Below are 267,408 nucleotides of genomic sequence, written 5' to 3'. Positions count from 1 at the left end.
TATGTATTTCGTTGATACGTAATTATGCTTTATTTTTTAATACTGTTTTATCATTTATGTTTAGTGTAAAAAAAAGCCTACAAGGCGTTTAAATAAATAAATAAAATAAAAAATACATGGTATTTAGAGAGTTTCCCCTTAAGGTCTCAATCCAGTACTACGTATGTACAATATACACTATTATTTAGACGTAATCAAAATATGTTCGATTCTTTCATCGCTTACCGATTTATTTGAACTGCTACAGTATCGAAATCCAGAAATTCTTTGTTAATTGACTCAAAAGTTGAGCGATAATAGTGACAATATTGTGTTGGAATGTTAATATACTCAAAACTGATTCTTAATGTGTTTATCAATTATTTCACCGAAATTCCGATCCGCGTTGCGTAAACATTGTAACTTGTTTACAAATATTTCAAATCTAATTAGTTACAATTTAGATTACATAATATTTACCTAATTATTTGACTGTGTTGAAACATGATTAAAACTCGGTAAAATTAGGGTGGATTAATATACTAGTAATTCGTATTAAAATTTATTTCAACGGAGAGGGAAAACACTTTTGAGAAGGGAATATGGAAGTCTAGGCATTTACAGGGATATGACTTGTCATTGGCTGGTTTAAGTGGCTACTTTACACACTGTGTAACATTCACCATTCGGCCCATGTTTTTTTAAAAAGTTTATTGCAAAAAAAATAATATACATACTTAATAACAGGAAATCTATATAAAACCAATTATTGTAAAATGAAAACGGAGTGTTCTCTGTTTATGATAGTCTTCATCTAACATGGCACAGCCTGTTCTAAGATTGTGATTTTTTACCTTTAGAGCGTAGGTAGTCCTATACTAATAAAACAATAACAAAAAAAAGAAAAACTAAAACTACTTAATTATAAATGCCTAGCTAATCAAATGTAAGAAATTAAAAATCATTATTATACAAATATAAAGTATATATATGTGCCAAGAAATCATGTTGCTTAAACATAAATAATATAGTATAATATATAATAAAACAAATAATAAAACAAATAGGTTTGAACATCCACTTTCCTCAACTCTTGCATCTGTTGACTTTTGTGAAGTAAAAGAGCTGAAACCTTTATTACGCGGGTGAGATTCATCCGGCTGAACCAAATCACCTACTAGGCAACACCAGAACACAATTTTCCAACTTTTATGCGTCTTCTTTTGCCAGGTAGTTAATTCAACAATGTTTGAGTATTGATTGATTTGGTGTTTATTTTGTAGAACTCCATATTTAAACTATATATGTTTGAGTATGTCCAAATACTTGCAGACTGGCTGGATTTCCTCCCTTGGGAGTTATTCACATTTATATTTATTTTAACAGAGAGAGAAAACATTTTTGATTAGGGAATATATAAGTCTAGGCATTTACAGGGCTTATGACCTGTCATTGGCTGGTTTAAGTGGCCTTGTTAATTGTTGAATTAACTACCTGGTAAAAGAAGAAGTATAAAAATTGGAAAATTGTTTTCAAGCGTTGCCTAGTAGGTAATTTGGTTCAGCCGGATGAATTTCACCCACGTGATAAAAATTTCAGCTCTTTTACTTCACAAAAGTCAACAGATGAAAGAGTTGAGGAAATGTGGATATTCAAACATGGGCAGAATGGTGAATGGTACACCGTGTGTAAAGTGGCCACTTAAACCAGCCAATGACAGGTAATAAGCCCTGTAAATGCCTAGACTTCCATATTCCCTTCTCAAAAATGTTTTCCCTCTCTGTTGAAATAAATTTAAATAATGTAGTTTGTGCTTATATTTCTTATTGAAGTAAAGACTGATAATTATTTTGAAGTGAACTTTATAGTTTGAAAGCCAAGATTAGATTATAATTTAAACTATTGATTTCCAACTCTAGGAATCGAACCGAAAGTAGCGTAAACAACTCCGCGACAAGGCGCCCATGATTAGGAGTTTATATTGTAATAATATGTAGATATCGTAGATAAGTACTCGTGTATGCTTTATGATAAGTGAACAATATCTGATATTGATGCCTAACGATCAGGTTAAAGGTTCGAATTCCAGGTAAGCGAATTAAAACTATTATTTACCCGTGTACACACGGGGAAAAGAATAAGTCAGTAGCTCAATTACAAATAATTATCAACGTGCTAATAAGCGACGTGATAACAATTGTTCACCATAGTTTTTTATCGTATTCGCGATCACAATGGAACATCCGTGAAAACCTAATATTAAATGTCAAAATATTTACGTTTCACGACGTATAATCCTGCTGCGCAATCACATATTTGAATTTCACCGGTGTAAATATGGAAAATATTCCGAAATTATTTTTATTTATTTATTATGCTATTTTTTGCATTTAGCCGGCGGTTGGCAAGCCAAATGTCAAGAAAAGCAGTCGCCTTAGTAATTGTAATTTAATTTGCACTTTTTTGTATTAGATATTCCATACTATTTTGCGAATGCAATATATTGTATTATTTTTTATGGTAAACGGCGATTTTTCGCCAGTGATCTGTATTTATTTACGAGAAAAACAAAAAACAAACTGACACGAGCGTTGACTTAGAGATTACACACGCGTCGACTTATGACCGCGATAACTTAAGCACGTTCATTATTGTTCATTGTGATCGCTCAAATGCTTAGCATGTTTTTAAGCACTTCGATAGTTATTTGAACGTTGTTATGCAGAAAGCAGCCAGTCCACAATTTTGAAAAAAATAGATATTGATGTTGTCGGGTGCAGTAAGGTTAATTCTATGTTCTGTTTAAAACAGCCAGACCGCTTTCATACAAAAAATTGTTTTAATCACCTTCTGAAAATGGTGTCCATTACAAAAACGGTATTTCTCAATTTGCAGAAAACACCCACAGCACTAGAAAAATCTTAACGAATTTTAAAAATCATTAAAACTGGTCAAATACATATTAAAATTCTTGTTTGTAATATTAAAAAAAAACTAATATATTCCATGTTTACCATTTATTAAAGTCAAGAACATTTTAACTGTTGTGTAGATTTGGTTATTAACTCTTTTCACAAAGGTGCTATTATCTCAGTTTCACTTTTCTATGGCTAGCTGCTTTCTGCATAACTACGTTTATTTGTGATTGAGCAACAGAAAGTGTTCATTCGTGTAAAACGAGAACAAAATAAGATGTTAATATCATTAGAACAAGGAATAAGATGTATAGAAAACGAACAAACTTACCAAACGAAGGCATTACATATATGCGATATATGTAAATAACATTTATATTTAAAAAGTTATAAATATTAACTTACGTTGGTCCATATGCGCTCCAAAGGCGGCTTCTGCAAAGTTGGCACTCTTGTCGAAAGGGTTGACCCTTGGCGAGGTGTCAGTGTAGGAGAGCGCGGGGCTCCGGTTAGGCGGGGGCGCCAGCACTGGAATAGCGCCCCCGGCACTGCTGTCAAAGGGGGCATCCCCCTCTCGGGGTCTGAAAAGGTTTGGTAAAGTTAGTAAAATGTAAAACCCATTGGTAAAATAAACTCAATACCCCTTTTTCTTTTTAAAATTTATTTATTGAACTTTTCGTGCATAATTTGTCGTACATTGGCGGGTATATTGCCAAATGACAATTTCTTCCAACCAACCAATACAATACAAGAAATACTAATATTTGTTTATAAATTACTTTACTTCAATGCTATTACTCAATGGGAAAAATATATAAAGAGGAAAGGAGGATAGATTAAGGAAGAGAAAGGAGATGTTTTTTCAGACGTGATTTAAATAAAGATACTGTAGAGACCTCTTTGGTATTGAATGGGAGATGATTCCTCAGTTGAACCGCATGGACACCATATAAGTTAGAGAAGAAAGAGGAAATCTTCTTGCAAGTTTAAAAATAAAATAGTCCCCTTGATTTATTTAATAAATCACAGGTATAAAAAAATTCTTTATGATAATGTTTTTATTTTTTTTCACGATAACACGCAATAATCGTGTATATTACCGGCGACGACATACGGACTAGAAACCATATCTGTAACACAAAAAAGTAACCAGAAACTAAAATGCACCCAACGAACCATAGAAAGATAGATGCTCGTTGTATGTTTATGTCTAAGGCACAATAAGGAAAGAAGAAATAAGCCGATGAAGCGGAGTCATACATATCATGGATCGTGCAACAAAATTAAAATGGCAGAAGGCAGGACACATGGCGAGGCAAAATGATGGCAGGTGGACACCCAGAATAATAAAGTGGAGTATGGTCAAACAAAAGAAGTACTGGAAGGCCACAGAAAAGATGGGTCGATGGCATTGCTTCGATAGCCGGTAAAATATGGACGATGAAAGCGGATGATATGCAGGAATAGAGACGTTTGAAAGAGGCCTTTATTCAGCAGCGGAGATAATGAAGCTGAAGAAGAATAAGAAGAAGATAATAGGAAACAAGTCCCGATTAAAGTGGTAAATTACAGCACAAAACACCCAGACTCGACAAAAATCACTTTTAAATTTTGTCTTCTCACCGGAAATCGAACCAGGAGGCTTCATAGCGTGAGTCAAGCATCTTAGCCACTACACTACGTATGATTATGCGTTAAAATGGCGGCCTCCGTGGTATAGTGATTAAGACGCTTGACTCGCGTATGGAAGGTTCCGGGTTCTATTCCCGGTGAGAACACAAAAATTTTATGTGATTTTCCCCAAACCCGGGGTTCTATCTCTTAATTCACCACTGTAATTGGGCCTCCTGGTCTATTGTAGTGCAAAAAAAAGTATTTTTATTTATTTACAATCAGACCATATACTCGTACATAAAATTAAACATTAATTTAAAGTAGCTTTGACTATCTAACTAGGGTTAATTACCCCGTTTTAAGGCAGTAAAAAAAGCAGTAATCAATACAAAGAAAAAACAAATAAACGTAATGGACATAGTGAAAATATAATGAAAAAAGAATGTAAAAAACATGGTTTAAAATAAAGTAAAACACATATTTAAAACCCCAGTAAAATACGTAGTAAAAAGAAAAAAACCTAACAAAAATATGTTTAAAAAAAATTAAATATATTTAGTAGTAAAAACAGCGTAAAAAGTCACGAGGATCTCCAAAAACTTAATAAAAAAAAAAAGTTAATAAAAGTGTAATATACATATATTACAATCCAAATAAGAATATGTGTATCAACCCTTTAGACTCTCTGTGACCAATTTCACTGAGAAAGGGTACTGAGTATTTCAATACTTCGTTTTTAAATAAATTAAATCTGAATTCCTTAAAATATAAACGTGAATAAAAAGTGCCTCATTTTCAACAACTAAAATAATTCAACAATGTTTTGAATATGTCCGAATGCTTACAGACTGGCTGGATTTCCTCCCTATTTACTCCCTTCTCAAAAACGTTTTCCAACTCTGTTGCAATAAATAAAATTAAAATTATTGCTGCCTGGTTTTGGAGATTTTCTAATGCACAATGAGCTATTTTGTGTTTTTATATCTCCTATATATATCAGTTCATGGTTTACCTCTTCGTTCTTCTTCTCTAAGCACCCCCTTGATTCCCATCCACAATTCCTCCATCCATGCGGCTCGACTGTGGAATCATCTCCCATTCTCTATTAAAAATGTTTCTACAGTAGCTCTGTTAAATTCGTGCGTGAAGAAACATTTCCATTCTATTCCTTTATCTCTCCTCTTTTCCTTTATGTTTATTTTGTATTTACCATTAAAGAATAGTATCAATATTAATTCATTTATGAACACATATTGCCATTTTTATTTTTTTTCTCGCTTAGGTTTTAAAACGGAATTTATATAAATAACACCTTTTATTGCATTGGTTATTTGGAAGAAATGTCCATTTGCCAGCAAAGCCGACAATATGTACAAAAAAATATATTTAAAAAATATAATTATGCCGTGTGTCGTTGCCCTCTTTTCTGACGTTTTGGATCGCATTGTATATGTTTTGTGATCAGAGCTGTAATCCAGAATCCGACGAAACGGATTGATTTGTTTATCAGAATTCAGTGGCCCCGTGGTGTAAAAGATGCTTGCCTCACGCACGGACGGTAGGTTCCGGGTCGATTGCCGATTAAAAAAATTGTCTGATTTTTTCAAGTTAGGGTGTTCTGATTCACCACTGTAATAATTGCGTTTTCTAGTCCGTTAATTACTTAAACATAATACAAATTTAAAAAACAGTTCATTAAAGTATGTCAAATGTTTGTAGACAAAGCTTGATTTTACTCATTGAATTTTATTTTTATTTTCTATTTTAATTTGTTCTCCAATTGTATTTGGTTTATTTAATGTAATTTATTGGTTTTACATCACATGTACCAATGTTAAATGCATTAATAAATTTGTATTACTGTGTCCAATAAAAGGCTGTAAGCCGTGTAAAATAAAAATCAAAATATAGCAATATTAAAGATCATTCAGATAAGGCAACAGGTAAAAAAGTTGAGGAAGTGTAGATGTTCAAACATAGGCAGACTGGTGAATGTTACACACTGTGTAAAGTGGCCACTTACACCAGGGCTTACAGTGGAAAGTTTACATTTATCTTCAATTTTATCTGCAAAGTAAAATTTAAGTTTTCTGTATGAAAAGCAGAATATGGATACATTTTTTTCTTCTTAACATGTTCAATTATAGGTTACAGACGAAGATACTTTAAATGTTCATGCAAATATACTCATTTTTGTACACAAATATCGGTTTTTCTTTATAGACATTCGAAGATAACTCTATTAACTTCCTATTGTAATCGGGGCCGAGGTAATGACAGTTCATAAGCCCTGTAAAATTCCCTTCTCAAAAATGTTTTCCCTCTCTGTTGCAATAACTTCCAATTTCTCTTTACTTTGGCAACGAAGTTAATGTTTCAATGTAAATTCGTACCTACCTCAGATTTTCAGTTAAAAATTACGCAAATATTTAATTATAACAAGCGGCATCAATCAGTTGAATAAATAAAGTTATATTGGTTTTATATTATTTAATATGCGCTTTTTCGAGCGAATTTTATAATTATTATAAAATAAACATGTATTTCTCAGAAAATACGCTTATCTTACGCTTTCAACTAAACAGCTGGTTAAAAAGTAAATAATAGACAGCAGACATCTCAAAAAAGATCAAGATATTATTTTAGCCCGAAATATGACATTAAGTTCAACACTGACAGGATATTCTTTTTAACGTTATTTTTTTATTTTATATTACAATATTTTGTTAATTTTAATAGCGCCATTGTAAAGACACTGTAATTTTTTTGCTTAAACGAACATTTTGACTAACTCTTTTGTGGCTATTTTCACATATCACTATATCACACCAATCTACAAAGACTTGATGTTATGTATGTTTTTTAATAATGAAGTTGTATTTTTTGTAAAAAAAATAAAAAAACAACGATTTAAAAAAATGAATCATTTATAATGAATCATCTTATTGTTACAATATTTGAATTTGTCTAAATGATTGTAGACTTCCATATTCCCTTTTCTAAGGTATTCTCTATCCCTGTTGTAATTTGTTATTTTTATTGTTGTTTATTATATAAGTACCTACGTGTTAACTTGTCATCATAAAACTCTTCAGTTTTTATTTTATAGCTGTCGTGTAAAAACTCTCTGGGCGTATACAGATAATATATAAATATCCATGTTTTATAATATCTGTATTTAAAAATATCTCGTTTTTTGCTTAATAAATAGAGTTTGCCGAAGGATAAATACTAAGCATAGTCTTTAGAGTTAAGCTAACATTACATAATTTATTAAACTATCTGATTTCACTTCTGTTTTAATTGAAATTATAATATATTTTCACATATAATTTTTACTATTACTTAACTTTGAAAAACCTTTTTATTTTCTACTACTACCATCACGCCATTTCCTCGTGGGGTTGGAAGAGAGGATGGACCGCAACACATGTCTATCCTGGCATACATTCTTAGCGTCTTTCTCATTCATACTTGCCTTTTAGTTCTGCCTGCTTTCGACATGACCAGACATAAGATTTTGGTTTATCTGATCATGCCACGTTTTTTAAGTAATTCTCGTCCCACGTTACCATTAATAACTCTCGCCATATAAACCTGTTTTACCGTTCTTATGTCATCCATTCGTTCTTCATGACCAAACCATCTCAGAGACTTTTTCTTAATTTTATCAATTACACTTGACTCTTGCCTGATCTAACAAACATACTTCCCAGGCATACAAATTCCTCTACCTGCTTCAGTATAACTCAACCACATTCACAGTAATTTTACATTTTAGTCATACTTTTATTTTTTTCAAAAACCATCACATTCGATTTATCGACTCATCAGCAAAATGCATCCCTTGCTTACTTTGTAGACTTTTATTACCAAGAATTGCAAGTCATCATTGTTGCTAGCAAGAAGCACGGCATCATCAGCATTTAAAATACCATTGACAGTTAAATCACCCAAAACTGCGGCCATTCTTAAATCTTCCAGTTCTTTGACATCGCGCATCCCTGTTTGACTGGTTTAGAAATGTAAAACCACGATGTGTGTGATTCATTTACCCTTACACATGCTGTGTTGTCCTTATACAGGAAAGCAATAACCCGTGTCAGATCACCGTTCAATCGATACTCTGATAAAACCTTTCATAATTTATCTCTGTCAACTCAATCAAGAAAAGAAGGAAGCATGGTTAAATCTGTTGACAGTGAATAATGCGGTTACTGAATAATAAAATGTATCTGTATAATGAATGTAAAAAAAGAGCGAAACAAGGTGTGTAAACGAAAAAAAATACTATAGGAATAAAAGGAATTAAAATGATCAAGAAATTCAAATAAAATATAAAAATAGACGACTAAATTATACAAAAATAAACTCTGTTACATTTATAAAGTTGGTAATGTATTTTACAACCATCCAAAGTTCTCGTCGTGGTGTTAATGCTTATTCATTTTGTAACAGACAGAATTAAATCATATTTGACCTTCAGTAAAGGTCAAGTAATTTTAATATCATCGCAATGTGACAAATTCCAAGAATTCGTGGTAGCAAATAGTAACAAGCACGTAATAGGGGAAAAAACGTAACGAGGGGTGTTATTTTAAAATGGATTCTTTCTTTAAAATAATGTAAAACCCCGGACGAGAGAGTAAAAACGAATTCACTATAAATAGACAGTCAAAGAGTTAAACGATTACCAAGCAGAAGCCAGACAAAATTTAAATTGATAAATTGAGCTTGGGGGATTTATATACACAAAATACCGTAGGAAGGTTTAAAAATGTATATAAAAACGTCCGCAATAAACAGTTAATGAAACAATTTATGTTTTAACAGATTAAAAAAGAGATGAAGAACAATTTAGAGAAGGTAATATGGATATCTTGGCATTTACAGGGCATACTACCTGTCATTGGCTGGTTAAAGTGACCACTTTACACACTGTAACGTTCATTATTCTGCCCATATTTGAACATCTATATTCCTTCAACTCTCTCACCTGTGAATGTTTGTGAAGTAAAAGAGTTGAAACCTTTATTTATGCGGGTGAGATTCATATAATTGAATTACTTCTCCTACGTACTAGGCAACGCCTGAATTTTAAAAAAATTCTACTTCTTCAAAAATTTGGACAAACTCGTTTCAAAAAAGGTTTCAGATCTTTTACTTCACAAACATCAACAGATGAAAGAATGGAAGGAATGTAGATGTTCAAATATGGGCAGAATGGTGAATGTTTCACATTGTGTAAAGTGTCAACTTAAACCTGCTAATGACAGGTATCCCTGTAGATGCCTAGACTTCTACATTACCTACTCTAAAATGTTCTTCATCTCTTTTGTAATATGTTAATATTAACAGCTCCCCTGGAAGTTGAATCCAGTCCTTGTCTACAAAAATTTGGACATAGCATGTATGTAAGTACCTACCTTGATTTTTTGTTAACATTACATCGTGTTCACTGCATTTTGTGGTTACCTACCGCATTGTATGGGACTCGTTGCACATCATTAATTCAGTGTGTATCAATTTAATTTTCAAATAAAATGCTATTTTTGCCGAATAAATTTACCATACTTTTAAAAAATACAATTACAACATTTCTTGCCTAAAATATTTTCAAAAAGGTTTCGAAAGTAGGTATAATTTTATTTTTTTAAAATCAAACTTCTTAACAAGCTTTTTCCAGTACCTTTTTCAATATAAATACAAGTTTTAAATTATTATTTTTTATACTTACGCACCCACACACGCACCCTCTCCCTCATTCATTCACACACGCCCATACAAACCCTCCCTCATTCATTCGACACATACACATATTCACATACACACCCATGAATACAAACGTCATCGTAAACTCTTTTCTTATATATTATGTATTATGAGATTCACAGTGGATTTTTTTTAGTTGGCTCTCGTATCTTTGTATATTTATATATACAAAGAATTATTTCCTCTGTACGTGTGATGTCACCGAATTCTTTCTAAACGGCTTAACCGATTTACGTGCGGTTTTCAGAGAAATATAGATCTTTGCGCTGTGCGTGTTCGTAGATATTAAAATCTTCAATCTAATATGTAAAAGAGAAGTAAGGAGCCTAAAAATGTTATTTATAGATCTACTAGGGTTGCATTCGAGGAGAATGCATTTACAAAAAAATGGAAAGATGTTGTTATTTTGTCTATAAAAAAGTTTGTTTTGGAATGTTTACAAACAGCATTTGTTTTTTGTGAATCTCAATCAGATTCTATCCTTGAATTTGTTAAAATTTCTACCCATTTATTTATTTTTACTGGATTTTTGGTAACTCTAAAAAAATATTAAATTCAATACATTAAAAAAAATCATATCCCTAGATAAGTACACCCCTGAGAAGGTGAGAAGACCGAAGTTTGACGTTTGCAAAAAGAATGACATATTTGAAAAAATATTTATGTTTTGGAATTTAACCATAAACAAGTACCTTCTTAAATTTAATATTAACCATTTTTAGTTTTGGAATTTAATCACAAACAAGTACCTAGGTACCTACTTATCAAATAATAATATGTTTTCAAGCTTATAGCAGGCAAGCTAACGCGCAACGTTTGGGCAGGACAACGTCTGACGGGTCCGCTAGTTGTTAAAATATTTCTACTTATTTTTTTATATCATCGCTGTAAAAATCCCAAATAAAATAAAATAAATAAACAAAAAGAATAAACATATATATTTCTACTGACTTGATAAAGACATTGAAGTTTCCTTCTTCTGATTCTTGGGAGTCTCCTTTTCCGAAGGGGGCGGGGGTGCCGGTGGGTACAGGAGGGGGTTGACTCAGGGTGAGGAAGGCGTCGAAACTGTCGTCAGCGTCGAATCCGTCCACTGTTGAGGAGAAACCTGCCGCTGAGTTACCCCATGCTATATAAATAAGAATATTATTTAGTTTCTTGTAGTTTCAAAGTGCGTTTTTATTTATTTTTATTTATTCATTAAGTATTATATTATAAAAGACATGAGAAAAAAAAGAGCTTGTAAGAAGGTTAAGGGATGAGGAAATAGAGTGGAGGAGTGGAGGAGAGGGATTTTTATAATATAGTTGACCAATTCAAAATTTTGATATTATAATAAAATAAACATAATTAAAGGAACATAAACTTATTACACACTGCCAAATGTTACATTTGACAGTGTTTCAAAAAGTTTTTTTTTGAAGTCACAAAATTTTGTATTAAAAATATCTAAATGGGGACAAAGTAAATTAAATTTGGAGCAGCTACGAGTTTTGAACATATTTTTTTTGGGTAATGAATTATAAAAAAAATTAACTTGTCGTGTTAACTTTACGGGACAATTGATTGAAATACGCTCTAAGAGATATGGACTATCGATAAAATTGTTTAAAATTTTGAAGAGGAAAGACAGATCAGAAATGCTTCTACGTTTAGTAAGGGAAGTTAAACTATGAAAGGAAGAAGAGTCTTCATACGAGTCAAAATATGTAAGAGATTTACGATCCAGAAGTTTAAGGAATCTATTATGTAGTTTATCTAGTTGTGATATATAAATTGTATATCGAGGATTCTAAACAACAGATGCAAACTCAAGATGGCTGCGAACGTATGCATTATATAAGATTTTGAGGGATGCGGTTGTTTTGAATGGTTAAGTGTTGCGTATAATAAAGCCCAGATTTTTGTAAGCCTTATTTATAGACGCCTGAATGTAGGATGGGTTTAAATTAAATGTAACATTACTTGATGGTTTCAATAATTGCTTTGTTGAGAAGCCCACAAAACAAACGGCGTGGATCCCGAATTAAAAATGGTGTTTCAATAGATCGTCATTATCAATATATTACAACAGGGGTGAAGAACATTTTATAGAAGGTAATGTAATATTTTTCTTTTTTTTTTAAACGGAAGAAGAAAACATTTGCGTTCCTATTATTAACCCAAATATTTATATTTTTGCGGCAATTTCCAACGAGTTATAACTCACTATTAGAAAATGGGAATCAAGTTGGGGTAGAGAAGGGTTCGAACCTCGGATCTCTGATCCGTGAGTCCGCAACACTAGCCACGGGACCACAACCCGATTCTGCTCTAAGTTATAATTTAATCATTGTTGACTGCATGATTCGGTAAATTAAATAATACAAGTCTAGGCATTTACAGGGCTCGTAAACTGTCATTTATTATTTATTTATTTCACACAAAACTTTATTTTTTTCTTTTGTATACGAATAGTTCCCTGTAGATTCACTGTTATTAAATATGTATACTTATTTTATGGAATAAATTTATAAAATAAAATAAATAAATAAGTTACCCACTAAGCCTAAAGTCTTTTCGGTGAGACACAATTTTTAGGACAGAATTATTTTATACACTTTTATATTATATATGTTTACTCTGACCTACCCATCTGAACCATTATTTCAATTGTTAAAAGTTCTTGATTTTCGTCAAATCTATATCAAGAATGTATTGACAGTTTTCTGGTCAGGCGACTACGGAAAGAGGTCCCAACAGAATGCCCGTACGAGGCTTTCGCGTAACCTAAACTACTTAATACCGAGAACGCGTACGATGTTTGCTCGGAGACACTTTTCATATATAGCTCCAAGAGTGTTCAACGTCTTGGATGAACATATTAAGTTCTCCAAAACAACGTCCATATTTAAGATGAAGATCCATAACTGGATTGTATCGAGGGGTAGAGACCACTGTATGAGATTGCTTCGGGAATAAATGCATAACATCGCTGCTGTTTTCATTATTATCCATATACGTATATCGTATATGTGTATGTCATCACTGTCCTACGTATTATTATATAACTTTTGATTCAATTTTCGACATGTATTATAATTTTTTTTTATTTTTATTTTTCTATTATTATTTTGTATATTGTTTTGATTATTTTGCATATTTTTTTGATTACCTGTTTATTGTTTTAATATGTAAATAACTATTTTTGATTTTTGATTTATATATCGAAGAGTCCCGACTTAACACGGAATTTTCTAACAAGTCGGGACATAAAAAAACATATAATTGTGGCTATGTAAAATTGTGTATTTTGTGCATTAAATAAATAAAAAAAATAATAATAAATAAAAAATTTATTATTTTTTAAAACTGACTACAAAGTATAATATATTTCTTCGTTTTTTTTTTATTCATTTGGAGATCTTGCGTGTTATTGATGGTTTGCGGGAGACCATTAAACAACCTTGGAATAATGCAATAAAACGTTCGCTTTCTGAAGTAATTTGTAGTTCGAGGAATGACCAGGGAACCCTTAGTTTTTAATCTAGTAAAATGAGTGTGGGAAACTCTTTTTTTCTATTCCGGATCAACAAAGTAATCTCCTATCAATTTGTAGTCACAAAGTTGTTTTACCGGCAGGACCATAGAGGATTAAAAGTATATATTATGATTTATTATATAAATAAAAGATGAATGTTCAAGAGGAAACGCAGTCGGACTTTCCTCCAATGCATACAAAAGTATTCTCCTATTTTCTCTCTGGATTATTGGACCAGAGCAGTGGTTCTTTTACACACTTACCATTGGCTTGTCCCTATTTAGTTCAGTTTAGTGCCAAAAATCGGCTTTTATTATAGTAAATAATACAATTAGTTCTGTTTGCAAACCAGTGTACAATTATGTCAAATGAATTTATAAGCAAACATGTTAGACACTTTTATTACAGAAATAATAGACGAGTGATACTTTAATCCACAAATTTGGATTATCCAGTGACCGGGTTTATCGCTTTCGGGACATCTTCGAAACTGGTATCTTTATTAAGGAGTTCAATGTATTTATACAAAACAGAGGTAAGGATAGATAATTCAAAATTATATGAAAGTAAATTAAATAAAGTTATTTTTATCCTAAGGATCATTATCATTTTTTTTTTGGGTTATTTAATTATAAATTTGTGGATTAAAGTATCACTCGTCTTTTTTTTATATATATTAAATTACAATGAAAATTCAGTTCTACTGGGAATTTGATACAATTTTTGCGTTCGGTAAAAATTAAAGCATTAAATTGTTCGCCGAAGTTTTTTTGAATATGTATGAAAAAACAATAAAAAATATTTACTAAAAACAAACGACTTTGAACGTCGTCACTAGTTCATATGAATCAACCAATGATAAGAGAGTTGTGAAAGATATCCGGTTTACTTACCAAAATTTTTTTTTTGTTAAGTAAACCGTTAAGTAAAAAATAATTAAACAACATTTTAATATGTAAAAGCACGCTGGGGCGTTTAAAATATGCATGTTTTTAAATATTTATAAATAATTAATTCGGGTATGAAAGGGTTAAAACTTTGTGAATTTCCGGCAACTTATTAAGACGTTGCTTAGTAGACTAGATTGGCTATTGTTTGGAAAAATCTGAGGTAAAACTTATCCGAAGCGACGCTATTTTTAGACAACTATCATTAAGGTAGCAACCGAAAATTCAATCAAAAAATATGTATGATTCCTTTCAAAATTATGCAATGGTCCTTGTAGTTTATGGTTACATAATATAAAATATTAGGTTAACTTTATCTTATAAATATCGTGCCTAAAAAGACATTCCAATGCAGATGGTCAAATTTAGTTGCACAGAAAACAGAAATGGAATGTATTTTAAACAATTCAAATTAATTTCTCACTTACCATCATCAGGAGCTGCTGATCCTCCAAATGCATCGAATCCCGCTTCAGCGTTGGCAGTGGAGTCAAACTTGGCTGAGAATGCGTCAAAAGCATCATCTGGTCCTGACAGAAAGCTGTCTCCCTTCACCACTGGTTCTGATGCGAACGGCGATTCATTTACTTGAGGCTCTCCGCCAAATATTGACGCAAACCCAACATTCTGACTTGATGAAGGTTCAACCCCAAATATATTAGAAGGCTGACTGCCCGATTCGCTAAATGCATCATTAGTGATCCCAGTCTCTTGAACGCTGAAGGGGTTGCATTCTGGTGCGCCGTAATTCATTTGAGTCTCCTGTTCTTCCTGGAATGGCGACTGTGGAATAAATGAAGTTTGTGTCTCTGTGACCATGGGTTCTACACTGAAAGTTGACTGATTACTTGTATCAACTGGTTGGGAATAAAATGATGAATCTATGCTTGTTCGCGTAACTGGAACCGTCTCCGGAATACTTGAATTAAAGTCACTCGGGGGTTGATGCGTTTCTTCGACGGCAATATTTGATACATTTTCTAATTTATCACCAGTAGGATTATCTTCAGAATTCGGTGTTATATCCATTGGCTGTGGTTTATCAAATTCCGTGGTGGGCACTTCAACCGGTGCTTCAGTTTCTAATTTGGTAGAAAGTTGTTCTGATTGAATGGGCATTTCAGGTAAGTCATCTGACAGAAAGTCTATTTGTTTTACAGGCTCCTCCGTCTTTTTTGGAGCATATAGACTCAATATATCTTCTTTTGTGGACTTAGTCGGTGCGGTTGAAACGGGTGGAGCGTCGAAGAAGTTAAATTCATTACTTTGTGAAACTATCGGAGGATTGACAGAACTCACGTTCGAAATCGGAACTATTGGCGGTGGCCTTTGAGGGATTACATTTGGAGGAGGTGGTTTTTGTGGCGGGGGTGGTGGTTGTGGTCGAACTGGCCTGGATGGTGGAGAAGGTCTTACTGGAGGACCAGGTCTTGGCGGTGGAGGTTTACATGGATTATTTAAACTTTGATTTTCATCTTTAGGTGACGTGTCTCGACTGGACATAACCGTACTAACTGGTGATTTATTTACAGATGCCATCATTTCAACTTCAGTTCCTGGACTGCTGTTACGCTGCGGAGTGCAAGAAACTTGAGTTATTACATCATCAATTTCGAAAAGATTCATTTCTTGAGTATGACTCCCTTCGTTTCCTTGTCTGATGTCTTCAGTATCTCCCAGAAAATCTCCAAATCCGTGATCTGGAGTAGGACTTGGAGAATGTAAATCTCTCATAGAAACTGGACTTGGTGTTCTTGTTGGAGGAATTCTGTCTAATAAATGTGAACTGGTGTAATCCATATGACCAGTTACTGATAAGATAAGATCTTTAGTTTCTGGTGCGATGGGTCGAGATGGTGGAGGAGGTCTTTTTGGTTTTGATTCATCATCGCTGGAGTAAACATGAGAGATATCCTCGTTTCCTGCTGTTGTATTTGTTAATGTCAAACCTAAATCAGTTGGTTTCTGTACAGCATTAGGAACAGTTGATGGTATTATAAGTGGTTGTTCTTGTATTGTTGTATCGAAGAAATTTGTAGAAGTGTTGACTGTGGCTGTAGAAAATAATGGTTCCGGACCTGAGTGATCATATGCATCGTGAATTGTTGTTGAAAAAAAATTTGCAGTAGTTGTTGTTACTGGCTCAGATACTCCAAAAAAGTCAACTGCGGTAGTGACAGTAGCATTTACACTAAAATCAGTAGCACCGAAATCAGAGAATGGATTACTAGCACCAAAAGGATTTTCTGTCATGGAGTCTCCACCACCGAAGTCTCCAGTTAAAAATGGATTAAGAGCTTCGCTTTGAGGAGCAGAGCTGAACTCTTCACTCATGGCTAAAAATGGATTGCCTGCCATTTTAAAAGATAAAAATATTTAGATTATGTTAAAATTTAATTAATAAGCTCGGACTCTAAAAGTTTAAGCTCAGTTTTTCCCGGCACAAGGTTTTCTGCAATGGATGTATCAAATGGATCTATATCATCTTCTTCCGTCCCAATAAGAAAACCAGTAACTGGATCTGGTATTTCAGGTGTAAGAGCTTTGACTTGAAAGGCGTCGTCAGATGGAGCTAGCAAGTCGATTTCTTTCTTTTCGCCAGATCGCGGATCAAAATCGGGATCGTTTAAGTGATCTTTAGATAAAAGTTCGCTCTCTAATACTTTTAATTCAGTTTTTCCAGGAAGTAAAATATTACTAACAATCGATGTATCAAATGGATCAGTTTCCAAATCGATACTTTCTCTACTTTCTTGATATGGCGTTAAAACTTTCGTATCAACTGATTCTTCTTCACTTATTGCCAAAAAGTCAGTACCTTTGCCTTGTGTTTTTTTTCCGAGATTAGCAAAATCTAAAGTTTTCGTAAAATTTACTGGGAAATCTGAATGTCGACGTAATTGGGAAAATGATTTATCGTTGTAGTTATCGTCTTCAGAATTTAAATCTTGATCGGAAGTGCTTCGAACAAGTTGATTTGTATCGGATCCTTTTTTTAAAATGGATTGATTTGGCCTTGAAAATAAAGTAGCAGAAGGACCAGAATAGACGTCAAATGTATCCTCTAAAGTGTCGACATCTTCATCTGTTACAGATGCTTCCCTTGCATAGTATGGTGTAACGGGTTTCTTTTTATTTCCTTTGTCTGTGTCTAGTAAATCAGCACCTTCAGCTGGAATTTTAAATAAAACAGTTTTATTAACTAGCAAATTTTCAGGTCTTGATGCTTTTCTCGGGCTATTTTTATACTTTTCTTCAATCTCTTCCGCTCGAGGATCAAAATCTGGATCACTTAACGATCGTTTGATATCAGATTCACCTAAAAGTTCATTTTCAATGAATTTCAATTCAGTTTTACCAGGTGCAGTAATTAAATTAACTATGGATGTGTCGAATGGATCAGAATATTCTAGTACATCCTTCTCTGCTAAAGCTGGTGCTATAGGTGAATCGGCAAGCTGAGAAAGATCGGTGCTACTGCCTCCTAATAAATCACGGTGCACTGGTTTAAGAGTTTCAAATTTTTCTACATCACCATTATCAAAATCTGAAATAGACTCACGAATACCTGTGGGATCGGTGATATGAATATGAACGGAAGACTTCCTTCGGTTATTGATATATGCACGTTCACCTTCTCGGGGATTAAAATCAAAATTGCTGTCACTTTTGGTAAGATCTGTGTTATTATAATTTAATAACTCTTCTTCTAAATTTTTCAATTCAGCTTTTCCGGGTAAAATATTTTCAGCAAATGTTGTATCAAATGGATCCGGGCCATCAAAATCGTCATCTATAGATATTGGACTCACAGGAAAATCAGTATTTGATTTAGATTGAGGCCCAGTTATTGGTCTTGGAGGTGGAGGGCGGGATGGTTTTGACTTTGAATCTTCAAATGCTGCCCAAGAAGTAACTTCACTAAAAGGCTCAGCAGGAATTATTGGAGCTTGAGAAGCTTCAAAAACTGGTTTGCCTAAAGATTCAGATGCTAGTTTTGCAAATTCATCATCCTCATCATCACTTTTTTTAATAGTATCAAACGCATTAAGAATATCTTTATTTTGAGTGTCTGGATTTTTATAATTTTCACTTGTGTTTTTTATAAATTGGGTGTGTAATGAGATACTTAGATCAACCGGAACGTCTTCAAAATTTTCAGAATCATCGTCTAAAAGACTTTTTTCTTTTAGTGGTTCTTCTTCTAGTACTTCAACAACATCGTCATTATTGGCGCTTTCCAAGAGTAAATCTTGTGGTATGCGTCGCTTAGCTTTTTTAACTGCGGCAACAGAAGGGTTTACAGAATCTAAACGACCTGTTAAAACTTCTACAGCTACACCAATATTAACAAGCTTCTTTCCTTTTTTAGAAACTTCCGGTCCTCTTATAATTTTTTCGGCGTACGAAGTATCAAACGGATCAGGTCCTTCGTTCAAATCTTCTTCGGGTGAATCGGGAATATACGCAAGTTTAACTTCACCTTTTTCTACAGCTTCGACGTAAGATGTATCAAAAATATCATCAAACTCGTCTTCTTCGGATTCGCTTTCGGAAACTGGGAACTCTGAAGGAACTGGAGATGATTCAACAGCTTTTGCGGTTTCTGGGTGAGGATGTGCTTGTTCACCGTTCTCGTTGTTCTTGTTTTCTTCGAATCCTATCCACCTTTGGCCGTCTTTTTGTGCATCGCGTTGAAGAGGTAAATCTTTCCCGCACCGATCTACCGATTTAGGTCCAGCAGGAACGCGTTGGAAGAAAGAAGTAGACTTGATTCGATCTAAATCTCCCTGTGTTTTTTTGAGGATTGAATCTACACCAGTCGTGAGGGCATTAAATTTGGACCACTCATCGTTCTCAGATTTAGGTTTTTCCGACTGCTCTTGATCACTATCTTGTTGAACCTCTGATTGTTGTGGGTGTGTTTGATGTTCTTGTTTATATTTTTGAAGTTCTTCTTCAGTAAATAGTTCTTGTTCCCCCTTCTTCTTTGATTTCTTTCCCTTCTTCTTTTTTTTGAGGCCTTTGGGTATCTTGAGCATTATCTAGTCTACAATACATTGAGGCTTCTGGAACAATGAAAGAAAAAAAATGGATGAAAATAAAAACGAAAATCAATGACACATCTTAAAATAACTTCAACGCGTTGCCTCTCAGTAGAAACTGTATCTACTAGAATATAGCAACGTTGGAAAAATATTTTTTTTTAAAACGCTCAAATTAACTGTAGACAGGCACCTGCAAAAATATGTAACACATATACGTGCTATATTTCAAAAGCATGACCATGAAATATATTTCTTTTACCGCGTACTTACTTTCGAAAATATCTTTAATACTGTCATATTTTTTCTCAATCAATACATTTTTCCCAACTCCATTAAAACTGTAAAACTCTTATGATATTATCAATTTCCAATTACAGTTACATAATTTTTGAAAACTCTGTGATTTGTCTATGTAGGTTCAGTTTCTTTATCCGATTCACAGCTGATGACGTCAGGAATTTTCCAGGATGAAAAATCAACGAAATATAACATACCACTGCAACGTTCGTAATCGATCGAAGTTTGGGTTGAGTATTATACATTTGCAGCGAAATAAACACGGATTAATTGTAATGTGAGTGTTTTATAAATAATGGGGGTGAAAGGGCGAAAAATTATTGAAAAATAGTACACTTACTGTCGAGGCCTCATCCTATGTACGATTCTACATCGGGTAGCACAAAATCTCACTAGTTCTCACGAAACTAAACGAAGCGTCTTTATTTTCAACGTAAGTAAAAAGTCTTTTTAATCCCGACTGCGTAAGATTGACGTCGGCTTTGAATCAGTGCGAAATCGCCCAACGATCTCCTCGCCTCGCGAAGGGAAGTTATGGCCGATTAAAAACGTACTGCGCATGAGTCAGGTGATATCGATTCTTCTCTTGGCGCAGGCGCCATTTTGTGTCATGCGCCCTTGTCACCCGACAATTCGAGGGGGGAGATTTAGTCTCCCCGTTCACGTCCGTCGTATCTGGGATGAGTGGGGTGTGTGAGATGGGTCATCTTATTTTCCGACTGTTGCTTGCCAATTCTCACTCCACCATGACGCAACTAAACAGCTTCCAGATGTGACATCACACTCCGGCACCGCCATGTTGTCTCGTGTCTGAGGCACATTGCCTTATATTTTGTTGTTATTCAAATTCAATTCCGATCAGGGTACGAAATGGATTCTCAGGCGATAATATTTGGGCTACTCACAGCCTATCAAAATAAAATGTAACGATTAATGTCTCCCACTTCCCCCTTTGATAAATGCATATTATTAAATTATTTTGTGCATAGGCAGGTTATATTATAAACTCTAGTAAAAATTTAAACTGAACGGAATATCACATATTTTTAATGCATTCTCTTCTTTAAAATAGAAGATTTGCAGGACTGTTTATTTTTAATCGTTGTATTTTTGGAAAGCTTTAAAAAATAAATTTTATAATTCAACTTCACAATTTCACATAGCGAGTGTTTTATATTTTTAGGCTATATTTTAATATGTAATTATTTTTTCAACACCGGAGCAGATTATTCTCCATTAGAAAAATTAATCACTATTTTTTCAATATATAAGAAGTACGATTTGGGCTTGTTCAACGACACAGCTCTCCGCTACAAACGGAAGCTGAATCTCATTGGCATTGGTGATATTTATCCTTTTTTTACTCTCATAACATATACACCACATTCCACACACAACACTCCATATATCACGCACCACACTCCACACTCACAAAACAATAACAACATTAACTCAAATAAAATCATTTGTAGATAAGATGTATTATACCAACATAGAACTTTGAGCAAAACAATAAATATAAATAAACTATATTAGGTACAATTTAAATAGGTACATTTGTAAATCAATTCTTAAATTTACTTGTGAATTTTTGTTTAGCAGTGCTCTCCCGAAAAGAGAAAAAAAGTTGTACTTATGTAAAGAGGAAACAATAAAAACTATTCTAAATTTGACTTCCGAGTTTTTAAAGTTTCAGTTGTTTCTGCATAAAAAACAACCATCTGACAGAAGGTAATTCAGATAAAAAAATGATTTCCTTCCTAATAAAAGCATTGAGACCAATTTCGTTAAATAACGAAACAAGACAGAAAATTTGAAAAAGTTTCTAAAAGATTCTAAATGACCATTGTTGCACCCTGCAAAAGATCGTTTCTGTCGTCCCCAATTCCACGTCAAACTCAAGAATCAGATCCTCTCCATCAAGAGTGTTTTCAGACTCAAATAACTCGCCTATCATAATCGTCCATTTCACTACAGTCAACCACTTTAAAAACAGCTTGGATTGTTCCTCAAAGAAAAGGCAATGAAGTAAAATCTTTGCTAGACATTGGCACACCAGCAATGGCTACCTATAATATAATCATAATATTAATTATTAATTCGAACTATTAAAATAGATAGAAATGTATTTATTTATTTGTCGAATTTAAAGAACAATGTTCAGTCAAGAATTTCCTTGAAATCGATGGTACAGTGCCAAGTTACGTAAATTCTATTGATTTCAGTACGAAATGTAGGTATAATGTTTGGCAGTACGCTGCCTTTGAAATTTTCAGGATATATCACATAATCAAAATGACAAATAAATATTATTCAAATAAATCAGTGTCATCAACCATGACAAATGAATGTTTGTCGTAGGAGGCAAAATTAGCAGTTCACAATGGAGTACTGGTAACCCTTATGTATGGGAGCGAAGGGATTGGAAAATCAAGGATAAAAATACAATTTCTCAGGCGAATGTGTGGAAAACCTATGTACGATAGGTGCACAAATGTTGAGATCCGTACATTATGTTATGCCGAGATATGCGTCATCGACAAAATCAAGAAAGAAGTTCTTCGTTGGTTCGGACACGTAGAGCGAATGGCCAGCGAAAGAACGGCGAAAAGATTTACGATGCGAATGTTGATGGATGAATAAATCGAGGAAGACCGAGTCAAAAGTCGGAATAATCGGCGCGCGTGCATGAGAAGATGTATGAATGTAGAGGAAGCAAGATATGCATGCCAAGACAGAATGATATGGCGGTCTATCCTCTCTGCGTACCTTTGCGGGGGCGTGATGGTTTATTTGTTTTGTAACAGAGTGTGTAAAGGCATCACTTAAACCAAACAATGACATGCGTCCAAATTTTTGTAGACAAGGACTGGATTCAACTCCTAGGGGAGCTGTTAACATTAACATATTACAACAGAGATGAAGATCACTTTAGAGAAGGTAATATAGAAGTCTAGGCATCTACAGGGCTTATGACCTGTCAATGGCTGGTTTCAACATCAACATCAACAGATGAAAGAATTGAAGGAATATAGATGTTCAAATATGAATGTTACACAGTGTGTAAAGTGGCCACATAAACCAGCCACTTTACACAGTGTGTGAAGTGGCCACTTAAACCAGCCATTGACAGGTCATAAGCCCTGTAGATGCCTAGACTTCTGTATTACCTTCTCTTAAATATTCTTCATCTCTGTTGTAATGTGTAAATACATCTATATTATTTATATTACAAAACGCACAATGAAAATAACAAAAACCTAACATAAGACAAACAATGACAGGCGTCCAAATTTTTGTAGACAAGGACTGGATTCAACTCCCAGGGGAGCTGTTAACATTAACATATTACAACAGAGATGAAGAACATTTTAGAGAAGGTAATATAGAAGTCTAGGCATCTACAGGGCTTATGACCTGTCGTTAGCTGGTTTAAGTTGCCACTTTACACACTGTGTAACATTCACCATTCTGCCCATATTTAAACATCTATATTCCTTCAATTCTTTCGTCTGTTGATGTTTGTGAAGTTAAAGAGCTGAAACCTTTATTTATGCGGGTGAGATTCATCTAATTGAATTATTTCAACTACATACTAGGTTTCAGCTCTTTAACTTTACAAACATCAACAGATTAAAGAATTGAAGGAATATAGATGTTTACAAGGGCAGAATGGTGAGTGTTACACAGTGTGTAAAGTGTCCACTTAAACCAGCCAATGACAGGTCCTGTAGATGCCTAGACTTCTATATTATCTTCTCTAAAATGTTCTTTATCTCTGTTGTAATATGTTATATGTAACAGTTCTTCAACGTATGCCATAGGAATTTTAATTTATTAACTATAAAGGAATTACAAAATATAGATATAAAACATCTAAGAACTTCTTACAAATCACAAAATCAACCAGCTTTTTTTTTTTAAGTTTGGCAATGCCAATAATACAGTAATTAATTATTGAATAGACAACAATTCAATATCTTTAATTGTGATAATTTTCCACCCGAGTAAGCCGAACGTAATCCGAAGCACCTCTACCGCAGGTTTAGGCTGAGGCTATTTTTCGTCTGAAACTGAAACCGCGGCCGAAACTCGTTATACTGGCGAAACCGAAACTTCGGTCGGTCACTAATAATTTATAAACTAGACGTCGTGACTGGAATCCAAAGCTTATGAGTCAAAATCTCGATGAGTCACCAAAATGTACTAATTTGGAGTAATACTCCCACGCAAAAATTAGATTTTCTATTTACAACCTCATTGGCCTTTCTTGTGATGGTGTTCTCCCATATAAAGTAAAGGAACTTTGTTACTAATTCAGTAAAAGACAGCGTTTTGCGATCGGAAGAACTGTTTAATTTACGATCATATCAGTTAAAGTTTAGAATAATATTGATTTCAATCCCTAAGTTCAATGAATGTGTGTGTTTACGTTATTAATTATGATATATAATTATGTTTTTATTGATGAAACCAAATACATATTTTTGATTAAATATTTATAATAAAGTTCTCATAAATTATCAATAAAAAAAAATCCTAAAAATAAAAATATACCCTTTTCTCGTGTTTGAAATTAATGTTTACCAACCGACTTGTGTAAAAATATTCAAACTGTTTATTTATTATCAAAGTTAATAAATTGTAATAAAGTATCTGTTTTATAATAAAACATAATATATTGTGATATTATTTTAGGCGAGTTAAAATGTTTCAGAATAATCGGATCCAGATAATGGTTTGTGTGTTTTTTGTAACATTGTGTATTGCATTTTGGAGATTATTTTTTTTATTAATACCATATATTACAACAAAGGTTAAGAAAATTTTATAAACGGGCATTTACAGGGCTTATGATCTGAATGCTGAATGTTACAGTGTGTAAAGTGGCCACTTTTGCCAGCCAATGACAGGTCATACACCCTGTAAATGCCTACACTTCTATATACCTTTCTTTAAAATGTTTTTCATCTCTCTTGTTGTATTTAAATATCAATAACTCCCAAGTTGGTTGAATCCAGTCCAATCCATCATATTTACAAAAATTTGGACAGACCCAAAATTATGTTGATTATTATTTTTGTTTATCCTTTTTTTTTATGTGAAACTTTTTAAGTATTTTTTTCTTCGGAAAAGAAGTATTTACGTTCATGTAATTTATTTATTTATTTATACTTTTACATTGTTTGTTTTCCTTTTTTTATACATAATAATGTTCCCTGGGGTGTCCCGTGCCGAGGGAAACATTTGACAAAATGTGAAACATACCTAAGATTAGCTATTTAACAAAGTCAACAATAATAATAACAATAAAAAAACGTAATTTATCCAATTAACCTAATTATCATTAACATAATAAACAATAAAAAACTAAAATAATCATAAAAAACATAACCAATTTTTATAGACCAATAGAACAAATTTCATAAACAGTACACACATTTATAAATAAAATACCAAATTTACCAAAATATTTCCGTTTTGGGGGTCATTTTCAACGAGGTGTAAATAACTCCCTATTAAAAAATGGCAATCAAGTTGGGGTAGATATAGTGCAGAGTCCGTTTAACCACAAATTTATTACCAAATTATTGATTTAACATTTTCTTTGCATAAACACATCTGTTTACATATTTTTTTACTACTTACCTTTTATTTTTTTATTTATTTATAAATAGTTGATTTACTGATATTTTAAATGTATTTTTTTAATATATATTTTTATAAATAACTGAACTATTTACTTGTATGTATATTTATTCACATATTTTTCTCCTTACATGTAAGGTGGCATTTATTTGAATAAAAAAAAAAATTCAACACTGTCGTTCGGTAAAATAATACCTTCGTACTCAATTTTATTTTTCTACTCAACAGGTAGATTATCCCAGCTTTAATCTTTGCACGGGATCGAATCAGCTAAGGATAAATACACATGGAAAAAGATAACAAGGATATGCCAGGACTTTCAAGAGGAAATGAAATAATTCGAAGGTTTACAGATGCGTCCACAACTCTAAAGTCTATGCTGTTATACAAGGCGTGGGTGCTGTCGAAACTTGTGGAAAATCTACTGGTAAATGTTATTTTTTTATTCAGCTGTGCTTCTGTTTATATAACCGTAACGGGCTTTGAAACTTATTAATAAGTTTATAAAATGTATTTCGGTTACAATTGCTAACCACAAACCGAACGCTATTTTATCTTAATTTGAAGAAAATTTACATAGCCAATGTCAACGTCACTACCTTTTTTATTACGTAAATGGTGGTTTGATTACGTGTGTGATTTTTATCTTAATTGTAAATGTACGAACCGAATTGGCTTACGATACTAGAAACGTTTTCATTCAATATTTTGTTTTATATCCACGTTGAATCGAATTAATCAGATAAGGTGAAGATCAGAAAGCCAGAGTTTTGTAAACACATTTTTTTCAGAGCGTTGAACATGTCGAATTTCGTGCCAAAAAAATAGTATTTGCAAGGAATTTTTTTGCGTTACTTTAAACAAAAAAAAGTCGAAGTTGTATTAGTTAATTGTACGCCAAAATTTACGTTTAAATTAATGAAAAAAAAAACATTTTAATAAAATTAAAATTCGTCACAAGTTTGTCTAAATCAACCAATGAGTGTTGTGATAGATTTCCGGGAAGCCAACCCACCAATAAGGGCGAATTACTGAAGAGAACCAGTGACCTGTCACTGGCTGTTTTTTTACATTAAAAAAAATAATATTTATTGTTTTAATTTTTCGGTTTTTTTCGCAATATACAGAGGTAAAACAGAGTATAAAAAAAATAAAAATAATTACATAACAATGAAATACAAATAAACAGTAAGAATAGTAAACAAAAAATCCCACAAAGGCAAAAGTAAGTTTAAGTGGCCACTTTACACACAATGTAACATTCACCATTCTGCCCATGTTTAAACATCCACATTTCCCCAACTCTTCTATCTGTTGACTTTTGTGAAGTAAAAGAGCTGAAACCTTTATCATGTGGGTGAGATTTATCCAACTAAACCAAATCCGCCTCCAGCCTGTCTGCAAACATTCGGAGATACTCAAAACATAAATAAATAAAAAAACGATTCTAATTGAAAAAGTTCAGTTACATTTGATTGTTTAGTTTTTTTAAAGATTTCTTTAGTTTCTGTTAGATAAGGGAGATCATATACCAACTTATACATATATTATTTTGCTGTCGTTGTAGTCTGTCATTTTGGTTTATTGTTCCCCATAACTACGGGAACAACTGTTGCATATATTATAACATATTTTAGATTTTACACAAGATTTGTGCATCAGATTTTTTCCGTTTTTGGAAAAAAAAATTGATTTTTAAAAAACAACTCGATAATGCTGCTATTTTGCTTATTACATTATTAACATGATTGTCCATGTCAATTGCCTGTTTATTGTTAGTCCTAACTATTACATGTTCGATTTCAATTAGTCGTTCATCGTTTATGTCCGCATCAATTTTATGTCATTTTTTTCTAGATTTAAAATGTATTCTCATAGAATTGAGTATAGTCGAGAAACCGCATACGCACATCAAACAGAAGGCGACTAAACTACTCACAAATGAGGAGGTTTGCGTTTTGACCCATTAGTTTTTTTGTAGACGTCGCTCAGTACGCAACTACTGATTTGAATTCAACTATGGCGTGTTGTGTCCTTTTAAAGTGTAGAAATGCTGCTAGGATCTTATAGAAACAGGATGGTATAACATTTCATGTGTATTTAGCAAACGAATGTTTAAGTAGCAAATGCATTACTTAAAAATTGAATTATTTTTCCATCTGTCAGATTGTCGAAGAAACAAAATGGAAATTTCGTTAGTGTTGCCAGGGTAGTAATTTTTTTTACCCTACTCATCTAATACAAGAAGTAATAAAAATTAGACCTCGGATTTAACAACGCCGTGGGGGACATCTGAACGACATTATCTTTAAAACATCAAATATTATTTGACATGATATAAAAATATCCGTTTTATGTAAAATAAAATTTATTTTGTAGTTTAAGTTCAAAATTCATAAATTCAATTACTCTGATCAAATGACCCTTTACTTATTTTCTCTCTTGTGTCAATCAATGTTTCCGCGTGCACAATAAATTTTTTGAGAAATTAACAGATTACTTTTTTTAAGCTTACATTTTTGTTATGATTATATTTTTTCCCATCAAGCAACATTACGCGGTGACATCACGAATGCACGCGGCGAAAGTAGGCCACAGTGAGGGGATTATTGGACACAGTCCGATGTGTTCAAATATGATTCTACGATCCTTCTGGACTATTCTTAATTCTACTAGATAAGTTACTAGATACCGATTTAATAGTAACTACCAGAAAAGGCATTTACATTCACATAATACAAGGCTAGCACAACGTGAAAGCTTGTCAGTTTCGAGGTTTGTAAACAAGTATGGCCAAAGAACACTTCATTATACAATTACTAATTTTTTTTTAAAGATTCCTAAGATGATTTTAAAAGAAAATGTTGACAAATCTTTTAAGAAAAAAATAATTAAATGGTTTATGTGTAACAAAGCTTTATATTGATTATCATTTAATGTCATCTATTTTAATTTTTATAAATAAATTTTGAGTGAAAATTAGGTATGCTCTTAGTTCTTAATAATGTTTATATTACTTTTTAAATTTATATAATTTCTCTAACGATTCTCTTTGTAAAGGAAAAATAAGAAACCTGCTGACAAGCCGGTTTCGCGGTTTAATTATTTTTCCTTTTATATTTTCTGTTCATGTTTTTACCTTATTTAATAAAAATATATATGTATTTTTTTTTTAATAAACGTGTATTCTATTACATTAATTTTCATTAAGTTTGTATTTGTCCATTTGGTCGGCACAGTTAGGTCGTTGTTTAAGCGGGCTTTTTTCTACTCAGTTTTGTTTTTCATGATTTTTGCCTTTGAGTAGCTATCGAGTTAAAACACTTTTCTACACAGAATATTCTTCGGCTTGCACTGCGATTGATGTACAAGCCTGTACTTGTACATCAATCGCAATGGCCTATCCACTATCCACCATTATATTATATACTATCTACATTTTGATATTAAAGTAGCGTATTTCATAACGGAAACCAAAGCGTTGTATGAATTTTTTTATTGATAGAAAATTCATTCATAAGTAATACTGTTATTACAAATCGGCAAGTCGCTCTTATCGGTTGTTGGTAAATGTTCGCTTTACTGATATAGTGTTATGTTTAGGTACAGATAAATCCAAAATTGCGGTGGGTAGGTACGTGTGTGTATCTGGTTATTTTTATCCGGCATAATTTTATCAAACGAATAATAAAAAACTAAAATAAAATATTACGATTTAATAATCATTCTGCGGACTTAACGAATGCACCAAAAAATAATATCAATATCTAAAGTGCTCCGCAATCGGGCCCACTGCGCACTGGTGTGCCTGAGCCGATACACGTGAGACGCGATCAAATAAGACAATGTATTTTAACTTTTGCAACCAATGTAATAAATGAGAAAGTTTAGTGTTTTTTTAAAATTATTATTAGACTATTAAACTAAGCCATTCTTTCTTTTTTTTATGTCGTGTTATAAGCGCAATGATTTTTTGACGTTTTGTGTTTTTGAAATTAACCCTCGTGTGACGTCTCAAGTTCTCCGGTTCTTCTTAGGTAAGTTCGCCGGTTGGTCCGTTGGTGGTAAAATCACCGGAAATCTTCCACAACTCTCTTATAATTGGTTGGTTCATATGACTAGTGACGTCATTCAAATTAGTTCGTTTTATTAAAATATTTTTTTCGTACATTTTCAAGAAGCTTTGCCGTATAATTTAATGCTCTAATTTATTTAAGCCTGGAAGACACGAGTTTACATTTTGCTAAATCTCCCCCTCCAAGGCCAAATCCGCAAAGTATCGGACTGTTAGGTAGGTTGCAAACTCTTTAACATCTCCAGGTTTAACCAGCGGTCCCCCGAGGAGGAAGCTCCTTTTATGATGTAAAGCATCGCATTCACATAAAATGTGTATAGCTGTTTCCTCATCTGCACTGCAGAACCTACATCTAGAAGTTTCTTACCTTGCTTCTTTCTTAAGTTTAATCTGCAGTGATAATCCTCATTTGATTTCGGCTGAGATTTATTAGATAAAAAGCAAAACTTTGCAAGTACCCTTTTATCAGTTCCATCGCATGGTGCCGACCAGGTACTTTTTGCCAGAGCATTACCTGACCCTCTACCTAAGCGCATTACGAGGAGCACATATAGGCAACCCACCGTAAGGTTCTAGGCCTACTGAGGCTGTCTCAGCTCCCAGCCTTGCCAATTTATCAGCTGCCTCGTTACCGTCCACTGTTACACTCACCGACACAATTAAGCGCCCGTAGGCACTTAAAGGTTAATTTAGAATTGATCTTGACAGAGTCCAGTGCTTTTAGAGCAGCCTGACTGTCCGAGAGAATATAAATTATTTTGTTTTTGTATTGTCTGCGCAATTTTTTATGTGCGCAGGCATAGATGACATGGAGTTCCGTTTGGAAGACAGTGGAATGGAGCCCTAGGCTAGCGGAATACCTTTTCGCGGGTCTAACTCCTTGTATCCCAGCACCTGCTTGTCCATCTTTCTTTGAGCCATCATGTACCACATAATGTCTCCTTCCCTTTAGGGTAGGGGGCAATCCGGCAGCCATTGTTCCTTATCAGGTATAAGCACCATAAAACGCTTTTGGAAGTTGAATTCCATAGTCATTACAACCGATGGCATAGCTAACATCGGATTATCGATTATGTATTGCTGCAAATTCCTCTTAGTTCTAGATTTACAGTTGGCATTGCCCGACTTCATCGCACGTAGCATGGTCATGCTCACCTCCATCTGCACATGAATGTATAGAGGATTTAGGCATAACATCGCTTCCATTGCTGTAGTTGGAGTAGACCTCATTGCTTCAGTGGCAACGCTACAGGCCATTCTTTGTAGGCTGGATGATGCACCGCTAATATCTACCTATACAATAACATTAAATTTATGCCCATAAATATTAAGATACCAACTAAAATGCGGTTAAAAAAAATTGCTTGATTATGTTAATTGTTAAAATAAACGCCACGATTTTTTTTTACATTAAAATTTTATAAATAAGCTATGTTTTTAAAAATATCATGTGTGTTAATTTAAACTGCTTATGCTCAAAAGAAGTATATCAGTTTTCTCAAAAAACCAACTAAAACGCAGAAAACCTTATGAAAAACTGCATTTTAAGCTCTAATAAGCTTTTGCGCTTAAAAATAATGATGTATAAAAATTGAAAAATTGTTTTTGGGCGTTGCATACTAGGTGAATTGGTTTAGCCGGATGAATCTCACCTACATGATAAAGGTTTCAGCTCTTTTAGTTCTCAAAAGTCAAAAGAATATATAAAACATGCTGTACATAATTTTATATAATATTCCCAAGGAGTTTTTATAAAAAACTCATTTAGGGACATGCAGATAACAATATTTATTAACAGACGTGTTTATATTTTAAACTATAACATTATTTACAAAAGCAGAATAAAAATTATGATACACTACAAATTAAAAGGGTATGAAAAAGTTTCAAAAAATTACAAAATAAACATAATACAAGGTATGGAAATGAATTAAAAATAATATATCTATAAAAGAAAAAAGAAAAATATATTAAAAAAATAAAAATTTCATGTGTGTATATGAGAGTGCAAATGTTAAAAAATTACAAGAATGATTATTTTTTTTAAATTAACAAAATAAATGTACCCAATTTAGGTTTAAAAAGTATCAAAAGCTTTACATATACATAATACAAGCTAAAAATTTAAAAAAAGCATAAAAATCATTTCAAAAGTATTAAAAATTACAAATACAAGCAACAACGATAAAAGTTATATGTTCAAGATGCGCATTCTCTGGATCAACTAACATTATTTATTCGAAGTACTTCTGGAAAAAATCATTCTTCAATTCGCGCGTCCTGTTTCTGTATTTTGAAATTGGTGCTTAAAATTTTTGTGGCAATTTATTAAATTCCTTGAAACTTATGTACTGTAAAGATCTAGTACAAAACTTGAGTTGAGGAAACTGGACGTTTAAACATGGGCGGAATGGTAAATGTTACACAGTGTGCAAAGTGGCCATTTAAACCAGTCGATGACAGGTCGTGAGCCCTGTAAATACCTAGACTTTCATATTACCTTCTCAAAAATGTTTCCCTCTCTGTTGCGACAAATTAAGATGTAAATAACTCCCTAGGAAGGAAATCCAGCCTGTCTACAAAAATTTGAACATTCTCAAAACGTTGTTTTTTTTTATTCGGTTGGTTGAATTTCGCGATAAAGGGGGTGACTGATAATTATATTTTCATATCAAATTCGCAGAATTATTTCCCTGTCTAATAAATTAGGGGAAAAAAATCCGGCAGGTGGTCAGACAAAATCATGATCAAAACGTGCATTCATATATTGTAGATAACCAACGTTTGAATTAATTTATGTGTTTGCAGTAAAAGTAACAAGCTGAGTTGATAGATAGTGTGCTGAGTGATAAAATATAGCAATGTCATTAGTATACCCCTTTTCGCATCCAATGTGCATAGGGCATTACACTAGAACACCAAATGTTAAAAAAGGCAATAAATAAATGGGTTGTGGAGATAGGTAGAAGTAAAATGGATTGTGTCATTCGGCCAAACCAATTTTGAAATACCCGCTCCACAAATGTATGGTATACGTTTTAATTTTGTGTACGAATAATCATATGATGCAGAGAGAAAATAAATATATCATATCGCACCTCGGTGCAACAAAGGCACAACAGCTTATTTTTAAATTGTACAGGAGAGGATTTTTAAGTTTTTTTTCGCATTTATTGCCTTATTATTGGATTTCTATTTGCAGTAGGTTTTAAATCTTGAATTAAATAATTGTTTTTTTTCCATAGTTTCACGTTAAAAGCTTATTTTAAATAATTAAAAAAATAATAATAAAAGATGCAACACAAAAAAGGTGTCCTGAATTGTGCCTTTGTTGCACAGAAGTACCTAGAGAGTTTTTTAATTTTGAATATTTATCCGTACATTTTTTTTTTTTAAAGTTCTACTACTACTACTAACATCACCCCATTTTCCCGTAGGGGTAGGCAGATATAATGGACCGCCACACACGTCCATCCTGGCATATATTCCCAGCTTCTTCCACATTCATTCATCTTGTCATACATGCCCTTCGGTTCTGTCTGCTTTTGACATGGTCAGACTTAAGATATTGGTTTATCTGATCATGCCACGTCTTCTTTGGTCGTCCTCGTCTCACGTTACCGTTAATTTTCGCCATATATACTTGTTTTACCATTCTTTCGTCGTCCATTCGTTCTACATGACCTAATCATCTCAGAGCCCCTTTCTAAATCTTATCAGTTATACTTGACTCAGATTTACAAAAAATGATTATTATTTTTATAAATAAAAATATATTGTAAGGTCTAGTCATGTCTCGTCTGGTTAGTGTTGTCAACGTATGCCTTTCCAGGTTGATTTTTTTTTAAACCAGTATAATTTTGCACATAGAAAGGTAATATTTATATATTTTACTTATGGTAAATATTAACATAAGACAGGCGCCGTAGCGCAATTGGTTAAATGGCCAACTGTGAAACTGGCGTCGCGGGTTCGATTTGCAAGTTGCAAGAAAAAAATCTAACAAAGATTTTTTTTCAATTGGTCGGGTGTTGTGGAAATTTATAAGTTCCTTTAATATCCTTTCTTTCCCACCATCTGACAAGCCTCTAGAATAGAGGCTTAGCGGGTTATTCTTTTAAAAATAAAAAATAAATGTTTTCTATTTACCTACAAGATTATATAAAAATTCTGCTCTAAAAGACATTACGTTTTCTTTTACATTACGTATATTATTTTATTTGATAACAATTCTTTAAATGGATAACAGGAAATCAAAATGACATAAACAGACTACAAAGACAGCAAAATAAAATATTAAAGTTAGTATGTGACCTACCCTATCTAACAGCAACTAAAGAACTTTTTGAACAAACTAAACAATTAAATGTAACTGAACTCTTTAAACTAGAATCCTTAAAATTTATTCATAAATTAGACACTGATGTAATTGTAGACGGAGAATTAAAACTTGAAAAAAAACTGTAGTAAACATGAACACAATACGAGAATATCAGAAAAATATCATATACAACCTTCTAAAACGAGAAAAGGACAATCGAGACCAATAAACCATGGACTGAAATTATACAATTAACTACCAGACAAAATTAAACAAAAGACTCAGAAAACCTTTACCAAAGATGTTTAAAATATTATTATCAACAGTAGAATGTGAATTTTAAAAGTAAACATATTTTGTTAAATGTATGTAACCCGTAAGGGTTTATATATTTTATCTTCTATTAAATGTTTAACAAATTTGAATTATCTTTATTAATTTATTATTAATTAAGATACTAGTCTCGAAGATGTCGCGAAAGCGATGAAACCGGTCACTGGATATTCCAAATTTGTGGATTAAGTAGAATACAGTTCTGTGTGTGAAATATGATCAGAACCCTACCCTGTACGAGTGTTTTCGACTCGATGGCTGCTCTCGAGTAAAAATCCTAAATAAGAAATTGGAGTAAAGATCGATCTGCCCCGTTTGAAGTGTTGGCGCGTTCGTCCACCATTTTTGAGGACCTAATTAGATTTCTTGCAGGGTGGATGCAAAACACTGTTTTTAAGGTTGTTTCAACTGTAATATTTCATTATTTCTGAACCCTACGCTTAGGATTGATTACATTATTTTCATGTATCAGAAGTTTAAATTTAAATCGCTGCGTTTGGTTTATAAATTTAGTGCCATATGCACCACTGGGTGCAGAAGGGGGAATGATGATGACTCATAAATTGAAACAAGTTCTAACAGAAAAAACCACCAAAAACCTAATAGTGCCCATCGAATATAAAAATAATATTATTTTATTATGTACGTTCATAGAATTAAGAATAGTCCAGAAGGAGCGTAGAATCATATTTGAATACATCGGACTGTATCCAATAATTCCCCCATCCCGGCTTACTTTCGCCGCGCGTATTGCGTAATGTTGCTTGATGGGAAAAAAATAAATCATAACACAAATGTAAGGTAAAAAAAAGTCGTCTGTTAATTTCACTAAAATTTTATTGTGCACGCGGAAACATTGATTAACACAACAGAGTAGATAAGTAAAGGGTCATTTAATAAGAGTAATTGAATTAATGAACTTTGAACTTAAAATATAAAACAAATTTTATTTGACATAAAACGGATATTTTTATATGACGTTAAATAATATTTGATGTTTTAAAGATAATGTCGTTCAAATGTCCCCCACGGCGTTGTTTAATCCGAGGTCTAATTTTTATTAGTTCTTTTATTAGATGACCAAATTAGGGTAAAAAAAATTCTACCCTGGCAACACTAACGAAATTTCCATTTTGTTTCTTCGACAATCTGACAGATGGAAAAATAATTAAATTTTTAAGTAATGCATTTGTTTTACACATTCATTTGCGAATTAGAGATGAAATGTGATTGCATCCTGTTTCTTTAAGATCCTAGCAGTATTTCTACACTTTAAAAGGACACAACACGGCATAGTTGAATTCAAATCGGAAGTTGCGTACTGAGCGACGTCTACAATGAAACTCATTGGTCAAAACGTAAACCTACTCATTTATGAGTAGTTGAGTCGCCTTCAGTTTGATGTGCGTATGCGGTTTCTGGACTATTCTTAATTCTATGTGTACGTTTAAAATAGCTATTTATAGATACATATTTTATTGATGTAAGTACTTAGGTACTAATATTTGTAATAATTTTCCTGTTAAATTGATGCAGATAAGAAATAACGTATTTTTACAAACCATAATTCCTGGAACAACTAAATGATAAGCCATGAACTATTTGAATAAATTTGCATCGGTTAATAGATCTAAATTGTATTATTATGATAGGTTAATTATAATGTCATATCGGCGTTGAAAGAAAACGGTAACAGCTTACATCATCATCATCATCACCATTTCATTTCCGCTCCATCGTTGAAGCATATTGTGTTCACGAAGAGCCTCGGGGCATCTCGGTCGGCTGCCAGCTCCTGTGCGTCCCGTAGCTTTGGCATAAGCTGCCGACGAACAGTCAGCAACGGTCGTCCGGGATGCGGACGTCGAGAACCAAACGCAAAGAAGGCAAACGCGGTTAAGGCTCTCGGGAGGATCCGCAGTATATGGCCCGGCCAACCGTTTGCATTTCGTCCGTTCTTTTATTACTTAATTCCTACAAAGTCAAACTACCGCGCACCCAAGATTCTTCTGATACATCTATTCTCAAAATTTTGGGCCCTAGTGAGGTGCCACGATTTGTATCCGTAGAGTAGAATAGGTATTATGCAGGCGTTATACTACTATATAAGCGACATTTGGTTTTCATTGAGTAAATATTCGATCTCCAAACAGCCTTCATAGTGTTGAATGTGACGCCTGCTATTCCTAACCGCACTCCTAGTTCTTTCTGAAAGCTGCCGTTTTAACGGATACTGACAGGGCTGGTATTCTAAATAGAATTGCGAGCGAAAAGATCGATCTGTTTGCGTGTATTTAATACGTAAATACGCGTTAAAAGTGCGTTTTCTACGCGCGTTTCTGCGTTCAGAATACCACCCCAGGGTATTTGAAACTCTCGATCCTTCGATGACTTGGTTTGACAGAGTCAAGGAATTTCGGGCATCAAGGCACAAAAGTTTATACAGTACATGGGTTTTGTAATATTGATTTTTATTAAAAAATTCGGTATGCCTATGTGTATTGTTATTTTAATGTATATTTTTGCGTGTTTAGCAACCCAATTAATAATAAATTATCCCGGGCAGAATAAAATAATGTTATACTTGTTTTTGCTACGCAACTGTATCGATGACGATTGAAATTTTCCAGGAAAACATAGCAAAAACAACTATACGGTAACCACATTTTAAAATGCTTTTCTGGAAATTAAAAAAAAACTAATTATAAGAGTAACATGGTTATTCTATTTAAAGAAAACAGTTATGGTTACGGGAGAGCATTCCTCCCATCGACGGGTGATGCAAAACTAATATTAAGAATACTTACAGAATATTGTTTACAATGGGAGGAGTGCTCTCTCGAAACTATAGCTATCTTATTTTAATTAAATAAACGTGCAACACTGATAACAATGGTTATTTAAAAAAAAAATATATGAGTGGATAAAGGTTTTTATGTGTCAAAAACAAAAAGCAGAGATATCTAGAGTTAAAGTTTTGAACACCAGTATCGTTTTTCTCATACCTTTTGATGGTGTAGTTTGCTTTCTGGAAAAGGCTGCACGTAATATACTCATTTATGTAAAAATACACTTTTTTTTTAATTTACGACATAACGCTTTCATCCACTCATGTTTTCAATTCATAGCTAAGTGTTAAGAAGTGAATGCCGATTCAATAAAATAAAAAGTAGAATTCACATTAAGTTTTTTTATATTTGGATATCTCTTTAAAAAAGAAATTAAACATAATGAACAAAAATATTTTTAAACAATCTTAATGATTCATATCAAGACAAAAAAACATTTAAGTTTGTTGCAACAGAGAGGGAAAACATTTTTGAGAAGCGAATATGGAAGTCTAGTAAAATAACAGTAATTACAATTAAAAAAAAATATTTTTTATCACAGCTGTGAACAAAAACAAAGCAAAATAATATCATCATCATCATCGTTGTTTCCCTATTCGCATCCAGTGGTGCATAGGCCACTGCATTCGTACACCAAATGCCGTGTATCTTGATAATTTCATCGGGTTTCTGGCAAAAGTTGATAACGAAAATTTTTCGAAAAATGAGATATTTTTATACATGACATAAATTAATATTAGTTTAAAAAGTAAACAAAAACATTTCATAAATACAAAAATGAATGTTTTATTACACTAGACTAGCAGTTTTATTTAACCAACTTGTTCCAGTAAACTGTAGTTACCAACTTGTTCCAGAAACCCGACAATTTGTTACATAAGTGTAAGGTGATCAGTCTTACACTTCATGCACCAGTCCAGTGAAATATCAATTCGTATTATACTTTTTTTTCAGGCGTGTCTATTTTCTTTTCTAAAATCATTGATGCCATGCTTTGGTCGTTTTCGAAATGAACAATTAAATTAGTTTGTAATTCTGTATTAGTTTGTTGATTGATTATTTCTTCTTAAAATGCATTTAAATGTCTAATATAATATATGCATAAAATAGTTTTTTGTTATGACCTAAAATTAATGTTGTTATTTTTTAAATTGATTGAAATCCAAGTTCGCCGCTGTCCCGATCAATGTTTTACTTATTGTAATCCTATTTTAGCGTAGCGTTCTTATCATAAAGCGCGATAAACATTTTGTACGGCGTTACACTGTCATCATCTTTCATTCATCGGCCAGGTAGCGGCGCCAACGGTAGTAGTAAACTATTATTCTTTATCTTTGACAATGTACGTTGTGCTTGAGTGCTATCTTTAACCTGTTTAAATGTGGTACAAATGTGAAATAAGCAGTTTTATCAGAAACAAAATCACTTCGTTTCTCAGAAATATCAATAAAGTAAATACAAATACAATATTGTCGAAATTTCCCGCTCCCTGTATTAGTTCGTAAATTTACCACTAGCGGCGCGCGTAGCATTGTTTTATTTATCGCGTTGATTTATCGCCTCTAGCGATAGAATCTCGAAGTATTTTGTCAAAATAGGGTGTCTCGAGTCCGGTAGAACCGCTGCGAGATTTTACGAAAATAAAAATAAATGAAAAATTTACGTAGCGAAACGCTGAAACTTGTTCCAAAATGGATTAAACAAGGCGATCGGACAGTTATCCCGAGATTTTAATAATTAACCGTCAAATAATAGCCGTGTAATCGGGTAAGTGAGTACTTACTAAAGGACCATGTGATGTTATTAGCTGTCTAGACAACACATCCATACCTCCGCATGATATTTTGGTATTATCGGGCTTCTCATTCGGGGAATCAGTGTATTTATATAGCGAATATTGGATTATTTCCTCGGCCGGGAGTGATTATATCCGACCGGTAGTGCGTATGGGCGTACTGCGGGCTACATTACCAAAATTCGCATTCACGAAATCCGTGTTGGGTCACGTGACTAGACATGAATTTCGATGTACCGCGAGGTCACTGCAATAAACATCCACTCCCTCGCAATGTTTACATCCGAAAGTGACACGCGGTGAGGAGTCGACGAGAGATATATAAAATAATAGCGGTGGGTGCCTTCGCAGGTCATGGCTGACGCAGTCACCACGGGCGTACCAGCAGTGGGACTCAACGCCGAGATCGTGAAGGAAGGATGGCTGTTCAAGAGAGGAGAGCACATCAAGACGTGGAGGTCGCGTTACTTCATACTCTTCGATAATGGAAACCTGGTGGGATTCAAGAACCAGCCAGAGAAGAACAATTACAATGATCCCCTCAATAACTTCACGGTCAAGGGATGTCAGATCCTGGCTGCTGACAAACCCAGGCCGTATACTTTCACAATTCGAGGGCTACAGTGGACCACTGTTATTGAACGAAGGTTTCACGTAGAGAGTGATGCAGAAAGGTAAACACTAAATTTATATTTCAGTTTTCCTCAATAACATACTTCCAAGAATGATTATACTTGTTGTTAATGTTTTTCTATGGAGGTATTCTGAGAATATAATACGTCTCTTGGTATTGCAACTTCTTTTAACCTGTTCTTCATACAATTTAAGTTCTCAGAAGGTATTTTAATCTCACGTCTTTAATTGAACTATGAAATACTAATATATTTCTTTAATAAATACTTACCCACCTAGAATATCTCGTACATACACATAATTTTCACTAATAAGCTAATCCTGTTTACATTTTTGAGAAAATTCATTACCAATTAATTTCAACCAAATGAAAAAAACTATTTTTATTTTTTTTATAAATAATAATACTTTCGTCAAAACTACCACAGTGGAAATAATCTTATTATATATATATATTATGTCTACAGATTTATATAACACATTCGTGGACACTTTTTTCTCATAGAATCCACTCATATGGAAACTTATAACTTTCTTATTTTTTGGGATATTACACTTCCAATTAAACCGTAGTTTATGGTTTGAAGTATAACTTATTTTACTAATATACTGGGACACTTTTGTTGCTGACTGTTTTTTATAGGGACTTCTTCTTTTTTACTTCAGTTTTGCCACTTAGGTCTTTTGAACTGATGGCTTCAGCCATCATTTCCTAAATGAGAGACACAATTTTGACGGCTTTAGCTGGCATAGCCGCAAACGTGTTAAAAAACACAATTATGATGGCTAAGTTGCTTGCATTACACGCAGGGATTCCGGGTCGGCTTCCTTGTGAATGTATTTTACCGCTATACTAAGGAAGTTCAGTAGTTCTTTTTTTTTTTTTTACTTATTAAAAGACTATCAAACTATGAATTAAAAAAAAAAAAATTGTATAGTATTATTAGCGATTTCATTTTTTTAAGTTTTAATTATAATAATAAAAATACGTATATAGTTTTATTTCACTTTTATTCATACATTTTTACCAGTGACCGGGTTTCGTCGTGACCGACATCGTCAGACTAGTCGGTCACGACGAAACCCGGTCACTGGTAAAAATTTATAAATAAAGCGGAATAAAACTATGTATGTATTTTTATTATTATAATTAAAATGCAGTTCCACCAAGAAATGTCGGTAGAAAAACTCAATATATTTTTAAGTTTTGTAATTACTTCATCCCTGATGTCACAAGTTCTCATCGGTGAGTTCTGCTAATTGGTGACTTGGTTCCCGGAAATCGGAAATCTATCACAATGCTATGATTGATTGATTCGGAAGAACTTGTGACATAGTTCAAAGTATTTCATTTTTATTAAAATCATTTATCTGAATTTTTTCATACATTTTTGAAAAACTCCACTTAACAATTAAATGCTCTAATTTTTACCTCATGTAAGAAAACATTTTTTATATCCAATTTCCCGTAGCACTGAACTTCCTCATTGGTCGTTTCGACCGGTTTTTGTAAAAACATGCAACAAAATACTCGTATTATAATTTTTATTGCATTTAGTGATTTACTTATTTGCAATAATTATCCAATTCATTTGTTATTTAAGTTGACAGAAACAAAATAATTGTTAGGGAATATGTAAGCTTAGGCATTTTAACTTATCCTATCATGTCCAGGTTTATTTATTTATTAATGTATACTGTAAATTAATTATTTTCTCTTTGTAGCAGGCTCTTATACTATAGCCATGATATAATGCCCCTTCCTTTTTAATTTGATTAAATACGTTAAATTAGTTAAAATTTGAATGTGTAAGTACACACCAAATAACATTGACTATTCTGTCAATGTTTGAACCTCCCCATCTCTAATGTTCTATATATATATATATATATATATATATACAGCAAAACCGCTACACACCAATACATTTCTGATCTGTTTATATTTTTGTCAAATGTTATTACAAATTCAACTCTTTTTTGCTTTATTTAAGTAATATTTTTTTTTTTGCACTCTCTTTTTTCCCCTTTTTTTCCATCCCATCTTTTGCCCTTCTTTATCCCCCCTAGTAATATTGTATGTTAATGTTTTATATTTTTTCTATATGAATCCGTAATCGGTCTAGTTTTTAGTTGTTTTTATTTATATACATAAAAATTTCATGTAATATTCCCAAAGAGTTAATGGCAAAAACCTGATTCAGGGACAAGTCATAGTTTGATTGTTAAATATCAATTTACACTTTTACTATTAAAATTAAAATGTACAAAAAAAAACAAGGTAAAATTGATATTTGAACTGAAGAATTTTGAATTTACAGCTAAAAGCATAAAAAATTACAGATTACTCATCTTTTATTAATAAGTCTCCATCAAATTAAACGATGTTTTCTTTACTTCGAGACCTTTTTTTATATTTAGAAATTGGTACTCGTACTAATAAATTGGCAGCTGATTGACTGTCTTGTTAGAATTTACTACCAAACTTTGTTGACTTCAAGTCGTTGTTACTGTTTGTTTCGATAAAAAATGTAAATACACGTATTTAATTTTTAAAAATGTATTATATGTTTTTGATATTCTGTCCAGGGCGGGATGGGTGTCGGCGATCCGCTTTGTAGCCAACAAACTAAAGGAATCAGTTGAGGAGCAAGCTGGCACTAGTGGAGACATAGATATGGGCACCATAGCTGACGATGACATGCTTACCAAGTTGTCGCAGCAGGGAACTTCTGCCGTTAAATCTGGAGGAAAAAAGAAAGTGGTGAGTTGCCGTCAATCTTCAATAAAAAAACTCTTCGTATTGTCTGAACAGGTCATGTAATATCAGAAGCTTTCACTGCACTGACTTCCGTCTTAATTTTTTTTTTTTTTATTAAAATTTTTAGTCATATAGACAATACAATACAATATATAATACAATGCATCCTTAATATTATTTAACATTTATAATGAAATATACACTGGACTGCTTTTTTAAACTTTTACCCGGTGAATGTGATCCATTAATAGAATGTAAAAAAATTAGGAAAATAAAAAATATTGGTTAATTGAACATGTTCGTGGACACTTTTTTCTCATTGAATCCACTCGTGGACATTTTTAACTTCACAACATTCTTGGTTTTTTTTTAGGAATTATTTCATGATTCTATCCTAACCAGGTTTGGGGTGGCTAGTGTCGCGGATGCAAATATTTATTTTTCATTTAAAAATTCAGTTATAATGTCTTACCAAGTTGTGACTTGTCGGTAAACATTTCAAATATGTAATAAATCAATGCATCTGAATGATCTAACTATGTATCATAATTTATATTAAAGAATTCTTTATAAATTTGTTTGCAGACATTTTATTTCTTCACATTGTTACCGTTTTATTTTCAGTTAAATGTTACAGTTGTCTTAATTGATACAGTTTTTATTTTATTGTTGTTCCTTATTAATCCATAGTGAATTTTTTTTTTTATATTAATCATTGTAATTGGCACTTGTGCTTGTACATTTTATTAAATAAATAATTAAAAATAGAATATGTTATAGAAATTCAACTTTTAATTCCAATTACTGAACAAATAAATATGAAGTAAACAATCCTATGAAGATAAAATAAACCAATGGCCTATAGATACAACTTGTTTTGTTGACCTGTGTGATGTTTTTCTTTTTATTGATATTAACAAGAAAGGAGTATTGCGTTGGTTTGGATATGTCGAGCGAATGGACAGCGAAAGAACGGCTAAAAGGATTTACGATGCGAATGTTGGTGGATGAAGAAAACAAAGAAAACCGAAAAAAACATGGCACGGCTTATTCAACAAATACATCAAGAGGACATGTCAAAAGTCCGAATAATTGTTGTGCGTGCATGAGAAGATGTATGAATGTAAACTAAGCGAGGTCCGTATCCAAAGACAGTGGTGTGTTTGTTCTTTCCTCTCTGCCTACCCCCCATGAAAAAATGGTGAGATGGTTTGTTTGTTTTTTATTTTTATACGTTTATATTTATTGATATATGACAGTTTTTTTTTCATTAATGATGAAAGCTGTGTTTGGCGTTTTTATTATTTTTAAAGAAATTTTTTACATGGAATAGGTCCATAGATATGAATATATCGTGTGTGTTTGCTACCTCATTAGGTAAAATAAACTGTCAGAGATAACTAGTGAAATTAATTATGTTATATGACAATGTGAAGAATAACAACATTAAGCTAGAAATAAACAACAATTATCTTTAATACATACAACAATAAATTAGTTAAGGAAAATTAATTTTTGCACAAAAAATATAAACTGTGGATTTAATAATACATTGAACCGGGTTGTTGTCCTGTGGTAGTATTGTGGACGCAAGGATCAAACGTCCCATGTTCAAATCCCACTTTACCGCAAATTGATTCCCATTTTCTCCGCACAAGTTATTTATGACTTCTAGGAAATGGTCTGATAATTTAAATATTTGTGTAAATAATAAGAACCCAAATATTTATTTGTAAAAAAATTACAGTATTTGATGATTTAAAAAAAATACAAATCATGGAAACGGAAAGTACAATATTCTGAATTATAATGTGTATAATCTTTGCCTAATGCAATGCCGAATAAAAAAGAAATATTTGAATGGTAATGGGGAAGTTCAGTGTTTTTTTTAATATTTTTTAATTTATTTAAGACTATCAAACTAAACCAAAATAAAAAATTATCGTATTTTTATCTTAAGTTGTGCAAATTTGAAATTACTCCGCGTGGCGTCACGAGTTGTCCCGACATATTTGACATTCATCAAAGTTGGGTTTTATCTTGTTTTTTTCATTTTGGTAAAACTGCTAAAAATATTTCACTTAAAACTTTTTTAAACCTATTTTTTTGCCTTGCAACTGTCCGGCTATTGCTTATGTTTGAATCTTGAATTATAAATAAAAAAAATGTGTAAATCATTATTAAATCTGGGTTTTTTTTTCAGTTAATTGACATGCTATTGTGAAAATAATTGATAACAACTTTATTTTGTTTCAATGTTTTTTTTTTCAGACGCTAGAGAAATTTGAGTTCGTCAAAGTGCTGGGAAAGGGTACCTTTGGGAAAGTTGTCATGTGCCGTGAAAAAGATTCCGGAAAACTGTATGCCATGAAAATCCTCAAGAAAAATGTTATTATCCAAAAGGATGAAGTAATACACACCATGACTGAAAATAGAGTCCTTAGAACTACGAAACACGCCTTTTTAACAGTAAGTATTTATTTTTTTAACATTTACAGTTTAACTTTAAATTCATCATCATTCCCTTTCCACACCTAAGGATGCATAGGGCACTGCATTGGTACACCAATCGCAGCGTATCTTGATCACTTTTATTACATGAAGGTAAGGTGATCAGTCTTATGCTTCAGGTACCAGTCCAGGGACTATAAAATCTTCTAGTGTAAAAACACCTTTTTAAATAATATTTCATATCAACCATGTCGGGAATCGAACTCGAGACTTGCATGGTAGGCAAATGTGCTGACCATTACACCATGAGGCCGACATAAATAAAATAATGATGATGGACGCTTTAATGTGATCCAAAAGACAGAAAAGAGTGTGAACAACACAATGGACCAAAAAAATTCACTGTGCATCTGAATGACTAAAAATTGAAGAAATTATTTGAATGTTCTCAATAATTAAAGTTATTAATTTTTTAACAAAATATTCTCGGCTAAACAAAGTTGAACTGTAGTTTTGCTTGAAATTTTTCAGCATTCATAGATTTTTGGTGACATATTGTGCAACTTAATTTCTAGACTCTGACTAATAATTAAACTAAACAATCGCAATACCAGTTTTTGAGCTCATTCAAAATATAACAAAGATATTTCTTAAATTTTTATGTTATATAAATACATCTGATATATTCAGAGCAGTGTTGGAAATATCTTAGGGCCATGAACAAAATCCAGTTTGTAGGAATTCATTCACTTGTTATTGTGGAGTTAGAAAATGAATTCAGGAAATGATGTCACCAAAGAATGCTGTTATATGAAATATGAGATTATTTTGAAATAGAACATGACTCTTAAGTATGGGATATTAAAATTAGTATTCATCGTTTTGTCTATTTATGTACACAACTTTTTTTACACATGATTAATTATATTATTTGAGAAAAAATTCGCCGCAGATGTGTCAAAAATGTAAAAAAATTCTAAACATATTTACTCATATTTGTATTTGAGTTGCCCATTTCCAAAATGCAACTTGTCCAGCGTAATTGGAGGGGAGACACATAAATCTTCAATGAAAATTTCTAAAACTATTTTGCAGTCAGTGTGACGGCTGAAAAACTTCATCCAAATTCAAATGTGTCTTGTCCATCTTCCAAATAATATCACAATATAGTTGTATTTTCTCCAACTCTAACTAAAACTGCTTAAAAAAATATTACCGTAATTCATCTTGTCCCTTTAAAACATTTCCAAAGTGTCATAAAACAGTTGCAAACACTAGTTAATAGTCACCTTGTCCATGATATACCTTTAAATAATTTAAAAAGTATTTGTCATATATTTATTTTTTTAAATGTATTTATAATTTTTTCTTTGCACTTTACAATAGGTATACATAAGTTTTAAATTAAAAAAAAAAACTATTATATTAACACAAAAAAAAAACCCACAAAGGCATGGCCTGTGTGCGGGTATACATTTTATTTTTAATTGAAATAAGCTACTGGAAGAATATGATAAATATCACAAAGTCAAAAAATGAGTGCTGATATTACAACATATTTTTTTTGTCACTAAAAATGAGAAAATTATAATAAAAGTATATTCTATTCATTAAAAAAATGAGGTTATTTAAATCTGTTTGTCATTAACGTTATATTTAATTAATTTAGTTTTATTTACAAAATATATATATCGTCAGTCGGCGTGCATTACTGCCAATCTACAATTTTGGCAAAAATTGTATTGTTTATATTTTCTTATTGGATGTCCCTTAATCATGCAATACGCATGGGATCAAAACTGCCCCGCTAAGCCTAAAAGTCGTATCTGGTGAATTACAAATTTTACAGGATATTACTGTTTAATGCCTTGCCGATCTGATTTCTTTTTATATATTTTTTTACAAGAGAATATTTCATATTTGTGAAGCAGAAATAACTTGTTCTCTTAGTAAATATGTGAGACAAAACAATTTTTTCAGTTACGTCTTAATATCCTAGAAAATGACAATTTAGTAGATTCGTGGTAATATTTGCCGACCGACAATATATAATACAGAGGTCCCATACACATTTTTTGTGAATACCTCAAAACAAAGCTAGATGGACAAGATGAGCTTTGGAAATGGGCAACTCATATGTATTCACAGCATGAATGCCTTCTTATAAACCAAAAATATTTACATTAAAACATGTTCTTCTAATTTATAACACGAACTAATTTTTTTTATTTTATAAATTACAAAAACAAAATAGTTACAGATAAACTGTAATTTAAAATGTAAATGATTTATGAGTGAAAATAGCAATGCAACTATTGATGAATGATCCAACTTCAAACAATTCTTCAATTTCATGTTCCAAACTATTCTTAATGGGCGGATGTAAAATACAGTTCTGTGTGTGAAATAAGACCATAAATCCTGATGATTTTAGTCGATGGCTACTCGGAAAAAAATACTGTAAAAGGTAATCGAGTGGAGAAAAGTCCGTCTCGTAGTGCAGTGATACGTGGTTAGCGTACTATGCTTGAAGTGCTGGGTTTGTTCCCTTCCAAAAGGTGGCTTTATATTGTATTATTTCTTTGTTCCTGGACAGGCACCTGAAGCGTAAGACCAGTCACGTTATCGAGACATTTAGTACTTAGATTTTGGCATATGATGAAATATGTTTATTATCTTGTAAAATTTCTGGTCGCAATGTACTTCTTCATTGATGATACAAAACGTGTGTTTGTTTAAATGTGTAAAGTTCAAAATTTGTTTTCCACTACTGAAATTCCTCATTAGTAAGAACAATGCTGAGACATTCATTCTAATTGTTTTTCCTGATTGTAATTTCTTTGTTTCAGTCATTACGCTATTCCTTCGAAACTGCAGACAGAGTTTGTTTCGTGATGGAGTATGTCAATGGCGGAGAACTGTTCTTCCACCTTAAAAAAGAGAGATGCTTTTCAGAGGATAGAACGCGCTTTTATGGAGCTGAAATCATATCTGCTCTTGGATATTTACATTCAGTGGTACGGAATATGTTACATTACGGAGTTATTTTATTAATATTTATATACATATAAGTATTCATCTTTTTTTAGTGATTACGTGAAGGTTGTATTCGTTCTGTCGTTTTGGCTACCGTTGCAGGAGCCATATACTGGGTAAACTATATGGTTATATCGGGTACCTTGAGGATGGCTATGGCTCCTGCAACACCACAATGAATCCAACCTTCACGAGATCGTTCAAAAAAGACTACACATATTTATATAACAGTGACTGAAAATCTAGGCACTCCTTTAATAATATTTATTTATAAATAATAACATTTGTACCTTGAAACTGATAAATAACTAAATTTGTTTCAGGGAATTATATATAGGGATTTAAAATTGGAGAATTTGTTACTGGATAAAGATGGACATATAAAAATAGCTGATTTTGGTTTATGTAAAGAGGAAATCACGTACGGAAGGACAACTAAAACATTCTGCGGGACTCCTGAATACTTGGCGCCTGAGGTAACAAATATCATTTTAGCAACTTTAATTCAAACATGCAAGTCATGAAGAAACGTCAAATCACCGGAAAATTTTATTACAAACCGTCAGCTCACACTATTTAATGTTAGGAGAATTCATGCTACATATATGAAATTATAAAAGTGTGTATAACAGTTTTATAAAACTTTAAAAAAATTCATTCAATTAAATATTGTTACATTTTGTGAGTAAATTTTTATTCATTTTCTTAGAGTAAAAATAGCATTTTTCCGATTTCTAATATCAACTTAACTCTAAATTATATTAAAATATTTCTTATACTTATTAAGAAAATTAATAAATAGTTACCAATTTTGCGGAATTTTTCAATGGTTGATTAGCTATAAGTTCAATTCATCAAAAATTAAACTTTGTATTGAAATGCTTGACTTTAATAATATTTGCCAAACATAGTTGCCGATTTTACCAATTTGAATAATGTATTCAGCTGCTTTCTTAAAGAAAAAATCGCTAGCAAAAATGTGTATGAGATATCACACATAATAAATAATCTTATAAGTTTTCCAATAAATAAAAAAAACATGGTATTATTAATTTATTCAAAATGCATATGTTTTATCTTTGTTTAATTTTGAAATTCTTATTTCGTCATACATAAATATAGTTACTCATTTTGTTTTTTTTTCTGTCTTATGTAAAATTATACCTATAAATAATCTAAGTGTGAACTTTTCCCTGTCTCTGTTATGGACATGTTATATATTGATTTGAATTTTTTTTCTTTCTAAAATATGTGATTTTTAAATAATTAATATTTTATCTATACTATAAATTCTTTTTACTCAATGTGGAATAATGGTGGACGTTTGAGAGATTTTATTTATTATAAGTTTTTTTTAAATATTTATTTGAAGGTCTTGGAAGATAATGACTATGGCAGAGCAGTAGACTGGTGGGGGGTTGGTGTTGTTATGTATGAAATGGTAAGTTCTTTTACGAAATGATTAATATTGTTATTTGAAAATTTAAAGCATTAAAAAAAAAAAATGTGAACAGGAAGATTGCATAAAAGTAATTATTCTAAAATAATAAATTACAATTAATTTAGTTTTTATACTGTAAAAGAGAAAAAAAAATCTTTTCAAAAAGGGTTTGAAATAATATTTTAACTACAGTAAAACCCCCTTTTTACGTTTTTCAAGGGAGCAAGAAAAAAAGTGTAAAACTAAGGAAAACGCTAAAGTGAGGAAATGAAAAATGTATGGAAAAAATGGGAATTACATAATAAAATTGATCTGCTGCACTATAGTGTACATATACTTCCAGAAAAATTGTAAAAACAGTGATAAGTGGAAATCGTCGATATTTTTTTACCTATTTTCAATGATTTCACGTAAAATATTTTAATATTTTTTAAAACAATATTATGTAATCTGTTTTTTTATTTGATTTAAAAACAGCATGTTAAAATTATTTTATTTGTAAATAAAAAAAACCAAAATAGAATTTTGAATTCGCATAAAATAACATACAATAATTTCTCCCCTAAATGTTTGGAAATTTTATTTATTTATTATCACTTTTTTTTTTTTGCCTTAACTTAAAAAACAACTTATATAGATCGGGGTAAAATTGTTTCCTCTTTTATGACAACTTTTTAAATCATTTTTTTATAACTTTAAATATTTCTATTGTTATGTTTTTAACATCGCAATTAAATGATATTAAAACTATGTTGTTTCTAAACGTTTTTGAAAAATGCGTATCATGATTTGTACAAGTCAATATGATGTTTTTGTTCAAATGAAAACTAAGACTAACCCCAAAGGAAGACACTTAAACAAAAGAGTCAATTACACTGCACCTGCTTTGAATTTATGTTAAGACAATAATTTATCTTTTATCATTTGTTTACCTGTTTTTATTCTTCATTCACGTGGCACACGCGGTGGCACGGGGGTCGCGGCATCTTTATTATGACATAATTTTGGCTTTTTGACACATCAAATTAATTCCGAAACTTTTTAAACTCGTAAAACAGGGGTGATGAAAAATGAAAAAAAAGTTAATTAGGGGGAATATTTGTATGAGAATGTATGAAGAAAAATGGGTCCTAAACATTTCGGTGTAAAAAGCGGGAAAATATAACATTGAGGAACGTAAAAATGAGGTTTTACTGTATATATTTTTTTAACGATTATATAAGGAATAATTAATTTAGCTTAGAATTTTTAAAAAAATATCTTAAAATTTGTTCGATTTAAAATGCTTGCATTTCTCTTCAAAAACAAAAATTTTAGTTTTCTCTTTAATAACGATCAATCTTAAAATCATTAGAACAAACATTAATACTTTGTCTTTGTAGCAGCACCAATGTATCTAAGTTAAGTCTGAATTTCAAAAGCCGTAATCTGCCAGTCTAAAAGTAATCATATTTTAGTTGTATAAAACTTTTAAGTAAATTTTTTATTAAAAATACCTTAGAAAATTATTGGTTTTATCTAATGTTTTTTTTATTTTTTAAACAGTGTTTTAATATGGAAAAATCGTATGATTTCCTTACCTTTTATCAGATTACAGCCTTAAGTTTATTTTCCACTACAAAATTTAGTAAATAATGTAAAATATTAGCCTTTTCAGATATTTCATTTTGTAATGGAAATGACAATATGTTGTTATGTAAATTTTTTATAAAAATAAACATTTGCGATGTTATGTTTCTCCAAATATTTCAATTTTCAACTATCATAAATAACTGTTTTAGAAATTGGAAATAGAGTGGGATTCGACCCAAAAAACAATTAAATTAATATTAGTAATTAAAAACCCGCTCTAAATGAAGTTAAAAACAATAGTCAACCATGTCAAGAAAAAACTAATATTTAAAAAAATATATTTTACCAAAAACTGAAAATTAATAGAATTTAAAGTACTCTCCATTGTGGCTAATGTACATACCCAATCTTCTATTTTATTTTTGAAAACATTTTTTGAATTAGTTTTTTGTAATGTTTGACATTCCATAGTAATAGTATAATTATATTACTGTAACGCATTGTTAAATGAATGTTAAAAAATTTTGGATTATGATATTTAAAAACCGTGTAATATGAGGTTTTAGTGTATTGTACCTTGGTGTGAACGCTACTTAAGAATAATATAATTTGCTAGGTATGCGGGCGCCTGCCATTCTACAACCTCGACCACGAAGTGCTGTTCAGCCTCATAGTGACGGCGGAACTCCGCTTCCCCGGGACCCTGTCAGCGCCAGCGCGAAGCGTGCTGGCCGGGCTGCTGCACAAGTCACCGTCGCAGCGCCTCGGCGGAGGCCCCGACGACGTCAAGGAGATAATGCAGCACCACTTCTTCTCCACCATCAACTGGCAGGACCTTGTGCTGAAGAAGGTCTGTCTTGTTTTCCCAACTCTCGGGTCAAAATTAGGGACATCAGCAATAAAATGAAAATCGTAATTTTTAAATTTAAGAGACCGATATGAAATACAGCACTTTCCATCATTCCAACATTACTAGGGATTGAACCGCTCTTTACTGATAGTTAAGTAAATATCTAAGGTATATATAGTGATTGAATTCTCAAATTGAAATTTTAAAATCATATGAGAAATAAATGCAGGAACTAAAGCAAAAACTCACCAAAATGCCTTTTCTGTCATGCTCCGTGCACCTGTTACAGACATTTCATATTAAAAAACCTTTCATAATCCCTGATAATATAAGTTGAAAAATACTCTAAATGCATTAAAACCACTTCAAGAAATTTAATTTTACTGTAAGTTGATCAAACTTTGGAAGTATTTCAAAACGCTAGAGCAGCCTGTCTCCAAACAAATTTAGATTTCAAGTTTCTACTCGCAGCACGCTGTGGAGTTTAAAAATAATTCTGACAATACATTAATTTATTTGTCAGTTAGCTAATAGCTAGTTGGATTATACAATTTTAGAAAAATGTAACGTGGGATGTGGGACTGTAAAAGTACATTTAATACCTAGCGTCGTCTAAATGCTAGTTTGTGTCTTAGGCATCAACAGAATTTAACTTTCAGAAGTTAATACTTAGAATTAACATCAATACGATGTTCTATTTATGTTCGGGGAATCCGTGGGGATCATGCCTCACAGCACTACAGGCTAAATTAAAATTACACCACCACACGTTCTCTAAAGAGCAGAATTTGGAAAGCATAAAAATCCAAATAAATATCACCAATATATCGAATGCATCCTTAATAAAACTCCTGTAAATGAAAATCATCTTTTGCCCGGAAAGCTACCACCAATCCTTAAATCGATAAAAAAGTACAGAAATATCTTTCCCACGCAAGATATGTTAAGCAAATGTGTCATTTTAATTTCAGATTCAACCCCCCTTCAAACCTCAAGTGAGTTCGGAGACGGACACGTGCTACTTCGACTCAGAGTTCACAGGGGAAAGTGTAGAACTTACTCCTCCCGAGGGGGGCGGGGGCCCCCTGGACCACATACAGGAGGAGCCCTACTTCCCGCAGTTCTCCTACCAAGACATCGCCAATACGCTCGGCAACTCCGTACACATCTCCTCCGCATCGTCCCACACAATGCACCAGAACTAACCACCAACGTGTAGGGATGCAACATCGCCTACCAAAACTTCCATACATCGGGACTTAGGTTTTAAAACTTGAGTTCCTAATTGAACAAACAGGATAGATCTATTGCGTTGTTTTCAAGTTATCTCCTATATGGAATGAAAAAATAGATACCTTAGAAAACAAATTGTTCAAATGTTTTTTAACGATGTACCGATGTTTTGAAAACTCCGATGTATCGTATGCATCCCTACCAACAAGACTGTTCGAGTGTAATCCTCTCATTCTCCGGGTTCGTTTAATCAAGTCTGCAGCTAAGCGTTTACGATTAACCCTTCTCGTGAATGTATTTAACGTAAGAATGAAATATTAAATTAGCCGATTAGTTTATACGAATAGTGTTAGTGAAATGACTATGACATTTGTTTCGGCTCGAAGTGTGCCTTACGTATTAGTGCGGTGTTCACAAAACGGCTGCAATCTTGGACATATGTCGTGCACATTAGTCAGTGGACAAACAATGTTTTGGGTTTACCGAGGGTTTCTCTGGACAGCCGTGATCCTGGACATAAGTTGTGCACTTCAGTGGACAAACAGTACATTGGATTACACGAGACGGCTGCAATTCTAAACATGTCGCGCACTACAATCAGCGCATTGGATTACCCAAAGATTACACAAGATGGCCGCGATCCCGGACATATGTTGCTCATTATAGAGGACAGACAGCGCATTGGGTTACCCGAAGGTCACTCAAGACAGCTGCGGTCCCGGACGTTTGGTTACCCAAAGAGTGACAACTTGTGATAATGTGATGTGAACTGGCGAATAAGTAGTTAATCATTGAACACTGTATTGTTAATATTTAATAGTGGAGATGATGTCTTCGTTAACCCAGATAAAATGTTTATGTAAAAAGAGACGTAACACCAAAATATTTTTTAATGTTTCTTTTTTGTTGTAATTAACAATCTGGCCTAATACAATGTGCAGGAAACTAATCCATCGACATAAAACTGTGGCCTACTCGCTGAAGATGTATCTTGCAGATAGCAATAGATGTATATACAGGTCATTTGCCCTCGTAAGTAGGCACAATTAGAAGTCAGGAAGAGGGCTGCGCTTTGTGCAAGATGCGTTAGCTGTCTAAAAAGTCTCCCTATAAATATTATTCAATGATAAGCGCGTTAGTTTGTAAGTGTTTATTTTGTAATTTAATTTCTGCAAATATAGGAGACAAATAATAGTGAACATTTTGTATTTTCGAATGTATTTTTTCACCTTTGCTACAGTGGTATATTTAAAAAATATATATTGTATCTATGAAATAATTCATGTAAATATGTATGCGATATTGAAGACTGGTTGTACATTGCCAGTGTATTTAGACACTCATTTAGTATTGAAGCATCGGTAATAAATTGTCTTAACGAGGAACTTGTTGACATTTGTTGTGTATGGTACTTACTCGCTACCAAGTTCAATGTTTCTTGGAATGCTTCCCCAACAAAAATACAAATATTTTTAAATATCGCTTATTGGGAATACGTAAGACTTGTACATAAAATGTAGTGTATTTTTTAACATTCGGGGTCAATGATTGTAATTTGACTAAAATTATAGTAAATTGTTTTGCTTTGCCACAGCATTCCGACGTTCCTTGGCCGGGTAATCCTCCGAATTGTATTTTCCTTGGGAGTGAGTAAGAACCGCAATACAAACAGTAGTATAACAATTCATAAACTGGGAATAGAACTGTTAATACTAATTCCTTTCGCTTCGTGTGTTTTCTGCTCGCCGAGGGCTCTTTAACGCGCAATAGCTGTTACCATTAAATATTTCATTAAATTACACAATATTCATTGTGTAATATCAAACCAGCTCCTTGATTACTTCCTCCTTGATCCTTACAGTATATTTTTGCCTCGAGTGAGAATAACTAAGTGATGAATCATAAACTCTATAAATCTTGCAATGAAGACCATTTGTCCGCTTTGGATATACATTTACGTGACTAAAGTGTTAACTACCAGCATATACAAGAAATACATTTTCAACAAATACCTAACTTGAAAATGTTGAAATATGTTTTCCTTTATACGACTTAAGTTTGCTCATAGATTAACCTATTGTAGTTATCTTACTTTATTGGATTTTAAGTTTTACATGGTTTTCCAAATCTTTCCTTTGTGTAATTTGTTTTTTCTACATTTGGGTATCTTTTTGCGTGCATCTGGATATCTTTTTGTGTTTTGCATCATTCAATTGCACATTATTTTGACACCATTTCGCAGTGTATTATTATTTAAATAACTCTGATTTAAGGAGCCCATTGACTGTATTTACTTGCATCACAATATTCATAAAATGTAAAATATTTAAGTAAATTTCTTCCTATCGTCAAAACACTCATGAATAGAAACTTTTATTAAATTCCTGCATTTTAGCACATTAGGTCTATATTTATGTATAAAAAGCTAATTTAATCCCATGTAATATTATTTTATATCCAATTATTTGTCGTTACAAATCTTCGACCTGTTATTACTTTGTCTACCTTATAATTTCCTATTTTGTTTTTGAAATGCATGCTTTCTATTTAAGTACACAAATGTTAGATTTAATCTGGCAAATAACTAAACCGATATTTACACAACAGCGATGATTATACATTTTGGAGTTTGGCACTAACTGAACATGACACTATGCCAACAGTGTATTCTTACTGAAATTGAGTCTCGTATCATAATTTGCCAATCTGATTTAGTGTTTTATTTAATCATATCTTCTTTATATTAAATATGTATGTACCTAAAATGATGTAATATTATGTGTTATATGGGGTCTTTTTATAACAGAAAAATCCTAATCTTCATTTATAGATTGTAGTCTTATTTTTCTTAATATCTAAATAAAACCATTCTTCATTATTTTCTTGCTTCTTAAGTTACTTAACCAAACAAAAAAGGTCACAGACTGACTAGAAATAATTTAAATCAACAAAAGAGAAAAAAAAATGTGTTTTCTTCTCTTACCACTATGATTGTACCTTTTTAGACAAACTATATACATAGAATGTAGTCTAATGATGGCACTAAGTGTTATAGAAAAGGCCCCATAATAAATGATTTTCCTGCCCATTTGCAACGACTGTTTTTAAACTATTGTAATATGAAATCAAGCAACAGTAATTTGATTTATTTTATGTATGTATATGTGTAATTTTGGCAGTGGTTAATAATTGCATTTCTTATAATATTCAATAAACTTTTTGTATATTTAGTTGTATAGGAAATTTACTGTGTAATAAAATGGACTATGACAAATACTAATTTACTATTTATTTGCAGTGCATAACTGAATCTTGTCTGTAAAAGAGTTTTTCTGATATAATATTGTAATTTGTAATCCTAATAATGGAGCACCATACATTTGATTGTAAAAAAACTGCAAAAAGAAAGTGACATTCTTAGATTTAGAAAGTTTGATTCATTATTTAAAAATTGTTATTTAACTATTGAGTATTTTCAAAATCACGATTACCGATGCTAATATCAAAATCTTATAATAGTTAAAAGAATATATCATTTGAACCAATAATAGCTTGGTGAAATCGATTTTTGGTTTTTAAAAAAATTAGGTTATTGTGATTTAAAATCCTTCAATTACTGTTTTAAACAATATTTAAAAGACGAATCATATTTTTGTAAATAAATCTAATTGATGTGAAATTTGTATTGTTTAAAAGTCTCCCTACTCCATGTGTAATGATGTTATACTGCTGGGCGTATGCTAATGTTCTGATTTAACCAAATGTTATATTAACCAAATTGCATAATTGGCATATTATTTTTTTATGAACTATGCCTGGCATAAAATAGAATGCAAACTAAGCATTGAGGTTACAGGTTTACACACTTATTTTGGCCTAATGTTTGCTTAACAAAAATGTATATATTTTTTTGTTGGGACAAAATTGTCAAAATACGTAATAGCATTTTGTACTTAAGTAACATTTTGTTTTAAAAATACATGTCGTGTAAATTGTTGAAATAAGTTCGGAAAATGCTTTTTTTATCTCAATAAATTCCACGACTAATTTACACGACCTGAAACCTCATGCAGAGCTTTTGTGAGTTGAATTGAAATCTTTTGACTTTTGAAAACCACGGGCCATTTCCACACAAGTAAGTTAAGTAATGTGGCTATACCTAATGTTATTTATTAAATAAGAAAATATAACACGCGGGGATCTTTTCATGTACTCAATGCAAAGTTTAGTCTAGGTTTAGCGTGCAGATTGTTTGACTGGATTCTACGTTCTTTGAAAGTAGTAAATTGAGGGCATAGTTTTGTAACTTGTCGATAAATCTTTTCATAATTAAAAACCTATTTTTATATTTTTGACAGAATTTTGCCTTGTGTATGTGAAATGGATTGTTCTAAATTAATGTGGATAATGGGGGAGATTGTTAAACTAATTTGTAGGAAATGCAATCAATAAATTTGGCTACCAACTATTTTGTCTTTTTACTCATAGATTTAGTTTTCATTTTAAGATTTTATAATAAAGATACACCATTTAAACTTGGCGAGTGCTAATGTTTTGTAAAAAATGCTAAGGAAAACATCAGTTATCGACCTAAAATAAAGAGCTAGAAATATGATGATGACTTAATTTCAATGTGGAGACCTAAGCTGAGGTTGGAGGACCACGTTAAGATGCAGCACAGCTTCTACAAGTTGCAAATTAGAAGACGACGGCTGAGGACAGGCGGAGTTGGAGGCAAAATATAAATTTGGAGGCTTGATTTGGGCTGTAGCTCCATCGAAGAAAAATATTTCAATTACACTGATATTAATTTTGTAGACAAAATTAAATTTTTTGAATGTTACATGACCTAAAAGAGGTGATTATTAGTTTTTTTTTTTCGCATAAGCGCAAGCGGAATAATCCGCATCCGCTTTCCATTTTTTTTGCACCGTAAGGTTTCAAACTAAAATGAGTTAGAAATTCAAAAATTTTGATTTTTCAAGGAATGTAGGTATTATAAGATAATTTATTTACAAAACATATAATTTTTTTGAATACTACTGTAGTTTTAAAACTAAACTCCGACTATCTGGATTAATGAGTGCCAGATTTTACTATTTTTAAAATAAAACAGCGAATTGGAATAACATTCAAAACTTACTCAAACATGTCCAGCAAAGTTAATTGCATAATTAAATTTAAAACTTTACCTTTCTTTTATTTCCAGAAGATCTGGATATTTGGCGATCCGGAATTCGGATAAACGGAGTTCTACTGTATTTCATTTTACATTAGTCCCAACGTTTTTATTTTCAAGGGCAGTGTGATTCAATATGGCTGATATCTTGGTGAAATCTCTCAACACATGGTAAACAGTAGATATCCACATATGTGGGGCCCAAACCTTGTTCTGATCTCCATCTTTACACCCGAAGTACAGTTCATGATTTTTTGTAAATTGTGGGGTTATATTAATTTTTTAGTCTAGAAAGTCACTTTACCATACACAGCAAAAGTTGTCAGGAGTATTCACACAGTTGCGTGGCATTGTAATGTTAACAATATATTGTACATAGTTTGAGTGGTTCATAAATTTGGTTAGTTTAAGCGTAATGTGGGTAATTATTATTACTCTATTGAGTATAGATATTAACTTTACAAACAGAAAAATTTACATATCGGAACATGATGAGCCTCATCCCCAAGCACGCATCCCCAAAACCTTGGAATTACTCATTGTGGGGAAACCTCAAGTCATCCAAAAATTTATCCAGACTAATTCACTATTGGGCAAATAAAAAAGGCAATATTTGTTAAAGCGACTTTAAAAAATACGAAAATTCTTCAGGCACAATTACATATGAATCGGTAAAAATAGTTCATTGGCATTTTCTTGTATGCAATGGCATACAAGAAAACTTTTAATTTTAGTCATAAATGGTAAACAAGTTGTGGTGTGAGATTCAATCCTCGTATCTCTGGCACGTAAGTCCACTGTCGCAGGCCACGACCCTAAATGAGGAAGTTTAGTGCTACGGGAAATTGGTTTTAGAAATATTTTCTTACAATAAAAATAAAAATCAGAAAATTTGTACAGCAGTTTCTCAAAAATGTATGAAAAAATTAGTAAAAACGAACTATTTTGAACTACATCTAAGTTCTTCCAAATCAACCAATGATAAGAGTGTTTAATAGATTTCCGGTTTCCAGAAATTCAACTCACAAATCGGCTAATTTCAAAATTACTATTTTTTTTTAAATAGCACCGACATGATTTTTTAAAAATAAATTTTGGCTAAATTTGAAGGTCTATTAAAACAAACAAAAAAAAAAGAAACACTGAATTTCCTCATTATGATTTAAACATTTGCACCTTTTAAATTTTGATGTTTTATAAATTTATAATGTACATATTATATTATTGATAAATCAAAATGCTATTAAACTAATCTCATCTAAAAATATAAATAAAAATATGTTTTTATGTAGAAAATGTGTTTTTAATCATTTTTCTCTTTAACATAATAACTTAGATCTTAACTTAAATGATAGATATGAAGCACGTAATCCAGTTGGTGTTGGGAAAAGTTCTATGAGCCGACAATGATGTTGTTGATAGGAATATGGATTAGTTTGACGAAGAAACCAATGAATCCCATGATGCAGAATCCGATAGCAGTAGCGATGGCGATTTTCTGGAATTCTGAAATAGCAAAATAACAAACAATTATCAATTGCAAATATTATTATGTTTAATTCTCTTTGTGTCCAGTGGATGAAGAATATAGTTCTGTGTATATTGGACCGGAATCGTGGATGGGATTTCCAACTCGATGGCTCCTCTCAGATAAAAATCCCGAATAAGTAATAATATATGTCCGCCTCGTGTGGTTGTTGACGCGTTCGTCCGCCATTCAGTCCTGGGTTCAATTCCTAGCAGGCAATATTTATTTCATTGTTCCTGGACTAGCACTCGAGGCGTAAGACTGATCACCTTACCTTAGTATAACAATTGATCGAAATGCATTGTATTTGGTTTACAAATGCAGTGCCATATGCACCACTGGGTGCAGAGTGGGGAATGAAAATGATATTTTGGTAATATCTTTCATATTTTAGTCCTCATTAATATTACATAAAAATGATTAGAGTATTACTTTCGCTCACTAATTTTTAAATACCAATCCAACGCGCTGCCGCAAGGGATTGAACCGTTCTAGCTAAATAAATGTTAAAAATATAATTTCTTACGAGGGAATACCAGGACTCGAACCTTGATCCATAAGCCTCGCACCTCATGTTGCCACCAGCTAACTACAGCACTACGAATTCTCGAATTTCATATTTACCATTATACTGTAAATATAAGCTTTATAATCCTGACATCTTGCCAAATTGCAAGACATAGTAAGACACAATGGGATTGATTTGTTCAAACAAATGTAAAAATAACATATCTACAAAATATTTTTCAATGCAGTTATTCCTAAAATACACATGTACAGTAGAACTCTGTTTACCAGAACTCCAGTCATCTGGATTGCAAAATATCCAGATCGTTGTCAGAAAAAATAAATAATGGAGATGTTAAGGCTGTAGTCTGGTAAAACGCATGCAAAATGAGGAAATCATACGATTTTGCCATTTTCAAACAAATATTTTGTTATCGCGCAATAAAAAAAAAAAATGGTAAACATAAATTTGATAAAAACAATAATTTTTAAAGTATTTCTGTTAAAAATATACTTAAAAGTTTTATGTAACTAAAATATAATTACTTTTAGACCGGCAGATTACGCCATTTCAAATTTAGACTAAACTTAGGTATCTGAGATCTCAATAAAGACTAAGTATTAAACTAAAATTTACTGTAATAATTTGAAGATAATAAATTGAACATGAATGTGGCTGAAGCAAAATTTAATTTTTTTAATTTTGAAAAGAAATACAAGCATTTTAAATCACATACATTTTTGTGACATTTTCCTTTATTTCTATGTAAAATTATCCCTTCGGATACTTAAAAAAATATATACATAATGAAATATTTTAGTTGAAAACTTTTTTATAAAATTGTATCCTCTTTTTTTTAAAAAGAAGATAATTCTGGTTGTGATATTCAATTACGTTTCAGTAACGTTTTTATGACCTTCATACCTGCCCTTATAGGTACCGGTAAAGGCCAAATGCCATTTTATTTTTTGAAAAACTTGTTTTCCTAAACATGTTCAATTACCGGTTACCGACGAAGTTACTGATGAATTTTTATTAAAATATACACAATTTCGGACATAAATATCGATATTGATTTATACCGCCTCAGTATATATCGATGAAGACAGCCGTTTATAATCTCGGCCCTGGACATGTCTAAATAAGTTTTTAATGTGATTCCAATTCGCTGCATTATTTCAAAAGTAATACAAAAAAGTGATCTTAGAGTAAATTTTGCGTTTTCTTTCTTAATGTAATGGTTAATCCAAGTATCCGGATTTCTGCATATCCAGATAACGTCAGGCACTCGTCTAATTTGAGTTTCACTGTATTCGACTAGAATGTGAGGTAGGGTTGAATATGGTCAAATCATTAACATTTTCAATGTCTTAGATCAATTTGGAATAGAATGTCCCATGTATTTTTCACGTAGGATTAAACAGTTTTTTGACCATAATTTTAATCATGTTATTTCACAAAGTAAATTCCGAAACATTTAACAGTATTCATCATCATCATCTTATCTACACTTGGTTTCCTTTACCTGGGAGTAGCCATCGAATCTGTAGGACAGGGATGTTTTATTTACACAGTTTTTGCAATCCAAATTAAGACTTTTACTTTTACAGGTTGGGACACAAATTAAAGGCAATAAAAAGGTAATAAATAATAATAGACAGATATCTCAACAGATAAGGAGAACTTATTCAGGAAGGGAATGTGAAAGTCTAGGCATTTATACCTGTGATTTAAGTTTGTGCAGCTTAAAATGCATCTTGCGCGTTCATTTTTATTTTATAATTTCAATTAAAATATGAATTGTAACATGAAACATGGTTTACAAACAGAAAACACAAAAGTAGGACGCTGTTGAGAATATTGCTAGTCTGTATACTATAAAGATCAGTAATTTAAAGTTACTCGATTAATTGAATTACAGTTAATTACGTTGTATTTTCTAGGACGGAAATATAGTTTTATAAATAGCATATAATAAACTTTTTAATTAAAATGTACCTTTTCTGTCGGGTTTCGTACAGCGCTTGACAAGTCTTATTGAGTTTTTGGCGAATTGACGGCCAGGTTCCAAGAATTTTACGATCTGATCCATTATGAAGTCTATAAAATAGAAAAGTTTTAATTAATAAAACCACAAAACACAATTGGTTTGCTGCCAACAAATTCGACGTATTAACAAAAGCGGAAGAACGCAACGTTTACCTGAGGCACGAACCAAAAATTCACGAATAGGCGAACGAGCTGGCCACGTACAGAATACTCGCTGTCACGTCAAAGATAATGTTGTCACAAGAAATATTTTAAAAAAGGAAAATTGTAGTATCTACTGCAATAACAATTTACGGGGTAGGATGTGACATTTCGGTATTTAAATATGAATTTATAATATTCCTCAATTTTTATGATTAACCAACCGAATAGGAGACATATAAAGAGTGAAAGGACTAAATTAATGAAGTAACCCACCTGAACCAATATTTTTAAAATATATAAATTACCCGAAGCGTAAGTATTTTGAACAATGCGTTTATATATTACAGTATAATTTATTAGTGGGGTAAAATTTTTTTTTTTTATTTAAAATAATACATTTTTTACTGCTCATAATCGGATCATGTTTGTGTTAAGTTTTATATGATACTAATAACCAATTAAAAACTTTGAGTAATTTGATCGTAATAGTAGTAACATATAATATATATTAAATATTAATGCATACATTTTGACACCACGAGACTTCGAAAGAAACGTAAATAGGTTCACGTTTATCTCATTTAAGATTAATAGTTCTAATTAACCCAATGACCGCAATTTCCAATCATTGATTGCTAAAGACAATTATAGCAATTTATAGACGGATGAGAAAATATTGATTTGTCCTTAATGTTTTAAATACAGTAATGTTTTTGAAGTCATTCTTTTTTAATTGATTAATTGAAACTTATACTGTATTTGATAGAATAATTATGTGTTAAGCTAAAGGCTAGACTATTTTTGGGGAGATATTTAGCTTGAATTTTAGGTATTTATTTTGGTGGCAACAAGAAAAACAAGGTTTTTTACTTATGCACACTCGCCTTTTTTTACTACCTACGTATAGGGTACATGCATGTATTAACGATGTTGAAAAAAATAAAGCAGAGAAATGTATGTTCAAACATAGGCAGGTATGACAAAATAAATATTGTATTATGTTAAGCGAAAGACGTACACAGATATTATGTAGAACTATTTGGACGTACAGACAAATATTTTTATCGACATTTTTAGATTAATTTTTTAAATATAATATGTCATTTTTTGTTCTCATGCTGTTGACACTGTTAATATTTTGTATATTTTGTTGTAATTTTTCTAGTTATTAAGTTCTATCTTCCTTCTAATTTTACTGTAGGTTTATCTTTTCTGTTAAATAGGCACTATCAGGTTTTGGTGGGTTTTTCTGTTAGTGCCCATTTCAATTTATGTTGAAATTTTTGTTGGTTTAGATATGTGTTTATTATTACAATTGATATTTTAATGTTATTCTTGTACTTGCATTTTTGTTTTCTATTGTTTGTATATATTTTGTTATTCCTTTCTGTTTATGTTTTTCTTATGTTTATTAATGTAACTTGTTTTTGGCCGATGTTATCAAGTTTTAGTAGAAGGACACGGTAGGTAGGTACCTAAGTTCGTAAATGCATTACTTTCAGACATTTTTAAAAATGCATAGGTACCTGCGTGGAACAAAATGTGAAATTTGCAGTAAAAACAGTTTATTACACGAGTATTGCATATTGCAGAAATGTTAAGACCTTGTTTTTTTATATATTTATTTTAGATTGAATTATTTATTGCAAACATTTTTTATCTCATTGTGATTATTATCTTTACGCGGTATAATATATTATATACCATGTAAAGTAATGACGATTTATAATGTACCTACCTAATTAATATTAATTTGTAAAAACACTTTTTACGTGATAATAATTTATTCAAAGAATATCTTTTTTACACAAAATTTTTACCGACACCTTTTCCTAAATTATAATTTTTAAGTCAAGTCATCCAGAATAATAATAACATGCGAAAATTGTAATTCCTTATGTAATTTCTATAATAATATCATAAATTAGTCTTTGACATTGTCCGAGATCGAACTCGAGATTTCCTATACATATATGAGAACGTGCTTGCTAATACTCCACAAAAGGGGGCAATAAATACAAATTGATTTCACAATACTATAATTGAATCAATAGTTAATATTTGACAGACCAAAATAAACATAGGCTGGATAATGTGGAAAGTCGAACTGAAGAAGAACCAAAGGGTGTATGGAGAAATGGAAACATATTTTGGAGGAGATCAGGGCCCTTAACGAGCCGTAGCGCCACTAATGATAACATACTTGATAACTTCCTTAATGCAATTGTAGTGAACTTAAGAGTCAAATAAAAAACTTCAGCTCTGCGAAAAATTGGAAACAAAAATCTGTACCTCAGAGGCAGACGGATGCAAATTCAAACGTCAAATGTCAAACCAAAGCCTAAAGAATCTACTTTCTCTAAGTAATTTCCGATAATTTAAAGCATTTATTTGTATTTTCAGTATCCTAATACATTGGTTCTTTCATTATAAGACTTACATTTTTTCAAAATCAACTGACATGATCATAATCTGGATTCGAATATCGAAATGTCATTTCATCAAAATCTGGATTTGTATCCGTCTGCCTCTAAGGTACAGAAATTTTTTTTTGGGCGCGGTAAAAATTAGAGCAATCGTACTGCAAAGTTTCTTAAAAATATACAAATAAAAATAATTAAATAATATTTTAATAAAAACGCACTACTTTGATCGACGTCACTGGTTCGTATGAACCAACCAATGATATGAGAGCTGTGAAGAATATCCGATTTGCTTACCGTAAACTAACCAATCGGGAGAACTGACAGAGAAGAACCTCTTACGTCACACGCGGAGTTATTTCAGAAACACAAAACTTTAAAAAATCATAGCGCTGAAAATACGAAAAAAAATATACACAAAAAAATGTACTTTGTCTATTAACAAATATTTAAAATATTAAAAAAACACTGAACATCCTCAAATCCTCATTGTGGAGATCAACTATTATTACCACACTACCGGTTTGGAGATCGATATGAAAATGTGTCATTTATACGAGGATAAGGTGAAAAGTTCTCGGCCTGACAATGAAAGACTGCGATTTTCAGTTGAAAAATGATTTTATTTTTCTACATAATCTCCCTTGACTTCAACACACTTAGTCCAGCGTTTTTCCAACATCAGTATTCCTTCTCGGAAGTGAGAGTCTGGAAGGCTGTGAAAATATTTATCTACGGCCCACTCAACTTCTTCATTGGACAAAAAACTATCGCACACTGATCATGTGAATCTAAACGGCACGGTAAAATTATAGTGTATTGACATTTATTAGAGTCGTTGGTATCTATTTAAATTGGAAAATATTTATATTTATGGTTTTTTTATGAAACTCCACAGTGAATGACTTTAATAAAAATATCAATAAAACGCCTTGCCCATACTGATCATCATGATTTCGTGACAGGATTTAAAGAACCCATGTATATCGAGACTATCATTTAAAAAATATATATATATATATATATATGAATAGTAGGGCCAGCTGTCCAATAACATTTATTCACTTAATTGTAATAAAATAAAGTGATAGTAATAAAGTGTAAATAAAGTGTAATAAAGTGTAAATAAAGTGATACCTTATACACAGTTTTTCATGGCCAGACCGCGAAACTTCAAAGCAACATTCCTCGTGGTAAGATTTTTTTAAAATTCTTTAAAATGTTTCCAGTCATTTAAAAAAAAATAACTATCAATATCTCAAAATGTAGTAAATCATCAATTTCTCGGACAAGCAGTCCCTCCACAAACCCCTACACAGTCGCTTCCCTTGTATCGCTTCGTTGGTCAAATACATACGTTTTTATATCAATTTTTTTGTAGGGGAGGGGCAGGGGCTTACGAAAGGGATGCTAGTCAAAGAAATTAAAGGTTTACTCCATTTTAAGAATGTTTTAAAAATATATATATTTAAAAAAGACTTTTTGGAAAAAAAAATTTAGGATTTTTTTAAAAGCTTACTGTGAGGAATGTTCCTCTGAAGTTTCGCTGTCTGGCCCTGAAAACCCGTGTATAGAGTAATAATTATCTAGAGAAGCCCTCAAGTTCTATTGCATAGAACAAAAGCGTTCCAAATTTTTGGTTTGGTTTTAATTTGATTTTTAGTATAACAACAAACTGGAGAGGACGGTTTCGGTTTGCACTCATAATTCTCAACCCGAGTACCTACGCCCAGTTGTATTGCTGTAATCTGTAGCTAACTTCGTGCTCAATAATTATAGAATTAATTTTCTCCGAATGGGCGACTCAATTAGGGTATTATTCCAAGGTAGAGAAAAATCGGAAAACTTACTAAAAAAACATTCTAAAATAATAAATGGTATATTTATTGTATAACTTTATAATAAATTAACTAGTAGGTAGTCATGTGATTGTTTATGTTTGCATAAAAATGTCTGCCTTAAAACAGGTTGTACCTAGTTAGGCAGACTAGACATAATCCAGAGAAATCTATTACCTAAGTATGAATGCAGTAGATAAATAAATTGTAATTATTGTTAATAAACCATTATTATTATTATTATTATATGCAAAAAACATTATTTAATTATTTATTTGACACTTTATATACATATACAATATGTATACATATAAGGGCGGGCATATTGCCTTAAGGCAATTTTTTCCTACCAACCCAAACCGTTCAGTTGAAAAAATTATAAATACATGGACATATTGAATCTTACAATTTTATACAAAAATCAAAAGCAAAGATTAATAAAAATAAACATATAAAAAAATTAACACTTTCCTATGAAGAGAGGAGAGGGGATGGAAAGGAAAGAAGGATAAAGGAATAATTTAAATATGAACATTGTTATTCGTGTAAATTAAAATAAAAGAAATAGGGACAAAACAAGGAGATAATGTGAAGGAAAATCCTATTAGTCACTTTCAAGAAACGCCTGACGTACCCAAAATCCTGAACTCCTTGAGTTTTTACTGCTTTTTTTTCTCAAATTTATTTTATTTTATCCCTTTTTCTTTTATTGATTCCTCTTTCTCTTTCCTTCCAAACTCATTATCTGATCCCACATTTCCTCATCATTTATTACGTATAACATTATGTACTTTAAAATATATACATATTTATTAATGTCAATATGTGCAAGCCTTATCTCACAATTAAAAAAAACAGCTGTTATTTAAAAAAAATAATTTTCAATATTTTATTTTGACTTGTGTATGTTTCTTTTGATATATAATATTTATGGTTTTTAGTTCGAGATTTTGACCAATCTCTTCTTTTGACTAGTCTGTTGTTTGGTTGGCTGGAAGATATTGCTTTTAGAAATAAGTCCGCCAAAGTACTTATTCTTTGTACTTGAAGTTTTAAATAAATAAAAAGAAGGAAAGTGGGTGTGGTGGAGGATGAATGAAGGAAAGGAGAGGTGTAAATTGCATTTGATTTAATGACGAGAAATACAGAGCAAAAAAATACAAAACGTCTATTATCTGTTATTCTGAATCAAGCGTGTTAGTTCTCTTTTGTAGCTATTATATGGAGGGTTAAATATATCTAGACTATTACAATTCTTCATACAATATAAATATTACGCTGCACATAGACAAGCCTTAGCATCCTCCATTTTAAATAGTTGCGCCTCTTTATTTATGTATATTTACTATTGCCTGGAAGAATGAATAGACAGGTGCCACCGTTATGTAGCAACAATTCACGGACAGTGTATACTTGTAATGCCGTATTAAACAGACTTCATGAACTCGGCAATAGTTATTCTCACGTATCCGATATATTTAGTGTAGGGTTATTGTTCCTATAGAACAAACCTTTTGAACTTTTTCAAAGATGGTGAATGGTAATTATATTTATTTATTCATGCATTTCATAATATACACAGTTTTTTGTTTACTTTGCCCAGCTGTGTTAAGTGCTAACCTTTTGCCTTTTGTTATATTCAAAACTAGCTCAAACCCTTGTTAGATAATTGCCATCTCCCACACCTTAATAACTTATATGGTATCGTAACTGTTTTATTTTTGATCTTTGGCTTGACATTTTATTTTAGCCAAGGGTTATTTATTAGTCGTAGTCTCTACTCATTTGACGATTTATATCTAGAGTCTATACGCGTCTAATAATTTACCTATCTTAATGCTCTCACCTGCAAGGGGCAGATGTCCCAAGGGACAATATTGTCTTTTTAAGGATTGACTATTTAGATGCACCTTGCGATGCTCCAAACTGAACCTTTCATAAATTAACCTATTATAATCCCCTCCATTCACTGAAAATGTACACTTTATAACCCAATACATTGGTTCCAGGAGGACACATTGAAATTAGATTCCTAACTTAGTACGTCGTGACTACGAAAATTTATTATTAAATGTAAACTTGAATATTATTAAATTATAAGTACAGTAAACCCAACGAGTGTAGTTGGACACATCTTGTTCTCTTCAAAAGTGAACTAAATAAAACAATACCATCTTCGAAGCTGCCTTTTATTGACTACTGAAGGGCGATTCAATTACTCATTACAAAGTGCCCCTCAACACCTTACACAGCACATGACAGCTGTATGAAACAGTACTTATGATTTTCTTGTTGTATTACTGTAGAATGTTTAATTATTTGAACTTTCTACTGAATATGCTGTATAATTTTTAGGTTAATTTTATAAATATAAATCTTGGGTATAAAGAAATTTAGGTTTAAAAAAAAAAACTAATATTAAGCCAAATATATAGTATTATAAATGTTTGTTAAAGGCAGATTTACCATTTATGTTATTAAAATAAAATAAAATAACGTACATAATATACTTACGTACAAGTTACCTCGGCCCCATCATTATCATTACCAATACAGACACAATTTAGTCTTGTATTCGCTATCGGCTATCGTATGACTCAGATGATATTATATATCCTGTCCGTATTAATATTAATAAAGAAATAAAGACACGAACAGACGCTGAGTTAAAGTATATCTGTTTATTAGTGGTTTCCGTTCATTAGTTATGAAAATCTGTGGTGCGGTAAGTCCAAGAAATTGAAGTTAGTATTCTCCGAAACAAGTCTGATTGTGATCGTAGTCAGTCGTAATTTGACGTCGTACAGAAGTGGTCGGGTGCTCATTGCTCATACATCTCTAAAGTCCACCTTCTGCCTTCATCATGAACTTCTTCCTTTCGTACGCAGTCCTGGCGCTCTGTGTTTCCTCGACTTTTGCTGATGTTTACACGGATTGCGGTGAGTTTAAAAATAAATCAATTATACTGAATATGTAATGATTATAAGCACATAGGCCGATTTCACACCATTCGTACAAATTCTCGTGACAATGTAAAATTAAGATAGATTGATTTTTATTTTATAATTTTTTAAATATTTAAAGGGAAATCAAGTGGAGATTAGTCGGCCTCGTGGTGTACCGGTTAGTGCGTTTGCCTGCCATTGGCGACATATAAATAATAGAAACGGGATTACAATACAATAAAAAATACAACCCAGCCTATGTAATTGTATCGTTCCGTCTGAAATTTTTGCGCTGGATTTTTGATTATACGCGCATGCGCAAAGCTAACTATTTTTTTTAATCTTACTGGATTCGTATCAAATTCCCACTAAAATTGCAACAATCACTAATTTAACAAATGACATTCAACATGGACACATTTTATTTTACTTACTTTCTGGTCATTACGGATATTATTATTTTTTCTTCATAAAAAATATGATGATTATGATAATAAAAATACATATTTAGTTTTATTCCACTTTTATTTATAATTTTCACCAGTGACCGGTTTTCGTCGTGACTCTGTATTTACTATACCTATACATTCAAACAATAATTTAAACTTGTTTATTCCTATAATTTCTTTAAATAATTATTAACAATTTTATATACAAAGTAAACTTCAGTTTTCTGTATGAAAAATAGAATGTGTTTACAATTATTTTTTTAAACATGTTCAATTACCGGTTACCGACGAAGATACTTTAAATTTTCATACAAATATGCACTCTTTCGTACATAAATAACTACTGTAACTACTGTAGTAGCATTTTATTTTTATCAAACAAAGAAAACATAGATAAACTAACTGTATTACAAAATAAAGCCTTTATAATCATTTTGAAAAAAACAGATATACGAGGGTAAAGTCGATGGTAAATGAAATGAAATTATTAACATATAAACAAAGAATATTTTACAATACAATGATATTTGTTCATAAAATTATAAACTGTAATAAAAAAACAGAATTTTGGAAAAAAATTGATCGGAACCAGCATGAACACGGTCACAATACTAGAGAAAAGAACAAAATTAGACTTCCATTTAGGAAAAAGGCGAAGTCACAAAATTCAATTTTATTTAAAGCAATTAAAAAGTATTACGAAATGGAAAAAAATATTTATGAAGAAAAAAACATATCAAAATTTAAAATAATGGTCAAGACATATGTGATAAACAATTTATAAATTAAATATATTTGCAATGTTATTATTAGAACACACATAACAATATGTATGATATGTGTGCCCTACTTTAAGATTTAAATAAATAATATTTAAATATCTATATAAGTTTATACCGATGATTACTGATGTTTCTACCGTGAGCGATCTGGGTGTTTTGTTCGATTCAAAATTGTTATTTAAAGAGCACATTATTAAAATATCTAACAAAGCTGTAAAATTATTAGGATTTGTGCTTAAAACCGGAAAAGGTTTTAATAATATAAACACATTAAAATATCTTTACACATCTCTAGTTAGAAGCCAACTAGATTATAATTCTCCAATATGGTCACCTTATCAAATCACTTTCTCAGATTCTATTGAGAGAATTCAGAATAAATTTCTTAGATATATCAATTTTAAGATGGGTTTTTCTACTAATCAATTAAATTATAACAAAATTTTAGACTCTCTTAAATTAACTAAATTGCAAGAACGAAGAACATCGACCGATCTTACGACTTTATATAAAATAATAAAACCAATGTTTGATACCCCTGATCTACTGAAATTGATTTCATTCTATGTACCACCTAGATTAAGCAGAATGTTTACAATATTTTATTGTCAAAATTCTCGAACGGTAGCTCAATATAACTCACCTATTGTTAGATTACAGAATACCGGGAATGAATATGCATCACATTTTGATATATTTAGTTTATCTCTGCCTAACTTAAAAAATAAAGTGACCAACATATTTTTATCAAAAAGAGCAAATCATCTTCAGAAGATTGGGTTGGAATAGTTATAATTTGATTGATTAATGTATTTTGTTATTGTATAATTTCTTTAAAATATATATATATATATATGTATTTTAAGTAATTAATAATGTGTACAGTACGAGTATATTAATATTTCATACTCGATTTATTTAAAAAAATTATATTTTTAAGCACTCTTTATACCACATATATGTAAATGGCAGAAATGCCGTATTTAAATAAATAAATAAATACCGTCTCAGTATATACCGATGAAGATAGTCGTTCATAATCGCGGCCCAGCTTTCACTTTTATACAATATAATATTTTTTTAGTCTCCCACTAGTCTGACGATCTCGGTCATGACGAAACCCGGTCACTGGTTAAAATTATAAATAAAAGAAGAATAAAACTAATTTCGTGTTTTTATTATTGTAATTAAAATAAAGTTACATCAATAAATATTTTTTAAAAACTCAATATATCAATATGATGGTTAACAGCGATTTAACGGGAGATGAAATCTAATAAACATTATTAATTCATAGTATTTTTGTCTGTGTCCAGTCAATGTCTGTAGCTCAATCACAAATAACTATCGACGTGCTTAAAAACATGCTAAGCATTTGAGCGATCACAATAAACAATAATGAACATGCTTAAGTTATCGCAGTCGTCAACACGTGTGTAATCTCTAAGTCAACGCTGTTTCGGTTTGTTTTTTGTTTTCCTCGTAAATAAATAGAGTTCATTGCAAAAAATCGACGTTTATTATAAAAAATAATACAATTTGCCTTTGCAAAAAAGCAAGTAGTATCTAATAAAAAAGTGTAAATTAAATTACAATCACTATGGAGACTGCTTTTCTTGACATTCGGCTTGCCAACCGCCGGCTAAATGCAAAGAATAGCATAATAAATAATAAATAAATAAAAATAGCAGTTTTGGAATATTTTTCATATTTACACCGGTGAAATTCAAATGTGTGAAATATTTGTAAAAGAATTACCGAATGCATAATTTTACGTCACAAAAATAAAGGAAAATGTCACAAAAATGTATGTAATTTAAAATGCTTGTATTTCTTTTAAAAATCAAAGTTTGGCTTCGGCCACTTTCATGTTCAATTTATTATCTTTAAGTTATTCTATCTAAATTTTGTTCAATACTTAGTCTTTATTGAGATCCCAGATACCTAAGTTTAGTCTAAATTTGAAATGGCGTAATCGGCCGGTCTAAAAGTAATTATATTTTAGTTACATAAAACTTTTAAGTATGTTTTTTTAACAGAAATACCTTTAAAAAATATTGTTTTTATCTAATTTAAGTTTTTTTATTTTTTTAATATTGCTTGATTAAAAAAAACATTCGTTTTCAAATAGCAAAATCGTATGATTTCCACATTTTGCGTTCGTTTTACCAGACTACAGCCTTAACTCGTCCGATATAATTCACTATTTATTCGGCATGTAATAAATAACTATCAAACAGCAACCTCGCGTCTTCTGTCAATCTCTAACTGGGGTAGAAGCTCCAAATCCGCAACAACCTAATTCCTATAACACTAGTAATTTGGATGTGTTTTTTAACATTAAAAAAATATATACTGAAACTGCAATGCATTTTAAATTTTTTTTTTATCCATTTTGCTTATGTTTTATCTTTGTAATAAATACTAATTTAAAAAAAATATTTTTACCTAAAAAAAATAATATCTAAACTACCTACCATGAAAAAACATTTAAGTTTGTAAGTGAAAATTCTTGATGGAAGTTCATTGTAATTTATTATATAAATTAAACACGAGTGATACTTTAATCCACAAATTTGGAATATCCAGTGACCGGTTTCATCGCTTTCGCGACATCTTCGAGACTGGTATCTTTATTAAAAAGTTAAATGTATTTATGCAGAACAGAGGTAAGGATACATAATTCAAAGTTAAATGTAAGTAAATTAAATAAAGTTATTTTTATCTTAAGGATCATTATCAACAAATTTTCTATAGGTTAACTAATGAATTGATATAATGCTATTTTAATGAGTTTAAGTGTTTTATTTTATTTTTGGTGTCTCATCCTTCGTGAGTGTGGTTTTGTAAATAATGAAAGTTTTAAATAAGTAAATAATTTTAATAAAGTTTTAAATAAGTAAATAATTTCATTATTCACTTATTTAAAACTGAGGGTTAAAATTGGAGAATGCAGCAGTACTGCTTTAGAAATGAATTTTGGGGTACCACAGGGTAGTACGCTAGGACCTTTGCTGTTTATTATATATATAAACGAATTGTGTAATTTAAATATTAACGCTCGTATAATCACCTTTGCAGACGATACAGTTCTTGTATTTGAAGGTGATAATTGGGAGGAAACACATGTTAAGGCCGAAACAGGAATGAATATTCTTAAAAACTGGCTCAAAGATAATTTGCTGACACTAAACTCAAAGAAAACAAAATACGTAAAATTCAGCCCAAATATAAAAGGCCTACCAAGAATAGAATTAAGGATAAAAATTCATAATACAAATTGTAACACGCTCACCAGCTGTAATTGCTACCATCTGGAATGTGTACAAGACATCAAATATTTAGGAATCTTTATTGACGCACACCTTAACTGGAGAAAACACATTAACTATTTAGTGGGTAGAGTTAGGAAACTAATCTATATCTTTATAACACTGCGTAACATATTGTCCATTGTAGATATTAAAAGTATATACTATGGTTTGTGCAACTCTGTTTTGGCCTACGGATGTATTTGTTGGGGAGGAGCTGCCAAGACTATTCTTGATCCCTTGGTTAAGGTACATAAATCAATATTGAGGATAATATTGCCAAAGACACCAAAAATAAAATAAAATACTTAAACTCATTAAAATAGCATTATATCAATTCATTAGTTAACCTATAGAAAATTTGTTGATAATGATCCTTAAGATAAAAATAACTTTATTTAATTTACTTACATATAACTTTGAATTATGTATCCTTACCTCTGTTCTGCATAAATACATTTAACTTTTTAATAAAGATACCAGTCTCGAAGATGTCGCGAAAGCGATGAAACCGGTCACTGGATATTCCAAATATGTGGATTAAAGTATCACTCGTGTTTTATTTATATAATAAATTACAATGAAAAGGCTAAAATACCTAAACTTCAACAGTCTCGCGGCAAATATTATCGTAAAAATATTTTTTTAAATTTTATTTTTCCCTTAATCTGTAGGCCATTGAACATCTTTTCCGCATGGTGCCGTTTTGAATTTCCGAATAAAAAATCGAACCACCTTAATATATGTACAGTTTACATGAGAATTATTGCCTTAAAGCTATTTCTTCCTACGTATCCCTAACTTACGAGGCCAAGAGCCCTGTGTTCAGTTGGGATACAACATTATAGAAAGTGGAAGCATGTATATTATTTGAATACCAAAAATAAAAATTAATTTATAAATTTTAATAAATATCTGGACAACACGCGTAATACTCGTAGTATATAAATCTATGAAATATCTCGCAGCAGTCTACTGCAATGGTCTCTTCCCTTAGACAAAATCCAAACTTGTACACTTCTCCTGAAAATGGCTTTCGTTGTGGAGACCTTAATGTGCTCATCCTGGACATTGAATACTCTTGGGGCCACAAAAGAAAAATTTATCTGAGCAAAATTCGTTCGTGTTTATGGTATTCAATAATTTTAATTACATAAAAACCTCGTACGAGTATTCTGCTGGGATCAACAATAACAAAGCCAATTAAATAATTCCACATACATATAAAAAATGTTGCGTATACAATTAAAAGATGAATAAGTGAGGTGAAAGTAGGTAATATAATAATTATTATTTAATTTAATTTATTTATTCAGATATTTAGAACATTACAGAAAAAAGACCCAATTCATTCTAAATATAATAATAGATCACAAATTACAGTTGATAGTTATGTTATTAAAATAATATTCACTTAATTGCCATACCTACTAGTTCTTTGCTCAATGTATTATTATTGCGTTTTTTTAAATTATTTTTTATTGTTAACTTTTTAAAATCATTCTTATGTCGTTGAAATTCCATTTGTCGGTGCGTTTTGAAGCTGCAAGACTTTTTGTGGTGTTAGCTATTATATTATTTTTATCATATTATGTAAATGTTGTAAATGCAAAATAATGTCATTTCATAGAACAAAACAACCAATTTCCTTCGAGTACCTATTAGAAAACTCCAAAATTGATGTAGTCAAGTCCATCAGAGATTTAGGAGTTGTTTTGGACTATAAACTGACATACAACGAGCATATAGATAATACAGTAAATAAATCACTGAAATTACTTGGCTTCATTAACAGAATATCCTCTGATTTTACTAATGTCCGTACAATCAAAACTCTTTATTGCTCAACTGTTCGCCCTCTTCTTGAATATGCCTCAGTGGTCTGGTCTCCATTCTATGTCAATCGCATAAATCACATTGAATCAGTCCAACATCGCTTGCTTCGAAAAATAGCGTGGATGCTTGGACTAGAGAGAGATAATTATTCTTATGCTGAAATAGAGTCAATGTTAAATATTTCTAGTCTACAAAAACGTAGAACTAATATTGACTCCATATATATGTTCGGCATACTAAATGGTATAATCGATGTTCCATCATTACTGGGACAAGTAAAATTCAATATTCCGACTTGTAGATTGAGAAACAATGAAGTACTGTTTATCGATCAGCATAGAACAAACTATGGCCTAAATTCTCCAATGACCCGCCTTTGTCGTATTGTTAACTCAAGACAAGATCTGGACTTTTTTGGTTTAAGTTTACAACGATTTAAACGAGCACTAGTCCAGATCTTGTCTCGATGTCCCTTATGTTTGTCAATGCTTCTTTCTTTTATTTAAAAAATGTTTTAAACTATTCTTTTATTGTAATATTTAAACCTTATAAATTGTATACATGGACAATGTCCGTTAATAAATAAATAAATAAATAAATAATATAAATAAATAAATAAATAAATAAATAAATAAATAAATAAATAAATAAATAAATAAATAAATAAATAAATAAATAAATAAATAAATAAATAAATAAATAAATAAATAAATAAATAAATAAATAAATAAATAAATAAATAAATAAATAAATAAATAAATAAATAAATAAATAAATAAATAAATAAATAAATAAATAAATAAATAAATAAATAAATAAATAAATAAATAAATAAATAAATAAATAAATAAATAAATAAATAAATAAATAAATAAATAAATAAATAAATAAATAAATAAATAAATAAATAAATAAATAAATAAATAAATAAATAAATAAATAAATAAATAAATAAATAAATAAATAAATAAATAAATAAATAAATAAATAAATAAATAAATAAATAAATAAATAAATAAATATCAAAATTTAGTAAATGGGGTGGGGTCTAGAATTTCAACCGTCCATGCGCTCAGTAGCTGCAAGACTTGTTGTTATCTAAATTCTAATTTTATAAATTTGCTTTTTATTTCGTTTTTAAAATATCACTTAAACTCTAAACTTCATTGTCAAATAAAAAATTTAAAAATAAAAATGTAAATAGAGGCTAGATTTCTTATTGTCCATGCGCTCTGTGGCTGCAAAACGTTCTGTTATCTAGCTCATATATATCATAATTGTAATATATCATAATTGGAGACGAGGAACTAGAATCCCAACCGTCCATGCGCTCTGTAGCTGCACGACGTGTTGGGATATTTATTTATTTTACAGCGCCCTTGAGGTAATTTTCACAAAAATATTATCCAAACATTATTATAATTATTATTATTATAATATAACAAAATGTAAAAAGAAAAATTAAAAGTTAGAAAGTGCTTTCCTAAGGGAAGGCCCACTGTCGTGAAAAATGTTGACATCCGAGGCGATGCGATTAAGTAGCAAGATTACTCTACCAACCGGCATAACCATTGGCAGGTTGGTTCTGCATCGTGGTACGTAAAACAATCGATGCTGTCTTTGTCGTTCGTTAATTCCTTCGATTCCTTGGGACTGTAAAACAGGGATTACCTTTCCCGATACGTGATCAATGAAAAATGGGGAACGTTTGATTTTGCGATATACGTTATAATAATATATGCAAAGTGCCAATCCAGGGGTGGTATTCTGAACGCAAAATCGCGCGTAGAAAACGCATTTTAAACGCGTATTAAATACACGTAACAGAGCGATCCCTTATATAAAATTAAAGGACAATAACTTAGGGTTTCCTTCCTTTGACACTAGTTTCGGGATAGCTATATGCTTGTGTGGGTGTGTGTGAGTATAAGAATGAAATGGAATATGAAGGGTGGAGAAGGATATTAGAGATATTAATACGAAATAAGTTACTTTTCTGTTTACCAGTTTCGAGACATACGTATCTTCGTCGAGACACCAATTAAACCAACATGCAAAACCCACTATACACCTTCGCCATAGTTGTTGCACAAAAATATAAATCCAGCACGACATGCATTTTAATAGGCAACCCTTACATGCCCCGATTAGGTAATGAAAATATTTTATGTTCTGGGAAAAATAGTTTTAAAAAAGGGAGGGGAGGGAATATGGAAGTCTAGGCATTTACACGGCTTATGACCTGTCGTTTTTTTTTAATTTTTTTTTTTATGTATTTTTCTTTTTTAAATTCTAAACATTTTTTTTAATTCCCGCCAAACTGCAAAAGCAGTTTTTTTGCAGGGATTTCTCTCTTTAAACATTTTTGTAACACAATATAATAATGTTTACATAAAATATTTTTTAAAAAATCTTAAAAATATCAATAAAATAAAAGTTTAAAAAAAAATTAAATACTAGTAAATCAAGTCTTTTTTGATAACGAAATATATAAAAAATAAAAAACAAACACTTTTTTTGACACTGTTTTAAATTGTTTGGTTTCCCCATTTTTTTATATATTTTTTTTTTTACAGACTAAACTTAGAATTTAAGAAAAAGATTTTTAAAACCAATTTTACTTTGTTTTTATTCATATCACTATTCTTTATTTCGTCCGGGAGTCTCTTTACTATGCGAGGGAGTATATACGCCCTGGTCCCCTCTCCATACGCATTTATGGCTCTTATTTCTATGAAATTTCCTCTCGCTTTTTGGCGCGTTTCATGCTTATGTGATATTGGCGTTTTATAGAACGTTAGCTGGTATAATGGCCACTTTACACACCGTGTAACATTAATCATTTGCCTATGTATCCACATTTCCTCAAATCCTCAATCTGTCGATTTTTGTGAAGTAAATGAGATTTCATTTCATTTCATTTCATTTTTTTGCACCACAACAGGCCAGGAGGCCCAATTACAGTGGTGAATTACACTACAGAACAACCAGGCTTGAGAAAAAACACATTTTAATTTTTGTGTTCTCACCGGGAATCGAACCCGGAACCTTCCGTGCGTGAGTCAAGCGTCTTGACCACTACACCACGGAGGCCGCCGAAGATGAAACCTTTATCATGTATTAACTGGTATAAGAAGTATAAAAATTGTAAAATTGTTTTCAGGCGGTAAAACCTGTGTAATGGTTCAGCCGGATGAATCTCACCCACATGATAAAGGTTTCAGCTCATTTGCTTTCAAAAGTCAACAGAATATATATATTTAATATAATCCGCAGACCAGCCTCGGCTTTACGGCAATAACAATACAATTATGTATGCTACTTTATTGTTAAAATAAATTAATATTAAAAAAATAAAATAAAACAGCCAATGACATGTCATAAGCCGTATAAATGCCTAGACTTCTATGTTCCTTACTCAAAAATGTTTTTCCTCTCTGTTGCAACAAATTTAGCTCTAGTAATTATTTATTCATTATATTTTATTATTAAATTCTGATTAAGTACACATTAAATTTGCGTACAATATAATATGTTAAGTCGTGAAAACATACAAAGTTTTTTTACCGTGCCAATGTTTAAGTGGATTGCTGAGTACCTACCTACTGACGTAGATATTTCACAAATAGACATAATACGAAAAAATATCTTCTGAAATAAGCAAGAATATAATATAATTAATTATGCATGAATACAATGTATAAATACAGGGAGCGGCAAAATGATCTGACGGTTTTAACTCTTAAAAGACTGTGGCAAATAATTCCTTTACGCGCGGTGATGTAACATCGTGTTACCACTAGTAAAAGACGGAATATTCTGAAGTTCAAATATTGAAAAATAAAACATGCTGACATTCTGTTAAATAATTCTTTATCCGTAATATATGCAAATAAATATATAATTTAGCCCTGTAATAGCGACATAAATTAAAAATCACAAATACGCCGCTCTTGTACGCATGTGTCCCTAATCACTTTCATCAACCGACTGAATACGTTTTAGACAACACCCGCCGCAGAACAGCGTCTTTATCTTCCTTGTTATCACTTCTATCTTCGTTCTCTCTCTTGTATAAGGTATCTGTATAGATGTGTTGCTGAATTAGCGGACATTCATTCTTCGCGTAGCAAGGATAAATATTTTTTGTATTAACATTTAGAATAGTTATACAAATTTTACTTTCCAAATCGGGTGTGAAAATGTCCATTTAAAGATTACGAAAATACGGATTCATAATTTAAAAAAATAAGAGAGATATATCAAGTCGTGTGTCCTATGTCGACTAGAGTGACATCACAGCCACACAAGAGTTAAAGTTAAAACAACACAAAAACGAAAAGTGATAAAAAATGGTTTATCGTTTATTACAGAAGGGTGTTAATGTAAATAATCTAAAATTAATATCAGAACAACCGAATTCATCCGTTTAAGATCTGTGAATAACGTCCTTTAAATGACGTCCTTCTTTGGCCAAGCATTCTTCCAGTCTTGCTATGAAGCTGTCGAAACATTGCAGAAGACAGGTTAGCGATTTCTTGGCTTATGGCTTTTTTCAGTTCGTCCAGTGTGCGGGGTCTGTTTATGTAAACTCGCTCTAAGGAAACCCCACAAGAAAAAATCACAACTGCTAAGGTCTGGGGAGCGAGCGAGGCCATACAATGTCCCCAAAACGCGAGATTTCTGCCACGAAAGTTGCTTCTCAAAAAGTCCATCACCTGATTGGTGTATGGGCAGTTGCCCCATCCTGGTGGAACAACATCCTCCTGCGCACTAAACGATTTCGACCGTAACGGTTCGTCCACCCTCTTTGTATAATTTATTTTATATATGCATGTATAGGTTATAAATGTATACAAAATAAATAAACAACTATTATACAATAATGGACAAATTGAATCATGATCTAAATAATGTATCTCTATGGCTAAAAACAAATAAATTAAAATTCAATGTAAACAAAACAAAATATATTCATATAGGAAGCAAAATTATCTCACTATTATCTCTCATCAACTTCAGGGTGCCCGGAAGTATGACTAGACAGGTGCCACCGTTTTGTAGCAACAATTCATGGACAGTGTATACTTGTAATGCCGTATTAAATAGACTTCATGAACTCGGCAATAGTAATTCCCACGTATCTGATATATTTAGTGTAGGGTATTGTTCCTGTAGAACAAACCTATTGAACTTTTTCAAAGATGGTGAATGGTAATTATATTTATTTATTCATGCATTTCATAATATATATATACAGTTTTTTGTTCACTTTGCCTAGCTGTGTGAAACAGTACTTATGATTTTCTTGTTGTTTTACTGTAGAGTGTTTTATTATTTAAACTTTCTACTGAATATGCTGTATATTTTTTAGGTTATTTTTTTAAATATAAATCTTGTATAATTTTTGGTTTAATTTTTTTTTTATAAATCTTGGGTATAAAGAAATTCCTGATTCAAACAAAAAATATATTAAGCCAAATATGTTCATATTATAAATGTTTGTAAAAGGCAGATTTGCCGTTTATGTTGATAAAATAAAATAAAATAAAAAATTAAAAGTAACGCCGTCAATTATTGTAGTAGATAATGAAAAATTAAGTTAGTGAAATGAAATGTTTGGGTGGTGGATTCGAAGCTTACATTTTATCAAAATACTAAGATGGTAAAGAAAAAGATTGAAAAAAAAAACAAAATTTTGGGAAGAATTAGTATATTTGTTGATAAGGATTCATGCAAAATTATTTATAACACAATAATTTAACCGCACATTAACTGTAGCAGCATATTTTTTTATCAAACCAAGAAAATTTGAAATTAAAACAAATTAACCATATTTCAAAACAAAGCTTTAGGAATCACTTTGAGAAAAAACCGATACACAAGTGTAAATTTGATGTTAAATGAATTAAAAGTACTAAATATACGTAGAACATAAGCAAATAATATTTTACAATACGATGATGTTTGTGTGCAATATTAATAATTTTTTTTTGAATAACACAGAATTTTGAAAAAAAATTGATCAAAGCCAACATGAACATGATCACAATACCAGAGAAAAGGTAAAAATAAGACTTCCATTAAGAAAAAAGGCGAAGTCACAAAATTCAATTTTATATAAGACATATTCATAAAAACTTATATTCATATAATTGTTATTACCTTAAATGATTTTAATTTAAACTCTTATTTCCATAATTATATAAAATCATGATATACAACCCCTGCTTGCAGTTGTAAATAACAAATTTGTTTAGTCTCCCACCAGTCTGACGATGTCGGTCACTGGTAAAAAATTATAAATAAAAGTGGAATAAAACTAAATACGTTTTTTTATTATTATAATTAAAAATGCAGTTCCACCAAGAAATGTCAGTGGAAAAACTCAATATATTATATAAGACAGTAAAAAATATTTTGAAATGGGAAATAACATTTATGAATAAGAAAAAATATCAATATTTAAACAGAAGGTTAAGAAATGTGTGTTAAACCAACTTATAAATTCCATATATGTGGCCTAATTTAAGATTCAAAATAAAAATAAATAAATTAAAAATCTCTTTCGAGCCTCAAAAAGTGGCTTGGTGTGGTGGGGTTTTTGTTTTTACTATTTTTACGTCTTATTTTCTTATTTCGTACTTAAATATTTCAATAAATATTTTTTTTTAATGCAATAAAGAAGTGAGGTATAATAAAATAAATGATATGCACAATTATAATACCATACATAATTCAAGAGGTCGATAATTTAAATTATTTATTATTAACGATATTATGTGACGAATGAGGAAATTCAGTGTTTTTTTTTTTATATTTGTTAATTACTATTAAAGTCTAAATATTATTTTTAAGTATCGTATTATTACCGCTACGATTATTTTTAATTTTGTCATTTTGAAATTACTCCCAAGTTGTCGCCAAACCCCATGGAGTAAAAATATGTACACTAAACGATAAAAAAAAAACAACCGAAAATCTATCACAAATCACAACACATTACAATGCTGTTATTGATTTGTTGATTCACAAGAACTTGTGACGTAGAAAAAAAATTTCTAATTCATTTTTACTATTTTTTTCATATATTTTCGAGAAACTTTACTATTAAATGCTCTAATTTTCACCGCGTGTAAGAAAACATGTTTATATCCAATTTCACGCAACACTGAACTTCCTCATTGGTTCTTGTAGATAACTGTCATCCACTTCTTTTTTTTCCCGTACAACCCTAAGTCTATTGAAAAGGTCAGTAAAAAAACTTTTCCAAATTTCAAAAGGCAGATTATACTTTTAAAAAATGCTTTTGGTCGGTGCAACATCGTCTGCTCGGAGGATTGGCCTCATTATTCTGGATATGGGAGACCACACATGGGGAGAAATGGAGTGAATGATGAAAATCTCAGGTCTACAAAGGCGTAGATCAGTGGCGGCGTAGCGTGAACACCCTTCAAAATAAAACAACAAATACCTACTAAACATGCTTACGCGACTTTATTTTACTAAAATATTCAATAACATGGTCAAAGTTGAGTTTTCTTTCCCTTTCAATTGACAAAATAGAGTGATTGGATAGTCGCACTTGGCTCATGGTTGATCTTAAATACGATTTAATTAACTTTATTTTTGAAAACGCTTCACAGGTAGCCACCGCAACGCAAATAGTTAGGAAGAATCTGAGACACAGCGCTAGATTCGGAACGGACTCAGAATAGTCCCATTTTATAATAAATCTCAGAACCTGCAGGGTAGTTCACTGGACTGCCACTTGGCAAGAAATGCAGGCGGCTTATGTAAGAGTTTAAGTAGACATTGATATATTTAATGATTTAAAAAACGTAACAAACAAAGAACATATTTACGTTATTAGCTACATTAAGAATTTCCTGCGTGTAAACATACGACAATAACTTACAATCGCGCTTCAAAATATACATATTTGTGTCTTATATAGATAAGTGAATGAAGAATTCACTCGCCCCCCGCGCTCACCCCGCTCCGCTGCTTGTCGCGCGTGCTCGTGGTTGAGCTAGTATTTTTATAATAAATAAATATATTTTTAATATGTCTTATTATATTTGGTTCTTTAAAGCCAATAACATTTACATCGACACGTACAACATTTCAATCACAGTCTAAGAACAAAACTAGAGTTACCCCAGTGGTTTGGAAGAAACATATATAAATAAATATGTATTCAAAATATCTTATTATATTTGCTTATTTAAAGCCAATAACATTTACATCGACACGTACAACATTTCAATCACAGTCTAAGAACAAAACTAGAGTTACCCCAGTAGTTTGGAAGAAACTTATATATATAAATATGTATTCAAAATATCTTATTATATTTGGTTATTTAAAGCCAATAACATTTACATCGACATGTACAACATTTTAATCACAGTCTAAGAACAAAACTTCTTGGAACAAAGGTTTTGTCTTCATGTCCCTTAAAAGAGAAAGTGTCTTAAACTCAGGGAAAAGAAACTGATCTCTTGCATCTCTCTCTAAATCCAGCTGGATTCGTCGCTCTACTATGCCTCTAAACTCAGTTACTGCCCTGTCGAACGCTGTAGGGATTCTACGCCTAATTCTTCTACGGCGTGTAACCCCCACATTCTCTTCCAATGTAAGAACAACGGTTGGAGAAACAGCTGCTGCGGATGATGGCGGTGGTGGTAATGGTGGCGGTGGTGATGGATTTAAAACAGCTGTTGGCATTGAGGTCCAGCTGGTGGATGCCCTTGAAAAATCTGTTGTATTTCTTTCATGTACTTCTTCCAACATTTCCACTACAATTGGATGTTGAAATTGAAAATACATTTTCGAACTGGTTTGTGTAGTATTGCGGATCAGCAGTCCGAGACTTTAACCCTGGACATGAAAGATAGATTTCCATTTTTAATACTAGAGTGTTGTAAGCATTTAACCCGCTGAATATATTAATTTTAAAAGGACGTGTGTACCTGACTATGTCCTAATTCCATTGCATCAGGTTCACCATTCATAGCCAAAGGAGATATCAATGCAATGATACTTTCTTCATTGGAAGTTAACCTCTCCAAGCTCCCTGTTCCGCCGCCTGTCGCTGTGGCTGAACGTCCGATTCGGGCAGCTTTTAATTTAGCCTTTGACTTGGCATCTGCCCAAACCTAGATAATAAGCAAAGGCCAGACATAATAATATGATATATTTGATACCAAAATTAAAAGCTTGGAGCCACTTTTTTCTTCATTTTTAAAAAAACATGACATGTGTCACTCTGAGTTTGAAATAATCAATGAAGAATTATTTATCATAAACAAATAAATTCTAATTTATTAATTTAATTCATTCATCATTTATTAGACGTACCTTCTTCCACTTATCCTGGGTTTTGACAGCTCCCGTTGGATCTTGGTTTAAGAGTTGGGTAATATCCTGCCACTTTCGTGACGCTGTTAGGCGTCCTTGTCAATTATCAAGTTAATGGGAACAGCTAATTTGTTGCTCAGTTTTTACAACTATTATAATATAAACTAACAAAAAAAATCTAATTTTGCCAACAGAACAGTTTGTACTAAACCCAGCCCATTCTTCTTTGAGAATGTTCTCCATCTCTGTCGTTATATATGAATGTCAAAGGGGTTGGAATCCATTCCTTGTCTACAAATATTTTGTTCAAACTACGCCTAGCGGCGCAATTGCGAAGCTCTTCTTAGTTACAGGGCTGCACTGATACTTTTTAAAAATATAATTTTGCATACCCCAAAATTCAGTGAAAAGAAATAAATGGGTAAAAATTATAAGAAATTTAAGGAAATAATCTTACTGGGATCCACGAAAAACGAATGTTGATTGTTAACGTTAAAAAACATTTTTTTTTATACACTGAAAATGAGTATCCTCCAATGTTTGCATGCAGCCCTGGTGTAAATAAACACGCTTAGTAACTATGGGTACGTTTTCGTGTCACTACTTTTATAATGCGCGTCTATGTATTAATATGTCAGTGGCACGTTTACAATACGTTTAGCACTAGTCTTCTTCTTCTTCTTTGTCCATATCCGCATCCTATTCTGAGAATATGGAGTCCATAAATTGTCTCCAAGCTATGCTATCGGATTCCAGCTCCCGTGCGTCTTCCTTAATGATCCGCGTCCCGTATAGGAGTCAGTGTCAGGTCAGGCCAGGCTTGTCAAATGTTGCCTAGTGGTCTCATTTCTCACTATCTAATTCTGCGCGGCCCGCAACCCGCATTGACCGTTGTATCGGCTCTGAACACTACGTATATTTTTCTCTTCAAACAACATTACTATTTTTTTGCGCTAATGTCAAACGATAATGACAGTAAATTATGAACATTTACTGTCAAACAATGAAAGGTTCCATTGTTCAAAATTACGAAGAACAAACACATTATTCACAACAAAGTTGATATGATTTTTAATACGTCGGTGACGATGTTATAATGTATTTCTAACTAGAATTTGTTGTTTTGATGTCACGAGCCACGATTATTGGAATACATTTCGGTAACAATACTAATAACTGTTTTTTTTTCCCTACAAAAACTACTTTTATACATTTTGTTTATTCAACAACCACTAAGTTTGTAAAAAAATAATAAAACGGAATTGAGTTTACTGATAATGGCGTATTATTATGTTGTACTATACATAAATACTTACTACGTCTAGATAAACACATGTAGTGATTGTAAGCATTGAAAATAAAGTAAATAATAGGTTATTGGACGCGGTCGACTAACTTCGACATTCAATAGGTATGCGAAGTACCACATATCTACAATACCTAATTTAATCAAGGCGATGGTAGCAAAGTACAATAAATATATCATAGTAAACAAATAATATATCCACAGCATATCAATTAACGTTTGGAAAATATTAAGCCACAAATTTTGTGTCAATTGGTGACATTGTGACATTGAATGTCAACATTAAGGAAACGTAATTAGCACATTGATTAATAAAACGTTATTATTTTTTTGTAACATTTACATTTCTACGAATAAATAAAATACGAATGAAATGATATATCTGTTTTGTTTTTCACAGTTGCAATGTAATTAAAGCATTTTTTGTCACAAATGACAGCAAATTTCTGCGTAGCATTACGTCTGATCTTGATAAAAGCCCATAAGAGAATAAAGACACGGAAGGAAATTAGCTACGAATTGAATGCCATTTTCATCGCGCTTGTAACGCGCCTATTTATTTTTTTTTTAAACTTTGTTTTTTTTACGTGGACTGCGTTATTTTTTGCCTATTTTTTACCTTGGTGAAATTATACAATATGCTTAACCAGGTGTCATGCATATTGCGTCAAAAAGGCGCAAAAAATAAAAAAAATAAAACAACTTTGTTTTTTTTAACCACTTTTTTTCTTCCTACCGGTTTCAAAGTATACTTAGGTATACATTCAAGGTATACTTAGCTAATGAATTCAATCTTATTTTATTTTATGGATCCGCCGGCGAAATAATTTTTAAGTCCGAGTAAACAAAAAACTTTTTCTTTTTTTTTTATTATTTCATTATTATTGTAATATTTTATTCATTTCTTACGAGTAGAATGATGCGGAGTGGCTCTTTCAATGTATGCTTTTTTCTTATTTTTTTGACCTTGTATTTAGTAATGTATAGAAAACTATAATTGGCCTATCATTTTGGTTTATTTGTAAATATTTTTTTTGTTGTTGTAATGGCTGTTGTTTTCTTTTAATAAATAAACAAAATAAAAATATCTATGTTGTAAATAAAAAACAAGCGGTTAAAAAAAATTTTTTTTACTTATTTTATTACAATGAATAACTACAACGTTACATAGTAGTTCAAATATGGCGGGTTTGATATTCTTGCACAAATTAATATGTAACTGTATAGATATAGATGCCCATGATATCCTTGCTCAGATAAACCTTAATGTACCTCGCCGTAACTTGCGTACCAATCCTGTCTTTACCGTTGGAAATTATAAAACTAACATCGGATTCTTTTCCCCTCTGCCAAGGATCCCCAGGACAGTGAACGAAATCTCATTAAACGGTACTGTCGATATGTTCCTTCAGCCAGAGCAAGCATTCAAGAAGCAAGCGGTGTTGTCACTCCTGACTCGCGATGACACACTAGCCATGTCCGCCTAGATTATGCCATATTTATACCTTTTGTAAATTTAAATAGATTTTAAGACTGCTTAGATTAATTATATACTCATTAATGCCAATCTGTTAGGGCTTACACAAACCTGTTGATTGGCTTTAAAAAAATATATATAAAGTTTATAGCAAAGAAAACTTGACATGTCCATCTTCAAGTATTTGATAGACTTGATCGTGCCATGTCTTTCTCGATCTCCCTCGTTTTCTGCATCCATCAACATTCGCATCGTAGATCCTTTTAGCCGTTCTTTCGCTGTCCATTCACTCTACATACCCAAACCAACGCAGAACCTCTTTCTTGATTCTGTCGATAACGCCTAGTAATTTAAATTTAAATGGTCTCAAATAAAGTTCACAATTTAACCGAATCGTAACGTATTAGGGGCGTGGCCAATGCAATGAACCGTTTTGGCGGAAATTAAAAAATAATAAATTTAGGCTTCGTTGTCGCATATAACGTGTTTTGATAGCTACTTCTTTAGGAAAAGTCGTAAAATTGACTCTTGTAAAACGTTTAGGGAAAAAACATCATTTATAAAAAGAGTATTATCATTTCCCTATCTGTGCCTAGTAGTGCATAGGGCACTGCGTTAGTACTATAAATGCAGCTTATCTGGATCACCGGATGCCCGTCTAGCAACAATGAAATATTGTAGTGTTGGACCATCTTTAAAATCAATATTTCACCAGAGAATTCTGGAACCCCACTACAGATATATAAACACGGTTTTTCCGGGCCAGACCGCGAAACTTCAGGTGAACATTTCTCACGGTAAGCTTAAAAAAATCCTAATTTTTTTTTTCCAAAAAGTCATTAAATTTTTTAATTTTTTTTATAATTTCAAAATGGAGTAATTTTTTTATTTCTTGGACTAGCATCCCTTCCGCAAACCCCTAACCCTCCTCAACAATATTTTTTTTAGATAAAAACGTATTTAATTAGTCGCGTTAGCGAAGCGATACGAAACAGACGCGGACAAGTGAAGCGGCTGGGTAGGAAAGGGGTGGGGGTTTGTGGAGGGACTGCTTGTCCGAGAAATTAAGGGTTTACACCATTTTGAGATCACCATATTATTTTTTTTAAATGACTATTTGGACAAATTTCATTAGGATTTTTTTTAAAGCTTACTATGAGAAATGTTTCTCTGAGGTTTTGCGGTCTGGCTCTGAAAAACCATGTATATAGATAGTCCTCTACTAGAACTCGAACCCGGACCTCGAGTAATAATGACAATAGTATTAATACTATTGTCATCATAAGAAGTAAAACATTATTTATGTTTAAAGCATTAACTTTGAGGTCAAACATTTTAACTAATGTTAGTAAATATTGGTATATTAGTATATAACCGCTTACAGACTTTTTATGTCTATCGGTTTCGAGACGTACCCGTCTCTTCGTCAGGACACTCACTACACCAACGTTCAAATACTAAACTACACTTTCACTTCTACAATCACCGTAGTAATTTATGAAAAAACATCTTAAATAACATGCAAATCTAAAAGGGATGCAAGCACCACCGTGTCCAAACATGCACTAAAAAATTAGGTTAATAATATTTAGCGGTGTGTTGGAGAATGGGTTAGGGTGGAGTGTTGGGAGTTGGGAGGGGTTGAAATTTACAGGATTGTTTAATTTTGAAATTAAAAAGTTGGCTATATTGAAACGATATTTGATTATCTATTTAGGGGAATATTACTTTTTAACGCTTTTTATGATATAAAATTTATGTTTATGTTTTAATTTTAATTTTTGAAATAATACTTATGCTTCCACTTTCCATTATGTTGTATCCCAACTCAATACAGAGCTTTTGGTCTCATGGAGTTTACGATACATTACTATTTTATGAAATAAATAAATAAATCTTGTTTTTATTTTCATTTCAGGCTCAAAGCTTTCTAAAATAGAAAATGTAAAAGTAACAAATTGTGACGGAAATGAAGATAGATGTATTTTGAAAAGAAACACAAATGTCAGCATCACTCTTGACCTCGTTGCAAGTAAGTACTATAAAAAATATTTTTTATAATTCGTTGAAAGAAAATTTAAATCCTGAATTTTTTTTTTTTTTTAATAAAAAGAAATGTTTGCATTCTTATAATTTACCCAAATATTTAATTTTGAGGGCCATTTTCAACGAGTTGTAAATAACTCACTATTAGAAAATGGAATAAAGTTGGGGTAGAGTGGGATTCGAACCACAGACCTTTGGTCCCTGGGTCCGAGACACAAGCCACAGGATCACAACCCGATCGATTGGAATGTCATCGATTTCGGCTTCGGTTTTTTAATATTTTTATTTGAATTCAATTTCGAAAATGCTTTCCAGGACTTTAGTAACATTTAATTCTACGATAAACTCTTCTGTTATTGCACACATTTTAAATGCTTTACCCAATTAGTTGGTCAATCATAAACCCAGTAAATTAATGACTTTCCTCGTACGATACAATCGTTACAAGTTAAAACTGTGACATGATTATTCCCAGTCATGGGTGTGACATCATCATTCTTCGTATCAAACCCCGTGCACATAGAATTATTAATTCTATGCCCGTGCATTAAAAAAAAACATTAATATTTTTTAAAAACAAGAGCGTCTTGCAGCGATTAAACTATAGGTAATTATTGCTAACTTCATTGTTCGCTTTAAACTGTCACTACTATATTACCTAAACATTATTATACATATTATTATATTGACAACATTGACAAGTTCCTTCTAAGATAAAAATAAAGTCAATTGACAATATTTGTGTAAAAAGTTATGATACTTAAGTTTTGTACCGATAAGAGAGATTTGAATAATATTGACACCTGTAAAATCTAGTGTCAAGGCGGAATTGTGTGGAACTAATTATTTTTTATTATATTTTATTATGTACGTATGTACAAAAAAAAAAAAATATATAAAAAGTAATAGTCAGAAAGACGTTTATTTTTTGTCTGTTCCTAGACTTAAACATAAATTTAGATAATAGGAAGGCACAGATATAATATGTATGGTATGATGTATTATACAGATGGTTGAAAAGAAAATGTTTAAGTAAATAAAGACAATTCTTACAGTAAAAAATTCTAAGTGCCCATTTGGTTATTGAATGAAAGAAGAAATGAAGAAAATTGATGAATTTGAAAAAAAAGGATGAAACAAAATTAAAGGGAATTCAAAAAGAAAATAAAAGTATAAATTTAGTTTAAACCAGATTGAACAAAACGCTTCAAATACTTCTGTTGAAATTCAATGGGTCCAACTGAAAAAATATCCCAAAGACTTGATAAAACGATAATTAATAAAACTAGACTGTGGAGACTTGATAAAAAATAATATCATCAACTACTATATCATCCATATAAAAAATATTACCCTGAAATTAAGCTCTCTTAACGCCTCTTTTACACAAAGGAAAAAATTCTTCTATTAAAAAATACGAGGGATATATAACTCCTAAGGACTTGAATACAGTGAATCTAGGGAATAAATTTACATAAATATCAAACTCCTGCAAATAAACAACTGCTATGGCTCACCAAAGATGCAATAGCATATACAGCCTGTGACTGGGAGGGTGGATCATCGGTGGCAGAGCGACAGGAGACCTCAATGCCTATCGATTTAACCCCCATGTATGTTCCGCGATATTCAATTGATTAAAAGTTATTCGGATTTTTAAGAAGTAATAGCCAAAATCCGATTTTAGGCTGGATGTCCCAAGTCTAGCCAAACTATTAAGTCTATGATCGTTTTTTTTTAAGTAGCTCAATAGTAGGTCTTTCATCCTTCTATACAGTTTTGAGTAGTTATTTGATTTAAATCCAAATAAAAAATAATTTTCACAAAAAAATCTGCAAACTTAATTTTTCAACTAATATTTAAGGGCTCTAAAAAAAAATATTTTTTTAAAAATGTTTTTTTATCTATAACCTATTTTAAAACCTACTCTTATTTATGGAGAAGTAACCCTGAAATTTTCATTGGGCTAGTGTTAAGGCATCAATTTAAAAAGTGAACTTGAATTGTTCAAGTGCTAAAATCAATATTCATCTGTGCATCAAAGATGGTACTTAAAAAGTTAGCTAGTTTATTTTGGTTAGACTACGCAACGATACTAAGTCAATAAATAAGTTTGCTTGATAAAAAGACGGGATTGTTTCTAATTAAAAATAAAAAAACATGTTGTTTTATTTTTATTTATTAAGTAAATGCTCAAAATGGGCACCATTATTCGCTTTGCATATACTACACTGTTTAGTATTTTTTTAAACAATGAATCATTTGGAAAAATATTGCGATGAATGTGCCAATAATCCCCAATTATTAAAGGCCAATAACTATCTACTTTAAATAGGTTAATTTTAATAGTAGGGTACTTATTATTATGAGTTGCAGTACAAAAAGTTAAGTAAAAAAAATTTGAAGCTAAATAATTGTTGCATTTCCCTCAAAATTTACAAGACGTGATGCATGAAAAAAGTCATGTAAATCAACTCATTTTGACAAAAACGCAACGTTGATTTAATTTTTATTTTTTTGTCGTGCAACTGGCCCTGATTACTACAAATAAATGTTCATAGTGTATTTTTATTATTACGTTTTATTTATAGATGCAGCCATCAACAAAGTGAATACTGTAGTGCACGGGCAAATGTTTGATGTTCCCGTTCCTTTCCCACTTGCCCAACCTAATGCTTGCATGGGAACAGGTCTAACATGTCCTTTGAAAGAAAATGAAAAATACAGTTACACCGCCATCATGCCCGTCCTTAAGGCGTACCCAAAGGTTCATGTGGATATCAAATGGGAATTACAAAATGAAAACAATGAAGATATTGTCTGTTTACTAATTCCTGCAAAGATACAGTAAAATAATTTGATCGTATACAAACATATAGAAATATTTTGTAAAAAATATATTTCAACAATAAACCACTGCTAGCTCAGATGGTGATTAATATATTGTATAATAATCAGGTATTAGGTACACTAAAGTTTGGGAGCACTTTATAAAACAATCATGTGAAATGAAAAATTTTGTAAATGAATTTAATACATCACTATGTAAAAAATAAAATAATGTTTTATTCCCTGGCCTAGCAATAATCAAAAGAAGAGTTTTGTGTCACACAAAAGGCAATGATATGTAAATGCTGGAACATTTCAATGGCAATTTGCATACATAGTGAGTCTCCAGGGTATACAACGATGAAATAAGCAAGTAGGGTCTTAAAAAAAAGTGTAAAAGAAAATAATGTCCAAACTACGACTGATTTTTATGCTGGCAACTCAAAATAATAATTATAAATTTTAAAAAAAAGAGTACCCTCAATTAATTTCTACTCTTTTTAGACGAACTGTATTAGAAATATTTGTGTTTCATATCAAAAAATGTACACACTTTTTTAAAACCACTGTTCAAAAAATAATGCAAATTTGTTTAAAGATTTTAAAAATAAATATTAATTTTAAATAAACTTTAAAATGCATAATATTTATAGTGACATCACTAATAAATAATTGCAAACATTCAATCTCCAATACTACCAAATTTAATCGGCAAAAATATGGATAGCTAATAAATAATCTCATATTGGCCCTTACCCGTAGTGTAGTGGTTGAGGCCCCATGCAGTTTCTTGATTCTGTTCCGAATGCGTAAATATGTTTTAAAAATATTCCTTTTTTACTATCATATTTATAGCACAAGGTAAATAATAACTGGATTTATCACTAAAAAGTTTTACTATGGTGTTATGCTTCTTTTTAATCAATAAGGTAAACCGAGATACTTTAGATATAGGTGAATAAATTTAATTTCCCTTGTATCCATAAAATGCAGCATAATTTAGAATAACCAAAGCCATTGTCATTGGGTAAAGTATTTCCAATAAGATCTGATAATATATGTGCAGGTAAAAACATTTTTACTATGAAATATTTTCAAACAGATTATTTCAATGAATGCAGTAGTTATATAATTTAGTTAATGGTGATCAGAAACACAGAAACGTGATAAAATGGTGGATTTTACTTGTTCTGCTATTTTGCACATCATTTACAAATGCAAAATATACATTGATTGTGATAGGTTACTTCATCACCATTATAAGATTGGGCTGAAGTTTGCATTAAAAAGTTGCATTTTAATAAAACTTTTATTTTTTTACAATAACAAAGACGCTGTAAATATAATTCGCCCAGTCTGTATAAAATGCCACAGCGTGACTTATTTTGGAATCTTTAAGTTTAGTCATATAACTCCACTACTTTGGGAATTACACTGCCTTAGTTTTCCACATAGGGTGGGATACAAACTGCGCAACTCTGCTCCGGAATATCTAAAAGAACCGTGCATTCCAGACGAACTAGCTGACAGATATGAAGTCATTATACCTGTACACAACCAGCGCACTAATTTCAGTGAACGCGCATTTGAGGTTTCTCAGGTTTTTACATGCTTTGAATACACAATTAGGTATTTTGGTTTCAAATTAAATTTCAAGCTCACGTCAAAACCCGTCTGGCAGTTAAAGAATGACTAAATATAAAGGGTTAACCAGATATTGTCTAAAAAAGTCATTATAACCATCTTGATATAGCTGATACTGGGGTATCTCTTTTCAGGCTGTACTAGGTTTACACAAATCCATTGAACCGAAAGTTAGAAAATGTTAAATGATCACAATTATTTTTCATGTAAACTTGACTCTTGTGATACAGGCTTTCTTCCTACTAAAAGAAACGGGAGAAAAAGGGAAGATAGTAAAAATTTAGATATATAATTTACAATACAATCAAATTAAAATAAATAAATAATAAAACTAAAACCATTTTCAATGTAATTTATTTTCAATCTAAGCTAAATGTCAGAAATGTAATCAATCAAATATACGTATTCCCATTAGGAGACAATTATGGCCATCGGTCATCCGCTCATGCGGCACTGTTTTTATATTGCTGAAAATTAACCATATCGTACATCATCTTTGGTCATTAGAATGAATTTCATAATTTAGATTTTTAGATCATCCAAACAGTTCTGTAGATGTTTTGATGAATGTAATCAGAATCAGAGGTATCTGAAAATTTTCAGCATGAAGTCTGTACTGCGCATGGTCACAATAACCATTACAATAATATTTATTTCAAAAGCTAATATAATTTCAGATTGTGGTATGTACCTAATGTTTGTTTTGTATTTCAAAATAGCACTTTCACATTATTTAGAAAGAACGACACATCTTAGTAAGACATAACATTCTCAAATAAAAACAATGGGCTTACGATTAAATGTACTTAAATTGAGTGGAGATATTACAGAAATTTATTATGCTCAATAGAAAATATTAAATAAAATAAGTTTACTTGTAAGTGTAGTGCATAAAAAATATGGGCGTTTTGACATATTGACTTCGCCAAGGAAGGCTCCAGTAAGTCACATTTGGGTATTTTGTAAGAAATAAATGAAATGTTCGGTTTTTCCAGTACTACAAAACTTTATTTACACCGTTAAATGATTTATTTGTGTTTACAGTTTTACTGATACATCATTTAATGGTGTAAACAAAGATGCTTACTTGTTTTAGGAACACAAATTTCAAAGGTCAATGGTGTTAATGTAACATTCTGTGATGACACAAAAGATGTATGTATTATAAAAAGAGGATCAAATGTTACCATCTGTGTAGAATTCATTCCAAGTAAGTGTTATGTAAGTTTTCAAATTTTATTCAAACACATTTGCCAGCATCGATGATCTACAAAATGTTAAATATTTCTAAATGCCTTGGCATTTATTCCAGATGTAATGATTAAAACAATAGAAGCTAACATCTACGGAATAACAAGTATTGTACAAATTCCCTTTCTTATGCCAAATTCTGATGGTTGCAGTGATGAAAACGGACTTTCCTGTCCATTGAGTGCAAAGCAGAAGTATGTCTTCTTCATGACGGTTCCAATCCTCAAAATGTACCCAAGAATTAATGTCAGAGTTAAGTTAGAATTACAAAATGAAAAAAACGATGTTATCGCTTGCATACTTGTTCGGGTTAAATTAGTGTAAAAAATCAATACTTCATATGGACCATTTTAATTATATTATTAAATTAATCATTGATTCAAAGGTAAAGCTAACAAGTGAAAATTGTAAAAATTATTATTATATTATTAGAAGTACGAATCAGGAAATAATCACTTAGTATTTACATTAGACATTTCTTAAATAATAAAAAAATAAAACTTAGAATGAGGAACTTCAGCCCTACGGGAAATTGGATACAAAAATGTTTTCTCTTGCGGGGTAAAAATTAGAGCATTAAATTGTACGGTAAAGTTTTTTGAAAATAAACAAAAAAAATATATATATTTTATTATAAATTTTTATTATTTTTATTTTTCTATTATTATTTTGTATATTGTTTTGATTATTTTGCATATTTTTTTGATTACCTGTATATTGTTTTAATATGTAAATAACTATTTTTGATTTTTGATTTATATATCGAAGAGTCCCGACTTAACACGGAATTTTCTAACAAGTCGGGACATAAAAAAACATATAATTTTGGCTATGTAAAATTATGTATTTTGTGCATTAAATAAAAAAAAAATTAAAAAAATATAAAAACACACTACTTTGAATGACGTCACTGGTTCATATGAATCAACCTACGATATGAGAGCTATGGAAGATTTCCAGTCTGCTTGCCGTTTCTGGACCAATGGGAAGAACTGAATGAGAATAAGCGAAAATGAACCTCTGACATCACACGCGGAGTTATTTCAGAAATACAAAACTTTAAAAAATCGTAGCGCTGATAATATTTTTTTAAAACACAGTGAAACTCAACTGTCTCAATAGTGTAATTTAGTACTTGACGAGTTTTACCTTTACACCAACTAAATTAAAATGAAATTAAATCAAAAGTGGCTTTATTTGCAGAGCAGGAGAGAATATTTAAAGTTTATGTGATGTTTTTCACCAAACAAATGAAACTTTTTAACAAGACCAAGAATCAAGTTATTGCATTTTTAACCCAATAATATTAATTTTGCAAACTAAAATATATATTTCAATATAATACAAATGGATTTAATAAATGCATTGAAATTAAAAAGATTTTTATTCCGCTTGAAAATGTTTTCATTACACGCATGAATGAACACTGCAGGAGTTTTGTTAAACGGGTAAAATATTTCAATAACAAAAAAATTAGTATTTAATTATAATTGTAATTTTGTTACATTTAAATAATCCTGTTATACATAAGAGTATCAAAATTTAAAAAATATATCACAGAAGAAAGATGGTAGGTCTTAAATAAAAGGCCTTATTTAAGCAGAAATACGTAAAACTTAAGAGTTATTTTAAAAAATGGATGACGCAAAGTACACAAATCAATCAATAAATATAAAATTGTGATGTGTGACATCATTAGAATAAATCATGCATTTTAAATCTAAATATTGTGTTTTTAATCGTCTCTATACAGATCATAATTTTACACGACTTCCTTAACAATAATTTGGTCGACAATAGAGTCATTTAATGTTGGGTTATTAAAATACGCTTGACAAGATTTTAAGTGTCTTTTCAAGTCTGGTAAACGGAAAAATCCCTTGGAACAATACTGACATACAACATGGGGAGTATTGTTACTATGATATTTGAGAATATGGAATTCTAATTTACACTGTTTAGTAAAGACGGAACTACAGTTTTCAAATGAACACGTAAATGTGGCGCTTTCACTCTCGTGCTTAGCCATGTGCGCCGTTAAACCTTTCTGGAGAAAGAATCTCTTACTGCACATGGGACAAGCAAAGGGTTTTTCACCCGAATGTGTGTTCATGTGTTTGGATAAGTTGGAGAATGATTTCTTGCAAATATCACAGCTTCCCGAACGTTCCGAGTGGCGAGCTCTCATATGGGCCTTCAGGTTGTAATTTAGAGAAAAGGCGGCACCACACACAAGGCACACGTTACGCTTCTCCGAGCAATGGGTCACCAATATATGTTTCTTCAGAGAATCGCTGGACTTAACGGCCGTATTGCAAATAGTACACTTAAATTTCCTCTCATCAGAATGTACAGTGAGATGTCTTTTTAAGGGAGTGTGAGATACAAATGTTTTCCCGCAAATATGGCACGAATACGGCCGCTCTCCCGTATGTATCCTCTTATGTTGAATATAATCTATACATCTTCTGAAACTTTTAGGACAATATGAACACTGGTAAGGTTTCTCGAGAGTGTGCACTCTATTATGGATAGTTAAATAGTTTTTCTTTAAAAATTGTTTCCCGCAAGTGTCGCAGATATAACTCTTCTCGTACCCATTCTCGTGTTTCTTCCTTATTCGTTCCGTGATCTCAGCGTCGGGAACGAAATTTTTATCCTTCAAATGGTGTCTTTTGATGTGCTCAGTGAGAGTTCCCATCTGAGTAAATCTTTTCTCGCAGTGCGGACATTTGCAAGGTTTTTCGCCGGTATGTTTCCTATTATGAATGTAGAAAGCGGATTTGCTTTGGACTAACAAACCGCAAGATAAACACTGAACCATGTCCTTTTTCAAACCGTGTTCCCCCGATTTGAGGACCTTGTATTCACAATTCGATTCTGATTTCAGTTTTTTACTAGATTTACGTTTGGTCGAATAAAATATATCCTTCGCCTGATTGTCAGCGTCGGGAACTTCCGGTTTTTCCACTTTAATTGTAGCACTAACAATACTAAGGGGTAAATTTTCTTCATCTTCTTCCTTAATGCAACTTGATAACAGTCTGTAAAACGGTACATTTAAATCTAGCGCGTCTTTTAATTTATCATTTGAAACTCTGTACTTTGATATAAAGTTTACAGATGTTTTCAATTCCGATGAGCATTCTTCACATATACCAGTAGGAAGGTTATCATTTTGAACCACTTCTAGTCCCAAATACTCTTGTATTAAATCACTAAGTCTTTCCGTGTTTTGACCCTCAAAAACTGATAATTTCTTAGTACATTCTACCAAACAAATCCGACATATAAGAATATTTTCATCCATTGTATTCCGCCACATAAATTTTAAATTATTCAACTAATAATACATAACACAACACTGCACAATAACACTAACTGTCAAAACTATGATTATCTATTCGTCTTTTTTGACAGCAACAGAGACCAGAGACTAATATCATAGAAATAACAATGACGACATGGTGATCGTCAACCTTTAAAAAAAGAATTTTGACAAACTTGAATTAACTGGTGTTGAAGGTTTTGACTTTCAACTTTAAAAAAAATAAAATATTATATACCTACCTATTTGCCGAAAGAATTACTTGTTACTCAAATATCTTTTATAAAATAAATCGATAAACTCCTTTACAAAATATTTACTATACTAAAAAAAATGTGTCTATCGCATTCGAGGAGTGTTTACCCATACAACTTAGAACATAATTTTAAAAAATCAATGTTTTGATACAGCTTAATGGAAAACCTTGGTTTTGAACAAGTTTGAGACATCCTTCATATGCAGAATTGGGAATTGAGCACTGCTGTAATGGTTCTCACTTATTCAGAATCCATGTCCGGGACTCTGCCATGTGAGAATGTCAGCTTGAGGTGGAAGATTTAAACCATGCTTTTTTTGGACGCCCTATAAATTATTGTTATCCTGAGTTCCTAACCGACCTTTTCGATATCAGTGTTCCATTCCCTACTCATATTCTAACTCTCCCTCCTCACCTAATAAACATTAAAAAAATTATGTAAATATCTAGTGATAAATGGTACCAATTCGTAAATATGTTATATATCAATATGTATAGTGTATTTAATATTGAATACTAACACACCAACGTGCATATAGTATAGCACATGTGTAAATTTATCAAATCGACACTGGCTAGAACACCCAAGTAAGGAGGTGAAAGAGCCAATTAATAAAGAAGGATATATTTGGTTCTAGACTTACTACAATAGTTATAAATCAAGTCTTACATTCTTTTTTCCTCCCAGTATAATCATGTTTTTTTTTCTAATAGCTTACGTGTGATTAATATTGTTAAATGTTTAAATATAGGCAATTTAATCTAACTTCTAACTCTCCTGTCCCCACCCAATAAACATGTATTCAAAATTTAAGGTAAATATCTAGTTATAAATGATAGCAAGTTATAAATATGTTATATACCGATATGTATAGTGTACTTAATTTCAAATACTAACACACTAACTTGTTTATAGTAAACACTTACTAGATGTCGGTGTTGATAAAGTACTAACACATGTGTAAATTTATAAAAAAACTCGACACTGACTAGAACACCCCAGTAAGGAGGTGAAAGAGACAATAAATAAAGAAGAAGATTGTTGGTGGATAAGATTATAAACGAACAATGTGAAATGGTTTTTTTTAATAATATACAAATTGTTAATTATTTATTGGATTATTTATTATTTAGTATTCAATAAATAAAATTTAATCAATTTCAGAAAATTTCGAGGATACATATAAACATAATTTTTTAAAGCTATGCAATACAGTTTAATAAAATTAACTTTTAGTCAAAGCAGAAGGAACTTTTAAAACTCCAACACTTTGAATGACACAAGGGTATTAGGCAGTCATTATCTATCATTAAAATAATAGAAGAGTAAGGTAGAAATTTTATCACCTACAAAATATTCTCAATCATTGTTTAGTCATGAAGTAACTATGGTCAATGATGTATAATTAAATACAATAGCACGAAAATGGCATTTCAATTTGTGGGTAATTGCCTTTCATGAGTTTACTATTAAACAGACTTTCATCATGATTAGATGTGATGCTAAGCAGAAATATTCCATAGTGAGTGATGAAAAACTGCTCTGATTGCACTGCAACTGTGAAAAACAAAATAGATATTCTTTCATTTGTAAATACAATCCTCTGTTACATTTTTCAAAATTTTGATAACTGCCGGCTAGTGTTGTATCTATGGTAACGAGTAGCACAGAAATAAATATGAACTAAGGAAATATGCATACCTCGTTCTTACATGAATGATTGCATTTGTATCATGATTTTATCTTTTTCTTTCAATTATTGAGGGCAACACAATATTTGCTATATTTTAGATGTAGCTATTATAAGAATGACGTGTCTGTTTATTACATATCAGTGTATACAATTGATTACTTTTCCAAATATAATTAAAAACATAAAATTTTTATTATAATACTAAGTTTTGTTTAAGACTAATGTTCATCCCTGTTCCAACAATTTTTTGTTGAGAACTACAAAACAATTAGTTTTTATCTAAAAATCGTCATGATTTTCATCGCCTTTCATGCATTTTCATTGTCTTTCAATCTAATATCATTACTTTCCTTACATAATTAATTACGTTCCAAGCGTTTTTAATTGCCCTCCACACCTTCATTACTTTCCACCATTTTATTTTGACTGGCTTCAGTGTCTCTCATTACTAACTATACTGACTAAGAATTATAATCTTTCAACGAAATAAGAATGTAGTAAAAATAAAAAAAATCTTTTAAAAATGCAAATGAGAATATCTCTAGTAAATATATATTCGTTTTAATTATTTAAAAAAAAGGATTACTTAAAACATATACATACATAGGTAAATGAGATCAAAATTGCACATACACAATATTTATAGTAAGCATATTGAGATTCATTGCAGTAATCATTGGATCAGTATTTTAAAAAACAAATAAACATTATTTCTTTAAAAAACATAAATAAATGTCAATCTTACATTAATATTGTACGAATACTCTTTTAACATAAAATACAAAATTTATATTAGTTTACGAAATCATTTTTTATTTGACAATATTTCAAAAGTATGAACAACCTAAAAATGTATTTTTTTCTTGAATTTATTTGGAAATTAACTTGAAGACAAATTTTATTGTATCATGGTCACAGTACACAAGTAAAATTTAAGATTAGACAATAACACAAAATGATATACACAGTTTTGTATTCTACAATTAATATTGATTTTAGACAGATATGGGGTATTTCAAATAAAGAGTTTCATTTTAAGTATTTAAATGAGCACTTGATGAATAATACTAAGTTGAGGATCACAAGAAACATCTGTTTTAGATTCATGAGTTGATTTGATATGTTTCCGCAAGTCCGCTAACCGATAAAATCCTTTGGAGCAGAATTGACAAACATGTGGAATATGATTGGAGTGGTATTTTAAAACATGGAAGTCTAACTTGGAGCGTTTGGAAAAGGCAGATTTACAATTTTCATAAGTGCAGGTGAATCGTGCATCTTCAATTTGATGTTTGCTAATATGCGCCGAAAGACTTTTTTGCCTGAAGAATCGTTTACTGCACATGGGACACCCCAAAGGTTTTTCAGCGGAGTGTGTCTTCATATGTTTATATAAATTTGAAAATGTTTTTTTGCACACTTCGCAGGTTCCCGATCGCTCCGAGTGCCGAGCGCGCATGTGAGCTTTGAGATTGTACTTCATGGCAAACGCGGCACCGCAAAGTTCGCAGATGTTGTGTTTTTCCGTCGTGTGAGTGACGAGAATATGCTTTTTCAAAGAGTCACTGGATTTTACGGCCACGTCGCACATCTTGCACTTGTATTTCCTCTCCTCGGAGTGGACGGTGAGATGTCTCCTGAGCGGAGTGTGCGCCACAAAAGACTTACCGCAAATCTTGCAAGAGTAAGGCTTGTGTCCGGTGTGTATTCGGGTGTGTTGCTGGTGTTCCGAATATTGTGCAAATCGTTTTGGGCAGTAAACACACTGGTATGGCTTTTCTCTCGTGTGAACTCGGAGGTGTATCGTCAATGCTCCTTTCTTCCAGAATCGCTTCCCACACGCATCACACGTGAATCTGTACTCTCCAAACTTATCCTTTAAGCGCATCTTTTTAACAGTTTCAGCTAAGGGGCCATTAAGTTCGCAACCTTCTCTCAAATGATGTCTTTTGATATGGTCATTTAGAGAACCCATTTGTGTGAAGCATTTCCCGCACTCTAAACACTTACAAGGTTTCTCACCAGTATGTTTTCTATTGTGAACAATAAAAGCGGATTTGTTTTGGACCAAAAGACCGCAAGTTATACACTGAATCATGTCTTTTTTAAGACCAAACTCGCGAGACTTAGCGACTTTAAACTTTTCAGGTGTATTACTGAGAGGTTTCTTTTCATCTTCACTCTCGTCATTTTGAAAAAATATATCAGATGCATCATCTGCGTCAGAATACGAGGGTTCATCTTTTATGAGAGAACTTACCATACTAAGTGGTATATTATCATCGTCGTCATCTTTTACAAAGATAGATAACAATTTTCGGATTGGAACATTCAAATCTTGAGCCTCTTTAAGTTTTTCACTTGTAGTTCTAAATTTCGATACGAATTTAATAAGGGTCTTGAGTTCAGAGGAGCAAACATCGCATATACTTGTAGGAAGATTTTCGTTTTCAACTAATTCTAGTCCAGTATATTCTTTCATTAAATCACTGTACTTGGTTTCATCTTGACTATCGAACATTGACACCTTTTGATTACCTTCCATTAAACATATTCGGCAGGTGGATCGAATATAGTCTACCATTTTGTATCTTTGTATTCACTTATTTTAAAACCATAATAACAGTTTTCATTTGTAATTACACTGTGTCACTCATTGGGAAGTCACGTCAAGTCAGTAAATAAACACAAAACAAATTCAAAATATAGTGACAATTGACAGACTCAGATCTCAGATCATAGACTAATATAAATAGTTGAATTAAAATTTGACATGTTTGAATCATAAACAATTTAGACAATAGACATAGTTGAAAAAAAGTAACCAAAAAGTTAAAATGTACACCTAACCACAACCCCCTCTACAAGTGTAGAGGTGGTTTTGACCTAACTCGCGACGTGATTTTTAAAACAGCCCCGCGACACTATGCTTGATACGAGCTAAACATACCTGTTTTAAATATTCAGGAATTAAAATCTTTTGTCCCCATAAAATAAGCAGGTATTTTTGTTTTAGATTATAAAATCAACCTTTGTTTGTATTGGGAAAAAACGCGGCGATGTTTCAAAATATTTCAGTACAAATTTAAATATAACTTTCCAATACATTCTATTGTTTTCTCTAATCTGGGGTTTCTGAGCAATAATGCATTTAAATATAGCCCTCTAGTTCATGCTAGCCAATTCTCAAAAGAACCCCATTTTAATTACCGCCTTTACAAATAAATACATTAAAATAAATTCCCATTTACCTGAGCCGTTACTAGGTATCCACAAATATTTCGTCTATTTTTAATGTCAATTACGATTCAATACCTTGGGTTAAATTCGAATGACTGAGCGGCGAATTACCCAGAATTCCAAAACCCTTTCTATTGAAAAAAATAACTTTAACAATAAATATTGACCCATGTTTTCCGCTGGGGAGAAACATAACTTTTTTAATAATAATTCGCAAACCGATGGCCATTAAAATTATATTTGTATTTTAAACACTTATAACAAAATAAAACGCATAATTAATTCCTCAGTAATACATACAAACCTTTCTTCTTCAAATTTCATACATCTTCATTTGTACGCGCGCCGATTATTCTAACTTGCCACATATTAACTTAAATAGAAACTCTAATCAACTTTCGAACCATCATTTTCTAATCCGCGCCCGTGGTACATAAGGCACTGCACCAGTGCGCCAATCGCAACGTATCAGCGATTATTTTTATAATATGTATGAAGATATTTTACATCCACCTTGCCAGGAATCGAACCTAGGACCTCAAGTATGGTAGGTGAACGCGCCAACCACTACACTAGGAGGTGAATCATTTCCAATTTTTTAATTAATGATTCCTTTCTAATATTCATGAATATAAATTAGTTTGATGATTTAATTTTCTATGTTTTTGTATTTTTTAATTAATTAGTTTTAAACGTATTTAATTTTATATACATTCTAATCTAAATTAATTATAATTTAGTTTTATATGTAATAATATGCAGAACATAATATTTTAGTTTTAAATATGGCGAGGTGTTTATGAATAAGTGTGGAAAAGAGACAATGAGTTTTAGGCAATAAGCGAAAGGGAGAAGGAGAGACCTCCTTATTTGGGAGTTATAAAACCACCCCAAACAGTCGGAACAGACGAGTCGGAAAGTAGCCAGGAAGGAGAGTCGACCAAGAGTCGGTCGAGAGTCGGGAGAGTGAGTTGGGTCGACGCGATCGTACCGTCGATCGCGGAGACGATGCAGCGTTGGAGTCGAAGTTAGGGAGTTAAGTGAAGTTAGTGTACGGGTAGCCAGTGCTACGTAGCAACCTCGTGGAATCCGACTACTCCACGAGGGTCATCGGAGGCCACCTTCCAGCCGCGAAGGTCCCTCCGCATCCAGGGCATCCATTGTCCTCCAAAAGGAACGCCAGTTTTCTGCACCGCCAGTGCGTGTGCCCAGCCTACGGCCAGCCAGTCTTCCAGCTGGCTGTCGCCGTCACCATCGCCACGGGACCGAATCCCGAGAGCCGCCCATGGCTCTATCCATGGCAGATCTCCACCCAGAACATCGCCCAGCATGTGTCCGTCCGAACACAGCATCTGGACCACCATCCGTCATCTCTCCACATAAGTGAAACCACCATTGCCCTAGAATTAAGATATTAGTGAAGAGTGACTATTACGAACTGCATTAGAAGGACCTAGATCGGTAAGTATTTTTTTCTCTCATGTTTGTAACTAGTTCTAAGATTATTATCATGTTCTAATTTAATAAACATAGGTACATAAAATATTCAAGCTTTTTAAATTATCTTCCAATTTACTCGTTTTCAGAATAGATTTAAGTTTTCTTTATTTTCTTTTGGGCTTTAAATTCATTTAGTTTTAATAAGGATTATATTATCATGATGGGGAATAAAAATAGGAACACATGGCGAATTAACTTTCTACACCACATATTCGATAAGGCACCAGGAAGACGCGATCTTCCAAATTCCTCTCAAGTTTCCGTTCGGCAGATTTTCCCGCTTTCACTCAGTTGGCGGAGAGACGGACAGCTTCCGTCTATTCATACGTGCGAACGCGGAGCTTGATTTTTTACAGCCTCCTAGATGATGAATCTCATCTTAATTTTTCTCTCATCGCCACTTCCTCAATAACCATAACTCCCCCCAATTAAAAACATTATTCATATTTTTAATATTCTTATTTTACCCCTCCGTGATATGCTCCTTGCGCTTCTCATCGCTATACTCCTCGCGCTGCTGCCCTTTCGCCCGATGTTGCCCTCTCTGTCCACACACTGCTCTACTCGCGCAATTAATCGTGACGCTCCGCACTTGTCATTTGTCTTTGCATACAATGGACGCTGAAACTCTAGCAGCGTGCGCGCTATGCATTTGTAGTATTGCTAATCATATCAATGTCACACAAAGAAATATACATCATTCAAAAATGCCGCATGTGTCTTGTGTGAGCGCTTGATGTGTACTGCGACCGCGCGATCATGTGGCCAGTCACATGCACTCATATTGCTGGTCCTTTGACTCGCGCTCAAAAAACCGATAAAATAGGGAGTGGTGGGCACGACGAGGAGCATGACAAGCGGCATGACGAGTAATGTTGCCACACTATGTGTCTGCCTCTTTTCCTCACTCGTCGAGTTTATGACAGGCCCGTTAATCTTTGTTCATAATCGAATAAAAAAAAAGAATAAATAAATGTTAAGCAATAATTAAATAGTTTCCCATATATCCATCTAATGCCATATCGGTTTTTGAAAAATATCTTTGGTATAAAATATGACAACATATACCATAGATAAAATAGATACAGGAGCCTGACAGTTTGTGAATGTCATTTTTTAATCAAATATTATTAAAGTAATACGTAACTCAAGTTGCTTGTGTTACTGCTTTGTTATAGGAAAATTATTACTTTCAATATATAGTAACAATATAATAGAAAATATTAATTTATTATTGCCCTATAAATAGTAAAATATGTTATTTTACAATTAATAATTGCATTTTGTTCAAAATCGCAATGTCGTTTAGCGATTTAGATATGTCCACAATGTGCCGAGCCTGTATTTGTAAGTGTGTCGATATGTTGCCACTTTTCAACTCTAAAACCAGCCCAGGATACGGATTCATACTGATGAAGTGCGCTAATATTGATGTGGCAGAGAATGATGGTTTGCCAATTTCTATATGCAACTCTTGTATAAAAGAACTTTCACAGGCATATACATTTATTTTAAAATGCAAGGATTCTGATGAGAGACTAAGAAAAGCTACAAGAAAATCTTTAGAGATACAAGAAAAATTTAAAGAGGAAAGTGTAATTAAAACGAACAGTTTAGAATTTAGTATAAAAGAAGAACCATATCCCGAAATATCGCCATCTGACACAGTAGATTTTATACCATTAAATGATTTCAAAGCCGAAAGTGACGATGACTGCCCAGTTTTAAATTATAAACATAAAAAATATAAAGGTCCATCAAGAAAAAAGAAATTTAAGAAAAAGAAAATGAAGAAAACCTTCAACGCCGCCACTCTACCTTTGCAGTGCGCCATTTGTGGGCTTATTGTAAAGTCTAACGCTGCTATGGTCGCTCACACGAGAACTCACACCGGAGAGAGGCCGTTCAAATGCCCCGATTGTGATAAGCGTTTCGGTGACAAGGGAACTATGAAAGGACATTACAAGAGGTTTCACTCTAACGACGGCAGGACCTTTACCTGCGACGCTTGCGGGACGCAATTCTATAGAAAAAAAGACATGGTAGTTCACATGAGGAGGCACACGGGAGAAACGCCCTACAATTGTACATTTTGCTCTAAATCTTTCGCACAGCAATCTACGCTAATACGACACACTCGTACGCACACAGGAGAAAAACCGTTTCCCTGTCAGCTTTGCAATAAGAACTTCGCCGCAAGAACAACGCTAAAAAAGCACATGATGGTTCACTCGGATGAACGGAAATTCTCATGCAGTATCTGCTGTAAAGCTGTTAAGTCTAAAGACGCTTTATTAAAACACGAGTTTCTCCACCAGCATATCAAGCCCCACATATGTGATCAGTGCGCGATGGCGTTCACCACTAAAGGAAATTTAAAACTACACATGGTCAAAGTACATTCAGATAAATCGGGAATATGTTCTATATGCAATAAAGGATTTTCTAATTTGGAGAATCACACGAGGAAACATACAGGAGAAACTCCCTTTCAGTGCCACATATGCAGTCGCTGTTTCGTGCAGCAGGGAAGTCTAAGCATTCATATGACTAAACACGAAAATGCGGAGAGATTTCCTTGTGGAGTTGACAACTGCTCTAAAAAGTTTCCCATGCAAAGCATGTTGGATTTCCATATATTAAAATTTCATAAACACCAAACACCCTACGTCTGCTCCCAGTGTAATAGGGGATTCTTCAGAAGTTGTGATCTATCTAGACATTTAAAAACAAATCATCCAACGAAAAAAGATTTTAAAAGTGAAGATAAAAAAATTATATCGGTCATATTAAATCAATCTGAATAAATTATTTGTATTTTTGTAAAATAGTATTTTATCTTTAAAATCCCAGTAAATACTTTTATTCGCACAGTTTTTATTTTGGAAAATAACAGTTGGGAAACAATAACAAAATGGTTGTAGGTTGAGATATTATTTTATTACTCAAAAAATCATTTTATTCCTTATTTCTTATAAAAATAAATTAATAGTTTTATATATATATATTTTTTGTTATAAAAACGAAATACTGTTAGTAAATTCACACTGTTAGAAAATAACTCTGAGACTCAATACGGCAATTTATGTAGTTTTTTTTTAAATTTATTAATTACGTCAGCGGATGAAGGAAACCTTCACTGAAAAATAAAATATAAAATACATTAGATTACAAGAAAATCAAAATTAACGCAGTAGTTTATGACACTTAAATTCCTTCATCTGCACATAATGAACCATAGGGCACTGCATTGATGATCCAGACTGCGAAACTTCAGAGAAACATTCATCATGGTAAGCTTTAAAAAAAAACCTAATAATTTTTTTTCAAAGTTATTTTTATAAAAAATTTGTAATCTCAAAATGTAGTAAATCCTTAATTTTTCGGACAAGCAGTCTCTCCACAAACCCCTACTTCTCTCCTACCCAGCCGCTTTCCTTGTCCGCATCTGGTGTGTATCGCTTCATTGGTCAAATAGTTTTTATCGTATTTTTTGTCAGGGAGGGGTAGGAGTAGGGGTATGCGGAAGGGATGCTAGTCCAAATAATTAAAGATTTACTCCATTTTGAGATCATATTTTTTTTTAATATATTTAAAAAAAGAAGATTTTTCAGAAAAATTTTATTAGGATTTTTTTTAATGCTTACTATGAGGAATATTCCTCTGAAGTTTCACGGTCTGGCTCCGAAAAACCGCGTATAATGATGTCTTAACTCGACACAAACTAGTCACATGGAGTGGGACTCATGTCCCAAAAAAAATTTAATTAATAAATATAGGTTTTTTTTTTCTTGCACCAAAACAGGTCAGAAGGTGCAATTACAATGGTGAATTATATTAGTAAACACCCAGGCTTGAGCTAACTCACATTTTGTAATTTTTGTGTTCTCACTTGGAATCAAACCCGGAACCTTCTGTGCATGAATCAAATGCCTTAACCACCACAGTAGCCACCAATTTGTACACAAGCACTTACCGATTTTTCTATGTTTTCCGATTTTTCTGTTTTCCGATTTTGAAACCTACCTGTCTCTTCACCAGGACACTTATTTTGCTAACTTAAACCCTACTATACACCTTCACCAGTAAGCAGTTGCACAAAACCAACATGCTGATATGACAAATGCTATTAGAAGTTTAAACTTATGTGCACGAATTTATATGTTGGTGTTTTAGTGTAATTAGTGTTCTGATGAAGAGACAAGTACATCTCGAAACCGGTAGTCATAGAAAGGTCAGTAAGTGGTTACATAAAAATATTTACTAACATTAATAGAAATATTTGACCACAAAGTTAATTCTTTAAATATTAAGAGTAAATGAATAGATTATTTGTTAATTAACATATTACAATAGAGATGAAGAACATTTTAGAGAAGGTAATATAGAAGTCTAGGCATCTACAGGGCTTATGACCTGTCATTGGCTGGTTTAAGTGGCCACTTTACACACGGTGTAACATTCACCATTCTGCCCATATTTGAACATCTACATTCCTTCAATTCTTTCCTCTGTTGATGTTTGTGAAGTTAAAGAGCTGAAACCTTTATTTAAACCGCTCGTACAGAGATCTGGTTCTATTTCAAACACATAACTTTACTGTTATACTGCCTGGATATGGAAATATTTAAGATATAGTGAATATTTGTCAAGAAAACAAGAAACAGAATCTGAGATTTTTTCCCACTTACAAGGTATTAGATTTGTCACCTAATTGACAACATGGTGAGTGGTATCAACTGTGAGTTATATCTGACTACAATCGTTGGTCGGTGTTGCCGATAAAGGTGTACTGGAAACAACTCCAGAAACTCTGTCTTCCAAAAGGGCCCTGTGAGCTTCGTTTATCTGCTGCATTTGTATCTAGAAAAAAATAAATTGTTAATTTTTAAAAACCTATCTGAAGTGTTACAAGTAATAGATTTGTTAAATAACATTGTTAATATTCAAAAAAGGAAAAAATAAATTTAATATTAATCGGTTTGGTCAAGGCTTAGAAATCAAGTACCACTGAAGTACCTAAAATACATCTAGTAAAATGTCTTCAGTGTTTTCAGTGTTTTATTTCCAGACTACAGATTTTCAGAATAGGAATAAGGGGTAGGAATGTGGAACTTCAACCCTATGGGAAATTGGATACAAAAAATGTTATCTTACACGCGGTAAAAATTAGAGAGTTAAATTGTACGGTAAAGTTTCTTGAATATTTTAAAGGTGGTTTTACCAATAGATGATCGGGATATGTTGCATTTAATTAACAATGCAGTGTAATAAACTAACATTCATTCGATAAATTAAAGTTATCTCACTTGTACCATATGGTTTTACATGCTTTAATAACTAATTATGGGATAATGATCATTTTGTGAATATTATTTCGTAAATTGAATCAAAACATATAATTGAGTGAATGATTGAAAAAAGTATAACATTGTCATTTTTGCTTTTAAGGCCACATTAATATTTTTTAAGAATCATGCCGTAAACTGTGTGAATAGGAAATAAATAAGGGAGAATTACTGCAAGCTTAACTCAAAATGTCAGTTTTGAACTTGCGTCATTAACTCTAGAACTTTCGCTCAGGTGCGATATATAGGCCAATAATTACAGATTTCTCCTACTGTTTTCATATGAAAAATGCATATGCATATAAATAAAGTTTAATATATCGGATAATGAAAAGAGCCAATTAAACTATTTTTTTTATTTAAAAAAAAAATATTTATTAATCAGCGCTATTGATTTTTAATTTTTTTAAGTTTTGTGTTTCTGAAATTACTCCACGTAAGACGTCTTAAGTTCTCTTCCGCTTCTTCTCGGTCAGTTCTGCCGATTGGTCCATTGAATTACCGTAAACTGGAAATCTTTCACAACTCCATAGTCAATGGTTGATTTTTATTAAAATATTTTAAATTTATTTTATATTACCTAGATATTTTAAGTACAAAAAATTCTTGAAAGTGGTCATGTGAAAAGTCGGAATAATCGACGTGCATGCATGAGAAGATGTATGAATGTGAAGGAAGCAAAGGAAGTGTGCCAGGACAGAGTGGTGTGGCGTTCTATCCTCTCTGCCTACCCCTCCGGAGAAATGGCGTGATGGTTAGTTAGTTAGTTACCTAGATATTTTTGTTTATTTTCTGTTTTTCTCTTTGTTTTGTATAATTTTCTTTATTTTCTCATGTATATTCGAAATTATATAACTTCAAATTACTAAATAACTATAATAGTGTAAGTCACTCTCCAAGCAGAAGAGCCAGTCTCTTTTTTGGAAAGTTACAGTTATAAGTTTAACTTAATACATATATAAGTAGATAGTGATAGTAATAGAAAAAAAACATGTATCATTTTATGGAGTATTACTTAAAAATTGAAAAAAAATATACAGGCAGAATGGTGAATGTTACACAGTTTATAAGATTACCAATGAGGAGAAAAATAGAATCTCAAAACTCATTGTACAAGGGATTGAAGCTGTACAATGAGTTACCTGAAGAAATAAAGGAGATAGAAAAGATTGAAATATTATTCAAAGTCTATATTAGTTCTTAAGATGTTATGAACTAACTTAATAAAGCATAAATAAATAAAATGTCCCCTTAAACCAGCCAATGACAGGTCAGAAACTTTAAAGATAACTTCTATTTACCTTTCTCTAAAATATTATTTATCTCCGATGTAATACTATAGTTATGCTGTGTAGATACATTTTACTTAAAGATTTATAAAGCTTTATAATACATACTTGCACAGTGTTAGTGACCATTTTATGTTGTTTTCTCATGTGTTTGTTGAGTGATTGTGTGTGCCCATAAGTCTGTCCACACACTTTACATTCATATGGTTTTTCTCCAGTGTGTCGTCTCATATGAATGACCAAAACATTAGTCGCTGCAAATTGCTTCCCTAAAACAAATCCATATTTTTATCCAAATAAGGCAATTTTGTTTTAACAATAAATCCACGTTCTTTCATTTTTTTAATTTTCACAAGCACCTGACATAAGAGCAGATATATGTACATAAATTTTTCAGAAATGCATTTTTTTAGAAAACCAAATTCTTATTTTTTTTACTAAGTATGTCATGTTGTTCATTATTAGAAAACGCATAACAAACTGAGTAATAATGACATGACTTCCACTTCTCTAGATAATTGAAATTAGTTACGCAGAAAGTAACACTCCACAATGAGGAACTTCAGCCCTACGGGAAATTCAATGCAAAAATTATATATATATTTTTTTAAAATTAGACTATAAATTGTACGGCAACGTTTCTAAAAATGTACAAAAAAACAATAAAAACAAACTCCATTGAACGACATCACTATAGTCCTTAAAATATAGCTTGATTAGAATGACATTTGTCTGAAAAAGTGACGACATAACTTTGTAGTGACGTCTAAGGAGTCTATTGACACACAAAAAATCATTCATATCTGGCGTGATAATTTATTTATTAATACAATGCTTGACACATAAATCATCATTAATATATAAAATCAGCTTTAAAACTAAAAAAAAACCCAATTATAACGACGTTCTTACAAGGTTACATCATTTTGCAAAAACGTTAGAGATGGGAAAAATTGATAAATGTAAATTGATCGAATAAAAAAATAATTCATTTGATGTTGTTCATGAAAAAATGATAAATTTCTTATTTTTTGGTGAATAATTGTGTTAAACACACTATAATAGGCTTGTTTTTGCGTTTTTATATCAATTTTCGGAAACAGAGTTTCATAATTGCATGAAAAAACTGATAAAATCGATTTGATCAGTGATCAGTAATTTCCTATCACTAATGAAATTAGTTTGACAGCTGTCATTCTAATCAAGCTATATTTTAAGGACTATAGTTCATATGAATCAACCAATCATAAGAGGTTTGTGGAAGATAGATAGTTTACGGTAATTCATCGGACCAATCAGAAGAACTGACCGAGAAGTGGAAGAGAACTTGAGACGTCACATACCCAGTAATTTCATAAACACAAAACTTTAAAAAATCATAGCGCTGATTATACGGTACATAATATTTTTTTGGTCTAGTTTAATAATCTATTATTAAAAAATAACACTAACTTCCTCATTTTGAAAAAGATATATATATTGGTGTTATCGGGTGCAGTAAGGTCGATTTTGTTTCGCTAAAAACAGCCAGGCCACCTTCATACAAAAAACTGTAATAATCACCTTCTAAAAATAATGTTGGTAGGCCAAAATATTTTTTGAAAGATTTAATGGCGGAGATTAAATGCTCATAAAATGTTAAATATAAGATTGTTCAGTACCACAGAGTGGGCAGACATGGGGCTTTTCTCCTGTATGCGTTCTCATGTGAACGGCTAATTTATTGGCTGTGAACCTCTTCCCGCAGACAGAACAGATGTACGGCTTTTCTCCAGTATGTATACGAGAGTGTATGGAGAGAATGTTCTTTGATGTGAACTGCTTACCGCACACTGTACACACATGAGGCTTTTCACCTAAAATAAGTCAGTTGAAATAATACAAACATTAGCAGATCATGGGAAAAGTGTACTTTGTTAGATATGTTTTCTTTTTCAGAGCTTATAAAATGAAACTTATAATTGATAATACCTTTAGATTCTATTAAAAGTCGGTGTACATTGTGTTCTTTTTCTTAAAAAAGAAAATGTTTGTGTGATTTTCATATAAATATAGGAAGCATTATTTAACCCTCTTTCATAAATTGAATTGTGCCCACGTAGAAGGGCATATACCATACAAACAAAAAAATAGTTTTATTTAAATGTAAAATGGTACAATAGACAATCATTGAATTTCGTGGAATAAGCATTGTTTTATTTTTAAAATAAAACAATAAAATTGAGTTAATAAAGCTTAGCCTAAAAGTTTTTGTTGAATTGGCAACACAGGGCTCTTGGCCTCATAGAGTTAGGGATACGTTATTATTTTTTTGGTAATATTTATCTTTATATTAATAAATAAATCAATTAAATTATATATCCTACGGAGGCATAATTCAATTGAAATTCAATTGTCTTTGAGATTATTTTTCTAAGCAAGTAGTTTCACAAATTAATTCATTAGGTCGCTTTTTTTATGGTAAAATACTTATTTGTTCTTTAATTACAATACCTTTTCAATTTTATCTGCTTGATTAGTATAACTTTAAAAACATAAAAATATTAGCTTTCACCATTTTGGAATTGTCAACAGAAATCTTGCTAAATTTATTTATCATTTTGACTAAGATTTTGTAAAATTATATTTTTAAAGAAGATATTTCTGATACAAATGTGATAACAGAAAAGAAAAAAATCTGTAAGCTTGCTACCAACCTGTATGACTTCTCTGATGAATGTAAAGATTATTTTTTGCTGTGAATCTTTTTCCACACAGAGTACAGACATGAGGTTTCTCTCCGGTATGAACTCGCATGTGCGTCTTGAGTTCGTAACTCGTGTAGTATGAAGAGCCGCACTGTTCACAGCTGTAATTACGCTCCTTAAGATGCCTTTTTCTGTGTATTGCCAAATTATCCTTCTTGCTAAAACTCTTTTCACACAAGTCGCATTTAAATGGCTTCTCACCAGTATGTGTCATGGCATGAACCTAGATTTTAAACACTAATGACTTAAAATTATTTACACTAACATTACATAGGCGGGGAACATCTTTGTGAAACTGTCATGGTACAGATATAAATATAATACTTTGGCATTACTTATTTAAAAGGTAAATTACACACTAGAATATTTCATAGTCTCTAGACTGACACCTGAAACGCAAGTCTGATCATCTTTCCTTCTTGTAACAAAATTGATCAAGATATGCTGCAGTTGGCGTACCAAAGCAGTGTCTTATGCACAATTGGATGCGGAAAAGGAATAATTAATTAAAAGCTAGTGGTATGTAAAGTTAAAATGGTTTATTAAGTATGGTTCTTCTCATGTTAAAAAAATATATAACATATTTATTTATTTTAATAATAAAACAAAAAAAGCACATAAAAGTAAAACATCTTAAATAAACTACTTGCCAAACACTCGAGTATGACTCTTTTTTGGCAAGTTCAACTTGAATTGTTCTTATTTTTTCCTTTATGTATGTTTTGATTTTAAATAAAGGTTTTATTTCAAATTAAAATAAACTGACGACGCTTCCATCAATTGGTGTTTATATGAAATTTTTAATTTACTTAAGTGTGCGATTCAATTTTCAAATTAATAGGAAACAGGAAATAAAACCCATCAGTATATTATATACATAAATAATGTTCATATTTCAGAGATTTAAACTAAACATTTCCAGATTCCTCAAAGATATCAAAGTTATTCTATTTTAAATTTTAAAAATTGATAAGGCATTGCATTTTAGAAAAAGATGGTGGTAACCGACAGATAACTCACAAAAGGGGATAATAAAACAGTTGGTGATATTAGATTGCGATGCGAATACAAAATTTTTGGATAAATTGACAGCACGCCACATACCTTTAGATTATCCTTATATTTAAATTGTTTCCCACACTGGTCACACGTGTGGTCTCGAGATTTCAAATGAATTTTTGAGTGGCTCTTAAAGGCTTTCAGATCTGAGAATATTTTTTTACAAGTTTTGCATTCAAGTTCCTTGTTCAGGACACTCATAATATCCTGATCGTGAGCGTAATCCAAATTAAGTAATAACTTCGGTTTTCGCCCGCGTTTTTTTGGTATAGTAACTTCGTCTTTGTGTATTTCTCTTAGTTCTCGTTTTTTCTTTTTCCTTTTCTTCCTTTTAATTATGAGAGAATCTTCGCAATCGGAAATGTTTTTAAGACCACGAATATCTTCCCCATTGTCAGATTTTTTAAGTGCTTTGGTAGTTGATTTGGTAATTACGTGATGGTTGTCTTCGCTATCGAATTCTATTTTTAATCCGTCTAAAAATTCATTTTTTAATCCCAATGATCCATCAAAAAAATCATAATCATTATCATAATCATTACTTATTTCTTCTTTGATGTTTATCTTGTCTGCAGGTTTTGTTTCATCTGTTTTATCAGAATGGTCATTATCGATAGCTGAATTAGATTTTTCTTGTAATAATTGTTGAAGCATTGACTTAATTATCTTATCGTTAAGTTCACATTTATCTCTAAATTTAAGTGCGTTTGACAAATCCCCTAGGCATATTTGACACATATGAGTTGGACCACCATCATCTTCAGTTATTTGAACTTTTGCACAAAGCATCATTTTTTCATACAATAAAACAGAATCATCACTTTCAAATAATGATACCATATTTTCACTGTCACACAAACAAACCCTACATTTGGATTTTATGTTTATACTCATTTTAATGATGTTATTTTATACTAAATATTTAAACTAAGAGAAATATATAAATGCATAATAAATACTAGTAAAATAAATCAGTCATTTTGTATTAATTTATAACCACAAAATTTGACATTTCATGATCATAGACAATAAATAATAATAACCGTAGAAATCATAGAAAATACCAAACGTTGAAGTCAGAGCTCGGAAACCTTTTTTTATATAAAATGAATTCCTAGTTTTGTGAGCATTTTAAAACCACGTTTTTAGATCAAATATTTGACGTGTCTTTTTTAATTCTTCTCTGAAGAAGCTTTATTTAAATAATTTCTTATTTTTATATCCGGTCGCGTTTGGTTTTTTGGTATTCATCATCATCAGGTCCACGAGCATTTTTGTTTTGGCTATTAGAAATGGCATGAAGAATTTCAAACTTCAATATGGAAGGTCCAGAATTCAATGTGGGAATTCCATTGACATATTAATACACGTAGACATGCCCTGAGCCCTCAAAAATGATGACACTTAACTCATGCCCAAACGCTCAGTCATGCCCAACGCGTATTTAGTCGCTTCAACCGCCAGCCAGGCGTTACGTTAACAATCGAAACTAAAATGCCTGCTTGTGTCATGAAAGCCTGTAAAACTCTTTCAGATAATCATTGTAAAAAAGATTATGCAACTTTTCATTGGTAAATATTTGTTCATGAGTGATTAACAAAGCTTAAAACAATTAAATATTCCAATATAAACATTGCTTTTCGTAAACGTCAAACTACGCCTAGCGGCACAACTGTGAAGCTCTTTTTACACAGGGCGGCACTGATAGGAATACGTTTTTAAAATATAATAAATCTGAGTTAATATTATTTTTGCGTTCCCCAAAATCCCGTGAAAAGAAATAAACGGGTCGAAATTATAAGAAATTTAAGGAAAGAATTTGATTGGGTTCCACCAAAAACGAATGTTGATTTTAAATGTTAAAATATAAACTTCTTTATATACCAAAAATTAGTGTACTCCAATTTTTGGCGGGATGTGCATAATTGTTGAATGCAGCTGTGGTGTAAATAAACAAACTTAGTAACTATGGGTACGTTTTCGTGTACCTACTTTTTAACATATTTAATTCCATAAGGTGCGTCTATGTATTAACACATTTTATGCGGGCATCGCTGCACTATGGTAGATTAAGGTTAATACAGCGGGAAACAATTAAATAATTACTACTTTTATAAAAAAAGCTCTATCTCCTAAAATATGATTTTAATGAAACATTTTTTAATAAATTTTTAAATACACACCACTGCTTATGATAATCTAATAAGAGATAAGAGTAGAAGTCAAATATATTTATTACAGGACAATAAAATATATGGGTATTTGTTTACATTCCCATTCGCAGAATGACAAACAAACAACAAATTATTGTAAAAAATACAATCCGAAAATGTCGCCATTCTGCTAACCAATCTAGATAGTAAAAATGTGGGAAAAGACAAATATTATTTATCAATCTTCGGCACAAGCTCTCACGATTCTCATGAGAGCTGTGCCAAAATATGTGTACTGAAATGAAACAACAGCTTATCTTACTTTTTATATATGTGTGTGTGTAATTTGGAGCATCTTAAAGCATAAACATAAAATACTCAAGACGGAATATAATCGAGTAGATCTAACTTTCCCGCCTTTAAAGTAGGGATGGCGTAGCGGGTATTTCTACCCTTCCCCCCGATAAGCACTAGTCGGGCTTGCGGGTAGAACTACTTTTCCCGCATATAGCGTGTTAATATGTCAATGGGGAATGCTAATATCAGGTCTGTTGTTATTAAAAAGTGCAGTTGTATAATCCTCCCACGTCCTTTAAAATATCTGATCCGTTAAAAATCAATTTACCGAAGACGTCGGACACACAGGGGTCCATTTTTTGTCGAGATCGGATAGTTGTTATACTTTTTATGCAAATTAAAAGCATTGTGCAATTCATTTAGTTTTTCTAGTTCTTCACACTATTGTTTCACCCACTCTTCTTTCGGCCTTCTGATCTTTTGTTTGATTGATCGTTGGAGATTTCTGTATGTACCTGGGTCATTTGCAACATTATACCATACATAATATTTAGATCGTCTTTCCATTCTTTATTTATTAAAATAACATTTATTACACTTTTTAGTATTTATTTGATTAATGTTTTCATTAATGTCATCTTCGCACTGTTATCTAAACTTTTAGTAGTGCATAGGGCACTAAATTAGTAAACCAATTGCAGCATATCTGAATGGTTTATTACTGACACTAGTAAGGAAAATATATCAGCAAAATAAATATGAAATTCCTATGTAGTTTTTCCATTGAAAAATATCAGTTGATACTTTAATACTGATAATAGTGACAAATACTATAAAAAGTTTAATTTAAAATTTATGAGGACAACTATTTCAGTTTTAAGAAAACATATCCGAACATTAAATCTATTTTTTTAATTTAGGTAATAACTCATATTTTCACACGAGTTATGAATTAAAATATGTAACTAGTATACTTCCACTTATGGATCAATGAAAATATTATTAAAATGAATTTTTATTGTCTAATCAAGAATTGATGATAAATAACAAACCAAAAATAATTTTTTGCTTTTATGATAGAACGAGCCTCTAACCGTTTAAATAAATAAAACAAACAAAAATATGAGGTATTCGTTTATTAAATAGAATTATATCACTTTACAATTTATAAATAGATTGATACATGAGAAATCTAATCAAACCACTTTTATAAAAGGCTAAGCCTATTTGTAATACTGTTATAATTTCTAAGCATATTCTGAAAACAGTTTTTTTTAAATTTATGACAGAAAAAGATTCTAGTAGAAATATTTTCATAGACAATTATGACAAATTAAATGCAAAATAATAAATGTAGAACTTTATTTTATCCAGATTCGATAAAATATTAAATAACTTATTTATAAAAATATTGAAAATGACTTTTAGATATGGCCTATTTATAAATAAGTAATATCTAAAGCACATATTTGAAATTAACATAAGTAATCAGTATTACAATAGGGATTTATTGATTAAATACTAATACATATCTAACATCAAGTTATATTTTGGTATAAAATCAATTCTCTTACATACTGTATTTAAAATTGCACTCATTTGGTATTCATTACAAATCAATATGTCACCAACAATAATAACAAGATAAATAAATTATCATAATTTTTCATCATTAAAATAATTTCTGCCATAGCGAGTTTCAGTGATATTTCCTTTCAACATCAGAATAAAAGTATAATTGCTGATATAACAAACAACCGACTAAAAGTGCTTTGAAAAAATTATTTAAAAAAAAAAAATCAGTTTATAAATAAATGTAACAGCAAGGAAAATCAGTCATAATAAATTATCTGACAGATTATTGGACACGTCAAACAAAATAAACAATAAAAAAAATAATTGTTAAATAACCGGTAATTAAAATTAAAAAAAAAAAAATATTGGTTAAATTCTCATTAGCAGAAAAAATCTAAATAACAAACTATTATAGATGTAATAATTTTATAAATCTCTTCAGATTTTCTCAAAACTGCGAATTATTTTTTAGTTATACATTATTAGTGATTAGAATAAAAATTAATTTTTAACATGTAAACTTCAATATTAGAGTGCAAATTAAAAAACCCTATAATTATATTTATACACCGAAAGAATTTAGGCAATAATCACATAAAATCAGACAGCGTCCTAATCTCAAAGCATCAACTTCGATACTAACACGTTTATAACAATAAAACATTAGGAAAATTAAACACACTATGGGTGCGTCAAAAGTATAAAATAAATAAACATTTTTCATGACTGCAATATGGATTGATGTTATCTGCTATTGAAATTCCACCCTGAAATTGAGTTGTCGTTGGTTTCGTGATACTGCAAGATAAAACACTTAAAAATAAAAGTTGTTAAAACTCTACAAAATATAACAGTTACATTACACAAAAACAAAGCCTCTCTAGACATAGATAACTTGCGGCAGCACTAGGAATAAAGACTAGCAGTGGAATTTCAGTGCTTGATAACAACCTTATAAGTCTTTCATTTTACTAAAATACGTTTAATACCCAAACATCACACTTTCACAGGAATTCTTTACGCTATCACCAGGGGTTCATCGTCGGCGAATCCTCGAATCGGAGGGGTTTCATCGTCATCTAAAAATCATAATCATTTTAATAAATCAACAAACTCATTAATTTTATTATTCATTATAATCTAAGTAAAAAAAATAAAGCGGCAAACAATTTGTATTCACAAAATTTTACATTCTAGATTTAATGTCTGCTCACATTATGGTGATGAGCGCATTTAGCTACTAACCATGATGTCGCAAATTTGATTCCCAACAAGATGACAAAATATTTATTTAAAGACGCCTTTTCACTGTATTTTTTTCATAGTCCTAGATACTATCTTGCCTACACCCAGTCCGGTCATGAGTACTATTATACGAGTTCAAAATGAAAACATTTTTCAGATAATGTCCCATTCTTTATGTATTGCTATAATTATTTAGTCATCGAACATTGCAAAGTAAACATGGAGTTGGGTGATAAGAAATTCAATCTGTATTCAAATGGCCATGAAGACCTAAAAATGTAGTGAATTTTAAATCATATGAATTACCCAAGATGTCTGAAGTATTTCCAAGGGTTGCAGCTCCCGAGCGAGAGTCGTATCGTGGGTTGGCAAAGCGGGCGAAGGAGGTAGAAAGTCGGCGGTGCTTGAAGGCAAGAACAGCAAATGCGATGCACGCTCCGATAGCGATAATTCCAAGGGGGATTCCCACCAATAGAGACATGTTCGACTCCTCAGTTTTTATCCACATATCTGTAAATTGTAATGTAATGGAAATAAAAAAATATTATTCAAAATGATCAACGTTTTACGAGTAAATGAAAAGTATAATATCAAGTAATTCCCAAATATTATTTTGAAAAAATTATATAAAACATACGCAATCGGTATAGCACATTTTAAATAATGAAACCGCTGTTTCCAGAATAGTGGTTTGAAGCCTTTGATCTGAACACGGTCGATATGTTACCTTGAGGCACGGCTAGTGTTTTGGCCTCGCTTTGTGGCCCCAAGTAGCCAGAGTTGGTGACCATGCGCACCCTGAGTGTGTAGCAGCCCCCAGGCCTCAGGCCGGGGATGGAGAAGGGTGGGGGCCCAGCTGGGAACACGTGCTCCTCTGATGTGTTGTTGTCTCCTCCAGTCATAGTCACCTGGTAGTGGTACCTGAAAAATCACATTGAAAATGGTAACTGCAGTTATTATTAGCAATATTAGTTAATTCCTTACAAAGTCAAACCACCGCACACCCAAGATGCTTCTGATACATCTATTCTCAAAACTGAGTATTTTGCTGTTTTGGACCCGAGTGAGGTGCCACGATTCGTATCCGTAGAGGAAAATAGATGTTATAAAGGCGGAATTTGGTTTTCATTGAGTAAATATCTAATCTCCAGACAGCCTTCATACTGTTGGATGTGGCGCCTGCTATTCCTAGCCACACTCCCTTTTGAAAGCTGCCATTTTCCCTAACATATACTTCCAGGTATTTGAAACTCTCAACCCTTTCGATGACTTGGTTTGCAGTCAGAGGATTGTGGGCATCAAGGCACGAAGTGTTACACAGTACATGGGTTATTTTTAACAGTAAATGAAATTGCTAAAATCCTAATTACAACCGTTAAAACCATAATTGGAATATATTTTATAGTTTAATTCGGGTTGAAATTCTAGAATTCCTCCTCAAAATTTTGTCTATCTCTTTTGAAATATCTCTATCTATCCTAAGTCATCTATTTCTTGTATATCATCTCCACCAACTATTTTAGTCTAAGAATACTAAGCTTGTACATATTTTTGATTTCTAAAACAGACTTTTTTTAAAAATATTTGTTTTAGAATAAAATTTTTTGGAACTTCAAATTTCTAATTCTTTAATTCATAATAATATCATATGGCGGGGTAATTATTACAACTAGGTAACTTCAAAATCAACATGTGTGAGATGAGATACCCACTAAAAACACCTTATGCTCCATGAATGCTACAAAAAGATAAGTCATGCATTCAAATCATCAAAATATGATTTAAATTAATCACAACTTACCTATTTATTGTAAATGCAGTTAATTGGTAGAATTTCATATTAAAATTTAGTAAGGTATCCAAAATAAAATACTATTATTGGATTAATTTCTACTTTTATTATTAAAGTAAATATTCAAGTAAGTTTGATAATGTCCTAACAAGACAAAACGCGTTACATCTTTGGATATATTAATAATGAAAAAAAGTAGAATTTAATCCAATAATAGTATTTTATTTTGGATACCTCACCAAATTAAAACTTACCTATTTGTAGTATTCATGGAGGAAGATACAAATGTGTGTTTTTATTTATTAATTTACACGCCCTACGGGCTTTTACATATATTATGCTGATTTTCAAGTAACCTAGTTGTAGTAAATACCCCACGATAGGAGGATGGTAGTTATACTTGTCGAAATAATGTTAAGACATGAGAGATGATACTCACTGAGCTCGCTTGTCACCCAGTAGAGTAGAAGGCAGAGTTCGGCTAGTCCAGTCCAAGAGGAAGGAACCGTTAATTTCCTGTCTCCACTGTACTTGTTGGGGAGGTGGGAGGGCAGGTCCGGTAATGACAGAAGATGAAGCAATGGCATCAGGAACATCACGCTGAGGAAAGATAATCGATAGTCAGAAATAACATAGTCTGTGTCTGGCCTGGTAACGGCTGCTAGCCTATAATTGTACAATAATTATGATTAACAATTTGGAACTTTAAAAAAAGGCTGAGATTGAAAGGGATTAATGAGCATTTACGAAAAGAATTGCAAGCATACCAAAACCGTCACATTGTATTTCCCTCCATACTGCATGTTGTTGAAATAGTGAGACATGGATGAATTCTTAGTCGGACTTAGTTTCACAGTTGATGTTTTGTTTAATGTCAAGTCGTTCACAGTAATCTGGAAATAAACATACAACAATCATCACTCATCATCAATCATTTATTTCATTGCCGACCGATTTCGGAGCTACACGTGCATCAGGGTATAATTGAGAAATTAATATAATCCTATTTTATGATTTTAACAGTGTTGAGTCGATTTAACATATGCAGGTAATACATAAAGTCTAATGTGGATTATATTCACATCTCAAATATACCTTAATAATAATAATAATATTTGGCTGATTTATATAGCGCCATTTTTGTAAAAAATCACCTCAAGGGCGCTTTACAATTGTATATCTAAACTTACATTCTAACTAAACTTAAGTGAAACATTATATTTCCAGATTTAAAATTGAGGGTATGATAGTTTAAAGAAGTGGGATTTTAGTTGGGATCTGAACTGACTGGAACTGTCGATGATTCGTAAGTTTGAAGGCAATTGGTTCCAGGCAGAGGGCCGGCGGCGGCAAAAGCACGATCTCCAAATCTAGTGTTTGGGGAGCGCCGGATTTCAACAAGTTTTCCTCTTCCTGAATCAAATGCTGACCTAAGAGTAGATTTTCTTTGACATGTATTTTCCCTAATACAAAGGTCCGATAGGTATTTTGGAGCCATTTCATGAAGGGATTTAAATACTGTCCAGCACAGCTTGTATTTTATTCTCTCTGGGCTTTTTAACCAGTGCAAATCTCGAAGATGTTGTGAGATGTGAGAATATTTTTTTACTCCCGTAATAAGCCTTGCTGCAGCATTGAAAAGGAGTACATGTAGCTCCGAAACCGGTCGGTAATTCAATAAATAATAAGTGCAAAAAACAAAGTGTTATTATTTCTAATTTGATAACTTAAATGATTATGTCAAATAGTAGATATGTATTATATCTATCTAATTTAAAAGAGATGACATTATTACATACAATAAATACAAAGTTTTTAAAAATTTGGTAAGCACTAGACACTAGATTTTTTTATTACTAGTAGCGTTTAATGTTGTTTGAAAGACTTACAATGTATTCACTGACTTCTGATACAGTGTTGCAGTTGGAATCCCAAGTGATGATCATAATATTAGGATCACGGTCATTTCTCGACACTCTCATATTCCTGACAGGAGCTCTGTAACAGTAATTCAATAATGTATGTAGATTGATCAAAGATGTAATCAAATAGTAAATCATTAAACATGAAAACAAACTTTGCACTAGTCTCAGAAATTGATACATTTATTAAATATATAAATGCAACAACAAGATATGAGATTGTGTAAAAAAGACCGGGTATTTAATTACAATGAAACTGGTTTATTGCAATTTTAACATATACCTGTCAGTTGTAATTTCTTTTATATTTGATCTTTAAAACGTTTTAAAAAAGCTTTATATTATTATGTTTGAAAAAAAGAAAATATGTAAAAACTAATCCAAGTATCAAAGGATATACTTTTGTACTTATAGAGTTGCGAATAAAATGTAGAAAAAAAAAATAATCCGCCCTCATGTAAAATTGAAGAAAATCACATGCATGGTTGTTCTAAAATCATGGCGTATTATGTACAAATTTACCATTTATTTAATTTATGTTGGCGTTGTCCCGAGAAATATAAAATTTAGCAACAACTGTATATAATTTAATAACTGACCTAATTACAGGAATGAAACACTTGAGAAAAATTACATTTGAATTGTTGTGACCTCATCAGGAATTGAACCCAGAACCATGTCTGATCACCACAGAGACCGGCGATCATTGTTTCCAGTTCTATTTTCATGTTTAAAAAGGATAGAATGTACATATATAGTTTGAATTAAATTCGAATATTTAATTTCAGAGTAGAAACATCATAGGTATTTCAAACTGAATGTTCACATTTCAAACTGAATACAGCGCTCAGATTTAACAGTATGATAACATTATGCGATAGAAGATTACCTTCTGTTGTATTCGGTGATAATCGTAACTGGATCTTTAGTGAGAGGTCCCAGAGCCGGTTTAACGAGACCAACACTAAACATGTAGGAGTCACACGCCTGAAGGTTCTCAATAAGCATCGACGTGTTGGGTGTTATGAGTGTGGAAACTGCAAAAAAGGACATAACTGAATCAAAATCGAATCTATAAAATTATTTATAATATGTTAATATTTTTGACATTCTGTGCAAACAAATCCCAAGATGTTTAAGCTGGCAACACCTGGCAAAAGGCTCGTTTTGTGATTGGTTATAACAAGGTCACAACCTTTTATTTCTGCACTGATGTTTTTAAAGTGCAAGAAGAAATACAAAATAATACCAGAAATTAAATTTTTAAGATTTTCACGGCTGTTATTGTGCCGTATGTACTCTTTTCCACGTTTCTGGACAGACGGCATAACAACCCAGAAAAACTCATTGTAATACCACTGAAAGCTCTGGATTTACCTGGATTCATTTTAGAGGACTTGTGGACTCTTATCAGATCGGCACATTGAAAACTTTTGAGCTTTAATGAACAGTTAATTACTTTTCTATTATAAAAAAAAACATAATTTGTTTATAAAAAAACAGTGATTTTAAGAATTAACCTTTACTGCTTTCAATGCCCCTATCACCGTCAGTGTACCTCAGTATATATAGACTTCATCTACATTTAATACTTTTAAAAAAAAATGTTCATACATATTATTATAATACATAGGCTTGATTTCGTAGGATAGCCAGTTTGTTTCCAGTGCCGAGGCTTTAGGAGGATGTTCGGTGCCAGACAATTATGACGTTTCTCACCTTTGAACATCTGCTCCATGTTGAGTCCATAGTGTATGGCGTACTGGTAGGAAGGCAGCTTCTCCTGCGGCTGCCTCCAGCTGAGGTGCACCGAGGTGTTGTTGCGCAGAGCCGCAGTCACGCCTTCCACGGTGGGAAGCTGCCGCCCGAGGGTCGTCATGAACACGGTGGAGGGCTTGCCCATAATGTCGTCCTTGTATGCCTGGACCTCGATGGTGTACGTCACACCGGGACTCAGATCTGGCACTGTAAAAAATAATACCAATTATAAAGTTCAGAGGTAATTTTAATTTTATTAAATTTGTTAATAAACTTTACTTTTTAGTATTTAAACCATTTTACTGTGTCCAGGTAGATGAAAAATACAGTTCTATTCACAAATATCGTTATACAGCTTGTATACAATTCTGTATAGTACTGTGTTCGCCTTAACTAAGGTTACATCGTTACCTATAAATTTAAAAATAAGCTGAGATTGGAAGGGTTACCTCTTTCAAATAAATTCCGTGGATAAACATTATTTTGTATTCGAGCTGGATGAGTATTCCGGACTCAGGTAAAAAATTTGAAAATGGAAATTCGAGGAGAGATAAGTCCTCGTTGTGACATCTTCTGGTCAGGTTCAGAGGAGAGATAAGTCCTCGTGACACCTCCTTCTGTTCGGGTTCAATCGAGGGAATAAAGCTTCCAAAGCTGATCGCAATATTTGCGCAGTGTACAGTGAAGATGCTATGAATTATTGACTGATTTGTTGTAAAATAATGAAAAAGAATAATTTTACTTTACTGCTTACAAACTAGTTTACATTATTTCTTATATAAATTATATATATATATTATTTAATACATAATAAATCAATGATGTTCATAAACAAATAAAATGAATGAATTACAAGTGATGTTAACGTCCTTGGTCTTGAAGGCTTCGGGTTCTGGGTATGGCAGGGGAAGTCGGAGCCTCACGAGGTATCCATCAACACCCCTTATCTCGTCCCAACTGAGCTGGACGGAGGTCGGGGATATCCTGGAGGCGTTCAGATGCTGAAGCTCGTCAATGTCACCCATTGCATCAAACATCAAAGTCACAGCCTCCGAATTGGACTGGTAGACAAAATTCTTTGAAACAACCTAAAAACAATAACAATCATAAAAAATAATACAAACTAATATCTCAAAACATACATGTAATTCAAAAAGCGATTTTTTCAAGATACATAAAAAGGTATGTAATTACATAGTATGGTTTTGATTATATAACCATGCGTTGTGTCCCGGTCTCATTTTATTGACATCTAGTGACTTTTATTAATACTTTGCTGCTGGTAAACTACGTGAAAACACAGGACAGGAACACAATGCGTGGTTATTATAATTACGTGTTTACACGGCTCCGGGATACAAAGCACAAAAAAAATAGTGAGACCCTGTATATGTGCAAACATTGCAATGTGGCTCTCCATAAAGACCAATGTTGACAAAACTATCATACAAAAATGATTTATTAAATTGTTTTAAATATGAGAAGAGAAGAATTTATTTAACGCAGTATTTTCATAATTATGACACTTTTAAGAAGCCCTTCAGAAAGCATGAAATTTCACAGAAATGGGCCGGGCACAGGGTAAATTCTATGTGTAATCGGCCGGTGCTCAAAGTGTTAAAAAAATCTATCATAAAATGTGCACATTGGCTGGAAAGAGCGGACGAAAAGGCTAGGAGAACAACTCTCAAATAGACAGTTTCTGATTTTGCTGACTTTCCACTAAGTTTTGCCTAAAGAAAAATAAAAAGAAATAGATTGGAGATAAGTCCACCTCTTAGTGTAGTGGTTGGCGTGTTCACCTCCCATGCTTAAAGTCCTAGGAGGTCGACATGAAATATTGTTTAAGAAGGTAGTTCTACACGGCAATATTTTATGTTCCTGGACTGGCACCTGAAGTTAAAAAATGATCACCTTACCTGCATTTTACCATGCTGATATGCCATATATTTATTTTTGAAAATTATTATTATGTTTCTGTCCCTATATAATATTTGTATTGATACACTCATATGTCTGTGTCAACTAATTATTCGTCCCAACTTAACACAGGACTTTTGGTCCCATGGAGTTGGGACTTATGTCTCAAAAAATGTGTGATTGATGAACTATTTATAACCATAAAATTTCTATTTGAAGCACTAACTTTGTGGTTATTCATTAAAATAAAAAAAATATAACAGATGATCCATATACGCTGCATTTACTGTATGGGGGATGGCAATGATATTATGAGGCATCCCTGAGTCTTTAATCTTTTAACCCAAGAGCTAGCAAACCGAGTGAATAGAACACAACAATATGTATTTACCCAGAAGGTGTAGTTGTTGCCGGGGCGGAAATGCCCTAGCTGCAGCAGGGCTTTGGTCTCCGTGGGCGGCACGGACACCGTGGCGGGGGGCAGGGGGGGCGACACCAGCACCAGGTACTGGCGCACGCGACCGTTGGGCTGTGCGGGAGGATCCCACTCTACCTGCACGCGGCGCCCGGCCAGCTGACGTGCAACTACACGCAGCGCGGGCGAGGGCACTGCACAATACAAAACACTGTTTACCAAACTTTCAAAACTTACCGCTTTTACATTAAGAAGGAACTTTAGAATTAAATAAAACAAAAACAAATATTGAAATGTTTGTAGACAAGATTAGATTTCACTCCCTAGAGAGTAAATATGATTGAAATATAAATAACAGAGAGGGAAAATATTTTTGAGAAGGAAATATGAAAGCATTAATAGGGCTTATGACCTGTAATTGGTCGGTTTGAGTGGCTATGTTACACATTTACCATTGTGGCTATTACAAAAATACACAAACTAACAAATCATTACACCGTTTCACCGTAGGGGTAGGCAGAGAGGATAGAATGCCATATCACTCTGTCTTTGCATACAGACCTCGCTTCTTCTACATTCATACATCTTCTCATGTACGCATGCCGATTTTTCTGACATTTGACGTGTCCATCTTCAAGTATTTGTTGGATTTGGTCCTGCCATATCTTCCTCATTTTTTGCATCCATCACCATTCGAATCGTTAATCCTTTAAGCCATTCTTTCGCTGTCTATTCGCTCTACATGTCAAAACCATCGCAGCACTCCTTTCTTAATCTTGCCGACAATGCTAGTCTAAGCCTTATGTCATAATGCACGGATCTAGACATTTGTGCACCTATCATACATAGCTTTACCACACATTCGCATGAGAGACAGCATTCAGCCTACTTTCATCATTGTTTTCCCAATTCCATACTTCGCTCCCATACATAAGTGATAGCCCTGTAAATGCCTAGACTTCCATATTCCTTTCTCAAAAATATTTTCCCACTGTTTCAGTAAATTTAAATAATTTTTACCCCCTAGGAAGTAAATCCAGCTTCGTCCATAAACATTTGGACATCCTCAAAATATTGCTGAAGATAATTCAAATTACCTCAAAACCCTTTTGCACGAGCCATTTCCATCACACCAATTTTAGAAGACTGTAAAGTATTTACAGCTAAATATATGTATGTCATGTATACAAATCTATGGAAAGTTTATGGAAACAATTTAACAATCAGTACGTCTCTAAAAAGAAGTGTCATATGGCTGTACTTTGAAAAAATTGTATAATAATAATAGTTATTGGTAATAGTGCTCCTTTAAACCAACACCTTGCTAGAATGAAGTAGGTTCGGCAGTGCAGATGAGGAAACACTTATACACATTCTATGTGAATGTGATGTTTTACATCATAAAAGAAGCCTCATCCTCAGGGGACCACTGATTAAACCTGAGCATGTTAAAGAGCTCGTCCCCTACCTAATGGCCCGATACTTTATAGATCTGGGCTTGAAAGGGGAGATTTAGCAAAATGAGAACTCTCGCCGTCCACACAGTAGCCAGGCTCTTTATAGACTTGGGCTTGGAGGGTGAGAACTATTCACGGAGACCCGTCACAATAGGTCTTCGCAGGTCGCAGCGACGTCAGGAGCTTAAAGCATAGCACTGATCCCCACCTCTAAGAATAAGCATAATATTAGTAGTAGTTTACACTTACTTCCTTCTCCAGTCCTGGAGATGAGATAATTATTTGGAGGGTAGCCGTCCTTCTCAGTGCCCTTAGCCATTCTGACAAACACAGTCATGTTGTACTCCGTGTAGGATTTGAGGTTAGTAAACATGTACACCTGTTCTTCTATCCAAGATGACGCATTCCTCCACGTATTGGCCTTGATGCCGGACGTTTCGGCGATGGAAGGAAGATATTGCAGCCTGACTCCGTTAGGGACAGAAACTCTCCAGTATAACGTAATGGCGGAAGCATTGATGGCCGAGTTATCCACGTTCAAAGAATTAACCTGAAATATTGACAGATTGATAAGATGTGCCATTTATTGAATCCAAAAATTTACAATACATTTAGTATATTGTTGCTACCCTTCTAATATTATAAATACATATTTAAAAAAAAAATACAATAATTTTTACTATCACTGAGGCATAATCAAATAGAGATGATGCTTCATAGAACGAAATTATGTTCCGAAAAATGCCGTGCAAAACGCGTAGTACAGTAAAAAAGACAAAATGCCTATGCCAGTTTACTGTGAATTTAAGATGTATGTCACGCTTTTTAACGCTGCTTCACGTTCACTAGAATTTATGACATATTAAAGTAGGTTATTTGCATAAACTTTTTCATATATCTTGGAAAAACTTCACCGTGCAATTAAAGCAATTAGCACTGAACATCCTCATTAAGCCGGGTGGTTTTAGCGGTGCCAAATGGTTAGTTAGTTAATTTAGATAAGTATCATATTAACAAATTGTCTTAACATCTTCAATTCATTATTACTCTTTTTGACAGAGTATACTTGGTGTAAAAAAGATCACTTAACCAAGGCTGTTTTTTGAAAAATTTACTGACACAAAAAATTAGAACTTTTCCTCTTGTATTATGTGAATTGACGTTTCCTTTCCTATATTTATCAACTCGGTGCTGCTAGTATATAATTATTATAATTACCTGGCACGTGTTAGCTTCCGTATCAGATCGGGTACAGTTGACTTCATCGGAGCCGTCGTAACAATCCTGAATCTGGTTGCAACGGAGGTTTATAGGGATACATTTCCCGTTGTCGCAAGCAAACTCATTATTCGCACACTTCCCGTTGAAATTGTTGGCATTTTTCTCAGCCGTCTTGTTTTTCTAGAAAAATAAAATAAAAACATTTTTAAAATTATTAATTGCTTAAAACAATCAGCTGACACTTAAAACAAGAGTTGCGATGCCTTGCTGCAGGATTTTATTTATTTATTTATTAACGGACATTGTCCATTTTGCAAATTATATAAAAATATTTCATGTTCCTGGATTGGCACATGAAGTTTAAGGCTGGTCATCTTACCTTCATGTAATAGATGATTGAACTACACTGCATTTAGTTTACCAATGCAGTGTCCCATGCACCACTGGGTACGGAAAGGAGGATGCATATATTTTTTCACATTATCAAAAATGTTGAAAAAATAAAATGAAAATAAGTGATTATATATTTCATTACCAGAACTTGGCACCCCAGTTCGTCACTGCCATCGGAGCAGTCAATCTTCCCATCACACACAGCCCGGAGGGTGATGCAGGCGCCATCCTGCCTGCAGCGGAACTCCTTACAGTGCCCGGTAGGGCCCCCCTCGCAACTCAACTCGTCCTCTCCTGTCTGGCAGTCCGCAGCCCCATCACACACCCAGGAAGATGGAATACAGTCCCCTAGAATGAAACATGTTATACTATATTATCGAGGAAGAATTGGTTTGAGTTCACTGGAAGAGCGGAGGCAGCATAGTGACTCGATAATAACCGCCATCTCAGAGGCCATTCATTAAAATTAAATACTACCTCCTTCACATCCCACCCCAGGATGAACCGAGGTATGGAGCAATGGAATAGCCTTCCTGGAAAGTGATTGATACACCCTCGGTTAATGAGTTCAACAACCGTCTGGACAAACTCACAAATTTATAATGTTTTCTACTCATATTTTTAATGTTTAAAACACAATGGATTAGATGTATACGCAACAGTTTAATAGCTGTTAGTGTATAAAATGATAATATTAATAATAATCCAATTCTGTGAATGGCGAATATAAACACTATCTTCATTGGTACGTGCTGAGGTATTACAAATCTGGTTCTACTGACATGTCGATACATGTTTTCTGGAAGATATGGCTTTTCATAAAAAAACAGAATGGTAATATTTATTTTTTATAGTGGCTACATTTTGTCATTTGGCGCATGAGCAAATGTCATCTCAACTGTAAAATGATTTGACGCATTCTATGTAACTTTACTATTTTGGATTCCGAAACATTATTGACCATCACATGGTGTTGTCTAACTGTCAAACTTATCTCACAATGTCATATTAAAATTTGGTTATTTCTTTTTCATATTTTGAAAAAGCTTGCGTTAAAAAAAATGGATAATCTAAAAATCATTTTCGTCATTTCCAGTGCGTAGATTAGTATGCCGTGGGGTACAGGAGCCCACGATGGCTATCGATGTATATACTTTCTTCAAAGGTACAGGGTCAATAGAGTATATTTGTAATCGATCGGAAGAATTTATGTATCTTAAATATTTCATAGTAGTTTTACTTTAATATTGAGGCATGAAGCATAAAGGTCATCCAATGTCGAAAACTATAATTTGGAGGAGAGCGAGATGTTTAAAAATCATGCTACAGAGCGTGCACTTCAAGATTTAATGAAAATGTATAATTTTTCATGATTTTCTGACAAAATAAAAAAAAAAACCTTTTTTGATAGTCCAAATCACATTTGCACTCATTTTCAGACACAAAAATGCTCACCGCTACTCAAGAAAACACTTTTTCAATCTGTTTGTATTCAAATGACGGACACCACTATTTTATGTTCTGCTCGCAATTAACACTTTCTAGAAAACTGATATTATCTGGTTTGTACAGACGTTTTAATGATGTCATCCATCGCTACATGACAGCTGCTCTCTCGGAAACAACAGCTTTAGTCAATTACCTCGATAAAGGTTTTGAATTAAACCGTTTTTTGTCTTACCATTAACACACATGTAGTGATTCTTCTTGCAGACAGAAGGTAGATCTATCCCGTTCTCGTTATTATTGGGTTTCTTTTCTTCTGGCGATGTGATGAAGGTCGTGTTTCCGCAGCCGAGCTCGTCCGAGTTGTCTCCGCAGTCGTTGACTCCGTCACACTTCCACCAGTACGGGATGCAGCGGGAGTTGTTGCAGAGATACATCCAGTTGTGGCATTGGTTGGAGGTTGGGAAGTTGAAGGCGGGTTGGGAAATAGGATTGGTGGAGTTTGAACAGTTTTGCTCGTCAGACCTTAGACCATCCTCACAATCATCCTCCCCATCGCATACCTAAAATTTTAACATGTGTTATTTTTTACATTGTCAAATCAAGTCTCGTATTCTAAATGTGCGTGGTTCCAGATTGAAATGCTTACCCAAGAAATGTAGAGACACTTCCCGTTCCCGGGACACTTGAACATCCAATCCAGGCACTGAGAATCCTTGCAGAGAGACTTAAGCTCGTCTGCCGCATCGGGACAGTCGTGCTCTCCGTCACAGGTCCAAGACATGGGAATACACTGTCCATTAGAGGGGCAGCGGAATTCATTACCTTTACAAGTTGGCGGGTGGGATTCCTATAAAACATTAATCTTTAAATACCAAACGTATTGATAGGGAAACTTATCATTATCGTAGCTTATAAGCTATACCCACCGGTTGATACACAGAGCATAGCATTAGTAAACCTTTAGAAAAATCAATCATTGAAATATTCTTGAAAAGCCCTTCAGGTACCCAAGCGTTAAGTTATTTGAAAAATTCAGAGTTTAAGAGGATACGCAGTCTGATTTTTCTTCATGCAGACGTATTCCCGTATTTTCTCCCTGGAGGCACTAGAGCGGTAATATTTTTATATCATAAATATCCACCATTGGCGTGCCCCTATTGTTCTTTTATTTGTTGATAAATCGTCTTTTATAGGAGCAAGGGCCATCCAGAAACCCTTAAAAACCCCTAATTTTATATGCCGTCTTTGGACGTTCTATATACAAATATAAAAACTATTCTTAAAAAAAAAAAAACTGCCAACACAGAAAATTTATTTCCAAAACTCTTTCTGAAAAAAAATTCTAAATCAGCTCAGTTTTTGAAAGCAGGGAAAATGAGAATACGAGATTTTGTTGACTTAAGTTAGGCATAATCAGTATTAGGGGAGGCATCTGCGAGACAGAAAACGAATATTCAAATACCATTTCATCAAACCGCTCCACGCCGCATGTCCTCTTAAGCTATGGCAATTGTACATTCATAGAATAATAATGTATGTAAAGGTAAACTATTCTACTGAATCCCACAAATACCTGGCAATCTTTTTCGTCAGAGCCGTCTCTGCAATCATTGTCACCGTCGCACCTCCATTTGTTAGATATGCACTTGCCATTGTTGCATTTGAACTCTTCAGACGTGCAGTTGGCGTACGTGCAGCCCTTCTCATCACTTCCGTCCACGCAATCTGCGTCATGGTCACACCTATTAATGAAATATTACATTACTATTATCGGATTTTATCAAGCAGATAGATGAAAAATACAGTTCTGTGTGTGTAATAGTTTTACTTTTTATTATTTTGACCAACGAGCACTTTTGCCTAAGTAGGCATTTTCAAGACTGGTGAATTTTTTACAACATTTACAGTTTTTATACTATTCTTAACATATTTTGGAGATAAGATCAAATAAGTATTTTAACAGGGAACAGGGAACAGAAACATAAATATTTACAACTAGTTTGCTAAACAACTCCCAAAAATGAACTGTCTAGCAAACTAGTTGTAAATATTTATGTTTCTGTTCCCTGTTAAAATACTAATTTGATCTTATCTCCAAAATATGTTAAGAATAGAATAAAAACTGTAAATGCTGTAAACAATTCACCAGTCTTGAAGATGCCTACTTAGGCGAAAGCGCTCGTTGGTCAAAATAATAAAAAGTAAAACTAAACCAAGAAGTTTCATTGATAAGTTTATTTATAATTTTATCATAATCATTAATAATATATATTTTTTAATCTCGTGGTCTGTTCTTTGAAAAATTCTACTTTCGATATAAACGCATCAGCATCTTATAATCGAATAAAAATAAAAAATTTCTTAATTACAGAATTCCTTTATTATTAGATAATAAACTAGTGTTTAGAGATACATTGATTTCGAGACAAGGTTGTTTGATTATTGATTTAAAAATTATTATTTGAATAAAATACTACCACTGTTCACCTGTGTAAACCTGCACAGTGTTATTGCAAATGAACAAAAATGTATCCTGTCACTAAAACAGCTATAAACATAACAATAAATTATTTTGTAAAGAATAAAAAATACATATTGACTGATTCATAAATAGAGGAACACGCATTATGTGTGATAGATTTCTACGAAAATGTCATAGTAAATAATTATTGCAGACGGAATAATTTTTTTACTGTAGTCGCATAATTCCAGAAATGAATCATAAATTAAAAACATCGAGAATAGACATAATGCTCTGTCGACCTGACAAAAGCGTTTGATAAGGTATTGCTGAATGATGTCATCAAAATATTAACAGAGTAAGAAATATCGCCAGTAGTCACTAAAACCATCCAAGACAATTGCGCCGCTAAGCCTAGTTTGACGTTAACAAAAAACAATGTAAATATTTGAATATTAATTGTTTTAAGCTTTGTTAATCACTCATGAACAAATATTTACCAATGAAAGTCATACAATCCTTTTCACAATGTTTAACTGAAAGGTTTTTACACGTTTTCATGACACGAGTAGGCATTGTTTAAGAACGACTAAATAAGCGTTTGGGCATGAGTTAAGTGTCGTCATTTTTGAGGGCTCAGGGCATGTCTATGTATTAATATGTCAATGAAGTGATGACAAAGTAAATTGTTTTACTTGAATTATGAATCTTAATGTTAACATATTACAACAGAGATGAAGAACTCTGTAGAGAAGGGAATATAAAAGACTAGGCATCCACAGGGCTTATGACCTGTCATTGGCTGGTTTAAGGGGCCAATTTACACACTGTGTAATATTTACCATTCTGCCTATATTTGAACATCTATATTACTTCGATTCTTCCATCTGTTGACAGTATGTTACAGTGTGGAAAGTGGCCACTTAAACCAGCCAATGACAGGTCATAAGCCTTGTGGATGCCCAGTCTTTTATATTCTCTTCTCTAAAGAGTTTTTCATCTCTGTTGTAATCTGTTAATATTAACAGCTCTCAAGTGGGTTGAATCCAGTCCTTGTCTCCAAAAATTTGAACAAATTTAAAACATTGTATGAATTTTAATGGGTTTAGTTGGGTCTCACCATTCTTCTTTAGGTCCAGGGTCAGTGAAATATTGAGGTGTTGTACATACTATCATTTGAACAAATATTTCACATCGAACCTGGGACATCAAGAATGATGGGCGATGGCGCCAACCATCGCCCACTATGAGGCCAACTTATCCCTGCTCAAATTCTTTTTCCAGGATTTTTACCCAAGAGTAGCCATCGAGCTGAAAACGCTGGTCCAGGATTCTGGCTCGATTTCACATGAATAACATGGTCATAAGAATGAAAATATATTATTGATTTATCATATTATATCCTTTAACTTTATCCTATGTGTTTCGATGTCATTCTTCATAGGCATATTGAGATAACATATTTTTCTATTTCAGTCAACCAGCTCAAAACCGTCAGGATGCTTTTTTGAAGGAAGAAGAACACAGGCAAAAAGCAGTACACGAGATACAGGCCCATCAGCAAAGACTGCGTGCCTATAACGAATAATAACAATAACATTTTACCTGTAGTAATGGGGAATACATTTGTTTGTATCACAAAGAATCATCTGAGGTTGGCAAGTAACCGTGGTGCATCCCGTTTCATCAGAATGGTCTCCACAATCATTGTCTCCATCACACTGCCAGTTACTTGGAATACAGAGGCCATTGCTGCACGAAAATTGATCCTAAAACACAAATAAATTTGATAAATCAAATAAATGGGCCGGATATACAAATGTTCTCAGGAGAGAACACTTTCCATTCCTCGGCATAGCATATAATTTTTCAACTATTCCTTTTCTGTTCAATGACTTTGGAATGAGCTACCTGTTCATATAAACAATGCACCTTCCCTAGCCACCTTTAAGAAACGCCTGAAACATTACAATATATCCTTAGAATCCTGATCTCTCTGTATTTTATTGTTTTTTAAAGTATATATATTTTTATTCACGGTTATTTGTTTTCACGGTCACTGTTATCATATATATATATTTTTATCCCATTTCTTTCCTTGGTTCCTCTTTCTTCTTCCGAACTCATTACCTGATTCCACATTCCTCATCCTTTAATATGTATAACATTATGTATTTTTATTTAAATTAATATGAGCAAGCCTTATCTCCCATTAAAAGAACAGCTGTTATTTTTAATTAATTAGGTTTTCATGTGTCTTTTGGTACATATTTTCGTTTCTTAGTACAAATTTTTGAACAATTCTTCTTTTGACCAGTCTGTTTTTTGGCTGGCTGGAAGATATTGCTTTTAGCAACAAGTCCCCCAAAGAACTTATTCTTTGTACTTAAAGATTTAAATAAAAATATAACTTTTTTTTTTTAAACTCGACCTGAAAGGAAACCTGCTTGCTCAGTGCAAGTGAATAGAATTTAATGATAACATATAAACACGCGAGTGGAGGCCTTCTAAGTCTCCAATAGGTCATCATCACCATACCCCATTCTATATCCAGTGGTGCATAGGGCACTGCATTGATAAACCAAATGCGGCGTATTTCAATCATCTGTTACATGATGGTGAGATGAGCAATCCTACTCTTTATGTGCCAGTGCAAGAAAAATTCAATATCGCAGTTTAAACGACCTTTAAAATCCGTAATTCAAATCTATTCTGCCTGGAATCAAACCCAGGATCTCAGAATGGAAGGCAAATGCGCCAATCACTACACAATAAGGCGGACTTATCTCCATTCGATTTCCTTATTCGGGAGAATATAAATCTCTTACAGGTAGTGGAGAATAAAAATCTACTTACAGCAGGGCAAGAATTGAATTCCTTGGGACATGTCATGTTGCTGAAGGGGCTCATCCCTCCCGGACACAGACATTTCCCATCCTTCATAGTCAGACCATCGGGACACAGGCACGAGAAGTTCCCTCTCGGCATGCCGAGGCACAGGGCTTGGCAGTTGTTATTCTTGGTAGCGCAGGCATTTGTTCCAACTTGCAGGGAGTGAGAGAACACCTTGAGGTCCATCAGGTCAGAGAGATCATCGTGAATCGTGTTGATCAATATTCCGTGGTCTTTATCGGCGGAAAATATCGCCTTGGCTTTCCAATCATCCCAATACATCGTATCTTTAAACACCGCAACAGCGAAAGGATGGGAAACTTTGTCATCGTTAGCTAGTATCGTTTTGAATACTTGTCCATTCAAGTCGGAGCTCGCGATGTAATCGTCCATGGCGTCAACCCAGTAAATACGTTCAGCTATGTGGTCGACTGTTATGCCGTTGGGCCATTCCACTGTTGGTTTAGTGAACAGTCGTTGAACATCGGTACCGTCCAAGTTAGATCTGGATATCGAGGGACTCTTCAATGCCCAGTCAGTCCAGAACAAATAGCCGGCAGTTGGGTGCACGGCGATGCCTCTCGGTTTAGTCAGAACACTGGGTCCCAGAATTGTCCGCCTCATTCTTCCCTCGCTGCTGAGATCTGTCCGTACAGCCTCTATCTTTGCCCGCATACCGTCTACAAAGAACAGCACATTGGAAATCCAATCTAAAGCCATTCCTTCAATACTTGCGATATCCGTTTTTACTATAATATCAGGGTTGTTATTTCCATTTCCTAAGCATTGTCTTCCAATCACATCCGAGACAATATCAGCCCAATATAAGCAGTTGTTTCTTATATCGAACTCGATTGCTATAACATTTTTAAGGCCATTGATAGGGAAAACATCTAATTTATTGTCTCCTAAGTTGATTCGTGCGATTCTTCCTCGCTGAGCGAATATCAAGAATTCTGTTGTTTCATTCATCGGGCAGGGGATCGTATCAGGTAAGTAATTATATCCATCTTCTACAGATGTGTGTTCTAAAGTCCCGTGTAATTATGCAATGGGGTACGGATTACGGATACTTATCAGTGTTTAATCCCCCATGCAAACCCTGTTGACAACGGCGAAAACTACGACCGACCGGTAAAGCAAGAAGTTTGCCAGTGCGATCGACAAGATTTCGAATGCGAAATCTTGTCGATCGCACTGGCAAACTTCTTGCTTTACCGGTCGGTCGTAGTTTTCGCCGTTGTAACAGTTGGCGTGGGGGATTCGTCTTTGATAAGTATCCGTTACACCCAAAATACACGGGACTTTAGAACCCACATCGGTAGAAGATGGAGACCAATACTTATAGTCCTCGATGGTGCAGTTATAGGAAAATGCTTTGAAGAGATCCACTTTGACAATAACCCACTGATGATGTCCCTTGGCGGAGCCGAACATTGTGAATACTGTGGTGTTTTCTCCAGGCTCAGTCATCAAACCGTATACTTTCAGATCATCTTCATGGAAACTAAAAAAAAAAGACAATTTTTTTTTTTTTTTAATGTCTAAGTATTAAGAACAACATGTACATTTTTAAAGTTGTAATTTGATTTGTTTAAGGTATTTCATTTACTAACATGTCGTATTTGCTAAAATGTTGATTTACAAATCATAATTTATTTATCCTTGAATCATATTTTTATTAGTATGGATGAATCATACCTTTTCAATAAAAAAAATATGTAATTGTATTAATTTTGATGTATGCTCACTCAAATGATTGCCATCTTTCTCCTTCATCGGTGGAATACAGTAACTCCCTAGTTTCTCCCCTTGTCTTGAAGTATCTGACAGCCACAAGAGCTCCTCCGTGGTCTCCATAATTGAAGAAGTAATAATCTTTGAGGATCTGCTTCCAAGTTAGTCCAGCGTCTCTACTGATAAACATTCCCGGGTGGCCTTTGAGAGATTTCCCTACAACGCCTGTAGCCATGATGATTCCAGGAGCTGATTTTGAGCTCATAATTGTAGCAGACCTATGATAAATGGATATATCCAGTTAGAAACAATTAAATACGCACATAATCGATTTAAGATTCCGATAGCATTGCCGGAACAAGCATGACCATTTTGCTATAAAAATATACAGGAGAACGCATAAATAAAAAAGTTAAAAGAGTAGATAGAAACATGACAAGGTCGAATGAGTTCGAAACTTAGTCACAGAAGTAATATTGCATGAAATGCGATATTTGAAATGAAACACTGACCTTACAGCATATGAATTTAATTATATAAACCATTTAAAATTATTACAGAAGTGAAATTTACTAACTTATTCTAGAACTTCTTTAACATACAATATAATTTAATCCTAAATGAAAATCTAAACTTATTTATTAGTTTTGTATGTAATAATGTGCCGACACATTGAATCGAAGATTCTTTCCACTATCGACCATTCTATTGGTGGCTTGTCACGAAAGAAGGCTTAGGGAAAACAACATTTGGTGGATGTGTTCGCCATAGACGAAATCAGAAAGATAGGTGGCAACTACTTTAAATGTAACGAGGATCGTTTGTACAGTACACATCTGCATACAATATATTTTGTTATATTATTATGTTTTATATTTTATGCGCCTGAGAAATATTACTAGATGAGAATAAAAAAGTCTATGAATTAAAAGTTTTTGACCTGACTGGTTGTTTTAAGTTGTCGCTTTTGACGAAGGAATACAAACAAAAAAATGGTGGGAATTATGTTAAAAAATAATGGAGGGTCGAAAAGTTTTTTTCAGAATTTAGACATTATTAACACATTGTAGTCGGGCGCTTCGAACAATAGACTCTAGCCTATAGCGGGTGTTTTTCGCGATTAGCGCAAAAATATATCGCTTTCTTAAAATTGACACAATTTCTAAACCAAATAATATTTTCGATCGAAATTTTCAAAGAAATCATATTTGACATTTGATCATCAAAAATAAATAAATTTAGGTAAAAAGTGGTCAATAATTGGTTTTACTTTGCATAATCGGTCGGAACTATCTATGATTTCTTCATTGTTAGAAAAATGCCACGCTTTCCATATCTGCCGAAACCGGTCTCTGGACATCGTTTTAGCAAAATAAGGAGTTTCGGTTGTTGGTTCAGTAGACCAGTACTCGTCCCTTATATCCTTTCGAACTTGTCCCATCAAAATAATCAGCCCCAAAAACTTTTTCATTTCTTTCAAAGTAATATTTTTCCACTTTCCCGATTTTTTATATAATTTGTAATTATGTGAGTTTTGGTGGTAATATCTATTAGATTCGTTTATAAAATATTCAAACACATCATCACTGATAAATAACTCTATCGCATCACTTACAGTTTGAGGACAATGGACATTTGAATTCAAACCGCGGCGGCCTAAAAACGATTCCAGAACTGGAGGATTATCAAACGATGACCACTCGTCCACATCCTCATCTGAGCTTGTCTCCGAATCAGAATCACTTTCAATAGTGCGACGGTGAAACGTTCTAGGTCTTGGTATTTGTTCATCATCACTCGGTTCTTTGTCTGACAACTCTTCAATGTCATCATTCCATGAACAATTAGATAAATTGTCGGCATACACTTCATCGTCACTATCATTGGCTTGTAAAGACATTTTTGTAGGGGTAACGTCCTATACAATGCTAATATATTCAAATAAGAAAATACCAAACAGTAAACAAAACAGTGCGAGCGGTATGAAAAATAGTCCAATACGTGAAATGACTCAAACTAAACTGGAGATTGAGATCGCATAAAACTCTAGATTTCTGGCGACGCCTTTACAAGTGGCACACTAGCCAATCCGGACAAGGCATCTCAAATAACGTCGACAGACTGTCGCCTAGCACCCCAGGTAGCAAATCACCCTTCGAGGCGTTTTATTTCACGCTGATAACAAACCCGTTTAATGCCGTTTCCCGCCAACAACCGACAGTCGACAAAAACGGCATTTGCCGTGTCCCGCGGTTGACCGACAGTCCGCGAAAAACGGCAAATGCCGTGTCCCGACGACAATGTGTTAAAATATTGTTGATTTTACTGTGCATACCTTGTTACGGGATAAAGTTGACTGAACTTCTGGCTAAGATGCAGGCTACAATCATCGAGGAGAACACAGTTTATCGGTTGTCCCTCATCATCGTGAATGGGAGCTTTAATGGGGCCCCACGTGTTGCCGTGGTCAAAGGAAATATAGGACATTAGATGCTCTGGACCGATGTTGACTCCAGAAGGTTTGGTCACCACTTTGGAAGCAATATATATTCCTCGGAGTCCTTCGACTTTGTACAGATCAGCGAATGATTCTTGCGTAACATCGCTGTAAAAATATTAAAGAATTTATCATCATATACAACATACTTCCATTCCTCGTGAAAACTAATAATTATTGATAAAATTTTAAAAACAACAGTCCAAAAGCGGATAATACGTTGTGTACAATTGGCGATTCAATCAGATAAGTGAATTTAAAAAAAAAAAACTATACTGTCATCATCATCATCATTTCATTTCAACACCTAATGGTGCCTAAGGCACTGCATTGGTACACAGGATGATCTCACTCACCAGGAGCCAATACAGAGACTATGAAATGTTCCAGTGTAAAAACACGATGTTTAATAAATATTTCATGTCAACTGTGTCGGGAATCAAACCCTTGCTTGCATGGTAGGCAAACACCCCAACCACTTTACTATGAGGCGGACTATATAAATACGAAAATATTATTAGCGATATTTTTAATATGCTCCTAAAATGCTCTCTCAGTGCCGAGACATATCAGAGGCAGAATATTATAATGTCAGGTTTATGCCAAAGCAAAAATTACATTTTGCGGTTAAAAATCTATTTTAATTTTACATCTTCGTATTTATAATTTTGGTAGTATTAACTCTTTTTATCAGACACATAATAATTCTTAAAACAGATTTTGACAAGGTTTCTTATTTAAATATGTGGCAAAATAAACATTTTTTGTCTCCTTAACATTTAATTTATTCACTAAGAATATTAGTTGATAAATGGGATTATTTTTTCAAAAATAATATTTAAATGAAATTATAAGCTTCTACTGAATGATTTTGAATTGATGTCTGTATGTAATATTTTAATGTTAAAAATAAAATCATTATTGTTGCAACAAAAATCAATGTGAAAAATATATATTCAAAATAATGAGCTAAGTAAAAAAGATTTTGTGCATAAGCAGTGTAGAGAATAAGACAGGCCAAAAAAATATTTTAATATGTTAAAAGAATTTGTTGAAGGAAGAAAGGTGAATGTTAAACATTAGGTATACAATAAGTTAATAAGAAGTAATTTAGAAAAATTCTCAGGTTTTTTATTTGGATTCTGGTAGGTATAATAAATTAACATTCTGCAAAATTGAGGGTTTAAACGGACATTCCATTTTTAAAATTAAGTTGTTGCCTTAGAAGTCTTGATCGGATGCACAACTTGAAATCTTTGTAAGAGTACAATAAAAATATTATGCACAAATGAAAAATACAAAAAATAGATTGCCAACCTACCAACAGAAGTTACAGTCTGTCAAGCGCTGCTTTGAATACTCAGTATAATAAGTTGTGATTTAAAATATGAAATTTAAAAACCGTTGATTGAGAGAATAAATAATTAAACAGGGTGCGGCTTGCTATCTCCCTAGTTTAAATAAGGCTGGTGTGACGCGAGGATTAGTCGTAGAAAAGTGGGGATGGTGTCGATGGGTGAAGGCGGCTGGGAAATTTTCAAGTCAGTACTGCAAAACAGCACGATTTAGTCGTAGAAGCAAACATCAGCCAAAACGGGTCTATAGTGCGGCCTCAGATTCAAAATCCTGCTCGCCAAGCAATCTGGGACCGAAAATTGATCAGGTTGTGGGTGAAAAACTTCAGGGAAACATCTGTTGTAAGAAAAAGTGGTATAAGACCTCAAATGGCCCGAACACCCATTGAGAACATTGACCCAGTCAGGTGTTCAGTTTTGCAGTCGCCTAAACACTCTCCTCGAAAACATTGCTGCCGCCTGTCAACTTTCCAACCACTCTGTAAGGAGAATTCTTCATAAAGACATAGTTCTTTATCCGTATAAGATGGTCATCGCCCAATAATTATTAGAACATTATTAGTATAATCCGCACAGAAACTCACCATATACCTCAAGAAATGGTTCAGAGAGTCAAGAGACTCTTGCAGGAGTGTTTAAAGAATGACGGGCACCACTTGTCTAACGTTCTTTTCAAAACAACATCAGATAAAACTTCTTATATTGCAGTTTTCAGAAGTGAATTATTTTTTTTTTATATAAAATATTTATTGCTTTGAATAATTTTTTATTTATCCACTTTTAAAACTAGGGAGATAGGAATGCCGCACCCTATATTTAACACAATTTCGACAATAAGATAACATGGGAAAAATAAAATAATAAAGAAGATATTATTAAAGAAATAAAAAGACAACCAAACCGAAGAACTGGGAAAATTTAGCACCAGTATAAGTGATAGATTTAGAATTAAAATTATACCGATTGCCGATTAAAAGTAAAATCCCAATGAAAATTTTATTGTTATATACGATGATGTGGTCAGAGACATGTGAAAATTAGTTTCTAATTTCTAAATGCGTGCAAATAACACATGAGTTCTAAGGATCAAATCATTTGCTACGTGTCTCAGCTTACCCTCTCTCCATAACCACGGAGGGCCACACTCCATTATTTCTGATTTAAAACAAACATAGCATTAATTATTTTACTAGTAGTCAATACATATTACATACTATCTACGGGTTGCGATTTTATTTATCTAGATAGTTATAGATAATGGGATCCAAAATGAAAGAGAATGGATTAATTCTAAGATGGTTGAAACAAAATATTTATTGTATCAATATGCGAAAAATGTTTAAGTGTCAACATTGTGGAAAAATACTACTGTTTATTTATCTGCATTTGAAATTCAGAAAGTGGTATTTTTGCGAGCATTTTATTATAATTTTCCTCAACAGTTTTATTTTTAAATTATCTGTATGAATTATACGTACATTTATTTGTTTACTTAGTGACAATATAAACTTCAGCCGTACGAAAAATTTAATCCAAGAAATGTTTTCTTACGCACGGTAAAAATTAGAGCATTAAATTATACAGCAAAGTTTCTTACGAAAAAAATATTAGAAAATATTTTAATAAAAACAAACTACTTTGAACGAAGTCACTAGTTCATATGAATCAACCAATGTTAAGAGAGTTGTGGAAGATTTCCGATTTACTTACTGTAAACGGACCAATCGGCAGAACTAACTGAAAAGAAGCGGAAGAGAACTTGAGATGTCACACGCGGCTTAAAATGAGAAATACAAAACTTAACAGAATCATTGCATTGATAATACGATATATAAAAAAAATTAAAAAGCCACAGAACTTCCTCGTTTGATTTTAAAAAAAGACTTTCTCTGGTATAACGAGAAATGCTTATAATGAGCAAATTCAGTCGGTCCCATCTTCCTCATTCCCAAGTTCGAATGCATTTCAATTTTTGGGACATTTTCAACAAGTTCTAAATAACTCTAAAACATTATAATATAATAACCATTTAAGACCTTGTATGCCATAATCAAGTCTCTCCTCCTTCGTTTTCCAATGCTGTTAAACTCAGTTCATTTAATCTTTCAAAATAAGAAGTGCTTTTTGTGTAGCAAATATTATTTCAACCATTATAGAAATCATTAACTGTGTTTCATTTTGGATGGTATTATCTATCTACAATAAGTATAGAATTTTACTACATACCTAGTAACCACCAACACAATATTTTTATGCTAAAGAACAAGTTAATAGTCAAATTAGATATTTTTAATATAATTTATGAGATAATCTATTTGATAATGAATAGAGTCGTTCTCAACAAGATATTATTTATTTTTTAGATGCAATAATAGCTTTGTTTCAATTTAAAATGTTTGAGATCTTTGCTAGGTTGGGTTGATATACATATTTTAATTGGTTTTGAATTTTATTAAATTGATAAAATATGGACAAAAGCAAAGTATGTACATAAATATAATCACAAGTGAACTCTATAATGAGGAAGTTCAGCTCTACAGGAAATTGTATAGTAAAATTGTATTTTTATGCGCAGTAAAAATTAGAGCATTGAATTGTAGGGTGAAGTTTCTTGAAAATGTATGAAAAACATAATAAAAACAAACTACTTTACATAAATATGTATCTTTTTTAATTATCCCGCGTAAGTTGGATTCGTTCCGACTTTTCGGCTATCATTGCAGGAGCCATCTTCAGGGTAAACTGTGTTTTATAGAAAAAGAAAAAAGTTTTTATGTACTAGTAATTTGTACCATGTCGCAGTTGTCTTCGCAACGAATCCAACTTACACGGGATAACCCAAAAAAGATACATATTGATAACAGTGACCGTGAAAACCTACGCACCTATTTTACTTTGCATGACGTCACTAGTTCTTCCGAATCAACCGATGATAAGAGAGTTGTAATAGATTTCCGGTAAATCAACTGACAATCAGCAGAACTCCTCGTGAAGGGGAAGAGAACTTGAGACGTCACAAGCGAAGTAATTTAAAAAATACAAAACTTTGAAAAATCATAATGGATAATACACAAATGATTTCTTTTTTAATTGGCTTGATTTAATAGTTTATTACCAAACCATTTTTTTTTTAAACCACTAAACTTCCTCATTGATAGAAAATAATCAGATAAATAAATAATTTACTAATATTAAAACTTAAATACAAACCATATTTAAAATACTTCAAATATTTATGAAGTACTCAGATATGTACAAAATGGGATATTAGCAAGCCAACCTTTTATTGTTGGAAAGGGTTCAATTTATTTGCAATTAAGGATTGTATATAAATTACAACAAATTTATTTGATTACACTAATAATTAAATAACAGTACTGAATATCCTGCTGCAATTTTATGTCTTAATTTAGATTATAAGAATACCTTGATGGATATAATACACATTTAGTAGAGTTTACGTGAAAAACATGACTATATATTAAAATACTGTTGGTATTATCATTAAAAACAACTGAAACATGCAAGTTTTGTTGTCATCAGAATATAAATTATATCTAATATGCAAGGATGTAATCCAAGTAAGTCCAATCTGTAATTATGCATTTTGACTATAAATAAAGCCAACATGCTATCCCTATTAAAGTAGGGCCAATTTAATAGGTCACATTTAACATTTGTCGGTTTTAGCTTCATAGTGAGGTGACCTGCTTAAAAACATCGATTAAAGTGAATAAATCGATTCGAACTTCAAACATAATATATGTGAATTGAATTCAGTTACTATGAAAAAGTACTTATAGGTACTGTAATTTTATTTTAAAAATCATAAGTCGAATCTCTGTCCCATTATTATTTTCTATTGTAAATTTAAGGAACAAAATAAGATAAGTACATAATTTAACAAAATTATCAGCATTCGATTTTTCTGGGTAACATCCCTAGTGTTTAAAAAGAAAAAGGATTCAATGATGCAACATTGTAACGACGTTTAGAAGAGAAAAAGTTTATTATGGTTTATTAGTGAAAGTAAATCGTAAAATTACCTTCTTTTGTCATTATTACAATAAATATGTAACCGTAATTGAAAAAAGTTAGGCAATTGTGCAGTTCTAAATTTGCAAAAATAAATGATATTTTATACCCGCCCTTCCAAGGTTATGTTGTATAATTTCAATGAAGTGTCAAATGTGACCTATTAAATTGGCTTGATTTTAATTCAGTTTTATTTTACTAATCGACATAAGCTAAAGACAGCCAACATCACCCAAACTGATAAGAAAATACACCGGAATCTCTTTTTAAACGGTGAATACGTTCCACACGGGTACAAAAGTATTCTAAAAAAAGAACAATGGTAGACGGGTGGATTAAAAAAAAATTGACATAGAGTTTAGCAGAAGTTTTTACGCTACATACAGTTCAAAAAGGGTAAACCTGTGGATAAAATTTGCTACTAAACTTTGACGTCTGAGTTGAGATTACCATTGCTATCCACCAAAAGGACAATTACTGACTTCCCTCTAATAGATTGCCCAAATTTACTGTCCCTGATAAACTTTTGTGTAGCCACAAGGACCACCAGACTCCAACACATGTTCCAGTGTGAGTACAATAGGACAAACTTCACCCACCATTCTCCCCTCCCCTAGTCAGCATCCACAGAACTGCTAATAATTATGCCGAGCTGTTGGACTCGCTCCACACTACTCCTGCTGCAATCAAATCAGCTATCCTATCCATCGAATGGCCATCTCCTCAATTCTCCTCTTTTTAATGTGAATCTCTACTCATCTTTCCAAATTTTCAGAGCCCATCAAACTTTCAAATAGCTCTTCTTCAGATTTTATAAATGTTTTCTCATTTTTCAACAGACGTGACCTTTAGAGTGTGGTATTGTTTATTAAATAAGCAAAGTTACAGTTAGTGCCTACCATTCAATGTTTCGCAATAATCATTATGGCTGATATTATAATGTAACTCTACACATCAGTTTGTTGCCTAAGTATTAGACCGAGGGTTAACAATTTTTCCGGTTTAAGAAATCTTTACACCGCATCCCTCTAATTAACACATACTTGGAAATATGTAAGTGAAATTATTGTAAAAAAGAGACTTTAAATTCAAATCAAAACATGACAACGATGCTAAAGATTACTTATGCTGAAAAACAATGATTATAAGCATGCCATAAGTATTGACAATGCGGATTACACAGCTAAGTATATATTACATGGAAGGGTTACTTACGTTAGCCAGCTCTTGTTCCAAGTGCTGTTAGGAAAATAGCACAATACTGACTCTAAACTCTGCACAAAATTGAACTCTGTGAAGTCTTTGTTGATCTCCGAAACGTACAAATTGGCCAATGTGTCTGTGTGAGAGACAGATATAAATATCCTGTTCCCTGTCACATCAGATATGTGAAACTCTTTGAGATCGAGTTCTGTCTGAAATTCGGCTTTGATAAAGTCTCCGCGTTGATAGGAAACAAATAGATCCAGGTTAGCCTGTAAGAGGAAAGAATATTTTATTAAATAAAATAGTATTCAAGTAAAATATATATGGCCAATCTAGAGGATTAATTAACGGAAGATACGATTCAATAAAAAAATATTTAAAAAATCATTATGAAAAGCCCGAAAAATTTATGTTTTAGCAGCAAGAGTATTTTTTAATGAAATTATGCATTATGTTAAGAATATGTTTAGAATATATTTAACTATATTTATACATTGAACGAAAAATAAAAGATAATTATTAAAAAGAGTTGTTACTCTATCTTAGAACAGACTGAGCCATGTTTGATGCAGATTAACCTAAACAGAGGACAATCCATATTCATGTGAAAATACTCAGTCGTATAAGGAATCTCTGGTAATTTCTGTCTGATACATTTTGAAACATCAATTATATAAACAATACTTTTATTTTATTGATTGGTTGGAAGAAATTGCCACTTGGCAATAAGTCTGCCAATGTGCAACTTTGTATTATGTCTTCTCCCCATGACTGAGGATCGTCACCACCATGTCACACTCTCGAGACTCCACTTGTCTCGGGACCTCGCATTTCTGAGAGCTGCCACAAAGGAAGGGCCAGTTGCAGTTTTTGTCTGGTCCGACCAGCGCATAGGAGACCTCCCTTGTTCTCTTCTTCCCTCTACGCTGCCGACCACAAAAAGCTTCTCCGGGCAATCTTCCTCTCTCTCCTTGCGAGGTGACCAAAATATCAGAGAACTCTTCTGAGGCATATGGTCAGGGTCTGTCCATCAGCTTCAGTTCCTGAAGAATGGCTGTCCGGGGTATTCCTAGCATTCTCCAGCACCTCATCATAAAGGCATCTGTCATGTTGCGTTATTTTACCCTGTATTACACCCTGTGGTATGTTTTGTGAACATGAAGTTAAATAAATGAAATTTAAAAGTACAAAATAAAAAGAAGATACCGTACTAGCCCGAATATAGGGCGGCCACGAATATAGCACGGCCACGAATATAGCGCGGCCACGAATATAGCGCGGCCACGAATATAACGCGGCCTCGAATATAATGTAGTCTCAAATATAAAGTGGTCTATAAATAAACTTAAATTTTAATTTTTAAACAACTTTCATTTATGTTTTTCTTTTTCCTTCTCTTTTTTATACTTTCATAATTAACATTACATATAATTGCTTTTTAATTTGGAAACTTCACTGGTCCATTAAAATTAAGTCTAATTGTGTAAAATATTAAACTTTGTAACTGTACTGTATGTTTCCTGAATAAAAGAAAATAAAATAAAAATAAAATAAATATATTTGGAGCAGGAATGAAAGGAAAAATTCACTAATATTAACACCGAATATAACAAATTTTCTTTTAGAAAAAATATTTTGAGTAAAAACCATCGCATTACATTCAGGCTAATACGGTATATTTTAAAAATGGACACTAACCTGTCCCGATTTCTTGGTAGCAAACATGAAATCTCCTTTGATCTGGAAGTCCTGAACATCATCGATGATCTCCTTTATGGTGTAGTTGTCTGGTCTTGGAGCCATAAGAACTGCGTTAGAGCCGTAAGGCTTGGCCCTCTCTACATAGAACTGCATTGGATTATCAGGTCCCGAGGACCAGAAGAAAGACTTCACATATTCTTCGATCGGTTTGAATGTCAAACCACCGTCTCTGGTCAGGTAAAGCTGAGAAAAATACAAGGAATAAAAGATACATACGAGTTGGACCATAAGACTATTCTAAAGCTCAGACATTAAAAAAAAACATGGAGACAAACAGTTTAATAATTTCTTTTCCATAATTTATAAAAATAAACATACAATTTAGCTCTGTTATGGCAAAAAAAACAACATAAATTCGCCGATCATAATTCACGCGTGCGTCCACCATCACCGTCTACAACCGACTGAATTTGTTTCACACAACACTGGCTACAGAACAGCGTCTCTGTCTTCCTTGTTATGTGTTCTATCTTCGTGCTCTCTCTAATGTAGATGTATTGCTGTATTTCCGGACATCAGTCTTCGGGTAGCAAGGTTAAATATTTTTTGTATTCAAATCCAGCATATTTATCCAAATTTTACTTTCCAAATCCGGTGTGAAAATGTCCATTTGAAGATTATAAAAAATACAATTTCATCATTTAAAAAAATATGAGATATATCAAGTCTTGTATTGTATGTCGACTAGTGTGACATCACGCCAAACAAGAGTTAAAAATCATTTTTTGTGAGGAAGTGGGTACTATTAAATAAGGTACATATTTTATCTACTTCACATTGCATTGCATAAAACCAAGAATAACTAATAGGAAAAGGAAATGCAAACATACCACGATAATGAAGGTGAATAGTAAAGTTAGGTAAAAAAAAAAACCACAAAGATAACACAACTTGGGACATTCATTTAACGAAGACAAAAAATTATCAACACTAAAACACAATGCCAATTCATATTTTAACCAAAAATTTTCACTACACTTTTTACCTTTAGGCCTGAATTAATTCCCGTGGATGTAAAAATATATTTAAATTTATCGCAACAGAGAGGGAAAATATTATTGAGAAGGGAATACGGAAGTCTAGGCATTTACAGGGCTTATGACCTGTCATTGTCAAGTATTAAAAAAAAAAAATGTAAATAGGGGCTAGATTTCTTATTGTCCATGCGCTCTGTAGCTGCAAGACGTTCTGTTATCTAGTTCATATATATCATAATTGTAATATATCATAATTGGAGACGAGGAACTAGAATTCCAACCGTCCATGCGCTCTGTAGCTGCAAGACGTGTTGGGATATTTATTTATTTATTGTACGGCGCCCTTGAGGTGATTTTCACAAAAATGGCGCTATATAAATTATCCAAACATTATTATTATTATTATTGGATGGCTTAAGTGGCCACTTTACACACTGTGTAACATTCACCATTCTGACCGTGAAGTTTGTTTTATTTTATTTTATTTCATTGGAAAGACAGACATTTGGAAATTTATAAGATACAATTGTATTATAAATACATATCATAAAGTCCAATTAGAGGCTTCCACATGATATTGCTATTGTAAATGTTGTCACATAAAAATTATACATAACATAAAAGAACTAATCATCCAAAACTTATAATATTACTAAAAATGTAAATGTAATATATATTAATAAAATTATATCTACTTTTGAATATTGGTCACACAGTTGCACATTATAATATATAATACAACTATAGTTGACCATACAGTGTACATTTATTATATACAGAACTGTACATAGCCTGCATAATACAAGCTGCGGATTCAAGGCGCAACATCATAACTTGAATTATTTTTGGAAATTTCATTTTTAAAGGAAGTTAAAGATTTGTTATTAATATCAATACAATTTAATTTCTGATTACACATATTGCAGGTTCTATTTACAAATGAATTTTGAAAAGATTTAGTGGAACATTTAGAAATATTAAATAAATATTGGTTTCTGGTCTGCGTTACTGGGACTCTAAAATTAATAATGAATCATAATTTGTGAAGTTAAAGGGCTGAAAACTTTATTTATGCGGGTGAGATTCATCTAATAATTCAATCAGATGAATCATTCAATCAGGTGAGATTCATCTGATTGAATTATTAGATGAATCTCATCCGCATAAATAAAGGTTTCAGCCTTTTAATTTCACAAAAATCAACAGATGAAAGAATTGAAGGATTAAAGATGTTAAAATGGTCAGAATAGTGAATGTTACAGTGTGTAAAGTGGCCACCAGCCAATGACAGGTCATCAGTCCTGTGGATGCCTAGACTTCTATATTCCCCTCTGTAAAATATTCTTCATTTCTGTTGTAATATGTTAATAAATTTACCTTTAAATATAACTTCTCTTATATCCTCTCTTCCCCTGAAGTGATTCATCATATAGGAATATCTCTGAGTGAGAGTTGTGTGAACTTTTAGGAGGCTGGCATTCCTACTTAAATCTTTTTGAAATCCCAGTCCACATAAAAGTATTTACATAGATGGCAGAAATCAACCTTCATAGTATGAATTGCAAAAAAAAAGAAAAAAATTCAACTAAGATAGAGAATATTTTTGAGAAGAAAACATGTGAGTCTAGGCATACACAAGGCTTATGACCAATCATCGGCTGGTTTAAGTAGCTATTAATTATGGAATATATTTTTCTTACCTTTCGAATGGGATCAACTTTGTCCAGGATGACGAATGTGTACGGATCTTCTTCATCATAAGAAATATCACTGGGACTAAATGTCAAGTTGGTTCTCTTGATTGCAATTCCATTGTCACTTGTTTGGAAAAGCACCTTATTTTTGACATCCGTGAACACACACTGAAAAAACAAAACAAAATTAATTATTAACGGTTTGAAGAACTTTTCACAAAATAGTATTATAAAAATTATAATCACAGCAGTAGACAAATGATTAATTAATTTAGTTAGTTTAGTAGTATACAAACCAATATTTACACTATCTATATATTATTTATTGATCTTATTATATTTAGATAAAATTATTACAGTTATATAAAATTGATTATATTAAAATTAAATGACTTTGTTTTTTTTTGTATCATTTTATTTTTTATAATTTAATAATTATTTTATGTTTATTGTATAAATATGAATTTATGTTTATTGTTATATTTTTGTTTATATTTATAATTATGTTCGTGTTTATATGGTAGAATTGGCTCTGCACTTTATAGCCATTTTACTGGAATATTTTTTTTTTTTAAATAACTAACTAGTTTCTGCATTTCAAATTCACTCAATGATTCATTGTCTATTAAATATTCCAATGTCAAAATCGAGTTTTCTAATAAAATTAAAAACAATTTCATTAATAATGGTTACAATCCAAATGTTATAGATAATATTTTATTCATTATTATATCATGATTTGTAACACAATGCAAAAGTTTAAATTTATGTGAATAAAAAAAATGTATTGTATTTAAAATATGTTTTGCAAATTCAGAGAAAATATCAAAATCCAAAAAATTCAATTCTGAAAAAACTTTAATTTACAATACTGAATTAAAAAATTTTCACCCCTGCTTTCAATATTTCCAATAAATAGAAAAACCCACCATGCTTTACACTTTTCACCCCACACTGCCCTACCCCCTCCATCCAACCCTATCAGTACCTAATTACTATTCTGTCTTCTGTACTTTGGTTTAGTTAATAGTTACACCCGTTGATGGGTAATCAGAATGCCTGAAAATAGTTGTGATATAATATTAAACTTGTGTGTAGTACATATGTGTGCGTGTTTGTGTGGTTCATTATGTATTTTTGTATTCTTTAATTTAGTACTCAATCTTATTTGGCATATTATTTATTACTCCTATTTCTTACTACAGTGTAGAGTGAGTTTATAGAAACCATATCTCAATTATCATTTCAATTCTCTTTTTATACATACACATTCCTTTCATTTCAATGATACTATTATTTTGTTTTTTTTCAATACTACTATATTTTACTATTATATTATTATTTTGTTGATTTCAATGATACTGTTATTTTGTACGTTGGATTATGTATAAATCTAAATTTGTATAATTTATAGTTTACATTTTAATATTTATGTCTGATTATCTTTTTTAAATTGTGTTCTGTGGAATTTTATTATACATTACTTATCCCTTTTTTTCTGGATTGTTATTATATTGCATCACGTGTCATTATATTTTAATCTAATTAATTTTACGATGTATTTTTTATTGTTAATTATTATGGCTTGAAACGGGCACAGCCTAAAAAGCCTGAATAAGTTCACTTATATTTAAACGAGTGTTTTAGTTTATATATATTGAACCTCAAATTTAACCAGTGGCCACCAGATAATGAGGCTTTTTTGTGCCACTCAATTGGATATTGACCAGAAATTAGTTGGATTCGCAGTGTACTGGTTAGTGCCTTTGCCTACAGTGTCCAGGTCTTAGGTTTGATTCCCAAACAGGTTGGTAAATTGTCCCCTTTATGAGGAGGACATTCAGGAATTTTTTTATATGGCCCGAGCAATATCACTATTGATTTCGTTAGAAGCTTTTCGGCATTGTAATTCTTTTTGTTACATTTTGCAATTGTCCGATTGGTGAAATGACTGAGAGGAAAATTTTGCATAAAACTGCATGCTTAATTTAAATATCTTTAAAAACTCTTCATCTTACTTAATTAAAATTCTAAACTTGTCTGACTAATGAACTGCATGATCGATATTTACAGTTCAAATTCGTTGACTGTCCAAAACATACATGAGTCAACAAGTTTCATAACAAAGTTTGACCAATTAGTCACAGTAATCACTGAATTATAAAATATGCATGTGTTTTTAAATTTTGTGGTTAATGTTTGTGGTTATTGCTCACACAAATTCCTTTTATTTTTAAAATTCACTTACTATGTGACACATCATAAGAATTATTCAAATATATATATCTACACTGTCACACTAAGCACAAAGGTGATTTTTACATTATTTTTATAGTTATGTAATGTCTTTCCTTGTCCAGGAGCATAAAGAATACATTTCGCTGTGTGAAATAGAACTAGAATCCTGGAAGAGTGTTTTTAACTCAATGAGGAAGTTCAGTGTTTAAAAAAAATATTTTTATTGTTAATAGACTAGTAAACTATTATCGGCGATATGATTTTTGAAAGTTTTGTAAATTTGAAATTACTCCGCCTGTAACATCACAAGTTCTAGTCGGTGAGTTCTGATGATTGGTTAGTTGGCTTCCCGGAAACCGGAAATCCATCACAACACTATCATTGGTTGATTTTTAAGAACTTGTGACATGGTTCAGAAGCTCTAATTTTTACCGCGAGTAAGAAAACATTTTTTATGCACAATTAGTGAGTACTCACAATATAAAATTGCTATTAAGAAATGGATAGTGGACGTGGGTTGCATACGGATCGATGAGTGGATCAAGCCAAATAGGTAAAAATTGTTTCCTGATTATGAAATTTTGTCGACAAGTCTTTATGAATTTATTATGTTTTTTATGATTATTTAAGTTTATTTTGCTTATTATGTTTACAATGATAATTAGGTTAATTAGATTAATTACATTTTTATTTTCTTATTATGTTAACTATGTTAAATAACTCATTTAAGGCATGTGAATCACCCCAGTGAGGGAACATTATTCTATGTAAAAAAAAATATACAAAATTGTAAAAGTATAAATATATATATTTTTTAAATGAACTTTCTCATTGTTACTATCGGGTAAAAATCCTGAAAATAGAAATCGGGTGGAGATTAGTCCGCCTCTTAGTGAAGTGGTTAGCGGAGGTCTCGATTTAAAATATTGGTGGTATTGAAATAGATATAGATATATAAAGAAATAATGTTTTTTTTAAAAAAAGGCTTTATGCCTATTAATTACATCTGTACACACTTCTGTTTTAAATTTTGGTATTCCGGTTTTGTATTTATTTTTTATCTTATAATTGCGATATTGTGTCAAATAAATATATATATATATTTATACATATATTTTTTTTCGCTCCTTATAGTTAAGTTAGTAGTAATTATTATTATACAATTATGTAGTATGATCATATGTTTTCATGTAAAGGATTTTCACCGACAAGCCATATAAATTGGCTTGGGGTGAGTCCAGTAATATATATATTTTTTTTAATGTTAAAAAAAAGTAATATTGTATGTAAATAAAACTAAATGGTTTGATAGGTGGATTTACACTGCAGTATTTCATTGTCTCTGGACTGGCACTTGAAGTGTAAAACTGATTATCTTGCCTTCATGTGACATATGACTGAGATATGCTGCTTTGGCTTAATAATGTAATGCTTTATGCACACCAAGTGGGGATAGGAAAATAATGTTGAATTTTGTTTGGTTTGACAAAATATTAACAGCAATTTAAGGCTAAATTAGAATTTTGTTATTTGGGTTTTTTCACAAATCGGAAATAGCTACTACCATCACGCTATTTCCCTGTAGGGACAGACAGAGAGAATGGACCACCACACACGTCTATCCTGGAATACATTTCTTGCTTTTTTCACATTCAGACGTCTTGTCATACATGCCCTTCGGTTCTGCCTGCTTTTGACATGACCAGATTAAAAGTTTTGGTTTTTCTGATCATGTCACATTTTCCTTGGTGGTCCTTGTCCCATGTTACCGTTCGTTCTCGCCATATACACCTGTTTTACCATTTTTTCTACATGATCAAACCATCTCAGAGACCCTTTCGAGAATAATGTCAAAAATGTAATGAGTATTTAGAGTGGATTTTTACGATTCTAATTATATAACTATCAATATATTTAAAATGAGTTTTTATTTATAATTTTCTGGTTTAAAAATGAGCACATACAAAACGTTTCTCAGTTGGCATCTCATCATTTTGACATCACGCGTTACGACCGCCGACTGGGTTTCTAATAAACATTGCGTACAAGTTTGGCGCTAAAATGTCATATGAGCCGTTTTTTTCACGGGGCGCATAACGTCTCGTTATCGGGTAATTCTAAATATGCATATTTCAAACCTTTTTAATTAATCTGACGTCGCACTAAAAAAATATTAATACCTTTACCATTGTAATTATTTGCTTATTTAAAAATCAAAATATTATTGAAACATGAAAATATCCAATTATATACAGCCTTTTCAAAACTTATTTTATTTCTTCAGAAAATATTAGAGTAATAAATTATTCATTTTAATTTACTTTTTGTTTTTACATTGGAGAAAAACCATTGAAATTCTAAAATATTGTTAAAAATGTGTAAAACAAATGTTTATAACACATATATGTCGTAAATTAACCACAATCTGTCAGCAACATATAATATATGTAGATAAAATTTGTTGCAACCCATTTTATTACTTTTCATTTAAAGCGATTTGAAATTTAAAATTTCAATAAATGTTTAGATATTATGTCAAACAAAATACAATATGTATACCAAATGGAAACATAAAGTTGTAAACGTTAACTCGAGTCAGCAAATTATAAGACTTTCAAACGAAAAAGAATAATGAAATTACTGTCAGTTTAAGATCTCTAACAAAATACAAATTTTGGTTACTTCCAGGAGTTACAACCAACTGATTTTCGGACAGAAAAATATTTACATAAAGGTATGGTAATAATATAGTTACAAGTAATAATATGTACATAAAACTGAAATAATATACTAAGTTAAGTATATAATTAGGTGATTTTAATGCTGATGTGTTTGTTTTAAGTGATAATGAAAAAGTATTTTGATATAAAAGGCTTGTTACATAGGAGACATTCATTTCTCTATGTAAATTTAGTGTGGATCAAATCAAATAAAAAAAGCATTAAGTTATCTGATAAAAAAAAAATGTTTGATGTAAAAAATTATCTAATAAGATCTAAACATGCTACATTTTATCATCATTCCATGTCTGCCTCCCACAGATTGTTTTGTGTTTTAGATTTTATTAAGGGTGTTTTTTCATATTTGATTAAATTTACAAAAACATTTTTTTTCCTTCAGTTAAGTAGTGTTTACACGTGGACAATACAATATTGTTCTGTTCCAGGATCCGACCTATTGTTCACATGTAAACAGTAATTTGTAGGACAGGACATTGTTCCGAAACATGTCACAGAAATAGACGGCAGGCAATCTCCGCAGGACAATGATTACCCCCACCACCGCGCTCGGCCACATTGTCTTCATGTAAACCGCTCGACATATGTATGTCGCTCCCGTGGCAGAAAAAATACATTTTTACTGTTTAATTTGTCAAATAAATAAATAATATTTTTCGCAAACTCGCTTGTAACAAACGTCGTTATGTACTCGTTTTCGCAGCGCTGACATGTGAACGTCCCAGCGTCCTGTCAACAAGACAAACTAATATTGTTCTATCTATTGTATTGTCCTCGTGGAAACGGTACTTTCATATGCAACATTTAAATTCTACACTAAACAAGTATTTTAATTGCAATTAATCTTTTGATTGCAATATAGAATAATAATTATTTTATTTGGCAAATGCTTTTGTGAAATTTTACTGATCATCTAAAATTGATTATAAAATTTTTCTTTCTACATTTCTTTCATCATTTGTATTAAAATTAATTCAATTATATAAAATAACAGCTTTCAACTACTTAATTTGTAGATACAAAGTAAAAAAATATTTAACCTCTGATGATGTCGGTTAAAATTAACCACATTCGCTGGTCAAAAATATAGGCTAACTTAAAAACAGTTGTTTTATTTTCATATGTAATTCAAGTTCTAGATTATAGTAGGATGACCTTTTAAATTTATCACTTTGTGAGATAGCAGACAAAAATATAAAGAATAGAGATATTGGGACAAGAGATTAAATTCGCTGATAACCATAGATAATGTAACAATTTTTAAAACTCTTGTATGTGTACCTACATTGTGTTTTTATTTGAAAATTTTAATTTGTAATGTGTCATTTAAAACTATGTTTTTTTTAAATTGTGAAAATACATTTAGATTAAGAATATCCTTGTTTTACATTGCATAATCTTGGTAATCATATTACAATACAACACAAGGATTGGTTATTAAATTCTACGATGTCAACAATATAGTGGTCAGTGGATAAGTGTAATCATCTTTATTGGATGATTACTCGGTTGGGTCACAAGTGTGGCTGAAACACTGTTGAACATGACAAGGACTAAACACTAGAAATAGGATTAGTTTTAATAGGAAAGGGTATGAGTAGAATGCACAGATGCAGAACAACTCTAGATAGATCATATTCTTACAAACTGTGGAACCAATTATACGAGTACAGAAATTACAATGAATTTTACTTAAATTTGTAAAAGGTTTTTTGAACTGAAAATTCATAAACAAAAAAAATTCAAATCTACTATTTTTTTGGATGATTTATGCAGAGCCACTTTCACATTAATTATACTTTTTTATATCACACTAAAATGTTATATTTTAAATAGTAATAAAAATGTAAATGAGGCTATTTGTTTTAAAACACACTTAAATAAAATGTGGAAAAAACAATTATTAAAATATACTAAAATTTGTATTGCGTTTTATGGGTATTTTTTCACTATGTGTTTCAAATGAAATATTCTTAATGCAATGAAATAGTATGTAATTAATGGCCATAATTTCCCTATCCACACCCACTGATGCATAGGGAACTGTTTGAACTAGACTAAAGATTTCAGTCACAACGAAACCCAGTCATTAGTAAAAATTATAAATGATGTGGAAAAATTAAACATGCATGTTATTTTCATTATTATAATCAAAACGCAGTTTAACAAAGAAATGTCAGTAGAGAAACTGAATCTATTAAAACTTTACAGTAATAAAACGCCACTGGCTAATATTTACAATGCGAATGTCGATGAATGCAGAAATAGAGGAAGACCGAGAAAGATATGGCATGACCAAATCCAACAAGGACTTGAAGATGGACATGTTAAAAGTCGGAAAAATATGTGCACGTGCATGAGAAGATGCATGAATGTAGAGGAAGCGAGATCTGCATGCAAATATAGAGTGATGTGGCGTTCAATTCTCTGTTTGTTTGCAAGACGTAAATCAACACAACATAAATATGTGTCCTAAGAAGGTTAAAGCTGCCAGTGTACAAACATGAATATTATTATACACACTGGCAAATACGCCCCGAATCAGCAAGTGTAAGCTAATACTAGAAGAAATCATACAAAAAATAAACCATTTGTGTAAAACAGCAACACCAGATGGACCTACAATTCTCGCATTTTAGAAGAATAATATAAAATATAATTGGAAACTTACGAAAGACGTGATGCGAGGATGATTATAGAACTTATCGAGCTGGGCATAGTCATCGTTGGGTCCATCGCCAAGTTTGAAGCTCTCTGTCTTGTTCTCGAAGGTGTCTCCATAGTTGTAGGAGATGTAGAGTGATGATGGGATGCCAGGCCCCGAACTGGGCTGGTTGGGATCCCGGGCTAGGCAGATGATAACACTGGAGCCCTCCCCAACCCAGTGCACCATGAGCTGCTGGTGGCTGTCATTCAGGTGGTTTATCTGAAAAATAATATTAGTTCTTTTATAATTTTTGTGTTTTTTTCTTATTAAAAATAATGTTCCTTCACTGGGGTATCCCGGGCCAAGGGAAACCTTTAACTTTTTTTTCAAACATGCTCTAAATTACATATTAAATAAAATTATGCTTTTTATACGAGTTACAGAAAAACTATATTCAGATGCATATTCATCAAACCGCTCTGCGGTCGCATATCCTCTTAATATTTGAAACTAAATGTACAAATAAAGATGTCTGCTTGTTACAAAGAAAAAAAGTGGTAATGATTACTTGTTGACACGGGAATTTCTTAGGTTAATTATTCAATGAAAGGTCACAAACTGAACAAAAATATTTACAACACTATCACATCAAACACATAAGTATGTTTTCTTGGATGATCATATCCATTTGAAGCAAACATCAGATAAAATAAGTAAGCCCGAGATAAGGCGAAATTAGCACAAACATGATGCGGAATAATACTATAAATTTCAAAGGGGATTATTATTTTTTATTATTTTATTAATAAATTTTATAAAAGGTACATGTTTTTTTAAAATTCTATACATATCTACTTTTACACATCTAGTAAATGTTATCACTTTAACTCTCCAAAAAAAGAGACTAACTCTTGTGCTTCGAGAGTGACTTACACTGTTGTAGTTATTTATTTATAAGAGTTTCTATAATTTAAAATAAGAGTACATGAGAAGAAAAAAAACCTAGGATATGTAAAGAAAAATCATAAAATAATAATATCATCATACTAATTAAAGTAGTTTTTACACATGTTCAAAAAATTCCTTTAAATTTAATTTAAATTATTATTTTTATTTAAAAAAATTTTTAGTTCATTGAAAAGATTACTATATTTTTTTACACCTTTGACAAAGCTATTTTGACCATGACTTGTGTGGAATTTTAATATTATGTTGGTATCTGAGTGACTTATTCATCTCAAATTCTTTTATTTTTAAAAAATTTATATAATATAATTTTTATGCAATTCAATTTGATATGTTGATGCAGCTAATTATGATCTAGTCCATAAGTTCTCAAATTTATTTCGCCCAACGCCCACTTTGAGAGAATTTTCCCCCTCAATTTTTTTAAACATACCATCTATTGCGCAGCTTAAAAACCACTATTAAAAATATTGTTTTTAAGCATGCCATATCCTATTTCTAAGTTCAAAATTACATTTAAAGGAGACTTTCAACAGATTTGGCCGACAAAAATAAGGTAGGGATAAGAAGTTTTAATCAGCCATCACCCCCATAGACTGCCTCAACGCCCCCCATTTTTTTCTGGGCCTTCTAGCGCCCCTCTGAAGGCCGGCCTTCAGCGCCCACAAGGAGGTCTCTTAATGTAAATCATTAGTCATGATCCGTCTCATAACTTCTTAAATGCAGTGATTAAAGAGAACCGTTTGGTAGTTCTGAGAGTGGATATTATTATAACCGGCACTACACCTGATGAGGTGAGGATCTGTACCCATTAAAATATTGTATTGTATCTTTATGGTCGTAAAAACTATAATACATTTTACAAACCAGAATAAATGAATTACATTAAGCTTATATTTTATCTTTTTTGTTAAAAATAAGCACACTTTTCTAAAAATAAATATTTGCCAATATTGATGAATTAACCGAGAATGAGTAAGGACAATCATTAAACAATTACTTGATCAAATTATGTAAATTACAATGTAATTAGCGGCTATTCGTATGATAACATTTTATGTACGTATGTTTGGATTATTATATCGTTTTGTAAGCTAAACCATTTTATTTACTGACATAACAATATAGATTAATTAACATAGAGACCATTTTTTATTGATTGAAACTAAAGTTGTGTTCAATTAATCTAATATATTTATTAAAATTAGTAAATGATGTATAACATAAAAAGTTTTTGTTAATTGAATCGGCATTAACTTCGTACACTTCATTAAAAATTATTATGAAAATAAAACATTGTTATTAGTGTTACACAATTTTTATTATTTTACAAAAATCTAATAAAAATCTTTATATCACACGTCGATGGGAGGAGTGCTCTCCCGAAACTGTAGTAGTGTTCTTGAAAAAAAAAAGTGTAACACTAATAACAAAGTTTTATTTTCATAATAATTTAACAAAGTTTTTATTTTATAATAATTTAACTTGGACTCTAATCAAATATTTGTAATACAAATTTTCTAAGCTCTAGAATACTCAATTAAATTACAATGATCTTTTGGTTAAGAATTTATCAAAAAGTTGCCTTATTTGAGAAAGACATATAGAAAAATGGATTAAAGGTTTCTGATGCCATAATATGTTCATTGATTCTAAAGTCTTCAACAACCTGCTGCAAAAAACTCTATGCAACAATATTGAATAAACGAAATATAGAAATTGATTGCTAGCCAGCAAGTCCTGTATTAAATACTCACTGATACTGGTTAATAAAAAATTGTGAATCCAGACTTGGGTAAAATTATAAAACCAAATATGTTTTAAAATTATGAGTATTCAATAAAATAACAATTTCAAAAGAAAACAATGTAAAATCAGCTGTATGATTTTTTTTCTTGAGGTGCCTTGTCAGATTCCCCGACGTTGGCGATCACTACAGCGAAAGCATCTCGGTCCTGCGCTACTCCGCAGCCAGGAAAACTGCTTATTGTATGTATTCGCCATAGTTGTATGATATCGCGCGGTAATTATTACAACTAGGTAACTACAAAATCAGGAGATTTGAGTTGACCATTAAAAACACATTTTTGTATCCTCCTTTTGTAAGGTATTTAAACATTTAGATTTGTGTAGTCTTTTATACTAAATGCATTGCGGACACGTAACCGCAACTCCATTCTCAAAACAAGGATGAACGCTGGGCTTCTAGGACATAGTACATATTTAATCTGACTGTACAACCCGTTTTTAGGTAGTCTGTCGCAGCACAGATCAGATAAGTTAAAACCCAACCCTTAAATTGTAAACATGACTACTAACAAGCCGAAATGTTTCAATTTGCAAAAAAGTGGCAATTATTTGTAAAATAGAACGTGGTGCGAAATATGTTGAAGTGTGTAACAAGTTTTCTCTGTCCTTATCACATTGTCAACATTGTAAAAAAATTAGAAAGTTTATTTATCTGAATTTAAAATTTAGAAAGTGGTAGGTTTGTAAGCATTTATTATAATTTTCAATAGTGACAAGATGGAATGGCGATTGGATCTCAAAAATATTTCTCTTGTATAACGAGTAATGCTTATAACGAGCAAATTCAATCGGTCCCGTCTTCCTCCTAACAACCAAGTTTGACTGTGTGTATAGTAAAATTTTATGCTTAATTTACAGAAATAGAGGAAGACCGAGAAAGACATGACATGACATGACCAAATCCAACAAATACTTGAAGATGGACTTGTCAAAAGTCAGAATAATCGGCGCGCCATGCATGAGAAGATGTATGAATGTAGAGGAAGCGAGATCTGTATGCAAAGACAAAATTATTATTCATTTTATGTATTTTTTATTTTATTTTATTTATTTTATTTAATATGGCATTCTATCCTCTCCGCCTACCCTTACAAGAAAACTGCGCGATGGTTTGTTGTTGTTTAAATCCCCCTCACAAAAACTATTCTAATAGCTATCAATATTTATAGAATATCATTAGTAGAAATAATCTGGTCAGCTTGAAATAAAATACCGAGAAAGCGTATCAACAAAGATAAGAAAATTTGCTTAGTTTCTTATACATATAATGTGTCCAGTAAAACAATACAAATCAAAATAAGATTAAGTATTGTACTGTCACATTTTACTTGTGGGAGGTTGCAATAATAATAACAGTTGAAATCTTATTCTACACACAACATACACTATCACATTAGGTCATTCACTTATAACATATTTATGACACAAAAGAAATACAGTTCAATGAAACAATATTTGCTTTCAAGTTATTCTGCATTATCTAATTGATATACTAAGATACTTTCAGTTAGATTTATTAAAGAAATAAATACATATTTCATAATATCAGTCATAGAAAATATATACGTGTATTATGTATCCACGCTACTTAAACATTTAGAAATTGCATTGATGTATTTATCAGCCTCATCTAGAATACGCTTCTCCAATTTGGTCTCCATAGGACTCATATTGACCACATCGAGTCTGTTCAACACCGTTTTCTAAGAAAGGTGGCATGGTTGCTCAGATTGCAAAGGGGTAATTATTAATGTTTTGAAATGGAGCAATCTCTTAACCGGTCTTCATTGGAGAAACGTAGAAATGAGATGGACCTTATATGCATTTTCAAAATACTTAATGCTATAAGTGATGTCCCGTTTCTGTTGCAATCAATTTCTTTTCATGTTCCTAACCAAGTCACCAGAAGTCAAACTCTGCTATTTATTAAATCTTCTAAGAGCAACTTTAGTTTTTATGCCCCAATGTCCATAATGTGTAAATTAGTCAATTTATCACACAACTTGGAACTCTTTGGGATAGATCTTCCGGCTTTTTGTAGATCTCATCGCCGCTAAAACAGTGTGGGATGAAGATGGATTGGCATGGTTCAGCTCGAAGTCTTATATGTTGATTGTGTTTATGAATATGTTGTATACCATTATTTTATTGCCCTTTCTTGTCTTTGCCACATAGTTTTATGTTATTTATGTTTAGTTTCTTGTACATATTTATTTATGCTTTATTAAGTTAGTTCATAACATCTTAAGAATTAGTATAAACTTTTAATAGCATTACAATTTTTTATCAAAATTTCTCAAGAATATATATTTTCTAATTAATTTTAAATATTTCGATGCTTTCTATTTCTTCAGGTAACTCAATGTAAATCTTCAATCCCTTGTACAATGAGTTTTGAGACTCTGTTTTTCTCCACATCGGTAATCTTATCTTTTTTATCCCTAACTTCATATGTATGACATTGTTGGTTAAATTTGGTTAAGTTTTTAATTTTATTATCCCCTTAATTATTTTATACACAAAAATTGCTACATTATATTTTATTTGTTACTTTACTGTGAGCAAGCCAATTTCTTTGTGCATCCTTTCTACATTAGAATACATATTTCTTTTGACTATAATCCTCGTCACCTTATTTTCAAGAATTTGTATATTTTAAATTTCCCATTCTACGAGGGCGGATTGAAAATAAAGCTGCCTAAGTAGGAAAAAAACTTTTTTTTTTTAAATCTAGCTTCATTATCAATCCGCCCTCGTATATGTTTCTTCATATAATTGTTGTAATTGCCTTGGGCCATATATATGATAAATAAATATGTACATATCTATTTTTTAATACTGCAAAGGACATGTACCAAAATAAGTCATCAAATCACTGTGAAAAACATCAAACATATTATTCATCATTTCTGATCAAAGTACAAGTAAAATTAATGGGGAATTTTCAATGTTATATATTTATGATTCATTTCAGAATTACATCACATCTGTTTTCTACAGCAATATTGAAAATAAAAACACGATAATAGTGAAAATTTCCTATAATGATAAATTACGTCATTTCCAAGGTTAAAAGGCTAAGTTGGCATTGTTTGTTTGGGACGTTATGAATATTCTGTTTCACTACTTTTGTTGATAAGTGTTTACAAAAGTTTTAAATATATCTATGTCAGACTCGTGTAGTGGTCAGTGCATTTACCTCCGTGCAAGAGGTCTCGGGTTCGATTCTCGACATGGTTGACATGAAATATGTATTTAAAAAGGTGTTTTTACACTAGAATATTATTTCATATTCCCTGGACTGGTATCTGAAGCGTAAGACTGATCATTTTACTTTCATGTAACAAAAATGATCAAAATACACTGCGATTGATGAACCAATGCACCATTAGGTGTGTAAAGGGATTTTTTTATGTACATACATGAATAGTTATAATTTCTAAAAAATTATTAAAAATATTTTTCTATTGAATTATGAGTCCACAGGTGCATATTAAAGATCTTTACTAATTCAAATATTATCAAGTGCAAATTCAAACATTAAAAAAATTAATTATCTGTGCACGTTGGTGTTGGCTGCTAGCGGTATATGCAGCGTATTTCAATAATTGTTTACGTGAAGGTAACATGATCAGTCCTATGTTTCACCTTTAAATTCAATATTTTAAGTCCACCTGGCCAGGTTTCGAACCCAGGACCTCAATATTGGAAGGCAAAGATGCCAACAACTACACTTATCCACCACACAGAAGCGAACTTATTAACCACACCGAGGCGGGCTTATCTCCGCTCGATTTCCTTTTCCAGGATTTTTACCTGAAAGTAGCCATCAAGTTGAAAACACCCGTCCAGGGTTCTGGTTCTATTTCACACACAGAACTGTGTGACAGAGAAAATCATACACTAGTGAAATATTTTATAAAGGCTCTATATTCTATTGGAGCTGTAGACTATAAAATAACTATGGAGTACTAGAGTAGAGCGGAGTAGAGGAATAGCTATTAGCAATCCGTTCATAATCTATTGATGATAATGAACTTTAAATGCTAGTAAATTTTGTGTGCAGCCATGGTTAGGTATAGTGCTGTGATAAGCTATCAATTGTGTCAACCCACATTATCCGTTTATTTTAGCAAGTAACAATTAATTGCCCGTATTCCATAACATTACTGATGTTAGAATTTATGTTCCAAATTTACAATATGGAAAAAAAAAACAGCTAGAATAGGCGTTTCTAAATTGGCGGTGTATTCTAGAACAATTGTTTAGTGGTAAAGTCGTTTAAAATAATGTAACCATGATAAAATATTCAAGTATTTACGCACGGCAAGTAAAACCTCAAGGCAAAAAATAAAAGATTTTTAGTTGACTGTGGATCAAAATTGATTGCAACACAAGAACGAGAAGGGAATATGGAAATATAGGCAAATGCAAGGCTTGAGACCTGTCATGCTGGTGTAACATTCACCATTCTGCCTATGTTTGAACATACACATCTCTTCAATTCACCCATATGTTAATTTTTGTGAAGTCAAAGAGTTGAAAACCATTATTGAGGCGGGTGAGATTCATCTGACTGAATTATTTCACCTACATACCAGGCAATGCCTGAAAATATTTTTCAATGTTTATACTTCTTGGAACAATTCATTGAAGCACATACTCGCAAAAAGAAAATCGAGTGGAGATTAGTCCGCCTCATTATCTGAGGTCTCGGGTTTGATTCACAGCAAGGTTGATGTGAAATAATATTTATTTATAAGGTGATTTTACACTGCAATATTTAAGTTTAAAATTTCATACTGTAGATAAATTTTATTATTTAATATCATATAAAACATTTTTTTATTTCATTATTTATTGCTTTAATAATTATAGACTGCATTTGAATTATTATGACAATTATGTTTGTAACCTCATATGTATGATTTATACATTTTTATTTTTTAAAGTATTTAATGTTATTTCTTTTATTTAGATTGTCATTTTTAACATTGTTTCAACTGTAATTATTTTTATTTTTTACATTTTTTTTTTATTTATAGTATTTAATGTTATTTCTTATATTTGGGTTGATAATCTTCAATTTTAATATTTTAGGTTACTTTATATTTTTAATGTTAATTATTATTGATGACTTAACACGGGCAGAACTTAAAAAGGCCTAATAGATTAGTGTATATGTATGTTTACAAATGTAATTTGAAATGAATAAATAAATAAATTATCATAAGTAATTGACACCAAGCGCTATTTAGTACAAAACAGCATTTTTATTGATACTATTCCTGGTTTATAACCTTACTAACTTTCATCATACAGTGTGCCAGTAATGAAGAACAGTGCATCATTATCACATTGAACGTAGGTCCACTCACATGCTCCTTTCCTCAAATATTCTAACCTCTTACAAATGATGCGATTTTAGAAAAATAATACAGTCCGCTTTATCATTAACATATGCAGTTAATAATGCATTCATAGTTATGCCGGCTATAGCCGTCAAAATAGTATTTTATTTAGGAAATGACAATTATAGTCATCAGTCCAAAAGAATATGCCCAACCTTATGCATATGTATGTAAACTGTATATGTATATAATGTGTTTAAATAAATAAATTTTAAACCATTTTAAAAAAAGAGATATTGTGTCCCAGTAAAAAAAAAACAGTCCGCAACAAGTGTACCAGAAAATTAGTCAAATAAGATTTACTTCAAACCATCAACTATGGTCTAATCAGAAGTGAAATATAAAATTAAAAAATGAGAATGTATTAAAAAAAGTTTACTTAAAAACATTTATCAAAATATTATTAAAAGATTTGAAATAAATAATTAAAATGGGAATTGGCGGTATAATTAAATAAATAATATTACTTTTTTAATTTAAATAATGTACTGACAATTCTAGATGGACAAAGTTTTTTTAAATTAATAACTTATATATAAATATAAGTTATTACATCAAATAATATTACATTTATAAAATTAAACAGTTATTCAACAAACACGCAATGTATCTTGTACCTACATAATTAAAGTATTCTACCGAATTTGGTTGTAAAGAGAAATATTTGGGACAATATCAATTTTTAATTTACAAACAATTATTTTGAGACTATTATTTTTCCTTTTGCGATTCTTTGGCAGAGTAAAAGCCAGACATCGGTAATTATTTATTTAATTTGGTAGCACCTATGTCAACAAAAGTGCTAAAAGATCAATACAATAAATCAAACAAGTACCTACTTAGGTAATTTATGGATTAAATCAAACATAGTTATGATTATGTTGGTAGCCAATAAGAAGGGTTAAATAAGATTAAAGTGACTGCTGTATCACCGGTGAGAGGTTCAGTAATAAAAATATTTGTTTGGAGCATAAGCTAGAATGAGAATCTAATAACATAATACTGGCAAGATAAATTCATTGATTTCAATGAGGCGCTTCAGCCCTATGGAGAATTGGATACAAAAATGATTTCTTGCGTGCGGTAAAAATTGGAGCATTAAATTGTAGGCCAAAGTTTCTTGAAAATGTATGAAAAATAAAAATATTTTAATAAAAACGCACTACTTTGAACGACGTCACTGGTTCGTATGAACTAACCAATGAAATGAGAGCTATGAAGGATATCCGGTAAGCTTACCCTAAACAAATCAATAGGAAGAACTGACAGAGAAGAACCTCTGATGTCACACTCGGAGTTATTTCAGAAATACAAAACTTTCAAAAATCATTGCGCTGATAATGCGACATAAAAAATTGTCTTAGATTAATAGTTAATTAACAGATTTTAAAAAAGACACATATAAATAAATAACCTTTCTGACAGGAAAATATATCACTTAATTATTACAATGGAACCTCTTTTTAAAAAAAAAAAACAGTAAAAACAAAAGAATACTAAAAAAAGAACAATAGTGGATTGGTTTCCCTAATGTAAAAATCATGCAGGGGTTTAAAAAAAATACTTTGAAAAATCGTAACAAAGATTATTCACTATCGTCTTCTATGAGCACATACCTCTCTGCGCCTAGCAAGTAAAAGATCTAAGTAGGTAATTCCAAGAACGAATAGTACATTTATATTATTACGCATTGCTAACGTTGAAGAATACTTTTTTCATTTCTGTATTTTTCTATAAGAGGTTCCAATGATTTAATTCCTCATTATTTTTCATTATCTCTCCTCAATTTTAATTAATTTTATTACAAGCTAATTATGAAGGTTTACTGCTAGATAATAAAATGTTAAACATCATTCATTTTTGAAATAAAAGCGAGAATATTTCATTTCAAATCAAAGGCACTTATTTGACCAGATGTTATGTTTACAACGAAAATTATTTGCACCAAATATTTAAAGTGCAAGTAAATTCACCAATAAAAAAACAATGCTGAGAATCGGTAAGTATGCGTAATAAATTATAGAAATGCAAAAAATATTGTTCTTTGTTTAAAGATAAGATAAAAATTATTACAAAATTACACACGATTTTTTACATTAGTCATCTTAACATTCACGTGACCCATCATAACAAAGAAAAATAACAAACAACGCAAATATCAATCTATTAATAATCCATTTTGACAGGCTCCAACAGCGCAGCTAATGTGACAACAATACAAGTACCAGCATAATATACCAAACGTCAAGTACAATAACTGTGATAATTGAATAAGGAAACAGTTTATTACCTGGGTGGTTATGTTGTTTCCACCGGGGTTGGAAGGAGCGTCTCTTTTAGATCGCGAATGATATAAATCATCATTGATACCGGCGTCAAAATCACTTCTATCAAAAACTGCTACATGTCGCTTGTCATGCTTTACGTCAGATTTGTACAAATGCAATGTATGCGAGGCAAAGCCATGTCTTTCGCACAAGCACTGCGAACTAAATATAACTAATATTAATAACGGGAGAGCAAATATCTCCCGGTCAATCATTTTACTTTTACTATATCACACGACCACTACGCTCTCAATACAGATTTAATATGATTGAGAATTCGAGACTGACAAAACAAATTCACGGGTAGCACGAATTCCATAGGCAAACTAAATGTAAAACAGATTAATTTTCATAATATGTTTATAACGGCCATAGACTATTATTCGAGGATAGTGTTTCTAGATGCAAAAAATATATTAATCAAGGAAAAATATTTTTTCTTCTTCTATTTTATTTGACAGCCACTGTTGTTTTTTTTTTGACGTTGCGTCTGCGCATAACATGCAGGCTCCAGTTTCCTGTATTCCGAATTCGAGCAAGATGTCAAAAGCTAAGAAAACTCTCGATGAAGCCAAGGAAAATTCCAATCCTGAGTTGGATTTGGTGGATAGAGGGATTTCAAACTTTGAGGAATTGCCTGGACTATGTGAGTTTTTTTGAACAGCTGCATCTGATTGCTCTTTATGACCAAATAAGGAATCTTGTTTTGATTTGAATTGTGGGCGGGACCTGCCCTTCATCAATGATGTTATGACATATTATCTAAAAATAACCTGCGATGGTTTAATTTGTAGTTTTTACTAAATATTTACCAAAAATCAAGTACAGATTTGATGCTCTTTAAATCTGTAATACACAAATATGGTTGTGTAAAACTTGATAATGACTGATAATCTTTCTTTTAAATGTAATCTTTTTAACTTGTTTATGTAGGTGTAGGAATGTACAAAAAATAATACTTTGATATATTGGATTGGCCTTATCACAGTTTTATTACATTATGAAGTCATACCTTTTTGATATTTCTATTAATCAAATGAGCATTGTTGAATATAAGAGTTATCTCTTATAATATAAAACGAAAGTTCTTTTCCGCAGTTTAAGAACATTTATTGAGCTAATGACTTATCATCGAACAATACTGATTGGAGTTGCACTGGTTAAAAAGCCCAGAAAGAAACGAATATATGCTGTGCTGGATAGTGCAAATCCCTTCATGAAATGGCTCGAATAAATATATTGGACGTCTATATTAGGGAAAATACATGTCAAAGTAAATCTACTCGTAGGTCAGTATTTGGTTCAGGCAGAGGAAAACTTGTCGAACTGCTGCGTTGCTCAAACACTAAGTTTGGAGATAGTGATTTTTCCGTAGCCGGCCCTTGTGCCTGAAACCAATTGCCTTCACACTAGCGAATTATCGACAGTCCCAGTCGGTTCATATCTCATCTGAGATCCCACTTCTTTAGTTGATCGTACCCTCAAATTTAAAATCAAAAAGTTTAATATGTAGTGTAGGCTTAAGTCAGAAGTAAGTTTAAGTGAAGAAGTAAAGCATCCTTGAGACGATTCTTCTCAAAAATAGCTATATATAAATTAGAAAAATATTATTATTAAAACTATGAGACTAGCTTGGAAACAAATGCCCTCTGTCGCTTGACCTACTGTCGTCTTAAGGACAGTGCAGAAGGTGAATTTACATTTCCTTTATGTAAACAACAAAGTATCCAAAATACTGATTCCCTAGCATGAAGACAAATTGCTGACAGTCAGAGAAATAGAAGATTACCTCATTTCCCCCCTCGGAAAGAGAGAAAAACAGGGACGGCTATTATAAAAGCTTGCTTGCCCACCACATACCGCACACCGCATCTTAGGACAAAAGTCTCCTTGGCGGTGCCCACATACACAAAATATTTGCTCGTTGCCAAACGAGAAAAGCTGCCTGGAGAAGCTCTCTGTAATCTGTTAGCCTTAGCATCTTTGTGCTGAAAGAAGATAATTCAGAGGTACATAATATATACTTCATTGGATTAAAAAAAGAGAGAAGTGAATTCTTTACTGACAGGGATTAAATTGATTGGACATGATCAATTCTCCGAAATGATTACAAAACTTTTTAAAAGCCTTGAAATTCTTTTTAAAAGCCACCAGATCTGTATATCCGACAGGACCTATAACAAGACCACTTATAGTAGTGAAAAGCTCCATTCAGTAATCATAGAAAGGGGTAAAGGGACAAAACCACAGGATGTGTTCAGAAAAATGATTAGAATATCCGCAGCAGCACGAAGGGGGTCAACAATATTGGAAACAAATAATTTTTTATGAAATTTACCATGACCTGATAAAAACTACATAGTCTAGTAATCGGGGATAACCCAAGAAGAAGATTTTATTATAAAGGTTGTCAAACCTTTACTGCAAGAAGTCAGTAAAAGATACTTAGTCAGTAAACAGTCAGTTTATCAGTCAGTAACTCTCGCTTTCCATTACCGATTCTGTATTATATTATTGAACATGTAATTAATACTCACTGAAGCATAATGTCATTTTCTTATGTCACCTCCAACTGGGGTAGGACAGCCCCGCATTGACAAGCAAAATCCTACAATTCTGTATTATATTCACCATTCTCTACTTATAACTTACATATTTTTTCGATCCTTCCATTTGTTAACTCTTGAAAAAATCTGAATCTTTATTGATGTAGATGAGATACTTCCTAATTATTTCACCTTCTAAAAATCACCTAAAAGTAATTTTCAATTATTAAATGTATGGAGGACATTGGATGAAATTAGGGAAGTCAAAGTTCAACCTCAATCCAGCTAAACATTTTATCGATAACAGATCTATAGATGCGTGTAATTGTCTGCCCCAAGAAATAGTTACAGCGACATCTGTTAACACATTAAAAAACAAATCAGACATATGAGGCGCTGAGAGCCACGGGAGTTTAAGGGACATTGACATCAGTTTAATCCGAGTATGTAGTTAGATGTAAATATATCTTAAGTTTTAAGCCATGTTGACTTAAGTGCCAATATTAAAGCTGGAAACTTCATAAACAAAAAAAATCTGTGTAACTAAATTAAGGTTTCACAAAAATATTCTGCCAGCAAAATATAATCGCCAAGTTTGAATCTCGTAACATTAACCATATATTAGTCATTTTATATAAAAAAACAAAATTCATAAATTTTTGAAAGCCATTTTGTCATTATCTTTTTATGTTGCTTAAGTTCCGCTGGTCCGATGCCTCATATATAGTGACTGAAATAAGCTCACCAGAATAACAAGGTAGGGACATATCAGCTGATAGTTGCCTACTCCTAATTTATTAATAAAAATAATACTTTTCAGTGAATATGGTGAACATCACGAGACTTAGTTTGAGTCATAACAAGATAGGAGTGGTCCCACCTGGTCTCGCCAACCTGATAAACTTGGAGATTTTAAATTTCTCCAACAACTTTATCCGAGAGCTTCCTGTAAGCTTGTCCTCGCTACCGAAGCTCCGAATCCTCAATGTGTCCATCAACAGGCTGGACTCTCTCCCGCGAGGGTTTGGAGCATTCCCCGTCCTAGAGATCCTGGACCTAACCTACAATAATCTCAATGAAAACACTCTTCCCGGGAATTTCTTCATGATGGGTGAGTCGTTTTTTTAATTTTATTATGAAGATAGAAAATATTGTTGCTAATTTTCAGCGAGATATTCGTTGTCTTCGTGATAAAAAGACCTGAACTGCAATATCATAATTTTTACAAAATGACTTAAAGCTAGTTGCTCTACTAAAAATCAAGTTTAAAAAAACTTAAACCGTTGCTTTTTTTTCAAAATGGATTGTTTTTCCTGCAACACGTTTTGTCCATTTTTAAAAAAACGCTACAGTTATTTAACTTACTTTCTTTTATTTATTTATTGAACTTTTTGTACATAATGTTAATTGTACGTTGGCGGGCTTATTGCCAAATGGCAATTTCTTCCAACCAACCAATAAAATAAAAGTTTTATTTTTATAATTCAAGTTACAGAACATATTCAATAGAAAAAATATTAAAAAGCTAAAGATATATAAAAATAGAAATAAACGTAATAAATTACCTTAAATCAAAACTATTACTCAATGGGAAAAGGAAAAAAGAGGAAAGAGGAAAAAGGAAAGGAGGAGAGATTAAGGAAGAGAAAGGAGATGTTTTCTTTTAGTGTCCTTAAGTTGAATAATTGACAAAAAATAAATCTTTTTCTCGTAATACTGACGTTTATTCGGCTGGATTCATGAAACATTCTGAAAATATGTATATTATAAAATAAAAATATTTTTTTTGAAGCACTAACTTTGTGGTTGTTTGTTATAATCAAAATTAAAATGAAACAACTGTGTTTTTAATCACTTATTTTATTTTATTTCTTCTACCAGTTTCGACGCTATGCAAGCTCCTTTATCAGGGTGAATTAATGAATCTTATTCTATTTTATTTTAACAGTGTCTACTAAATATTAAATCTAAACATAAGTCAAATTGTTTTGTCATGTTGTTCTTTTAATGATGGATAAACCGGTTGGTAGAAAAAATAAAAAATGAGTTTTCAAAAACAGTTGTTTTATTTTAATTTTATTATAACAGAGATGAAGAAAATTTTATAGCAGGTAATATGGGAGTCTAGGCATTTACAGGGCTTATGACCCGTCATTGGCTTGTTCCAGTTCTTATCTAGAGGAATTTGGACAGACTCAAAATATTGTTGAAAAAGTCAATATTTTCATTCTTATGATTTACAATAAATATTTAAATTTTTGGACCATTTTCTTTAATCGTAAATAACCATGTTAGAAAATGGAATAACAATTTGTGGTAGAGCATTAATTAAAGAATATTATGTAGGTACTACAAATTTCAAATGCTTATGATAAATTTTGTTTTTAATAAGACATTAGATTTTTTTTCTCTTGGGTCATTTTTTTTAACACTAAGATGACGATTTTATTAACAATTTCTTCCAAAAGATAGCTCTTTCTTGCATTTAAAAAAAATGTTTATGTATATGAAAATAAGTTTTATTACGATTCTTCTTCTTTTTTGTGGCCCCTTTCACCTCCCCACTGGGGTGTTCTATAATAGCAGGTGTGAGTATGCCGACCAGTCACGCCGCAGGGGTGCAAATACCAAGGTCCCTTTTCTAATTAGGTAATAAAAGCCCCACTATGAGCTGCTGGGCTCGGTTGACGTCCGTAACATACAAGATTTCTTGAAAGTCACAAAAATAATTTATACATAATTTATTCTGTTTTAAAAAGTGGTTTAAAATGAATATAAATAATAATGGTACCCAAAATTTAATATTAGGGAATCATAAAAATGCAAATATATATATTTTTTTTATAAAATAAAGATACATATGGTGAGAATGATTGGTAACATAGGACGTGCACGACGAAGAAAGACACAGCGTGATCAGATAAATCAAAATCTCAAGTCTGGTCATGTCATAGACACAACCGAAGGGCATGTATGTATGACAAGATGTTTGAATGTAGAAGAAGCTAAGAATGTATGTCAGGATAGACGTGTGGCGGTCCATCCTCTCTGTCTACTCCGAAGGGAAATGACTCCATGGTAGTAGTATTGTTTTTTTTATTTTTTCAGAAACTTTAAGAGCTCTATACCTTGGTGACAATGATTTTGAATATCTTCCACCCGGTATTGGCAACTTGAAGAATTTACAAATTGTAAGTATTATCTATTCATTTTTAAAATCATTTTTTCTATTAGTTGAAAAGCTGAAAATTATTTCGAATCCCATAAAAATAACTCTATGGGCGGGGAGAACAACTACATAAGTCAAAATGCCTTACTTTTCAGGAGACAGCCTTTTGTGTCTCAGGATATTTCTGGAATTAAATCTAATATTGAAAAAAAAAACTTTTTTTTATCCATACTTATAGGAATTGGATTATTGCTAATAATCAGGAATACATAGTCATGTGATAACTCTTCAATGTAACGTCATTTAAATAAGACATGCCTAAATAAGACTGCATAAAAGGTTCTTCTTTGAGAAAACTTTTTTTAGCCGATAACTAATAAATGTATTTTGTGTGATAAATTACATTGATAATACTATCCTTAATAACGTTATTTGACTTCCGTGTTTTGAAACACGCGTGAACATAGGTGCATACTACAAGATGAGAAAATAAATTTTAAAAATTAATAAGTTGACTTATGCGGTTGTTCCCCCCCCGCCCATAGAATTATCACTGTAAAAAAATATTGCCTTACAATTAAATGTTTGTATTGTATTTATTGCAACAGAGAAGGAACATATTTTTGGAAAGGGTAAATGGAAACCAAGGCTCTGGAATCCAGCCTGGTCCATAAACATTTGGGCATACTCAAAATATTGTTGAGCATTAAACTTCCTCATTAAAGGACTGCTAAAAAACTGTCTAGAAATGGTGCTAAACGCCATGTTACATTAAAGGTCAAACTGCAATAGAACAGCGCGTTGCAGCAACATGAAATATTATTTTCACTGTTCCTCCAATTCCCAAAGATAATTATGATAGAAAGTGTGTAAACTAACAAAAAAAAACTGTTAGAGATAAAATGGCGACACAAGTAGCAGTAAACACAAGGTGAGAATGACTGAGGAATTTTCTACCTCAGTATCTTTAAAGGCTGATTTCAGCGAATAATGGCCTATTAAGTACTACTTTTTTGTATTATTACAAAAGCTTAGAGTCTAGCGCAGTTCTTGAAGTTACTCAGGAACTAAGGAATTCCCTTTTTAGATTTTTAATTTTAAGTTGAAAGTTTCAGACTAACTCGCTCGAACTTAAACTCTCTATTTTAGGTCAAAACTTTTGTAGCTTTTATTTATGTTACAAATCTGATTAAAAACTACCCAAAATGGCTGAAAATACACGGGGTGATTCGGATTCCCCTCAATATGAGGCACCTACATTTTACCTTTGGACGTCACTTCTCCGGCCACCCTGTATATTAAGTCTCGTATGCTATATAGACTCATGTGACATCATAGCCACACAAGGGTTAAACTGAATTATGTTTTTCAGTTGTCTCTTCGTGAAAACGATTTAATTGAATTGCCCGCTGAAATTGGGGAGTTGGGAAGGCTAAGAGAATTGCATCTTCAAGCCAACAGATTGACCGTACTGCCGCCTGAAATTGGTATGTTACAAAAATAAGTATCATGAATAATACAGTATTTTGTTATAACATTTTATAAACTATGTTTCTATAAATCAGTGAATTTGGTTAATTTCTAATAGTAAATTTCTTTTACCAAAGGTAATTTGGACCTGGCCAGCAATAAAGCGATGCTCAGAATTGAAGGAAACTCCTGGGTGGCTCCTATCGAAGACCAATTGAAACTTGGAACTTCTCATGTGTTGGATTATATACGATCAGAGACTTATCGCATGTAAGTTTAAAAAATATATTTTAATTTGAATAGCCGAACGTGGTTATTACGAGGAAGATGGGACCGACTAAATTTGTTTGTTATAAGCATTATTCGTAGAGCTTTTTTAAAAAATCTAATCGGCATTGCATATTGTCACTAAGTAAACAAGTAAATATATATATGTATAATTCATATAAATATATTTTTAAAAGGGACTTAAAGAAAATTATAATAAATGCTTGCAAACATACCACTTTCTAAATTTCAAATACAGATAAATTTATAATTCAAGGGTTAGTTTTTAACTGATCTTACTTCACCTATTATTATGCATTGCCCATAGAACATTTAAAAAATTGAAAAACTTTGTAAAAACCCCCGAAATAAGGATGTCTACAAAAGATACACAAATGAAAGACTGAAATTACAACTTAAAATTAACCATCCGGTTTGGAGTAAGAAATGTGCAGTTTTTAAAAAGAGAATCATATCTGAGAATAGAAAATAGAATTCTTAGAGTGAAAAAGGGTTTCAAAAATATTTTTTATTGATTGCTTCAAGTGTTTTGGCTCATCGCAAAGAATTGAAAGTATTATTGTATGTATGCTGATGCTTAGTAAAACATATGTAACTAAAGAAATAACAAATAATGAAGTAATGTTTCCGGGATACTTGACTGTCAGATGTGATTCGTTAAGCCGGCATACAGTAGGCGTAATGATCGTAGTCAAAGTAGAATTTCTTTCAAGATGATTTCAAATGAAGTTCTGCAAGAAACAAAACTCACGATGCTCGTTATACAAATTAAGAATACATTTATAACAAACATTTGCAGCGGTGTGTCATTCTCCAAATAATAAAGACCTCAAATTTTTATTTGATCTCTTCGAAGATTGGTGTCAAAAAACATGCAATAAAAGAGACGGAAATAAAATTACAGCAAAGAAAAAATAGTATGGATCATCAAAAAGAAAATTAGAATAATGAAACGTCTATATGCGAAATACATGATAGAGAATATTGTTTTGTGATGAAAGTAATCGACAATATTATGCCTACTAAAAAAATTATATTTAAGAAAACTAACCAATACAACAACCCTTGCGTGAACTTCAGAAACAGAGAGATGACGCATACAAAGTTGCTCAAAGAATTCAATCAAATAAAGAATGGAAAATATGAAAAAAAATTAGGAAACATAATGCGTCTGAATTTAATATCTTGTAATATAGTAACTGAAATTATTTTTATATGTATTGAGTATAATGTAAGTTATAATTAGTTGTTTCTGTTTCTTTTTTACAACTATCTAAATAAATACATTACATTAATGTATGATTTTCACATTTTTTTTAGCCTTTACAACCGTCACCTGTCTGCAAAACCCCCTCCACCACCTCAGACTATTGATAAGAGCAAGAAAGCGAGCCGAGCAAGATAAATCTACGTGTCACCGTGCACTAAATGCCGACATTCTGCAGAAGGGAATCCATGGTCAATTGCCAATGACAAAATGGAGATCGTTGACCATGCATATTACATAACAGCATTTATAGTGCTAGATATCCACCATTGTATGTTCTGTGTGGAGGTAAATAATTTATTAATCGAATAATTACTAATCTCGATAATCAAATGAAATGTTTAACAGATATGTGTATAAGATTTTTTGTACAAATCCACTGCTTTCACTACAAGTTATTACTGTTTGCTCTAGATATGTACAACAATGTATCGAATAGATTTGTATCACTTGTTTTAAGCAGTGCTATGGATCATGTTATATTAATTCGTGCTTCCCAAATCAATTTTATTTTGGGTTTATGTGGCCATATTAATTTTATTATAGTGCATTGAATGCAGTTGATAAGAAATAGAAACTATTTTTAGCGAGTATTTATTTTTATAGTGAGGTGAAAAATCATATCCAACACAAAAATGGATGATAAAATCCAGTCTGATTTACAATAATTGAGAAAGTTAGCTAATAATGATGTTAAAGCAAATGCATAATATAAATACATGCATAGATACAAATCCATTGTTCAAAATGTTTCAATATTGTTTGTATACTAGAAATAATTATATAAAAAAGAATAATACCTTAAAAGAGGTTTTACCTAGTTAGGCAGACTACACACAATCAAAACAAATCCATTGCCGCCAAAATGTATTGAAATCTATTACCACAAAGATTATTGGAATTATTATGTTGATGAACCATTCAGATTTATATTAGAAATTTCAATTAAAAAATAGTTAAATACAAAGTGATTCAATACGATAATTACTTTATGTTTTGAAATGCTACTGATTTGTGAAAATTTACTTAACGAAGTATAGAATTGTGAACCCTAACAAGTCAGCCTCATAATTTTTTATATGGGAGTTGCTTTATTATTTACCTTGCTTATAATATGCAAGGTTTATATTTCAAAAGTGGATTTTTCTGCAATTAAATTTCTTTCAATTTATCTAAACTGTTGGGATCAGGAGGCATATACTAATGTGGGCCAATCAGGAACTTCTCAGCATTTGCTCATGTGGAGAGGAAACCACTTAAAACTCTTCAGGAGAAGCCGGCCTGTTGGCAGTAGTCAACAGGCCTTCCGTTCCACTAGAGGAGTGTTCAGCCTCATAAATGCCTAGACTTTTTTTATCCCCTTTCCAAGAACGTTCTCCATCTCTTTTGAAATATCCATCAATCTTGATTAACTCCCTGGGCTAGTACTCTAAACGGAATTGTGCATGAAGAGATCGCTCTGTTAGCGTGTATTCAGTACGTAATAGATTAGATTTAAAAATGTGTTTTCTATGCACACTTTTGCGTTCAGAATACCATCCCTGGAGGGACAATCCAATACTTGCATACAAAGATTTGGACACACTCAAATAATTCATGACGTTGAAAGTCTTAGTTATCTATAATTTTTATAAACAAATACATATAATTTTATTAGTACCTAATTATGTATGATTTATTTTCATTAAAACATATGCTTCATGCATTGTTTAATACATAACCATTACTAATATTATGTAAACCTCTTCATGTGATTCCACTGGTTAAATATGTGCCTTTTAATAATAAAAAAAAAAACAATATTTTCTATCAATGTTTATATTTTTACCATAATATACAATATTAACAAACTAACTATGCAGTTTTATTAATCATATTTTGTTGTTATTTTAATTTACAAAATAAATCAAATTTACACACATTTTATTTTATACTTTCAGTTATATTTTAGTTTGCGTTTGTCGACAAATAAAGGAACAGGACTTAAAAATACATTATTCTAAAATTCAATAATTTATCATGTGTACTTCATAACTAAAACTAATATGAAATTAAGCTAATCATTGACAAATAAAGGAACATACTAATAAGCAACTAAAACTAGGTATTTCAAGATTCAAACTATCAATACAAATATCACACAAAATTTGTTAATTAATATGCAACGATGAATGAAAAAAAATATTTGTGCATAAATGTGTAGTCAATATTAAACATTTCAATCATGGGTAATAAGTGACACAATAAATAATTAAAATTCTGCACATTTTATTACATTATAAATACAAATTGTGCATCAAAAAAAGATGCACAGCCAAATCAGTCTCAGAAATACACAAACACTTACAAAAATAATCAATTAGCGCTTTCACCCCTTAATGGGCATCTTCAGACTGGTAAATATACAATACTAAGATAAATAATTGGTCATATTTTAATTTATCGTTTACGAGAAAGTATAAATTATTAAATTACAATGGCGCATTATCAAGAATTTTTAACAAAAAATATTAATCTAATTAAGACTCAGTCACTTTTAAAATCATTACACATTTTCAAGAACAATAAGCATGACATTGTCATTATAAAGACACAGATCCAATAAATCTCAGATGTTTTAACATTGTCACTTAATAATCTTCGGAACTAAATGAGCTATCACTACTAACTTCCAAAGTGTTCCCATTCACGACCCCAATTGCCCGATGGTTATTTATTTTATGATTTGTTATATTTCTTCTTCGAATAACCATGTCACTATTATCATAATCGCTTACTTCTTCGTCTGACAAATGAACACTGGTCTCCATGAAATCAGCGAATCTAAAAAGGAATTAAAAAATATACATTTAAGCTAACAGAAAAATATTAACCTTGATTGAGAGTAATTTATATATTATATGTGGTGTTCCTCATGAACTTCTAATAAAATCGTAATATTTTCACATTCAAAAATGGTGTAAAATTTATATATTGAATCAATATTGAAGAGGTGGACAGTTGCAAGGAAATGCACTGAAAGAGGAAGTGAAGAGATATTCTATCAGATTAAGATTATCACTTCATGTTTTCACCTCAATGACACCTCTTCTAAATCAATATATTTCATTTGAAGGATGTCGGAGAAACTGATAACTAGACCTGCCAAGCAAGATCTGTCCCAAGATTTTTAATAAGTTAAATGTGAAGTGGTTTGAAAGAGTTACTTTTGAAAACAAGATAAAAAACGTGATTTTATAAAATGACATGTTTTCATGCAAATGATCGATATGTTAGTATATATAGTAGGGTGGGCGGATAGTTTTTTTTTCCGAATTTTGAAATGAAACTAAAAAGTTGCCTTTTAGATTACTCGGGATGCAAAAAATATATAAAAAAATATTTGATACTAGTTTTTGGCCCTCAACCAGAGCTTGAAGTTTTCGAAAAAGTCAATTTTTTGCCCTAAACCGGCTGTCATTTCGTATTTAAGTAAGAAAATCAGTCTAATTAAATTGTATAATCTGCATTAAATCTTATTATATAAGCATCCAAGGGCGTGAGTTGCACTTTGTTTTGTAATAAATGGGTAGCATTGTTTTAATGTGCCATTGTTTTCGTCAATTTTAGTCAGGCGCTCAACGGAATCAGTTCCGCGGAGTGTAAATTTTTTGCACTTCGGTTGTTTTAAAACGTGTTCGAGCTTGTAATGTGATTAAGTTATATCTTTACGAACAAAAAAATAATTTTATCAATATAGATAATTAAAAAATGTTCAGACAGTTATAAACTTCAAACTTCAATGCGATCCAAAAGACAACTTTTTAGACCCCTTTCACTTTGATATCTAAAAAAAAAAAAAACTTCATACATCATCGGCCCACTCTAATGTTTAGTCTTTTTTGTATGATACGATGTAGGTTGGATTCGTTCTGATTTTTCAGCTACTGTTCCGGGAGCCGTTTTTAGAGTAAACTATGTGATATGGTTAATATGGCTCCTGCAATGGTAGCCAAAATGAATCCAATTTACACGGGATCACCAAAATTTTTCAGATAAAGATACGCACCAACTGATATGTTGTTTTTATTCATGTGTGTCTATAAGTAGTGTACTAATTTGAAAATATATATACCTACAATGCAGTTTTTTTTTCTAGAAAGTCAGGATATGAAGATGTATGATTTTTTGGTAAAAAATAAAGAAACAATAAAATTTTAAAATCTATTCTTTGGTTATGTACCAGAAAAAAAAATGCCTACTTTTTTGGATTTTTCAATTTAAGCATTAATTTCCATTGTGGACATTCTGGACTGGAACAATATCCTCGCAGTTCATCGAGCGCTTTCTGTGTCTCAATCTGACCCTGTTTATAATATTCTTCTTGTGACAAAAGTTTCTGCTTGGGAGGATTTCTTATTCGCCTGAAAAAATAACATTATTTTATATGAAACATAATTCAACTAGCTGATTATGTAGTAACAAGTTAATTCAACTTATAGTTATTTATCAAATAGTTACACAGATAAATGTCAAAAAGACAAACAATCAATTGTTTCAATCACGTATTTAAAAGTTCCTGCATTCACTAAATTGAAATAAAAAACGGTACTTTATATATCTAAATATGATAAACATAAATTATACGAATACTCAGATCCGTTTTCTCTAATAATATTGGTTTTTAAACTCAAAAGTAATTATTATTAGATAGAATTTATTTAAGAGTATTCCTACAATTATTATGTAAATCTCATTTCTAAATTCTTTATTTAAAATAAAACAATAACATGGTAACATTTTAGAAAGGTTATTTTTATTTTACCATAAATAATAATTACATAGATAACATTTAACAATGTTTTGAATAAAGATTATTACCAATATTTTTTCAGTCCACTGATCCATGAATTAGGGATGCATTTTATGATGATAATGGAAGAGGCCATGATGCCAAATGCTTCTATTACTTCTGTACTAAAATACATTAGCGTTAGTCCAGCTGCCTGCAAAATTGACACATAAAATGAATAATAGTAAAAACGAAGATATTTTTTTATTGGATAAGTTATTGTTTTCAGAGATACATAATACTTTCAGTCAGTATTTCTCAATGTGGGCGATAAAGAACCCCTGTGGGTGCTGAAGGCTTTCAGGGGGGGCGGTACAATGCCCAGAGAAATTGAGGGGCGTTGTGGCAGTCTAGAGGGGCCAAATGATATTTTCCTGATATTTCTAACTACAATTAATTTAGTTCTTATTTTCTTATTTATAACGGCTCTCTAACCCCGTATGCCGATGATAATTTAAATAGCTGTTTTTAAGATGCGCAACAGATGGTAAGTTAAAACATTTTGGGGGGCTCTATAAAATTTTACATTCTCAAAGCGGAGCGGTGGGCGAAATAAGTAGAGAACCTACGCTTTAAATCAACAGGTAAAATAGATGGCCACCAGAGGAGGCCATACAAGTATTTTGAAGTGAAATGTACCAGGATCCAATTAATTTTTTTTTTTTGCAACCAATAAATTTTGAACTTTAAATTCAGTTTACGTGTAAGTTTAGTTTTCATTTTAAATAAATAAACTCTAAATTTTACCAACACTAATCTTTATTGTCATCAATTGGCTGAAAATGGCTGGCCTATTTATTTTCACTATCAATTGAAGGTTGGTTGCCCTCTTAGTTATCTATTTCACTGGACTTGTTAGTATAGCAGTGTAATTTTAACTTCCCACTGTAATCGGGGCCCATGAATATTTTTTATTCCAAAAATTTGAAATAATCTTTAACCAGTTTCATTTATATCTGCATTTTACTAAAAAGTATCAACTTTCTTCCTTCTCTTTAAAAAAATGTAATGAACCTTCACCAACTTAAATTATGTTCCGTCACTTACTTGTAGTGTCCAAGTGATGAGATTTTTATTTCTTTGGTCTTTGGGCGGCCCCATTTTATAGCAGATTATAAAACTAATAAAGCCCATGATGAGTGTATACCAAGCTACGTAGGTGTGATGAGTCACGAGGAGAGGTTGGAAATTAGACCATAGAAGTTGCAAGGCATATGCTCCCAGTGTCCAGCCTCCAATCATGGCGCTGTACACAATCGGTTTCTACAAAATAAATTTTACATAACTTATTATATATATTATCGATTCCAAAATTTTAATACATGTTTTTTTTTTTCAAAAAATTTGTAAATTTCTTAATCCAACTCAGTTTGCCAAAACGGAAAGGGTATCAAACTATGCTAAAATATGTTTTTTTTTGCATATTCTCTGTCAAATCCATACTTAATGGTGCATAGGGCACTGTACTGGTACTTCAATTGCATTTCTCAAACATTAGGCGCCAGTCCAGGACCAATAAAATATTGTAGCGTAAAAACATATTTTTGATCAATATTTTATGTCAACCATGTCCAGAATTGAATCTGAGACTTTTTGAATGGTAGGCAAATGCGCCAACCATCAGATCACAATGCCGACATCCAAAACTCTGTAGTTGAGTTTTCTCCTAGAAAATTTCTCGGAATTTTTTTTTTTTATTGAAATAAACGGCACTTAGTGCCTTTTACATATTAGTTACAAATACAATTAAATTTTAATCACATTTCATGCTAAATAGGCATAGATTAAACTGTTCTTGTATATGTAGTTAGTAAACATTAACTTCAATTTTAATAATATATTCATAGTTACTTACACCTGGTAGCATTTTGCTCAGAAAGTAAACAAGGATCATAAATGAAGCACAAATGCCAAGAGTTATTCCACTGAAGTAAAAGAACATGACATTTTCCCCGAGAGATCGCGAATAGATGAACAAAATCATCCCGGCCACCAAGAGGCCAAGCTTTTTGTAATCCACATCTAAAAAACATTTGGAAAAATCAGATTAGTTGTTTAAGTGATAAGAATTGAGAAAATATTGTTGTATAATATTATTGTCGGAAGAAAAAAATTGCATTATTTTTCTACATTTGACAGGAATTTCAGATTCATGTGAATACACACGAATTAGAATAGCAATTCTTGTGTAATGGTTTCAAAGGCAATTAAAAAAAATATAATACACTGGAACCTCTTTTTATACAACACAAAAATTCTATTTAAAAAAATATTGAAAATTAATTTAACAATGCGTGCAAGTAATATATGTATTTATTATTGGAATGCCCTACATCACTCTTTTACTAACTTGGCATATAATATTATCGGGTTTCTAGCAAAAGTGGTATCTACAAATTTAAAAAAAATGAGATTTTCGCGTAATTGGCAACAAATAACTTGTGTCTATGTCTGGCAAAAGCTATTAACTGATTTAACAAATGTAAAATACCTTTTTTTCATAATAGAAAATGAGTTTAGTGCTCAGGTGTTGAAATATTGTCTGGATAAACATTGTAAATTGTAACATCTCTTACTTAATTTTGCCTGACATTATCGCTTATTATGGATTTGACATGGCAGAACTTACCAACTGGCATTAGTCTATAATTTATTTTTTGAATTTTGTGTTTTCTTTGCTGTTCCCATTAAAAGTATTTTAAACATTAGAAAACATATAAATATTTAAAATTTCTATTCCAGATAAAGTTAGTTTTAGAAAATTAAAAATATTCGATCTTGTAAATAAAACCTGTGCCAAAAATGTGGAATTCACTGTTCCAGAACCTAGAGAAAATAATTCGGATAGTAAATAATTAAATAACGATTGAAGAACAAAAAAAGCTTAGCTAAATAATTTTTTCTTTTTTAAATTTATATTCATGATCGGTCAATTAATAAACGCTTACAAAACTGAAATTTTTGAAATAATAAAAAAAAAACAGCAATTATACTTTTGAAATGCGGAGGATTGTTGATAGTAAAAAAGTAATCTACATTTAACCATTTTTGAAGTCAAATTATTGACAAGCAAAAGTTGGAAAGTTAAATTATTGACAGGCAAAAATTAGTAAGTGTAACCAATTTTTTATTTTTTGACAAAATTGATGGTAATAAAGGTGATACAAAAAAAATATGACATATTTTATAAGTACAACAAATAATATTTTGTAATATTCAACTTGTGGCTTTATTTGAACTATTGAGCATCAAAATTTAAAACTGCAATATCTCACAACTAGGAAAATGTTAGTTACTAACTGGTGTCAGAAACCCAACGATATAAGATAGTTAATCTTTGTACCAAATTTAAAAGTATTTTAATGTCAAGTTGTATTTTTTTTATATCCTGTATTGATTTTTATACAAAGAAACCTAACCAGTATTGTTCTTCTTTTTGCATACTTTTATACACATTTTTCCTTACTACTGTGTGGAATGTAATCCCTGTATAAAAAGAGGTTCCAGTATATATCTATTGGTTTCAAATACATAGAAGATTTTTTATACATACAGGGTTTTCACACCTAAAGAATAAATATTCTAATATTAATCCAAGGACTGTGCTGAACCTTTCGCTAACCAGTACACCATACCACAAAATAAAAATGAATTTGATATTTAGGAAAAAAAAACTGTACTTTGTACGTCAAGTTCAAGGGCATATTTCTCATCAGTCTTGATAGCTATACATGTTGTGTTGAAAGGGTCCAATCTAATGGACCCTGGTGATTTTTTCCATGAGAAAAAGCTGCCGGACCACAGAGACTTCCCATTAACATAGGCATTCCAGACATCTTCAGGAGTATATCCTTCATACTGAGTAAATCTTTCTGATGGGATGTTCAAAATTAACTGTAAAATACGAAATATTGTAAATATTATGGAATATAATATCGTCGCCCTAACTTGTAAAACTCATAAATCCCAAACTTACTTTTGTTCAGGGGAGAGTAAAAACAGTTTTTACTTCAGTAACAAATTGTAGAAACATTACTTTTTTTAATAATGCAACACTGTACGAATATACAAGTTTTTCACACATATAGTCCTAACAGAAAACGTCAACTTGTAAAAATGCTACTTGCTATTTTTACAAGTTAGGGTGACGATATAGTAGAATGGACATATTTTATTTCTAAAAATTGTAACACGCAAGAAAAATTATTCTACAATTTTTCTATACACATTTTTTGAATATATTATTCAATTTTGTATTAATCATCTTTAGACTACTCCTATAATTGAAATATGATGTATTTTGTTTTAAAAAAAAAAGAAAATGCTGTCTACCTCAGAACAGGTATTTACTATACCTAGTAAGAATAGAAAGTGCCTAATACGTTTGCTTATTTGTATATCTTTTTCACTGTTTTGCAAACATATCATGATAATACTATGCTTAACTTGTAATAAACGCCGCACTGAACTGAATTGATAGTTTTTTTATTTATTTAATGGTTAATAATAAATTTCATTACTATATCCCTATTGGCAACCAGTAGTCCATAGGGACTGAATTGGTGCTACAATTGCAGCATATCTAATAATAAAAATTCACAGAAGGTAAGGTATAAGTTTTACACTTCAGGTGCCAGTCCAAGTAATCCAATGTAATATTGCAGTGTAATACCACATTTAAAACCAATTTTCCACATCCACCCTGCCAGGAATCGAGCCCAGAACCTCCAGCATGGTAGGCGAACGCGCCAACTACTACACCACGAGGCTGATTTATCTCCACTTGATAAACTTTTTCAGGATTTTTACCCGAGAGTAGCCATCGAATCAAAAACACTTGTTCAGGATTCTGGTTCTATTTCACACACAGAAAGTATTACCATTACAGTTTCTTCAATTATTTAGTCCAAACTATCATACAAATACTTATTTGAACTTTAACTTCATAAAACATATATTTTTAATACTGTATTTTTTATATTTTTTTTATAAGCCAATCAACAGGCTTGTGAAAGCCCTAACAGATTGGCATTATTGACTATATATTATATAATAACACTTAATCTAAACAATCTTAAAGTCTGTTTAAATTTACAAAGGTATAATTATGGCATAATCTAGGCGGACATGGCAAGTGTGTCATCGCGAATCAGGAGTGACAACACCACTTTCTTCTTGAATGCTTGCCTTTGCTGTAGGAACACATTGACAGTCACATGTAATGAGGTTTGTGGATGGGTATTAAGAGAGTGCCTTGAGAATTAGAACGAAGAGGTAAACCATGAACTGATAAGCGTTGAAATTTTTCACGCAGGTATATAGGAGATTTAAGACTATGAAGTAAATTGAACAGATGTAGAAGGAGTGATAGTCTCTCCGCTGTCTAATTTTGAGTCATTGCAATTGCCTACGATAATCAGAAATGTGGTCATATTTCCTAAGACCAAAAATGTACCTTATGCATGTATTCTGAAGTCGTTCAAGTTTATCGAATTGCTCACAGCTTAAATCAGTCATGGAAACATCAGAGTAATCTAGAATAGGTAGTAATAATGCTTGTACAAGAGTGCATTTAGTATTAATGGGTAAGAATTTTTGCAACCTTCTAAGTGAGTGTAGACTGAAAAATATTTTGCGGCTTAATTCATTAGTATGAGCTCGCCAGCAGAGATGTTCATCCATTAGTACTCCTAGATTTTTTACGGATTTCCTGTATTGAATATTGGTACCATTGACATTAAGAGGATTAAGTGAAGATATGTCCAGCTTACTAAGCAATCTTTGACTACCCGCAAACATAATTGGTGTTTTAGTATATAAGTAAACCATACTCTTTTGTCCATGTTGACACACAATTTAGTGTATTAAACATCGATTCTATTGCTTCGCTGGTGCTTTTAGCTCTGCAATGAAGATATAGTTGTATTCACTGTTCTGAGAATCCTTGGCAGAGGAAAAAAGAATCCGATGATGGTTTTATAATTTCCCACAGCAAAGACAGCATTGGTACGCAAGTTACGGTGAGGTACATTAAGGTTAATCTGAGCAAAAATATCATGGGCATCCATACAGTTAGATAATAATTTGTGCAATAATATCAAACCGTATGCTTATTAGTCTTATTACTGTCGGCCTCGTGGTGTAATGGTCAGCGCATTTGCCTACCAAGCAAGAGGTTTCCGATTCGATTTCCGGCATGGTTGACATGAAGTATTTACTTCATGTCAACCATGCCGGAAAATAAATAAATAAATATTCAAAAGGCTGTTTTCACACCAGAATATTTCATAGTCCCTGAACTGATATCTGAAGCGTAAGACTGGTCATCTTATCTTCATTTAACAAAAAAATATCAGTGCAGTGCCCTATGCACCATTAGGTGCGAGAAGGGAATGATGATAATGCTTATTATCAAGATCTTTCAAGCAATACTTAAGACTGTTTATGGAATGGACGGTGAAAATTGTTTGATGTTCAAAAAACATCATTTAGATACCAATAATCAAATAACTATTCAAAGTATGAACCCCGCTCAACCACAACTTGTTTCTCATTTTATTATACTTCGAGAATGGTCTATTGAAGAATTAATTTTGTTAAATCATCTAATTTGAAAATATTGCTTAAATACGTTAAATTACATAAAGGAATAAAGATAGGTTTCACATGCATTTCAAGGTGAAAAACAATGCATATAAAAAAATACTTACTTTGACTGATTTCCACAAATTTATAATGGTTTTCGGTTTCCCAATATAACAATGTATGTCTAATATGTTTGAAGAATCACGTTCAATTTTGGTTGGTCCTTCCAATTTGAAAACTAAAGTAAAACGAACAATTTATACTCTTGTAATAGAAATCTTAAGAAAACACCAGATATTTTACTGAACTTTTCAATATAAAATTAATCCTCATTACCTTACATGCACATATTTAAAGGAAGCGATAAGGAAATACAAAAACCATAAAACAGGTTTTAAAAAAAAGAAGTTTCATAGTTTTGTGATAAATAAAGTTGTTTCATTTTGAGGTTATAATTTAACTTACCGTTGAATCGTTTCTCAACGCATTCCGCACAAAGGACACAAAAAAATAAATACGCAATAGTAAATTCTGGCCTATTGATCATCATTTTAAAAATAAATCGCGCGATATATTTATTTTATTCATTTGTGTGCGATAAAGAAACACAAAAACAGACAGAAGCCGTTTTTTTAAACCCATACAAGCAACCACAGATTAACGCAAGACTGCAAAGAAAAAGCGATGTAGGATGTAGGCAGCGTTGCCAGACCCGATAATGCGAAAAAAAGTAGATTCAGAAAAATAAATCGGTAGATTTCGGTAGATTCCGGAGAGGGGGTAGAAGGGGAGGAGGGGGGCAAAAATAAATTTGACAGTTGTTCGAAATTGTTCGAAATTAAAGCGCCGTTTCGCCTAAGGCCGTTGCTTTAAATATTAGAAAACGCTTGGTAAACGCTCTACATTTCACTTCATAAAATAGACATATTTTTCAATAATGTCATGAAATTCTGTGCCATGATTTATTTTACCATATTATATTCAACAATACTAGCCAATTCCATAATTAATATATGATTCATTGTATTCTTATGTACGATGGATAAGCAGTTTTTTAAATAAACAACTGATGGCAATCGAAGTGAGCAAACAAGCAATAAATTATTAAAACATCAATTCGTTTTATTTGCATTGAAATTTTGTTCTGTGGAAAAAACAAGGAAATGTATAAAAATTGGTAGAATTTCAATCGAATTCGGTAGATCGGTAGATTGCTCCCTAAATCGGTAGCTCTACCGAAAAATCGGTAGATCTGGCAACGCTGAATGTAGGCCACAAACGGCACGGCCAATGATGGCTAAATACCAAAGACTAAAAGCAACAAAAAATAAGGGGTTTCTATTTCGGAAACACAATTTTTTCCTTTTCTATTCACAGATTCACAGTATAAGCTGGCGGTGGCCTAAACATGAACTATTTTTTTATAGAGATTTATTTATAGACTTTACTCTCATCGTTATTATGTTTTATTTTTTAGTTATTTGACGCTTATAAACCCCAAAGTAATACTTTTTAGCAATGCCAAAAGTCGAAAAAAATGGTAAAAGAGAGACAACTGTTTTGTGAAAGGGAACTAAGAAAAAATGGGCCATTAATTTTATTTGATAAATTAAATTCTCGCGTTGCTGCTATGATCGGTACGTGACCTGCCTTAAAATTAATTGCCCCACCTTTTTAAAGCCTTTTTTTGTATAAAGATTTTATGTAGCTAATTTAAAATAAAATTAAGATCTTCCTCGCATATATTTTATAAAATATTTTTGGAAAACAAGTACTGCTTGTTGGTAAATGGTGTTATAAGGTATGAAAAAATTATTTAAAAAATTAAAGCAAAGAGGTTTCTGAATAAAAAAAATTGAAGTAAAAAATTTCAAACCACGTTTTAAAATTGAAAAAAAGTTAATTGACAAAAAATGCTTGCGTTAATAGTCCGATATATATTTATTTTTACTGTCTTTAGCAAATTATATAAAAATAATGCAAACAGCGTGTTGCGGAGGTTTAAAAAAAATAATCTTTTTTGATCAAAATATTATTTAAATAAGATATATATTTAACAACTGTCAATAACACATCACGTGTTTTTTTATTTTTTTTATTTATTAAAATAAGAAATTTGTCAATTCACATTTTTTTTATTTTGAAAACATGGTTTTGAATTTTCGACTAAAATATTATTTTTTCAGGAAACTGCTGAGTTTCAGCTTTTTAAAGAATTTTTCTCATGTATTACACCATCTATCGACATATAGTACTTGTTTTCCGAAAATCTTTTATAAAATATATGTGAGGAACCCTCTTAATTAGCAATACAGCCTGGTGCCGATATTTACGCATGAGAGTGAGGTATGGAATTAAAAAAACAAAGATGAAAGTAAGTCGATAAATATAATCTCTTAGCAAATATAATGCTAAAACAGATGAACATACTCTAAGGCTAAAAAAAAAGGCTCTTGTAAATCTAAGATATTTAGTTTTTGGAGTATGGAAATAAAAATATACATTGTCTATGGATACTTTGTTTTGATCAGTTTTTGGCGTTTCGAATTTTGACATTCGGGTTTAAGTGGGTGTTGTTTATTTGTCTGTATTACATTTAATTAAATTAATGTGTGGTTACTCAAATGCCCCATCATAAAAAATGTTTAGGACCAAATGTTTCCACAAGCTCTTAATCAATTTGTACGCTTTCAGTTCAGCATAGATTTTATTAGCATGGTTTCAAATTTGTAGTATTTTAAAAGTTCAAGATGGAGTGCCCTGAGCAGTGGGATAAGTTTAAAAATGCCAGTGTATTCGAACTGATTTCAAGGCTTTGCGCGAAGACTGCACTAGCCTACGAAATAACTGAAGACTTTGGCGATTTCAATAAAAATCTGACCAAGAAACTCAAATCAGTTGCCTTTTCAATCCTCTTGAAGAAAAGTCATATAACTCACCAGTCATGCGACCCTCTTATGGATATGTTAAGTGATTATTTTGAAAGAGAGTATAATAAGAGGAACATCTGTGATTATGAAAACATTGTTTCTATCAAAAATAAAATTGATTGGCTCTTTGATAGAGACAAGTCAAAAGATCCTCCACATTTCAAAGATGTCATTGCATGTATAGTTTCTCTTAAAAATTCTGTTAAAAGTGATACTTCCGAAGATACATTTAATGTAAGTTTGTTCCCAATATTTTTTTTTATAATCAGAATATTTATATGTTTTAAACACATTTTTACAGCTTTCTCTTATGCTAGTTGAATTGGTTATTATAAAATTACATTTGAATGTTTCTAATGCAAAATGAACGTTTTGTATCTTCACAGAATCCTTTCACTTTTGGGAAGATAGATGATATTCTGCCAGCACCGGAGAGGTTGAATCCCGATGATCCCGAGCCTTATCACTATTTCCCTTCCCACATATTCCAACTGCCCTATACATTAAGAGAGGAAGAGCACACAAAAGTAAATTCTACGTCCATTTACAGTTTACCGATGGAATCGTTCTCATGCAAACCTGGTAATTTTTTGTTTAATGAATCTTATTTCTTTTTATATCGGCCGTTAACAGCTAAAAGGTTAACCTGACGACTCTCCGAAAGTATGATTAATATATAGCTAATATTGAATAGGTATTATAAAACTATTGCATGTAAGGAAAAGTCATGGTTTATAAATGGCTGTTTAAGTAAGATTTGCCTGTACTTAATGTATCTTTACTATTGAACATTTTTCTTTAAATTAGGAATGTTTTGTTCTATTTTATAGAAATTATAGAAAATTTTGGATAAATAATAAATATTTTGAAGAATTTTGATGTGTTGTAGCGAATAGTTCAATAAATTCTTTGTAATGGACTCACTGCCATTACTTTCCGGACACCATGTATATTGTTTAGTTTTTAACTGGATATCTGAATCATACATAGTCAATAAACTTAGTCAATTTTATCGATCAACTACTCTGTTGTTTGTAAAAATATTGATTTATTCAGATTTTACATCGGCAATAGTTTGTTGGTTGTTTATTTTAAAGTAAAGTTTGTATTAATCATATGTTCTTTTATTTTTTAGGAAGTAATCTTGCTGTATTAGGCAAGCTGAGCATGTCCAATGTACACTCTGTCAGTAGCCGATCTTCCAGAGGAAACCATTGGTCTGTAGCATCATCGCAGAGTGAGGATGGCTTCCTATTCTGCCCCAGGCTTACTGAACCTAGAGATCTGAGTATTCCTCTGTCGGAACCCCCAGAAGTGAGAGCGGGATTGACTGTTTATACAAAAATATCTTTATTTATAATTGTTTAAAAAATCTGTTTACAAATAATAAATTATAGTTTTTTGTAACAACATAAATATTACTAGTAAAATATTTACAAAAACAAAATGTTGCCGGGCTAGTAATTATCATCAACACCTAACAAAATAAAAATACTATTGTTTAAAAAAGCAATTGAATTTTAGAAATATAAACTCATAATAATAAACTAAAAAAATAAGGTGATGTAAAGGTTCTCAACCTGAGTACCTATGGCCCGTTGTATTGCTTTAAACTGTAGATTGATAATCATAAAATGGTTTTATCCATATGGGTGACTCCATAAGCGGGTGGTGTATTATTATTCTGAGCGTAAGACTGATCACCTTGCCTTCCATATGACAAAAATGATCTAGATACACTACAATTGGAGTGCTAATGGTTGTGGGCAGGGAAGTTATTTACTTATTTATTTATCAACGCCCAAAGGGCTTTTACATATACAGAGGTTATAAACAATTTACAAATATAAAAATACAGTTTAAAATGAAAATAATATACATAAAAACAAATGAATAGAAACTCAATTACTATTTTTTTTTTAAATTAAGAAAAATTGGCTCTTGTGTTTGATGAAGTTATAGCAAATACATTTATTTTTTGGTCATCAGTGTATTTGTTCTCGAGAGAGAGAATTCCCAGGAACAGAGAATTAATGTGCGAATTTGACTTAGATATATTAATATATCTAAAATAAATAAGGTGCCTATTAGGCACATTGAAATAGATACATTTGACCAAATCAGGAACTTAAAAAAGATTATTTTCAACTTTATACAAAAAAACAAGATCAGATATTATTCTTCTATCACTAATTTGCAGTAAATTTAATGTATACAAGAAAAGATTATAGTTTATATTTTCTCACGGTAAATGCAATTAAAATTTGATGAACCGGAGAAATGATTATAATCGTTATTGCAGATGAATTTCAGTCATTTTTATGATTTTTTTAATTCATTTATTTATTTATACGTATGATTATCAAGCAGTACCTTAAGTTAATGTTGTATTTGTAACTTTAAAGGTTTTATAATTTTATTGACTTATTTTACAAATATTATTAAGTTGATTTATATAGTAATGTATTTGTATTTTAGATAAAAGCTAAAGCAGATATGAAAGAAAGCAACAGCTTGATTTCGATTAATGAAAAATTTGATTTTCCATCTAAGGATACAATCTCACTCAACTCGGAAAGTGATTATCCTTGCGCTGCATCTATTTGGGATTTAGCAAAATTGGAAACAGAAATTGACTTGGAAATGTGGCAGGAAGCATGTAAGACATATTTAACAATATTTTGAGTTTGTCAAATTTTTGTAAACAAGGACTGGATTCAATTCCCTGGGGAGCTGTTACATATTACAACATTGTTCAAATATGGGCAGAATGGTGAATGTTTCATAGTGTGTAAAGTGGCCACTTAAACCAGCCATTGCCAGGTCATAAGCCCTGTAGATGCCAAGACTTCTATATTACCTTCTCTTAAATGTTCTTCATCTCTGTTGTAATATGTTAAGACATATTTTATAAATTTCTATTAGTTTACTTTTTGTAACAAGGATATGATAAGTGAATTGAACAGGAATGTTGCGTCTCATAAAATGAAATAATACGGACCAAAATGGACACCAAGTCGTTGGAACAATAGGCATAATACTCCAGTCTACACACGTGCATTTCCAGAAATTCTCCAGCAGCCTAGTGGACCACATGGTGACGATATCTACCTACTGTCTACAAAAGATTCTCTTCGTACATCTATCTTCCTTTGTTAACCATGGAGTTGATACAGTGCTTTATTTATTTAGTTTTTTACTGCTTACTTCATGGCATGAACACTTGACAAACTTACTACCATGCTCTACTTTTTGTAAATTTATTGATATCATTCTAACTTTGCTAGAATTCCACTCGTCCATGCGCTTTGTAGCTGCACGATGATTGGTTATCTAGCTTTCATATACCAACTTTAAAATACCTAAATTTTATAAATGGGGTCTAGAATTCCAATCGTCTATGCGCTTAGTAGCTGCAAGACGTGTTGTAATCTTACTCCTTTTTATTATTCATATTATTTTTATTTTTTTTAGTATCATTAATACACTAAATTTATTTGTCAATTTTTAAAATGTGTAAATGGGGGCTAAATTTCTAACTGTCTGTGCGCTCTGTAGCTGCAAGACGTCCTGTAATCTAGCTCCTATCTGTTATAATTTTTTATTGATCTCAATTGAAAACGAGGAACTAGAATCCCAACCGTCCGTGCGCTCTGTAGCTGCAAGACGTACTGGGATATTTATTAATTGTACAGCGCCCTTGAGGTGATTTTCACAAAAATGGCGCTATATAAATTATCCAACTATATATATATATATTTATATTTGTTCATTTTACGATACATTTATGTGAAATTTAAAAATATAAGATTTTTCTTTAAAATATAAAATTTGGATGCCAATTCAATCAATAAAATGAACTAATTTACATTATTCTCTGGAAAAGACCAACCTTATGTTTTATCCTTTTTTCAGCAAAAATGCCCGAAGAACGAAAACGTGGCCTTATTTCATCTTCACAGCTCCAAATGTCGCATTGGAGACAGACCCATTCTCACCAATTGAAGAAACTCAATATTATTTCAGAATTAGAATTTATACTGCATGTTAAATATCTAACAAGTAAGAACATAATTTATAACACACCAGATTCTTATTTACTAGTACAATCGCCACAAAAATTCAATGGATTTCTTGCAATTCGATTGAAATATTTTTTTAAGTAAATAAAAAATAATACTCATTATTGATTGATTGTAATATTTTTTTATTTTAGTGGGAATTGAATCCAATTCGTTTTTTTACAACAAGGAAGTAGAAACATTTCAAATGAAACCCAGTTTATGTTTAGAAGGATTGTTGCAAAGCAGTTTAGGAACTTATGTGAATGATCTTCTGATTATTGGAACGTGTTACTGGAAACTTAACCATTTAGTTACACCAACTTCAACCGGAGAAGAGATTATAAAAGAAGGATTTGTGTACAAGGTAAGAAGAAATACATATCAATCGATTTGTTAGTGTTCATTGTATAAGAAAAATAAAGATTTGTCTTTGTTGGCGTAAATCATTTAAAACTCCTCTCCATCCTGGGCCATTCTGATGAGCATTGCTGTATCTGGTATTCCAAACCACTAGCATAGATTCCTGAGCCATGCCGTTCTTTTATGCCCCATATGTCTACCCTCTGTCTTCCCTTCCTCTGCTGTAGAAGGGCATATTTTTCTCTGTGGAATGTGCGGCCAAAGTATGCGGCTTTTCGTCGTTTAACAGTGGTTAACAGTTCTTTGTCTTTTTCCATTACATTCAGTACCGTTTCGTTGGACACTGGATCAGTCCATGAGATATGCAGCATTCTTCTGTACAACCACATTTCAAATGCCTCAATTTTATTTATCATGGAGATTTTTTGAGTCCTTTTACATGTAAGCATTTGCAGATCTCTATTTTGTGCTTAAAATCAGGTCTCGGTTGAATAGGAGTTTTTGCATTTCATTTTTCTAATTTTATTTTTATAAAAATGATTTGCCTATTCAGTTTTTCAAAATAACAAAATAGTTAAATGATTTGTATGTATTTCCAGTCTATGTGCGACAGTATCAGGCAGTACCTAGTGTGGTTCCGCCTGGAACTGGATAAGATATTCGGAGAAGGTCTGACTATGGAAATGCGAGGAGACAGACCTTTACCCAGTTTGGTAGAGATCCTTCATCACCTGAAACCCCTCGGCTGTCAGATACAGACCATGGCTAAAATATACAAGGTTTATGAGCATGGTGAGTCTATTCTTTAACTCGATATAAGAAAAGAATAAATAATGAGCGTCATATTTATTTTTGTAATTCAGACATTATATAAAGAATGTATTGTCATTTTGGTGAGGAAACTGAGTCACAATATCATAGTTTAGAGAAAAATGACTTCAGTCAAGTTGTTAACAAAAAATACACCTTTCTGTGGTATTATTTACATTTTATATATCTAGGTTAATGAAATATTTAGGAAATATTAATTACCGGATATACTTCAAATTTCAAAAGACGACATGAATAGTTTGTTCCTAAAGAGATTTTTTTTGTAAAAAAAAGAGAAATACTTGAGTTTTTATTATTTAGCGAAAAGTAAAATATTTTGTGCTGGAAAAATGGGAATCGAGTTATGGTAGAGTGGGATTTGAACCTCGGACCTTTGGTCTGTGAGTCCACAACACTGCTACGGGACCACGACCCGGTTCATATTAGGTATATTTCACTCTAAAGGCCTTTTTACCACTAAGACAGCTTTACATGCTCTTAGATACCTTAAAGTGAGCCCTTTACAAGGCTCAGACGGCCAAACATACGTTTACTCGCATTCCTCTTTGTACTATAATTCTACAGCTTCTAATCAACTTGTGGGTGAAAACTTTTCATAAAAAATCGCTGCTAATTTTCAAAATAAGATTTTTCTTCACAATCAAAAAAATTGTCAACCGATTATTTATTAAATATATATAAAACTTTCAGATTATGATGGTACTTGCTTAAGAGGAGCTGGGTTGATGGCTTATCTCTATAATGAAATTAGCTTAGTGAGCCAATCACAGGTATCTGCTCTTCTATACTCGACACTCAAGGCTACTTGCTGTGTTTACTTCAGGTATGTTTTATAATTAATTATATTTCTGTAGTAATTAATGAATTTGTTTTGAAGATACACAGTCCATCCGTGTCTTTAATAGCCTTTATGTAATAGGACGGTACCAAATATTTTAATATATATCCTGTAATATATACATAGTTATAAGTCAACTAACATTTTATGATTTGTTTTTTTCTGCTACGCACACATAAAATAAAGTTTTATTTTATTTGAATAGACTGTATATGGTATTTATATAGTATAGATAATATATTTAGTATTCAAATGTTTGTACTAACACTCGTTCACTGATTCACCTACCCAGCTTTCAAACATTTAAATGGACTGTATTTTATATTTGCAGATTTATCCAAAGGTTTATATTTGAAGGTGAATTGGAAGATCAATTCAATGAATTTTTTATCAGAAAAGATATGCTTAATGTTGACTCTTACACCAAGCGCTATTGGGATAAAGGATTTGTTATTAGAAATAATGAAATAGTTCCAGAGTTTCTCCGTGATATTGCAAAACACATTTTGCTCTGCGGCAAATCTCTCAGGCTTCTAAAGCTGTGTAATCCCGATGTGAGTTTAAATATAATGTGTATTATTATTTTTTGATCTTAACAATATTTTTTCGACTATGTGTATGCGTTCAAAAATTTGAACTGCATGTTTATATTTTTTCCTGGATCCACTACTTTTCTTCTTATCTGATCCAATTTCCTATGCGTTCCTTACCTTATTAATTTAAAACCATTAAAATACTGGAATATTTCTAATGCAAATTAAATACTAATAACTTTTTCTTATGTTTTACGTACAAGCACTACCTACCCACTGAACAAACAATGAAAGCGCCCACCCCTTTCCCGGAATTGTTTATAAAGACTTGTGTCTTTCTTCAGTTTCCCATATTCACTATCAATTTTTTAAAACTAATTTAGCAAAAATTTAATATTTCTTTACAATCAAACTGCAAAAATAACAAAACATAGAAACTTTAAACTAGATAAATTTGCATAAACCTTAAACAACTCATACTAGTGTGTTTTTGGCTGGTTGGAATATATTGTTTTAGAGTAATAAGCCCATTAAGTACATATTATATTTTACAAGTTTAATGAATAAATATATGTTTTTTTATTCACAGGATCCATTATGCATTTTACTTTCAACATCTTACCCCGCTATGAAGTGCTGTCTTACATTCCCCGAGATTGAGGAGCAGAGAAAGTTGTACGAACAGTACCGGGTGCAGTGTCTGTACGTGTGTGGGGAGCCAGTCACCTTCCGCAGCCTGCTGGTGAGGAAGGAAGCGGAGAAGAAAGCCTTCAGGGAAATGGTGTCACTCAAGCAGGCTGAGACAATGGAAAAGCTCTTGGGTGAGATAAAGGCTTTGCAAAGAAAAAAAAAAATCATATTGAATTTTTACAGTTATCATCTTTAAAAGATCTAATTAAGACAAGACTTGATCTATGTCCCCGTCAGAGTGTAAAACTCGTTTCACCTGTTTGTAAAAACAATAAGTTTTAATATTTTAAAACAGCTCTCAAAAATGGATAATGGACTAAGTACTATAAGTACGATAATCAGACAAAGTACAGTAAAAAAATATTGTTTCTCATTTGACTTTACCTTACAAAGTTTCCACTTGCACCCACTCTTAACTCGCCTCTTGTATTTATTTATTATATATTTATTTATTATATATTATTATTATTATTATATATTTTTTATTTTATTCAGAAAACATACAGTCATACATAATAAGTATTAAAAACAAAAAAAATTTAACATAAAAAGACCAATGAAGTTTTCATAAATTATGCATTTTTTGTCACATTTTCATAAATGTGACAAAAAAAAAAAAAAAAAAGAATTTCAAGTGAGAAAAGAATAATTGTCGACATTTGCGTTTTCCATGGAGGTAATAAATAAAAATACCGAATGTACACTCCGAGCCATCCACGCACACAGATGAACGCACATATAAAACATACACAAACATAAACATTACATGCGGCACATATACATAGCATAAACCACTCAAGATGCACATTCAGCAACTATCTCAAATAATCGACCCCATGAAGAAATTTTCTGTAAATATGACAAGAGGGCTTTTACATGACAGGAACAAAATTAAAATTATTAGTATTTTGCTACATCTATCGAGTTAACAACTAACCCGGTGTTGGTGAGATGGACGTTTTCAATAGATTTCCTTTTTATTTGACAGAGGATCGAAAGCGTCTCTCACGAATTTTGTCCGATAACAAAAGACGTCAGTTCTCAATATTGAGGTCAGCAGCCGAGGATGCGGTTGCCAGAAAGGAACTGATTAAGAAGGAGAATCTTCAACATGATTTACTTATCTTAGCGCACCAGAAAGCATCCAATAGGCTACACGATCTCAGGCTAGAGGAAGAAAAGTAAGATATAATATTATTCCCTAGAGTTGATTACTGGTTTTAATGATCAGTCTATAAAACTGTGACATTTATTTTTATTTCTAGGCAAAAAGTTAATGCGTACTACTCAGAAATTAGAAAAGAAGTAGAACGGCGCCAAATGAGATCCGAGTGGAAGATAAAGAGGTTAAAATTAGACGAAAGACGAGTACAACTTCTGACCAGTGAGAGAATGATGCTGAATAGAGAAAAGCTAGAGTTGGAACACAAATCAATCGAAGATGATTTTGATAAGGAAGATATTAGAAAACCGCAGACCCAATTATGTGATATTGTCTCTAATGTGCTGATAAACGTTGAAGAAATTGATGGGGAAACAGACATAGCTGAAAATAGTGATGATAGTATAAAAATGGGAAAGGCCATGGAAATGTCGTCGGATTCTCTTTACCCCGATTCTTCTGAGGAAATCTCGCCAGTCTCTCCTGTAAAGGCTGAAAATGAAATGCAATCATTGATCGAGAACACATTAACAGTAAAGTCTTCGCACAAATGTAATACATTGTTACTTCTCAAACATTCCGGAAGCTATGATGGTGATAATGTCAATAATAATACAAGTACATTCACAGATACCGAAAATAATAAAGTAAATAATTCAAACAAAGGTATGGAAACAAATTACTCAGCTGATGTTACAAACAAAATGAGCCTTTCCGACATGAAAGTTAAATCATTAGATTTTGGAATAAGCCCATCCGATATAATAAACAGTAATGTAAGTATAAAAAATTTATCACTAAGTGATCAGAATATTTTCAACACCTACCGACAGCAAAAAGAAGAAGCATTAAGAAATAAACACAAAGTTTTGGAACACGATTTTGCAATGCCGATCCAAACAGAATTAAAAAATGTCAATAAAAATAAAAATTCAAAGGAAACTTCAAACACTCCACATGACCATTCAGAAGCTCATAAAAATAAACTTCGAGTCTTGGGTTCTGTTACATTTGATAGCCATGCTGAATCTGTCATTGGTCCAAATAAAAGTGAAATGCCACAGTTTGATACTGATGCAAGTAGAGAAGCATTGAGGAATAGAAAAAAAGCTTCCAGCCATAAATTTAGTAATGATATGGAAGAGGCTGAAATGAGAAATAACACGAGACATAAAGGAAGTTTGACTTTGGATTTAAATAGCTGTTCCAAAAATTATAATACAGATTGGAATGGAAAATTGAGCAATAGAATGTCTATCGCTACTCCAGATTTCTTGGAGACTCCTGGTGATTTTCCAGCCCGAGTAAGTACATATTAATCTTATTAATTGTGTATAATTATCTTTTTAAATATATGTTGTTTAATATTGACCACTATTTTATTTTAGCTGGACATAGAAACACCCTCAACATTTGATGTTGGTGCGAGTGATATGGTGACAACATCTCTTAGTCCCATTTCTAGTCAAAGAGAATCAATTATGTCTATGCACTTCAATGATAGTGGATTTCGATTTCCTAATATTATCGAACACCAATCGGATGAAGAAGAAACTGTACCGGATTACTGTTCTATCAAAGATCAGTTTTCTCAAACGCCCGAGTCTTTTAAAGCTTTCCATGACTATGGAGCTAAGTCATCAGTGTGGAATTTCAGTAGTGATGATCTTGTCTTCGATGACTTCAAACCGTTTGGTATCGAAAGAACTGGAGAGCAAAAGTTTAGTTCGATGAGTATGTTTGACAAAACTTTGAGTATGGAAAACCCTATGTCTCCATACACCAAGATTGAAGAAATTATGGCAAAAGTTCAGAAGAAACCCATGACAGATCTTTTCAAAATGTTTCACTTATTAGAGGACAGCGAAAACATTGTTCCGAATATCGAAAGAGCCGATTACTCCATGATGGCTGCGTGTCTTCAAAGATCTGTCGTTATACCTTTGTCGTACCAAACAGAAATGATCAACAATGCAATCTTGAAATACTTCCTAGTCAACTGTGAATTATACGACCACCTAAAGAGTTTGTGCGACTATTTCTTTCTGACTGATGGCGAGTTTGCAAAGACGATATGCTCAAAACTATTTGAAAAATTGAATACAACAGAGACTCCAAGAGAATTGTTGAATTTCGCAACACTGCACAGTATTTTAGACAAATCATTCGGTTCTTCAATTGGCGGCAAGTTGATATGCACATTTTTACACAATCGCAGTATGAAATGCATTCATGTTTATTAATCCTTTAAATTAATTTCGCTTTGTTTTTCAACAGGGTCCAATAAGTTTGCAGAGAATCTCTCCTTTATAGTGAGTGACATGCCTTTGAGTTTCTACCACAACTCTCCAGATGTGTTGGAATCTCTAACTTTATCCTACACAGTAGCTTGGCCGATTAATATAATCCTTTCTCCGGAAGCCCTAGATCGATATGCGAGAGTGTTCCAGTTTTTAGTGAAGATAAGGAGGATTTCATGGGTACTGGAACAAGACTCGGAGGTCAGTTTATTGATTACCTTCATGGTCAGTAAAAGGGTGTCATTGTTTCCTTGATATAGGTACATGTATGAACCTGTAGTGGCCTAATATGAATCTGATACCTTCATGCATTGAAAAAGGTATCAGAATATAATTGTAACTAATAGATTCTGCACCTGTAATAGTGCAAAAAAACTGTAGTTATATGATGGGTTACACGCAATTATATTACTTTATTTTTCCTTTTTTATATTTGAAACACTAACTTTGTGGTTATTCATTATAATTTATTTTTTTTAAAACTTTGTTTTTAACCACTTTTTTTTCTTCTTCTTCCGACCGGTTTCAAGGCTATACAAGCTTCTTTATCAAGGTATACTTAACTAATGAATTCTATCCTATTTTATTTTATCAATGTTTACTAAATATTACATATGGAGCTAATAAATCAAGTCTTGTAAGGATGGGTAGTTTTTGTGAAGTGGGGTTTGAACATATGCTTCTTCTTCTTCTTTGCAGTCTCAATCTCGGGGATTGGTTTGCAGCAAAGTCCTGCATCTCGTTCTCCATTGGTCTCTATTTTCTGCAGCCCTCTTCAGCTCGACATAAGAGGCGCAGTTAAAATCTTCGCACATTTGCTCTAAATATTCCCGTCGGGGGCGCCCTCTATAATTTGTCCCCTCAGCCATTCCCTCTATGATGTCGTGCAGGAGACCCTCATGGCGCATAATGTGGCCGATCCATCGGGCTCGCCTCTCTGAGATGGTTTTGATTACGTGCCTACCTTCTTCGATTCTATTGAGAACCTCGTCATTAGTGATGTGGTCTCTCCTGCAAATTCCTAATATTTTTCTGTAGCACCACATCTCGAAGGCTTCTAGTCTTTTTTTTATCTCTTTCGGTAAGGCACCATGTCTCACAACCGTACATCAGGCGGCCTCCGTGGTGTAGTGGTCAAGACGCGAGAACACAAAAATTAAAATGTGATTTTTCTCAAGCCTGGGTGCTCTGTGATGTAATTCACCACTGTAATTAGGCCTCCTGGCCTGTTGTGGTGCAAAAAAAAAAAAAAATGTAAAAAATGTAAATGTAAATCAATATGCTCCATACATATGTCTTGGCAAGTTGCTTGCGGAGTTTTAGTTTGATATTATTTGACTCAAAAATCTTTGATTTTTTGTTAAATGCAAGCCTCGCTTGGTGTATGCGGCAGTCGACTTCTCTTTTTGTTCTCCCATCCCAGGTGATCCTGCTTCCAAGGTACACAAACTCTTTCGCGTTTTTCAGAGAAACAGCAAAGATGAACACATGTGCTTCTATGTTTATTTAACTCCTAAAATTGAGTAGTTTTTTTCCAGTGTGTAAATTGAGCATCATATTGTTTTCTTATCGGACCTTGCTGTAATATTTTTTTGATTGTGATTTACGATCACAGGTGTTGAAGATGTCTCTGAAAGAAGAATTCATGGTTTCCCGGGAGCTGCTACGATCTCCGCAGTACCACGCTGTGCAGATTTATCGGTACACGATGTCCTCTTTAATACGGGCCCTCCACGGCTACATAGCCACCACCTGCCTGAAGTCCTCGTGGGTCGAGTTCGAGAAGGACCTCATCGGCGTGAGCACCGTGGACGACTTGTACGCCGTACATGTGGCGTACATAAAGAAAGTCTTATTCCGCTGCTTGCTGAACAAGAGATCGACCCCGATAATGAAACTACTGAATGATATATTCACGATTGTTCTAGAATTCCACCACATGCTAAATGCCCGGTAAGCAAATGTGTATTGAAATTTATTCTAACAGAGAGGGAAAACATTTTTGAAAAAGGAATAAGGAGGTCTAGGCATTTTCAGGGCTTATGACCTGTCATTGGCTGGTTTTAGTGACCACTTTACACACTGTGTAACATTCACCATTCTGCCTATATTTGAACATCCACATTTTCTGAACTCTTCCATCTGTTAACTAAAATAGCTAAACCTTCATCATGTAGGGGAGATTCATCCGGCTAAACCAATTCACCTACTAGGCAATGCCTGAAAACAATTTTCCAATTTGTATACTCCTTATACCAGTTAGTTTAATCAAACCAGCCAATGACGGGTCATAAACCCTGTGAATGCCTGGACTTCCATATTCCTTTCTAAAAAATGTTTTCTTTTTCTGTTGTAACACATTTAGGTCTAAATAACTCCCCAGCTTGTCTACAAACATTCAGTCTTTATTTATTTGTTTGCTGACATTGTCCATTTATACAATTCGTAGGGATAAATGTCACAGTCAGGATTCTACCCCGGCTTCTTCCACCTTCAACTCGGTCAGACATTATTGCCTTTTCTAGATTGCCTGGCTCATGTCTAGCAATATGTCCAAAGAAAGACGGTATCCTAAGACACACCACTGGCAAATGACACTGTTGCAACAAATAACTCCCAAGGGAGAATCCAGCCTGCCAACAAACATTCGGCCTTTATTTATTTTTTTACGGCCATTGTCTATTTATAAAATTCATAGAGATAAATCTCACAATATAAGAACAGTTAAAAACATTAAAAAATAAGAAAAGAACCATTGACGAACATAAGGGATATCAAGACAAGATCTTGACTATTTATTTAGTGCTCGTTTAAATTCTTGTAAACTTAAACCAAAAAAGTCCAGATATTGTCTAGTCAACAATACAACAAAGACGGGTCATTGGAGAATTAAGGCCATTGTTAGTCTTTTGACTTTTGTGAAGTAAAAGAGCTGATTCAACATTTAGTCTATTTTCACGCTACGGAGCCCTACTTTTAAATGTCCACAGAACTCGCCGACGGGAACTTGTGATGTCACGAGCGGAGTAATTACAAAACTTTAAAAAATCATAGCAATGATAATACTATACATAAAAATATATAAAAGAAAAATTTTGGCCTAGTTTAATAGTCTATTAACAAATAAATAAAAACCACTGAACTTCCTCATCGGCTCACGTGTACTTAATTATTTTGACAGATGCTGGCATATAGCAGAAAATGAGATCCACTACACGCATCCATTTTTCCCTCGACTGAGGGAACGCTACTTGCAGTTTGACAAGTTGACCAAACACTTGCACAAGACGGCCAGCAGACTTGCGGACTGCGGCTATCAGCCACACCTTGTGGAGTTTATTACTATGATAAACATGAATGGTTATTACTCTGGAGGAATTTAACTGTATATACATATGTACATTACTCGATTTTAAAACTTACCTCTAGAATTGAGGATGGCGCTACAGTTGATATTTATGACAAGTTGCCCGTTTCTGAAACTATCCTGATTTCCGGATACTTACAGAAAGAGAGAACATGGAATAATAAATGTTTTATTTACTTATTAAAAAATATATGTGTATACCAGTGTCAAGCGGTGATTTTTTTTATAGGTAATCTACAAAAAATGATCATAAATATTTGTACCTACATAAAGGTACATATACTGCCCTGCTAAGTCTAAAAGTCGTTTCTGAAAAAAATTCATTTTGCGTTTATTTTTCTCTCATAATAGATATTTGATAGCCTTACATATTTACTAAGCCAACGAGTCATTTTTGCTTCTCAAATATGAGATATTATTCTCTTGTAAAAAAAATAAAACATTCAGATTGGCAAAGCATAAAAGAGTAATGTCCTGTAAAATTAGCAATTTAGCAGATACGACTTTTAGGCTAAATAGGGCAGTATAAGTAATAAATAAATGGCTATTTTTTCTGTGGTTCTGTAAACATCTCCCTGTTTCAACTGTTGACAACAAAAGCTTGTAAGTGAAACATAATTTTACAGCAGAATGATGTATCCAAAATGGTGTCATTAAATAAGTAATATTTTTATTCATCCTTTTATGGTAAAGTAATATTTTTTCAAGATTATTAAACATTCATTTAAAACAAAACCGTAGAAGGTATTGAACAGAAATGTACATAAATTATAAATTTCCATAATATAGTGTTGCCATGTTGTTATTGATTAATATGTAATACGTCCTATATGCAACTGGAGTTCCTTACAAAATTTTTAATTCTAAATATTCACTTCAGAATGAATATTTTAAGAACAGAAAAGTATGTTTTTGTTAGGAATAATATTTGTTATTTTGAAATATTTTTTATAAAAGTAATAGAAATATATTACAAACTACTTTATTCATTTTACTGATATTACAATGATAATAAGAGATACCAAAGTTTGTATAATTTTTCCATATGAAAATGAATAAACCTTGGTCTACATAATGGAAAATTTTCACAAAAATATTAAAATTTTTGCACCAAAAATTGGTATTAAAAATAAAAATTGTTGTATTGTGTTTAACAATGTCATTTAAAAAAAAGTATTACATACTAAAGTATAAAAAAATAATGATTTTTGCCAGTTGGATTCTTTTTGGTATGCATATTATTTTTTTCCACCACAACACGCCAGGAGGCCCAATTACAGCACAGAACACCCAGGGTTGAGAAAAATCTCATTTTATTTTTTGTGTTCTAACCGGGAATCAAACCCGGAACCTTCCGTGCTAAAGCTTAGTGTTTTAACCAATACACCACGAAGGCCGCCAGATTTTACTCTCCTTATCTGCTCGATGGCGGTTGGAAATTATCGCAGCAATTCTCACTTTGTTGGCAGCTACCCTGAACAAGGACTGAGTGCTGCAATCGAACCAAGAGATTTTTAATATCCTCCTGTAGCACCGCATTTCAAAGGCTTTATTAATGAATTAAAAACACATTGGAAAAAAACCTAATATGTTGCTTTCCCTATAGTACATTTAAATTCCATTAGAATATGATAATTGTTTTGTTATATTTATAATATGATTAACTTAAGAATTATTAATACTGTTAATATGTTTATGAGTAAATATTATTTATCTTAAAAAGTCAAGAATTAAAGAATCATTGTTTTTTTAATAAATTGAAATGAGACAATTTTTTCCATCCAATTGTGAGTTCCTGTTTTTAGATCCTTAAGGTGTGGTAAATGCCAAATGTTGCCATAGGTTTTAAAAAATATTTTTCTTTAATAAACATATTAATTATTATATTTTAAATTGAATGTAGCAAAAACAATCTATATACAAGTGTAATAAAAAAAACATTGGCTATGCATAAAATTTTTGATTAATACAAACCTCTATGTGCCACTTCCAAAATCTTCATACAAAATAACCGTTAAATAATAATGAAACATTTATGTATTATAAAAGTTTATTTTTTCACATACCATATTGCAGTAATTCATGTCACAAATAACTTTATTTTATTATTTACTAGCATTAACAATAATATTTCATAAAAATTATTACATCAAAATAATGGATAAAATTTAAATTGTAATTTATTTTTATACACTTTTCATTTTTGTTTATTTTGTCATAAATTGTTAACGCCATATCTTTCTAAATTTCCTGTTGAAAAGAAAAAAATAATAATTAAAAAAATAGCAAATTTATGTACATTGAATATAGTTGAATATTACAATATCGACAGCTTATAAATATCAAATAAATTGCCAAATATTGCCAAAAATTCCACAAAAAAGGGTTTTAAATAAACTTCATGGCAATTTTACAGATTTGTTGTAGTTGAAAAATTACAAAAAATAAACAAATCTACTGAATACTTTATGAAATGAGACGATTATGCCGATATAAACTTGTCGGTTCTAGCACATTAGTGTTAGAAAAGAAGAAAGGACTTAGATTTTCTGTGTTGAATATGCTTCTTTTTTTGTCATTTTAAGTAAAAAATGTGAATAATTTGACACAGATATTCTGATTGATCACAATAGATCGTTTATTTTTCAGCGGCATTTTAGTCGGTTTATTTTCTTGCAATTTTATATATATCCACAATATATCCACAATATGTTTTTTGATAGGTAGAAAATATTTATAACAAGTATTTCTGGAGAGATGAAAAATTTGGAGTACACATTCAAAATGCAATTTGTAACATTGATAGTAAATACTCATAAATTATAACATTAAATTCGCTGGGCTTGAAAAATTAATAATTTTTGCTTCATTTGTAAGATTTTAGTTTGATGTACATAATATAAAACTACTTGAAATAAATTTAGTAATCATTTCAGTGTTATATAAATTATTACTTATCTTGTGAGGTTTTAAAAGTAGTATGAAAAAGTACATTATTTTTCTTAAATTAAAAAGTTAAAGTTAAAATTAAATTTACATCTTTATATAATCACTTTGTAAAGCGCCCTTGAGGTATTATATTACGAAAATGGCGCTATATAAGTTATCCATAATTATTATTATTATAGTTATGCAATTCACATACATATTATACTATCACCTTTTCATATCGTTCTGTCCATCCATTTCCATATTTTATTATAAAAATCACTAGTACTATGAAAAATATATTTATTTAATATATTAATTGCAGTTTCATTTATAATGCCCCAACAATTTACTGTCTATCTGAGGTTTTTGTGGTTAGAGGGACTCCCATGCATGAGGTATTTTATTCTAAAGAAATCCGAAGTATGTCTAGTTCCCTTTGAATTTCTTGCCATCACAGCGCTGCATTGCAGTTTTGCGCTTTGTGGTATTTACCCTGACCTATCGAGGAGTTGACGCCATTATGAGTTAACTGACTGTTGTGTACGCTTCACAATGCTTGTTTGAAATGCCGGATAAAATCCCGGCGCTCGTGAGATAAGGCCTGTAATTCGTTAATGCCAAGAACATTAAACCAGTCCACATTCATCAACAGACCTGCGAGGTGTGCAGAGAACATGAGAATATGCGACAAGTGATTCAGTCGTAAAGAGATAGGTGAGACAATTCAATGAGAGTTGTAATAGTGTGTACGACAACGAACGAAGCGGGCATCCGTCTTTGATTGGTGATTGTTAAACTGGTTCGTGCAGTTGAAGAAAAAAATCAAAGTAAACATAAAAAAACTCAAAGAAAAGTTTAGAATTAGTTTTTTTTTAAATTTCCCCAAATTACAAGATCACTTTTTCAGGGAAACTTGGATTTAATAGACCATTGGTGGCAAGAGGTTCAACATTGATGAGATCAAAAAACATGTTACTTGGTTGACATCGCATACAGCACCATTTTATGAAGGGGGAATACAAAAGCTTGTGCCGTGCTATGAAAAGTGCCTAAAAAATGTTACATGGGAGTTATGTACAAAAATAGTTTAATAAAAATGATGATTTAGTTACCTTGTATAGTGTTAACGACACTTTCCAAATATTCCATTGAATTAGTATCCTTCTGATTTCCTTTGGATATGCTTATCTCATAATGGGGGCCATACTTTAGGAAGTAATCATGGTCAGGGATGTCCCGGGGAAGGGTTTCCTTCTGTCCGGTGATAATGGCAGTTAGATATGTCCACAAGCGAGCTGCATTGGTTCGATTATACCCCCCTGAAATTAAGTTCTACGATGATTGACGTAGAACTTTGTTATAAGAGCACAATATTTTGTTTATTTTCTTACAAATTTGTCCTCAAAGTTGAAAGAATTACCGTATTTTTCGGACAATACGACACACTTTTTTACTCTGAAAATTCGACCAAAAATTGAGGTGCACAGAGTGAGTGGGGGAGGCCGGACGAGTGGTCGTCCGTACCCCCACTCCCCGACGGTGGCTCTCGTACACAGCGGCGGCCGCGCGCTCGGGCGTCGGGCAGTGCGCCGCGAGGGCCTTATAATGGGTACACTTATAAGGCCCTCGCGGCGTAAAATAAACAATCAGTTCGCTCAAGACACTACTACTGCGTTTTACTCTCCGCTCCTGCCCTCCGCTTCCCGCTGGACTTCGTGCTTCGCTGCTGCCTTCCGCCGTGACTGCCCTGACTGCGCTCACCTCTTTGAACCAACAGGACGCGTTGGAAAGCCCTTTTCAGGGCTACTGAGGTTGACTTAGCGGTCAGTGCTTTCTCGGTGCGCCAAGCTCAAGCCCCCCATTTACGCCGGGTGGGCCGATTGAACAGAACCAGGGAGACGAAGCCGCCCCCCCCCCCGTAACGGGTCGGTTACAGTGAAGATGAATAGAGAAACACATTGAATAGGGGAGAATTGAGGGGATGGCCATTCGATGGATAGGATAGCTAATTTGATAGCAGCAGGAGTGGTGTGGAGCAAGTCCATCAGCTCAGCATAATTATTAGCTGTTCTGTTCTGTTCTCATTTATTAAAATTAAGATGTAAAATTAATAGCTTACCTCCGCCAAGGAACATGGTAGGTTTGTTCCATTCCAATATATGTGATACACATTTCCCCACTCCGCTAGGTGTTATATTACTTTGGCCGAGGGGATCCCCATTAATACAGTCACTACCACACTGGACAACTATACATTCTGGTTGGTACCTATCTACAACGGCTTGGGCAGTGCTGCAATTATATTTAACATTTTAAATTCAAGTGATACTTTGTACAATTTAATTTTAATTATTGCAGAATAAACATAAGATAAACATCCACATTAATTTACAGCACAATATTACAACAGGGATACGGGACATTTTTAAGAAGGGTTCCATTTTGAAAGGTTATGTAACTAAAATATTAATATACATCAACAACAACAAACTATCACGTATCGTTTCACCGTAGGGGTAGGCGGAAAGGATAGACCACCATATCACTCTGTCTTTGCATACAGACCTCGCTGCCTCTACATTCATACATTTTCCCATGCACGCGCGCTAATTATCCTGACTATTGACGTGTCCATCCTTGAGTATTTGTTGGATTTGGTCATGCCACATCTTTCTCGGTCTTCTTCGTTTTCTGCATCCATTAACATTCTTTATAGATAATAAAGAACTCACACGAGAGGTAGTATCATACATGATAAATATAGCGCAGGAAATTGGTAAAATAAACCAAAGTAGGGAACAAAATGCCGAACACTCCTCTAGTGGAACGGAAGGCCTGTTGACTACTGCTAACAGGCCGGCTTCTCCTGAAGAGTTTTAAGTGGTTTCCTCTCCACGTGAGCAAATGCTGAGAAGTTCCTGATTAGCCCACATTAATATATCCCTCCTGATCCCAATAGTTTAGATAAATTTTAAGATATTTAATTGCAGGAAAATCCACTTTTTGAAATATAAACCTTTTGTATTATAAGCAAGGTAAATAATAAAGCAACTCCCATATAAAAAATAAAAAAATCCATTAACACTTGCATTGTAAATACTTTTAGATGTTCTTCCGCTGTCCATTCGCTCTGTATGCCGAAACCAACGCAAAACCCCTTTCTTGATTTTGTTGATAATGTTTATCTCAGCCTAATGTAATGTATGGATCTCGACATTTGTGCACCAATCTTACATAGTTTTACCACACATTCACCCGAGAGATCGCATTTTGACAGCATTCGGTGTACTTTCATCGATGTTGTTCCAATTACATCCAACATAAGGATTTCACCTCCTGCGACAAACATTTATTTGCCAGGGATGATTTTATTTAAAGGAAGCTTTTCTTAAATTAGAATTTTTTAAATTTCTATTAATTTTTCTTAAAATTTATTAAATATAAGTGATGTCCCATATCTGCTGCAATCAATTTCTTTTCATGTTCCTAACCAAGTCACCAGAAGTCAAAATCTGGTATTTATCAAATCTTCGAAGAACAATTTTTGTTTTTATGTTCCAATGTCCAGAATGTGTAGATTAGTCAATTCGTCACACAACTTGGAATTATTTGGGACAGATATTCTGGCTTTTCATAGATCTCTTCGCCACTAAAACAGTGTGGGATGAAGGTGGATTGGCATGGTTTAGCTCGAAGTCTTATATGTTTATGAATATATTCTATACCATTATTTTATTGCCCTGTTTGTCTTTGCTACATAGTTTTACGTTCTTTTTGTTCAGTTTCTTGTATATATGTTTCTTCATATAATTGTTGCAATTGGCTTGGGCTGTATATATAATTAATAAATAAGTAACTAATAGTACATTTGTGAATGCTATTGTTGAACAAGACATTTCAGATTGAATGCATGATATTTATAGAGGCAATTGAATTGATCACAAAAAAACTTTGTCGCAAGAACTAATACGTGAACTTACTTATTGAACAGATAACAGAACGAAGAATCCGAGACTCCTTCCTTCATGGGAACATTGACACAGTATCCCCGCCCGTTACCGCAGCCAACATCGTCCAAGGATCCCGTTCCCGGGAAGAATCCGGCTTCATATTTGTGGAAGGAAAGTGTAAGGACCTTTTTTGAATAGAAGTATGCATTTTCTACTCCGTTTCCTGTAAACACATAATTTTGTTGCCTGTTGAGTTTTGTGAAGTAAAAAAGCTGAAACCTTTATGGAAGATTAACAAATTACAACCGGGATGGCGAACATTGAGAAGGAAACATTTGTACCCCCAGGGAGTTTGGCAAGGTTGACATACATTACAATAGAGACGGATTCCAGGGCCCGTATTGCAATAGGATGTTAACATTTACCTACAACTTTATCAGCAGGTTGGCCATGTATGTACTGTGGGTATGGTGTAGTAGAAGTGAATGACCGTACACAACCTAACCTAACATATATGATATATAGTGATGAAACCCAATAAAATATATAACATGAAAATTCAAATTAACCTCAATTTATTTTCAAATAAATCTACTTAACCTAACTTTCCCGCTCTTTTTACGCCAAAGTCTACCCCAGTAGCTCAATCATAAATAACTATCGACGTGCTAATAAGCCAAGTGAAACATGCTAAGCATTTGATCGCGATCACAATGGAACACATCTTGAACATGCCTAAGTTATCGCAGTCGTATGTCGACGCGTGTGTAATCTCTAAGTTAACGCTCGTGTCGGTTTGTTTTTTTAGTTTTCCTCGTAAATACAGTTCATTGGTGAAAAATCAGCATTTACTATAAAAAATAATACAATATAGTGCACTTGCAAAAAATTAAGGAGTATCTAATACAAAAGGAGAAAAGACTGCTTTTCTTGACATTTGGCTTGCCAACCGCCGGCTAAATGCAATAAACAGCATGATAAATAATAAATAAATAAAAAAATAAAAATAGCAGAATATTTTCCATATTTACACCGGTGAAATACAAATATGTGATTGCGCAGCAGGATTATGTGAAACGTAAATATTTTGACATTTGAAATTAGGTGTTCACAGATGTTCCATTGTGATCGCGAATACGATAAACAACCAAGGTGAGAAATTGTTATCACATCGCTTATTAGCACGTCGATAGTTATTTGTAATTGAGCTACTGATTATATTAATCTAAGTAAACATGAGACTCCTACAATTGAAGCACCAGTTTTCTCTTTTTGCGAGGCATTCTAACCCCTTCAATATATCGACCTCCCCTTCTCGCAAGATGCACGTCATCTCTTTAAGCATGTCCAGCTCTCTGTCCTCTTCCGAAATCTCTCGCCAACATTTCCCGCAAATAAAGTACAGTTCTTTAGTACTCAACGTGTACTTTTCTAGTTTTATTATATTCTGTTTTGGTTACAAACCAAGGAATCTCCTCAGTCCACTGCACCTCGTCCCACTTTGTGGCATTGATGTCTACCTTTAACAGATTAGCCAAGTCCCACGGTCTCATCTTAGACGTACCGACATTACATACGTGACCGAACTGTCCCCATACGCATGCAATTTTTTTTCTACACATGTTCAATTATAGGTTACTGATGAAGATACTTTAAATTTTCACACAAATAAACACATTTTAGTATTGATTTTACTTTATAGATAGTTAAAGATAAGTCTGTTAACTTCCGATTGTCATTGCTCCCCAGATACGAGCGTAAGTATTGAGTAATATAATATTTAATGGAGTATGTTGAAGTCATAGTTACCATGATGTATGTCCAAGTCAATATAGATGATACGCTTATATTTTTGGCGCAAGCGCTCCATTGCAATTACTATGTCATTGACATAACAAAAACCTTGGGCTTCGTCACTAAAACAAAAATTACCAAGAAATTTAAAAGGCTTTCAGTAATTTCCTAAGTGCTGTTCTTCTAGAAATTTGACTTACTGTAGAATTGTGGCATAATTACATGTATTATCAATAAAATATTTGAAATTAGTTGTGTACACAAAGTTACATTTTTAAGATAGATAGAGAGAATTAAAAGTTTAACATAGCACCAAGAACTAATAATCAGAGACGAAAAATTATGACAGGTGGACACCCAGAATAATGGAGGGCCACTTAAAAGATGGAACAACAACATTGCCTCGATGGCCAGCAGTGGAAAGAATAAGGCTGAAGAAGAAGAATAGTTATAAATGACGAAGAAGCTTGTTTGCTTTGAAACCGGTCGGTGGAAAAAAATAAAAAAATTAGTGGTTGAAAACAAAGTTGTTATATTTATTTTATTATGAAGAATAGATAATTTATCATAAATAGATTCATAAACACTCTTTCATAATATCTATTATAGATGGCAGAAATGCCGCAAATAAATAAACAAAATTGCTTTGTACCGTTGTGCATGATGCCAGCCCCCACACCAGTTGATAGCAATCTTGGCTCCGAGGGTCATCAGACACTCTGCGGCGGTGAGCGTTCCTCCAGCAATAGTCTGCATCAGCTCAAATATATCGGCAACGGGAGAACAGTCGTAGCCTGGGTGAAAACAAATATGAGAACATAAACTAGTATCTTATACATTATACATACAAAACACCATGCTTATCTAATTGACGTATTTAATTAATAAATTTTAACTATCTAGTTTTGGCAAGAACCTGTGATTTAATATCATGCAGTTCATTGTCACTAGAATGCTTAAAATATACCGATATTTTTACAGACTAAAAAATTTTTTTTAAGTGGTTATGGAAAATCTTGTAAAATAACATATTACAATAGAGATGGAGAACAGATCTAGAGAACTCAAAGAAATGTTATTAAGGCCCAAGACGCAAACTAGCAGGCCACTGACGCTAGGGATTTTATGAAGTTACACAGTTCCATATCCCGCCTCATATTTTAAAATTTGATACAGTTCAAACTTCCGTGCATCCAGCTCAAAGTGTCAGCGCGCGGAAGCTGGCCGTGTAGTAAAACTACAGTACAAATTTGTATGCAGACAGGCAACTCAATGTTTTTAAATATGTCCAAAGGTTGATTGAATTACAGTGAACATTTCATGTGAAATTTTATTAATTTAATGAATAATTTTAAGTGTTTCAACGCATTTAGAGTATAATTTAACTTATTTTATCTAGGATTAAGAAAGGATTTTTTGATAAAATATCTGTAACCATTGATTCTAACAATCAATGTCTGTAACAGACGCACAGAGCATGACAGAAATAGCATTTTTGTGAGTTTTAATCAAGTTCTTGCATTTATTTCTCATGAGATTTAAAAATATTTAATTCGAGATTTCAATCACGGTATACCTAAGATATTTACCTTTACTTTAGCTAACTATCCGTATATAATTAACAGTTGAATCATCATGCGAAGTGATGTTTCTAATATCTTACACTTAATTTTAATTTATTTTCCATTCTGCTAACCCATGCAACTAATTAGTAAGTTTACTGAGACCAATGGTGATGGAAGGTTATTAAGATTGTAAAGATCAATAGAAACAAATACAGATAGCATGAAATGAAAAGGGATATTTTAAGCAAAACATTATTTAGCAGAAAAAATATGTTTACACAATCCATATTCCTCTTGTTCATCACTTTCTTCATCTGAATTAATGTCATTAGCGTCTTTCATATATTCCACGAAATCCGTCGAGTGAAACAACTTGAGATCTTCTGTAGTTGCCTTGGTACTGGGAAAAACTCTCATGTATTGTAAAAGTTCATAAGATTCTATCAGGGAATGCACCATTGAAGCCTATAATAAAAAAATGGTTTTGTAAATAAGTATTATTTATTATATCTAATAAGAAGTAATTTGAACGGAAAAAACGTACCCTTTTCTTTACTGCGGGGAGCCTGTCGCACTCCTTCAAAAGGTTTTGGTCAAAAATGTAATAAATAATGCGGTTTTCAGCATCTTTGTCTACCATTTTCGTTTTTTTATTACTTGGGTCTTGGGAGAACTTGCTCTATATCATCTCTGCTTGGGCTTAGAAAAAACAAATTCGACATGTGAAAATATTTTAAAATTCCAAAATTAAAATAAAAAAAACATTTTATCCTTTCATGATTTTCATTGACATTAATCGAAAATGAAAATTGAAATGTCAAACGTCTAAAAACGGACTTTCGTTCCCGCCGAATCTACAACCACAAACTTTAAATTGCTGTATATTATAAAATCAAAACAACGATAACCAACTTAATAAAATTAAAAATCAACATTTTTTTCGTGTGGCAATAAATTTGCACACCAACTTAGGGAAAAAGCAGATGTTTTTCCGCATGTTGTGAATTTCCTGTCAGGTTTTTGTTTGACAGATTTGGAAATCGCGAGTGCATTTGTCTATTCGCCATCTCGTGAGCCAATTTCTGATATTTATGTGATATGGTGGTTTATAATTTGTTTGTCTTTTTACGTGTTCCAGTGTATCGATAACATTATTTAACGATTACAAACTCGCAGTAAGATGCAACAATTATTTAAGTACATGCCGTGTGTCATTACTCAGAATCTTGGATATCGGAGCAAAGAGCGATATTTGCACATTTTATGTTGATTTATCCCGAAAATCTTAGCCGTTTTACAATGGAAGTGAACCCGCTGAGTATAATCCTTGTGAAATCTGATAGCAAAGGTGATAGACTGTTGTTTCGATACCCTTACGAAGTTGAACCGACGAACGATAATCACGACCAGAAAAATGGAAAAAAGAATCCATATGCACTAAACGTAATTGAAGACTTGCTCCAGACGCCTACTCCTCACACATCTAATATTCATAAAGGTATTTTATTTACAAACGATCTTGTGTCATCCAGTGAAATTAACTTTTCAGTTTCTACAAGGAAATCAAAATTATTGTGTGTTAATTCAGAGAACAATGGTGTTTGCGTATTATAATGTAATATTTATTTTATTTGTACATAATACATTTAATTTAATTGAGTGCTCTTTCATCATATTAATATAACTAATTCACGGGAATGATGTATGAACTAAAATGTTTCTATGTTGCCTATAATCAAGCCGTAAAGTGAATTCTTAGTGAATCAGAAAAACATATTCATGAAAAAATCTTTAGATAAACCTCACAAAAAGCTACCATTATTGCACACGAAAATGTAAGAGGATAAATACACTCTTTTTACTATCATCACACATGCAGGTTGGAGAATATTTGACGGCATATCTTGACTGTATGTCTTGAATGCTATTGAAAAATATAAGCTTACTGTTTCTGACTTTCCTATCTATTTTTAAATTTTTTAAATACAGTGATGGGTCATTGAATATAATTCCTAGACTTATTTAATTTTTGTGATCTCTCTGGAACTCCCATGCGGCTATTGTCTTAGCCTTTACACTGTGGGAACCACCTTAGCCATTACAGCCGTAAATCAGACACAAGTCATGCTATTTATTGGTGTCATCAGATATACAAGAGAGATTGGACTGTACTATGATCATATAAGAACACTCCATAGATTAAATTAATTATATTGCTTGTATCCAAAAATGAATTAATTACGAATTATCTTATGTGGAAGGTACGGATAGGTTGTTATTTTTATGATGGAAACTTGATTGTCATGTAGCTACTTAAATGAATTTTATTTTACAATCACGGTATAGTTAATGATTGATTCATCACCATAGTCCGCACCCGATGGTGAATAGGGTTCTGCATTGGTACACTAAACACAGCGTATATCGATCATCTGTTTCATGAAGATAAGGCGATCAGCCTTGCGATTTGGTAGGATCTTGGAAGGTTAGAAATAAAGAATGAAGGCATATTTCTTTCTTGTGGAGATTTTTATTGCCTTTGCAAATCGTCCTTTGGTGATAGAGCGTTTCCCTCCTCTGTTATTTGATAGACAGTACAGTACTAATATGTTAAAAGTGTGTTGTCCGTATTTTTGTTATTTGTAAATATTTGGACCTTGCCCAAGTGAATAATTTTCAGGGCAATTGACAGGATTTACAGATGAAGTGCTATCAACATTGTTTGCCGTCAAACCAGAATTATGTCACAGGAAGTTTGAGTTGAAGGTCAACGATGTTAGATTTGTAGGACACCCAACACTATTGCCTTTTCGAGCCAATAAAGATGATGGAACCTCCTCTACTATTCTCATTAATATAGTGTTTGCTTTGCAAGCCCTGGCAAGTCACTCTGTAGGTAAGCATATTTATTTATTTCAAAGTTATTAATTTATTTACATGATGTATGAATCTCAGAGTAATAAAAACATTTCACTCAATAGAGCAAAATGGCATAATGCAATACCATAGAGCAAAAGTGTTGCAAATTTTTTATTTAACAACAGATATGTAATGGACAATTTTGTCGCTGCGTCAATCTCGACTTGAGTACCTACGGACCATTGTTTTTCTGTAAACCATAGCTAACTTTGTGATTGATAATCCTAGAATGATAATTGTCCGTACGGGCGGCTCTATAGCGTTATTACTGTGAGGGATGAATAGAGTAGCGAAAACAAGTAAAAAAAGTATATCTTAAATACTTTTACTTTGTGGTACGACATTTAAATCCATGATCGTAGAACAAAGACGGATTTGGAAAACTGCGACATTGACTTTCTTTTATATTTGATATAACCAACCCAAGTATCAAAAAATTAAACAGCTCTCATTTAAAGTTGAAGAAAATCACATGCGTCATTGTTCTACAATCATGACGAAATGTTCAAATAGAAATTGTGTTGTCATTCTGTTCTTTTAATATACTGCTTGACATTCATTGTTACCAAAAAATTTATAAATGCTGTGAGTAATAAAATTGAATGAATTTTCTTTTTATGTTTTAGTAAAATGCTATTATGACCTTAGTGAAAGATTAGGGAAGGCGCTGAGACATGAAGAAAAAAGATGCGCATATTTATCTGATGAAATGAAAATTATGGTGAGTTGATTCAATGCATTTGTTACGCCTACTGTATTCTTGAATATTTTACCTCTTTTACATTGACTTTTCAAAGTGTTGCAACAATTATATTCTTGAATATGCCTTGTAAAGTGAAATATGCTTGAAGTCGACAAACCAGTAAGTTTCATTGGTATTTTTTTTACTAAGCTTATTAATGGTGGAGTTTAATCAATGGATATTTATTGGAAATATATTGGACATATTATTAGTGGACTCGATTTTTGATTCATAGAAAATCAAACTCAGAACCATTGGGGATTTTTTTTAGAGAAATATAAATAAAATTACTTTATTTTATATACCACTTTTTATTGACACAACCTAATATAATTTTAATATTGTGTGGTTGTGTCAGTAAAAAGTGGATCATAAAACAAAGTAATTTTATTTATGTATCTCTAAAATATAACAATGATCCACAAAGTTAGTACTACAAATATCCAAAATACCATTGGGGCTGTCTAATATGAATAAATATATCTATCAATCTTCACAAGCTTCCCAGGTAGTCGAATCCAATGGTTGTCTACAAAACTTGGATATACCTAAAATATTGTTAATTTAACCAACTGTTCTAAGAGGATGTATGAAAATTGAAATGTATTTTCAGGCATTTTCTAGTAGGTGAAATCATTAGCTAGAATCGTACAAACGTCATTAAAAGTTTTCGCTCTTTTATTTTACAAAAATAAACAGATGGGGAGCATTGAAGAAGAATGGGTGTTCAAACTAATGCAGAGTGGTGAATGTTACACAGTATGTAATGTGGCCACTTAAATCAGTCTGTAAAAGCCTCAACTTTCATATTCCCTTCTCATAAGTTTCTCCATCTCTATCAAAAAATGTTATTTGCTAGTTTTATTTTAACTATTTCAATTTCATTTTGTACCTGTTTTAAACTTGCTATTTGCTTTTAGCTGGCGATACACGATGAGTTATCTTCTATGGACAGTGATGGGGAGGAGGCTCACGAAGGAGGGGACAGCTTCCTGCCTCCTTCATGCCCCCCGCGTTCCCCCTTCCACCACATCCTTCAGAAGAGCACCCTCGCACAGAGCCTGAAGGAAGTGTTTGAGGAACTTAGTGGGACTGGTAATAAAAGTGATAAATAAAATAAATTATAGTATTATGTCTATGTTGATTTATCAGTCACGACATTCATTGAGTACCTACTTTACTTCCTTTATGTTTCTTTCTCTGATACTCAAGATATAACTGTCAGAAGGTTAGTCCCGTAACAGTAATTACTCGCTTACTGTGCATGCATTTATATATTTAAAAAATTGTTTGGTAAATTTAATTGTTATAAATGTACCCGATAATCGTTTTTCCGTTGATCGTTCAATATGGGTCTGAGATTTTCTCCGTACTCGCCTGTCATGTCATTATGTATTTACTTCTAAAGATAACCAAGAACTGGTTTTCCCACATTTTTGTTAATTAAAAAAATATGGATATGTATATTTGTGCACTGCATATTATATCGTGAATTTATATATATCTTTTTTTTAAAAAAAAATATATTTGGACCCCTGTATTTAGTAGCCTTACGTGTCATGTACAAGGCTAAGGTACTCGGAAAAAAAAAAGTTTTTGTTTGTCTTGGAAATGGGATGTTCGATCACTGATTTTGGTTTATTACCTTTATGAGTCCAATCACCATTGTTGCAAAGTTCAAGAACAATGGCGCATGATAACTACTTTTTACTACAGTGTGGATATCTGTTAAGGATATTCCATCTTTCCTGCATTCTGCTTCAAGATTATGGCGTTGCAAACTGAAAAATGGGCACTGAAATAACAGATGTTCTATACTCTGTGAAGAAATATCATCGCATGGACAATAGTAATCATTCCTTAATTATGACTATTGTCCATGCGAATTTATATATATCATATTTTACTGCAATCTTGAAAAAAATAAATTTTCAAATGTACGTGACAGTTAAGCTTTTAGTTTTTTCATTTTTTCATCATTTGAAATACCATTAAATATATTTTTAAAATTCAACCTTCCTTATCTAAGTATTCTAGTAAATCCAGCACTGGTAAAGAGATCGCGCAGAATATGTTCAACAGTGAAAGAAATTGCTTTCATTTCAGGTGTAGTTCAAGTGCGTATGAACCAGTGGGTTCTGGTATCATTCTGTTTGCCTCACAAAGCTCACCAGTTTCACAACAGAGGACTGATTATTGAGCCAGAAACTATTGACCGTTGTCTTCGAAGCTTAAGACCTTATCATGGAATGCTCTTATTGGTAAGATTGTGGATTCACATATTTTTACCATTTCGTTTAAGAAAAATGAAAAGATCTTGGACTGTTTTTCTTTTAGTAAAGTGTTTGTAAAAATTTGTTTTTCTTGCAGGTAGATCCAAATGAGCTGTTACATTCAATACCTTTAGACTGCAGTCCATTCCTAGTTCGTCTTGTAATGCTGTATAGTCCTTTGAAGAGTTTGCAGACGATGGCTATTGAAGCCGATCTTTCCTTGTCACAGGTTTGGAGTTTTTTTTTTAAATAATACCTATCTCTTTCATGACATAATTTCTCAAATACATCCGTTGTAGATTGCACAATTGGTACAAATGAGTTGAGTTCATAGTCCAGAGGTAATGTAGACTTATTTATTTCCTGCGGTTAATAGTTCTAAGATAGTAGTTATATGTTTCGAATCCAACATTGGACAAATTAAAATTGAAAACTAATACCCCCTTTCTACGTTTTTATAGGGAGCAAAAAAAAGTGTAAAACTTAGGAAAACGTTAAAATGAGAAAATGAAAACTGTATGGAAAAAATAGAAATTAAATTCATTTGCTACACTATAGTGTAAATATACTTCCAGAAAAATTGTACAAACGGTGAAGCGGAAATTGTCAATTTTTTTTTACCTATTTTCAATGATTTCACTAAAAAATATTTTATATTTTTTCAAACAATGTTATGTAATCTTTTTAAAAATTTTTATGTGTAATTAAAAAAAACGGACATATAATTTTGAATTTGCATAAAATAACCAGCAGTAATTTTCCCCCTAAATGTTGAGAAATTTTATTTATACAGTATCACTTTTTTTCTATGGCATCACTAAAAACAACTGTCATACAGATCGCAGCAAAATTGTTTCCTCTTTTATGACAACACTTAAAACCATATTTTTATTACTTTAAATATTTCTATTGTTATGTTTTAAACATCGCAATTTAATGATATCAAAACTTTATTGTTTCTAAACGTTTATCAACTGCGTATCATGATTTGTACAAGTCAATATTACGTTTTTGTTCAAATGAAAACTAAGACTAACCGTAAAGGAAGGCACTAAAACAAAAAGGTCAATTACACTGCACCTGCTTTGAATTTAGGTTAAGACAATAATTTATCTTTTATTTGTTGTTTACCTGTTTTTATTCCTCATTTGCGTGGCACACGCGGTGGCTCCCGGGCCACGGTATCATTAATACGACATAATTTTGGCTTTTATGACACATCAAATGAATTTCGAAAAAATATAAGTAAAAAACAGGGGTGATGAAAAATGTAAAAATGTTATTTGGGGGAAATATTTGTAGGAGAATGTATGAAGAAAAATTGGTCCTGAATATTTCGTTGTAAAAGGCGGGAAAACGTAAAATTGAGGAACGTAAAGAGACTTTAAAATAGTACAACAAATCAGAACACATGATTGCAAATGATGAAATTAAAAATATTTATAAAAAACAAGTCTTTTAAAATTAAAACCTAAATTCAAATGTCTCGGACTCACGGACCGAAGGTCCGCGGTTCGAATCCCACTCTACCCCAACTCGATTCCATTTTCTAATAGTGAGTTATTTACAACTCGTTGAAAATGGCCCTCAAAATTTGGGTAAATCATAAGAACGCAAATATTTCTTTTTAAATTTAAAAAAAAAAAAAAAATCTTAGCCTTTTTTATGAATTAATTATTGTTTTTAATGAATAACTAGTTAAAAAATAAGGCACTTGTCTACTATATACTACTGGGGCGGAGCTTTCTGGTTTGATTCCCAGTGAGATCACCATTTAAATGTATTTTTCTCAAGCCTGCATGTTCTGTCCTGTGATTCGCGATTGTAAAAAAATAAAATGGTAATTAAAATTACATTTTAATTTCCATAAATTTGATTTTAACAATATCACTCATGTTTTATCATACTATTGTAATTAATGATTTTTTTTGCGCAGGTTTTCCAAATCACTGGGCACCTTGTGTATTGGGCCAAAGCAACCATAATCTACCCTCTGTGTGAGAGTAACGTGTATGTCATTGCTCCCGATGCCCAAGTTCATCTTCAATCTCCTCTTGTAGAGAAATTTGCTGTTGACTTCCCTGGTCTGTGTCTTATTCAGGTAAGTACCCATATATTTAAAAAAAAAACACAATTTTATAATTAACTCATAAAAGACTGGGCGGAAACTTCCTGGCTGAAAGAAATCCCCCTGGAAACGATGCTGTAACATTGTGTTACATTAAGCAAAAGATGAGATTTTTTGAAATACATGTATTTAAAAACAAAATTTAACGCATATATGTACGTACTGTTTAATAATCTATTTTCCATAATTTGTCAAATAATAATATAATTTAGGCCTGTTATAGCAAAATATGGCTGAATGAGGAAGTTCAGTGGTTTTTAAAAAAAAAAAATATTTGTTAATAGACTGTTAAACTAAGTCAAAATTATTTTTTTTAAATTTTTATATATCGTATTATCGGCGCTACGATTTTTCAAAGTTTTGTATTTCTGAAATAACTCCGCGTGTAACGTCAGAGGTTCATTTCCGCTTATTCTCATTAGTTCTTCCCATTGGTCCAGAAGCGACAAGCAGACCGGAAATCTTCCATAGCTCTTAGATTATAGGTTGATTCACATGAACCAGTGACTTCATTTAAAGTAGTGCGTTTTTATCAAAATATTTATTATTATTTTTTCTGTACATTTTCAAGAAACTTTGCCATACAATTTAATGCTCTAATTTTTACCACGCGTAAGAAAACATTTTTTGTATCCAATTTCCCGTAGGGCTGAAGTTCCTCATCGTTTTTTTTTAATTAGTGAGATATATAAAGTCTTTTATTTTATAAATACATACTTATGTGGCATCATATCCACACAAGAGTTGTATTTTCTCTCTGGGTTGTCACATGCTGAAGGAGTTTTTATTTAAAAAATAAGGAATGCATCTAAAGTTAACAAGTAACATGATAATAATATTTTTTTATTATATTTATTTATTTAACACTTTAGGCATTTACACTTTATATGCATATAAGGGCCATATGCCTTGAGGCAATTTCTTGCTACCTACCCAAACCGTTCTGATTGAGAAAATGACAAGTACATGGACATGTTCTAGATGATTATACAGAATCTTATAATTTTATACAAAATTTGAAACAAAAATTACTAAAATTCTACATTATACTATAAAGAGAGGAGAAGGGTGGGAAGGAAAGAAGAAGGAGAAAAGAACAACTCAAACATTTAGATGGTGACATTTCAATCTTGATTTAAATGTAAATAAAGAAGGGGTGTCTCTAACATTAGTGGGTAGATTATTCCCCAGTCGAGCAGCTACTACTGTGAAACGGGAGGCAAAAAAATTAGAGCGGTAATGGGTATTAAAAGGGTTCTTTAGTTACTAGAACGAAGAGATAGTCCATATTGTGATAGAGGTTGGAAGAGCTCTCAGATAAACAGGCGAAGTGGGATTATTCAAAATATTTTGAAGAAGTGATGAATTGTGAATGTTCTTTCTATGCCTGATACTGAGCTAGTGTAGTTGCGTCCGGTATTCGGTTATGTGGTCGAATTTGCAAAGATGAAAGATATAATGTATACAAACATTCTGCAATTGTTCCAACTTATCAAGCAGTTCAGAATTAGCATCCGGGTAACATACACCTGCATAATCGAGGAGTGGGAGAAGTAAGCTCTGGACTAATGTTTGCTAACATTAATTGGCAAGAAATTCTGTAATCTTTTATGTGAGTTTAAACTGCTATTGTTACAGATAAAAAAATTATGTTATTCCAATCATCATTCGCTAATTCTTGCACAACCATTACTCATTTTTTGGCTACTTTTTTCAAATGTTTGGACTTACCAATTGAACTTATTACTATGCAATAATAATCATTAGGTATCTATAAAATAAAAACACCTACACAATTTTGGTTTTACTAGTATTATAATTTTTTGTGACGGCTCCTTCGCTAAAAGGACACTGTAAGGCAAAACTGCCGATCCCAAAAAATATTGTAATATTTTTGCAATGAATTATTGTATTTTAGGTTATGTCAATGTTATCTCTACCCGCTCCCCTCTGGTTCCACGCCCGTGCATGGTCGGGCGGTGCTGCCCTCCTGGCTAAGTGTATAGTGTGGATGCTCCAGAGGCACTTACTGTTGCAGCTTCACACTTATGTGCAGTTCCTACCCACTGCTGCGGGCCCACCAATCAATGGTAAGAATACACACTCTCAAAACTTTTCCAAATTTAAGTTAAAAAAGATTTTTTCACCTTTTGCATATTAGTATTTAATACATTCATTTTGTTATGTTAATGTGTTTTATTTATCATGCTTTTGTCAGTCACATAAAAATATCATAAAATTTATTATTGTATATTTATAGGCTGTAAATGTACACTGAGAAATTATACATTTATACACTTTATATTTTTAAGCCTTACATGAGTTTAATATTAATAAAAATTGATATTTACACATTGATAATGGGTAATTCTAAATACTTGACAAAAACTTAACTCTAAATACTTAACTAAATGTTTTATTTATTTTATATTTAAAATGTTATTCCACAAAGTAAATTCCAAAACAACAAAAGAGAAATTATATATCGTTAGTTATACTGCAATACCGCGTACTGTTTTTCTTTTACAAAAATGTTTTACTCCAATAAATTCATTATAGGGGCTTATAGCCGTTGTTGGTTTTAAATGATTGCTATTTTTACTCCTAATAATCATAGTTTTTCTGATAGTCTAGCGTAATTTTTGGTTGATTAAAATCATAAGTAATATATTAAAGAAAATGTTTTTAGGCTTCCCTGCCAAAAAAATCAATTAACAATTATGCGGTATTGCAGTATCACCGATGATATTATGTATTATGCTACTACTACTACTACTCCCATCACGCCATTTCCCCGTAGGGGTAGGCAGAGAGAATGGACCGCCACACACGTCTATCCTGGCATACACTCCTAGCCTCTTCCACATTCATACATCTTGTCATACATGCCCTTCGGTTCTGTCTGCTTTTGACATGACCAGACTTAAGATTTTGGTTTATCTGATCGTGCCACGTCTTCCTTGGTCGTCCTCGTCTAACGTTGCCGTTCATTTTTGCCATATATACTTGTTTTTCCATTCTCTCGTCGTCCATTCGTTCTACGTGACCAAACCATCTCAGAGACCCTTTCTTAATCTTATCAATTATACTTGTCTCAGATTTACACTCTCGCCTGATTTCATCATTCGTAACCCTGTCATACATTGATTTCCCACACATTCGTCTAAGAGATCGCATTTCAACCGCGTTCACTCGGCTTTCATCCTTCCTCTGCCAGTTCCATGTTTCACTTCCATACATAAGTGTTGGGACTAAAACTCCGTTGTGCACTGCCAGTTTAGCTTCGATTGACATATTTTTATTAGAAATTACTGTGCTTAGTGCTCCGTTCATTTTGTTATAATGTTACTTTTTGGTAGTAATTTGATTTGACATAACAATGATTTGTATCTCAATCCTTATTCCATCATTTTTAAATATATTGTTAACATGTTCATTACTAAATAAAATTCTTAAGCATTATAGGTACCATGCTTTTTTATAAAGTTAATAAATTTGTAAAATAACTTATCTAGAGTATCTTACAACCATAAGCTACACTGTTATGACTGTATGTAGCCATATGCTGAGTCTAGAAATTACTCAAAACCACAGAGCGCAAAATTTTTTGATAAATTCAAATAGCGCACGGTGTCAGCAGTGTACACGTTAAAATTTCCAGCACCGGATCTAACAGGAACCAGCGCCATGTCATTACTGAAAATAGACGAGAATATACACATTTGAAAATTAATATGTGCGTATTATTCTCCCCTCCCTTGTAAATAAGATCTGGTTCTTGGTGCCAACTAAACTTGACACTAAAAGATTGCAAATTATTCAAAAATTTAACACAGAAAGAGTATTAAACTTCTCTCCTAAAACCCAATATATTTTATGACAATTTTTTTTCTTATTTTTTAGGAACCAAAGACTATTTTTGTGAGAAGCATAACAGACCCAGGCCGACTATTTCTGACTCATTATTTTCCTTGAACCTCATACCTCACGTTCCTCCGCTGACTCCTTCCGACGATTCCAGTACAGATTCCTTCAACATGAGAACTAAAGACTTCCCGGACAGCGGCTTCCGATCCAACAAAACCACATTTGGTAATGGAGACTCTTCATTCTCCGATCAGGAAGGCGTTGTAAAGATGAAAAATGGCTACAATAATCTAAAAACGATTCCCAAATCTCCGACCGAGACCTCTCCAAAGGCAAAGCCCGAAAATCCGAAGAATGTGTTCCGGGAGAATAGTTTGATATTCGGCGATATTACGTGCGAATCTTCTAACGATTCGCAACCATCGTCTCCTCAAAGTATCGACAGCTTAGATAGAATCAAAATAAATATAGAAGATAGCAAAAGTCGAATCAACTCTGACTCTACGAATAGTGGTGAGTATTCTAAGCCAACGCGGAAAAGTGAGTGGACAATTGACTCATCCGAAAGTTCATTAAACAGTAATGATAATGACGGAGTTGATGTACCCGATTTCGCGAGAAGCATCAACATGGAATCTAACTTCACTAAACTTATCAAACCAGCGTACGATATAAAACCAGATGAAATATTGAATCTCAATAACAATAATGAGTCAACAGAAAATCTTACCAAAGTTTTAATTAATGGAATCAATAGCCTCAACGTTGAAGAGAAAACTAATAGTAATGGTGTGGTTCCGACTAATGGTGAGAAAGACAAAGTTAGTTTAACTCTAAACACAAGCAATTCCAGTTCGGGAAGTAATGTCTCGGAAAAGAAATTTTCTGTCTTCAAACATGTTGATACGAGGTACATATCATTACTAATTATATTATTGAACTCAAATATACTATTCAAGATGAAAATATATACACCGGAACCTCTTTTTACGTGGTTTCCAAATAACATAGTAAAAATATTTAATTGAACACATTTTTTACACATTAATTCATTAATGCGTAACTATTCATTTTTGGAATTTCCTACATAGTTGTTTACTTACTAGGTATATAATTATATAATTATATGATATTGAATATCTTTGTTACGATTTTTGAAATTATTTGTTGTCATTTTATATTTTTTAATAAAATTAAGCTACAGTAACGAGTAAAGAATTAAATTCTTTTGAAATCCCGAATAGTTTTTTTTTTAGTACACTATTTTTCCTGAGGTTCCTGGGGATTTTTCTATTAGCAAACATGAATTGAAAAAAAAAAGAAATAATGATCGATAATTTTGATTTTTGGACTCAAACAAAACCTTGTACATTTATTAATTGTGCTACATTCGTCTACTTTGTACAGTTTAGTTTCATTTAGTTGACGGACTTCAGTAAAGTTAAATTTATTTAGAGATTGGGTTTAAAATTATGAAAAAAAATAATCTTTTTTTAAAATGACATCAAAACATAATCCATTATTATGGTTCTCTTTTTGAATTTAGAATTCAATTCATTGTTACCAAAGAGAATCCTCTATTACTAGGTTTTTTCGTTAAGCTGGCAATCTTCAAATTTTATTTTGTCTGTTTTCAGCTTTCAGCCACCAACTGTTGTATCCAACATGGTTCATGGAAGTTGTGACGTGGTTGATATGATTCCCAACAGCAAGACTAATCCCCTGACCAATGGTAACGGCACCACTGAACAGTTTACAGGAGAAATGCTTCTGGCAGACTTTACGGAGGAAGAAAAAACCGCTCTGTTCAAAATACCAGCCGCTCACAATCCCGAAGACTTAAACCTGATGGCCACTTTGTACAAAAAAGGTTTAAACATTGATATAATCTACATTAATTTTATGTGATTTTAAACTATTAATGAAAATTATCCAATTCAATTGGGGTTAATTCAAAAATTTCAACCACAGTACAGGTTTAAAAGATGTACGAGCCTATTTTTCAAGATATACTTAACTAATGAATTCTATCCTATTTTATTTTATCAATGTCAAACTTAATATTACATATGGAGCTAATAAATCAAGTATTTTTGTCTTGTAAGGATGGGAAGAGTAATGTGAGATAGATACGATCTTTAAAATAAGACAGGAGTGGACTAAAAGAAATGTTGTTTCTTTGGTTTTTTTTTTTTTTTTTTTCTTATTATGAATCGCTTTTTAAATTTCTAAAATATCCAAGTTGTCTAATTTTAATATTCTATTTTTAAAACAAAGAACTTTTTATCCAGTGTCTATAGTGAAATTATGATTATTTTCTATCAGATGGTTTCCGAATTCAGAAAAAAATATTATTTAGGCACCTTAAGTGTTCTTTTACTCTAATATTAAAGTTTCTTTTAGTTTTTTCAATGTAGATTGAATCGCAATCATTACAATTTAATTGGTATTTGCCAGATTTATTATATTTAGGGGCTTTGTTTTTTTGATTTTATCCTTACAAGACAAAAAGACTCGCTTTATTAGCTTCATATGTAATATTGAGTAAACATTGTTAAAATAAAATAGCATAGAATTCATCAGTTAAGTATATCTCGATAAAGAAGCTAATATAGCTTTGAAACTGGTCGGTAAAAAAAAGTGATTAAAAATAAAGTTTTTATTTTATTATAATGAATAACCACGAAGTTAATGCTGCAAATATTAATTTTTACTTTAGACATATATCAAGTCTTGTGTTCTATGCTGACTAATGTGACATCATATTCATTAAAAGGTTAAAATAACTATTTTGGTTTGGTTGCATTTATGTCAAAACTAGTTGTCCTAAAAAAAGTTAACTAAAAATGATCTAAACCTGCTACTCTTAACTATTAGTTTATTATTGCCTGATGTCAGACATTTAAAAATGTTTTTGAAGTAACATAAGAAATATTGCCATTTTATGCTTAATATATATTTTTTGTGCCATCTTACAATTGAAGACATGAGTGGACAAAGGTGTTATGTGACAAAAAAAAGCCAGAGATGTTTGGGTTAAAGTTTTGAACACAAGTACAATGAGGAACTTCATCCCTACGGGAAATTGGATACAAAAAATGTTTTCTTACGTGGGGTAAAATTTAGAGCATTAAATTGTACGGCAAAGTTTCTTGAAAATGTACAGAAAAAATAATAAAAAATATTTTGATAAAAACGCACTACTTTAAATGACGTCGCTGGTTCATGTGAATCAACCTATGATCCGAGAGCTATGGAAGATTTCCGGTCTGCTTGTCGCTTCTGGACCAATGGGAAGAACTGAATGAGAATAAGCGGAAATGAACCTCTTACGTTACACGCGGAGTTATTTCAGAAATACAAAACTTTGAAAAATCATAGCGCCAATAATACAATATACAAAATTTAAAAAAAATAATTTTGACTTAGTTTAACAGTCTATCAACAAATAAAAAAATTAAAAAAAACCACTGAACTTCCTCATTATTGATAAAATAACACTTTCATTCGCTCTCAAAATCAGTTTTCTGCTACTTTTTGATGGTGTAGTTGGGTGTATGTGAAAGGGCTGTATGTACATAAAATCATCATTTATGTAAAAAAGTACATTTTTTAAAATCTGCAACATGACGCCTTCATCCACTCATGTCTTCAATTATCAATGTAAATGAATAAGAGAAAAAAAATTGCTTGCAAACCTAACACGCGCCTCGTTTTTTCGTACTCGTCTTGGTAATGCACTAGACAATGAATATCTAAAAGTTTCTTGTTTATCGACATCAGCTAATCGGTGTTCGTTTCAGGGTACTTCAGGGGAGAACAGCATCTTGAAGAGATCATGTTTATGGAAAACCTAACCCGGTCTCAAGTTTTGCAGCTTTTAGATAAATTTCGAGATGTCCTGGTTACATATGAGACAGAGGATCCTGCCATCGCTATGTTATATTCCAATCCTTAATATTTAAACATCATATAATTTCCATAGTGTTAGAATATTATTTATTAAGCATAAGCCGAAATAAATGGGTTATGTCACTGTGGGATTTGAGCTCATTGCAGATGATGTGAACCAACCTGACATTTTAATGGTGAAATAAACTCATTTCTTATATTACATTTCTGCATCAGTGTAATCCAAAAACCTTTTTTCCTGGTTATGTAAAAAATATCCACGTTAGCTAAAAATATCAGAACAGTTTAGTAAAAAACATTTGGTAAACAGTTCACAGAGTTAAAACTTTGAATACAAAAATTTGACCATTTTGTCAGTTGGTTCATTTCACCTTCAATTGGCTCATTTATAACTTTTTGCTATGGTTATGTTTGTTCCGATATCCAAAGTACTCTAAGAACTTTACACTGAACTTATGTGCTATTTTCATGAATATGAGTTACTTTGTAAATATCAACCAGGGATGATATTCCAAACGCTCTCGCGGCCGTAAAAAAGCTTGTATATTGCGTATTTACATACTAAATACGCGCCATAAAAGTGTTCTCTATGGCCGCGAGAGCGTTTGGAATAACAGCGCAGATGTTTAAATATATGGTGAATGTCGCACATCGTAAAAAGTGATAGTTAAAATCAATTAATGACAGTTTATAAGACATGTTTCTGCCTAGACTTCCATATTCTAAAAAATGTACTTCATTTTTTTTAAAAAATATTTATCAATTTGATTTGGTTTTTAAGCGTAGGTAAAAAAATAAATTATTATTTTAAGATTGCAAAGGAAATAACTTTTACGTCATCATCGTTTTTAATTCGGTGGTGAGTATCCCAATTATCATTGTCAGTAATCATAATTTGATCTATTGAGTAGTGGACAATTGAAATCCAAAACGCAAAGGTGCCGTGGCGTAGTTCGTTAGACGGCTGGCTGTGAAACTGGCTTCGCAGGTTCAACTCCCGCCAGTTTCAAGAAAAAAATCCAAGAAATATTTTTCCTCGATTGATCTGAATATTTTTCATAATTTCCTTCCATTCCTCTGTTGCTCATCTGCTGACAAGCCTTTTAAGTAGAGCGGGTTATTCATTTAAAAATTGACTCCTGCCAAATGGATGAAATGTCTGAGTTAGCAAAAAGATCGTCAAGTTACAGTTGAACTTTATGTCTTCTTTAATTTTTGTTGCACATAGTTGATTGTTTTTACAATGTCTCAATTACACAATTTCACCGAGGAATTCAAATAAAGATTTTAAAAAAAAAATATGGGGGCATTAAAGTAACACAAACATGTTTTAGCCTAATTAAGCAATTTAAAAAAAAGACTTAACTTAGTCATTAATATTATATTTATTAACTGCCAAACTTTTATTAACTTGCATATTATGTACAATCATTTTTACAACCACCCCTGAAGCTGGGTCACAAAATGGTACAAGATCTTGTGCAGTTTCTTGTACAATAATTCCTGTGCCAAATCCTGGCCCATTTTATTTTCTGTTTTAGACGGAGCAGTTTCTGGGTTTGAAAATTGCGCGTAAGCATGCACAGTATTTATATGTTTTTGGGGTCATTACAGATAATGATCAGTTTCACAGTTGATAAAACGAGCTAACTTGTGACGACGCGACTGCAGACTACTAACAATATATTATTCTGTGATCAACAATCAACACCGGGGTTCTAAGACATCAACCTTATGGAACACCGGTATTTCCAGAAAAGAAAAGCAAACGTGAAATATAAAAGGGCAGTGAAACAAATAAGACTTAAGATAAATGATGTGACACAAGCAACAACAAATCGAATTGATAGTTGAAGTTGACAGTTAACAGTATCACAGGTGTAGATATGCGCGCAGATCTTGTTTCAAATGTTTGTTGAAAAATAGGACGTGTTCTAATTTTTCTGAATTTAACCACAGATTTTACCCAGTTTGTGTATCACATAACACAATTTTCATTGGGTCAAATCTAGATTTGACCCACAGTGTGCTAGCACAAGATCTCGTGCCATTTTCTGCCCATGTTATACGAGCTTAAGCATAATCTTTTGACATGTTTTGACATGTACGCCTTGTTTCAATATATTATTTTGATTTAGAATTTATTTTGTTTTAATTATCTTGAGAAATTATTGAATAAATTGAACTGATCACAGATTACATTTTCCAACATAATGTTTTATCATTATTAAAATGTCATTTTATTGTATTTTATTAAATAAACACATGGTTCTTTACTCACCTTCCGCCATGGTCCATGTATAATCTTTGAAAGCCACTTTAAAATATATATTTATGTAAATATGAATAATTTAAACCTGTAAATACAAATGTATGTATGTATATATTGATTGAAATGTGATGAAAAACCAATTGTCCTTGGATGTGCTAATATTTGTAATTTGCATTGTAGTATACTAACTAGGATTAAAAAGTACAGACTTGTTTATGTTAATTATCTGCCTTATAGAAGTGGGAAGCCGATACATACATATTCAAAACCGTGTTTTTTGAATATCCACTAAGCTGATAAAATTATAATAGCTAGACTTTATTTTGGCATAAAAATGTTTTTATTAATACAAATAAAATATTCAAAATATCACAATATCAATTAGGTATGCTTAAAAATTATGACTGTCGTTTAAAAAAATTGTATATTTAAATACAAAAATTCTATGGCGTAATGATAAATAATAAATACTTTTTAAGTGATAAATTTGACTTTTATTTGTTTTCTAGGTATGTACACCCAAATTATAACATTTATAGACCAAAGTCATATTTTGAGGTGTGTGTAGTTTAATTTGCACGCTAAAACATATGTGTACATAAAATACTTCATTTTTTAATTTTTCCTTTACACTAATGCTTGTGGAGCCCCATTTTTAAAAATGATGCCACTTAGCCTCTCAATTCTCTATTTTTAAATCTCAAAAAGGATCATCTAAGTCTAAAAATCTAAACTTAATTAACTTTTTATTTTCTTCGATTGAGGCGCTGAAAAAGCCATAGGAGCTTAAGCAACATTTGACATAATTTTTATCAGACAATGCAAATAGGTGAAAAAAATTGTAAGCTTTAAGCCACACTAATTCAAGCCCCAATATTAAAGCTGGTAACTAAATAAATGAAATAAAATCGTATGGCTAAATATAAGTTTCACAAAAAAATTATGCTGGAGAAACATAACCACCAAATTTGTATGTTTACATAATTTATTTCCTTTTCAATTGTGTTAAGGAAAAATAGTAGCATTAACCGTAGTCTTTTAGTCATTCTAAAAAAACCCGTTTAAATGTCGCTTGTCCTCTGACTCTCATAATTTTCAACCATGAGACAGTATTTTTTTATCTCAATATTTTTTCACTGTAATATTTAATTGAACACCAAGCACAGCATTTATTTTACCTGTGGATTTAGGGTAAGGGGGAGATGGAAAAATAAATGTGCATCTAAATTCTTTTTTTATTTTTTATTGGGTTATTGATTTTGGTCTGGAAATAAAACGAAGCTGGATTATTTAAACATTTTCTTTATTTATTCTATAAGAATGCACTTTTAGGTTTTATCTTACAATTTTTACACAAAAATTGACACAGGTACCATGCCCGGAAATTTGTTCGCCAACCGTTGTTCGCCAGGCATTTGTTTCCAGACTTTTCTTCGCTGTTTGCTACAGCACTTGCCGAACATTTATTCACCATGACAATTGTACATTTAACATTTAATCGCCAATACACTTTTTCGCCAAATACATAATAAACAGATTATTTTTAACCTAAAACAGAGGCGTTATAACCCCTCTCCAAGGAACCAGCATGATGCTTCTTCTTCAGCCTTCTTCTTTCCACTGCTGGATAAAAGCCTCTTCCAAACATCTCCATTCCTTCCTATTACCCACTTTTATCATCCATGTTTTACTGGCTATCGAGGCAATGTCATCGACCCATCTTTTTTGGGGCTTACCAACACTTCTCTTGTTTGCCCATGGTCTCCACTTTATATTATTCTGGGTGTCCACCTGCCATCATTTTGCCTCGCCAAGTGCTCAGCCCACTGCCATTTCAATTTTGTTCCTCGATCCATGATATCTACGACTTCGGTTCGACACCTTATTTTTTATTCTGTCTCTTAGACATACACCGAGCATCTGTCTTTCCATGGATCGTTGCGTGCATTTTAGTTTCTGGCTACTTTTCTGTATCACAGATATGGTTTCTAGTCCTGTGATGCTTAGGACAATAAGTATATATTCTTAAATAAATCGTTTTTCCAAAAATTTCAACATAAATCAAAGTAATGTCAAAGTATGGCATTCTACCCTCTACATTTACTTCTCCAAGAAACCAGCACTAAATATTTTCGGAAGAAAAATTAGACATTAAATGGTTTTTAGTTGCGAAATAAACTATGTTTTTAAAATGTCCATGTATGGCACTTTATTCTCTGCCCACCCCTTAGAGTAATTTATGTGATGGTGTACAGATAAGTCGTTTTATTTTTTCAACCAAAGTTCTTTACTGAGCCTTCTTACTCATTAATGATTTGTGACCTTTTACTTGAATGCGTTTTGTATGAAATATTTAAGCAAAAAAAATCTGTTAAAAAGTGTATTGGCAATTAAATGTTAAAAACATACAAATGTCACGGCGAATAAATGTTAGACGAAGAAGTGCTGTAGTGAACAACTCGACAAGGTGGTGAATTGTCTCTGTGAAGAAAAGTCATGGAAGAAATGTCTGGCAATCAACTTTTAGCAAATGAATTTCCCGAAACCCAAAGGTACTGCTAGTAAAACAACACATACAATATAAATTAAATATCATTCCTTTACTTGAATTGTGAATTTACACCTACTCAGCTTTTAAATATGGGCTAAATTTGAACATCAATGAAAATTAAAAATAAATAGATTATTATGGCAATTCGTACGCCTAATAAAGAGTCGATTGTCGAATGAAAACGTAAAATTAATTTATAAATATCAAAGAAATTTATTTTAGAACAAAGAATGCATTATTTTGTTATATCTTCAGTAAAATAATTAGAAACATTATCTAAAAGATATTTAATTGAAATAATTTAAGAAATTTATTTGCTGAATTCCTTTTGTAATTTAAAATAAAATTAATAAAGGTTTTAAAGTGATGGTGGAAAGAGATCTGATGGTGAAGGAAAGTAACAGCCGCTGATGTATAGTTAACAGACACATTATTTTCTCACTAGCCTCGTGTAAATATTGCGTTGCCATAATTTTTTAAAAAATAAATTAAAAATTAGTTATCTACTTTATGAAAAATATTAAATATTAGATAAAATTATCAAAAATGTTTAGTAAATTGGATTGCATTTACGAATGACAAAATATATCTGTTCTGTTTATCACAACAGTGTAATTGAAGCATGTCTCACACATGACGACATTTGTATGCATAGCGTCACGTCTTATCACGATGAAGATCGGTTAGATCAATTATCTACTAATTGAAATGGCATTTTCTTTCCTCTTGTAACTTGTGTATTTACTATACATCATTGGTCTGCCTGTAATTTATTAATTTCTCGTAAATAATAATAGAGACACGTATTTCATTATTTATTTAGCATTTGAATATAAAATAAATTCAATAATCATTTTACAGATTTTTTATTAATTTTTAAATGTATTAATTTGGACATAAAATACAGGTAATTCACATAATATATTGACAATATCTAGTCAAGGAATTTATTTTGCACGTATAAAAAAGCAATTTTACCTCAGAGTAGTAATGCGTGATAGCTTGGCGCATTATTACTCTGAGAATTTTACACAGTAAAAAAACATTTATACATATTTGATATATTTTCTATTACTAAGAATGTACATAAAATGTAAGTAATATACAATATACTCTTCTATCTTATTTTTAAAATAAAATAATAATGGTTCTTTATTCAGGCAAATATCCTAGGTAATCACATTTATTCTAACATCACATTTATTTTCATACGCATTGGTTTAAATTACTTTGTATTGTTCATAAAAATTAGGGTATTTACCATCAGCGACTAGTAATTTATTAATATTTTTTATGGGGTACTTATCTATGGATTTAAAGGTCTTTTAAGAGAGGAAAGCAATTTTTAAATTGGTTTTATAAAAACTAAAAGGAATGAGGAAAATGTGGTTATCTGCTGATTTTGATTTTACTAATAAAAATGCATATTTTTAGCTCTGGAAACTTTTTTTTTTACCAGCAACAGGGTTTTACTGCAACTGGCATTGATAGATTTAATTGTATAGATATCTCCATGTTTATTTACATATAAGATACCTCTCAACATAAACAGATTTAAAGCCTATGCATTTTTCCGTCTTTGACTTCTATGTTGGAACTTAAAATTTTTAAAATTTTTGAAACCTAAAATTTTTTAAATCTAAAAAAAAAGATACCCATAAGTAATTTGTCAAGTCTAGATAAGCTGTTGTGAATTTTCATTACCTTCATGTTTTCCTTAGTAAAATTTGTTTCCCACACCTCAGCACGTACTGATGAAAATAAGCTGATATTATAAACATATTTTTTATAAATTACATTTCATAAAACATTTATATTTAACAGGTCAATAAATATACACATTTATTTTATACAGTCTGAAAAGTAACCCATAACAGAAATGTAGAAATGCATAAACACAAACATAAATATTTTTTTAAATTTATTGGTACCCAAAAATATGTGCAAATGTCTGTAAATTATTATAAAAATAACACTTTGTTATTAGTGTTACTCGATTTTATTATTTAACAAGAACACTACTATAGTTTCGGGAGAGCACTCCTCCCATAGACGGGTTTTAAACTTTTATAAAACTTGGAAAATCATAAAACCGTGTAATGCTAATAACAATTTATAATACAGTGTTATAAAGTGAATGCCGATTCAATCAATAATCTGTACCTTAAAGGATAAATCACAGGAGTCACATTGAACGTAATGTTTAACCTGTAAAGAATTTTCAATGTAAAAAAAAGAATTATTAGATAATAATAGTACATACTAAAATAGTATATTTATTTATATATACGCCCAATGGGCATTTTTAAGGATATATTTATACATCTAAAATTATCATAAAGGAAAGTAGAAAGACACAATGGCTTAAAGTATGGCTATAAGACTTGGTGGGAGTGGAAGTGGGAGAGAGGTGTTTATAATTTAATTAGGTTCAGTGATCGTTTGAAAGAAGACAACTTGTTATCAAAGAAATCAAGACTGGTATGTTTGTTGGCAGACCTAAGAATTCTGGGCATAGGGGAATAAAAACTATAGTTCTATGGTTATCGGTATGAAAGAGTAAGTTTTGTCTGAGGTTTCTAGTTGGGATATTTAATTTTATTTAGATTTTATTAGCACTGAACTGAATTGAACTTAAAAAATGAATTTTTATAATGAAAGTGGAAATCGGTGTTTTATTCATATATAAAATAGCTTATTCCGATAATTTCTGCATTTTTAACTTAAAAATGGCAAAATGTGGACTCCCATGTTTTGTTCTCTAAGGCAGTGTTTCCCAACCTTTCAGCTATAAAAACTTTGATTTATGTAGTATTTTGTTTATTGGTTTTTAATATTAAATCATAACAGGTATAGAAATAACAAATGCCTTTTTTTTTAGTATGGCAACAAGTATTTCTGCAGACTGGACCGGTACCAATTTGCGGACCGGTGGTTGGGAAACGCTGCTCTAAGGTACAGAAATGTATGTGCATATATAAGGATTGTGCTTTATAAATATCATTTGAAGCACTTAACTCATGCCCAAACGCCCAGTAATGCTCAATGCGTATTTAGTCATTCTTCAACCTCCAGCCAGGCGTGATGTTTATAATCGAAACCAAAATGTCTGCTTGTGTCATGAAAGTGTGCAAAAACCTTTTGGATAAACATTACAAAAAGGATTGTGTAACTTTTCGTCGGTAAATATTTGTTCATAAGTGATTATGTATATATTCAAATATAAAAAAAATAAAATTAAACGCCAATCTACACCAAATGCGAAGCTCTTCTTAGTTACAGGGCTGCACTGAGATAAATACGTTTTTGAAATATAATAAACGCGAGTTGATATTATTTTTGCATTTCCCAAAATCCAGTGAAAATAAATAAATAGGTCGAAATGATAAGAAATTTAACGGAAGAATCTGATTGCGATCCACCAAAAACGAATTTGAATTGTTAACGTTAAAATACAAACTTTTTTATGTACCAAAAATGAGTATCCTCCAATTTTTGGTAGCATATAGATGATCGTTGAATGCAGCCCATCATCAATAAATAAACAAACTGAGTAACTATGTGTTTGTTTTCGGGTCACTACTTTTAAAAATAATTTACTCCATAGGGCATGTCTGTGTATTAATATATCAATGATACAATCAAATTGATTTGAGAATACAATACACATGATCAATTCACTTTGAAACGGATATTTGAACTCTTCTTTTATATGCAAACTTATGAAGCCAGAAAAGGATAAAGCCAGTGATTTTATCTTGCGTTAGCGTAAGATAAAAAAGTTTAATTAATATCATGGAATGAAAAAGAATAAATCGCATTTTGTGAAGTGATATAGAGAAGTAGTGATAATAGCAGAATAAAAGTAAAACACCCGGTGAAGTGCATTGATTATAATTTGTTACATTACTTAATCAAGTACCTACCTGTTTTTTGCATTACTTAAGCGATTATGGTCTCTATTAGTATAATTTATTTGAAAACTACATTTTTACTACCTAGCTAATATCATAATACCACCAAGCCAGAATACATAAATATAAGTTATTTACTAATTGGTTCATTTTTGAGTACTGAAAACCAAAACCGGGTTATGGTCCCGAAGCTAGCGTCGCAGACTCACGGATCAGAGGCCCGATGTTAAAAACCCTCTTTAACACAACTTAATTCCCATTTTTTAATATTGAGTTATTTACAACTCGTTGAAAATGGCACCCAAAATTTATTTATTTGGGTAAATCATGAGAATGCAAATTTTTCTTTAAAAGAAAAGAAATTAATATTTATATATTAAACCTAGTTTTGGAGTAATTACCCTTTTCATAATATAATATATTATTTTGTAAATTCTAAAAGTTTTAGACTTTTCTTCAATTTTTAAATATGCTTCTAAAAATGCAATGATTTGTCAACCTTTCCTAAATAAGCTTGCTCAAAGCATTGATAGTATTAAAAATATGAAATGCAGATAATGTGGTGCATAAATATATTGTGACATGAGGTTAAATTTTTAAAGTAAAATAATATTTTGGCTTTGACTTCGTTTTTGAAATTTCTTAAATTAATTGGTGTTTTACAACAAAACATAATATATTATGTATATCCAAATATGATAAACATCATTAGGTAATTCTTATTGCAAATAACTTTATTACTATGGCAAGAAAATTGAGGTAAATGAATTTAGCATTATAATACATAATATGTACATATATAATACTATGTAATTCAAACAAAAACAATTATTTTATCAGAATCTATCTATAGCAATCCAAATACGAGGACAACCTTATGGCACTTTATGGATTTGACAATATCAATAATAATAGGTTGTAAAAATACTTTATTTTCATATAATTTTTTTATTTACACTGTAATGGAGATTGCTTCACAAATTTGTCTCCATTTCCGAGTCGTTTCTGTTACTAGATGCTATTGTGTTCTGTATAAGTCGGACAGAGTCTGTACCAGATATGACACTATCCACACAAGATCTTCTGTTGAGAAGAGTGTCACTTATAAAAGCTCGAGACTGACCAAACAATTCTCCTCTGTCTGTAATGGATCGTGTTATTCGTCTTATGACAGGTAAATTTATGGCTATTTCATACGGAGGAGGGTCTTCAGTAGGAGTTGTTTGTACTCTACCCCCCAATGGATCCGTAGGGCACACTGTAATAAGTGGACTTGAAAAGTAAAGGTTTCTGTTATTTGTATCTGCATTATTTACATCTCCTAAATTTCGGTCAATAGACTCAATTTGAGAAGTGGGTATGTCTGTTAGATTCATTATTCTATTTGTGGTATTTTCACTAGAAGCGTCATTTTCTTGAAAAGCTCGCTCTTCTACTGACTCAGTTAATATTAAAGTCTCGTCACTCTGTTTGTTCACAGAATCGGCCAAGGAGTTTCTTCTACTATTGATTAAAGGTCTTATTCGAGCACTACCATATCTTCTGTTAAAATGTCCAAATGGGGGAACCGGTTTACTAAGAAAACCCGCCCAAGATCTTCTATTTTGCGCTTTGGTTTTATTTAATGGGTTATTATTATCTCTTCTGGCAAACATACTGTTCTTATTACTAGTTCTAAGGCTATAATTAGATTGCGAAGTAAGCATCCCCGATGGAGAAGATTTATTCTTCGATCGAGTTTCGCATTCATTTCTTATAAGCACTTCTGCGGAGGTGTCCATTTCAATCACACTGTCTGTTCTGGAATTTTCCGTAACATTAAATTCTTCCATTATCCGAATAGATCGTCTGGGTGTACTAAAATGATTATCTAAAATAATTGCACTTTTATTGGTACACTGATCGGCGGAGTATCTTCGCACTTGATCATTTGAGTCGGCTGCTGTTTGAGTTGAAATGGACTGAGTATTTCCTCCAGAATCTTGGAAATTCGGTATATCTATCGCACTAGTTGAAGGCAAACTATTTTGCCTTAAGGCTTGTTGTCTATTTTTTAAGTCCTTGAAACACCTTTGTATTACATTATCAATTTCATTCTGATCAATTTCAGTATTTACTACCGTGTTACGTACCGAAGCATTGTTTATATTACATGATGAAGAAGAGTCTCCTTGTTGGGAAGCTTGTTGCGAGACAGTAATTGCACTTTTTCCAGTTGCGGGAATATTTCCTAAACTAGCTTGAAGAGACGAGAGAAGAAGGGCCTCAGAATACGAAGGAACGAGAACACAGTTTTCTCTTATCGTAGCAAATAGCTCTAGACTATCTATAGTGCTGGTGTGTGACATTGCCTCTGGCTGCTCTAAACCGTTTCTACTTCTCGCTAGAGCCAAAATATTAATATGTTGAGTAGAGCCACTCGCAGATTCCATATTATTCGCTAATATCGCAGATTGTGAGGAAAGAATAGAAGTTGGGGGCGGAGTATGAGTGAAAGATGTAACAGGAGCATTATACTGGGACATGTGTGTTTCTAAATCTAATCTCCTACTCGCTTCAATGTCGTAGTTCACACCGAAGATTTTAGTTACCTGTAAATTGAAAAACACAATAATTAAGGGGTGTTATTGAATACCGCTATCTTGATAAAAAAACAGTGTAGGCCGATAATTCATATTTTACCGTGTAGTGAACATAGGCGGTGTTGCATTCTATTAGTATCCTCAGAGGCCAGGATAAAAGAAGGCAAGATAGAACCCAGAACAGTGTTTGGCTGGAGTACCAGGGCATCCTATCTGTGTCCCTAGAAAAGATAAACAAGAACATATTTTAATAATTTGTCGGATTTATATTTTGAATACAATAATGAAATTAATCACTTTGTGGCATGGGTGGCAGCAATCTGTTTTAATGTTTTTTTTTGTGTTTTGACATTTTGGTTTACACGAATAGCAATATTGTTATTTTCCAGAATTATGCGATTTTAACTAATTAAATTAGTATGCTAATTAGTATGAATAAAAGTAGAATGTTAATGACGTTTAATAAAAGTAGCGATTATTTTCATCACTGATCTAGCCCGTCGGAATGTCGGCCTCGTGGTGTAGTAGTCAGCGTGTTTGCCTACTATGTAAGAGGTCTCAGGTTCGATTCCTGGCATGGTTGACATGAAATATTTATTTAAAAATGTGTTTTTACACTAGAATATTTCATAGTCCCTGGACTGGTACCTGAAGCGTAATACTGATCATCTTACCTTCATGTAACAAAAAAGATAAAGATATATTGCGATTGGTGTACCGTGTACCAATGCACCATTAGGTGCGGAAAGGGAATGATGATGGTGAATTTTTATTTTCTTTGAAATTGTAAATTTGACTCAAGTAATTTATTATTTCGCATCAATTTTTCCTCGGTTGAGCATAAATATTATTTTATTATTTAGGATGTATCTATTTATGTAAATTAAAAACCCCAAATTCGATTGTAAACTTTGTTTCCTTCTTAAATTACGATAAAAAATATTCAGCTCATTTCAAAAGAAAAAGCTAAATGTCACTTTGTCAAGTTGAGTGATTGATAACATTATTTCGTAAGTAAACATTTCTGGAAACTTTCCACGGACAAACTTACCAACTTATAACATTATACCCGGTCCGAATGTCGTCAACTCGTCAAGACTACGCATATTTTATGAATAATGTCCGCTAGTAAAAAAAACTCCGCAGAACCCTTTTACCTAATGTTTTTCTTTTCTTTTTTAAAGGATGTTTTAGTTCAACTAAATTATTTTTCTAAGTTGTTGGACATTATTAGAAAGGCCTACTAAGTGAATCGTAAATTAAATTGATTTTCTGCCGATAAATAATTATTTTGTGGTCGGGAATTGAAAAGATCTTCGAAATAAAATAATCCTTGAAGACGAAAATTTAAATTAAGTCAGTTGTTTGAATGAATAAAAAAAACTTATAGCTTAAAAACAATTTATTTAGTATCATATTTTTTATGTTGTTTTTAGAAAATATCTAAATCAGATAACAAGGCTCTACCATTAACTATAACAAAACACTATGTGATTGCTGAAGACTGTCTTATCGATTTTGTCGTCAAATAATGAAACAATTGAAATATCTATGTAAGTAATAATTCTTATTGCTAAATTACATGCCCTTGCATTAAAAAAAACTCGCTATTGTCATTCATAGAATCTTATCTAAGTGTAAGACAGCAAAAGGTTAGGATTGGAAACTGTTTATTAGCCAGTATTGATGCTACATCCGGTGTACCTCAGGGTGCCCATCCGGCACCCCTCCTTTTTAATTTGTTTATTAACGATGTATCAAATGTAGTCTCCTTTAATCGTCTTTGGCTCTTCGCGGACGACAGTAAAATATTTTAAATAATCAAATATACAGATGACTGTTTGCTGCTTCAGTTAGATATTGATTGTTTTATAATAATATATGGCGCAAAGTTAGCAACCAAGAATTAAATATGAAAACATGTGGCAGCCTCCGTGGTGTAGTGGTCAAGAAGCTTGACTCACAGACGGAAGGTTCCGGGTTCGATTCCCGGTGAGAACACAAAAATTAAATGTGATTTTTCTGAAGCCTGGGTGTTCTGTGATGTAATTCACCGCTGTAATTGGGCCTCCTGGCCTGTTGTGGTGCAAAAATAAAAAATAAAATAAAATAAAAAAAATGTAAAATAATGTATTTTTATAGAGTTACCTCCTTAGATTTCAACATTGAAAATATTAATTTAGATGTAGTCAAGTCTATTGAGGACCTCGGAGTTATCATGGACTGTAAAATTACCTTAAATGAGCAGATTGATACTATGATTAATAAGCCCTTAAAATTCTTAGGTTTTGTTAACAGAACATCTAGTGAAAGTAAAAGCTATATTGACCACTCGTTTGACCTCTTTTAGAATATGCCTCCGTAATCTGTTCTCCCTTCAATGTAGGCCGGATAAATCATATTGAATCAGTTGCGAAATAATAATGTGCTGTTGTTTGATCAGCACAGCACAAACTATGGCTTGCATGCACCAATGTCCTGATTGTGTGGCATTGTAAACTCGAGACAGGATCTGGACGTTTTTTCTAGATTAAAACAATCACTAAGATAGACCAGATCTCGTCTTGAGGTAGTAATGATGATTTTATTTTCCTGGCTTTAATTTTTTTTAAATTTTAGAAAAAATAACTACATTTACTGATGTTAAATAATATTTTCTACTTGCCTGGACGGATATATATATATTTTTAATTATTCTTTGTTATTTTTATTTTTTTAAAATAACAATAACTTATACGGGTTTTTTGGGTTTTTATTTATTCATTTATGTTTTATTAACTTTTTACATAACATCTCAAGAGCTTATCTAAACTTTTAATCAAATGTTATTTTTAATGACATTTTATATACTAATTTATCAAGAACATATGTTTTAAAAAATAGTTGAAATATTTCAAGGCTTCCCAATTCTTTTATTTTTTCAGGTAACTCATTATTCAATTTAATACCTCTGTACGATGAGTTTTGAGACGGTTTTTTTCCTCATTGGTAATTTCTTTTTTATCTCTGGAGATAAAAAAGAAATTACTTAACTAAATTACACAACTAGTTTCGTACGTGTGACATTATTGGTTAAATTTTATAATATTTTTCTTTGATTTAACCCCTGAATTATTAGTCCCTTAGTTATGCCCAATATTAATAGCCTTTTTTGTAGATGTTTTGGATTGCATTGCAGCGTTTATTATCAAGCTTATGTGTCCATCATAACTATCTGAAAGACGGTGAAAATCTATGAAATTTAATGAAGGATATATTTCGATGGCAGCTACGTAAAGAATTGCATGTTAGAGATATAAACTTTTTAGGAGAGCTGTTAAAATTTTTTTTGTTCACACCTCTAAGGCTATTAATTAGAATTTTGGAGAATACTTTCGTTGTTTTCGAATGACATTTGAAAATGATGTCAACCATCAACACTTTTTAAGATTTCGGCGTTACGATTTTTTACGGGGAATCTTTATCAGTTCAAAAGATCGTATATAGTACTTACGGTTTTTTACTAATCTGCATTCATTCAAATAACTGACGATATATTGGTTTATTTTTTAAATAAATTAAATGACCGTGTTACATACCATATTTATTTTCTATTAAAAAATGACGTACATAATCGTATGCATTTTAAACGATAGTTTTGATGAACCATTAAAGTCATATAGTTCTCTAACAAAATAATCTAATTGTTAACAAAACGTTATAATTAACAAATTATAGCAGGGATGGAGAATACCTTAAATAAGGGAATATGGAAGTCTAGGCATTTACAGGGCTTATGACCTGTCATTGGCTGGTTTAAGTATTTGGACAAACTCAAATATTGTAATAAAACGTTATAACATTTTTATGTGTGTAAAGCAAACGAACTCCGTACATGGGAAAGCGTGCGCTCTGACGGCGGCGGCGTAATGAATTGTAACTGATACATGCAATAGGCGGCGCTACGTTCACCTCTACTCAACACAGTCGTTTGTGTTAATACCATAGTATACGGCGCATGTTCGCAAAACATACATTTTTTTACGAGAAAAAAAACATGATTTTTATAGATATTAAGATGTTAAATGGAGGGATTTAAAGTTATTGTAACTGTCTATACGTTTATATAAACGAAATTCGACATTTTGTGGGATACGATAGTACACATACATAGCTGCCATCGATTTATTTTCTGCAATATCTTTTGAGATTCCGCTACACGGCTACATGCTCGCAATAATGAAGTTTGACTATGAGCATAACATTTTATTATCCGAAGGGGATGTTTAGCTTCACTCATTGTAATAGCCGCGGTTAATGGAATTAACTTGTCAAACCTACAAGTGAAATGTGTTTGATAAGGGGTGGGAGTGAACGGTAGTGGGGGGAGAAGTAATTAGGGCCTAAGGGAGGGTCTACGCTCTATTACGTACCCAGAAATAAATTGTAATATAGGGAAACTAAAACTGCTTGTACGTGTTTTTGCCCTTCGGCTCAAGGTAAGTTTACGTGTATGCGATTATTAATTTATTTACAGGAAGGCCAACGGACCAGTGGTGTAGTCGGGCCGGAGCGCACCGGAGCGGCGCTCCGGCACTTTTTATCTGAGCGGAGCGGCGCTCCGGCTCTGGTCAGGAACAAATATTACGTTTCAAAAATGTATCTACTTAAGTCTCTTCTCTTCTCTCTTCTCGCAAAAGTCTAAACATGTGTCCCCCCTTCCCTCCTCCCACTTCCCTCACACTTCCCACCACTTCACCATAGTGGTGGCGGTGCGCTCCGGTACTTTTTTTATTTAGGACTACACCATTGCAACAGACGTGCAGTTTATACAGAACGCAATCTTGTAAATCAATATTATAATATTTATGATCGATTTGCATATTTGAGGTACCATTTTTTACACAGTTTTTGTAGAACCTTCTCGTTAATTACCTATTATAAGTTCCTATGTGGGCACAGCGTCCATAGATCGATAACACGGGCACGTGGCAAATTATTTTACCGAAATCTAGAGCGTCAACCGGAGAAAGCAACTTATCATTTTCAGTATAAAAATATTTTTTGAAATTTAATTTTTACTGCGCTTATGAAAACATTCAATTCACCATGTAATTAACACACACCGAACATCAACATAATTTCTTCTGTCACCTCCAACTTATCTAACGACAAACGAAATCCTACACTTATGCATATTATTTAAAAAATATTTTCTAATTCTTTTCTACCCCTTACCTTCTCTGCTATTTTTCTTACTCATACACATTTATGTGTATTTAAATGCTCACTTATACAGGGTGTTCTTTAAACCCTGTCACATCCGAAACCACGATGATCAGTATGAGCAAGAAGACATATTGGCACATTAAAATTAATTTTTAGAACGACTAAAATCTTAAAAAATAAAAGATAAATAAAAAACCAATAGTTGCTTATTCCTGTAGCGGAGAAACGAGGAGGGGGGAGGGGGAGCCTGATACACTGTCAACCGCACGGCTGCGCCCCCCTCGCTTCTCCCCTGCAGAAGTAAGCAACCATTGTTTTTGTAAAAATATTTTATTTTTAAAAATTTTCTTTGTTCTAAATACTTAAAAAAATATGTTAATATGTCTTCTTGCCCATACTAATCATCGTGGTTTCGGATGTGACAGGGATAAAATAACACCCTGTATAATCATCATCGGCGAAAGGACACTGCAATACAGTATCCCTAAAATATTTAACATGTTACCAAACAATATTAACTTTAATTTTAGGACTATTATGTAAATATTTTTGAAAAAGAAAAAAAAATCATCTCCTTAACCCAGGGGCGCATAAGGCACTGCATTGGAACATCAAAAGATGACATGTTTACTTTTTTTTTTAAATATTTCGATAATATTTTAGTTACATAACTATATTCCCAACGATTTAAATGTATAATACGTAGTAAACAGTTGGATTATATTTAGTAAGAATTTTTTCCCCCAGTTATTCCATATTCGGTACATCTCCTCTATTATTCATTATCTTCTTTCCTTAACAATGTTTTCAGTGTGTCCAAATGTTTGCAGACTGACTGGATTTCCATTCTAGGGAGTTTTTTAGGTCTAAATTTGTTGCAACAGGAGGAAAAACATTTTTGAGAAGGGAATATGGATGTCTACGCATTTACAGGGCTTATGACTTGTCATTGGCTGGCTCAAGTGGCTAATTTACACGCTGTGTAACATTCACCATTCCACCTATGTTTAAACATCAACATTTCCTTAACTCTTCCATCTGTTGACTTTTGTGAAGTAAAAGAGCTGAAACCTTTATCACGTGGGTGAGATTCATCCGGCGGAACCAAGAAAACAGTTTTCAGGCGTCGCCTAGTAGGTAAATTGGTTCAGTCAGATAAATCTTACCCACGTGATAAAGATTTCAGCTCTTTGTACGTTCTTATAATTTACCCAAATATTAAATTTTGAGGGCCGTTTTCAACGAGTTGTAAATAACTCACTATTAGAAAACGGGAATCAAGTTGGGGTAGAGTGGGACTCGAACTACGGACCATTAAGCCGTGAGTCCGAGACCTAGCCACGGGACCACAACCCGATTCAACTTGATGAAAGATGAAAGAGTTGAGGAAATGTGGATGTTTAAGCATAGGGTGAATGGTGAATGTTACATAGAGTGTAAAGTGGCCACTTAAACCTAGCGCTTCTCCAAGCTACTGCAGGGTGGGTCCATTCATCCTTGTTCAAGCGATGGTGGGACATGTTGAGCCCACCACAAGTGCTTCAAATATAACATTTTCATTTGTATGGTAAAATTGGCTTGGCAGTATGTAGTAGGAATAAAAAAAAAAAAAAAAACAGCCAGTGACAGGTCATAAGCCCTGTAAATGCCAGACTTCCATATTCCCCTTTTAAAAATATTTTCCCTCTCTGTCGCAACAAAGCATTCTGGAAGTTGGAATAGTTGGAAAATATTGCTTTACAATAAATAAAACCGTCAATATTATACTTCGTACACACATTTTACATGAATAAATAAATAATTTAAACGATAATTTGGAGAAGTTACCCACCTACCTAAATTATAAAAGGATAACTACCATATTTTGATCTTTGGCCTTTTTCGTGCAAATTATAAGTCGCATGGGAAATTTGCGAGCCTGTTAGTTTATAAAAGTCTAAATTATTACATGAATTTTTAAAGTACCTATGCTTAATCTTATATGCTTGAAAAGACAAGTATATGAATCGTGCATATTGCCGGTGACAACATATAGACTAGAAACCATGTCTATAACACAAAAAAGTAGCCAGAAATTAATACGCACGCAACGATCCGTGGAAAGACAGATGCTTGGTGTATGTCTAATACCCGTATGCAGAGACAAACCTTAAGGTGAGGAAAGTACATTCTATTGTCTTCACCTTTGGGTTATTCTCTGCATTTGAGATTAGAATGTACTTTCCTCACCTTAAGTTTTGTCTCTGCATACGGGTATAAGAGACAGAATAAGAAATGAAGAAAAAAGGCGCCAAACCGGAGTCGTGGATATCATGGATCGTGCAGCGAAATTGAAATGGCAGTCGGCAGGGCACTTGGCGAGACGAAATGATGGCAGGTGGACACCCAGAACAATAAAGTGGCGACCATGGGCAGACAAAAGAAGTGTTGGAAGGCCACAGAAAAGATAGGTCGACGACATTGCCTCTATTGCCGGTAAAACGTGGATGATGAATGCGGGTGATAGGAAGGAATGGATACGTTTGGAAGAGGCCTTTATCCAGCAGAGGAGAGAATAAGGCTGCAGAAGAAGAAAGAAGATGAGATATAAGTTTTCTGACTGTTTTTTAGTAAAAAATAACATCCAGCACTTGATGAAAAAATCTTAATATTGCAAAAATATTACTTGGCCAGTTTCCCTTGTACGGTGACAATTTGTAAGTAGAGACTTTTAAATTCACAAAATATAATTTTATTTCATGCAAATATTTGGGAATCCTTAACTCATTGTCAATCTTGTTCTCTGTTGAGATGTCAGTCACTTAGAAATAAACATAATGTTACGTAGAATAATTATTGATCGGTACATTTGCTTCACGGCTGGATTCCGTTTTGCGACGCAAAGGGCCGCTATGAAAACTATTTCCACAAGCTTTGATCTTCAAAGCTGAACCCTTTCGCATAGTTGAGCATTCAATACGTATATATTTAATATTAATCAAGCAACAATATTCTAAATACATTCCGACGAAATAAGGATAATTAATTATACCCGCAAAACTGTGTATTTATAGATGTATAGCGTTGACGAGGATATTTCATTAAGTAATTTAATAGTAACATGGAAATTTACAAGTGGTGTTTAAAAATGTAAGGACACTCTCTAGAAGCTTTTGCGGTTTATTGATGTAGTTAATAAATGTTAAATGAGGTACGATATTTGTTTAGGTAATTAATTATTATTATTATTATTCGTTTTTATCGACAAAATCAAGAAAGGAGCTCTGCGCTGGTTTGGACATGTAGAACGAATGGACAGCGAAAGAACGGCTAAGCATATTTACAGTGCGAATGTTGATGGATGCAGAAATAGAGGTAGACCGAGAAAGACATGGCATGACCAAATCCAACAAATACTTGAAGATGGACATGTCAAAAGTCGGAATAATCGGCACGCGTGCATGATAAGATGTATGAATGTAGAAGAAGCGAGATCTGTATGCAAAGATAGAGTGATGTGGCGATCTATCCTCTCTGCCTACCCTTACGGGGAAACGGCGTGATGGTTTGTTGTTGTTGTTAATCGTTATATGCCGGCAGCCTTTGTTGATGCGCCTATATCTTGTGTACCGCTTTTTGTTTATTTATTTAACTGTACATTATGTTATCTGTACATTGGTGGGCTTATTGCCAAATAGCAATTTCTTCTAACCAACCAATAAAATAAAAGTAGTATTTTTATAATTCAAGTTACATAACATATTCAATAGAAAATAAAGATTAAAAAGCTAAAGATATATAAAAATAGAAATAAACGTATTTGTTTATAAATTACCTTGAATCAAAACTATTACTCAATGGGAAAAAGGAAAAAGAAAAGGAGGAGAGATTAAGGAAGAGAAAGAAAATGTTTCTTCAGACGTGATTTAAACAGAGATAATGTAGTAAAATCTTTAATGGTGGATGGGAGATGATTCCACAGTCGAGCCACATGGACACTATATGAGTTAGAGAAGAAAGAGGAATTGTGGATGGGTATCAATAGAGTGCCTTGAATATTAGAACGAAGAGGTAAACCATGAACTGATAAGCGTTGAAATTTTTCACGCAGGTATATAGGAGCGTTAGGACTATGAAGTACATTGAAAAGAAGTGAAAGGGAGTGATAGTCTCTCCGCTCTCTAATTTTGAGGCATTTCAGTTGCCTACGATAATCAGAAATGTTGTCATATTTCCGAGATGTACCGAGAAGACCAAAAATGTACCTTATGCATGTATTCTGAAGTCGTTCAAGTTTATCGAGTTGCTCACAGCTTAAATCAGTCATGGAAACATCAGCGTAATCTAGAATAGGTTCAAGTTCTTATTCCTTCAAAAAAGAATCTAAACGATTTTTGAACCGGTTGACCGAAATGGAATGGACAATTAGACTTGGCGATTCATCCAGTCTGAAATACCCTGCTGGAAAGGAAGTTTTTTTTGGGATTGAGGAGGAATCGGAGACGATAGAGCTTCCAGTTATGACCCCGTAAATTTGTGTTGTGATTTAATTGATATATCTCATGCAGGGGGCAGTCATAGTAATTATTGAGTATCTTATAAGTTTATTTCAAGTCCCCTCTCTTCCATCGTGCTTCCAATGATGTAAGTCCTAGGGGTTTTAATCTACCGTGGTAAAGCATCCTTTTGAGTCATTTGGGGATTTTCGTAGCACATCTTTGAACTTCTTCCAATAGCTCGATGTCTTTATTAAAGTAGGGACTCCACACTCCAATAAAGGTCTTACATAGGTCTTGTATATTTTAAGAAATACTTCTAGAGTAATATTTTAAAATGCCTTTTTAATCTAATAAATTATTGACATGGCTTTATTGGCAATAGATGCGATGTGAGCTTTCTATTTTAAATCCGTTGATTTGATATCTTTTTGATACTTTGCGGGTTTGAGTTGGACACCACCCAAAAGATTAGTAGACATATGGTTGTTTTTGCCTATTTTAAAAACGATACTTTCTCCATTCGTAAAACGTTTTTCATCTCTGTAAAACCAGCTAATGGCGGGTAACTAAAACTTCCGCTTTCCCTTTTAAAAAAACGTTTTATTTCCTTGTTGTATTGTTTGTCATCCATCACCACTTTATAAAATAAATAAATAAGTATCTCTGATTCCAAAAGATGATTCCGGCATAAAGTAAACATAATATTTTTATGCTACCCTATAAATTGTTATCCAAATACTCATCAGAATTGTGTGAAAGTAGGATTTATTTTGTTTTTTATTGTTGTTTTGATTTAAGACAATGGCCAGAGGTAAAGCTGTGGGTAGATTACAGATATCGTTTGAATTATTGTTCATGGAAGCATTTCTGTGAGAATACCCATAGTAAATATCATTATTTTATCCATGTTTTACAGTGGCGAAACAACATGTAACTCTAAATCTATTTGACATAATATTAAAACTAAGATGGGGAACACGTTTATTTATTTTATTTTATTAATTTTTTACGCCCATAAGGCTTTCACATACATGAAAGTTTTATAAAATATAAGTATATAAACAACATTAAATTTAAAAAATACAATATAAAGCAACAAAAGATAGAACAGTGTTTAGAAGTAAAGTTGGTATAAAAAAAAGAAGATTAGTAAATAAACAACATATTTAAAAAAAAAAATACAATAGAAAGAAATATAGGAAAATATAGAAATAAAAGATAGGAACAGTGTTAAGAAGTATAGTTGGTATAAAAATAAAAATAAAAAGATGAGTGTGTTAACAACATAAATTTAAAAAAATACAATATAAAGTAATAAAATATAGAACTGTGTTTAGAAGATAAGTTGGTATTAAAAAAATTAAAAAAAAAAAAAAAATCATGATAATATATATAAATATAAATATATAATTTCCCTTTTCTTTTCTTTTTTTAAATTTATTTTTTAAATAAACTAAAGAAATGCAGTTAAAGGTTTAAAGCAGCTAAGTACATAATATTATAAAATACAATATGAACAGAATATTAAGTTTTATTTGATATGGAACATATACATTGATATTTAAAATTGACAAGACTCACGTTAAAGAAAAAGAAATAGGGATGTAAGAACATTAAAAAGGTACCTGACTTGTCATTGACTGGTTAAAGTATTTACATTCACCATTTAAAGAGTACGACGTGGTCCAGCACAAACTAGGGGTGTCTGTGTCTGTGTCGGTGTACAGTTTGGGAATACGCTTTCCGACATGGTTGATACGAAATATTTATTTTAAAAGGTGTTTTAACATTAGAAATTTTATTTTACCTGGATTGCTAGGCGTAAACCAGTGCCAATAAACCAATGCAGAAGGCGCGTGCGGTGAACATTATCAGTATGGATGCTGACAACAAATAACCATGTTCTTACTTTAAGTAGGTCTGATAGTAGATATCAAATTTTTTATTTTTTATTTCACGTTTTTTTTTTGTAAAGAAATATTAGCAACAATATTTTGAGTTTATCCAAATTTTTGTAGACAAGGACTGGATTCAACTCCCTGGGGAGCTGTTTATATTAACATTTTACAACATGTAGGTGAAATAATTCAATTAGATGAATCTCACCCGCATAAATAGAGGTTTCAGCTCTTTAACTTCACAAACATCAACAGATGAAAGAATTGAAGGAATATAGATGTCCAAATATGATACAAAAAATCAATATTGCATAGAACCTCTATTGTAAAGAGTGCTTGAAGTATTATATTACGAATACGGTGCTATATAAGTTTTTCATTTTAATAATAATAATTGATAGTTGATCTTCTATAAATTAACTGAGCACAGCAACAGGCGCGTCTAGCGGCGAAACTGTAAACATTAGGATAGTATTTTAAACTGGAGATGTTTTTAAATTTTGGCCAAATAACAATAAAACTTTATGCAATACGTTATAAGACTCTTTTTTCTTCGCATTACATGAGTTGGATGCTCTTATCTCTACAAGTCTCGTAGAACAATACGAAAACGTTATGAACCTTAATACGCGTGCGCGGAAATTGGAACATTTGTACGAGTAGTACGACTGGACTGAAAAAAGAGAGATAAAGAGAAAGAGTTGTAATAAAATAAATAAAACAACTTTGTTTTTAACCACTAATTTTTATTTTTCACCGACCGGTTTCAAAGAAAAACAAGCTTCTTTGTCAAGGGTTACGTAAACCTTGACAAAGAAGCTTGTTTGATTTGAAACTGGTCGGTGAAAAATAAAAATTAGTTGTTAAAAACAAAGTTGTTTTATTTATTTTATTATAATGAATAACCACAAAGTTAGTGCTTCAAATATAAACTTTATATAAGAAAGAGTTGTATTCAGGTTTCAGCCTATGCATTTTGAAAGTAGGCTGGCTGTCGAAATGCGATCTCTCGGACGATTGCGTGGTAGTACAATGTATGATAGGTGCATAAATCTCGATATCGGTGCATTATCTACGGCTGAGACTAGCATTATCGACAAAATCAAGAAAAAAAAAGTGCCGCGTTGGCAGAGCGAATGGACAGGGAGAGAACGCCTAAAAGGATTCACCATGAGAAAGTTGATGGATACAGAAAATGAGGAAGACCGAGAATAATATAGCACGACCAAATCCAGCAAATTCTTGGAGATGGACAAGTCAAAAGTCGGAAAAATCGGCGCGCGTGTATGAGAAGATGTATGAATGTAGAGGAAGCGAGGTCTGTACGCAAAAACCAAGTGATCGTTCTATCCTCTCTGTTTATTTGTTTTTGTTTTTATTTACAAAGACATTACTGATATTGGAATCCAACGTGTGTAGAATATACCACCATCTATGTAAAAATATATCATCTTACACCGCCGTGTACCAGATTCCAGTACCTATAAAGACATTTCGGATATGGGGACATTACTTTTGCGAAGTATACCCGCTCTATAAAGCAGCTGAGAAAGGTAATAAATTATCGTTTTACCTGAAAACTCTACTGCATTATACATATTAATACGTGTATGTCCTCAGCCCATGAACTTAATGGTAGTCTCACGGGGATTAAAGGTACCAAACTGCATTAAAAACATTTGTTAAAAATATCTATCTCCTTCAGAACAACTAGGGGTCATATATTCACAAAAATGGATCATAAAGATCATTTTCGAAAAACCCTCGAGGTATCCAACAGAAGATCTATTCGCTGATTTTTAGATATTCGATGCACACAGTTGATTTTGAGGTGCCTACTGCTTAAATTTTATGATAAATTAAGTGAGGTCAAAAGAACTCAACAAAATATAAACACTCGCACAGCAACACAATTTAACTGTATTGTCCCACTTGTATCTCCTTTCGTAAAAATCAATAAAATGTAATTGCTCTAAAAATATTTAGTGATTTGATGGCAAATATAAAGGACGCAAAATGTAAAACAAATTTTAAAATAAAAATAACTGCACATATAAATAGTGTAGGAAGAGATTTTTTTTGAAAAATGTTTGTAGATTAATGGACGCATTATTTTATATAATTGGTACACATATTATTTATATTCTCATGTATTACATTACTTTATATTTATTTTATATTACATATTTTACTATATTATTTATGTTTAAGTATCATTATGTATTCTTAAGACATATACTTACAATACATCACATACAAATAATATAATCACTAGATCCCCAACACAAAGACAACTTAAACAAATACAAACTTATACCACTTTCGGACAAAGGAATTTTGAGTATTATTCAATTAAAATCTATAACCTACTTCCACTGTCTATTAAAACAATTAGTAAAGAGAAAATGTTCAAAAAAGGCTATATAAATGAATAGTGGAGCTAGGTAGAAGTAAAATGGATTGTCTCATTCGCCCAACCCATTCAACTGCTTCACAAGTGTATAGCTTATGTTAGGTTTTTGTTCTTTCATTGTGCGTTTTGTAATATAAATAATATAGATGTACAAAAATTAATTATAAACATAAATACGTAGTGTTTAAAACTGTCTGACCATTTTGTTAATTATTTCTGTTTATTAAGTTAATCTACTTTGTTTCAAATTAAAAAATATTAAAAAAAAAGTATATTGTCATGTGTCCTCGGCACGGGTAATCCCAGTGAGGTCACATTGTTTTTATTATTAATTATAGTTTGTGAAAGAAAAAATATGATTAAATAAATAAAAATATAAGTTTTTTATTTATATAATGATTATTAAATTTTTATATTTCGCTAGCTATGTTTTATAATTAAGAAGTAATAGTTTTTTTCTTAAAGTTATATTAGTATAGAATTACTTATATTTCAAAGCATAAAAAATCTCCATCTTAGTACAGGCTCAGCCATGTTAGACAGAGACTATTTTAACCAGAAGACGCTCCGTATTCATTTTTTAATTCACTAGTTTTATAAAGATTCCCTGGTTTTAAATATGCACACTTATTAATGCAATAAATTTATAAAATAAAAAAATAAAAAATCATAATTAAAAATATGTGACCAGAAAGTGAGAGACGAGAATGTGTTGTTGTCTATGCGCTCAGTGCCCAATCGAACTATGTAAGGGCGCGCAACACATCACTCGCCCTTCTGTGCCTTCAACAGCATTCAGATCTATTATTTATAATTCGTTGTTTTATTTATAAAACCACTGCATTTCTGTGTGTTCAATATACCTAAATTACAGTAGCTTCAAATATTTTATTCACTTATTCCTTAAGGTAAAATTCATTACATTCTATTTTAACACAAAACGCAAACTCATTTCAATACCACAAACCGCTAGATTATTTATACAGACCTGTACACTAACGATGCAGGACCAACCTGCTCATGAGTATGCTGGTGAGTAGAGCAACTTCTTTGGTTATAATTGTGTTACTGATTATGAAATAAACAAAAAGTCAGCAATGTTATGAGAATGTTTATAGACAGGCTGGATTACATGGCAGAATTGTGAATATTACACGGTGTGTAAAGTGGCCACTTAAACCAGCGGATGATAGGTCGTAAGCCCTGTAAATGCCTAGACTTCCATGTTTCCTTCCCAAAAATGTTTTTCCTGTCTGTTGCAATACATTTAGATTTTTAACAAAAAGTGTTATAAAAAACTAATATAGTGTCCATGCGGCTCGACTGTGGAATCATCTCCCATCCACCATTAAAGATTTTACTACATTATCTCTGTTTAAATCACGTCTGAAGAAACATTTTCTTTCTCTTCCTTAAACTCTCCTCCTTTTCTTTTTCCTTTTTTTTCCTTTTTCCCATTGAGTAATAGTTTTGATTTAAGGTAATTTATAAACAAATACGTTAATTTCTATTTTTATATATCTTTCGCTTTTTAATCTTTTTTTTCTATTGAATATGTTCTGTAACTTGAATTATAAAAATAAAACTTTTTTTTTATTGTTTAGTTGGAAGAAATTGACATTTGGCAATAAGCCCGCCAATGTACAAATAACATTATGTACAAAAAGTTAAATAAATAAATAAAATATAAAAGTATTCATAATTTACGGGTATGTCTTATTTTCCTAGTTTGCTAATAAGCTCTGAGAAGACAATGACGATTAGTATACCTTAACTTAACTTAACTTAACGCTCGACCATAGATAGTGTCGAGCGTTAAAGCTAGGGTTTCCTAGGACAGCGGTGCCCGTATCTTAACGGCCGTAGTGAACGGTGATGCGGTGGACAGCCGTCGTAACGTCGACTAGAGAGGGGTTTCCTAGAGAAACGGTGTTAAATGGTGTTGATAACACCGTTTTCCTAGGAAACCACTCTCTAGACACCGTTACGACGGCTGTCCACCGCATCACCGTTCACTACGGCCGTTAAGATACGGGCACCGCTGTCCTAGGAAACCCTAGCTTAAGTGGCGCGGTGCGGGAGCGGCGACCTCAAACATATGGTAACAAGTGTAGTGTCCATAGTGACCGCGCGGGCGCGGCAAGACGCCAAGCACTTAATCTAATCAGTTACTTATTTTTAGTAAGGTATTTTTTTTGGATAGTTTTTTTCAGTAAGTTAAAAGACGATGCATGTGAAAAAATAGAAAGCAAATATTAAATCGAAAGCGAAAAAAAAATGCAATTTTAAAAACAATAATCAGTGCTAAAAAGTCTTTCTCTCCATGTTTTCCATTCGCTCGACGAAACAGAAAACTTGTATATTTACGCACATTATTATTATATAAAAAATAATTTAATTCGAGGAGAAACAATAAAACTGAGCTTTATGAATTCCTTAAAGGATTTTATTTCGAAACAAATATCAGGAGGGATTTCCCGGAAATAGAACAGGGATGATTTATAAGGATGCTAGGAAGGATGACAGAAAAATATGTAGCAGATCTTTGCTATGAAATGAAGAAATAACAAAATTATATTTTATTTTCATTTCATGCATTTCTTGAAGAAAATTTTCTTAGTTTTTTTGTAAATTTGTTCCCTGGGGCGTTTCCTTAAAGAAGTTTTATTTTAACAACGAATACATTTTTAAAATAATAGTTACTAAGTACTCTCAGAAAGATATTACATAAATGAAGCGAATTTCTACTCATTAAAAAAAATGCAGTCGGGTCAGGTGGGGAGCAGTGTAACACAGGGTACACTTTAACAGTTATAAAACTTTCGTTAGTTCTCTTCATTGCCACACTGTTTTTTCTACAGTCAACGAGAATTCAATATTCGCCATCTTAATAAAGAGCTTATTCGATCGCAGTAATAATAGTAATTTCGTTAATATTCTGCGTTGGCGAGTATGTATTTCCTATTGCTTGTAAGTTGTTTTATAAATCAAACGAGCATGCCGGTTATTCTAATCTTATTTTTTAAAATTAAAACAAATTATTTTAATACCCCTGGGGCCTCCCTGAACTGGGGTACAGTGTAACAAGCCAATAACTTTTTTAAATCACTTAAATGAATCGGGTTATGGTCCCGTGGCTGGTGTTGCGGACTCGCGGATCAGAGGTCCGCGGTTTGAACCTCACTCCACCCCAACTTGATTTCAATTTTCTAATGGTGTTATTTACAACTCGTTGAAAATGGCCAACAAAATTGAAATATTTGGGAAAATTATACATTATAAGATCGCTAGTGTTTATTTTTACTGAGAAAGAGAAAGCAGTTTACAACTAACAAGTATGTTTTCTAGGGTTCTTTTCAGTTAAGTTAAATACAGATTTTTCTAAAATTAAATAAAACTTTTTTGTTACACTGTTCCCCATCTCACCATATTTAAAAATAAAAGCATACTAAAAAAACTCATTGTGTAAATTGGCCACTTAAACCAGCCAATGACAGGTCACAAGCCCTATAAATGCCTAGACATTTATATTCCTCTCGAAAATGTTTTCCCTCTCCGTTGCAACAAAATTTAGACTTTTAACTTATTTTTTTCCCTATTAAATAGTGATGCATATGATTTAATGTTTACGATTTCAAAAACAATCTTACCTATAAGCAACCATGTACTCTTTGAATGAGCTGACTCCAACCAGATCAAGCCCCTCTCGCATTTCCATGTACATATCATACCGCTCGTGTTGGGCGAAGAATCTGGATCTTTGGTCTTCAAATTCTGAAAAAATCAATACAAAAACAATTTGAATGAAACAGTTTTGACAACCTGTTTCCTTTATTTATCGGACGAGTCGAAAGAACGAGGGCGTATGGAAGTCAAGTGATAAGATAAAGTAACTTATAGTCCTTAAAATGTAAGATGATTAGAATAACAGTTGTCAGAAACACTGACGACATAACTTTGTAGTAACGTCTAAGGAGTGATTTATATTGACACACGAAAAATCATTCGTATTTGGTAAGTTAATTTATTTTTTTAATACAATTCTTGACATATAAATCAACATAAATGTATAAAATCAGCTTTAAAACTAAAAAAAAACTAAAATAAACCTAATTATTAACGACGTTCTTACAAGGTTACATCATTTTGCAAAAACGTTAGAGATGGGACAAATTGATCAATGTAATTTGATCGAATAAAAAAATAATTCGTTGATTCGTTCGATTCGTTTGATTCGTTCACGAAAAAAGTATAAATGTCTTATTTTTGGTAAATAATTGTATTCAACACACTATATAAGGCTTTTTTTTGCGTTTTTTTTATCAATTTTCGGAAACAGAGTTTCATGATTGCATGAAATAACTGATAAAATCGATTTGATCAGTGATCAGTAATTTCCCATCACTAATGAAATAAGTTTGATACCTGTCATTCTAATCAAGCTATATTTTAAGGACTATAGTTACTGAATTATCAGACCTATCGGTGCTAAATTCTTTCAAAGCATCACAGGGCCGCGATTATGAACGCTTTCTTCATCGGTACACATCGAGACGGTTTAAAATAAATCGATATTTATGTACAAAACTGGGTGTATTTGCATTAAAAATTAAAGTATCTTTATCGGAAACCTGGAATTGGATGCCCAATTTTTAAAAAATGTCTCAGTCCAGTTTTAGCGGTTTTGAGTTGGCAAACCCGGCAGTGTAGAGCATTTTGTGAACTACCATTCCCTTTCCGCACCTAATGGCGGCATAGGGTACTGCATTGTTACACCAATCGCAGCGTAACTTGATATTTTTTTGTTACATGAAGGTATGATGATCAGTCTTACGCTTCAGGTACCAGTCCAGGGACCATGAAATATTCTGGTGTGAAAACACCCTTTTAAATACATATTTCATATCAACCATCTCGGGAATCGAACCCGAGACCTCTCGCTTGGTAGGCAAACACGCTGACCATTACACCGCGAGGCTGAGAATTTGTGAACTAAACCTTTACCTAATTAATTTTTCAATAAAGAATACCCATATCAAATTTTCTATTTAAAAGATTATTTAAAAAATATTATTTCAATTTAAAAAAATCCCTAAGTCTTTTAAGTTCCCTGAGAAAAAATCCCTTAGTCCTTTAAGTACTTAAAAAAAGTCCAGACCTTAGGCTTAAGTCCATTTTTTTACGAGCAATAATTTTGCAACTAAACATCTAACAATTTTGTATTTTTTTTATCTTAAAAAAAAAGAAGAAAAACATTACAATACATATTTTTAATTTTCCGAAATTATGTCGTTTAACATTTCAGGAACAAATTAAATACTTAAACTAGAAATATCTCAGGACTACAAAAATGGACTTAGGCATTTTTTGAAATTGGGCATCCAATTGGACATGTTTAGAAAAAAAACTGTAAATATATTATATTTTTCATACAGAAATAATTTTACTTTGTAGATAAAAATGGCGATAAATGTTATCTTCCCATTGAAATACGTGCCCGGGAATGCTCCAGATGGAGGGAGACTGTTTGTAGATAAGTCATACCAAGGGTTATTTGGATTTAATATCATAAATTGACAGTCAAAAACAAGGAACTGGCAGAAGAAGGATGCAAGCAGAGTGAACGCCGTCGAAATGCGATCTCTTCGACAAACGCGTAGGAAATTAATGCATGACAGGGGGACGAATAATGAAATCAGATGAGAGTATAAATCTGAGTCAGGTATAATTGATAAGATTAAAAAAGAGTTACTGAGATGGTTTGGTCATGTAGAATAAATGGATGACGAAAAAATAGGAAAAAAGGTATATGTGGCGAAAATTAATGGTAATGTGGGATGAGGACGACCAAGGAAGGCGCGGCATGATTAAATGAACCAAAATCTTAAGTCTAATAATGTCAAAAGCATGCTGAACCGAAGGGTATGTATGACAAGATGTATGAATGTGGAAGAAGCTAGGAATGTATGCCA

General features: G+C 32.1%; 16 protein-coding genes across 21 annotated transcripts; 6 read left to right on the top strand and 10 right to left on the bottom strand.

The window, feature by feature from the left end:
- Nucleotides 1-3,299: 3,299 nt before the first annotated feature.
- On the bottom strand, nt 3,300-17,643 carry LOC148272973 (uncharacterized; the record flags this gene model as incomplete). Its single annotated transcript, XM_088239321.1, has 3 exons — nt 15,176-17,643; nt 11,232-11,409; nt 3,300-3,475 (listed from the first exon to the last, which is right to left on the bottom strand). Coding segments are annotated over exons 1-3 (2,284 nt in total), but the record flags the coding sequence as incomplete, so codon positions are not given.
- stnA (stoned A) lies at nt 16,224-21,026 on the bottom strand. 2 transcript variants are annotated; one of them, XM_088239324.1, is made up of 3 exons: nt 20,433-21,026; nt 18,316-19,816; nt 16,224-17,919 (listed from the first exon to the last, which is right to left on the bottom strand). In XM_088239324.1, the coding sequence occupies exons 2-3, from the start codon at nt 19,787-19,789 to the stop codon at nt 17,141-17,143; spliced, it is 2,253 nt and encodes a 750-aa protein (XP_088095450.1). In that variant the 5' UTR covers nt 19,790-19,816; nt 20,433-21,026; the 3' UTR covers nt 16,224-17,140. The 2 variants fall into 2 exon arrangements, with proteins under 2 accessions (XP_088095450.1, XP_088095449.1); XM_088239323.1 differs by having other exon boundaries at nt 17,141-19,816.
- Nucleotides 21,027-29,627: 8,601 nt separating this feature from the next.
- Nucleotides 29,628-57,559, top strand: Akt (AKT serine/threonine protein kinase). Of its 4 annotated transcripts, none has more exons than XM_088239344.1 (9): nt 29,628-29,778; nt 39,466-39,788; nt 42,337-42,511; nt 44,780-44,977; nt 47,809-47,976; nt 48,319-48,471; nt 49,368-49,436; nt 51,625-51,858; nt 52,830-57,559. In XM_088239344.1, the coding sequence occupies exons 2-9, from the start codon at nt 39,469-39,471 to the stop codon at nt 53,061-53,063; spliced, it is 1,551 nt and encodes a 516-aa protein (XP_088095470.1). In that variant the 5' UTR covers nt 29,628-29,778; nt 39,466-39,468; the 3' UTR covers nt 53,064-57,559. The 4 variants fall into 4 exon arrangements, with proteins under 4 accessions (XP_088095470.1, XP_088095469.1, XP_088095467.1 ...); XM_088239343.1 differs by lacking the exon at nt 29,628-29,778 and adding an exon at nt 38,600-38,626; XM_088239341.1 differs by lacking the exon at nt 29,628-29,778 and adding an exon at nt 38,649-38,770.
- Nucleotides 57,560-58,882: 1,323 nt separating this feature from the next.
- LOC148272970 (protein transport protein Sec61 subunit gamma) lies at nt 58,883-62,599 on the bottom strand. The gene is made up of 3 exons (XM_088239329.1): nt 62,509-62,599; nt 62,305-62,406; nt 58,883-59,776 (listed from the first exon to the last, which is right to left on the bottom strand). Exons 2-3 carry the CDS (start codon nt 62,396-62,398, stop codon nt 59,664-59,666), a joined length of 207 nt encoding a protein of 68 aa, XP_088095455.1. The 5' UTR covers nt 62,399-62,406; nt 62,509-62,599; the 3' UTR covers nt 58,883-59,663.
- Nucleotides 62,600-69,544: 6,945 nt separating this feature from the next.
- Nucleotides 69,545-93,333, top strand: LOC148272969 (NPC intracellular cholesterol transporter 2 homolog a-like). Its single transcript, XM_088239339.1, has 3 exons — nt 69,545-69,699; nt 90,148-90,261; nt 92,867-93,333. The coding sequence occupies exons 1-3, from the start codon at nt 69,624-69,626 to the stop codon at nt 93,124-93,126; spliced, it is 450 nt and encodes a 149-aa protein (XP_088095465.1). The 5' UTR covers nt 69,545-69,623; the 3' UTR covers nt 93,127-93,333.
- Nucleotides 93,334-97,364: 4,031 nt separating this feature from the next.
- Nucleotides 97,365-99,369, bottom strand: LOC148272968 (uncharacterized). Its single transcript, XM_088239332.1, has one exon. It carries the CDS (start codon nt 99,322-99,324, stop codon nt 97,762-97,764), a length of 1,563 nt encoding a protein of 520 aa, XP_088095458.1. The 5' UTR covers nt 99,325-99,369; the 3' UTR covers nt 97,365-97,761.
- A 2,700-nt stretch (nt 99,370-102,069) lies between these two features.
- On the bottom strand, nt 102,070-104,016 carry LOC148272967 (zinc finger Y-chromosomal protein-like). Its single transcript, XM_088239335.1, has one exon. The coding sequence runs from the start codon at nt 103,859-103,861 to the stop codon at nt 102,320-102,322; it is 1,542 nt and encodes a 513-aa protein (XP_088095461.1). The 5' UTR covers nt 103,862-104,016; the 3' UTR covers nt 102,070-102,319.
- Nucleotides 104,017-107,120: 3,104 nt separating this feature from the next.
- On the top strand, nt 107,121-108,845 carry LOC148272966 (uncharacterized). The gene has a single exon (XM_088239333.1). The coding sequence runs from the start codon at nt 107,316-107,318 to the stop codon at nt 108,822-108,824; it is 1,509 nt and encodes a 502-aa protein (XP_088095459.1). The 5' UTR covers nt 107,121-107,315; the 3' UTR covers nt 108,825-108,845.
- A 179-nt stretch (nt 108,846-109,024) lies between these two features.
- Nucleotides 109,025-117,467, bottom strand: LOC148272965 (uncharacterized). Its single transcript, XM_088239336.1, has 6 exons — nt 116,506-117,467; nt 115,351-115,624; nt 114,316-114,510; nt 112,763-112,923; nt 110,709-110,880; nt 109,025-109,156 (listed from the first exon to the last, which is right to left on the bottom strand). The coding sequence occupies exons 1-5, from the start codon at nt 117,352-117,354 to the stop codon at nt 110,764-110,766; spliced, it is 1,596 nt and encodes a 531-aa protein (XP_088095462.1). The 5' UTR covers nt 117,355-117,467; the 3' UTR covers nt 109,025-109,156; nt 110,709-110,763.
- A 3,734-nt stretch (nt 117,468-121,201) lies between these two features.
- On the bottom strand, nt 121,202-173,075 carry LOC148272964 (sortilin-related receptor-like). Its single transcript, XM_088239331.1, is given in 25 exon segments — nt 121,202-121,564; nt 122,037-122,240; nt 122,458-122,651; nt 123,962-124,122; nt 124,290-124,415; nt 125,412-125,520; nt 126,334-126,481; nt 127,164-127,409; nt 128,056-128,290; nt 129,514-129,731; nt 131,244-131,544; nt 132,213-132,395; nt 132,751-132,956; nt 134,290-134,617; nt 134,704-134,904; nt 135,631-135,799; nt 138,124-138,287; nt 139,375-140,917; nt 141,162-141,425; nt 143,483-143,752; nt 150,250-150,509; nt 151,939-152,184; nt 154,679-154,840; nt 162,320-162,574; nt 172,772-173,075. Coding segments are annotated over 25 exon segments (6,507 nt in total). The 5' UTR covers nt 173,024-173,075; the 3' UTR covers nt 121,202-121,502.
- A 201-nt stretch (nt 173,076-173,276) lies between these two features.
- On the top strand, nt 173,277-183,473 carry ics (ras suppressor protein 1). Its single transcript, XM_088239337.1, has 6 exons — nt 173,277-173,454; nt 176,175-176,465; nt 178,463-178,545; nt 179,896-180,010; nt 180,131-180,263; nt 181,602-183,473. Exons 1-6 carry the CDS (start codon nt 173,310-173,312, stop codon nt 181,684-181,686), a joined length of 852 nt encoding a protein of 283 aa, XP_088095463.1. The 5' UTR covers nt 173,277-173,309; the 3' UTR covers nt 181,687-183,473.
- Nemp (Nuclear envelope integral membrane protein) lies at nt 183,351-193,636 on the bottom strand. The gene is made up of 8 exons (XM_088239334.1): nt 193,430-193,636; nt 193,090-193,202; nt 190,060-190,273; nt 188,235-188,401; nt 187,427-187,642; nt 186,409-186,533; nt 185,790-185,951; nt 183,351-184,371 (listed from the first exon to the last, which is right to left on the bottom strand). Exons 1-8 carry the CDS (start codon nt 193,512-193,514, stop codon nt 184,179-184,181), a joined length of 1,275 nt encoding a protein of 424 aa, XP_088095460.1. The 5' UTR covers nt 193,515-193,636; the 3' UTR covers nt 183,351-184,178.
- A 1,826-nt stretch (nt 193,637-195,462) lies between these two features.
- Grip163 (gamma-tubulin complex component 6) lies at nt 195,463-211,133 on the top strand. Its single transcript, XM_088239325.1, has 16 exons — nt 195,463-196,128; nt 196,281-196,476; nt 197,030-197,208; nt 198,373-198,553; nt 199,810-199,956; nt 200,111-200,322; nt 200,918-201,110; nt 201,840-201,972; nt 202,319-202,541; nt 203,110-203,341; nt 204,199-204,391; nt 204,476-205,676; nt 205,761-206,556; nt 206,650-206,873; nt 208,288-208,625; nt 209,854-211,133. Exons 1-16 carry the CDS (start codon nt 195,715-195,717, stop codon nt 210,053-210,055), a joined length of 5,064 nt encoding a protein of 1,687 aa, XP_088095451.1. The 5' UTR covers nt 195,463-195,714; the 3' UTR covers nt 210,056-211,133.
- A 946-nt stretch (nt 211,134-212,079) lies between these two features.
- On the bottom strand, nt 212,080-221,167 carry LOC148272960 (histone deacetylase 8-like). The gene is made up of 8 exons (XM_088239326.1): nt 220,824-221,167; nt 220,558-220,744; nt 219,367-219,508; nt 218,730-218,836; nt 216,951-217,143; nt 215,090-215,262; nt 214,083-214,289; nt 212,080-212,289 (listed from the first exon to the last, which is right to left on the bottom strand). The coding sequence occupies exons 1-8, from the start codon at nt 220,917-220,919 to the stop codon at nt 212,255-212,257; spliced, it is 1,140 nt and encodes a 379-aa protein (XP_088095452.1). The 5' UTR covers nt 220,920-221,167; the 3' UTR covers nt 212,080-212,254.
- Nucleotides 221,168-221,237: 70 nt separating this feature from the next.
- Nprl3 (GATOR complex protein Nprl3) lies at nt 221,238-238,878 on the top strand. 2 transcript variants are annotated; one of them, XM_088239328.1, is made up of 11 exons: nt 221,238-221,777; nt 222,960-223,175; nt 223,825-223,919; nt 224,861-225,035; nt 226,047-226,201; nt 226,311-226,442; nt 228,150-228,314; nt 230,260-230,431; nt 232,245-233,118; nt 233,846-234,078; nt 236,012-238,878. In XM_088239328.1, the coding sequence occupies exons 1-11, from the start codon at nt 221,543-221,545 to the stop codon at nt 236,164-236,166; spliced, it is 2,607 nt and encodes an 868-aa protein (XP_088095454.1). In that variant the 5' UTR covers nt 221,238-221,542; the 3' UTR covers nt 236,167-238,878. The 2 variants fall into 2 exon arrangements, with proteins under 2 accessions (XP_088095454.1, XP_088095453.1); XM_088239327.1 differs by having other exon boundaries at nt 221,256-221,777; nt 222,972-223,175.
- Nucleotides 238,879-245,831: 6,953 nt separating this feature from the next.
- LOC148272958 (uncharacterized) lies at nt 245,832-247,660 on the bottom strand (the record flags this gene model as incomplete). The annotated part of the gene is made up of 2 exons (XM_088239340.1): nt 245,832-247,448; nt 247,540-247,660. Coding segments are annotated over 2 exons (1,738 nt in total), but the record flags the coding sequence as incomplete, so codon positions are not given.
- Between the last annotated feature and the right edge of the window lie 19,748 nt (nt 247,661-267,408).

Source organism: Micrasema longulum, unplaced genomic scaffold (genome assembly GCF_059751315.1).
Source record: "Micrasema longulum isolate JH-2025_06_02 unplaced genomic scaffold, ASM5975131v1 h1tg002135l, whole genome shotgun sequence".
NCBI lineage: Eukaryota > Metazoa > Arthropoda > Insecta > Trichoptera > Brachycentridae > Micrasema > Micrasema longulum.
This window is presented reverse-complemented; position numbering and strand designations above follow the sequence as displayed.

Bases quoted from the DNA above. Each gene is read 5' to 3' on its own strand.
- LOC148272970 (XM_088239329.1), bottom strand. From the start codon at position 62,398: ATGGATCAGATCGTAAAATTCTTGGAACCTGGCCGTCAATTCGCCAAA. The intron at 59,777-62,304 runs GTACATTTTAAT...TTGCTATTTCAG, and splicing joins TACGAAACCCGACAGAAAAG to AATTCCAGAAAATCGCCATC.
- LOC148272967 (XM_088239335.1), bottom strand. From the start codon at position 103,861: ATGGTAGACTATATTCGATCCACCTGCCGAATATGTTTAATGGAAGGT.
- LOC148272960 (XM_088239326.1), bottom strand. From the start codon at position 220,919: ATGGTAGACAAAGATGCTGAAAACCGCATTATTTATTACATTTTTGAC. The intron at 218,837-219,366 runs GTACAAAGCAAT...TTTTTGTTTTAG, and splicing joins GGCTGGCATCATGCACAACG to TGACGAAGCCCAAGGTTTTT. The intron at 214,290-215,089 runs GTAAGCTATTAA...ACTTAATTTCAG, and splicing joins TACCATGTTCCTTGGCGGAG to GGGGGTATAATCGAACCAAT.
- Grip163 (XM_088239325.1), top strand. From the start codon at position 195,715: ATGGAGTGCCCTGAGCAGTGGGATAAGTTTAAAAATGCCAGTGTATTC. The intron at 200,323-200,917 runs GTAAGAAGAAAT...ATGTATTTCCAG, and splicing joins AAGAAGGATTTGTGTACAAG to TCTATGTGCGACAGTATCAG. The intron at 203,342-204,198 runs GTGAGATAAAGG...TTTATTTGACAG, and splicing joins GACAATGGAAAAGCTCTTGG to AGGATCGAAAGCGTCTCTCA.
- LOC148272965 (XM_088239336.1), bottom strand. From the start codon at position 117,354: ATGAGTATAAACATAAAATCCAAATGTAGGGTTTGTTTGTGTGACAGT. The intron at 115,625-116,505 runs GTATGTGGCGTG...TTTAAAATCTAG, and splicing joins AATATAAGGATAATCTAAAG to GTTCATGCCATGACACATAC. The intron at 110,881-112,762 runs GTATGTATTATA...ATTTTTTTCTAG, and splicing joins TGGTCACTAACACTGTGCAA to ATACAAATGCAGCAGATAAA.
- stnA (XM_088239323.1), bottom strand. From the start codon at position 19,789: ATGCTCAAGATACCCAAAGGCCTCAAAAAAAAGAAGAAGGGAAAGAAA.
- ics (XM_088239337.1), top strand. From the start codon at position 173,310: ATGCAGGCTCCAGTTTCCTGTATTCCGAATTCGAGCAAGATGTCAAAA. The intron at 178,546-179,895 runs GTAAGTATTATC...TATGTTTTTCAG, and splicing joins ACTTGAAGAATTTACAAATT to TTGTCTCTTCGTGAAAACGA. The intron at 180,264-181,601 runs GTAAGTTTAAAA...CATTTTTTTTAG, and splicing joins CGATCAGAGACTTATCGCAT to CCTTTACAACCGTCACCTGT.
- LOC148272966 (XM_088239333.1), top strand. From the start codon at position 107,316: ATGTCGTTTAGCGATTTAGATATGTCCACAATGTGCCGAGCCTGTATT.
- Nprl3 (XM_088239328.1), top strand. From the start codon at position 221,543: ATGTTGATTTATCCCGAAAATCTTAGCCGTTTTACAATGGAAGTGAAC. The intron at 223,920-224,860 runs GTGAGTTGATTC...ATTTGCTTTTAG, and splicing joins CTGATGAAATGAAAATTATG to CTGGCGATACACGATGAGTT. The intron at 226,443-228,149 runs GTTTGGAGTTTT...TTTTTTGCGCAG, and splicing joins CCGATCTTTCCTTGTCACAG to GTTTTCCAAATCACTGGGCA.
- Akt (XM_088239341.1), top strand. From the start codon at position 38,699: ATGTGGTACAAATGTGAAATAAGCAGTTTTATCAGAAACAAAATCACT. The intron at 42,512-44,779 runs GTGAGTTGCCGT...TTTTTTTTTCAG, and splicing joins CTGGAGGAAAAAAGAAAGTG to ACGCTAGAGAAATTTGAGTT. The intron at 47,977-48,318 runs GTACGGAATATG...AATTTGTTTCAG, and splicing joins TTGGATATTTACATTCAGTG to GGAATTATATATAGGGATTT.
- LOC148272968 (XM_088239332.1), bottom strand. From the start codon at position 99,324: ATGTGGCGGAATACAATGGATGAAAATATTCTTATATGTCGGATTTGT.
- LOC148272969 (XM_088239339.1), top strand. From the start codon at position 69,624: ATGAACTTCTTCCTTTCGTACGCAGTCCTGGCGCTCTGTGTTTCCTCG. The intron at 69,700-90,147 runs GTGAGTTTAAAA...TTTTCATTTCAG, and splicing joins TGATGTTTACACGGATTGCG to GCTCAAAGCTTTCTAAAATA. The intron at 90,262-92,866 runs GTAAGTACTATA...TTTTATTTATAG, and splicing joins CACTCTTGACCTCGTTGCAA to ATGCAGCCATCAACAAAGTG.
- Nemp (XM_088239334.1), bottom strand. From the start codon at position 193,514: ATGATGATCAATAGGCCAGAATTTACTATTGCGTATTTATTTTTTTGT. The intron at 190,274-193,089 runs GTAAGTATTTTT...CGTATTTTACAG, and splicing joins ATTTGTGGAAATCAGTCAAA to TTAATTTTGAACATCCCATC. The intron at 185,952-186,408 runs GTAATAATCTTT...TTATTTTTTCAG, and splicing joins AGTGGACTGAAAAAATATTG to GCGAATAAGAAATCCTCCCA.